This window comes from Petaurus breviceps, unplaced genomic scaffold, assembly GCF_028583685.1.
Source record: "Petaurus breviceps papuanus isolate PSGF00001 unplaced genomic scaffold, PetGlider_PUasm1.0 178, whole genome shotgun sequence".
NCBI lineage: Eukaryota > Metazoa > Chordata > Mammalia > Diprotodontia > Petauridae > Petaurus > Petaurus breviceps.
Window position 1 is genome coordinate 26,234,806 of NW_027185777.1, and position 260,483 is coordinate 26,495,288.

Consider the following 260,483-nt stretch of genomic DNA (forward strand, 5'->3'; position numbering starts at 1 on the left):
GAATTGATTGACCAGAGTCATCAAATAGTCAATAAACATTTGTTAATCACTGATTATGTAACAGGCACTATGCTATGTGGTGGGGATTTTGAGTTAAAAAAAAAAAAAAAGAGAGATAGCCCCAGCCCTCAAGCAGCTTACAGTCTAATGGGGAAGACAATACAAAAGGCAGCTGAAAGAGGGGAGGTGGGAGGAGGCAGAGGTACCTATCCCTTTCAGGGACAAGATGAAGAAACCCAGAGAAGTCCAGAATCAGTAATAGCTGGTGGGAAATGAGGGGAAAACTCTGCTGAGCACCTTTCTTAAAGGCCTTACCCCTGGATCAGAGAGGTGGAGGGTACAGATGAGATGTGAGTACCAGAAAGATTTAAACTTGTAGCATGATGAGATTTCCCAATGATTAGTTTCTCTGTCTTTGTCATCAGCTACATCACAGAGGGTTATCAAGGTTAAGGTTTTGCCATCACCATGCTCCAAACTATGAACTTATATCTAATCATTTGGATCATTGGCCATGGCCTTCTTGTAACCAGTCACTGCTTGCTTGATGAGACTGGAAACTTTCAAATTCCCATCTCTGCATTGTAGTACCATCTGGGTCCCAAAACACATGGCCATTGTGGCTGCCAATGCCAAGGTCCCTTTGCTCTATCCTCTGGGTCCCTCTCCTTCTCTTCACCCCCTCCACAAAGTGATACCCAGGCTGGAGGAGGAGGTGGAGAAAGAGATTGTACAATCTTGCTTTTCAATGCAATATAATGATCAAAGAAAGGGACTAGGTAGAAATAAATCCTACACACTTCCATCAGACCAATCGGTCATTTAAAGGCATTTCAACGAGGTGCAAGAAGGAAATCTGTTCAGATTGGTTGAGGGACTTGGTCCCACCTTTAGAAATTTGGGTTTTGATACAACCCAGTATTAGTTTGGAATTGCAGATTTGAGTTTCTGTTAGCTCAGTGGCTAGATTAAAGTATTGGGTTTGTTTTTTTCTTAGCCATCACAATTATTTATTTTTCAAGCATAACAGAACTGGAAAAAATATCAGAATACAATAACAATCAGTTAATTTCCACAATCCATATTCCTTCTGTATGAAAAGGTGGGTTTTTTTGTTTGTTTTTAAAGTTTAACAGAGGATTTTATACTTAATTCTAGAGCTAAGAGGAAGTCACAGAAGTTTACCAAGTAGAGGGGTGACATAGTCAGACCTGTGCTTTAGACCTGCAGCTGAGAGGAGGATGGACTAGAGCCCATGGGAAGAAACCTGAGGCAAGGAGACCAACCAGGAGGATGTTGCAATAGTCTGAGGGTGAGGTGATGAGGGTTTCCACCAGGGTGGTGACTGGCAATAGACTGTTGGAAGTGGAGAATTAAGGCTAACTCCTGGGTTGTGAGCCTGGGAGATTTGGAGGAGAATGGTGCCCTGAAAAGTAACAGGGCAGTTCAGAAGATTAGAGGGTTTGAGGGGGAAAGATAATGAGATCCGTTTTGGACATGTTGAATTTGAAAGGTCTGTGGGACATCCAGTTCCAGATGTCCTAAATAGTACCTATGTGAGACTGGACCTCAGGAGAGAGGTTAGGGCCAGAAAAATAGATCAAAGAATCATGTCACTAGAGATAATAATTTAATACAAAGGAGTTGATCAAACTACCAAATGAACTAGTGTAGAGGAAGAAGAAATAGTCTCAGTGTTTAAGGATGGTGGGCATATGTCATTTTGTATTAAATTTTAGAAAATAAATATTTTTCATTTCTAGAGAGCCTTTGGAAATACCCATGATTTTTAAATTTTTATTTATTTAATTTTTTATTTATGGAATAAAAACATTTTGGAGGGCAATCTGGAATAATGCCCAAAAAGTTATCGAACTGTTTGATACCCTTTGACCCAGCAATACTGCTACTAGGTCTATTTCCAAAGATGATTAGGGGAAAAGGAAAAGAACCTATATATTCCAAAATATTTAATTAGTGGTGGCAAAGGACTGGGAATTGCAAGAATGCCCATAAATTGAGGAATGGCTGAACAAATTGTGGTGTATGGTTATGATGGAATACCTCTATGCTATAAACGATGAGCTCAATGGTCTTAGAAAAACATGGGCTTCTGACACAGCATGGCAGCCGCGGTGGCGAAGGCCGGACTGGCAGGGCTGAGGCTGGCGGCCTCGGTGATGTGCCTGGGCGCTCGGCGGCTGCCCCTCAGGGAGCTGTCGGCTCCGCCCGGCTGTACCACAAGAAGGTGGTTGACCATTATGAGAATCCCATAAATGTAGGATCCCTTGACAAGAAGTCCAAAAACGTTGGAACCGGATTGGTGGGGGCGCCTGCTTGTGGAGATGTTATGAAATTACAGATCCAAGTGGATGAAAAAGGAAAAATTGTGGATGCCCGATTCAAGACGTTTGGCTGTGGCTCTGCCATTGCTTCAAGCTCCTTGGCCACTGAGTGGGTGAAAGAAAAAACGGTGGAAGAGGCCTTAACCATCAAGAGCACCGATATTGCAAAGGAGTTGTGCCTCCCTCCGGTTAAATTGCACTGCTCCATGCTTGCAGAAGATGCCATCAAGGCTGCCCTTGCAGACTACAAGCTGAAGCAGGGCACTGCTAAGAAAAGAGGAGGCCAAGGAGGAGGAGAAGAAGAAGTGACTTTGGCCGGCCCTCCCCGGCTGCAGCCTGCGCTGGCCCGGCCCTCCAGCCTCCCCTTCCAGGGCACTACATCTCTCCTTAGAGGATAGGGGCTCTTGCTTCCCAATAAAAGAGCCATGTGATAATCATGCACCATGTCCTGTTCTCATAGAAGCGCTAATCGATCCTCGTGAAATTCGCAGCTTCTGTTTTGTCTTTGGGCTTATTTCTGCCCCGTCACCCCCTCGAGACCTTATGTAGCTGGAGATCGTGAACTTTGTGACCATCATTACCTCGTCTGTTCCCAAGATGGAAACAAAAAGTGGAGCCCCAGAACAGCTTTCATCTGAAGGGTGACTTTAATTTAGCATTTAATTGCACCTGAGTTGGGTTTGGGGAAAAGACTTACTGTTACAGATTGCCTTAGCATAAATCTTGGAGAGAACCATTATTGTACATAAAGCAATTCTTCTATGTATATATACGTGTACACACATATACACATCTATGATATAATAAAACTCCTGTAAGAACTCATCATCCTCGAAAAAAAAAAACATGGAAAGATTTACATGAAATAATGAAACCCATGATTAATGGATATGACCTCCATGAAGATGCCACAAAGAAAACTCGGGAGAAATCAGGCAAGTAAGAGGAGAACTGAGCCTCAAATAAGAGAAGTGACTGACCCAATCAACTAGAAAATGGTAGTTGAAATGTAAACCCAGATCTCACTCCCAGTTCCATATTCATTCCAAGTGAACCTATTGAGAACCTATTATGTGTATAGCTAACACTGTGTTATCAACTATGGGGGTGGGGACATAAATAAAATTTTCAGCTGTGACAAGAAATTTACAAAATAATTTTCTTATGGGAGTGGGAGGAGGTGGGGGAAATCCAGATCTTTCTGGTATGGAACTAGACATTAATGTAGGGAATTCTGTTTGAGATCCTAAAATTTCTTTACCAATTCCAATTGGCAAATATTCTATAATTGGTAGTTTTAAAGAGTGATTAGGGCACTGAGACATTAATTAATTGGCCCAGAGTCACAAAGTCATCATACATCAGAGGCAAAACTTGAACCTGGATCTTTCAGACACAAAGGTCAGCTATTCCTCAATTGATGGACATTCTTTCAAAGGTCAGCATGGTAAAATGGGAAAAGGGCTAGGATCAGAGTTGGAGGACCTGGGTTCACGCCATTTACTGCCTGTGTGTACTTGAGCCAGTCAGCTTCTTTGGGTTTCCTAGGCTATTTACATCCCCAGTGTTCATCTCTGTGCTTGGCACATGGTAAGTACTTACCATGTGCTCTTTTATCTCATTACCTTGAAAATGCAGATATTGGAACAGATGACTTCTAAGGGCCCCTCTGGCTCCAAATTTTATGCTTTTAAGACCAGTCTCATTGCTTGAGAGTCATAGATGCTTCCCGACCCCAATGAGCTTTCAGTCTAGGGAAAGTAATCACAGGAGGGGAAAAGTGCTACTTGAAAACTAAATAAAGAAAAGGAATTAGCATAAGTATTTGGATAAGTCTTTTATCTCATAAAGAACTTTTGTTTTATAATTCTCTGATGTACTTATAGTGAAATGTTGTGTTTTATAGATGTTTGAATGGGTGTCATCCCCTGAATAGACCGTGAGCTCCTACAAGGCAAGAAGTCATGTCTGATCTAACTTCTGCATCTTGCCAGGTGCTCTGGATATGGGGGAAATTAGCAAATGGCTGCTATGTTTGTACTTTTTGGAAAGCACAGTGCCTGGCTATTAGCACACTATGTGCCTAGCATATAGTAGGTCTTTAATAAATGTTTGTTGATTGATTAAAGCAAGTGAAAGAGCAGGTAGGGATTGAAAGAGGAATTTGTGGGGGGGAGGAGGTCATTTTTAAATTTCCTATGTCTTTTAGGATAAAAAATTAACTCCGTGAATCCATATGGTTTGATAGTCATAGAATAGCATTCATAGAGTAAATAATTCATATTTTTCAAAGTGGTAGAATGTTCCACAGGGATAGTATGAACATTCAATGAGAATTAGATGACTGAAATAGCAATGAAAAAAGGGAAAGTGTTCTTTAACTCATATGGCACAAGAAGAAAGTTCTCAGGAGATGGGAGTCAGGAGAGAGATACTGGAGGACAAGGAACTGAAAGGTAGACAGCAGCAAGATCACGCTAAGCAAAAGTGGGAAATGGAAGCTGACTTCTACAATGTTCCCTCTGAGAGCCCTTTTCTGACCTTTTGGTATGCCCTCATGCTGTCAGTCTGCAGGACCTAGGGCTGACTCCTAGGAGGAGCTAAGCAGATACAGTGCTGGATCTGGAGTCAGGAACACCTGAGTTCAAATCGAACCTCAGATACTCACTAGATGTATGACCCTGGGCAAGTCACTTAACCTCTGTTTGCCTCAGTTTCCTCATCTGTAAAATGGGGATAATCCTAGCACCTGCTTCCAAGGGTTATGAGTATCAAATGAGATAATAATATTTAGCACAGAGCCTAGAACATAGTAGTGCTGTATAAATGTTAGTTATTATTATTATTATTATTACAATCTGATCACTGGCCTACTTGTTGCTCTGGATAGAAAACATTTCATCTCCCACTTCTGCCTTTGACAAACCATTTCTCATACCTGGCATGCTCTCCCTGTTCACCTTTACCTCTTGGAGCCCTAACTTCTATTTAAAGCTTAACTCAGCTGCCTCTTCCTAAGGCCTTTCCTGATCTCCCTAGTTATTAGTGTTCCTAATTACTTTGTATTTTCCTTAACATATTTTATATTTATTTGACTATGTTCATGTTACTGCTTCCTAGAACGATATGAGCTCTCAGATGACTGGAGTCATTGGCATTTTTTTTCTTTGCTTCCCTAATATATGCTACAGTGCATGGCATATAACAGACATTTAACAATTGTTCATTGAATTGAATCTGGTTGAATCTTACTTTAAGTCTCTCAATGAAGTCTTTCCTTCTTCCCTCCAGATAAAAGTATTCTTTCCTTCCTCAAAATTTCCCAGAACTTTGGATCTCTCCACTGCTCCTATCATGTCCTACTTTGTAAGATATTTGTCAGAGTTCCCCAGTAAAATGAAAGTTCCTTAAAGGCAGGGATTGTGTCATTTTAAAAACAAAACAAAACACCATTTTTATCTCCAGAAGCTAGTACAGTTCTTTGCACATCACAGGGGGTTGAATGAAATGGAATTGACTTATTAGGATACTATTGAAATAGTCTAGCAGGTGCTAATAAGGGCCTGGGTAGTTACAGTGGAAACAAAGAAAAGGAGCCTGATGGGAACAAGGTACAGAAACAAGATCTTAGCTGGTGCTTTAGCAACCTTAATTAGGTTAACCACACTACAACCGCTTGGATTATGTTTGTACAGATAAAGAAGCCAAGAGGCTAAGTGAATTGCCTGAAGTCATACATGCCCCAAGTCAAAGTCAAGTTTCCTTTCTTCCTTGACCAAAACTCTGATTGCCTCATCCTTGTGTAGCTGGATAAAGCAGACCAGTTCTTGGACATGAAGTGGCCAAATTTACAGAAGAGCAGATGATGCTTTCTTCATCCTAGAGATCTGGTTCTTCAAAAGTCTAGAATTTCTCTCTTTCATGTCTTTCGTGGTCATGTTGATTGACACCGTAATTACATGGACAATGGCTCTGGTAATGAAAAACAGATGTTTTAGATGCTACAATATGGTCAGCTTTTCTCTGAAGCCAAGCAATTCACAAAAAGAAAAAAAATGTTTCAGAAACTCATATACCATTAGAAAGTTCTGCTTTGCCTACCTACCTCAGAGTCTCAGGTTCTCTCTTTTATCCCAGACCACTTGCAGAATAATTGCTATTGTTGTTGTTTACAGTAGGGCTAGTATGGGTCTGAAATCCCAACCTGTGCTTTCACTGCATAGGAGATGTCCTCTGCTGACAGAGATCTTCCCATCTTTTGTCACTTGGTCTCAGAGTTGTCTGCGTCCCTAGGAAGTGACCCTCCTCACCTTTGCTTTTTATATTCCCAGGCTTGCATTAACCTTAGATCAAGCACCACCTCCAGTATAGGACCTTTCTTGACCACAGCCACCTGCCTCCCCAGTGGCTCATGCATCCCTACCAAAAATTACTTTGTATTTACATTGTGTATATTTTGTATCCACTTATATGTGTGAATGTTCCCTGTCATGTCCCCCATAGAATGGAAGCTCCCTGAGGGCAGGGACTGCATCATTTCTATTGTTCTCCTCTCTGCACTTAGCATAGTACCTGGCAGATGGTAGGTGCTTAATAAATGCCTATTGGTTGAATTATTTCAAATAGGAAACTATCAGATGGTACAGTTATTTCCAGCCATAATTCCCCATACCTTTCAATTTCATGTTTCCCATGAGTGTAGGGCTCCAGAGCCTGCCCCTACCTACCCTGCAACCTTAGTCAGTCAGTCAATAATCATTAATTAATCACGTACTAAGTCCAGGCATGGGTTAAGAGCTATGGAAACAAAGACAGGTTAAAAGAAGTGTGCCACTCCCCCCCTCCAATAAAGGATCTTCATGCCTAATAGAGAAGAAAATATGCAAATAACTATGTACAAACAAGATATATGCAGAATAAATTGGAGATAGTCTCAGAAGAAAAGCACAAAGAACAAAGAATTGGGAATGGCTTCTTTCAGAAGGTGGGATGGTGGGTGATATTAGAAGGAAGTCAGGGAAGATAGGAGACAGAGATGAGAGGGATCCAGGCATCAGGGGATAACCAGTAAAAAATGGCCAGAGCTGGGGGATGAGACAGGGGGAAGGGAGGTATAGGAAGACTAGAAAGGTAGGAAGGGACAAGGTTGTTGAGGGCTTTGAATGACAAACAGAGGATTTTTTTTTAATCAAAGAAAAACATTTACCCAATTCAATAGCAAAATGAAATCAGAGAAAGTTTTCATAGGAGGATATATACCAGACAATATACGAATAAGGTGATTCAGATCATAGAGCACCTAGGTGGAGCAATGTACAGAGTGCTGTGCCTGGAATCAGAAAGACATATTTTACAGAGTTCAAATATGGCTTCAGATACTTACTAGTTGTGTGACCCTGAGTAAGTCACATAGCCCTGTTTGCCTCAGTTGCTCATCTGTAACATGACCTGGAGAAGGAAATGGCAAACCATTCTAGTATCTCTGTCAAGAAAATCCTAGAGGAGATTACAAAGAGTCAGACATAACTGAAAAAGTGACTGATCAACAACAACTTGGCTTAACCAAGAGAGAGGATCCTAGATCTTACCCAAGGAGAAGTTCCTTGAAATCTCTAATATAGCAAGTTGGGGATAGGAACATGACAACTGCCAGCTTCCTGTCATCTTGGCTTCTTCCCACAGTCTCTTCCGTCAGCATTCTGAAGTAGGGTTGGCATCATCCATAAGCCAAAAGTACCTGAAGAAAACCTAAGAGTTCTCTTCTTTCCCACTCTCACCAGCTCTGCCCTACTCCTCACACCAGAGCAGGACATTGATATCCATCAATAAAGAGAGAATCTCATATCAAAGGGCTTTGGACCTGGAGTTATATTCCTCCCCTGGGTTGAAACTCTTTTCAATTCCTTGAGAAGATCAGCTGGAGCAAGTCCAAAGCCTATAAATATACAGAATAAACACAAGCATTGGTGCTTAAAAACAAGAAAGTCAATTTTCCTGGCATTCCAAACACTGGTAATATTGAAAGTGAAATAAAACAAATGCACAATAATAGTAAATGCAGTAGACATGGTAGCATCACTAAGAGGATACTACAGGGACAACATGCCTAACTTCATACAGAACATAACACATACATATTTCAGAAGTACATATATAGCTATAGTACCTAGCAATCAATCAGAAGCAAAAAGTGTGGATGACTAACAGAACAAAGCTAGGTAGCTGCAGCAATAACACTATCAACAGGACTATAAAATACAACCTAACTATAAACACTAATGTACTTGCAGAATGATTAACAGACATTTTATATTTAATCCACGAGGTGATAAGGAGCCCTACTGAGTAGGGGAGATGGTATGATCAGACTCAAGCTTTAGGGAGATCATTTTGACAACTGAGCAGAGGGCGGACTGGAGTAAGGAGAGGCTTGTGGCAGGGAGAGCAGCTAGCAGCTATTGTAACAGTATGAAAGTTAGGTGATGAGGGGCTTGCACCAGGATGGGGACAATGTCAGAGAAGAAAAGGGGGTGCATTCAGGAAATTTTTTTGGAGGGGGAAAGGCAAGGCAATTGGGGTTAAGTGACTTGCCCAAGGTCACACAGCTAGTAAGTGTTAAGTGTCTGAGGCCAGATTTAAACTCAGGTCCTCCTGACTCTAGGGCTGGTGCTCTTTTCACTGTGTCACCTAGCCACCCCCAGGAAATGTTACAAAGGTAGAATAGAACTGGACAACAGATTGAATATGTGTGTGTGGGGGGGCGCTGTTTAGAGAGACTGAAGAGTCAAGGATGTCATTATATTAGTAGCCTGGATGATTGTGAGGTGGTGATGCCCTTCAGGGTAGCAGGGAAGTTTGAGAGAGGGTTGAGGAGGAGGAAATAAAACTTGAGTTCAGTTTTGGACACGTCACGTTTAAAATACCTACAAGACAAGATGCCCAATATACAGTGTCACAAAAACCTTGAGAGAAGAGAGTATCAAGGAGAAGAGGAGGGTTGACAGTGTCAAAGGCTACAGAGAGATCAAGGCAGATGAGCATTCAGAAAAGGATATTACATTTAGTAGTTATGGGATCCGTGGTAACTTTGGAGAGATGAATGATGAGCTTGGAGGCCAGACTTCAGAGAATTAAGGAGAGATTGAGAGGAAAGGAAGTAGCAGCACTTATTACACAGTCTTCTCAAGGAGTTTAGCTTGAAAGGTAGGAGAGACAGAGGATAACTAGCAGGGATGGACAGATCAAGGAAGGGTTTTTTGAGGATGGAGGAGATGTAGGCATATTTATAGTCATCAGAAAAGCAACAAGAAATCAGTAGAGGGAGAGTTGGAAGATTGATAAAATAGTGGGGATGATAGAGGAAGCAATCTGCTGGAGAAGATGGGATGGAATGGGATCATTTATGTATTACTGAGAGGATTGCCTTGCCAAGGAGAAGGGCCACTTCTTCATGTGATATGGATGAAAGAGGAGATGGTGATAAAAGGCATCCATGATGTAAGATGAGAAGGAGGGGAGAAGAGGGAGCTCTCAGCAAAAGGTCTCAATTATTTTTCAGTGAAATTAGAGGCAAAGGGAGCCCCTGTATTAGCTTCCCAAGCAATTGCCTCTTTTTCCAGGGCCTCTTTCTCATCAGACCTTGAGTCCTCTTCTTATCTTAAATTTCATTTCCTCTTCCTTAAGTGAATGTGTAATAAAAATCTTGTTCTGCTTATTGAGGAAGGGTATACAGTTTGTGGTGTTTGTCCCACCAAATGGTATCAGACTTGCTAGGTACAATTTTGCTAAACAATACCTAGACTAAGTTTCCTGAACTACTGTGTCTATACATTCATGATGTGTAACCATGTCTTTTTACATACTACATATATGTTTACATACATACACATTTTGTACATAAGTGTGTGTATATACACATATATATGCAAACACATATCCATATCATACCTATGCATGCTTTAAACTTGATAATTAATTTATTATATTAATTAACTTGTTATGAATTTGTTACCTATTAGGAGCTAGACTCTGAGGACAAAAACACAAACAAAGAAATAATTCCCAATCTTATGTCAATAAGACATCTATTGACCAAGGCCCAATATCAGAAAACTCATTATTGAGATATGTCTACATAAACCATTGACCCAAAATGTTTTTCATTTCAAAAGTGCAGCAGGGATGAACCTTTTGAAGCCCCTCATATCATACCACATTGGTGACTTCCTTAAATGTGTAGGGTAGGCCCTGCCTGGTAGCAATAGGGTATGGAGCAGTTTGGGGTGGTAGAAACTATTGAACTAGAAATCAGAAATTCTGAATTTAAATCCTTGCTCTACCACTTCCTTGCTGTGTGATGTTGAGCAAGTCACATGACCTCTATGAACCTCCTCAGTTCCTTCCTATGTGAAATAAGGGGAATTAGATGATTTCTAACATCCCTTCCAGTTGTAATTTCAACTATTGTCTCAGGATAGGATATTTGGCAAAAAATTAAGAATATTCTGGGACTCACTCCAATAATAGAGTTGCCAGGCTTTCAGTACATACTCAATTGTTTTGTATGTTTTCATCTCTGTCCAGTTACATAACATTTTCATATTTGAGCCCAGTCAGATACTGCCAAGGCTTATTTATTGGAAGTCCACCATACTCTCTCCTCCTGACCTAGACCTAATTAGAATGTGTCCCCATTCAAAAATTAGGTAAGCCTTGCTTTACGGTCAGAGTTCCTTTCCATTCACTCCTCACTGCATTGGGCACTCATTCAACATTTAGTGAATGCCTACTCATATATGGTAGGTACCATTCTATACTTGAGCTGGGTCAGATCAGCCTTCAGAGATCTGCTGTCAACTCTGATCCCTACCCAAGGTTCCCAAGCATTCACTAAACTGCTCTAAACACTCTCCAATGCTTATACCTTCTGCCAAGTCTTGGGTGTGGAAAACTGTCTATCTTGGAATACTCACCACTTGGAGCTATTTTTAGGTATTCTATTCATTTCTTTCACCTGTTCATGTAGGGAAATGGCAATTCATAGGCAATAAGAAAATGACATGTGCCAAAAACAGGGTGGAGCAGAGGTGTGGTTACATGGGAAAGTTACAAGAATGAAAAATCAAAGCATACAGTTTGTGAGGAAGAACTAGACAGAGGGCACATATCTGGGCTATTTTCAGGCTTGTTGTGGGAAAAAGTGTCTCTTTTGATGTCTCTTGAGATAGCAGACTTATATCTGATGCAAGGGGGGGGGGGAGTTTAAGGTGCACTTGTGCCTCCAGGGGCAAAGAAAAGGTGAAGGGACCATTACCAAAGCCAGTTTGAATTGTGCAGGTTTCCACTTGCTTTCCTGAGGCGTTGAATCTCTCTCTTCATGCTGATGAGATCTGCAGAGCTGAGAAGCAAGTGGGGATGCCTCCAGGAGGAAACTGGGGATGTGGGAATGGAATAGAAAAAAAAACTAAGAGAAAAGTAAATCTTCCAAAACATTTCTGGATGATTTAATTCTATCAGAACTCGTAAAGCTGAACAAAGCAAAACATTCTATTTTGCAAAGCAAAGACAACCCCCCCCCCCGCATAAAAAAAAAAGGAAATAAATTTCAAATGAGGTGATGACCTTCTAATGCTTTTGGGTTTAATATTCCCTCATTACAGAATTTCATGGAGCTTTCCAAACCAAGCTGTATTGTACATACCCTCCCCTAACCATTTGACCAGGACATTAAGGATGCCAAACTTTGCACCTAAATCTTTTTCAAAACCTTGAGATTAAACCTTGAGATTAAATTCCATTAGTATGCCATAGGGCCAAATGACAAACATAGGGGTAAGAAGACTGGATCTGGAGCCAGGAGATTTGGATTCAAATTCTGGCTCCCACACTAACCATCTGTAATGATTTGTAAGTTGCTTAGCTTTTTTGAGCCTCAGTTTCCTCGTTTGTAAAATAAAGATAATAGCACTTGCACAACATGTGCACTGGGATGTTATGAAGAGAGTGCTTTAGAAATCCTAAAGTGCTATAGAAATGTGAGTTACTGCTATTTATTTTGGGCATAGATCAAGACGCCAGGCACCAGTCAAGTACACTTGCATATTTTCTTCAGCATCTTTGCAAACACAAGGAAACTGGGCCAATTTTTTTTAATGTTTGTCCCTAAATGACTTGCTAAGGTTACTTAGCATGTGATAGAGATGGGAATAGGTTTCAAAAGATAAAAATATTTTCCAGTAAATGTTGATTCTGTATCTTAGGTACAGAGGGCAGGCAGCCTTGTTCCCGTGGCTTTACACTCTGGTGAGAGGGCTTGCTGTTTTGAGTGTTGCCTTTGGAGTCAAAGAATGGAGTTCAAATCCAATCCTGGCCCTGTTGCTCCCAGTGTGACCTTTGGGAAATCATTTCATCTTTCTGGGCCTCCAGTTTCCTCATCTGGCAAATGAGAGTTGGATGAGATGTTCTCTAAGACCTCTTCCAGCTTTAATATATAATGCTATGATCTTCAACTGGGTCACTAGGCTGCCACACCAGGCAAATGTTGATGTATTGTATCTGGAGTTCGGGAAGACAATTGCATACTATTACCTAGATAATGATACAATTAGGTGGAGGCTTTGATGGGGAGGTGGCCCTTCTTTCCAAGACCAGCCCACTCATATGTACCTTTGATTCCATGCCCTCCCACGACTTCTGATAGATTGTTTTCACAATTCATTCTCTCTCTCTCTCTCTCTCTCTCTCTCTCTCTTCCTTGCTGCTTACAAACATGTCTGGGTTTCCCCTATCTCTAAAACAAATAAATAAAAAACAGACAACCTCATTTGACCCTGCCAGCCCTCAAATTACTCACCCATATATCTCCTACCTTTCAAAGCCATATTCCTAGGAAAAGTTGTCTGCTCTTACTGTCTTCACCTCTTCTCATCTCACTCTCTTCTTAACCCTTTGCAATCTGGCTTGTGACCTCATTGTGAAATTGTTCTCTCCCAAGTTACCACTCATTTGTTAATGGGCTAATCTGATAGGCTTTTCTTGGTTTTCTTTCTTCTTGTCCTTTCTGTAGCATATGACAGTACTGACCACTCTTAAACTGGGTATTCTCTCCCCTTTAGGCTTTCACAGTTCATTTTCCTCCTACCTGTCTGACAGTTCCTTCTCAAGCTCCTTTCCTTGATTTTCATCCATATTGCCCTCCCTGCCCCCAACAAGGGGTTGTATGCCCCTAGGCTCTTTCCTTGGACCACCTCTCTTCTTTCTTACACTCTTAGTAACCTCAGTGGCTCTCATGGCTTCAATTATAATCTCTCTGCAGATGATTTTCACTTCTATATGTCCAGCCCTAGTATTACTCCTTACTTCCAATCCTGAGTCAACAATAATAAAATTCAAATTGGATGCCCTATAGGCATCTAAAAGTCAATGTGTCCAAATAGAACTCATGATTTTTTCCCAAAATCCCCACCTTCAAAACTTCTCTACATTTGTCCATGGCACTGCTGCCCATCTTTCTAAGCACTCAGGATTGAAACCTTAGAGGCATCCTCAAGTCTTCACCCAATGTGTCTGATCAATTGACAACTTTTATCAACTTTTTACTCCACAATGCCTTCCACAACTATTCCCTTCTCTCTACTCACATAGCCAACACCTCTAAATCAGGTGCAGGGAACCTGTAGCCTCAAGGCCACATGTGGCCCTCAAGGACCACATGTGGTCCTTAAGCTTGACCCTTTGTAATGTTAAGGGAATTTGAAGATCTTCCCTGCCCCTTAATAAGCCCATGTGACCTACTTTGAGCTTTGACCCAGCCCACAGCTCGAGTCCCATGGAGCTCAGTGTGTGGGAAGTGTTTACCCAAAAGAGATGAGCAAAGAGTGAGAGAGCTGGGAGGGAGCTGAGGCAAAGCAGCTAGCATGGGTGAGAGAGGGACATTTTTTTTTGCCTAAGGGAGCTTGTCTGTGGGCAGGCCTGACAGAGGGAAAGCTTAGGGATGGTGGTGCTCCCTACATTGGTAATGTATACCAACTTCTTTATTACCATGGTGGATTTGGCTTTCTGGTATGGAAATAAATATCTTGGTTTTATCTTCAAAGAAGAGGCTGTTATATCTTGCACATCCAACCTGGAAATATGCCTGCATATTCATAGCAGCATTGGTGATATACCCTTCGACTAAATCCAAACTTCGAAAAACAAATTCTCTTAATAAAAAGATTTGTTCTGTAAAACTTGGACTCAGTCAAAAGGCCGCACCCAAGGATTTAGAAAGTCATGTGTGGCCTCAAGGCCGCAGGTTCCCTAGTTTAAGCCTTCATTGAGTCTTGCTTGAACTATAGCAATAGCATCCTAATTAGTCTTTCCTGCTCCAGGCCTTTTCTGTTTCATCCACTGCCACAGTTAGCAGCTACAAAAGGGATATTTATCAAGCACAGGTCTGACCCAGTCACTCCCCTACTCAGTAACCTCCAGTGGTTCCCTATTAGTTCAAGGATCAGATACAACCTCTTCTGAATGGCACTGAAACATTTCACAACCTGGTGCCAGCCTCAACATACAGTATATCCATTCACACATTCTGTGGTCTAGCTAGACTCGGCTTCTTGCTATTCATCACCCAGGACATTCTGCCTTCTGTCTCCATGCTTTTGCACTATCTGTCTGCTATGCTTGGCACACAATCCCTCCTTGCCTCTGCTTCTTAGAATTTCAAGTTTATTTCAAAGGTCAGATCAAATACCACCTTCTGCGTGAGGCCTTTCCTGATCTCCCCCTAATTGCTAGTGTCTACCCCAATTATATTACATCTACTATGTACCAGGCATTATGCTAAGTGTTTTACAAATATTATCTTCTTTGATTCTCACAACAACCCTGTGAGGCAGGTGCTGGTATTGTTCCCATTTTACAGTTGAGGAAACTGAGGAAGACAGACATTAAGTAATTTGCACAGGGTCACACAGTTATTAAGTGTCTAAGGTCAGATTTGAATTCAGGTCTTCCTGACTCTAGGCCCAGAACTCTATGCACAATATCACCACTTAGCTGCCTCAATTATGTTGTGTTTCTATTGTATATACTTTTTTCATTTACAAGTCACCTCCCTGATATGGGATAATCTACTTGAGTATAGAGACTCTTTAATTTTTCTCTTTGTCTTTTGTTCTGTCTACCCTGGCCCCCAGCACATCACAAAGCATGTAATATATTGTTGGTTGGTTGATTGTTATAGCTGGAATAAACATAGTCTAAGAACACTGATTAATGAAATTAATATCAACCTGGAGCAGTTTCCTAATGAGGTACTACAGGGCTCTGTCCTTGACTCTGTCTTATTGAATATTTTAATTGCTCAAAATTTGCAGGTAACTAAAGAAAGAAGGGGTAGCTCTGGCTGATCAAAGAAGCCAGATACCAAAAAATCTCACCAGGCTGGAAAAACGGGTCCAAATCAACAAGATGAAATTTTCCAAAAGCCATCAAGATCACTGGAGTTAGAGCCAGAAAGAGACCTTGATTCAAATCCTGGGCCTGCTATTTCATCTATTTGAGTGACCTTGGGCAAGTTTTTTTTTTCTTTTTCAGAGGGTAAATTGAATTTATTATTTATATCAAATGTTAATATTTAAATGAAACAAGAATAAAAACATCATTATGCTACTTACAGGGAAAATTTTGAATGCATATAGCTAGACCATGGTAGAAGTGGTTGTTTTTCCTCTCTATTATAAATCCTTTGAGAGAGTTAGTTACATATTTATTATGTTTTCATGTATAGTCACCAATCCTCTGACTTGTGTTCCTCCCTCTACTGGCAAACAGGTCTAGATCCCAACCAGAGGTGCCTGGAGAGTCCAATGAGTCCCCTCTGTACCTCAGTTGTAAAATGAGTGGGCTGGATATGACTTCTAAGGTCACTTCCAGATCCAAATCCAATGATCATATGAATTGTAATAGGGATAAATACAAAGTCCCCCACTTGAGTTCGAGGCATTAACTGCATAAGTACCAGATGGGAAAGAAAGACTTGGTTGGCAGATGTTTAGGTGAAAAAAGACTAAAGAGCTTTAGTTGATGCAAACTCCATATGAACCAATAATTTGGCATGCCCGCCCAAAACATTCACGTAATTTGTGGCTACACGATTAGGACCAGAGTATCCAGAACAAGGAAATGATTGTTGTATTTCTCTGTAGGGGTGAAACCATATTTGGTCAGTTGGAGGGGCCATGTTTTACAAAGGGCATTGACATACTGGACTGTATAACAAGGAAGGCTTTTGGCTGAGGAGAGGATCTGGGTTCCATGCCTTATTAAGAGCAATTGAAAGACCTGGGTATGACAAGCTTGGATAAAAGAAATATTTTTTTAATTTTTTTTATCAAATGCTTTATTAATTTCTAGTTTACATCATTCATTTCTGCAAGATTTTTAGTTACAAATTTTCTCCTCATTTATCCTCCCACCCCAAAATAGCGATCCCACTGGATATCTCCTCCTCCAATCTGCTCTCTCCCATATCTTCTCCCATACCCCCTCCAACTTTCGAGTAGGACACAGTGGATCTCTATGCCCCAGTGCCTGTATAACTTATTTCCCAGTTACATGTAAGATAACATTAATAATAGTATGTGTGTGTGTGTGTATATATATATATATATATATATATTTAAACATTCGATTTTAAAGCTTTGAATTCCAGATTCATTCCCTTCCTCCCTTGTCACCCACCCTTACCGGGAAGATAAGCAATTCAGTATAGGTTGTACATGTGTAGCCATGTAAAACATTTCCATAGTGGATATATTGTAAAATACTGACTATATTTCCCTCCCACCTATCTCACCTCCCACTTGTTCTATTCTCTACTGTGATCCTGCCCCTTTTCAAAAGTGGGTGCTTACAACTTCCCTCCCCCACAGCCTGCCCTCCCATCATCTCCCCTCTCATCCCTTTCCCCCCTCCTCTCCTGTAGGGTGAGGGACCTTATTTAGTGTGTATTTCATTCCCTCCCTAGCCAAATTCAATGAGAATAAGATTGACCCATTCCCTTTTGCCTTCCTGTTCTTTCCCTCCACTGTGACCATTTTCCCTTGCTTCTTCTATATGAGATAGTTTGCCCCATTCTGTCTCTCCCCATCTCCTCTCATTATATTCCTCTCTCACCTCTTAATTTCACCTTTTAAGTATCATCCCTTACCATCAAACTGGTCCTGTGCCCTCTATCTATGTATACCTGTACACATATATACACACATTCACATATGTATTCATATGCCCATATGCCCTCATATATAGACATATATATGTCTATATATACACATATATAGACATATATGTCTATATATACACATATATAGACATATATATGTATATATATATATACACATATATACACACATTTGTATTCCCTTCAATTATTCTCATACTGAGAAAAGTTTCATAAGTTACAATTATTGTTTTTCCATGTAGGGATATAAATAGTTCAACTTTGATAAGTTCCTTATGATTTCTTTTCCCTGTTTACCTTCTCATGCTTATCTTGCTTCTTGTATCTGAATGTCAAATTTTCTATTCAACTCTATTTTTTTCATCAAGAATGCTTGAAAGTCCTCTATTCTACTGAGTGACCATATTTTCCCCTGAAACATGATGCTCAGTTTTGCTGGGTAGGTGATTCTTGGTTTTAATCCCAGCTCCTTTGACCTCCAGAATATTATATTCCAAGCCCTTTGATCCATCAGTTTGGAATCTGCCAGATCCTGTGTTATACTGATTATGTTTCCACAGTATTCAAATTGTTTCTTCCTGGCTGCTTGTAATATTTTCTCCTTGATCTGGGAATTCCAGAACCTGGCTATAATATTCCCAGGAGTTTTCTTTTGGGGATCTTTTTCAGGAGGTAATTGGCGGATTCTTTTAACTTCTATTTTGCCCTCTGGTTCTAAAACATCAGGGCAATTTTCCTTGAGAATTTCTTGAAGGATGATTTTAGGTTCTTTTTTTGATCAAGGTTTTCAGGTAGTCCAATAATTTTTAAATTATCTCTCCTGGATCTATTTTCCAGGTTAGTGGTTTTCCCAGTGAGATAGTTCACATTGCCTCCTATTTTTTCATTTGTTTGGGTCTGTTTAATAGTATCTTGATTTCTCATAAAGTCACTAGCTTCCATTTGCTCCAATCTAATTCTGAAGGAACTATTCTCTCCAGTGAACTTTTGAGATTCTTTTTCCATCTGGCAAATTCAGCTTTTTAGGGCATTCTTCTCCTCATTGCCTTTTTTGACCCTCTTTTGCCATTTGAGTTAGTCTTTTTTTTTAAGGTATTATTTTCTTCAGTCAGGTTGTTGACTCTCATTTCATAATTTTCTTGCATTGTTCTCATTTCTCTTCCCAGTTTTTCTTCCACTTCTCTTATTTGGTTTTCAAAATCCTTCTTAAGGTCCTCTATGGACTGTAACCAGCTTGTATTTTTCTTGGAAGCTTTTGGTGCAGGAGTTCTGACTTCACTGTCTTCCTCCTGTTCCATGCTTTGATCCTTTTTGTCCCCAAAATAGGAGTCTAATATTGAATTCTTCTGTTTGCTTTGCTTCCCTCTTTTATTCATGTTGCCACTCAACTACTTGACTTTTGGGCTTTTTGCCACAGTAGGACTCTGCCACCAGACAGAGGAGCTTCATCCCAAATGCTGTGGTTTTCTCAGCTGCTGAAGGTATTAGTTGGGTGCCCTCTCTGAAGCCTCCACATGCTCTGGCAAGCTGGTCGCACACCCCAGGACCTTCACCCTAGACTGCAATCTAGATCCAAACAGGTTAAAGCAAGAGTGATTGCCCCTAAGACTGGTCGCTTGGTCTCCTTATAATCTACAGACATGGAGCTGAAGCTGCCACATGGCTTCTCGCCCCCAGGGGCAAAGGCCTACTGCACTCCCAAACTACTGGATCCCAAAGTCCACACTGTACTGACCTCTCACTTTGTCCTTAGCATCTATGGGTTGATAATTCTGGAAACCTCCACAGCTGCTGGTGATCTGAAGTCCTTCTAGCTGGAAGCTGGTCAGGCCTGCCCTGACGTACAACATCAGCTCCCAAAGTGCTGTGCTGGCCTCTTCCTGCCTGCCTGCTGGGCTGTTCTCAGCAGGAGATTAGCTTCTCTGTGTCATTTTGTGGGTTCTGTAGCTCCAAAGTTTTTTCAGAGTTACCTTTTATATGAATTGGAGGAGGTGGGAAGATAAAGGAAATATTAAGGGCTCTAAGTATTTCAAAACCGGTCATGGGAGAGAAAGCTTATTAATTATTAATGTGATTCCAGAGAGAAGAAAAGGGACTTCTTAGTAGAAGTTGTAAGAGGGAATATACATTTCTACTGCATTTATTTTGTGCTAGGCAGTCATGGTTATTCAATTCAAGAAGCATTTGTTAAATACCTACTCTCACTAGACCATGTGAAACAAAGATAAAAATGAAATAGGCTCTGCCCTCAAGAAACTTACATTCTACTGGGAATTAAGTTCTCTGTATTCTATAATGATGCATCATGATTGCCACACATTTCAGAGGAAGTCTAGTCTAATACCCTCATTTTAAAGATGAGGAAATTGAAATCCAGAGAGGTTAAATGATTTGCCCAAGGTCACAGAGATAGTAAGTACCAGAGATGGGATTCTAACTCCAAATCCAGGGCTCTTTCTACTGGACCACACTGAAATCTCTTGGTTTACTATTCAGGGGTATTATAATAGGGATCCTGCTATGGCCAGGAGGTTGGGTTAGATGACTTCTAATGTCCTTTCAGCTCTGGTAATCTCTGTCTTGCTTCAGAAAATGTGCCTGTGATTAGGAGAAACATGACACTGTGAGGAATGGAGGATTTTCCTCTTGGGAAAGGAGGGTAGATTTGCTTTATTTCCTCTCGAATTAGCCTAAGATTCTGGGTTCTGACGCATGTGAAAACATAGTTCTTGTGTCTGTGGAATCCCACCTCTCAGAATCCTGGATACTACTGATGATAATTCTACTTTTCTTGGCTCATTTTTCCCCATCTAGCTTTTTTTCTTCCCCAAGTAGCCTTTTATTATTGTCAGTGCCATTGTTAGGGTAACTTCAACTCCTATCCTACCCTGCCCTCCACCTCCTTGTTGACCGCTGCTTGTGACAGAACATAAAACAAAGCAGTCCTCGCACAAGGCACTAAGCTGAAGAGCTGGTCAGAACTTCTCACTGTTGTCCATAATGAAAACCCTTATGGTCCCAAGCTTCAGTGCCTTCTCAGTGGCCTCTTCAAAGGACTCCTTTTGTCCAATGTTGACCAGGTAGCCCTCCTCCTTTAGCCACACTGTGATGCAGGATGTGTCCAGGCCTCCACAGTGCCTTTTGCCTGACATTTTCTTGGCACTTGGACACTGGAAGTATGGAACCAGCTATAGAAGTGAGGAGGCTGTACTCTCCAATCTGGTTCTTAAAAATCAGGAAATACCTGAAATGAGTTCACATCTAGGTGTGCTGCTCAAGAGGCTAATACTCAGGTAAGCAAGCAGAACCCAAACAGTACATAACTACCAAAGGGCATTCATCGTAGAGATTAACTGAGATGCCTCTCAGTCTTCAGAAGCTTCAGAGAGATGGTGGCTCTGTCCCCCATTTGGATTATTTCATATTCTAGAGGAATAGGTATGTGTAACCCACCAAATCTGTTTATTCTCTATTTCTCCTTCTTTCTTCTCTTCACAACTGTCAACCAAACATCTTTGAGCCAATGGTTTTATCTTAGTAAGCTGTTTAATCTGATATATATATCTCAGGGAAGGGAACAGCAAACCTTTACAGTTTCTTTGCCAAGAAAATCTCAGATGGGGTCATGAAGACTCAGACATGACTGAAATAAATGAACAGCAGCAAGAAACATTATTCAAATGTACATTTTGGATGATCCTTCAACCCAGGACCTCTCAGAGTTAGAAGCCTCTTTTAGGTTGAAGGTAGTCTCTCTTTCCTGTTTCTTAGCCACAGTGAAGGATCTGAGAAAAAAAAAAAACTAACTTGGAAATTCACTGTTTTAATTTAGACTTCTTGTCTCTTCACAAAAAGGAGAAAGATGCGTGCTGTTAACTCATAACTAGTTTATAAAGGAGTGTAAAAATTTCAGTGCTTCTCATGGTCACAGCTAAATAAATTCAGTGATTCTCATGGTCACAGGTAAATAGAATGGCAGGGTGGAGGTTCCTGGGAATGCTGTTCCATAGAATCCTACATTTTTGGTTGTCCCTACACCTCCAGCATAAAAGCTGACGTCTCCATGGAATTTACCTGTCGCAAAACTAGTGCCAGCAGCAGCAAGGTCACAGCTGTTGCCTCAGGTGCCTTTGTGTTCAACTCCATGTCCTACTTCAAAGCACCAATGTCACCACTATCTTTCAAGCCTGTCAACCAAATCTAACTCCATGTGATGAAATGTTCTCCAACTGGCTTGTGTCTGGGGAGTGTAGTCACACCTGGCTATAAGAAAAGCATTTAATTAGGACAGAAATAATTAGAAAGGCAACAAAACAACATGAATACACTTTTCTAAATGAATAGTGTGCTAGCCTTTCCCCCTAGAACAGCTTAGCTATCCTCAGTTTCCCTTCATAGCAAGAGTATACTTCCAGAGGTCATAAGTCTTAAATAAGGTCGGAATGCTTCGGTGAAAGGCTGAGTATGTTTTAGCATTATCTGCTTGCTCCTACCCACCTCCCCATCTTGCCTAGACTGTAACCCATTTCTTTCCCAGAGGTTAGCAGATGTACCATTCCCCGAGCAGATCCCAGCTTGTCTCTTCTCAGGCATTACTCACTGCTCGCTAGGTCTTTGATGTAGTTCTCCCCTTGGCTCTCCACCCCATGTGGTGATGAACCTCAGGAAAGACCTCCATTAAGCATCCATCTTTTTGATGGCAAAAATTTCTTCCATCACCATTTCACTAAAAGAAGGTATGAGAGATCAGCTATGCTCAGTCCATATTCAACTTCTATAAAGAAAACTTCTTCAATGCCAACTTCCACTCCCACCCCAAAACCACATTCATACACAGTCACACACTCTACCTACCTCTCAGGAAAAGGGAGGAGAAAGAGAGATGCACATGAGCAGAACCATAATGAGTCACTGCCTACTTTTAAGGTTTCATCTCAATTCCTTATAGAAAATTACTGTAGCATAATTAAAATGTACACATAATTAAAATGTGGATGATTGAGGACTGTTCCTTCTTTTAAAAACAATCAGATATGTTTATTTGGAAAGGAAGTAGGGATTGATTAGGGTTACACATACTAATTCTCATTTTTATTTTGGAAGTCTATACTTTAATAGTGGGCAGCTAGGTGATACAGTGGATAGAAGAAAATTGGAGTTTAAATCTGACTTCATGTACTTACTAGCTATGTGACCCTGGGCAAGCTGTTTCATCTTGTTTACCTCAGTTTCCTCATCTGTAAAAATGAGCTGGAAAAGGAAATGACAAACCATTCCAGCATCTTTGCCAAAACAAAAAATAAAACCACAACCACAAAGCCATACAACCGTGGCATCATGTAGGGTCAGACACGACTAAACAACTGAGCAACAGCAATATTTTAATAGTACTTTTTTTCTTCCTATAATTAACCAAAAGGATTTATTCAATTTATTCTCTGGACACAACACTGTATTAGGCATTGTTGGGAGATAAAAGAAATATAAGCGATAGTCCCTGTAATAAAGTCACTGAGAAAAAATTTCAGATGCCTCCTCCCACCCATGCCCAAGCCAGCTTTGCTGTTCGTAGAGTCACAGAATATTAGACTTGGAAAAGACTTCAGCATTCATCCAGTACAAAACTTCACTTTATAGATGTAGCATCAACGCCTGGAAAGTTGAAGTGCTATGTCCACTTGCTCCCACACTTGCTCCTCTTCTTGTGTTCTCTGTTGCAAAGAGGAAACCTTCCCCAGTTTTGTTTTGTTTTTTGGAGGGGGGAAGGCAAAGCAATTGGGGTTAAGTGACTTGCCCAAGGTCACACAGCTAGTAAGTGTGTCAAGTGTCTGAGGCCAGATTTGAACTCGGGTCCTCCTGACTCCAGGGCCAGTGCTCTATTCCCTGCACCACCTAGCTGTCCCACCTTTTCCAGTTTTAAATCATTAAGATCCATCTGCCTTTTGTTTTCTGACTTGAGGGATATTCCTTTGCCCAAACTGAACACGCTCCTCCCTGGGAGAGGAGTCACAGAGGAAGCACAGCAGCAGGGCTCAGATTAGAACCCAAATCCATTGAATCTGATATTTTAGTTTATCATTGGCCTATCAGAAATATTTTCTAGTTACAAATACAGCCCCCTGGGAGGAAGATGAGAAAATTTAGCTAAATATCTTCTTACACAAGAGCATGATTTAGAACTAGAAACAGCCATACAAAATGTTTTACCAACTCCCTTATTTTACAAATGTAGAAACAGAAGCCAAAGAGGTTCTGTGTCTTGTCCAAGGTGACAGAGGAAGTAAGTGACAGAGTCAGGATTCCAGCCTGTATCCTCAGACTTCAGTCCTGCCCTCTTTCCATCATATCAAGCTGGATGCTGTAAGGCCCAGTCATCAGTTCTCTCTGGAGTGTTAATGTCCCCACCTGTCTCCACAATCATCCCACAGGCACCAGAGGTTTCTGGCAAGCCTGAACACATGACATCATATGCCTATGGTTTAGGGAACCAAATTCTCTCTAACTTTGCTGTGTTATATTATAGTTCCCTGGTTGGAGATCTAGATGGTTCCTCCCCCTCCCTTATGCTGGCTAATGTTTTTAATGGGTCAAGTATGTTTTCCAATGAAGACCTCAAAAGCAGCTGGCCACTCTGAGACACCAACTCACTGCAGTAAATTGTTAACAGATGCCTTCTTGATTTGATTAGAATATAGCCATGCTCATGCCAATAATGAAACAGAGAAGTTAGCAGATCTTTCCATTATCACAAAAGGAAATCCGCCAAGCAGACACATGCATTTTTCAGGTGTGTGAAATGCAGGGTTTGGAATCTCCAACAAAGGGAATGCACGTGTAGGATTAAAGCATGCCCATGTGCTTTGCTTACAGACATAGGCCTGTGCCTTTTGGGCTTGGGTATTTTTTTTTCCCCATGGGCTAATAGAGGGCATGTGCTTAGTTTTATTAAATAATCCAGAAAAGTCATCTCCCGACATTTCATGCCTTGAAAGCTAGATTTGAGTGAGTAGCAAAGTTTTCTAACTTATGGTTCTCTTATCACTAAAATTACATTACAGCCCAAACCATTTTCCTGATTTGTTCCTATCCTATAATTCACTGACCACAAAATTGTAGCATTTCAGTTAAAAGGAGATCTATACTTAAACTGTAATCTTTCCTTTTGTAGCTGGATGGTCAGTAACTCCAGCAGCTGGTAGACTTTCCTTTATCAGTGATCACATGGATCCATGCTCTGTTCTTTTTTTCATGCCCTTCCTTTTATAAGAGAGGGAACTGAGACTAGCAAGATGAAGTGATTTGCCCCAGGACACACAGGACACAACAAGCAAAGCAGGGAAGCTTGTGTGGCAGCTTGTCTTAGTAGGGTCATAGGATCCTATCTTTAGAGCCAGAAGAGATCATGGCCATCTGATCCTACACCAGATGAGGAGCTGAAGGCCAGAGAAGTTAAGTGACTTACCCAAAATTATCTGGTCAATAAGTAGTAGCACCAGAACACAAACTCAAGGCCTCTCGCCCAAATCCAGGCTCCTTTCCAATATAGACCCCTCTGCCTCTATATATAGATAAACCAGTAGAATTGACATTTTTTGAGGACTGGCTTTTTCTGGCTTTGTCTTCCCAGTGCTGAGTAGGTGCTTTGTAAATGTTTACAGATGTGTATAATATCCTAATGAGCATGGGTAGAGACGTGGCTCAGTTCATCAGTTAGCACAGACAAAAGTACCTTTCATTACCTAAGAAAACTCATAATGTTGTCTATATGTTCTGTTAAGTTACTTTTCCTGAGAGCAGTGACAGTAGAAATATAATACCCTATACTTAAATACCTATTACATATTGGAAGGGGCAGTTAGGTGATGTAGTGGGTAGAGCCTGGAACCAGGAAGATTTGTCTTCCTGAGTTCAATCTGGTCTTGGACAATTTTTAGCAAGGTGACCCTGGGCAAGTCACTTAACCCTGTTTGCCTCAGTTTACTCATCTGCAAAATGAGCTGGAAAAGTGAATGGCAAACCACTCCAGTATCTTTGCCAAGAAAACCCCAAATGGGGTCACAAAGAGTTGTATACAATTGAAAAATAACTGAATACATACAAACAGAAGCAATGCAGATGGAAATGCCTTTGACTCATAATGGCATCCTGTCACTCTCTATTCAAAGTCAGGCCTGTATGTAGGAGGAAGCCTTGCCTGTTTAGAAAAGACCAAGGCAACCACATTCTTTTAGTCTATCTTAATGTACAGATTTGCTCATATCTTTTTCAGAAGCTTATGGAGTTGAGGGAGGGGAAGGAGGGGGGACAGAGAGAGAGACAGAGACAGAGAGACAGAGAGGAGACAGAGAAACAGATAGAGAGAAAATGAATAGGTATAGTTCTGAGTCTTAAACCCAGAAGAAATCAGCCAGGCCTACAACACTTGTTTTTATTTAGTTATGCATGGCCTTGAGCCACACAAAATTGCCTAGTGGTCTGGGAGCTCCTGCAAATGAACTCTTTTTCCCCCTGGGGCATTTTAATCCTGAGGCCTTGAGATTTTCAAACCTCCTCCAGGATTTAATCATCTGAATCTCAGAGTCTGAGGGGTAGGCCCTCTTGGCATCTTTACATGGTTCTTTAGACTTGGACTCTGAAGTTACTACAAGCAGCTTCAAGCTCAGCTGTGCCTATGATTCGGGAATTGGACCTCACAGTCTGTCCTCATGCTGATCTGCTCCTCTGCTGCTTCCTCTGAAATAGGCAAAGTCAATTTGTTTTGAGAAAACCAGTTAGGCCCTGGGCAGTTTACTCACCAACCCAATGACCAGAATCTGTGGAGGACCTTCTAAATGCCCGGTTCTTAATCCTGTCATGTCCTTAAGTCCCTTTTCTATACTTTCTGTCGCAGTGAAACCAGCCTGCTAGCTGTTCTCACAGTCTATCGCCTGACCTTGTACCTTGGAATTAGGGTAAGATTAGGCCCCAGAGTTTGCAATGCCTTCTCTCTCTCACTCTACTTCTCAAAAATACAGCTCCAATGACCCTTTTATTCACAGGCCTTTCTAGATCTCCTGAGTTATTAATACACTCTCTCCCTCTTGATCATATTTCCCATTACTTGGTATATACCTTGTTTTTACCTCTCTGCAGGAATGTTGTATAGCCCAGTTGAATTTAAGCTCCTTGAACACAATGGATTATTTTGTTTTTTCTTTGGATCTCTAGAATCTAGACAGTGTCTCACATTCAGCAGGTGCTTACTTAGTGTTTGCTGAATTGCCTAGATTTAAAATAAGACCTAAACTAAGAAGAGTTCTCATCTTAGCTATGACACTGAGCAGCTATGACCTTAGGCAAGTCAATTAACTCCTCTGAGTTCAAGTTTCCTCATCTGTAAAGCTGGGATTACTTTTAAATGCAACTATTAGGTTGGACTGTGTAACTCACAGGGTTGTGGTGAGGACCAAAGAAAATCACTTATCTAAGATGCACAATAAACTAGATATCATTGTCTGCATGACTTTCAGCTAATAATAACAGTGGTGGTGATGATGATAATGACAGTACCTAGAAATGTAAAACGGAGCCCCAGGAGTTCTTGCCTTCAGGAATCCCATGCCAAGTGGCAAATTGCACAGAGGTACTGTTAGTTAACATCTCTATAGCTTGCTCCATTCCATAAAATGCCACTGGAAAGCAAAGAGTATACTCTTAACTGTTGCATGTCATGAAACCATCCGTGTACCGTTCCCGGAGCTGCAAATTTCCTGCGTGCTTTTTTTAAGAACTGAATTGTTTCAGAGTGATTCTTTTATTGTAGTCGAAATTGTTTCATACAAGATCTAGAACCCCCAAAACTGACCAAAGATTTGGGGTTAGACATGTAACACAACCCAAGGGTGACTCATCAGGTTGTATTGTCCCTGGTCCTATTGTTCTGGCACAATAAAGGGTAACTAAATGTCCATTGATTGGTCCTCCCCATAGTGATCTCAAGACAGAGAGAAAAGGGCAAGAAGGTCTTCAGAGAACGGCTAAAATGATCCAGATTACTTGGTTTCCATATGAGAAGATTCATAGATGGTCCGAGCTGGGAAGGATTTATATGCAAGGTAGATTTTAGTGTGTGTATGGTGGATTTTCTTATTCTTTTTAAGATACTAGTTCCCAGGATCCATGGCCATGACAATAATCTCTAGTTCCAAGGCTCACGGTTCGGTTCATAAACATCTCCACCATGTTTGAGCATCATATCTTAAGATAATGTAAACATTTGAATTCAGCTGGTAAATACCCACTACAACTATGCAATGAGATAAAACTTGTGAAGCTATTACTAGAAAATTTCCTTCTCTGTCTGTTGCCCTACAAATCAAGTGGGCGCTGGTCAGTAAATGGGGAATAGGAATGCACAAGGGGAATGTGCATGTGTATTTACCTCAACCAACCTCCATAGAGTCTTAGGGGGGATTCATTAATGTGTATTAGTCTTGACTGGTCCCTATCAAGACTTAGGGGACCTGTAGGAGTTGTAACTCCTATATTCTCACCTGTCCCTGTGAGAAGAGTGATTAGGGGATGTCGTAGAAGTTGGTGCTCTCATTATCAGCAAACCCCTTTGAGAAGACTGGAATAAAGTAAGTTTATTTAATCCCTCATTATGTCTCTGATCCTGTCTGTCTGTTTGCCTGGATCAAGAGTGAACCTGCTAGTGCTAGAAGCTCTCCTGTGTTACCTCCCACCTTACAACTGGAATAGTTGATGTTATCTGTGTAACAGGACCTTAAAAGTCCTTAAAAGGAAAACTTTTTACTTCACAGATGATGAAATGGAGGTCCAAAGGAGGGAAACTACTTACCCAAGGTCACATAATTAGTTAGTAAAAAAGGCAAGATTTGAACCAGGTCTGATGGTCTTTCCATTATTCCACATTGAAATGAAAAAAATTGGGATTCATTAATCTAAGGAAACAAAAATCATGCATTCCAGAGCAAATGTTTGAGATCTATAAAACTATAAAAGAATAAGATAAGCATAGACCTATTACCCAAATCCAAATCCTGGAATACTAGAAAAATACTTCTTAAGTCTTGAAACATATACATTTAGGATGAAGAGCTTATAGATAATAGGTTCATAAAATATTTGGGGGGAAAATAAGGAAAATTTGAGACAATGAAACATTTTTTTTCTCTAGTCATGCCTTAGTTAGCTAAAAACAGTCTGGGGTACCCTTTGGGTTACAGATGAGGAGAGTTTGTGTACTTAGCAGGGAGATACTGAAATCCAGAAGCAATTCTAGGATAGATTCTAGGCATCTCACAAACACTCACACACACACACAAATGAACCTGCAGAAAAGGAACAGGGACATCTAGGTGGCACAGTAGATAGGGTGCTGGGGCCCAAAGTCCTGAAGATTCATCTTCCTGAGTTCAAATACAGCCTGAGACACTGACTAGCTGTGTGACCCCAGGCGACTCATTTAACCCTGTTTGCCTCCATTTCCTCATTTGTAAAATGAGCTGGAGAAGGAAATGGCAAACTACTTCAGTAACTTTCCCAAGAAAACCAAGATGTCTTGAAGAGTCAGACACAACTGAACAACAAGAAAAGAAAGGTGTTTGGAAAATTGCCTTGATGCTTCCATTTTAAAGGTATTTTTAATTACAATTAGTGATGAGGATTTACTCATCACTTAATTCATTATTCTGACTGAATTCCTAAGAAGAAGGGCAGGAGATGGTCATTAGCAAGTAGGCTTAAAATCTAGAGCAGTTGCTTCAAATTTGTGTCAGAGACTTCTTGACCCCTCATTTTGAGCTTTTGTCTATGTGATAATTTGGAAGAGTGACAGAGGGAATAGCCATTTCCCCTTGTTAATTAAAGATTCTAATCATTAATTTTAATATATTTTTCAAATTAGCTCCCATTTTTCCAATGGTGAAAATCTCAGGCACAATGAATGAGCTCTGACTTCTCCATATAATGGATTGTCTTTTTCTTTTGAAAATCTCTGACAAAAAAAATATATAACCCCATACTTTTGCTTCAGTTAAAATATAAATAGCACCTTAGCAGAAAGAAGCTATAAATACCTCATTTCTTTGAATATGTAATCTTTCTAGGAGTCATGATGTGAAAATGTAGAAGATTGTATGAAGAAATATAGAAATTACACATGACAGCTCTCCTTATTTCTATCTTGGTGAAGGATTGTTTATTCCCCTGATAATGAATGCTTAGAAAAGGTCTCATATGCAATATTCCATCTTTTGCCTCCAAGTCTTTGTACAATCTGTCTTTGCTTGGAAAATTCCCTCTCTTAACTCTGCCTCTTAACATCCTAAGTTTTAATCAAAGCCCTGACAAAAGACCACAGGATGTTCTTCATGATCCTCAAGCATCTAATGCCATGCTCCCCAAATAAAATTCTATCTTGAATATACTTAGATGTGTGAATTTTGCCTCCCTTGAGAGAAGCTCTTGGGAAGCCAGGGACCATATCATTTATTGTATTTGTATCCTAATGCCACACACTGTCTTTGGCCCATAGGAGGTACTTAATGAATACTTGACTAATTGATTATATGCTAAAATGTAGGCTGACTACCCAGCACCTAGACCTTCTCAGACCTCACATAGAAATGAAATACTTAAAAAAAGATTATTAAAGGCTCTGAGCTGTTTCTGTGCTTTCTTCTCCACTCGAAAAAATGAGTTACTCACAGGAACAAAATCAAATTGGTTCTTAGGGAACATTCAACATACCAGCTGCAAAAAACCTTTCTAGTAAAATATGCATAATGAAGCAAATGTTTAGTCCAGGCTGGCTAGCATGTGAAGCACCCATTAAGAAAAAAAATCTCTGGAACTGCTTGGGTTGATGCTCTTTTCAGCTGCCTTTATCAGAGAAAAAAAAGGGAGAAAATTGTAAGACCTTGGTTTTTTTTCTGCTTTGTATTTGAGAATGTATCTTGTTTTCAAATAGAGCCTGATCTGATAGATGGGATAGAGCCCTGGAACTGAAGTCCAGAAGGCTTAGACTTAAAGGCTTTCTCATTAGCTGTGTGACTTTGAGCAAGTCATGTCTCTGAGCTTCATTTCCCTTTCCAGATCCTGGAGAGAAAAACAATATCTACCCCCATAGGAGTGTCATTAGTACCAAATTAGATAGTGCCATCCCCTTTGTCTCATCTTCTGCTGGACAGATGCATGTGCACGCGCACGCATTTGTGTGTGTACATGTAGACATACATATATACACACATACATACATTGAAGGAATTTGCCTGTTTTGTTTGACTCTGCATGTATCACATAGACTATATGTATCAGAAGAAGGATTGGAACTTAGATCTTCCTGATTCCAAGGTCGGTTTTTTACCAACTACACCATACTGCCTCTCAGTCATAAGCAAATAATTAACAATCATCATTATTATATCAAGATAATTATACTTCACTATCTGCTTTCTACAAATTGGTGATAATAGTCAACTTGTGATGATTAAATCTTTGGTTTGATCTTCTGTTGAAATTAATATCGTTTATTTTACAATATTTGAACTGAGTGAAACAGAGAAAACATTTATGTCCTTTGTTCTAGAGTGTATCTATTTAAGAGAAATAAAACTATTTTATAATTCTGATTGATATAGGTGTTAAAAGTAAATAGTAAATTGATAATGGCCCATATGAATTTTTTAAAAGAGCTTTACAGACCATAAAACTGCTATAGAAATGAGTTATCACTATGGATATCACTGTAAGAAGTCCCTTCACTCGTCAAGCAAGCCTTAGTTCCTGCATCTGTAAATTGGAAATAATAACACTTATTTGACACAGTTCACATAGTTGTGGAGAGAGAGAGGCATTGCCAATTAAGAAGTGCCATAGAGATGAGAAGCTGCAATCAGTGACTGCCACCACTACTAGTAGTAGGAACATTCACATAGCAGAAGCAGCAGTAAAGGTAGCAGAAACATTTGAAGACCAGGTCCTTGCCTCCTCAAAACTATCAAAAGTTTTTCCTTAAGGAGCCCAGACTTCATGACTGATGAAGATCATGCAAGGACAATACAATTTGTACAATATATGACTGCAGGATGCAAAAATTTAGGACCATCCAACTTATCTAGAAAGACACAACTTGGTGACAAGGATTATACTCTGGAAGCTTGTCACTCTTGAAAAAAAAATCCCAATATTCCAAATATAAACTCAAAAAATCCTTGAGAATTCAATAAAGAAACCATAATAAAACCAGAGCATTGTTACAGGAAAAAAAAAAAACTGTCTCCCCCTATCACCCCGATATAATATTGCTCCAAAGCAATTTAAGGACAATGTTTCCCATGATGTTGCTATACCATATTCTTATGTTGCTCCCAAACAACATCTACTGAAAAGATTTCAAAATATAGATACCGAAGAGAAAATAAAAAACCACGTGGGAACCAAATGAGGTATACGTCATCCCCATTGTCCTCTCTCTTACTAGCATCGCTATTATTATCTGTTATTATAATTATTATTAACAACCACAAGAAAGAGTGGGATAGGGATGAAAAGTAAATTTAACATGGACAGAAAAGACAGGGAGAGGCTGTTGGGTAAGACAGTGGGCTGTGAAGTGAGTTATGCTATCCTGTAATTGAATCAACCTTGAATCAAGATTTTAACACAGATAATTAAAGAGCTTTTACTCAGCAGACTCCTTATGTAACCTGCTTCAGGCTCCTTAGACATAGCATACACACACACACACACACAGTCTCTCTGCTTGTAAACATTTTAGCCAGTTCTTCACACATTCATCAGTGCCAGGGCAAGAATATTCCTGATGTCAGTGAGCTGCCCTCATGCCAGGGACCAGCTTTGAAACTGCGTTTTCAATTTTTATTAAAATTCCCCCTCCTTCTCTGTCCCATCCCCTTCTTTCCCCTAAGCTTTTCCTCTTTCAGATAGCAGGACTTTTACTCATGACTTGCTGTGCATGGCAAACTTACTCATCCTGAGTTGAGGTACAGTAATACAAAATTCAGGACAGAATAAATATTTCAGCACTGAGCATCTGTGTTTATTAGCTCAATTTCAGATGCGTCTAGAGATTTCCTCTGAGCTGTGGTGTTGATGCTTCTGCATATGTTGTCTTTCTTGATTTCAGAGAGTTTTGGTTTATTTCAATCACTATGACTTATTCACATGTGGTTTCCCAGTCTGAGCAAATGCTCACACACCATTTGCTCACAAGCTCATGACTGATCAAGAGTGTTGGCCTGACAAGCTTTGGTTCAGGTTGCCTGAGCTTCAGTGATAACATGCTGAGATTTGGGAGGGGGTGGCAGGAAGGGCCCCATCTTACCCCATCCCTCCAAGAGATCTTCTCCCAACCAGCTGTGTCCTGGTTACAAGGTAAAAACTGTAGGAACTGGGTAGCAAGTCTTATAAGCTATTGATCCTTCATCATGGATGAGTTTATCAGATCCCTTTCAATTGATAACAAGTTAAGATCTGCTTAATGAGCTACACAGATATGAAGTTTTGATAGGGGAAGGCTAGAGGGCCTGCTCCACCTCCAGAAGGTCCTTCCTATCTATTTATTATGCTGCCCCTTTCCCCTCCCCTCCTTTCCTATTCCACTGACAAAATCTGCCAGTCTATTAATAGTGAATTCCCTCTTACACTTTAAAACCCCTTACCAACATCGCCTACTTTCTCCTCCCTGATTCCTGTCACTTAAGAAGGGGTGGTTCTTCCCATCAAAGTCAAAACCTCTGTGGTGCCCCTGATCACATCCTGGCTCATCACCTTCCCTCCTCTTCCACAGCTTGCCCTTCAATTGTACTTTTTTCTCTCTAATCTCCACTCTTTATTTATCTCTTTTGTTGCTGCATTCAAATAAGTCTCTCTCTTGCCCAAATATAAAGAATTGACCTTGACCTGACTATCCATCCCTCAATATAGCGTTATATATTTCTCCTCCTAAACCCACCTTCTAGGAAAAAAAATCTATACTTCTTGTCTCCACTTCCTCATATCTTACTTTCTTTTCACCACCTTGCAATCTGGCTTCTGGCTTATTCAAAGAAATGGTCACCATTGTGGTTTAGACCCTCTTCACCTTTTTCCTGGATTACAGCATCCTAATTGGAACCCCAGCTTCACTCTCCCCTATCTAATTCAGTTCCCACACAACTGCCAAAATAATCTTCCTAAAGCACAAATGAGATCATGTTACTCCTCTGACCTCTTCCACCTCCAGATAAAACAGAGGCCTCAGCTGAACATTAATAGTTCTTCACTGGTTGGTTCCAGCCAACCTATCCGGGCATATTTCACATTACTCCCCAAACTCTGTTCTAGTCAAATTGGCTTACTTTCTGATCTCTGAACTTGGTGTTCAATCTCCCATGGCTTTGTATAGGTTGTCCCTTATGCCTAGAATGATTGTGGACTCCTCACTGTCTTTTAGGATCCTGAACTTTATTAAAAGTTCAACACGTGTTCTCCCCAATTGATGCTGTATGGGGTTTCTGGGAACCTTGAAATGTCAGGGTACAGACGGCTCCAGGTCCCATGGCCCCATCACAGTGAGAAGCTTCTTCTGATCCCCCTCTCTGTTCATTCTCTCTCCCTCCTCATACTTTGTTTTTTTATCATATATTTACTTAGCTGTGTATCTTTTGTCCCCTCTCAGCAGAATGAAAGTTCCTTGGGTGTAGGTAGTAGGTAATTACTAAGTGCTTGCTGGTTTGAATTGGATTAACAAAGGAGAGTTGGATGTGAGAATTTGGGGAGGGGTTTCTGGGCTACCTGGGGTCAGAACAAGGTCTTTGAGGACCTCAGGGGAAGGAGTGACAGAAGAGAAAGATAAAAACTGAAAGTTGGAGACGGGCATTTTGCCAAAAGCTGGAGTCAACAAGTAAAGATGGAAACAGCTCTCACTTTGGAGTCAGGAGACTCAGTCTTCTGTCTAGGTTCAACCATTTTCTAGCCATATGACTTTGGACAAGCTATTTAACCTCAGTCTCCTCATTTGTAAGTGAAGATATTTCTTCTACCCACCTCACAGAGTTAGTGAGGATTAAATAGTCAGAGGAATTTAAGATGCTTTGTAAACTATAAAACACTATGTAAAAATGACAACTTTTAATTTTAGGGATAACCTAGAATGAATTGGAATATGGAATGAGGTTGATAAATGGTCTTATTTCCCTTACTTTAAACCCCATAGGATACGAATTACTACATTTTCTAGAAAAGCAAAAATGCAATGCTTTTTTTGGTTTTGTTTTTAAATCTAGGGCAAACAAGGATGATCTTTTATCTGTCTTGTAAATAGTTTATAGCACACTGTTGAGAGTTTAGTAAGTGTTATTTAAAAGCAGAAAAAATCAGTTCTTTTCCTGAAAAACAAGAAAACTGGGTGCTCTCAGTCCTCACCTCACAACTCCAACAAGCTCTGCATCTGTCCCTGCCTAGAGGAAGTGTCCGTTTTCTTTCCTGTTCAGTTCCAGTGGGGGCCTTCCATTCCCATTGCCTAGCCCAGGTAATAACACCAACACATTACATTCTGCTGGGATCAAGGCTGGTTTTCCTCAAATCCCCTCTTTTTACAATTCTCAAGAGAAAGCCTACTCTAACACCTTTGCTAAAGGGTATGCTGATGAATAGTTATCTCAGGAAAGGGGAACAACATTGAAGATAAGGAGAATTGCAAAACTATTGCCTCATATCAAGAAAATTATTTCAGACCTACTATTGAATCATCACCAAGTATTTACTCAGCACCTAAGAAAGGTTTAGTCTGATGCTCTGGGATGGGACCCAGCCCATAGCCGTATATTATATTTGAAAAACATTGCCCCTGCCCTTCAGAGTGTTTACAGTCAAATTGTGAAGAGACTGACACATATGGGCAAAGGAAGAAGCACACACACAGCATGCAATAAAATGCCAAATTGTATAGTTCAATCTATAGAAGGAGTGAGAAGGAAATCATGGAGTGAAGGATTTCATCCTGTTGGAATAATCATGAAAACCCAAATGGAGGGGTGGGGGTGACTTCAGCTGGCCCTGGGGGGAAAGGAATAAGCATCTCTATAGTGCCTTCTATGCGCTAGGCACTGTTCTAAGCACTTTACAAATATCTCATTTGACAAGGGAAAGAGTAAGTGGGGAGAGAAGGGAAGTCATTTTGAGCAAAAACACCGAGTGGGAGTGATCATGGGAAATCTATGAGGAGATCAATCTGCTGGAGATGAAAGCACATGTTGGAGAATTTGAGTTTTTTTAATGTGTTTTTTTTAATTGCAAATAAGTTTACAGTAAGTCATATTATTTGAGTCTCACAAGCCTTCTCTCATATCTTACAATCTCATAATATATTTTTTTTATTCAGAGAATAAATGTTTTTTGTGACATGGACCCCTTTGGCAGTCTAGTGCAACCAACAGATCCCTTCTCAGAATTCTGTTTTTAAATGCATAAAATAAAATAATGATAGATAGGATTTATATAGTACATACTATATAATATATATATAATATATACATACATTGTGGTAAGTGCCTTACAATTCTCTTACTTAATCCTTACAACAACCCTGAGAGTTAAGGACTATAATTATCCCCATTTTTATAGTTGGGGAAACTGAGGCAAACAGATTAAGTGACTTGCCCAGGATCACACAGCTGGTGAATATCTGGGGTCACATTTGAACTCAGGTCTTCCTGACTCCAGGCCCAGCATTCTACCCATTGGACCACCTAACTGTCCTTAATAGGATTACAAAGGAAACCAATTATATTGAAATAGTTATCAAATATATACTTTAAAAAACCTATCTGCAAATATTTGTTACAAGGATTTTGTTTTTCTTTTTAAAGAGGAGTAAGAGGGAAGGGAGAGAAGGGTTTTGTTCATTGAAAAAATAAAATATTAAAAGAAAAAACCTTGCATCTATATGGAATCTCATATGAAACATGTCTTATCCAAACTTTGTGCATTCCCCCAGTACTCACCTACTACAGTGCTTTACATATAGAAGGTGCTTAATAAATGCTTGTCAAATAATGAGTGGATATCGTTACCATTGAATACTTATCTACTGTTTTGCATTTAAGCATATGCATTTTCTAAAAAGTTAAGTTAAATTGTGTGTGAATTTAACTTAAGATCACTCTTTCTCTGAACCAGCATTCAATTATACAAGTGGTGTTAACAGCTTTATGTTTTAATGCGCTGTTCTTTTCTGAAGAAATATCTGCTGGCAGAAGCTCTTCCCAGCATTGTTTGACCTGTGTGCAGAGGTGGTCCAGGCTTCTGCAAGACTAAATGCCCGGCCGGCCGGACAAACTCTTGAGCTTCAGCAGTAATCAGGAAATGGATGGTTCAGATATTCCGGCCTCTGCCTGTGCCCCCAAATTAGCATGATTTGGACAACAGCCATAGTGGAATATTAACCTTGAGACAGGAGGCCTAAAGAACTGATCTGGAGAACCCTCTTCACCCCCCACCCCCTACCTCCCTTCTGAGAAACTCTGTCACCTTGGGGGAAGGGAACTGACTACATCAGATAATAGCGAATGAAAGATTGAAATATGTAAAACAGTAACCAAATCACAGACACCAGATGTGCTGCCAAATGCTCAGAATTACCCAAACAGCTGAATCAGGGCACAGATCAGCACTTTTCCAGCATGGGCCGCACACAAAAATGAGTGGAGAGGGGTTTATTGGCTGGGGCAGCTGTCACCTGGCAGCTCCTGTGTCACCCCTGCCCAGTGCCTTACCACCCTTCAGGCTAGTGGTTATGGGGGGGGGGGGGGGAGGGGAGGTGTTCCTTTGAACTTAGGGGACTTTTCTGCTGCTGTCAATCAGTTGTAATGCAGAGTTTCAGCCTCCCAAGATGAACATTACAGTTGGCTCCAGGCAAGAGGTTTTTTTTTTTGCCTTTCTCCAACTTCTGTTTTTGTGAAAGAAGTCATCTGCCTAATCAGCACTAAGTTGGACTCGAGTTGGACCCCTGGCCCCACCACTACATTCATTGGTCTGAAACTCAGCTTTGCCATTCCTAGGATCATAGTCTTTGATCTGGAAGAAAACTCAGAGGCCCTCAGATAGAATCCCATCTCTTTGCAGATGAGGAAACTGATGCTAGGAGAGGTGACCTGATTTACCCAGCTAACATTTGAGGAAGGATGCAAACTCAGGTCTTCTTAAATCCAAGTCTGATGTTTTCTTCATTATGCTACCTAGCTTTGGCCAGACCCCCTTCCCATCTCTCCATCACACTTTTTAATTCCTTGACTGTCACTACCCCCAAAAAAAGAAAAAAAGATTTGGGGATTTTATTTTTCTGTTGTTTATGCAACTGCAAGCTTGAGACTCAGATCAGAGGGAGGGTGGGCAGGCCTCCCAGGCACAGAGCAAGTGGCATTTGATAGAGTGTTAGAAGGATATACTTGTGGCTAATGAGATGCAACCTTCATTTGCTCACTTTCCCTGGAAAATTGCTTTGCATTTAGCAGAATTATAATACTCTAACACTCCATTTTAATTATGACCATTGGCAGCTGGCACCCCAGTTTGAAGCACTGGCTTTTTTCAAATGAGAAGCAATTCCAGTCCATTTAATCCTCTACTGGAAGTTAGGAATGCGTCACGGAAATGGCTTGCACTCATTTGAGTAAGAAGTGGACATTTCTACAGCACTTTATGGCCTCCAAGCATTTTACATGTGTATTCTCTCCCCTGATCTTCACAACAACCCTGAGGAAAGAATACTGCAGATATGATTACTCTCATGTTACCAACGAGGAAACAAGTGCTGGGAGATGATCAGTGACTTTCCTCAAGTCACCTTTCATCTAGTAAGGACCAAAGGTAAGATTCATTCTCAGGTATCTCCTGATACCAGGCTTAGCATTCTAATCACTGATGCCAAAGTCTCACATGGAGGCTACTGACATCTTGTTGTCATAATCCACTATCGCATGGTGTTCCGTGACATGCTTAGGCTGAGGAAGAAGTGAGCTGAGTTAATCCATCCCTACCTTTGGTCAGATTTCTACTAAATTTAACATAGGGTGACCATACAAGCCATTGGCATTAAATTAAATTGCATTAAATAAATTAAATTTAAAAACACTGTTTTATAATAACAGTGATAAATGGATCCGTTCATCCCAACTCCACCCAGGTGGGTGGACTCTTTGAGGAAAATTTACAGGAGGGTATGGGCCAGAGTAGACAAGCACAAATGAATTGTGCTTTGCATGGTTACAATGAATACCAATACTGAAAAGATCATAGAAGTATGAATAGGTAGTGAAGGCCAGATGCATATATTCAGAGTGATGATTGGGAGATGAGTTCTCTTTTCTAGATCCTGAGACAATTTCATTTAGAAATGAAATGAACAGGAAGTTTTTTAAGAAAGAAATCCAAGGTGTCACTAGCCATATAAAAATGTTCCAATTCACTAATAATTAGTGAAATACGAATTAAAGCAATACAGGTTCTACCTCACACCCATCAGATTGGCAAAAGTGACAAAGAAGGAAAGTCCTAAGTTCTGGAAGGGCTATGGGAAAATAAAGCACAATGATGTACTGTTAGGGAAGTTGTGAACTGGTCTAGCTGTTCCGAAAAGCAATTTGGAATGATTCCCCAAAAGACAATAAATCATATGTACCCAGTAATACCCCTAGAAGGTATCCAAAGATATAAAAGAAAGAGGAAAAGTACTGATGTAAACAAAAGTATTTATAGCAACTCTTTTTGTGGTGGCAAGGAACTGGAAACTAAGGGAGTGCTCATCAATTAGGGAATGGTAACAACAAATGGAATAATACTGTACTCTAAGAAATGATGAAAGAGGCTGTTTGAAAAAAAATTTGGGAAGGCTTGTAAGAACTGACACAGAATGAAGTAAGCAGAACCAGGAGAATAGCTTACAAAATAAACAAAAAACATTATAAAGACAAATAACTTTGAAAGACTTAAGAACTCTGATCAACGCAATGACCAATAACAATCCCAGAGGACCTATAATGATGAATTCTACCTATTTTCTATTAGAGAGGAATTAGAAGACACGGGATGCAAACTAAGATTCATTTTGGACATGGCTAATTTATTTTTTTGTTTGACTATGCAAGTTCATCACAAGTGTTTTGTTTTTCCTTTTTTTTTCCAGTGGAAGTGGGGAAGGGGAGGTGTAGGGACAGAAAATAAATTTTTATATTCATTGAAAAAGTAAACCAAATTTATAAATGAAATGAATGGTTACTAGTTCAAAATTATCCTTGCTTGCTAAGTGAGAACCTTTGGTCTTTAGGAGAAATTCAGAAATAAGATGTCCTGGTTACTGTGTTCCCCATACAAGTACCTACCGATTCCTCTAAGGGATTGCCTGATCCTCCAGTACTACCTCCAAGCCCCAAATTAGGAGAGATTTCATGCCTATCTTGTGACCTCCAAGGAGTAGAAAGACCCCTGGCTACCTCTGTGGACTTGAGTCAGAGGACTTGCGTTTTATCCTGCCTACTACTAATATTTATCCCTCTTGTGACAAATCACAACCTTTCTCAGCTTCAGATCACCTTCCTTGGTTTCAATGATCATCTCTATGTTGATAATTCTCAGATCTATTTGTCCGGTCCTAGCCTCTCTCCTAACTCCCAGAATCTTATCTCCAACTGACCGTTAGCCACATCAAACAGGATGTCCCACAGACATCTTAAACTTAACTTGTCCAAAACTGAATTCATTCTCTTCCCCCAGATCCTCCTTCCTGAACTTCCTTCTTATTGTTGAGGGTACTACCATTTTCCAAGTCACTCAGGCTCACAAACTTGGTGGCGACCTTCACAATCTCTTGCCAAGTTTTGTTGATTTTACCATCATAACATTTCTTCATAGCCACTTCATACCTAGAATCTCTGGAACCAGAATGTTTATTAGTGCTATATATATCCGTTTGGAAGGTTTCACTGTAACTGTTTAAACTGGTCAATCTTTCTTCTGATTGATATGCTAGTTAAATAATAGGATCATAGATTTAGAGGTCTGAGAGATCATCAATTTCAACCCCCTCATTTAACAAATAAGAAAATGAAGCACAGCATTTAAAACAACCATTTTAAATATTTCTCTCTTCTAGATCCAACACATTGCATTTAGAATACCTAATTATCTGGGTAACTAGGTGGCACAATGGATAGAGAGCTGAGCCTAAAGTCAGGAAGACTCATCTTCCTGACTTCACACCTGGTCTCAAACACTTACTAGCTGTGTGACCCTGAGTAAGTCATTTAACCCAGCTGGAGAAGGAAATGGCAAACCACTTCAGTGTCTTTGCCAAGAAGGCCCCAAATGGGGTCACAAAGAGTCAGTCACAACTGAGAACAACAAATACCTAATTATGACATCTGGATTCTCTGACTCCTCTCTCCTCATAGCAAAAATACCACTGCTAGTACACAATTACATGAATCCATTGGTTTCTAATGCTTGAGATGGCTGCCAGAGCAGACTCATTGGCTATATTTCTTTTTCAGAAACAAAAGCAAGCTCCAATATGCTCATTGCTACATGAAAAGCACATGATAAATACTTGTAGTCTGTAGAAATGAAGATCCACCCTCTGAGCAGAGTCTGGGCCAGGAATGGAAACCTTCTACTTTGGAAGACACAGCAGAAGGAGGCATTTCATTTTTCTGGTTTAAAGCTATTAAGAGGAACTTGAAGAAGGGTGATTGTTCTGTAGTATGGTTTTTATCAGTCAGCTTTCTCTGTTTGCTATGTGTCCACTTGGCAAGCAGGCAAGTCACTTAACCTCTTGGCCTCAATCCTTCTTCTATAAAATGGAGACAATAATGTCATGAGATAATATTTATAAAATATATATTTATAAAAACCCTTTTCAAACCTTAAAGCAACATATAAATGATAGTTACTGTTATTGTTGTTGTTATTATTACCACACAGCAACCTTTTTTTTTTTCTTGGTGTTTGGTTACTAGTCAATAAATTGAACTTATTCTTATCATTTAAGATGGTATCATGGGACATAAAAACAATCCCTTTTTTTAAAAATTGAAACTCATCCACTTATAACTTCATCCTTTGGGGAGATCTGGAGCTTGGCAGAGTAACAAACATAGATTCTTGTTGTGAAACAAGATGGACTCTAAGGAATTGAACTACTTTACATAAAGCTTCTAAATGAGAATAAACATGTTTAATGTCCAAATTCCCCACCCCCTCCCCAAATCCCAACAATGAGAATAAATTTCCAAATTCTTCCACCTTCAAAATCCCCTCACCAAACACAAGGCAACACAACACAATACCTTCCAAGAGTGGTTGGAAAACAGAACTGTGGGCTTTATTAGGTCATTGAGCTTGGGGGTTTAAAAAGGAAGTAGTCCCTTCACAGCACCTGTTGACCTCCAGTCAACCTTGATTACCAATTCCCCTTGAAAGTGAGGGATGTTAGGAAGAATTGGACAAAATCAGCTTCATGATGAAAACAGGCTAGCATCTGTGACCTACCAAATATGCCTAGAATGACCAGAAGCACTTTAACAAGAAATACTAATGAGAAAACAACAACTGCTTTCTAGGAATCTGCTGCCCTGATACATTGGGCTCCAAAAACCCTCTAGGATCACAGACTGTGAAACAGGATCCTAAAGAATGCAATGCATTTGTGTTCTGGACCTCTCTGGGCCAGGCCCACTACATCACCCCTGGAGGTACCAAAGGGGCTGGGGTGTTTCTCTTCTCTAATGCCATTGGCTTGGACACTGACTGGTTATGTTCTTTTTAATGTTACAGGGTCAGTGCCTAGCACACCAATTCCATTTAACCACTTAACATTAATTAAGCTTTACAAAGAGATACTTACCTCAAAGATATAATAAGAACAATCAAGCAAACATTTTCCTCCTTATGCTTCAAGGGCATAATCTCCCCCATACTACCTCAGTGAGGGGAGGGGAGTTAGAAAGGATTAGACTCATATCTTAGCTTCTTCCTGAGAGAAGCATTAACCCATAGTATTAGTCCCACTGAATTCACGTTCAGGGAAGTTATGATGACAGGTGATTCTTCCTAATGGACTGGAATCCCAATGGTCAGTCCCAAAGATCATTACTCACCCCTCAGGGCATCTAAATTGAACTGGCTTGGATTCTGACTCCCAGATTCCTGTGGCTCCCTCTCCTGACCAAGGTCATTCTCTTTACCTAGAATGGAAAAGAAAGAAAAGGCCTAAGAGAGGCCCATTTTTTAGGGCCATATGACTCTCATCAAACACTATGGCGAAAGAGTTACCAATGCTGACTCACACATCTTTGAACATGTTGATAGTTCTAGCTACATAGCCAATCAAAAAAGGCACCTCTCAACCACATGACTACCCCACAGGAGCCAGTTACATAATGTCCACGCATGTTCCACTGTCCACTCCAAGGCACTTCCCTTATACGCCTCATCATGACCATCATCCTGGAAGCTATCTCCCCAGCATCCTCAGCAGGAAGGTACTGCATCAGCCACACAAGTTGACAGGATCCATGCATGCACCAGACCTGTCACCTCCCCCATTATAGTATAATTACATAGATGAAGTTTATCATCAGGGTATCTCTCCATCACACCTTTCTGTGTCTTCGATATTCCCACCAGAAGGTATGAAATGCTCTCATGCTTCCCTAGCTACCCAAACCCTGCACAGCTGCACCTTATTTGGCACTGTTTTCCCTGGGTCATGTACTGTGCTCCAAATCTTAATTTTCTTCCATTTCCAGTCTCCTCCTCAAAATTTATTGCATTTAATGTATTTCATTCTCTCAGGCCCTGCTTTCTGCTTTGCAAGGTTATAGCTGGTTAAACCAATAAATGAACCTGTGCTATGTGCCCTAAATATTTTATATAACCACTCTTATTTGCATTTTAACGGAGGCCTTCCTCTCCTCCCTTGACTGGATATCCCTAGCCTTCTCAAATTGGAAATGCAGTCAACTCTCATGGGTCTGGCCCCACTGCTGACTGGCATTGAAGCTTTGACCTGCTCTGTTTCCAACTTGGGCCCCTTTGTTTCTCCTTATCCAATCTGGTGCCCTCTACCCACTCCCCACCCCCAACCTGGAGGTTCCCTGTATTGGTGCTAGACTTATTTCAGATACCTGATTTATTACACCTTAAGTAAACTAAGAACCCACAAGCTCAAGTGATCCACCAGCCTCAGTCTTCCCCAGGCAGCACTACTACACTTGGCAAGTGGGGCCTTCTTAGAAATATGCAGCCTTAACTCAAAGCTGCTTGAATGGTGGGAATTTCAGGTGATGTAACAAACTGGTAGAGAAACTATTCATAGACATTTGGGATCATAAATTTAGAACTGGAATGGACCTGGGAATAGAGAATAGAGAATAGAATGGAATAGAGACTGAGTCTATACTCTCTCATTTTACAGATGAGGAAATGTAGGCCCAGACAGTGTATATGAATTACCCAGGGTCACACAGCTAATAAGTGTGTGAGACAGGATTTGAACTCAGGTCTTTCTGACTCCAGACCCTGGGCTCAATCCACTATATCTGCCTAAAAAGCAAGATTGTAGGCTTTGATGAAGATAGGAAAACAGTTAGTAGACACCTTTGGGGAAGTAGGGAAGCAGAATAGGGGGCTTGCTTTCTGATTTTCTTTTTGAAGGTCCTCTGAAGCAGGACTCTCCAGCCAAGAGGATATTTACAGCCTCAAAAGCTTGCCTTTCACTTTCAGGAAGGTTGTTGAAGTAGCTAGATTAGCCGAGACAGAGAGAGAGCAGCCTCTTCTAAATGCCCAATCAGTCATTATAGCTTGGGAAGTAGACAGCTAGACGGCTGTGTCAGAGAAGACTGTAATTTCACCCTAACACTCTCTCTAGGGATGGTTTCCAATTTTCTGTTTGTTTTTTTTCCCTCCCCCTCCCCCTTTGAATGTGTGCATTGTAGAGCCAACCCTGGATGGCTCTGCATTGGCTTGGCGAACATTCTGATCGATACTGAAGATTAGGGGCCGAATCCTGCTGGCTTTTGGGTTTTGATCATGAAAGAGTTTTGTACACAGTCTGGGCATGGCTGAGGTTATGTAACCCATCTGTGAACACAGCTCTGCAGTCATGGCTTATTATCGACTAACTGAGGGTGCCAAATGTGGTCATCTCTCCATTTGGTTCATAACCGAAACGGTCTGTGTTCTAGAACTCAAATTCTGATCAATCTGTCAACATTAAAGTAGAATTCTAATGTCAATGCAAAATAATGATTATACCTTCATTTACTGAGACCTTCTTTCCCCCGCCACTGGATCTAAGTATATTTTGGAAAGCACAGAAGATTCAAAGGGAATAGTGAAGAGCTGAACTATGTTCACCCTTCAATTAAGCCATAGCTAGGTGGCTTTCATAGTGCTATGGGATGTGGTGGGATCATCTTTTATTGCAGGTGGGGTGAGGAGACTGACAACATAGAGTGTAGTCATTCTAAGAGAGGGGATGGCCTGACCCTGAGAGACCTACCTATATATCCACTAGAAGGTAGGTAGAAGGTAGGTCCCAAAGGAGGGTCTACAGTAACAGGAGGACCAGGAAGTGTCTGCCAACTGATGATCTGGAGGCCTAGGTATGGGATTTTCTGGAGGAAGTGCCTCCCTCCCCCAAAGATGTTGGTACCCTTGGAAAAAGGCCCAATGGCCCAGCCCTCCTCATGACCCTGCCTTTTAAAATGCAGGAAAATCTAGCTCAATGATTCATGCACTTTAGCAACACCCACGGAGTAGGACAAAAGGCAGATACGCTTATATTCATTTTACAATTAGGGAGAGCAGAGAGTGAAGATGATGCAGCGTCTTGGTTAGGTGATAAAGACGAAGATGACCTAGGGTCACACATTCATGAACTGGAAGGAGCCTTAAAAGTCACCTCAGGCAGCTCCCACATCTTACAGGTGAGGAACCTAACATGAAGCACCTTGCTTTAAAGCATCCCAGGAAATGGAATGGAGTGGGAAGAGAATCAAGGTTCCCATATTCCAGACAAGCACTTTTCCCCACTGTCTTAGATTAGAATATAAATGCTCTGATTCATCAAACTGGGTTTTGTTTCATATTCAACAACTCAGAGATGAAGAAAATTCAATTATTTGTCAAAGACCCAATACTTGCAGTGCTGAATAGACTCCATCAGAAGTACACAGATTTCCTAAGCATATAAGTGCTTCCTCCCACTGGCTGGCATTGAGGTTTCCCCACTGGACTGTTCCTATTTACTCTGAGATACCAAGTTTGGCTCCATGCCCCTCAACCCCAGCATGATTTTCACTGAATGCAGTGGCTTAATCAAACAACAGGGCTTTATGTAATGGCCCATTCCTTGGTCCACTGTTGTATGTAATTTTGTCATTAACTGTGCATAGAAATCCATGATGCTTTTCCCAGAGAGTATGAGACAAAGACATCTTCAAGAGATTAGTTGTTGGGGAAGAAAACAATTCAGCTAGAATGGTCCAAGGGAGATTGGTTGGTTGATGTTTTTCATGTGCTGTATGTGGGGAATTATTTTACTGAGAACTGGATAACTGCAGGGAACAGATTGGTTAGAAAGAACAACCAAATAAGACAAAGAACAATGGTGTAAGGTAAAGATCCTTGACTCAGAATGGATCAATTAGTACATTTTTCCTTTATGGTAGAATCTCACCTCTAGTAGGTCCAGCAGCATTAATGAAAGAGGAAAGGAAAGTCAGAGAGGGGAGCATTCAGAATTGCTGGGGGAAGCTGATTTCTTCTGTCACCCATCACTTGTTAAATATTCATCCTACTCATTGTCAGATGATAATGAGGATGAGGTTGGTAGCTAACATTTATTTAGCACTTTAAGCTTTACAAAGCACTGTACACATACCACCTCGAATGATCCTCTCAAAAACCCTGTGAGTTATGATAATAATGTTATTGTTACAATTTATAGACTGAGAAACTGAGGCTAGAAGAGGTTAAGTTATCAGCCCAGGGTCACATAGCCTGTAAGTGTCTGAAGCACAATCTAAACTCAGATCTTCCTGACTTAAGGCTCAGTGTTCTATCCACTGCACTCTGGACATCTTTCTATACTATGTGGGTATCTTTCCTTTACCCAACCCTTTTCATCTTCCTTTTAGGTGCTTTCTTCTTCCCATTCCCCACTTCATTAGAATGTAAGCTCCTTGAGAATAGGGACTGACTGTCTTTTCTTTCTACCTTTTTATTTGCATTTTTAATACCTAGAAGTACCTGGAACATAGCAAACATTTAATAAATGATTATTGACTTGATTTGAATATATTGGGAAATTATAGTGATATTAAAAATTAAAAAAAGGAAATCCATTTTAAAAAGTGGAGGAAATGAAAAAGATAGTTTTAGGAATGTGGAAATCTACCACACTCCACTATTTTAAGGAAAATGCTTCATAAATCTAAAAGTATTATGTAAAAGTGAGCTGTTATTAAGAATGAATGATGGCTACAGGCCTGGATCTCTCATTATGCTTGTTATATGGTATTTAGAAGACAAAGATGGGAAAAAGGCAAGTTGATTAGAGTATCTATGGCATTGTGTTAACAGGTGCCATAACAATACCCAGATGTATGGTTATCAGCTTCATGACATTGCAGCTGCTATCATGATGCATGGACTTGGAAGGTTAACAGGCCAGAAGAGGAAAGTGATGATAATAAATGGACTATACTGGTCTGGGTTCATTTTCTAGCTCTTAAGGAAAGCTCTTAACTCCTCTCTGTCTCTCTTCCCCATACTCTCTCAGTTTATCTGTATGAAATTTAGAGATAACTTATCCAAAAGGAATGCTGTAAGAATTAATGATAATGTAGTTTGGAAAGTGCTTACCTTGGGGAGGTAGGGAAAAAGAAAGTGTTACTTGTAAAGACCATCTTAACTAAATTAATTTTTCTGACTTTTGCAATTGTGGAATTAATGAAGTAGGACAAAACTGTTCCAGAAATTCCTGAAACCTCAAACTTAGAGGTATCCATGTTGGCAGACATTATTAGAGATGAAGGAAAGGAGGAAAATGTATTTATTAAGTACTTGCTTTGTGCCAAGCATTGTGTTAAGTGCTAGAGATACAAATAGAAAAACATCAATCCCAGCTCTCAAGGAGTTCATACTCTCACTGGGTGAAACAAAACCCTCTTAAACAGGGTCCAGCTACAGGGTAGATGGCAAGGTACAGGGATTCTTGAGTTATATTAGCAGGTCAAATGGTAGTATCTTGGGGTTTGAAGGGCATATCAGCAGTGCAAATGATAAGAGCTGGTGGTCCTTCATCTTATTAGAATGATTATATTTGGGGTGGCTAGGTGGTACAGTGAATAGAGCACCAGCCCTGGAGTCAGGAGGACCTGGGTTCAAATCCAGCCTTACACACTTAACACTTAGCCATGTGACCTTGGGCAAGTCACTTAACCCCAATTGCCCTGACCTCCCCCCTCCAAAAAGCAAAAAAAAAAAAAAAAAGAATGATTATATTTGATGACTTTCTGCTCATCCAAACAGAGGGAAGTAGCCATGTCTATTCCACAGGGCAGGGGATTGCAAATACACAGATATAAGAGAATTTCAAACCCTTTCTCTACAAGAAGTTTTAAATTCAGTTCATTGATAAATATTTTCTATGGAACAAGCTTAACTTTATACTAGAAATTAATGGGAAAATAGAATTCTATTTACAAAACAGAAGTGGCTGGAATATGCATCTTATGTAATTCTTCTCATATCAGTACATTTAAAAGTATTCTGGAAGCTCTTGAAAAGAAAATATGAGTTTCCTTCTCCCTGTGACCTTTTTTCTTTTGATTTCCTCTGATTATGTAAGTTGAGCACCTGAAGTAGACTTGAGAGTCAATGTGGTGCCGTGGAAAAGGTGTTGGCTTTGGCACAAGAGGACCTCAGTTTCAGTCTTGGCCCTGCCCCTTTTCTCTCTATGTGGCCTTGGGTAAGCACTCGATCCTTTTCAGCATCAATTTACTTCCCTATAAAGGCGGAGAGGCAGGCAGGACACAAGTGTTTAAGGGCTGTGTGCCTGGCACTGTGCTAAACATAAGAGATACAAATATAAGGAAAAGAAAAGACAGTGTCTACCCACAAGGAGCTTATATTCTAATGGAGGAAGAAAACACATAAAAGGGAGCTGAAAAGCAGAGGGGTGGAGGAAGAGGAATGTGAGGCATGAAGGCAAAGTCTCAAGATATTCAGAAGCACAGCATGACCAGCCTAGGTTCATCCCCAAAATGGAGGCTCTCTGCAGGAACTCACCAGCAGAAGGAATGGGCTGGCACATAGGAGGGATATTCAGGGGGAGAAGACAGCAGAGTCATGATGGTGAAACAAAATGAAGACGCTGGGCTAGCTGACTTTTAGGGTCACTTCTAATGCTAAATCTAAGGTCCTTCTACTCTGGGACCTGATCCGTCTATCTATCCATCTCACACGCTATCTTAACTTCAATATTTTAACGTACAAGTGGATCTAGAGGAGTGAGGGCCTGGCTAAACAGTTAAGGGTTCTCTATTTTTATTTGTCAGTTTGTTCATAATGATAAATGGCCCCTTGACAACAGACTGCTATCTGCAAGGCAGAACTTATACAAGTCACTCTTCAATCCACGGGGATATACACTATCGTAGGACAATAGTCTAAAATTGCCAGGCCATTTCAGCTGTTCTGAATAGCCACACACAAAAAAAAAAAACCCCAGAAACATTCTTACTAAAAGCCTGCTTCCAATCCAGTAGATTATCCTGGTGGGGGAAAATGTGTATGTGTGTATGTATGTATATACATATACTCATATATAGACATGCACAAATATAGGTATACTCATATATGCATACATACAAATACACATTTATGTTATTCAGTTGTTTTCAGTCGTGTCTGACTCTTCATGACCCCATTTGGGGTTTTCTTGGCAAAGAAACTGGAGTGGTTTGCCATTTCCTTCTCTGGCTCATTTTACAAATGAGGAAACTGAGGCAAACAGGGTGAAGTGACTTGCCCAGGGTCACACAGCTAGTAAGGGTCACAGACCAGATTTGAATTCAGGAAGATGAGTCTTCCTTACTCCAGGCCTGGAGCTCTACAATTACTGTACCATCTAGCTGCTATACATACATATGAGTATATACACAACACACACATGCAAATGCATGCACGTATGTGTGTATACAACAAATGTAAAATGCGTGTACATGTACACAATACACAAACATTTCTACATATAAATATACATGTGTGTGCATGTATGCACATGTATATACATATGCATATATAGGATACACATATACAACACACATTTATATATACATGTATATGCATATACACGTGTGTGTGTGTGTGTGTGCTGAGTACATCCACTTTTCATTACTAAGAGACTAAGGTCCAGGCCCATCACAGGCAGCCTTGCCCAAGTATTTGTTTCATCTCCTGTCAACATAAGCTTAAATGGGAATTGCATCTGCCCCTTGAAAGATGTCTGCAAACTCATCATCCAGGACAGGCATAACACAGTGTTATAAACTTTGTTTGCTGTGGGGTGTCACTGACCAAAGCAGCTGTGACAGGGTATGTGCTAGAACTTCTGTGATCTAGTGAGGTGCTGTATAAAGGGATTTCACTCTCTTGCAATCACTTTTCGTCATTCTCATAGATTTGGTAGTGCCTACTGCATTTTGCAATGAAGAAAGAAAAAAAGAGACAAGGTGACTCCGGGGTGAGACTCAGACTCTGATTATTCATTCCTAATAGACTCACTATGATTTTGGACTTGCCCTAGACAATACATTAGGCATGAGTTATGACACCATCATTTACACCCTGGAGTGGTTTATTCTTTAAAATGCTACCCAAGAGATAGATATTCGTCTCATTTGAATCATCATTTTAAAAAAGTAATAAACACTTTATTAAGAGGTAGATGCTGTTGCGGCCAGCAATAATAGTGTCACCCAAAAATATGAGCTGGCTTTTTTCAGTGAGCTTGGTGTTAGAGTTGCATTTCAACACATTTCTTTCTGGACATGATTGATATCTCTAACTCTACACTGGAGAGTGCTGTGTGTTATTCGGGAGAGCAGTAATAATAAAATTCTGAATTTATTTTTAAATTACTGATAAAAGCTTTAAAAAGGAATGATTAACAAGGCTGCCTTTGAAGGTCTATGAAAATGGTTGTTCTTTAGCCCAAATCTGAGCAGGAATCCCCACTCCAACATCCTGGCAAACATTCATCTACCTCCTGCTTGAAAACCCTTAGAGGTGGGGAACTCGTTATCTTCCAACAGAACAAGTGATTTCCATAACTCTAATTGTTAGGGGGGGGTACTTCCTTATTTTGAGCAAAAGCCTACTCTTCTATAACCACCATATCATTGCTCCTTAATTAGCCCAATGGGGTCAAGTCTAATTCTTCCATATGGTGGCATTTTCAATAGTTGAAGCCTCATAAGTCCTCTTCTCCAGGCTAGACAGTCCTGATTTCCTCAGTGGATCTACATATTCATTTCAATAAATTTCAGGTTCATTAGGAAGTACTCAGGTGGTGTATTAGATAGAGTGCTGGGCCTCAAGTCAAGAAGATCCAAGTTCAAATCCTGTCTCAGATACTTCCTATTTGTGTGACTGGTCAAGTCACTTAACCTCTCTTTGCTTCAGATTCCCTATATGCAAAATGAGGGCAGTAATTGCAACTACCTCCCAGGGTTGTGACAAGGACCAAATAAATTAATATTTGTAAAGCACTTTGTAAACCTTAAAGCTCTATAGTTGTAATTATCATTGTTAATATTATTATTATTACTACATAAGCTGTAGAAGGTACTATTCTGAGTATTGAGGATACAAAGAGAAATAGTAATAGTTTCTGCCCTCAATTAGCTTCCACTCTTTTTGGAGGTATACCCTGTATTTGTTGTTATTGTTCAGTCGTTTTTCAGTCATGTGTGACTCTTTGTGACCCTATTTGGGGTTTTTTTGGCAAAGCTACTGGGTGGTTTGCCATTTCCTTCTCCAACTCATTTTACAGATGAGGAAGCTGAGGCAAACAGGGTTAAGTGACTTGCCCAGGGTCATACAGGTAGTAAGTGCCTGAGTTCAAATTTGAACTCAGGTCTTCCTGGCTCCAAGCCCAGTTCTATATCCACTGCTATACCTAGTTCCCTCACTAGGCGTCCTCTGGATGAACTCCTTCCTAAACCGTGGCACCCAGAACAAGTGACCTAACCAGGGCTAAAGACAGCAGAATTGTAAGCTCCCTAGTTCTGACCTTCTATAACAACCTGAAATTTCATTTGTTCCTTCTATAGTCATAGTCGAGGAGCCTCTTATTCCTCAGCCTCCTAGGTTAAGTGCTTAATCCCTATTTCCTAACCTCCTAGGATTCTGGACTTTGCTTGCTTAGACATGTCATGGCTTACTGTCCTAGATCTGAGCTGCTCCTCCCTCTCCTAGTCAACTGTCCTGGATTTGACCTCTCACTTGCATCCATGACACGTATTCATTCTTTCCTGACTTTGCCAACTTCTCTTGTCTTCTTTGCTAGTCCACCTGATACAGACACTAGCTATTCTGTTGTATTTCATGTGTGACAGTCTAATCTTGACCCATTCTGGCCAGCCCTACCCTATCACCATCTAAGTGCTAGTACAACACCTCCCAAACATCTCCCCTGATGGTCTCTGAGATATGTTCTAAAGAATGACTTTTAACAGCCCTTCAGATCTTGACTCAGTTTGACTCTACTCTCAAGTCCTGGCAGGGTTACAAATAATAAAAGTTTCATGCCACACTAAATAGTACAGTTCTATCTATCCTTCAACATTTAATTGGTTGTAAAGGGAAAAAAATTAATTGAAGGAGAGTTCAAAAAACTATTTTAACATCAAATTATTTTATAGTTGGGGGCGGGGAAGGTGGTGTGTCAGAGGTCTGGCATAATGAACAGATCCAAAGAATTGTGATTAGTGAAACACTGTCAATATTATATGGGATCTCTAGCACAGTATATCAATAGAGCTGTATTTTTTAAATCAACCTAATCTGACTGCTGGAAAGGATTAATATTTTATTCCAACAAAGGTAAACTATAGGGGGAGAACTCTATTGTTAATTCATTTGGCAGAAAAAATGAACAACATCCCAAAGGAAACACTAGAATATCTTTCATGGGATGAGAGTAGCATAAATTTAGAACTGAAAGGAACTTTAGTCAGAAATGAGTTTATGTAAAAATGTTAAGGCATTAATTCAGAAAAATGCATTTTGTAGGCAAGATTGGTTTAAAATTGCTGACCTAAGCCATGCTGAAATTAGTCAAACTTGGAAAAGGTAAGGTAAATAACAAATTTTCAAGGAGATGGAGAAACTGAGTGAAGATCTCTTAGCAGAGACCATTCTCATTTTATTTACATGTATTCTTTTGTGGGTGCTTATTAATATAATCTGATGAAGCAGATTTCAAGATTCTTTCATTTGAACCTTTCTAGCAAAAAATTCTAAAATCCTTTTCTTGCTATAGTGGAGACAGATGTCAAAGGGCAGGAACTGCTAAAGAAAAGCTTTGTTTTAGATCTGTATTAAATCTTAGTACACTCACAAATCAGTTTAATCAGTACGCTCATACTCATACATACATGCACAGAGAAGTGGGGAAAGACCTTTTGAAATTTTGTCCCCTAGTATCTCTACCAATATCATGATTACAAGGAACACTTACCTTCAAGACTTCACTGACCTGTATCTAACTGGGCTGTGGCTTCCTCCACCTCTCACTAATTTTCATTGTAAGGCAGTAGCTTAGACACTAGTTACCAGGATGCTTGCAGTCTATGGCTTGTGCCATGTGAATGTGGGATCAGGTTAGATTCATGCATATACAATGAAGAGATTGGCCTGACTTAGTCTGTTTGCATAGTAACTGATTTAGATCCCTCACAAATGAAATCAATTGGAAGTCAGCTGACCTACCAACACAGTAAAAATATCCTAGAAGGATTTGCTGCTAAGCATTTTAATCTTCCCTTTATCCAACACTGTGATTGAAGGAATGGGAAAATAAGAATTCCAAGGTCTTTAGATGCAAATACTGGCCAGTAGGGAATTCCATTTGATGAGTAGGGTACATCCTTCTAAAGGATAGAGCACGTTAGTTGGTATCATGGACTTCAGTTACTTAATAGTTGTATGACACTAGACAACTCATTTAAACTCTCTACACTTCTGTTTCCTTATCTGTAAAATGTGGATGATAATATGTCTACCTGATAGGGTTGTTATCAAAACAAATGATCATGTGTAAAGCACTTCCTTAAAACACTGTATAAATATTAATTATTATTAGAACCTAGATCTAGACAGCCTCCTTTTGAGAAAGACACAGAGAAAGACTAAATCATAGGGTTTGAAGTTGGACAAAGAAACCTTCCTTAGTGTTTATCATGTCATTTTAAATCTATTTTATAGAAAGATTTCTAGGGCAGATTTAAGATCACAGAAGGCAACGGCTATTTTCACAGGAAGTCGACAATACATGACATCCTAATAACACCTATTGTCTTCAGCAAGGAAGTCTATCAGGCATCACTTTGGGGGAATAAGGAGATAAAGAGCCAGCCACTGAGAATACTAGAGTAGAAGGGATGGTCAGTTAGAAAAAGAAGGTCACATAAGAGGATTAATTAAGGAAGAAATGCCCTGGAAGAGCAAATACATCTTAAATGCTGATTTTTCCAGGATAAAGGAAAATTGAAGGATAAGTCAACTGTGACCCTAGGAAGATAGGATATTCAATAAACTACTTTTTCAAGGGTTGCTGAGGTTTTGTGGTCACCAGGATTTGTTTAGTTCAGCTGAGATAATCATGGAGGGAAGAGAAGAAAGAATGAGCATTCCTACCATAGCAGAATGGAATCCTATTTTCCTTAAACCTGTTTTTTCAGTCACTGGACAGGAGGAGTTATAAGGCTGAGATTTCCTAGGGGAAATACTGCTAAAACTAACATCTTTAAATGACTTCTGTTGAATTCTCCTGATATAACCAACAAGACAATACCAATTTTTTTTATAACAAGAAATTCACAGCAGGATTGTGTGTGTGTAATGGAAATGTAAATTTAAAGATCTTCCCTGCCCCTAGGCCCTTTGATAGGCTTAAGAGACTCTGAGAACTTTCCTTGATTTGAAAATATACTCTGCCTCCTAATAGGCTGAATGTGGTCACATGGAGACTGTAGCAGGAGGCTTGGTTTTCAGGAATGCCCACACCTTGATGCTGTGTGATTGGGCAGTGGGTCAAGAGGGTGGTTACATTCTCTGAACCTGGAGAAGGCTATATAATGCCTGATGTGAGGCTTTGCTTTGGGGCTCACTTTGAGAAGTGTTCTGTGATTTGATCAGATGAGACTCTAGGAAGCCATTGTTGAACAACCCCCCACCCCCACCCCCCACCCACCCCCGCTTTGAAAAAACACAGATGTTGATTTGGTATGGATGTAATGGTTGGACAGTTTGGAAACCTGTCTACTTGATCTGTTTCTCTGTCTTGATAATTCTGTCTGTATACTCTGAAGTTCGGGGTGCTGACCTTTTTCCCCTGAACTAGGTAAACAATATATATTTGACTGATTAAAGTAAGCTTGTTAACCAATTTTGGGTTGCTTTCCTTTAGCAAAGCAGATCTAAGAACCTGTGTTGGCAGCCACCCTGGGGACGCTGGGGTGCTTGCTGCTACAGTGTGATATTTCATAGGGACAGTCTGCAAGTGTAGAGTTTAATAGTCTTCTTTCTTCCTAGGTACTTTACAAATGGGATAAACTACTGTCATGTGGACAGTAGTATTTTGGTTACAGCTTTGTGGTCTCAAGAAATAGGCTTTAACTGTTGACATGGCAAAGTGAAAGAAATCAGGATTACTTTCCACTAGAATCCTTTCTTTTTTAAAGAAGGACTAAACATTGTTGTGAATACATAAAACCATAAGGAAATGTGTCCGGTTTCCTCATTTTACAGATGATGTAACAAGGCCCAGAGATGTCAAGTGATTGTTCACCCCCACAGAGTTAGAGGAGCATTTGGGACACAAAGGTTGTTTTTTGTGTTTTTTAAATCAGTGCTCCCTTCCTCACACCATGCTGTGTCCCTTGTCCACAAGACCTGCTACCAGGCCAAAAACTGTAGTATACAGGCTAGAATTTGAATGTCAGAAGCCAACAGGACCAGGGGAGTAGGGCTCTGAGAAGCAGTCTTTTTGCTTGATAGATTAATCCACAAAACACTGGGGTCTCAGAAAACAGGAGTCATTGGGACTCAGAGTACAATCTCAGAGGATTATACACAGTTGCTACAACAATTTACTAGCTTAATTTTTCACTACAAGTCATATTTCCTAAGCATGACCTAATTGGAGAGGGCTTTGCTCTTTAACGAGTTCTAGAATTACAGCAGAATATCATAAAAACCACTACAGACATTCAGAGCAACATTTATGAAAATAAACAAGTAGGTACAACTTGGTACTTTTCTCACTAATCCTCAACTGTTAAGAGTGAAGGAGTTTATTTTCTCTCTTTTTTTTCTTCACCCTTTAAAGACAGAAACTCCTTTCCAGGGTTTGTTTAAATATTAGCTTTGAAGTTTCATTGACCGTTAAGATCTTCCCCTCCATGGTTCCATAAGTAGCTGCAACTGTGACTTGTATCTTAGTCCTTCTGACTCTTGGGCAGCAAAGCAAAAAAAAGATCTTCAAAAAAGATGGAATGGAAATTATAGCAACTCTTCCTCCTTAACTTTCACTCAGTTTTTCCTGGTGTTTTTTTCCTCCCATGCAATAGAAAAGGAAATAAGATGCTATGAAAGTATTTTGCTTACAATCAGTCAGAAGTATCCTCAGCAATGTACATGCCTATGACTGTTTTATCATTCAGAATATTTACATATTGGGGAAGGGAATTGAGATATCTGAACTTTTTGATTCCCTTAGTTGGATGTACTGGGGACTGGAATTATAATACCATTGTCTCTTTAGCAAACAGCAACTTTTTACAATTTGCCTCTTATACAAAACGTGTAATTATAAAAGTCTGAGCATTTGCCAAAAGTGATTTTTCTAAGGCCAGTATCAATTCCAGAACAAACCACTTAAAACATTTAAGCAGGGGAAAAAAAAACTAACCTTAAATCGAGTTTTTAAACCAATAATTAAAAGTGGTCTCATCACATGCTATTTCTTCTGACCTCATAGGACTAAACCACCAGCCAAAGCCTGCCCTGGAAATATGTACAGAGCCCATCTTCCTGAAAGGCCCCAGACCTTCCAGCAAGGGCGCTGTCTCTGATGCTGTCACTAAGGGCTATGCTATAATTGCAGGTGTCATCCATCAGCCCTGGAGAAGACATGATTCCAGGGGAAGACAGGACATGTTGGATACATAACCCGTCATTTTGGTGTCTTTGCCTTGATACCTTTACCTTCATTGTACCTCCTGCCCTTTGTTCTTGGTGGTTTGAAGTCATGTTCTCTCACTCCCACAGTTGTCAAGATCAGAAAGTACTTCCTGGCACAGTTAGAGGCTGTTCATCTCTCACCAGAGCACAGGGTTCCCTCAGTCACTCTCCAGGCAGGGTGCCCTGCTGCTGCACTCAAGGCTAGGCGGAGGCAGCACCGAGGACCAGGCAATAGAAGCTGCAAAGATCCAGAGCACGTGGAAAGAAAAGTGGGAGCCCCTCCCCTACAGCTCTCCCATGGCTCCTCTGTCTTTATGGGAAGAATGCTACAGACAAGCCATAGGAAGGGGGAGAGCAGAGAAAACTGAGCTAAATTCTTCCAGGTAAGGCTCCCTCACTGATCCCACATTTAATGGTGGTAGACATGCCTTTAGGCATATAAGAATGATAGCTGTAGAATGCCCTGAATATATAATCATGGAAACACAAACTCACTGCCCTCTAGACTGGACAGCACTAGAATTTTAGAAGTAAAAGAGATATTAGAGGTTGTTTAATCCAACCTTTTTATTCTACTGAGACAGCATAGGGTGATAGGTAAAGAAGAACATTGGACTTGGAGTCAGGAAGAGTTGGTTCAAACTCCACCTTAGACATTTACTGTCTTTGATTTCTTCATTTGTAAAATGGGGATAATAATAACACCTTTCTCAAAGGGCAGGATAAATGAGACTAAATATATAAAACCTTAAAGGGCTATATGCTTGTTCATGTGCAGTCTCCCCCATTAGAATGTGAATTCCTGGAGGGAAGGATCGTGTGTGTGTGTGTGTACATATATACACATACACACATATGTATTTATGTATGTATGTATCTATGCTATTATTATCATCACTACTACTATTACCATTGAGGAGACCAAGAACCAGAAGAATTAAGTAATTTATACAATATTACATATTTATTAACATTTATTGATAAATTAAGTAATTTACACAATATTACATATACAGTTGAGCCAGTATTAGAATTCAGATCTACTTACTACAAGATTAGTGTTATTTCTATATTAACTTGGATTTCTCAATCAATAGGAGGTCTAATTATCTGATGAATTAATATAAATAAGAGATTGACAGGCTGGTCATTTTGGATTTCATGGGATGGTTGCACTTTGGTGGGGCCATCCCATGCCTACAGTCTGGTCCCTCATGCCTGAAAACTCAGGTTAGTCAGGGATGATCAGTCCCTAGGAAATCTGGCTCATATTTCACAAGCTCCCTTAGGACTTAGTTATTTCACAATGCCAAGTTACAAAATTATTGTGAGTTACAAATGTTGACCAGTCAACACACTTTAATCCCTATAGGAAAACCCACCTAGAAAGCCAAATTAAGATCAGAAGTTTGCTTGGTAATTCCAAAACCAGAACAAAGGAAGTGACTGTCCTTCAGGAATACCTCTTTTACCCCTCTAGCCCAGAACTATACCTGCCAAGTATAGTTCTCTCTCTCTCCTCCAGCCCCAAGTGTGATTTCTACTGGACCAGTTCTGCAGGGTAACCTCTCCCCCCCCCCCCAACCAATGCTAGACATAGTGACAAATTCTTACTCTCCAGCCTTCCTTTGTTCAAGACTCCTTGAGCACCTTGTTTCTGAGTATGTTATTTTATTAACCTTCTCATACCCTAGCATCTTTTTTTAAGGTCACAGTTTCTAAAGTTACACCTTGTTTTAGGTTGACTCCTTTCTTATTGACATCTAGGGAGACACCCTAATCTTATGAGGATTATACTCAAATCCCATTATGGTATGAATACTGTCTGGGAAATTTTGTGCAAAACAATAAATCCCATCCTTGGCAGAGGATTCCAGTTAGTTTATCCCAGAATCACCTTGCTTGGTCTATGATAGGTATCCATTACCTTCTCCGCCCAAATTGTGGATTATCTGGGTCCTCATTTCTCACTTGGCCATTTCACTGTTTATCTTCCAGGTTAGGAGGGGACACTCAAATCAAGATTGTTATTCTTATCCCTTAAAAAGATTTAATCTAGGAAGAAGCTAAACTAATGGACAAAATAAGAATTTAGATTCTCCATGAATACATGTGCAACTAGGAGATGCAGAACTTAGCAGAAAGTATGTTCAAATTCTGCCTCAGACATTGACTAGTTAACTAGTTGTGTAACTCTGAGCAAGTCAGATAAACTCTTTCAGCCTTAGTTTTCCCATCTGTAAATTGAAGATAATAATAGTATCTAGCTAACAGGGTAGGTTATTTATGAAAAGCACTCTGCAAACCTTAAAGTTCTATATAAATGCTAGCTGGTTATTATTTCAGTTATCCAAGTGACCTTGCATTCCATTACCTTGAATAACTAAAAGTTGGCTGTATGTGAAGAGCAGTTTTCTTCTTGAATTTATCACCAAGAAATCTAAGGCAATATGTACTTTAGACAGCAGCAAATGGCAAGGGAGTTTGCCCCGCCCCCTTCCTCTGAATAACTCCAGTGGGATCAACTGCATTCTAAAACAAAAGCAAAAAACTCAAAATATGATGGGGAGGGGGGAGTTAAATGAGGAATATGAAGATGATTTTCTTTAAATGCTCACTGAGCATTTCTAGAATGCTTTCAAAGCCATTGTTATGTGATCATCACTTTTTTTAGTGAAAACCATTGACTCAAAATATGGCCTATAATGCTCTACCTTCTCATACCTACCTGCTGGCTTCCCTGGACCTCATCATCTCATGTCTAGACAATTGTAAAAGCCTGATAATGGGTCTTCCTGTTTCAAGTCTCTCCTCACTGCAAACCATCCTTCATTCAGTCATTAAAGTGATTTTCCTAAAGCCCAGGTCCAATTCTCTCTCTGTCTCTCTGTCTCTCTCTCTCTGTCTCTCTCTCTCTCTGTCTCTCTCTCTCTCTCTCTCTCTCTGTCTCTCTCTTTCTCTCTCTGTCTCTCTCTTTCTCCTCCACCCCCAGTGGCTCCGTATCAACTCTAAGAACAAATACAAAATATTCTGCTTGGCATTCAAAGCCTTTAATAACCTAGTCCTTTCCTACCTTCCTGGCCTTCTTATACCTTACTCCCCAACACACATTCTTTGATTCTTTGACTGGCTTCCTGTCTGTCATCTCTCAACACTAGGCTTTTCTTTAGCCATCCCCATGCCTCTCCTTATCTCTACCTAATGACCTCCTTAGTTTCCTCTAAGTCCCAACTGAAGTCCCTTCTTTCGCTGGAAGCCTTTCCCATCCCCTATTAATTTTGGTGCATTTTCTCTGTTAATTATTTCCTGCTTATCCTGCATATCACTTGCTTTGTAGATATTTGTTTTCATATTGTCTCTCCCATTAGATGTTAAGCTCCTTGAGGGCAAAAATTATCTTTTGCCTCTTTTATATTTCCCCAATGTCTTAGCACAGTGCCTCGAAAAAAGTAGGAGCTTAAGAAATGTTTCTTGAAAGCTAGGCATAGACCAACATTTTACATCATATACCAAAATAAAATCAAAATGGGTACACCATTTAGCTATAAAGGCTGATACTATAAGTAAACTGGGAGAGCAAAAAATAGTTTACCTGTTGAATTTTTGGAGAATGGAAGAATTTATGACCAAACATGATATAGAGAGCATTATAAAATGCAAAATAGATCATTTTGATTACATTAAACTGAAAAGTTGATGCACAAAGACAATGAATGCAACCAAGATTAGGAGGGAGGCAGAAAACTGGGGAAAAACTTTTACAATCAGTGTCTCTGATAAAAGCCTTATTTCTAAACTATATGGAGAACTGAGTCAAATTTATAAGAATACGTGTCACTCTCCTATTGATAAATGGTCAAAGGATGTGAACAGGCAGTTTTCAGATGAAGAAATAAAAACTATCTATAGTCATATGAGCAAAATGCTTTAAATCACATTGATTAGAGAAATGTAAATCAAAACAACTCTGAGGTACCACATCACACCTATCTGAAATAGGAAATTTTATATAGGAATAGGAAAATGATAATGCTGGAGAAAATGTGGGAAAATTGGAACACTAATGCATTGTTAGTGGAGTTGTGAACTGATCCAACCATTCTGGAGAGCAATTTGGAACTATTCCCAAGGGGCTATAAAAATGTACACACTCTTTGACATAGCAATACCAATTCTAGGTATATATCCTGAAGAGATCATAAACATGGGAAAAGGAACTACATGTACAAAAATATTTATAGCAGTTCTTTTTGTGGTGGCCAAGAATTGGAAATGGAGGGGAATACATTGTTTGAGGAATGGCTGAACAAGTTGTGGTATATGAATGTAATGACATACTATTGTGCTATAAGAAAGAATGAGCAGGTGGGCTTCAGAAAAACCAGGAAAGACATCCATGAACTGATGCTGAGGGAAGTGAGCAGAAGCAGGAGAACATTGTGTTCAGTAACAGCCACCTTGTATGATGACTAACTTTGATAGACTTATCTCTTCTTAGAAATGCAAGGATCTAATACAATGACAAAAGACTCATGATGAAAAATGCTATTCACATCCAGAAAAAGAGCTATGGAGTCTGAAGGCAGATCAAAGCATATTATTTGCTCATGCTCTCTCTTTTTTTGTTTCTCCTTTCTCATGGTTTCTCCCATTGCTTCTAATTCTTCTTTACGACACGACTAATGTGAAAAGAGGTTTAATATGAATGTATATGCAGAGCCTATATAAAATTACATGCTGTCTTGGGGTGGAGGGAAGGGAGAGATGGGGAGAAAATTTGGAAATCAAAATCCTATGAAAGTGACTGTTGATAACTAAAAATAAATTTAATTTTAAAAAATGCTTCTTGATTGATTAGTTGGCTTCCTTCAAGTCCCAACTAAAACCCCACTTTCTATAGGAAACCTTTCCCACTTTCCCTTTAATTCTAATGCCTCCACTCGGTTGGTCATTTCCAATTTGTCCCGGACATCACTTGTTTGCATCTAGCTGTTGTGCCTAGTCTTGCCCATTAGATTGTGAGCTCCCTGAGTGGCAGGACTATCTTTTGCCCTTTCTTTGTATTCTCAGTGTTTAGCGCAGTGCCTGACACATAGTATGTGCTTAATAAATGTTTCCTGTTTGACTGATTTACTATAATCTTTTGCTAGCTGTTCATGGAATTACATAGTCACAGAATTTCAGAATTAGAAGGTACCTCTGAAGTCATCTAACCTCGCCTAGAAAAAAAGATACCGTTTACTCTACCTTGGATGTTGTAAAGGAGAATTATGGATAATTATAAGTGTAAGGTATTTGGTACATCTTTGAATTTTTAAAAATATTTCCCTTGATTGTATTTACCAAATATTTTGGTTCTAATTGAGCAGCAGGACGCAACTCAGGGATTGGCAGGCTTTTCCATTTGGGAAGAATCCGGGGACAATGATTAAAAGAAAAATTATATTAAAAAGAGAAAATTTTATATTTATATTTAGAAGACTGAGGACATTTTCTTATTTTATTCCTGTCATTCTTACTACCTGCATGATCCTGGGGAAGTCACATAACCTCTGTGGGTCTCTTTCCTTACTGGTAAAATGAGAGGACCAGACCAGACCAGAAAAGAATATTGGTAAAAGGGAGAGTATTCAGAAGAAGACAAGCAGGACAGTTTAAAGCACTGAGGTCCCTTTATATTAAGATTGGTTGATAGAACCAGGGATAAGGCTGGGGAAGAGATGATTTAAATATGATGGCTATCTATAAAGTGTTTGCAAGGGCTGTCATATAGGAGAAATAATAGGCTTGGACCCAAAGGACAGAACTAGAAGAGACAAACGGGTGAAAATTAAAATGAGGTGTTTGAGTCAGAAGAACTTTCTAACAGTTCGAACTTCCTAATGATTAGACAATAAGTTCAGGTTCAGGTTGGTCTTGATGGCCTCTGAGGCCCTCTGGTCCAATGCTAAGATACTGTGCCTCTATGACTAGATGACCCCTCAGATCTCATTTTAACGCTACATCTTTGATCTAAGATCTGAAATGACTTGCGTGTTCATCCGTCATATTAAACAGTTTTGGTGTAACTAGGGTCTGGCTGCCATGACTCAGTTGTCCCCTGATTCTGCTTCTAAAGGACCCTCTTTCCCATTGATAGGTTCTGTTCAGATCCTCCATTTTGGAAAAGCATCCCAGTCTCGTCACCCCTTATTCTTCAGACTTAGCCTCAGCTGCCCCTAAATGTTCCCGTGGATTTCTTCTCTCGTTGGTGAACTTTCCCTAGAATCTCTATTTTGGGGAAGGAGCTCAGACCATCCAGACTCAGCCAACATCACGCCTCTAAACAAGTATTTCTCTATCCCCCTCTCAGCTTTCTTTTATATGTTATCCTCTTCTATTAGAATATAAACTCCTCAAAGGCAGGACTTTCTTTTTTTACCTTGTATTTGTATCCACAGAATTTAGCACAGAGCCTGGCACAAAGTAAATACTTAAAAAATGCTTGTTGACTCACTGGCATAGGCATGGACCCAATCAGTTTGCTTGACCGATGCAACTCCCTCATGGGGAGAAGCTGGGAAGACAGAGTCCAGGAAAGACCATGGAGCACATGCAGGTATTCTGTAACTGGTTCTGGTCTGTAACCAGGCAGTGTAAGGAACCCTTTGTTTCTGTGGCTCTATAGCCAGAACTGGAAGCATCTTCAAAAAAGCCTGAGTCTACTTTGGCTGCTTCTCTTAGCTTCATTCCAAGATGCCTTTTCTCATGACACTCTGAGGGACAATGCTGCAAGACAGGAGGCCATGAGGTTTTCTCTCCTTGTTTTCTCTTGCTATATCTTTGAAGTAAATATCCCTTTATAGAAGTTAATGAGTGTTAAGTGGTAAAATGGGACTGAGGCTCTAGTCTCATAATGATGGGAGCAAAAGCAGGCAGTCAGGGCTCAGGCCATACTCTCCAATTCCCTAGGTACCCTAAAACCCAGGAGAGGTGATGCAGCGAGCCTGGCTCTGGGAGAGTGAGCCAGAGAGTGTACTTGCTACTTTAGGAATCTGGAATGCAATCCCAAATGGTGGAGAAACAAAAAAATTAGGGGACAGGAAAAGTTGTCCCATTTCTCCTTTGGAAATAAGAAGACCTTGCTAGGTTTCTAGATTTCTTTGCATAACCTAGTTTTATCTGGACCTTCTTCAAAAGCCTCTCCAGCAGTATCCTTGTCCTCTTACCCTCCTCCTGCCCTGTGCCTATAGGCACAGACCTCCAAAAGAGGAAACAGAGGTTAGCTGTTCACTACAGCCCAGCAGGGTCTTTTGTTTTGTTTGTTCATCCCATCACATACCAGTAATGGCATCAAACAAAGACTATGCTCATCTGCACCTCAGCTTTTGTGCAGTCACCCAGAAGGCATCTGCTTTGAAGAAAAAATGTTTTTGTCTGACACGTCTAACTCCCTCTATGCCCTTTTCCGTGTGTTTTGGTTTCAGTTCCTGACCAGAAAGAAATTGCTACGTCATGGCAAGGAGATGGGATGGAGACGTCAATATCTGAGGGCAGCAGGTTCTGTAAATGACTGCCCTCCTCCAAATGTAGCACTTTCTTCAATAAATGTTTGAACAGCAATCCCCCAGGACCCAGGAAAGTGAAAATTCTCTCTCACTGGAATTATTCCAATGCTTAATTACAGGACAGGATATAGCCCCTTTACTGGTTGAAAAGATGCTAAGCTAGCTTTTAAATCCATTGGGTAACAGAAGGGCCCCATGCTGAGTGTCACAGCACTTCTCTAGCCTTCCTGCTCCAGTGGTGGGTGTTCTGGTTTCATGCAGCCTCATTATACAATTACCTTTGTTTCAGCTTCCTCCCCTTCCCCCAGCCTCACTTTAAAGGGAAAATGTCTCATATGATGAACAAATGCACGCCCATCTTTCCCCCTGACCCGCTAGGATATGACAACCCCATGATTATATAACCTCTGACATGATAACAAAATGGATTTTTCTTTTTTTACTTCTAAGGGAAAATTACCCTCACAAAAGCAGTAGGCTAAAAAGATTTAGCTAGGCACAGGGGAAACCCTTCATGGCTGTGACTTCCCCCCTTTATATTAATGTAAACAGTAAGTATTCTTTCACTTCTGAGCATCTCTTGAGTAAAGGCTACCAAGTTGTAAACAGATTAGGCAGATGAGAGCAGGCAGTGGGCATGGGCAGGTGAAGGAATAAACACCTACTGTGTGCCAGGCACCAGGCTAAATGCCATATAGATAGCTAATATCAACTGGGGAAAAAGACTAGTGAGCAATGGCAGTGGGAGGGGAGAGAAGGAGATAAAGGAATTACGAACCAGAGCCACATCACTAAACTCATGCCTACATTGGGCCAAGTGGGGCCACCAAGTAAAGAAAAGCAATAGAAATACTACTTCTTTATTATCAGACTTAATGTAAACTCCTGGGCTGGATGTGCCCCCAGAGAGAAGACAAATATAGGGAAGGCATTTTACCGCATGAAGCCTTTGCTATTCCGTGTCTCTCAAGCCAGGGCTCAGTCTAGTTTGTCAAAGCCATGGCAGAATTGCACAGATGGGCAAAGCAGATTTTAATCTCCTTTCACTAGTTTGGTCATTTGCACTTTCAGTGAACAATATTGCTTCTGATGTCACTGGAAGTCATGGAAAACAGCATCTTCTGACAGTATGGTCTGACAATCCTTATTCACAAGACAATTAAACATAATAGAGAAATAAATAAAAATAAAAATTAAGTAATAGGATAACTCTTCAAATTACATATTTCAATAACAGGCAAAATTTCCACATTAGCTTTCTACACTTGGCCCTTATACAACTTCATGGTACAGTTCTTAAGGTACCCATCTACACAGTTCCATCTTTCATATTTGTAAGGATTCAATTTTATATATCCTGCAGGTAAGGGTTTGACCTGATTAGGACTCTGAATGAAGTCTGAACAACCACACTGTGCCTCAAATTTGTGATAAGATGATTAATTGAATATTCATTCCCTAGTCAGTTGTTCATAAATGACTCGGAAATCTCCATTTGGTTTGGAATTATACTATTCTTCTCTTTGTTAAAAGGTGATTCTTTTTCCTGAAATGTTTGGTATAAGTTTTCATTGTTCCTCTGGTAAGTAATGTGTTCTCTGAAACATTGCTCACTCAGGTTCCTGGTTCCTGTGATAGGGGAGAAAATGGATAAACTATCTCATGATGGGTCTGCATGGTAGACTCAAGTGCTTCTCTTGAACAGGTCAGTTCTGTTTTCTCTCATTCCTGAATTTAACATAGATAATACTTCCACGAACATATATCCAAAAGACAACAGAAAACCTTGGAAAAGGAAACCAAAATATGGATCGCATTTTATGTCAGCACGTGTAATAAGAATGTAAATTTTAAAGATCTTCCCTGCCCCTAGGCTAATGTGCACCTGAAGCCTGGGGTGGGGGAGGCTTGTTTTTCAGTAGATACTTCTTGATTGGCCAGTGAGTCAATAAGGTTGTTACATTCTCTGAGCCAGGAGAAGGCTATATAAGCCCTGATGTGTAGCTTTGTTTTTGGGACTCACTTTGAGAAGTGTTCTGTGAATTTGATCTGAGTTCTGGGAAGCCGTTGTTGAGAGTCCCCCGGCTTTGAAAAACCCAGATGTGGAAACCCAGATGTTGACTGGGTATGGATGTAATGGTTGGACAGTTTGGAAATCTGTCTACTTGATCTGTCTCTGTCTTGATAATTCTGCCTGTATATTTTGAAGTTCGGGATGCTGACCTTTTTCCCCTGAACAAGGTAAACGATATATGTCTGACTGATTAAAGTAAGCTTGTTAACCCATTTTGAGTTGCTTTCCTTTAACAAAGCAGATCCAAGAACCTGTATGGGCAGCAAACCCTGAGGACGCACTTGGGGTGCTTGCTGCTACAGCACGAAATAGACCAAGATTTTGCATCCTTAAGGTGGAGTCCTGTCTGTGACAAGAAGAGAAACTTTAGGATGTTGCATCCAGCTTTTCAATCCTATTCCATTCTATCCTCCACTCATCTGTCAAATTGATCTTCCTGAAGCACAAGTCTGATCATGTCACCCCTCTCCCAATTCAATAAATTCCAATGGCTCTACCTTCAGGATCAAAAAGAAAAATCTTCAGTTTGGCTTTTAAAGCACTCTATAAACTTGGCCCTTTCCAACCTTTGCAGTCTTCTTAAGCTGTATTCTTCTACACATATTGTGTGATACAGTGACACTAGCTTCCTTGATGTTGCTTGAACAATACACTCCATCTTCTGACTGGGAATTTTCAGTGGTTGCCCTCCATTCTTGGAACTCTCTCCCTCCACATATCCATCTACTGGATTTCCTGGCTTCCTTCAAGTCTCACATTCTAGTGAAATAAATAGTACATGAGGGGACAGGAGGCTTCTCTCTCCTGCCCCTCCCGCCCCCACCACACTTAATAGTATTTTATTTTTTTCCAATTACATGTAAAGATAGTTTTTAACATTCACGTTTAAAAGATTTTGAGTTGCAAATTTTTTTTTCTCCTGTCTCTCCCCTTCCTCCTCCCAAAGATGGAAAGCAATCTGATATAGGCTATAGATGTACAGTCATATTAAGCATATTTCCATGTTAGTCATACTGTAAAAGAAGAATCGGAACAAAAAGGGAAAACCACAAGAAAGAGAAAAAAAAGAGAAAATAGTCTGCTTCGATCTGTATTCAGACTCCATAGTTCTTTCTCTGGATGTGGATAGCATTTCCCATCATGAGTCTTTTGGAGTTGTCTTAGATCCTTACATTGCTGAGAAGAGCTAAGTCTATCAAAGCTGGTCATCACACGATGTTGCTGTTACTATGTACAATGTTCTCCTGGTTCTGTTCACCTCACTCAGCATCAGTTCATTTAAGTCTTTTCAGGTTTTTCTGAAGTCTACCTACTCATCATTTCTTATATTATATTCCATTATATTCAAATACCACAACTTGTTCAGTCATTCCCCAATTGATGGTATCTCCTCAATTTCCAATTCTGTCATAAGTTCATGGACTCTTTTTTTTTTTTTGTGGGGGGAGGGCGCCAAGGTAATTGGAGTTAGGTGATTTGCCCAGGATCACACAATTAGTGAGTGTCAAGTGTTTGAAAACTCAGGTCTTTCTGACTCCAGGGCTGGTACTCTATTCACTGCACCACCTAGCTGCCCTGACTGGAGGCTTTATGGTATAGGTTAGACTAGATAGCCACTGAGGTCCCTTTGAATTCTGAAATCCTATGACACTCTATTCACTGCACCAGGCTTTGTGAAAGGCAATGCTGCCCAAGGTCATATCACTGGAAAGCTGTAGATCCAGTTCTTGGGAATGCTGCAGGCATAATCCTTTTTCAGGTATAGATTAGACTAGATAGCCACTGAGGTCCCTTTGAATTCTGAAATTCTATGACTTTGTGAAAGTGGCAGAATTGGGAGTCAATTCCATGTATTCAAACTTAAATTTTAGTGCTCTTTCCACCCTACAACAATATAGCTGTTCCTTCAATGTTGGGAAGCATGTTATGATCACTAAATTATCTAACCTTCTTAATTTTTTTCAAAAAACATATCCTATCATTTAAAAGAAAAAAAAAACTCTTGCTTTCTATGATAATATTATTAAAACCCCAAAGTGAAAATCCAGGCTTTGGATTTTACTAAGTTTGTAATTGCCTGTCATTTGGTGAGAAGATATTTAGTGTGCATGCAGAATGACGGTAATTTCATTTAATGTGTATAGTGCCCTGGGGAGTGACAGCTCCTTCTCATTCTAACCTAGCAATGTATAGTGAAAATATTAGAACAGATTAAAGACTACAGCCAGATATAATAAATATTGGAATATTTAGTGATTAAAGATATTCTCAAATAGTCTTCTACTATGAAGGCTTAAAAATTAAATATTTTTTTTCAGAGCTAAAAGAATGAAAGCAAAAGAAGCGGCTAATCACTTACTGTATGCAAAGCACACTGGGTGTACAGATAGAAAAATTGGAGACAGTAGTCTTGGCTCTCAAGGTATTTGCTTTATAGTAGGAGACAATTATAAAAAGTTTTAGCTGTAAGTCAGGAAGAAAGGTCCCACCCTTAAGATGCAGTAGCAAAGCACATAGAAATATATCTTCTCTAATGTCATTTCCACTTATAAAATCATATCCTTTTCTGATGCTGAACCATTTGACAGTGCCAAGGACTTTGGTGGTGAGAACTTTCTTTTCAGGGTCTTCAATAGCTGTGGTTGCTGAAGAGATATCGGTTGAAGTACTCTTGGAAATAGTTGCTGAGTCCTATTTATACAGGGATCGACTCCCAGGATGATGGTTTAGATGGGTAGCAGTCAAAGTCAAGTTAAGGCAAGAAGCATTTATTAAATGTCATCTGTTTGCCAGATACTGGGGACATAAAAAAGAGGGAAACAGTCCCTGCTCCCCAGGAGCTCATAGTCTGAAGAGAGAGGGAACGTCAAAGTAGCTATATCTAAACAGAACTAGTGGTCAAGGGTCTGCTGCCACTCCCACATTTGGGGAACTTATTTTCCCAATACAGGCAGTTAGTCATCAGTCAATGGTGATAGAGGTGAGGAAGGTGGGCCCCTTCTTCACAATGATTGTTCACCTCACCGATGGATATGTGACCCAGGCTAGAACCTGGGCTAGTGGTCTGGGGAGCACAGTGATTCCCAGGGATCCTGGGTTCAAGGTCCTGGGCCATCTTCATTGGGTAAAAGGAGGTACCATAGGGGTGAAGGTAGTAGTTGTAGTTGGATGCAAGGGGCACATGTTGCCTCCTGTCTCTCCCCAAAAGTACCTTACTACCTTGGCTTGTTTGCCTGAATCCTAAGTGGCAGTTGGTTGACAGCTGGTGGGGATGGCTTACCCCTTTTCCACAGGGGGTACTTCCTGAGATGATGGCTAGAAGCAGGGTCAGTGGTCTGGGGCCACTGCTATTCCCAAGGGTCTTAGGTTTAGGGACTGAGGCTGTCTCTATTGGGATAAGAGGGGATGTGGTAGTCAAGGTGCTGGCAGTGGTTTGAATTGTCTGGTGTAAGGTACTTTGATGCAATAAGAAACACAGCATGGTGATATGATGCCAGATATGCAAAGAGCAGTTCTGATGTATTCAGCTATAGCAATGAACTGAGACTCATAAAAACACAGATAACTAAATGGTAAGCAGAACACTGGGGGCAAAATTGGATGATATTTTAGCTATTGCTACCACAATCATTCTCCATGTCTGCAAAATTGTTTATATCCTTGGGTTAGACTATATATGAATCACTTACACAAACAGAATCACATCAATCATATCTGATATGTATTCATTCCATATCCAACTACAATTTTTGTCCCATATGCCTAGAATAAAACACATAACTAAGTTATTTAGAGTTAGAGAAACAAAACCTTTCACCTTATTTTCATTATCCATAGTCCTTGCTAGCTTTCCCTTTCAGGAGATTTCAGTATCTTTTCTTTACCTACATGACCCTCCCCTCTGGATTTGGTCATGTGCTCCGCTAAGTGTTTTTTCTCATGTGGCCTGGCCATGGGCCACTTGCCACTTCCCATCCACGAGCATCTAAAAGACAAAAAGAATACACAGAGCCAGAGGACAGATAAAGCATTGGATCTGGAGCTGGATGACCTGGATTTTCTGCCACTTTCTGCTTGTGTAACCTTGGGCAAGTCCCTTTATCTCTATGGTCTCAGTTTCCTCAATTGTACAATGAGGAGATCGAAGTCGATGACCTCTACAATCCCTCTTAGCTCTAAGTCCTATGATTAAATCACCTCCTGAATAAAAAGCTTCCTATAAGTAAACAAGGCAACTGAGAAAGTGGGAGTGAGAAGAGGCTGACAGACAGAGTGTACCAACAGATTCACCCAAACACCCGAGCTTAGTAAGTGCTGGCAGTCATAGTCCTTGAATGAGACATTTAATTATACAGAGCTTGATGTCTTCCCTTCCCCATCATAAAACAAAAGGCAAGAAAGAGTCCAAATTTACATTGGCAGTATCTCAACTGTGCTGTAGCAGCATGCAAGGCCTCCTGGGACTTGGCAATGTGAACTCTGCTCCCTTTGGAGTTTCACTTTACCAAATGAGTCTGGTTCAATAGGAAAACCAGCACAGATCTGCCTTCCACTCCTTTCTCTTCAACAGGGAAGGGATGTCCTTTATCACCTAACTGCTTGGCCCTGAAACAAGTTGCACACAAGCCGCACAATCCTGCCACTGTCAGGGGCATCAGCTACAAGCTCTTCTTCCCAAGTGAAAACTCATGGATGAGCCACTCACTCACTGCAGGATTAACGTCAGAGCCAGAGTAAGAGGGGCTTATATGGAAACATTAGAGCAGACTTCTTTCTCTTGAACTCCTGTGCTAATAATATCTAACCTCCATCAGAAAGGCTTTGAAAACTGTGAAAATCTAGCAAGCAAGCCTTGCCTCATAAATACAAGGAATTATCATTATTGCCATGCTCTTTCCCAAACTTGCTGAAGCTGGGCCATCATAGTATTGGGTGATTTAACTGTTTCCTTTATTCTACCCTAACATAGTCATATATTATAAGAAGAGCACTTCATAGATTTTTCAGGACAGTATCAATTTCAAGAAAACAAATTATGCTTTTAATGAGACTTTGCAAAAGAAACACCCTTTGTCAGGCAATGTGTCCTGATTTGGGGTTTGGGAAACAGAATCTCTGAATGTAGGCATTGGTTTATTTTTTAACTGAAGTCAATTTTATTTATTTCTGTAATGAGAATTTCTTAACATCTTGGAATAATTAAGAGACACCCTGGGGTTTTCCAAAACCAGAGTATAGAATCATTACTCCAATCACTAGGAAATAATAGTGTAAATAGGACCTGGTATTCAGGAGGACTAGAAAATTTCATTTGAAATATGCCTACACACCTACAACCATGAGTTGATCACCTGTCTCCTTTCAATGTTTCCTTTGGGGTGGGTGGGGTGAGGGGAGACATGTCACAATTCTTCACTGAAGCAATGATCTCATAATTCTTTTGTGGGGCAAGAAAGTGGGAGGAGGAATTTAATTATGATTTATTTATCATTTATCAATGCCAGCTTGATTGAAGTGTCTGTTTTCAAATATAGCAACCTAGAAGGACAGAGGGGCAGCGAAGTGGTGCAGTGGATAGAGCACAGGATCTGAAGTGAGGAAGACCTGAGTTCAAATCCAGCCTCAGACATTTGCTAGCTTTGTGATCCTGGGCAAGTTACTTACCTCTGCTTGCCTCCATTTCCTCATCTGTAAAAAGAAGTAGAGAAGGAAATGGCAAAGCACTCTAGTATCTTTGCCACAGAAAACCCCAAAAGGGTCAAGAACAGTCAGAAATGACTGAACAATAACACACAATAAGGACATAATGAATGAATGCCAAAGGCACTCACTGAATTGCATTTAGCCAACAGCCTGGTGTATAATATGCTTCAGTTAATCAAAGAGCATTTAGTAAACACCAACTATGTGCCAGGTACTGGGGAAACAAATACAAAGAATACTCCAAACTTACAGGAAGTTTTCATCTAACAGGGGAGACAAGTACACATACAAATACATAACAGAATAAATATAAGGAGAAGAAATGCAAAATATTTACATACAGGGAAGTTTGAGAAGGAAGGTCCTAGCAGCTGGGGGTATCAATAAAGGTTTGCTGCATCCTAAAGAAGGATTAGAACTCAGTGAAGTAGAGGGAAGAAGAAAGTACCTTCCAGCTATGGGGATGCAAAGGCATAGAAAAGAGCTATGGTGTGTCTTGTGTGAAAAATGGAGAAAAGGCCAGCTTGGCTGAAATGAAGAGTTTGGAAGTGGGGATGATGTCTAGTGAGGCTGGAGAAATAGGATGGGACCAGGTTGTGAAGGGCTTTGAGAACTAAACAGAGGAGTTTATGTTTTATACTAGAGGCAATAAAGAACCACTGGATTTGATTGAAGATGGAAATGCCATGGCCAGATCTGCACTTCAGGAGAGTCTCTGGCAGCAGTGAGTAGGATAGATTGTCAGCTTCCCAGGAGAGCATAACACAGTGACCATAGCTAACCAATTTAATTAAATGTGCCTAACCCAAAGATACCTGGAGGAAGGGAAATGAAAAACACTGGTCATTCCTGGCTCCCATCTGAATATTTCACTTTGTAAAAAGGACATTCCTCTTTCTTAGATCTCAAGCACCAGAAATTCATAACTACCTTTCTGCTGCTAGCACTGCTCCCCTCCCCGACCCCTGACTCCTTCCTTTCATCTACTTTCCTCATCCTCCCTCTCAATGGCAAAATACCACCTGCCTGGTTAATTGTGAGGCCTGAGATTCTACTGTAAGATGTAGCATAGTGATCTTGTGCATTTATCACATTCATCACATTCGTGGTCTTCTCCCATGGGGTGGTTTGCTATCAAAAGTATTTCACCAATGTCGAACAGTAATGGAAATTAACTAAACATGTTGATGTCATTTTTAAAATACCAGGCCAAATTCTGTCCTTTTGTTGGGTGCACATGCAGTGACTTGACTGACAGAGCAACTTAAATACTCTAATTAATTGCCAGCTCATATCTGGGTTCTACACAAAGCCAAGGCCATTCCATTTTATTCTTAGATTTGGGAGTGACACCCTTTGCCTTCAGTTGAGCCACGGGACTGACTTGCTCTAACTTTCATTCTTCCTCCCTCCCTCACTCCCTCTGTCATAAAGTGGTTTTGATGGTTTGCAGCAATATTCTCTGTGTGGAAGCCATTTTAACTGACATTCCCTTCTGTTCCAAAAAGTACATTTCAATAGATAAAATAACATCAGTGACAAACTGCCAGGATCCAATTGTAAATAAAAGAAGGAATGGAATGAGGTCAGACCCTGGGTCTGTTTGGGGGCAATTCTCAGCTGTTAGCTCAAAGGAGTTAGGCTGAGTTTTTTATTCAGCCTAGAGGAAAGGGAGAAATATATTCTCCACTAAAAGAAACAACAATAACAACAAAAAAAGATTATGGAATTGATACTGCAGGACATTTCCCATTTATCACCAAGTGCTGAACTATAAAAAAATACATGACTTTCAAAACCTAATTAAATGTGAAACTCCTTTGAAAAATCTTTTGCCAAACTATTTGCTCTGCAGATTTCATTAATTTTTTTTTCTTGTGTCTTCCTACAGCTTCTTCTGAGCTTTCCCTCAGAACTGCACGGCCTGCAGACCAATTGGCATGGAGGTCAGACTTTGCAGCTGAAGGGGTTCCAGGTTGCCTATGGCCAGTTAATGATGACTAGGCACATTTTCATAGGTAATAATGATCCCTGCTGTGTTGATGTCATTGCTTACAACTGCCTATAACAAATGACCCCATCTTTCAATTCCTATCATGTACTCCCTTTAGCATTCCAGGTTTCTTTCATTAACCAAAGTTCCCATACTAAACAGAGAGTTTTGAATTACAAAATTTTAAACTGTTACAAGCACATGGTTAATATTCAATTTCTTCCTCCCACCATATATTTTCACTTAAAACCACTCCTGAAGAAGGGCCCTGATTGACTTTTAGGCATCAGAATAAAACAAGATTTCGTATGAATATATTCAGGATAATCAGATACATGGGTTCATGTCGATATGGATCTTTAAGGGAACGAGCTACCATAAGATCCTAGAGAAGGCAAGGAAAGGATATCTGGGTTTTAAAGGACTTATCAGATGCTTTTATCTCCAGTGTTCTTATTCTTTATAGAGATAACTCATGTTTTAGTTCAACTCATTTCTTTATCAAGCATCTTCTCTACAAGGGTTTTGGGGAGATACAAAGCTTAACTAAGACATGGACCTACTCATGGAACTAGAATCCAGGGGAGGGGAGGAACATGACATATACCAAAAAAAAAAAAAATCCCATTTGGCTTCTACTCTACCCCATCTCTTTCCAATTATCTCTCCTAGGTCTTTGAAAATGGGGGCAACATGAGGCATAGAATGAAGCAAAAATAATTTTCTGTTCCTCAGGACTCCTATTTAAGGATTGCAAAGGACTTTTCAAAAATAAATAAGGTTATGGGTTTGGATTTGGGGTTTGGTTTTGTTTTTTTTTTTGGTAGTACATTAACTCAGAATTTTGGTTACTATCTTAACCTAAGACATCAGGGTCTTCTTGATGTGTGCCACTTTCCATATGTAAATAGATAATGAAGTTCAATTTATAGTCCATACCCCTGCATTCCTAGCACATCTAGTCAATATATGTGATAATGGAGAATGTTATCAGGGATACACTTTAACTAGGAAACCCAGTTACCAATGTCTAAAAATGTTCCTCTTGCAAATATTATCTGGCAAACATTATCAGAAAGGGGACCGTGTCTTATCTTTTCTTTATTATCTCGGTGTCTGGCATAGTATGTTACACATGAGAGCTGCTTGAGAGCAGAGACCTCGTGTGTTTTTTGCCTTTCTTTGTGTCTTAGCATTTAGTCCATTGCCTACAACAGAGTAGGTGCTTAATAAATGCTCATTGAATTGACTTGACTTAAATATTTGTTGGATGACCTTTTGCTCAATCTTGATTTCTGTCCTATAGAAACTTCTTTTTGGTTTGCACTGGAAATTACATTTATGGCTCAGAATCAAATTAATATTCACATTCTACCCTCATCCCCAAATATAAATTAGGTCAATTATATCCAGTATTATGATACAGGGATTTTTCATTGTTGTCACTAAAATTCAGTCATATTTTGTAGAAAACAGGACCTAACCCGATCTTAAGTGCTCCTTTGTTCATCACTGAATCTCCAGCAAGATGTGGGTTTCTGAGATGCCTCTACTGCCAGCTAAAGAGGGAGGGCTTCAAGGTGTCTCTCATGTGTACCACAGAAGTGACTCCTTCAGTGTTAAGCATCCTGATAAGTCCACACTAAGGAAGAGAAAAAGCACAGAACTGACCAAGGAAAATGGAGTTTCCTGAATGGGGAGGAATATAGCAAGATAAACTGCTACCTCAGACAGCTTAAGAGTGGCAGGGTTGCCAGACCTTTAGAAATCAATCTAGGCAATCCTCCTCTCCGTCCTCTAGACCAAAACCCAAGTAGCTTTCAAGAATTTTATATTTTATAATTATAACCTCAAGGACACCATGTTGAAAGTAGAGTTAGGGATGCCAACAATGTTGTTTGGGAGGGGGCCCAATGCTGTTTTCCCCAGAGTTATTACAAATGAGAGGTCATGAAATAAACTGGGATCTGCTATGATTGAAAATGTTAAAGCTAACCTAAAATATTCTTCTATGTGGAACTAGCTAGGAAGCCGAAAGGTCAGGAGAATAAGCAGCCTATCTGGATGCTTTGAAATACCCAGATGCTAGAAATGTGGCTCATTCCCCAAGTTATTCAAGTAAATTAAACCCATCACTAAACCAAGGCAGGTGACTCTGGAGACCACTTCAAGTCAACACATATTTATTCAATGCCTCCTTTGGTTCTAGACACTCTGCTAAGCTCCAGGGTTACAAATTTAAAAAGCAAAACAATAGCTATTCCCAAAAAGCTTCCATTCTACTGGTGGAGAACCATGTGTACATAGATAAGTACTTGCAAAATGTATGGAGTGTATTTTTTTTTTGTGGGGGTGGAGGAAAAGAAGCCCTAACAAATGAAGGAATAGGGGAAGGTATCCTATAAGAGGTAGCACTTGAACTGATCCTTGAAGGAAACAAGAGACCTAAAAGATATGAATTTAAGCCTCCCTTCTTTTCCTCTACCCTGGTTTTATTCTCTCTGCTGTGAGAGGCAGGCAAAGAGGTGTTTTTACTGAGAAAGAGCACTAGGGCTCCACAGACACAGATGTATTAAAACAGGGGCTCACAAGTCAGGGACATATAGGTTAGCACTTGGGAGATCTTCATGAACAGGTCTGGACTTCTAAAGAACAATCCAGTAGTCCTTCTCTCAGCCTTCCCACATCAAGGAATCCTCACAGCTTAGAAAGTTACTGACTTAAAAGAGGGAAGTTCTCTTAGCTAAGTCACAGAGCAGCAATTCTGAGACTGAGTATAGGAAGAAGGAAGGATAATGTGTGTCCCCATCTCAACACTCAACTCCAATCAACCATCAAGTATTTATTAAGTGACACTGAGTTTTGGTATGGGTGAAGAGAAGAAGAGAGAAGTTCAAAAGGGTGGTATGGAAGAAAGATAAAAAAGACAAGGGAAAAATAAGAGAAAGAGAAGAAAGAAGGTAGGAAAGTCAAGAAGAGAAGGCAGCAAATGCGTTCTAATGTGCTCAGCATTAAGGAAGTATGAAGAGCTACCAATAGGAGTACCTTTATCCCTCATTACTTCCTCCTCAAGCATTACCTCTAACAGAAATATATCTTTTTTTGCTTTTTGGAGGGGAAATTGGGGTTAAGCGACTTGCCCAAGGTCACATGGCTAGTTTTTTGTGTAACAGAAATATATCTAGTGGACTAAGAAAATATATACATATATAAGAACATATGAAATATACAAGGTAATTTTCTTAGGGAAGTATCAAGTTTTAAATTTTAAGAAAGGTTCAATGTAGAATACATAAGAAATGTTAGTTTCCAACACTATGGTATGAAGGATGATTGAAGGAAGGAGAGAAAGTAGAGATAGGAAGACCTGTAAGGAAGTTTTTGTAAAACTCTAGGACTGTAATGAGAGCTTTACTAACTGATGGCAGTAGGAATAGAAAAGAGGGGACCTGTAACAGAGAGGTCTTCATAACTGATTGTACACATCCTAAAGCCACGTGTGCTTTAGTGGAGCCTTAGCCCCACCATATACCTCCTGCTTCCTTCCTTCTAAACTTTTACAATACTGAAGTAGTACCAATAAACTAAGCTCATCTCAATCAACAGGACAGGAACTGTTTCATTTCTGTCTTTGTATCTCTAGTACTCAGCACTCAGCATGTACTTAAATAAATAGTTGCTTCATGGCTTGGAACATTATAAAAGGGGATCACCTGGTTCAGACATGGATTGAACAAGATGACCTTTAGGGTTTCTTACAATTTTGAAAATGACATAGAGAAGTTTCAAAAGAAGAAAAGTAGAATTTGTCTGTTCAAATGATCCCACAAAATGCTCAGCTTTTCCTGAAGCAATGAGTCCAAACAAAAAGACCCTCAAAGCAACAGGCCACAGACAAATCCTGTATCTATGAAAGAAAAGTGGATTCAGAATAGAAAATGAAAAGGAAATTTTCAGTCTGCTGATCTTCCTTCAAGACTGTAAGCTCCTTGAGGGCAGGAACCATGTGTAATATTTTACTAGCTATTCCCATCAGCTAGGACACATTTGGAAAATATCAGGGAATTTTAACCTAAGAAAGGCATAATTAGGAAAGTTAAGACCAAACATTAACCATAGGAATAATTTTTAAATTGAGTAGAAAATTATTTCTGTTAAATCACACCTGTTGTTTTGAATTATCTGTACAACTCTTCCCTTACCTGTTATATCCTGAATTGAGTGTATTTGGACTGAATGGCTCACACTATAGACCCCTAGTCCTGTCACATAGAGATGTTAGTGCAATCTCAGTCTGGCTTCTTTTCCCTAATATATTTTCCAATCTAGTAAGCATTTGTTAAGCACCTACTATGTGAAAGGCACTCCTTGAGAGCAAGGACTTACTCTCTCTTCCTTTCTCTCTTTTTTAACTCTGTCTCTCAAGCACTTAGTAGTATTCTATTTCCCTGTAAGTAAATATTTGTAGCAAATATTAAGTAGTAAATATTTGCTGACTAATGAGTCCTCACTTCCCTGTGGGGGATGCTGTGAGGTAATTATTATGAAGGCACTCTGAAATCTTATGAGAAGCTATATTCTATCTTCCATTAATACAATGTTGGTGGAACTATGAATTAGTCCAACCATCCCGTGAAACAAATTGGAACAACTCAAGAAAAGTCAATAAACTGTTAATGCCATTGACCCAGGTATTTCTCTACTAGATACAGATACTCCCAAGAAGATGAATGACAGAAAAATCCCATATGTGACAGAATATTAATTTTAGTATACTTTATAGTAGCAAAAAATGAAAACAAAATGAGTGCCCATTGATCAGGGAATGGTTAAAAAATGTGGTATATGAATGTAGTGTAACATTATTATACTATAAAAAATGATAAACCTGAAAAACTAAGAGAAACATTTATGTGTGCTGATGAAGAATAGAGAAATTAAACCAAGAGAATAATATATATAATGATTATAATAACATAAATGAAAACACTACTAAAAAGTAGCTAAATTCAGAATATTGAAATGAATAATTTTATATTTCAAAGAACAAAGGTTCATAAAGCAAATCTTTCCTCTCACAGGAGAGTTAGGGGCTATGGGCCTGTCAGCCAATCAACTAGCACCCTACAATGCACCAGACATGTGGTAAGCGTTGGAGATACAATGGTAAAAAAAAATAAAAAAAACTAACACTGTTGTCAAGGAGCTCACAGTCCAAAAGGGAGACAACATGAAAACAACTATGTAAAAACAAGATATACACAGGGTAAATTAGGAGTAGACTCTGAGGGAAGGCACTAAGATTAAGGAGATAGGGATAGTGTCAGTGTCGGAGGAGAGATGTTATGAAGGTGGCTGACCATTGGTTGAATATGGGGAATGAGAGAGAGTGAGGAGATAACAATGACACCTAGGTTTTGTATCTGGGTGAATGGGAGGATGTTAATACCCTAGACAGCAGTAGGAAAGTTAGGAGGACTTGGGTAGAAAGGAAAGGGCATAACATTTATATAGTGTCTATGTGCCAGGCCCTTTGAATTTAGTTGTGAACATGTTGAGTTTAAGATGTCTACAGGAAATAAGTTTGAGATTTCTAAAAGGCAGTTGAAGCTACAAGACTAGAGAATGGGAGAGAGATTAGGGCTTGTTAAGTAGACAGGAGAGTCATCTACATGGAGATGATAATTGAAACTATGGGAGCTGGTTCTAAGATATCAGGGCAGTTTTCCTTTATCATTTCTTGAAATGTGATATCTAGGTTCTTTTTCTTGATCATGACTTTCATGTAGTCCAGTATCTTAAATTATGTCAATTATTCTTCTGGTAAGATTTTCACATTTTCTTCTACTTTTTTCATTCTTTTTTACTTTGTTTTATTGTTTCTTGATGTCTCACGGAGTCATTAGCTTCCACTTGCACAATTCTAATTTTTAAGTTCTTTTTTTCAGTGAATTTTTGTGCCTCTTTTCCTATTTGGCCAATTCTGTTTTTTAAGGAGTTCTTTTCTTCAGTATTTTTTTACTTCTTTTTTGCCAATTTGTTAATTCTCTTTTATAAATCTCTTGCATTGTTCTCATTTCTTTCCCCAATTTTTCCTTTACCACTCTTATCTCTTTCTTTAGTTCTTCTAGGAATTCCTGTTGAGCTTGTATCTAATTTGCATTTTTTCCCCTGGGACTTTGCTTATAGCTGTTTTCACTTTGTCATCTGATTTTGTGTCTTGATCTTCCCTGTCACCATAATAGGTTTAATGATTCCATTCTTTTTTTGTTGTTTGCTCATTTCAGCCTATTTCTTGACTTTGAACTTTATGTTAAATATGGGTTCTGTTCACCTGGGGATAGGGGTGGGATACTATCCCAAGCTTCAGGCTTTTTCATGCTGCTGTTTTCAAAGGTAGGTCTGGGAGTCTGTAACTTTGCAGTGCTACCCATATGGTATGTTATGGGGAGAGGTGTGGTCACTGCTTTCCTGGTCTGTGTTCTGGTCTTTTACTGAGGAGGGGCCCCTTCCCCCTGCAGCTGCTGCTGCTGTTGTCACAGCTACCTCCAATGTCCATGTCTGGTGCTGTTGCCATATGTGCTCCAGGCTAGCCCCTACCCTAGTACCACAAACTTCTCCTTCTAACCTCCTAAGCTGTCTTGGGTTGGAAAAATGTCTCACCCTAACTTTTTGTTTGTTTGCCACTCCAGAATCCTACTTAACATGATATTTTGAAGTTGTTTGGAGGGAAATATTTGCTTTTTTTGGTTTTTTGTCTTTGTTTTTTGCTTTTTGGAGGGCAATTGAGGTCAAGTGACTTGCCCAAGGTCACAAGGCTAGGGTGTGTGTGTGTGTGTTAAGTGTCTGAGCCCAGATTTGAACTCAGGTCCTCCTGACTCCAGGGCTGGTGCTCTATTGACTGTGCCACCTAGCCACCCCTAGAGCGGAATATTTGCAAAGTTTGGCTGGGCTTTTGCCTTACCATTTTGATTCCTAGTGCCAAGACTTTTGTTTTTAAAGACTTTCAAAGAATTTTCAAGGAATATAAATTCAAAACTCAATACGAAAGATGATGATCTTAGTGAGAGGCACTGCAGTAGTCCCAGACTTGCGTTACTACTCCAAGGAAATAAATGACCCTGAGTCACTGAAGGCTCTTTTTCTGAGTAACACTGAGTTGTGATAGAGAAAACAATTCCTTTGGTGACCCAACATTAGCAATAAGCAAGTCTAGTCTTGTTTCTCTTAGATGCCAAAGACACCACAGAGAGATGACAGAGGGTACAATTCCACTACCAGCCAAAAAAAGTATAGTTCAACAGAAGTTATTCAATAGAAGTATTGTCCAATGCTAAGGAGCTTGCCTTAACAAGAACCGGATTATACTCTATTTCCCAACAGGAAGAGTCTGGGGATTCCCAAACCCACTTGACAATTCATCTAATTCATGATTTTGGCCTACTTTTGGACCATACTATCTTCATTTGTTCATTGAAAAGTCACCTAGCAGTCCAATAACTTAATTTAAGATTAAATTACCTTATGTCCTAAATCTGCCAGCATGTGCGGACATTTGTCACTAAAATGCTTGTAGGAATGTCCCCTGAATCACTTACAGATCTATTGACTCAGATACCTTTTTCCATATCTGAGTCTTTGAGCAATTAAATAGGATATATCACATTCTCCCCTGCCTTTGGTTTTATCTTTATTCTTCCAGGCTGAAAATGAAAATCTTTCAGAGAGTAAGAAGACATGAGTCATGGCATGGGGTTAGGGAGAAAGTCATACCTTAGTTCTTTGGGTCAATATGGAGTTGGGGAGAACACAACAAGGAAGAGTAAAATCCATAAATCATCTTTAAAACCTCAAGTTACCTACAACCCTCTCTCCCACCTACCTTTTTACTAGAACTGCCTGAATTATATAGTATAGTCTTGATTTTCTCTTTTCCTTGTCCTCAGGTTTATTCTCTAGAGCATGTTCTAATTCCACATGAAATAATCTAGGAGGAAGCAGGAAAGGGAAAAGATCTGAATCATCACTCAGTTAGTAAGGGAACATGTCTTAAATAAGAGTTGCAAAGACAGAAGGATAATGTATTTTAATGTACTAAGTTCTTCTTTTTAAATCTCTCAATGCCCAGAACCAGCAGGTGCTTGGTAAATATTTATTAAATTAATTAAAAATATGAAAAATTGAGGGTTTCTGAACAAATGATGTTGGGAATGCCTACTCAAGGTGACTGACAAAAGTCATGGGTCTTAGCTTTAAACAATGAAAGACTCAATTGTTGCTATATCTTCAAAGATGGGATGGGGGGTAAGAGAGGACAAGGCATTTCAAAAGCTAATTTCTGGCATCCTTGGCCTTCTGCCCATAGCTATACAATAGAAGTTGGATTTTGGGTTAGGTTTTTTTTTTCCCATATTACAGCAATTCCCATCTATCAGGAGGCTGATAATTATAGTATTTATCATTCCCTAAATGGGGGAGGGAAGGGAAAGAACTGCTAGCAGAGAAATCCCTTCCACTTTACCTCTTTATGCATGTTGTTCTTTGAAATAAAAACTAGATAAGGATGAGGGGAGAGTAATGGATACTTTAGATGGGATACATAATACTGGGCTGGGAGATCTAATCTGCCTCATATTAATATCCCATCATTTTGAAGTACATTCTCCTTTTTCCTCCTCCTCCTCCTCACCTCCAGTCTGTATTTCTCATTTATCCTTACTATACTCTCCTTGACAGTGTCACATTTATTTAATTGTATGTCCCCAATTATTTAAGTAGTCTGGGTTGGGTCATAGTCTTTTCAACAAAGGGTTTATGGAAGCACAGAAAGGAAGAATTGTTTGTACTCAATAGCCTCTCATGATTTTAGGGAATATGAATATCATTACCCTATTTACTGAGTGAAAACAGGCTATGTTATTTAGCAAGACAAGTGTTACTGGACATCAATCTTTAGTCATCATTAGAATCTAGGCCTTGCTTTTCCTTCCCTTCAGTCCCAGCATAAAAATCATGGGCTCTGGAGAAAATTTAAGATAAAATCAAATCAATGAAGGTAATAAGTAATATATTGTTAGACACAGACTGAATTTCAACTGGTTCATTCTGAGTTGTTTTATTAAATGAAAGAAATTGTGTGTGTGTGTGTGTTGATAGGTTCCCTTTAGCTCAAAAGTATGAAGGCAATCCCAGGTAAAACAGGTGGGAAACAAGAATAGAAATGCTCTGACTAGATAGCGGTGCAGGACGACAACTAGGTTGCTTAAAAAACTTAAGATCTATAAACCTCTGACCCAGTCTCCTGGTACAACATAAAGCTATTAATTCTATGCCTTAAAAAGGTGATGGAAAGGGGAGGCTAGGTGGCACAGTGAATACAGCTCTGACCCTGGAGCCAGGAAACTCTGAGTTCAAGTCCAGCCTCAAACACTTAACACAAAACTAGTCATGTAACCTTGGGCAAGTCAATTAACCCCACTTGCCCTAAGTTACCCCTTCCAAAAAAAAAAAGCAAAGGTGACGGAAAGAAAGGCAAAGGTCAGCAACTGTAGCAACAGAGTACAATTTTCTTCACCCAGTTCTTGGTGAGTTGGGATGTCTTTGAAAAATCATAGGGGACATGAAGATCATTATAGGACTGGAGAGAGGTAAAGAACCCAATTTTCAAAAGAGGAAGAAAGTCTTACTCAAATTACAGATCACAGGGTTTAAATTTAACTCCTTCAAAATTCTAGAATTCATTATTATTGCATAATTATTTGTGGGAACTTAGAAAGCAAAGCAGTGATTACTAGGAAGAAGAATGAGTTCAGAGGAACACAGAATTAAAGGTCTAGGGTTGTAAGAGACCTCATTGACCATTTAGTCCAAACTTATCATTTTACAGATGAGAAAACTGAGACCACTAAGATTAAATGAGTTAAGAATTAAGACATGCCACAAACCTCTTTCCTTTTTCAACAGGGTTATTTACTAAAAGGGTAAATATAGGGTAAGCCATAGCTATAGTTGCCTGGATGGCAACAAGGCCTTTGACAGGTTTCTTGTGACATCCTTATGGAAAATGTGAAGCTGGAAGTACAGCTAGGTGGATTCAGAACTGCTTGAACAATCAGACCCAATGAAGAAGATGCCATGTTCCATCTTTGGTCTTGCTTTATTCAATCTTTCAATCGACTTGTAGGAGGACACATACATGGCATACTGATCAAATCTGTAGATGACATAAAGTTGAGATGGGCAGCTAACATGTTGGATGACACATGATTTAGCCAAAAAGATTGTGAAAGATGGTAATGATGTGTTGAGTCTAATAAGATACAATTTCCTCAATACTTTGATGGGTATGTGGTACAGCCAGTGCAATATTCCCTTCATGGATACAAATTACAATCCATCCATAGCTTCTCACTCTTTGCAATTATTCCCTGTGCTCTTCACAAAGGATCTCTCCAGATGCTGGTGGCTTTCCTATAGATCTCTTTATATTTCAAGAGAACTTATGGATCTCTTGTTCCCACCAGCTAGATGACTACTTGTGTCAGGGAGATGACTGTAGAGGAGATTCTGTTTTGATTAATGGGTTGGACTACATGACATCTGAGATTCCTCCCAAACTCAAGATTTTATGACACTGTGTTTTCAGTGAGCAACTAGAAAGGTGTGAGGAAGGTGACAACTGAGTCAAGAAACTAGTGACCTACTTCCAGCTCTGCCCCTAACTAGATTTGGTGAGTCATTTCACTTTTCTGGGCCTCATATGGTGATAATACCAGCCCTCCCATATCACAGGCTTGCTGCAAAACTTGAACGAGATAGTATATGTTGAAGTGCAAGAACTATGCAAGTGTGACATATTTTTGTTAATAATAACTATAACTTTTATAAGAGTCAAGTCTAATATAATCTCATTATTTATTATTGCTAAGATAAGGGCCATCAAAGGCATAGAAAAAAAAGATTCATCCTTTGACTACAAATGTATATGGAGCATCATTACAGCATAGTGGAGAGAACAATGGACTTGAAGTCAGGAGACCGAGCTTGCTCTGACACTAACTATGAAAATCACTCTGTCTTCTCAAGCTCAGGACACTTATCTGCAAAACAAGGATAAAAATGATTGCACTGTCTACTCCACAGGGTTGTTGAGAAACCATTTTATAAACCTTAAAGCACCGTGTGAGAAGTTCTTACTCCAGGGCTGTGGACCCTGGAAGGATCACTGTGTTCTCTCGGGGCAGGTTATGTATCACTCAGTCTGAAGTAGGTGGTGAGCAAATCTGAGAACCGAACTTTAAACTCTTCTAATGAGTGGCTTCAACACTTCAGCTTTCTTATAGACATTCCTGTGCTTAAGTTCACTACACTACAAAGAAATTCATTTCTAAATAAGATAAGGGGAAATCATATGACAAGAAAAGGAAAAAGTCAGTTATTTCTAAATAAAAGCTTCCATGGCCAGAACTGAGAGAACTAATTATCTCCAGTTAGGGTTGTTGTTAGAAAGACTGCCAAGTCAATCACGGTTTTTTTTTTTTCTAGGTCCCTCCATTCCCTTTCCTCCTTCTGGATCCCATCCCCAGTAACCCCAAAATTCAAGGCCTCCCACTTTATGTTTTGCCCTTCTCCATTCTTCAGACCTCAACTGATCTTACACTCACAATTTATCTCTACAGTGTCATTCTCTCAGGGTATTATCAACTGCTCTGCAGGCTAATCCAGTAATACCTGATTGGCTAAAATAGTAATGACTTGATGTTGTATCCCTTCCCAAATCACATACTGGCAAACTGATGAAAGACTTTATGCCTAAATCCAAAGGAATAACTAGGGGAGTGTTTTCAGGCTTTGAGGTAAACTAGCAAGCCAAGGATTTTTCATCAGAGGTAGTGTTTCAGTGCCTTTCAGAGAACTGAAGTTACCATGATGGTAGCTTCTGATTCTAACAAAATGCAAGTCTGACACTATGCCTACATCCTAAGAGTTCATACTCAGAAGGACACTGGCACATTATTACTTATCTAAGTGAGAGTGCCAGAGGTCTGGAAGTCATGTGAGAGGACTGGTCAGATGTTTATAATGTTTATGTTTATGATGGCAGATGTTTAGCCTGAAGAAAAGAAAGGTGTGGGGGTTAGTAGGTGGGAAGAAGGGGGAAGAGATTATTACCTTCTTAGAATTCTTCAGCCAAATCCTAATTGGGATACTTAATCACTATCTTACAATGGGAACGTCACTGAGTCTCAACTTCCAAACCCATAAAACAGAGATAATTTCTGTGGTATCTACCTCACAGGATGGTTATAAGGCTCAAATTAGATTTTATACACACACATGCCCTTGCATATGTAACACACTTTGCAAATCTTCAAGTACTTTATAAATATTAGCTATTATTATTTGTCTCCCTATCCCTTTTAAGATAAGTCCACCTCAATGCTCTCTCAAGTATCAGATTTCAGGGGTTAATAAGGCACCTAACTTGTGAAGAGTTAGAGAGATGGTACATACTCTATGACCTCTGAAATATGCTCCATGTCAGTTAGAAGGGGATAGAAACATGTAGAAGAGAGTAGAAAGAGTTGATGGAGCTTGAATTGGTCTTAGATGTCCATCTCTAGAAGGAATCAGCTGTTTCCTGCCCCATTGAGAAAATCTTCCTCTATTCCCATTTGCTTGAGTCCAAAGCATAATCTATTAGCTTTACAAGAGGAAGTGAGAGAACTGAGATATGGATCTAATAGGGAGGCAAGGCCTAGGACTGAAATACTCCCTTAGGGGTTTGTTTGGTATTCTGTTCTGTGCCTGGAGTAATAGTGGAGTTTCTAGGAAGAAGGACATAGGGGAACAGGGGAAACACAGGATATGAGAAATGCTACATAAATTTGGAACCATTGTCCATCTAGCCCAGAATTCTGCATTTGACATTGGCAACAAGAAATGTTTGTGAAATAACTATGGTAGTGACTTCAATAAAGTCAACCTAAAAAGGTCAGGGATATATGAATTTACTTATTACCTTTAAATTCACTTCTTCCAAGTGATTAACTTTCCCTGACCTTGTTTGATTTTCTACTTGGAGACAGAATGACATCTTAGAAGTTCAGTATTCAATTAGCAATGCAATTTGAACACCTTTGGTTTTTTACTCCACGAAGCTGGTGGTTTAATATATATAGAGCACTGGGCCTGGGTTCAAAAAGATCTGAGTTCAAATATGACCTCAGCTACTTACTAGCTGTATGACCCTAGGCAAGTCATTTAACCTCTTTGCCTCAGTTTCCTCAACTATTATTGATTGAACACCCTAAGTTTTGACAGCTGGGAATTATTTTTTAAAAACCACACAGTTCAAACTTTTGAAACTGAAGGTTTGCCTTAAAGTAATATATCTGTATTTCATTATAAAGATAGAAAATGTCCTTAGTTTGCCCTTCACAGAAGTCAGTTCTTTTTGTTACTGCTTGTATAGAAAAATGACAAAGATGCAGTAAGTACGAGGAACAATATAGAGACACAGCAATATATGGGTAGGGGAGCATGAACAATGTCACTTAAAGAACATTAGGTCCCATATGTCACATCATTAAACTCCCACATTAAAGCCAACAGGTAACTGACAGACAAGTTATTGGTAGAGACAAATATTCATCACCAAAGGATGGTAGTGAGGAACAGCTATAGTTAAAGAGAATCAAAGAAGCCAAAAAACAAACTGATATAATAATTAAACACAAAGACACTACCAAAAATGTCAGACTGAAGGGTAAGGAGAAACATAAACCATATACAGCCTTACTTCGGCACCCAGGAGGATGTTTACCCTGTGTTCCAATGGGCAAGAGTCAGAAGGTATGAAGGTCTTTGGGAAGGACTGTTGAACAAGCTGCTGGGGTCTGTGACCTCATGGATCCTCTGCTCATTTTTATCTTCTGTGTCCTGTTGAATGGGCAGGATATTGTGATTTCTTTGTATAGAATTGTCATTGCAGGTAGAAGGGCCCTCTTTATGACAGACAAGTTAAGCTCATCAGTGGAGCTTCCTAACTGTAGAATGGGACCAATACTTTCCTGAGAGGGCTATTGCAACAAACTAGTGAACATAATTTAATGATGATTGTAATATTTGATTGGATGTTCTCTACAGGTAACACAAGTTTATTTCTATATCTGATGTCCTATTTACTTTTTGGTTTACTAATATATGCATGCAACCAGGACAGAAAAGATAATATATTTGTCCTTGTTCTCTTGGTGCCCCTTGAGACCAATCGCATCCATTTTTAGGATAATAATTAAAATAAAAACCACTCACATCTATTTAACTGGACAAAATTAGTTAGAAGTAAGACCTATGGTCACAGAACAGAGTGATGCTAATCAGATCTACACAAGAATGGATCTATGTACACAGAACTATGTCCAACTGTGACAACCAGTTACAATACCACTGTCTCTGGCTTATGTTCATTCAATTCTCTCTTTGAAAATAATACTTTAAGAGCATACTTTTCTAAATCTTGTGAAGAAAAGTTGGGGAAAACTTGGGTAGTACTGAATCCTGGGCTAAAAGGAAATATAATTTCCAATATAAAAAAGATGACAAGGTTCTATAAAAAAGCTTCTGCACAGAGATTATTAAACTTAGCATTTAAATAGTTGTATGAAGAGGAAATAAAAAATAATCAGTATATAACCATAGTATCAGATGATTCTCATGAAAATAAATAAACAAACATACCATTGCAACAAAAAGAAGGAAGGTTTGGGAGATTCCTAAAATAGAATGAGCTCACCATTGGTTCTGAGTTTTCATTATTCAGCCTTGCCACCCCATCCCCCCACAATAATTTTCAGAGATCATAAGAATGTCAGTAAGCAGGCATCCCTCATTAAATACCTCACTTGGCCCTACAATTGTCACTTTATAAGAAACATCCAGAAGAATAATGGCTTCACATAAAACAAAATGAAGTAACTAAATAGTTATCTATCCATTCCCTGACTCCCCCTCTTCTTAACCCTGCTGAGTACAGAACAGGGTCCAAAGGTTCCCAGAGAGCAGGAGCTAGCTGGAGCCAGCTGATTATTAAATTTTCAGTGTGACCATTTATACCTTGGGAATCAGAAAATGCTACAAATGAGGGATTGATTTATTGTTTTGTGTATATACTTAAGAAAGTGATAGAAATAATGTTGATAATGCAGATTAAACCTAAAAATGTGTCCTGTTTTTCGGAGAGTTGGTTGTTAAATATTTACAATATTGCCAAGAAAGCTTTCCATGATTATGAAAGTTAACACTAGCTTCAAGTGACTCAAGATCTTCCAGACCTATTTGTTTTATTTCAGATTAGACCTAAACTTTCAAGACATAATCTAGATCTGAGACAGACCTCCTGACACAGTTAACAGACCAATAGATTGCTCAACTTAGATTAAGACTGTAGGACACATCTGGAGAGGGCTATCAGATGTGTAGGAAGGATTGGCCCTAGGGAAAAAGTTCTGTCTTAACTAAACTTGCTTCCTATTTGATAGAGAAGCACAGTTGATGAGATCAACCCTATGTCCTCCACCATACCTTCTGAAAGAGAAGCCCTGTAGTGCCCTAGTTTTCCACCATTACCCACTGTTCTAAATTTGGGTTGACTTACTCTCACAGTGATTGGAGTTAGGGAAAGTGCCTCTCATACTCATTAGCCATGGATAGAGCACTGGGCTGGAGTCAGGACTAAACCTGAGTTCAAATCCAGCCTCAGACACTTATTAGCTATGCAACCTTGGGCAAGTCACTTAACCTCTGTTTGTCTCAGTTTCCTCATCTGTAAAATAAAAACATGGCACCTACCTCCTAGGGTGGTTGTGAGGATCAAAAGAGATAATAATTGTGAAGTGTTTAGCATAGTGCTGGCACACAGAACCTCTATATAAATGTTAGCTATTATTATTATTATACCACCGCTAAAATGACAAGAATTGTCATTTAAAATAATGTTCGTTTTGTCTCAAGCTAAGAAAAGCATGCATTACTTTCAATCACTGCAAGAACTTCTAAGCTGTTAAAAGCAAGGATTTTGCTATTCAGCTTCCTTTCAGGTCAGGGTACTTCTTCTGTTGCATCACTTTCCCCCTCTGGCTAAATGCTACATATGGTTTATGGTAAACCTGTTTCGTTTTAGCTCAAAGTAGTTCTTTGGTTATCTCCTGGTGATGCCTATCATTTCTTCCCTAGAAGACCAAGAAAAACACACAAGAAAACTGAACTTCCCTCTATACTTTAGCTGATGCAGGAACTCACTCTAGGAGATTTCTTATTTGCTTTCAAGAATCACAGGTCTAGAGGTAGAAGGGAGTTCAGAGACCATATAGTCCAGCCTCCTCATTTTGAGGATAACAATAGCAAGGCCCAGGGTAGTTAGATTTAATTAGCATCTTGCCTCCAAAAAGTACAAAGTGATGAATAAGGAACAAAAACCTGGAGGAGGGAAACTCTCAAAGGGTCAAAAGGAAGAAGACATATATCAAGGGTTGGGGCGGCCAGGTAGCACAGCGAGTAAGAGCACTGGCTCCAGTGTTGAGAAGACTTGGAGATCGAATTCCGGGCTCAGACACTTAGCACCCACCCAGAAACACCTGGCCATGTAACCTTGAGCAAATTACTTAAGCCCAATTGCTTAGGGGCAGCCAGGAGGCTCAGCGAGTAAGAGCACTGGCTCCAGTGTGGGGATGACCTGGATCAAGTCCGGGCTCAGATACTCAGCACCACACCCAGAAATAACTGGCCGTGTAGCCTTGAGCAGGTTACTTAACCCTGATTGCTTTTAAAAATAAAAATTAAAAAAAAAAGATAAATCAAGGTTCAATTCAAAAAGGAAATCCATTTGCTATAGGTCATAGGACCACAGTCAAAGATCTACAGCTGGAAGCAACCTCAGAGATAATCTAGTACAAACCTCTCAGTGAACAGATAAAAGATATTGCAGTATACAGGGTTAATTGACTACAATGTCAGATGTAAGACAACAGAAAAATTGAACCCATATCTTCAGACCCCAGAGCCATTGCTTGTATATAGTATGGATATAGAAAAATACCATTCAGGGGATTTGGAACTGAGTTATGTCCTTGTTCAGCCAGGTGACTCAAGGCATTGCTATAGGTCCTGCTCAGTAAGTTGGCAAGGGCCATGATGGTTTCATTCCACCCAAGGAAACACGCATAGCTAGCTGTTCCCTCAAGTAGAGTCAATTAAGGCATGTGTTGCTGAGAGTTCTCATACTTTTTCCTTCTGTTCTAACAACCCAAAAGGACAACAGCATCAGGCATGTATGATAAAATTAATGACCTACCAGTTCTACCATAAAACCACTTCACAGGTTGCTAACTTCTACATCCAGACTATGATTCCTCAACTGCAGTAACTGTAGGGATATAACAACCAGAAAGAAGAGTAAGTCACCTTTCTTATTCAACTTCTTTTGTATAGACTTCGAATTCTCTAATGTTTATTGGGTTTTGGGTTTGGGGGGCCAAACATGGACATTCTTAAGTCCGTAAGAATGAGAATGCACAACACTAATACATCTTATTGTTCCATAGAAATATTTAACTTCTATCGATATAAGAAGTAGTCATGTTGTTAGATAACATTTTACTCAAATTCAGTTGCATTGCGCTTCCAGGATGACAATTTGTAGGACTTATGGACAAAAGGACTTTGGAGCAAAGTATCGATTTACTGAATGTTTCCAGTGACCCGAATAGAATCATAGAGATGGTTTTACAGAACTGTATTACTGTGAACATGAAAATGTTCTTACTTGGTTGGGGAAGGAGAATTCATTGAAACAAGAGCTCATGAAAAAACCTTTGGTTGAAGAATTTTATAGCTCATTGTTGACAGGATTAATTCAATCAAAGTTCTTAGATTTTAAGATTCTGATTTTCCATATTGTATGCCCAGAAGCACAGCATCCTTTGTAAATGGAATGAAGACCCACTCTAGTTTGGGGCTATGATGCCTTCAGAGAAAATTTAAACACAACTAAAACAACTGCTTGCTTGATTCTTCATAAAATGTACCTTATAAGAAACAGAGCTGGCTCAATTTTCTCCCCACTTACACCTCAAATTTTCTTTTGTTAAGTAGGAGTTGGAGTCAGATTCTTAGCTCCCAAGGCATAAGGAACAGCAAGGGAATGATGCAAGTTTCCCCTAGATAGCTGAAATACATTAGCTTCTAAAAATTAGATAAATCTATCAGTTCTCCCTAACAATGAATCCCACCTTAATGAATCTTCACCCTTAAGGTAAAAATATCCTATAAAGACATTTCTTATTTCATTCCCTTGTAATTCAGATATGGAATTAGCAATTAATAGTTACCACTGTCATAGGTTATTTCTTATTTAGAGATTAATTTGCATTAAGGTTTTAGGAATATACCTTTACATTGTCTCAAAGCACTCTTTATATCTTTCCTATAGATTCAACTGATCATTTTTTATAAGTACTTTCAAAAGGAAAAAAAATGTCTTAGCAAGCTGTTGCTTACAAAAGAATTACCATAATATTTTAAGTTGAAAACAATGTCAATAAAGCAAGCTTACTTTTAGTATTTACACTGCTAAATATCACATATTCACAAAAATTTATTTTACACTCTATCTTAAAAAATCAAATAAAATGTATTGTTGTCAAATACCTATTGCCATGAATGAGCTGGGTCTATGAATTTTTTACATTTCTGTGAATTAGTTTCTTAACCTGAAAAATTAAGGTCTTGATTTTCTTGCAAAACCTATGATTTGAGGATAAAAATAAATTATGAATAGTAAATCAGAATTAGATTCCTAGAACCTCAGGGTGGAGAACTCAGATTTCATCTGGTCCAATTTCTACCCAAAGTATGAAAGTCTAGAATCAAGCTGGGTGGATTGTAGTTTCAAGTACCTACCTTCTTTCCCTTTTTGAAAATGGAGATACTTGCCTGTTTTTGGTTTCATACTTCTCCTGTTCCCCATGATTCCTCAAACATCCCCAACAGCAGTTCAGCAATCACATCTTGTTTTTCCTAAAATCTATAAACCATAGATTTTGTACTCATTCAAAAACTTTAAAATTGATCCAATAAAGATTCTTCAGTGTAGTGGCTAAAACAAAAACTATACAGGAAATAGACATGCTAAAAATCTGAACTTTCAACTCTCAACAAAAGACATTACTATAGCAGGTATCATTATAGCAGATAGTATTTAAAAGCTGAATTTCTTGATGTGCAATTCCACAGCATCAAAACAAAATTCCTATAAAAGCCAAAAAAATAGGAAGTTGTTATGAAATTTTAAAGGCTATTTTTGATTTATATTAAGCAGCTTCACAAAATACTAGACTAAAACCTAAAGCAAAGCAGTAACTCTAATAACAATGAAAATATCACAAAAAAGAATTGTTTGCTTACAAAAGCTAAATAGAACCTGGCTAGAAAACCCATACAAACTATCTCATACCTTACACAGCATTTAAAATCCCTTCTTTTCCCTCAATTTTGCATTTTTCACCCACTAATACTTTCTGCAGTTGCACAATAGTGCTACTCAGGTTGTGTAGCAGTCAGGTTATTGCACTGAACTGTATTTCATACGCATCTGCCAATGATGACTTCAATTGCCTAACCCAATTTGACAAGGCTGCAAACTCTTCCCTTTATTTTCCTTGGGGAAGGGTGTGTGCTGAAATTAATTCTAAACATTGCTCTTAATTTATCTAGCTCATTTCCCCCTAACTTCATGAGTAACATTCATTGAATTGAGATATATTTGTTTCATGCCTATTCTGGGCAAAGAAATGTGGGGAAGGGAACAAGGCTTTATTAATTACCTACTATATGTCAGGCCCTGTGCTAAGTACATTACACATATTATCTCACTTGATCCTCAGGACAATCTTGTGAGATAGGTAATTATTATCCTCATTTAAAGCTGAGGAAACTGAGGAAGAGGACACATTACTTGCCCAGGGTCACAAAGCTAGTAAGAATCTGAGGCTGGTTTTGTACTCACATCTTCTCGAATCCAGGTCCGGCACTCCATCCAACATGTCACCTAAGTGCCTCAATATAGAAGACAAAAATTTTGCCAAACATTTCTCTACATTAGGACAGATTTTGTCTTTTGCATGATTTCTAAATACTTATTTTTCCATTAAACTTTTTCTATGACAGTTTGCATCAGTAAAATATTTAACATTTTAAAAAATATGAAATTCAACCAAGAAGTATCATGTGTTGGAGACAGTAGTGGATGAGGAGTGGAAAACTGAGCTCTGGCCCTGAATCTATCACTTAATCATGGCTTTACTTCAGCAGAATCTTTTCACTGCTCTGGGCTTCAGTTTCCTAGGGTAAAATGAGTTTCCTCTGTAGAATGAAAGGGGAGGGTTAGATAAGATGATCAGCAAGATTTCTTCAGTTCTATGATTCTAAGCTATAAATAAAACTATTATGGAGAAATTAGCTTAGAACAACTAGCCAATGACCTATCTCGGTATACAATGGTGATCTCTAATTATGACAATGAATATATAGTGATATCTAATTTGTTAAGTCTCTGCTTTATATTGGAGGGAAGCTAGTATATTTTTTAAGTGCAAAACTAAAATTTATTGCAGAGTATTTCAAATTGTTTCAAAAAGTATAAAAAAAATAAATTAAGAAGTCTTTTGAGCAGACTAGTAATAAGATGGTAATCACATTAAGGGCGTATGAATTTGAAAATACACCCATTCACCAAAAAAATTAATAGTCATAGCCTAGCTTAATCTTCAGACACTAACCCCTTAAAATGAAATACATTAAAATGCTCCAGAATCACAAAGTAGTTGTTAGTCACTACATGCAATAAACAAAATCCATGCAGGAAGACTGAAATTCATGTCTTGACATAGAAGTGAGATCTGGTATTAAAACATGACGCAGCAAATTGGAAAATGAAAAGGTTCTGTATGTCACGTATCCTAAACACACCCATGAAATATGAGACTGAACTTATGCCACTGAAATGTTAAAGGAAAAAGGAAAATGTAGGTTGTAAAAACATTAAGTAGTTGAAGAGAACAGAAGGTAAAAAGGAAAGCAGAATAAAGGTATGGATTTGTATGAATATTATACTAATTGTATTAACATTGATCTTTATGAACACAAAAGTGCTTGAACAAATGCAATCTGTCTCTGCCACACTGTGGTGAGCAGTGATTTCAGAAATCACTAGCTCCTCCTGAGGAGATTATATATAGTCTCTTAATTCAGAGCTGCCTAGTTCTGATCCCAAAAACATTTCACATATTCATGTACGTATAATACATATATTTATATATTTAATAATGAAATAACTTCACCAAACGCTGTTCATAAGTGTTCTAATCAATTAAAACAAAACGTGCACTTTAACGCCGATGAATTGGAAATCTGAGATTTTCTTTTTATGATAGAGTCTGAACATATAGTAGAAGTGACCTAAATGATTTAAATATAATGATACTATATTAAATACTCTGAAGGGTCATAGGCATTTATATATTGATCCATAATCAACCTGGCAGTCATCAACATAAAAAAGGCATTCCATTTCTTTATTTTTTTTATTCGACAAGCAGCAATATCATGTTTGTCATTTTAATGTAGATACAATTATTAGGTTATCTGTCATATTACAATATTTAGGTTTTTACTTTATGTCCTTTAAGATACATTAAAAAAAACACATCAACTGCAAACGTGAGGGAGAAAAAAAAGCATGGTACCCAACCAAATTTCCACATTTCAGCAATATTTCACTCATTCATTTAGTAAAGTTTTAAGAAATGTCATAATGACATGAGCTTGAAATATCTATAGGCATTTTCATTGACGCTCATGACGTGGCACTGGTGATGTTGTAAACAGCAGAAAAACAGGGGCTGCCAAGTGACCGACTATGGAGGCACAAGCCTGTTTCTTCCCACAGGAACACACCAAGTAGTGACTGTTATGATCTTCTTAAAAGCACACCTGCAGGGCAGCTGGCACCATCATGCCACATAGCTATATTCATCTGCTGATGCTTGGCTTCTTTCGATGTACTGTTTATCTATCAGAACTTCAATGCACTTCTTGATCATGCTAATGCTTGGGTTAAACCGAGCTCTTGACTGACTAATAACCTATGGAAGAAAAAAAGAGATTTCAAGTTAGTGTTAAGTAATTAGCCATATTAACATACAGTGTCTCAAATGTCTAAAATTTATTTTGTTAAAAGCTCAATTTCTGATAAAAAATTTCACTTTGTTTTCAATAATCATTGTTTCTATTCACCTTAGAAATGAACAGTACAAAGTTAAACCAATTTTTAATACTGTTACATAAATAACTAACTTGTTTAAGTTTAGCAGGCAATACAATGGGAGTGGGTGGCCTTATCTTCTATTTGGTTCCCACCTCTTCATGTTTAGTGTGTTAATTTTGAAAGTCATAGTAACTGAGATCCCAATTAAGAAAATTGCTAGCATCTAAGCAGACATTTAAACAAATATGAAATTTATTCTAAATTAAATTTCATGTAAATAAGACCAAAATGATTATGAATGCAATATTTTGTTATTTTGATGTTAAGAATTAGAAAGACCTACTAAAAAGATGGATTAAGTGGAAGAGATAAGTGGGATTAAAAAAATCATTAATGACCATCACAAAAATCTGGCACTTGGCCTAGTATAATGTGCTTTATTGGGTTAACTCTCCTTAAATAACTAATGAGACAAAAAGGAACATGCAATATAATTTGGTGAGATCAAGGACCATTGTATAAGCTAATTTTGATTGTTAAGAATAAGCATTTGTGAATATATGTGAACAAAAATGATTATTCTCATTAAGGCACTTATAATGAAGCATTTCATGACACTACTGAGACAAATAATATTTGAAAGAATATCTAATGAAAATCTAATTGATTCAGTTATATTATACTGTAGTAAAGCAATTACTGAAAATGAATTTAGCATATTACAACAATCTTATATTACACACTGTCTATTTTTCTTTACCTCCTGAATAAGAGCATTATGCCGCAACACTTTTCGAGCTTTCATGATGCGGACTATAGCAGCCTGGAGGTACATTTTCCTGTCTTCATCTACAGCACTTCTAGTCTGCTCCATCTCCTATGTCATCAGGAAGAAAAATATTGATAATAGATGTAAATATTCCAACATATATTTAATTGTAATTCAAAACTCAAAATTTAAATTAATGAATAATAATTATTTAATAGTTACCACATGCCTTTCCAAATTGCCAATGCCATGTTCTCTGGTAATAAAAAATACTACCTATAGATAATGGCTGAATTTTATCACTCAGAAGAATAATTTTCCAACTTCCTGATGGTGGCCCCATTAAATTCAATTTAATTCAACAAACATTTATTAAGCACATACTATGTGTCAGGCTGGACACATATTGGATACAGTGATGAAAATGATATAGTTCCTGATCTCAGGGAGCTTACATTCAACTGGTGAGATACAACATGTACACAAACAAGGAAATCCAAAATTATTTCAAGAGATTAAGTGTTAATAGTGGGTGGGGGGGGGGAGATTAGGAAAGGTCTCATATGGAACCTAAATTCTTCTTTGAATGAATACAAAGATTATGTAAGCTAGAGATGAAAAGAGTGTTTTTGAATAGGGAAGACCACTTGTAGAAAGGTACAGAGGTGAGTGATAGAGTGTTAGGAAGAATAGCTAGGAGGGCAGCTTGAATATATGAAATAAGAATGGAAATGCAGGTGGAAATCTTCATGGAGGGCTTTCAATGTCAGGCTAAGGAGTTTGCATTTTATTCCAGAGGCAATAAAGAACCCTTGAAGATCGCTGAGTGGAGGGATAATGTACAATCTGTGTTTTAGGAATATCTGTTTGATAGTTATATGGAGGAAAGACTGGAGAGGGAAGCATCTGGAAAGAGGGAGACAAATCAAGAGGCTGACAGAATAGTCCGAGTGAGAGGTCCTGAACTGAGGCTGAATGTATGGAGAGATGGGTGTAGCTTGAAAAGATGCTCTTCACAGCCCATTCTCCCTTCCCACTAAAATGGACAAAGCATCTGAACACCACACCACATATACCTCTTCTGCAATGCTCTCCCAAAGTAGAGCATGTTATGATTCGGGAAGAAAGGAAAGAATTAAGTCAACAAGCATTCACTAGGTGCTTACCATGTGCCAGGCACTGTGCTAAGCACTCCAGATTCAAAGAAAGACACAAACACTTCCTACACTCAGGGGATTCACGTTCTAATGGGGCATAAGAAGGGAACCAAGTGGTGGCACCGTTACTACTGTTGTTGTTGATAATAATAACTAGCATTTAGATAGTGCTTTAAGGTCTTCAAAGTGCATTACAAATATTATCTCATTGGGGCAGCTAGGTGGCACAGTGAATAGAGCACCGGCCCTGGATTCAGGAGAACCTGAGGTCAAATCCAGCCTCAGATACTTAACACTTACTAGCTGTGTGACCTTGGGCAACTCACTTAACCCCAACTGCCCTGCCTACCCCCTCTAAAAAGCAAAAAAAAAAAAAAATTATCTCATTTTATCCTCACAAAAACCCTGGGAGGTAGGACCTGTGACCATAATTTTCCCTCTATCTTGTAAGCAGGTATTATTATCCCCATTATAGAAAAGGCAACTGAGGCTGAGAGACAGTTGGCTGACTTGCCTAGGGTCACACAGCTAGTAAGTGTCAGAGGTAGGATTTGAACTCAGACCTTCCTGACTCCAGTTCTGGTGCTGTATCTACTGTACCACCTGGCTAAGCCAGTCACAAGGGTCTGACTCTAAGACCCTCTGACAGCTCCATCACAATCCAAAAGCAGGACCCTGGTTCTGAGAAGCACTCATCTATAACAATGGAACTCCATTTCCTCATATCCATGTGAGATACAAAGACGTGCTCACTGTAGGAGAAGTGCTGGTAATGGCAAGTTCTCTGTGATCTCATGAGCTTTTTGAACAGTTTAGACAGAAACCATCTTGCTCATGAGCTACATATCTTGAATCACTGGGATGGGGAAAAAATGTGATCTTTGAAGTCTTCAGGGCTTGAACAATAGGATTTTTACATAGGACAATTCAAGAAAATGCTTTTATCTAAAGTAAAAAGTAGCTACTAGAAATTAAAGAGGATTTTTTATAACATAAAAGGTGGCAACTTTTTGGAAAGAACTGAGTCATAAAATTACACATGAATTAAGAGATAAGAAAGATGAATTATGAAATTATTCTTCTAAAAACGCAAAAATTTCTTGGGAGAATGTATAGGATAAGTGTTTTTTAAACTCAATGTGACAAAAACCTAGTCATATATTTCAGACAATATCTTCTGAAACTATATTGCCAAAAGAGATGGTTGTATCTCACTTGTACCTTAAATTATAAGGTTAATAATGATAAATTGTACAGAAAGAATATGCTTAACATATCATCAGTTTTAGAGTATAAATCAAAAAAAGGTCATGCATTATGATTTATGTTTTCATTTGTTAAAGCCAACAGAAAAGTTAAAAAATACTTGCCTGTGGTGTGTCTTTTTGCATTGATGTAGTAATCTTAAATTTCGTTCTTTTACTGCTGAAGTTCATATTTAATGAAAAAGAAGAGTCTGCATCTATGTCTTCCTGTATTTAGAAAGAAGACAACTTATAAATAATATCACCACATAATACTCATGGTAAAAAATTATAAAAATTTAACATAATAACTAAGCACCAATAAAATTTATTTAACCCTTCAATTATCAATTCTATTTAACTTATTTGATTTAACAAACTATCTAGTTTATTCTTTCTTGTGCTTACATGTCAATTTAAGGAGTTTGACAAATAAAACTAAGTAAAAAAAAAGGCTTAAACTAATAATCCAAGACACCTTAATGACAACTTTAAACTCCCTCAGCTGATTCTCTCACTTTATTTTTATTGATTTTAAAACCAATGTCTGAATTTTAGGTAGATGATATTTTCAGATGCTTGCTACACATAAACCATTAAGTACTAGATCTAAATTTTATTTTCACAACCATTCTGACTACTGTATAAAAATGTTAAATAATAATTGCAATAAGAAAATATCTATAAATAATAATAACCACTATGTGGACACATTAATACTCCCATAAGCACTCAAAACCACATTCTACTTTAATATGGTTCTTCCTAGAGTGAATTTTTCCTTCATGCTCTGTCCCTTTTATTGGTGATAGCCATCACATTTTTTTTCAACAGGTTAAGCACAGAAGCAAGTCATCTCTTCTCAGGTGAAAGTCATTAAACCAACTTAAGAATGCCAATTGCCCTTTAAAGTCCAAGAAAGTCAAGATGATGTAACAAAAGTTTTGCCAAGCATTAGCTAATGGAATTTTCTCATTAAGAGTCTAGAAGTGCTGCCAAGCTACTGTTGGAATCATATTTAAATGCTTAATATGCAAACAAAATCTAAATTTACAGACTATTCCAAGGCAGCAGTAATAATGTAACATTTTAAAAGAAACAACTCACATTAATTTTGTTTCAAGTAGTGTAGATATTTGACATTGTGTTAAAGTTAAGTGTCACCTTCCAGCAAGATTATGGAAAATAAAATTCCAATCACAGAATGTGTACTATATAGAGATGCACAATTATCTTATACAAACTGTCATCACAATATTCTGGACCTCAGTAAACTGAATCAAGGGAAAAAGTTAATTTTTCAGCTTTTAACTTTATCATAAAAATGGAGCAGTTGTATTATATTTCCTCCCAAGTTATGAGACACAATCATATTAAAACTTAGATTTACTTTTTGAGGGGGAAAAAGGTGTCTTGGGCTATACTATCAATCTAAATTTCTTACAAGTTATTTGAACATACTAGTTCATCTCTAACTCCTCTCTTTGCCATATAACATAATCTGTATCCTTAGAAATACAAATTAAAATTGGCCTACAAAGCCAATTTATTATAGAACAGGGTGGGTACTTCTACTCCATACATAAATTGCAAAGGTTTGGAAATGGTTTTTGTAAGTAGTTGTACCCCCAAATTTATCATCTGTTGGCCAACTTTCAAGTGATACATCTCTCCAATCTTATTTAAGAAGATCTTTGGCTAGAAGCTATATATATTGTCTTTGATTTTGGTCCATAGTCAAGATCATTACAGCATGGTAATATATGCCTAGAGTTTGTGCTCAAAGACATAGCTTTTATGAACCCTAGGGTAACTCAATGGCATGAGGTAACATATAAAGCTGTAGTAGAAACTTTTCTTACAGAAAAGATAAATTAGTGAAAGAGCACTCATCTTATAAACGTAATTTCTTTTAAACAGCAAATATGATTTCTTTAAATAGAATACTTTGTTCTGACATTTAAATTATAATAAGACATGAATTATGATGTACTAAAGTAAGCTTTTAGTAGAGGTACACAAAATTTGAAATGTACAGAACATTTCTTGTCATGCTCTAAATTATCTATAAAATTTAATTAACTAGAATATAATAGTTAGCATTTATATAAAGCCTCAAGGTTTATAATGCACTTTACATATATTATCTCATTTGAGCCTTACAACAACCTTTTGAGGTAGGTGCTATTATTATCCCCATTTTACAGATGAGGAAACTGAGGCTGATTAAATTATTTGCCTTGTTTTACACAGCTAGTAAATGTTTGAATCTGAATTTTAACTCAAACCTTCTTGAGTAAAAGTCCAGCACTCTTACTCACTACTGTATTTTTGGTTATTGTTATTATTGCACATTTTGGTTTGCTGACTTTTTACTGTTCTAACTACAAAAAAGGAATGTCTATATGAACCGTCTTAGTCAAAACAATCAGTCTATACCTAAAATGTGCAAATCAATAAAATTTATAACTCAATACCAATAAAATAACAGAAGAGGCATGCAAAGTAAAATGAATATATTAATAGAATATACAAATGCTAATCAACATTTCAGGAGCAAACTAAAGCATTATGCTATAAAACTTATGAAAACATTATGAAGAAATAATAATTCATATATATCTTTGAAGAATTGAAATTTCCAAATTTTGAAGAATTCAAAATTCCAATTTTTTTAAAGACAAAACCAGAAAGACAAAAATGGCAAAAGTGACCTAGATTAATAAATTATTTGATTATCATATTACATACCTTTTCTGAATCATGGTTAATCATTTTTACATCAAGTAATGATTTGATAGTTTTTGCCAATTCCTTTTCATTCATCTGTGTGATATCATGAAGCTCTTTGAAACTGACAGTTTCACTATTGTTAAAAGCAAGTAGTACTGCCATTTGGTATGTCGTCACCATGGCCACATAGGGTTTGGACAAATAATTCATTTTAACTTCACCTGTAATTAGGATAAAAACGATCACTGTTATGAAGTATTAAGTGGTCCCTAATCAATTGAGTAATAATTCATGATTTCCCCTTGAAACAGGGAAATAATAAGTTGGCTAAGTTGTTCCAACAAAACGTTTTCTCCCCAAAGTTTATCAAATAGTAGATACCATCAAACATTCCAAGAGAGTGTTTCAAAGTAATCCATAAAACACACTTAAGATGGTACATATACTTTTCTCTTGCGATGTGCAAAACTTGCTTTCAATCATGAATGAACAATTTACATAGGCTATCTCTTGGAGTATATTGTTCAGGGTCATCTCATCAAAATTAGTGATGGTTTTATTATTACTTCTTTGGAGAAAATAAGTAGGATCTAGACCTATGATTTCATAGGTATAGGGATATAGGGAAACCCCTTCTTCCAATACTGATCAGCAACTGTCCTTCAACTTATGGTTTTAGAGAGCCGCCTGGGGCCATGAGAGCCTCCAACTAATTATAGAGGTCTCCTGGATATTTGGGGAGGACCCTGAGGGGCAGGAAGAATCATACAACTTAGAACAAAATCTGATCTGAGGATTTTCATTTTGGTAAATGCAAAAAAAAATAATGACAAGGCATAAACATCCCAGGATATAACAAAGTCTTTTCCCCTTATAATCCCCAGACAGAGACTGGTTCTTGGACTATCAAATACCCTGTGACTGCAGGTTTGAACTCAAGCTCAAAGTACCATTCTTGATAGATCAGAGAGAGGGTTCTCAAGAGAAGACAGAGTAGAACAACCCCTGGATTTGGAGTCAGAGCACTCAAGTTCAAATCCCAACTCTGCCAGTGTGACCCCTAGCACATTATTTCACCAAAGCTATGACCTCAGTTTCCTCATTTGCAAAATTAGGCACTAAGATTATCTCTGACATCTATGGTCCTATGGAGCATCAGTTCTGAGTCTGTGTTGTTATGACTCACTGTAAACTCACTGAATCTATACAGACAGCCTACAATTGATTAGATGAGTCAAAAAAAAAAAGGTCTTTGGACCCTAGGATGGCCTTAAGTACTTCAGAATCAGCTCAGCCTCAGGAGTATGTGCCAAAGTCACAAAAATCACTCTCACCAGCAGTTAAAAAACTGGCAAACTACAAGTTGTTCCAGTGACCCCAAGTGGTTCAAAACAAGAACTAACTTTAGGGTTCTCTAGCCTAATAATTCCATCTGAAGCAGGCATATGAATTTGGACCTTTTCCTGTTATCCCCAACCCCAGTATGGGTACTATGTATCTAGCTTATGCATACATGGAGTCTCACAATACCATTTGATGACAGGAAAAGAAGAGGAAGTCTATATTCTCCTTTCTTTCTATCTTTCCCTTTCAAATTAATGGATGATCCCCAACAATTTTATTGTCTCTACATTGAAAACTGTTTGTTGCTCTCTCCTATTTTCCTTTATAATAAAGCTGTTTAAACTAGAAACCATAAAGTACATAATAAGAACAAATCTAGCATAAACGGAAAACAGTAATGAGAATACTGAGGCATTTTTTCTTCTCAATGAGTGCTAAAAAGACCAGTGAGTTAGAGCAAATCACTGCACTCAAGGGAATGAAAAGCAGATTAGACTGAACTAAGAAGAGGCTTTTCAGAACACATACCAATAGCTAATTTACTGCTGGGTTAGAACTGTGCTACAAAATGAAATTAAATAACACGATGTACAAAAAGCAAGTGTGATGAATTCTGAACTGCGTCTAGTTGGTTATTATCTAAAGTGGTTCCTATACCCATGTATAAAAGTACTCACTATTCTGAGGTTTTTCTTTGTGTTAAGTTTTTATCATTATAAGATACATACAATATGTCTTGTGATTTCTTAAACAAGTATACAAATTTATTGCTTTTTTTGACTCTAAGTAAGCTTTGATGTAGCTTACACACGTTTCCTCATAGATTAACATGTCAAATATTGTTAGTATAAGAATATCTAAGATAATATTTGTCATAGCATTTAGTACAATATCTTGTACATATTTATAGCTTGATAAATGTTGAAATGTTGAATTAAAATCAAATCAAGATGTAAATTCATAAGGCCAGGAACTTGAATTCTTTATACCTTAGTTCCCAATATCAAAATGAAGAGTTCAAAGATATATGAAGCTTAAATTAAATAAAAATAAAATAATAATATTGTTTATTAAACTTGTGAGAAATCATAGACAAGAAATGCCAACCAAATGGTCATTTAATAAGAATAGTAATCATGTCCTCTGCCTATTCCACAAGGTGTTACACAAACAGGAATACCTAACTTCTTGGATAAAAGATTAAAACACTATTAGAATTCAAAACGTATTATTGAAATAATGAACTCTATATCTTCAATACAAATAAGGCAAGGAAATAGGCATTTCAGTATTAATGATGAAAAATTTAGTGCAATGGCAATTAACTAGATTATAATCCTTCTATAATTATACCTAATAAAAATATAATACCTATATACATTCATTCCTCAGAAAGACAGTTAAAGAATGTGATTCTATGTCTAACACAAAGCTTGTCCAGGTAAATCTTAGCAAATTCACACTGGTCTTTATATTTGTCAGGTTCTCATAATTTAGTACCATAAGACTAAATTCAATTCAAATTACTGAACACCTATAAGAAAATATACTTTATCTAAAATATTAGCAGCACTCTAAAGTCAAGGAATAGGTGGAACAACCCATGAGGAGGGTTTTGAGAGGGAAGCAGAAAACATGAAACACTGCCAATGTGAATATTTACTAGTATTAATGCATTAATTAATATATGCCACTGGTGGCTAGAAGGAATAAAGGAGAGTAGTTACTGCTGTAAATTATATGCTAATACAAACGTATGTGGTTGCTTAACCTTTTCTGCTACTTCCAAAGCTAGAGCCAAGTATTTTTGGAAAATGCAACCACTTTTTCAAGACATTACAATACCATACATAGCTGAAATGGCATACATACTTTCAGAATTAAAAAAGAGGTAAAACTTTTATATGTGACTAACATGTGGTAAGGGAGTAATGGTAGTGTATAGAGTAGGGGGGTGGACTGATGGACTTGGAATCTGGAAGACACAAGTTTGAATCTTGCTTCAGATACTCACTGTTGGCCCTTGGCATGGCTTTTAATCTTGCTGAACCTACAACCTGGGGTTATGCTCACGATCCAATGAAATTATGTCTGTATGCCAGGGTAATAGCCACTGGCTGCTACCATGAATCCAGCAGGGCTGGTGAATAGCCCAAAAAGGCTGCTTCCTTTCACTGATCCCCTCCTAATCTGTTCTGCTATAAAGCCTGTGAACTTTGGCTGGGGTCTGAGATACAAACAACTCTCCTCATTCCCTTTCCAGGATGTGTAGGCACAGGTCATTCAAGAAATACTCTGGCCACAACTGAAGATCTGAGAGGGCAACCAGGAAGAGGAAGATTGGTTAGTAATGTGGAATGGCTCTATGTAGGAATGCTTAATTTTGTTTTCCTTCCACTTCTGCTATGTTCAATAATCTATGTTGCCAGAATATGTTAAGTAACAAAGTCCAGTAGAGTATGTGTTGGGGGGGTTGGGAGGGGAAGGAGTTGGGTGATTGGTGAACATGAGCAGAGAAGAAAGGCTAGTTACAGCTTTACTACTATTGAAGACATATTCCACATTTTTTATATGTTGAATAACATCCATTTCTTCCCCTAGGTAACTGAATCCTGCTGGCATGAGTTTGAACAGTTGAGTATCAGGAAGCAGGCAAATGCCCTCAGTAGGATATGGCAGCCTTTAGGATCTAAGGTGGCCACTTGGGTTGTTGGTTTAAGGAGAGTGCCACCTAGTGGGCGACTCAGACATTGCACTCCTTTTCAGTAAGCTTCAGGAAAGCAGAGAAAAAGCCAACTGGCCCTTGTGACACATCATAGTCACATAGACACAATGAGGTACTACAATACAAAGAGAGTCGGCCTCAGCATTGGGAAGACTTTGGTTCAAGGACCTCCTCAGGTTCACACAGGTGGTATAATCCTGGGACAGCCACTTAACCATTCATACTCTAGTGCACAGCTGTCAAACACACATTGCCTGCTACAAGACTGGAATCAGATTAAAATTTAATTGGGAAACATTTTACAAAATGAACAAAAATACAATAGAGCATAGTTAACATTAATGTGTGGTTTTCTAAATCAAAAGCCCAATCCTCATGATGGGTTAGTGTCCCACTTCTACTGGGAGTGTGATATACTTGCTCTAGGCCGATCTCTAAGGTTGTAGGCTGCAGAGAAATTGCTTTGGTCGGGGAGCTTCCTTATCTTGGAGTTCTCAATATTGATGAAATCAGAGAGCAAGGCCCTATCTCATCCCTAAAAAGGTTGTAAGCTCCTTGAAGGCAGGGGCTGGTTTTTGCCTTTCTTTGTATCAGCTTAGCTCAGTGCCTGGTACATCATAGTTATTTTTAAAATTCTTATTGACTATATTTATACTTCAATTTTACTACTGACAAATTGACATATAATTGAAGGAGAAACCCCTCCTGATAGATTAAAGGTACCTGGACCTGAAAAATATGGGAAGCTGTTTTGATTAACTTTGAATATTTGCTGTAAGAGTTTAGTGGGAGAGAAAACAAGGTGGGAGAGAAAATATTTGATTTTTATTCATTGAAAGGAATGAAATTTTAAAAAATAATTGAAAGAAAAAACTAGATAGTATAATCAGATATGACATCACTCTACAAATATAAAGTTTCTACATATACTGAATCATGGGCAATTAATTGATTGAAGATAATATCTAGGAAAAACTCCTGATAAAAACCATTCATCTATATTATAGTTTACAAGAAGAATTTAGGGATGAATAATGACAAGCTGGAGTCTGTCCAGAGGAGTAGGACCTGGGGTGTGAAAGGACTAGAGGTCATAATGTAACAGGCAGCACTAAAAGGAGTGGCAATGTTTAGTATGATGATAGAAGACTAAAGGGGGACCTAAGCTAACTTTAAGTATACCAAAAGCTATTATATAGAAAAGGATAAGACTTACTCGATTTGGCTCCAGAAAATAGAGATAAAAACAATGGGCAGAAGTTTCAAAGAGTCAGATTTAGGTTAGTAGCAAGAAACAAACAAACCAATAATCAGAATTATCCAAAAGGAGAATGGGATGCCTCAAGAGGCCTCCTCTCTCCAAAGGTATTCAAGTAGAGCTTGTAGGACAACTTGGGGATGTTGTAACAGATGCCCAGGTATAGGTTGGTCTCTGAGGTACTCTCCAATTCAGAGATTCTTTGAATTTGTTATGCCAGAAATAACTTGTACTTTACCTGTACAAAGATAATGTAACCATGTAAGCTTCCTCCCACTGAAATGCTGACTGTAAAATAATTCAAACTGTAAAACAAAATAAAATTTCAAATGAATTTTAGGGACTGTAAGTTATAGATATAACAAGTTTATTCTTATTCTGCTATTAATGTCTTAAAATTTGTTATTCCTTCAATTCAGAAACTGATAGTCAATGATTTCCACAAATTTAACAAAAATTTAAAATATTTCTGGTGTAATTAAGCTCTCAATACTTTGTATTTACAGCTCAGCTTCTAAAGTGCATAAAAAAGAAATAACATACAAATCAATACAATTAGAAAGGTTACACATATTTATTTCTACAGTTGGTGTCACTTATAAGGTAACACCTAACTTTTCTCAGTACTATATTGAAGTTAATAACTATTAAAAAGGGAACCAATGCTTCAGAATAGTTCCTTTTACTATCCCCATTTTAAAATGATTTTGATTACCAACCTTATCCTTGAATAAAGTCCTATTCTGACCTAAAGACCATATCATGATGTATCATGATGTAGAAATGACACTGGATTCTTGAAAGTGATACCAATGTAGCATAAAACTCTGGCATGTTTTATCAAGCTACAAAGACTATAAGTGTGGGTAACAGATTCTATGTCTTTTGTTGAAGTACTGGAATAACTTTTTTGGGGAGTGGGGGACAATTTATAAAAACCATCTATTAAGGCACAGAGAAATTATCATCTTCATCAGTGGATCAAGTACATGATCCAATGAAATCACAGATCCCTAAAGTTAAAGACCAATTTTAACAGTGGATGAATATAGATTTTAAATTAAAAATTACATTTTAAATATTTCTTATTAAAACAGCTTGACCACAAATAAAAACATGAAAGTATAATTTTTTTAATGAGATGGAACCTAATAACCCATATAAAATAGAAATGTAACATCTGAAAACAAAATTTTACCTTTGCTATTTCACTGAAAAATCATGAAATCATGATGTATTTTATTATTACACTCAAATATAATCAATATTGCTCAAACATGAATAATGTGATAAATGCAATCTATGTATTAGTCCTCTACTTATTCTTTTTTTTTTTAAAGCAATTGGGGTTAAGTAACTTGCTCAAGGTTACACGGCCAGTTATTTCTGGGTGGGTGCTAAGTGTCTGAGCCTGGGATTCGATCTCCAGGTCATCCCAACACTGGAGCCAGTGATATTACTCGCTGTGCTACCTGGCCGCCCCCCTCTATTTATTCTTGAACCAAATCCAGACATCACTATGAACACTTCAAAATATTACTTTATTCTGAACTTCACAGATACAAAAAAAAAATTTCCATATACAAAGAACAGAAAAAAGGCATATATATATATATATATATATATATATATATATATAAGCCTGAGAATCTCTACTACATACAGCTTGCTAAGTATCTGCACTTTGAAAAAAGCAATATAGAAATATGAATAAATTGCCTGTTCCAAGAATTCAGAACAAGCTCACAAATTCTCTTCATACTGCTCCTTGCTGAACTCTACTTTCTCCTGCCAATGAGAAATGCTACTGGCAGATAGGTCAGCTAACTGTGTGCTTTCCCTTCTAATCTTATTCATAAGCTACTGACAAGTGTTTAGCAGTAAGTCAACCACACAATGGAAATGTGCAGCCCAAAGTCCTTCAGGCCCCAGTCCCGTGGCTGAGACAACATTAGTCATCTCTTGCCATCTCCTACGCTAAGTTAATAACCAGCATGCCTACCCCACCTACTAGACAACAAATGGAAAACAGAATGTCACAAAAACTATTGGCTTTCAGTCACTAGATCACACATTTGCAAAACTGACCAAGACTCTATAAATACATTCATTAAGAAATGTCTAGTGGTCCTGATGAATCCCTAACTCTTTAACTAAGGACATATTTTGTATCCTAGTGTGAATAGATACAATTTAACCTTGAAATTTTTGAGCTGACTATACCGCCAACAGCTTTAAATGTCTTAAATGAACATATATTTTAAAATCTTAGTAAAACAAAGCATTCTTTATCAACAGTCCAATTTAGGACAATTTTAAAACATTATCTTCAAAAATTATTTAAATGGGGAAAAGGTTTAAAATTATATACTGTAACTCCCCTGAAGCCCACCTACCATGCAGTATAATCTCCCAGATTTACTGGACCTGGTATAGGTCCTTAATAAATTAGGTATTTGATAAATTTTCATTAATGATACAGGAATCAACAAAATTGATAAACTCTAAAGCAGGAGTTCATAAACCTTTTTTGTGTCATGGATTCCCTTGGTCAATTTACTGAAGACTATGAAACTCTTCTCAGAATAATCTTTAAAATGCATAAATTAAAATATACAGAAATCCCAAAGGAAACCAATTACTCTGAAACACAGTTAAGACTTTTTTTTAAAGTTCACAAATGCCAGTTTAAGAACAACTGCAAAAAGAAATGTTAGATTTATAAGTAAATATAGTATTACACGAGGAATAAATTTACAAATAAATATAGTTTTATGTACAGAATAATTTTACAGTTCTAACTGTAAGGTGAAATAAATCCTTAAAGAAAAAAAAACCCTACAAATTTAAGAGGAGTACAAAACTAGGGGCATGTCTGTGGTCCTAGGCTCAGTCAATGAGTAGGCTTTAGATTCCTGCCTTTATTTCCCCTCTCTGTCAAGTATAAGAACAGAATCTGGCTGTCTCTCACCATCTATTTAAACTTCTCTAATGGCATCCACCAATGCCCTTAGGAGAGTTTTTTTCTTAGTACTTTTAATTAGGAGTATTCTTTTCCTTCAGACATCAAAAATGCCACCTTTGAATTCCAGTCTTATGCCCGGCATTCTAAATCACATGGCATTGCTGAGTGTACACCTTATGATCTTGGATATACTCCATTTTTATTAAGTAAGTAAGGTCATAATGTGCCTCAAAAAACAAAAACAAACTATCTGCAATGAACTGTCCTTCCTCAATGAACAAATATTTATTAAGCAACCACTGTGTGTCAGATAATTTATCAGGCACTGGGGAAATAAATACATTACTAAAACAGTCCCTGCCCTCAAAAATCTTATGATAGGGGGACACAACACACACAGGGGCTGATAGGAAGGGAAGTAAAAGAACTATTGAAAAGTAGATGCCAACCTCACTGTGAAACACAAACATCAAAGGATGAAAATCTTTTTTAGTTAAGACAGACAAGAGAGTAGAGACTTTTCAGTCTGGCCTCTTCCAACACCACAGCAGTCATGAAAGCTAAAGTATTTGCTATGATTAGCAACTCTCTCCCTAGGCTGCTGTGACCAACATCAAGTCCTGCATGTTTTCCCAGAGTTGTGGGGGTAAGGAAGAGAAACAAGGGGCTTGGATCATGCCATGCACACAGTAAAGATTAAAGGACTGCTTCTGTATTGATTTTAATAATCATTATCACATGTGAAACTGAAGTAGGTACATTAGTGATTATGTTGGGCCTTTGGAAAACAGTCTCACTGATGTCTAATTTAGGGTTAAAGAGGAAGACACTGGGAGGCACTAGTGCATTTAGGGAACTGACTGTTGTAATGAGCCAAAGTGATGCTCAATTGGGTTGTTTTTTGTATTATTTTGCCATTTCATTCACAGGGCACTGGAGGACACAACAGGAGCTAGCCCTGTAGTATGCCCTTCCTCTCCCCTAACAAAGTCTGCCTATTGCCCAGATCCTACCCAATATTTTGAGTGTTCAATAGTTCCACTCAATGCTAGAAGTAAATAAGGAACCAAGATGTATCATTCAGGTCCAAACTTCAGTTGCTTTTCTCTACTGCATTTAAAAACAATTTTAACTTAGTTTTAAAAGCTTTGCTCAATCTATTAAAAGAAAAACTTCTTACCTTTTTCAATATCTACTTATCCAAAAATTAAAACATATGAAATACAATAACCTAAAATAGGAGAAAATGAGGCACTAAAATAGTGTAGGTAATCTAACTGAAACATAGAAGGTAAGGCAAACATGAGTTGAAATTTTTAAAATTTTCTTATATTTAATAGATTAAATGTGTGACGTGCAACATAAATGGTATATATCCTAACAAAAAAGGTTATTTCACAGAGAAGTAGTAATTTCCATTGGTTTGTATTTTTTTAGAACTTTTGATATCAAAATCAGTTATATGGATATTATAATGTATGTATGCTAAAGAAATTCCTCAGAAAAAGTTGTCTGTGCTGTTTTTTACTCTCATTTAAAAAAAAAAACTGCTTTTAGGGACAGCTAGGTGGCGCAGTGAGTAAGAGCACTGGCCCCGCAGTTGGGAGGACCTAGGATCAGTTCCAGCCTCAGACACTTAACACCCACACAAAAAAAACTGGCCATGTAACCTTGAGCAAGTAACTTAACCCCAATTGCTTTAAAAAAAAAAACTGCTTTGAAAAAAGGTAATCATTTACCTGTGTGAACATAACCATAAGAATATTCCAGCATTATCTGGTAATTATGATTTACCTTTTTTTCCCAGAAGACAGATCAACATTTGTAACATTAATAAAAAAAGTAGTAATTCTAAAGATATAAATCATTAAGACTTCCTGAGTTTTCCAACAAGTTTCTGGCTAACCTACCATCTGTACACTTTTTTCCAGTTCCTGAGGGATGGCAAATGTAGAGGAAGGAGATTGAGTAAGAGGCCATGCACCAGCCTGAAGAAAAAAGAAAATCATCTTTAAAATTGAGTGGTGTGTAATGTAACATTAAAGTAAATGTAAAGATAAATTTGCAAGCAAAATTGCCTCCCTTCCAAAGCCTAAAAGTCATAATATTACTTAATACCATAAAGCATTTCTCCCAAATAATGTAAAAGGCCAAAATTTGTCCCAACATAATACATCCTAAATAAAGACTACATAAATTTAAAGAATAAATACACTGTTGATTTTACACTGAAATGTATGTCTTCTGCACCACAACTGTTCTTGGATGCTGGAGGGTTTATGAGTAGACAAGAAAAGGCCTTCTCATTGCCCACCTGAGGATGCCTGCTTCTAGAGTACATCAGTAGTGAAGGGCCTCCTGGAGCAGACAATTCAGGAAACCCTTCTCCCCAAAGGCCTCCTTTCACTTTGTACCACTGGACACCGTTCCCAAACCCCCAATCCCTAATCCTGCAGGAGAGAACACAGAGAGTCCCCTAATTCACTTCAATCCTCAGGGCCACTTCCCATCCTACATTCAAAAGTCAACAGCACCTGGTTGGCTGGACTCCTACACACACACACACACACACACACACACACACACTCTCTCTCTCTCTCTCTCTCTCTCTCAGATGAGAAAGGAGTCACTGAAAACAATCCTGTCGCTAACGTGGAAGACCACTAACTAGACCTTACCATCTGCCCTCCTCCTATATTCTCCTGATTACTGTTGGGCAGTACCATCTAACCCATTTATGTACCTAAGGACCTTACTCACTGCCATCTGCCTTTGCAACCCTACCCTAAAGAATACCAGGTTTTTTCATAAGTCCTACAGCTGAGTCTTTCTATAAATGATATCTTCCCCAGTTAGAGTATAAAGTCCCTGAGAGTAGGGGAATGTCTGGCATTTTTTATTTGTATCCCTAGGGCTAAGCATAGCACTTCCCACATTGAAAGTACTTAAACACTTTTTCATTCATTCCTATAATCACTCACAATATTTTAAATTAATACAGTATAAAATTTTATTCATACCTGTAGGACATATATTTGAAAACTAATTCCCAAATCAATTACAGTGTCCTGATTTTTTATAAAATTGTTGAATTTGTTGTTGAGATCAGCACTGACATTCATATCTGTATACATTCGATGGAGTTTGCTTGTAAACTCATATCCACAGGCTTGCTATAATGATAGATTTAAAAAATATTATTTAACATGAAAAGATTTGGGTGGGATTAATAAGAAAATATGTCAGCTCTTAAGTCATAAAGATGAACAGTACATTACTAGTAAATAAACACCCTCTAAACTGCCATATTAGTTGCTTTCAAACCAAAATACTCAATGTTCAAAACTAATGTAAAGTCATTAATTCTCAAACACTATTTCCTCTGGTGATCTAATAAAATTGAAATGTGATATAATAAAAAAAAATGAAATAGATGACTATACATTTGGAAAAAAAAAGTAGATACATCAGTCTATCACATTCATTACCAAGAAAAATGTCAGTTACTGGGGAGAAATGTTTTGTAGTATGTTGTTGATTAATAAATGTTTATTGAATTGAATATAGACACAAGCAAATTGGAAAAAGTATCATACTATCAATCAATAAAAAAAGAAAAGTACATTAGACATATGTTTTAAAACAGAGTGAAAAACATTTTAATTCTTTAAATGATTTATTAAGATCTTAATACTGAAAAAGAATATAACCAAGTGGATTTGCTTTATATCAATTTACATTTAAATTCATGAAGTTCAGTGCATAAGCCCTTAATGTTTTGGTCACTCCCTCTCTGATTCCATCTCAATCCTTGGTATCCATTCCTATTCACTTTTATCTTGTGGTCACAGCTCCTGTGTTCTCTCTTGTTCTGGCTCTGCTTTTTTTGCCTTGCCTGTTTAATAAATGTCTTTCAGGGTTTCTTAATATTCTTCATACATGCCAACTTTAACTGCACTGTAGAATTCCCATAACATACATTTTATTTAACTATTCTTATATTGGACATTTAGATTGCATCTAGTTATAATTACTAATAATGATACTTAAAAAAAATGTTTGAACAGAGAGCTCATTTGTTTTTGATAATACCTTTAGGGAACATAATATATAATAGAATTACTGGGTTACATGGAATGGGTATTTTTGTAACTTTTACTAAGAACTGCCATGATAAATATGGCATGAAGAGAAAATCTGTTTTAAATTTCTCTAAACCCAATAAACTTCAAAGCTACTATGAGGTGACACACTGAATCCTTAATCTAAGAGAGAGGTGTGACAAGGGTAAAAAGGAAGGATATGAGGATGAATGAATGAATGAGTGAGTGAGTGAACTCCATTGTTCCCTAAAACAAATAAATACATATCATGTTGATGGGATGAGTAACAGTATTTCTACATGAAGGATGGTACATAAATATCACTTCTCTTTTCTACATTATAAAGTATTCTAACTAATGCTAAATATGAAATATTTACTACTGAATCAATCAACAAGCACTTAAGGGCTAGCTGCTGGTGGTACAAATACAAAGAATGAAATAATCCCCAATTTCAAAGTCATTCTTTGCATCCTATTAAATGTAGTGAATTATAATATCCAATTTTGTTTTTTAAAATTTCACAGGGCGACTAGGTGGCGCAGTGATTAAAGTGCCAGCCCCAGAATCAGGAGGACCTGAGTTTGGATCCGGCATCAGACACTTAAAATATACAAAAAAAACTTGCTGTGTAACCTTAGGCAAGTTACTTAACCTCAATTACCCTCCAAAGGGCAAAAAAATAAAAAATTAAAATTAAATTAAATTAAAAAATAAAAATTTCAGACATATTACAAACAAAAAGTGAATAACTAAGATATCAGTTTTAAATAGCAATGTCAATGATTATGAAATGGATGGGAAAAATGCATTAATTCAATTGCACCCTAAAAGTATGCAATTTCAAGTCTCTTTAGGTGAATTTTTTTATAGATTGTAGAAGTCTTACATAAAGTGCATACACATCTAAAATTTGTTTCATAAATTTAGCTTTTCAGATGTGAATGTGTATTTGTTTTTAAGCAATTGGGGTTAAGTAACTTGCTCGAGGTTACACAGGCAGTTATTTCTGGGTGGTGAATGTGTATTTTGAAAATGGTTTTAGACGACATTCAAAATTGTCAATATAATATTGTTACGTAGTTCAAAAAGAATGGTTATTACATTACCTTTAATTTATTGATCATGGCTTCTTCAGAATCCATAGACATAGACAGGCCATGAATTAAACGTTTGGCCAACATTCTGGCATAAAACTATTAGAGGGAAAAGAAGTGGTTATTTCATGGTCATTTCAAATTTTTGCATACTTTAAAACTGACACAAAAACTTTACAACAATCTTTTATCTAGCAAATTGTTACTCACCTTCTGAAAAACATCTTTATCATCAATATATTTGAAAACAGTAATGAAGCTGGTGAGCTTGTCTTCTACTTCATTTTCAGTCATTCCTTTTGCTGATTTTTTTAGCAAGTTGTCACAGTACTTGGCCAGCTCAAAAAAAAGAGAAAATAAATTATTTATTATTCGATTAAGTAAATAAATGCATATATCAAATCTTACTCATAAATATGATTATGAATGAAATATACATTCCATTGTAAGGGCGTTATACAGGATATGATACAAAATAAGTCAGAACAACACATCCTTCAGTTTTCTAAAGCATATATTTAAAAAGAAGTAAACCAAAGAATAAACAAATTTATTTACCATATTTCAAATAATTCAACATTTTAAGATGAAATACGTTCACTGAGCTAAATTTGTTATGTGTAAGAGACTATGCAAAAAACTGATTCAAAGTCATTCACAACTACTTTTAAAAATAAACACCTTATGTTTCCTTTTGTGAATATTATAGAGTAGCACAAAAGTGTACATGAAATAGATATGAAAATCCATTTATTCTGAACAACAGGTTCAGAAGGTCACAGATTCTGGTTTCTATTCTTAACAAATGACTTGATTATCTCAAAAAGTTAAAATGATGGGAAAAAATTGATATTTTCTAATAGTGACATTTTGAATTTTCTCATGCTGTTAGCCTTTAGCATAGTGAAATATTATCTTTCTTACCAGTTCAGGTGCTTTGCAAATAGCTTTGGGTTCTTTATAGTTTACTACTGATGTCAGAGCCTATATGGAAATACAGAATAAGAGAGATGAAAAGTAATGTTAATTTTAAATGCAATTGCTATCAACTTTTCTTTTTAATAATCCTTTGATTAAATGACACTATGCCCAAGTATTAACATATAGAGATGTATCAGAGAAATAAGAAAATTCATGTAAAGTATACATTTATTTGCTTTCATTATTATACTAAACAATATAAAAAGAACAATGAAAAAGTTTACAATCTAAGGCAGAGCTACTGTGGTATTTTGGTAAGAGCACTGGACTTTGTGTCAGAGGAATTCTTTCTTGGGAACCTCATCAGCTCCCACAAGTTTAAATATCTCTATGCCAATGATTCCCAGAATTAAATATCCAGCCTCCTCTGTCTCTTATTAGAGCTTCAGTCACATATCACTAATTGTCTACTAGACATTTCAAACAGAATGTCTCAAAGACATCTTAATTTCAACATGTTTAAAACTGAACTTATCACCTTTTCCCTAAACCCAAACTTCCCTGGTTCTCTCAAAGGTACCACCACCTTTCTGGCATCTCAGGTTTATCATTTCAGCACTATCCTAGGCTTCACATTATCCTTGACCCAACATATCCAATCAGTTGCCAAATCTTGTGGTTTGTACCTTCACATCTTCCATATTTGACCTCTTTTCTCACCTAAACAGCTACCACATCTTAGTTCAGGACCTCCTTGCCATTTCCCTTGATTACTGCAGCAGTATCCTAATTGGTCTGCCTGCCTCAAGTCTCTCCCCACTCCAGTCTATCCTATATACTGGTGACAGAGTCATTTTCCTTAAGCACAGACCTCACCATGTGATGCCCTAACTCATTCAACTCTCATGCTTTCTTGTCTCTAGGATCAAACATACACTCCTCTGTTGAGCTCTATTTTAAAGCCTACACAACCCAACTCCAATCTGCATTTCCAGCTTCACTGAACATTATTCCTCTTTCTGCACTCTTTGATTTAGCCAAACTAGCCTTCTCTGTTTCTCACCCATGGCATCCCACATCCATGTGCCTTTGTATTTTATGTTCCTAATGTCTGGAAGACACTCCCCCCCTCTTTAGTGCAACCTCACAGAGTACCTCTTTCCCTTTAAGATGCAGTTCACCCACCACCTTCTGCAAGAAGTCCTTCCTAATCCCTCATATGGCTACAGTCCCCCTTCCTAGACTATCCTATATTTAGTCACTTTGCATATATTTATATTTATTAACTCTATACTAATGCTGTATACTTTTCTATGTGCCTGTTGTCTCCCCATTACAACATAGGCTCACTGTGGGTAGGAATTGTTTCGTTCTTTATACTTGTATCCCCAGTAGCCCCTGGCACATGGTAAGTGCTTAATAAATACTTGCTTAGTGACTAATTGAAATTCCAGCTCTAATACTTCCTATAACCTGTACCTTGAAAGACATTAAGAATCTCTATAGCCAGAAATGTGGAGGGAGTTTTTTCTTATCAAGACTGCCTCTGCTAAAGGATGAAGGTAGGAGAAAGCATGATAAAGTAAGGAACAACTAGAATCTAGGTTGACTGGAAAGGGACATAATATGGAGTATGATAGTTGGAGAGGTAGGTGGTGGAGGTCTGCAAACAATTTGAAATGTCAGGCTAAGAAGTCTGTATTTTAGTCTCTAGGCAATGAAACACCACTAAAAGATTTTGAGCTGGGGACTGACATAGTTATTAGACTTGTACCTTGGGAAGATAGCTATGTGAAGGGCTGATTGGAGAGGAGAAAAGACTGGAAACAGGAAGTCCAGCCAGAAGGTAATTAAAATAAAAAATTTCTAGAGTAACAATAAGACCATAAAGAAAACAACTCTTGGGGTGGCTAGGTGGTTCAGTAAATAGAGCACTAGCCCTGGAGTCAGGAGTACCTGAGTTCAAATCCGGACTAAGATACTTAACACAAAACTAGCCATGTGACCTTGGGCAAGTCACTTAACCCCAATTGCCCTACCTTCCCCCCTCCAAAAAAAAAAAAAAAAGAAAAAAACTCTGAAAGATGTGAGAACTCTCATAAATGCAATGAGCAACCATGATTCCAGAGGATTAAAAATGAAGAATGCTACCCATCACCTGACTAAGAGACAAAAGCTTCAAAATGCAGAACACATACATTTTTAGACTTGATCAATGGAAAAATTTGTTTTAAGTATACCTATTTCTTAAAAAGGTTTTTCTTTTTCTCTTTCTTATGGGGTGGGGGGGGGATTGGGATAGGAGGAGTAGGATGTAGGCAAGAGAGAAAATAAGTGTTTAATTTTTTTTAAAAGGCAATCAAAGCTTTCCCTATAAATGTCAAAGGCCCAGCTATCCTTCCAGTGTGTCTCATGTTTATAAACTTGGCATTCTCCTTGACTCCTCACTCTTCCTCACCTTACATATCCAATCAGACACCAAAACTCACTGTCTCTGCCTTTACAAAATCTCTTCCCTCCAAGCCCTTCTCTCCACTCACACAACCCCTAGGCCCTCATCATCTCTCCTAGATTGTTGCAACAGTCTTCTAATTGGTCTTTCTGCCTCAAGTCTCTTCCACTCCCTTTCACCCTACACACTGCTGCCAAATCATTTGTTCTTAAATATGACCAAGTAACTCAACTCCAGAAACTTCCTATTATCTTTTAAATAAAATCAACCTCTCTCTTTAGCTTTCAAAGCACAACATAACCTTGTCCCAACCTAACCTTCCAGCCTCCCTTCCTACCCTCTCACTCTTCCTTACTCATGACACCTCCTCTTTGACCCTATGCCTTTACACCATCTCTCCCCTAAGCCTAGAATAAATTTTCTCCTGACTGCTGCCTCACAGGATTCATCTCTTCCTTCAAATTGAAGACTCAGCATTTCTCTCTGCAGGAGTACTTTACTGGGCCCAAGTACTAGTGTGTTCTCTTTCTAAGATCTGAAAGGCCCCACTTGGCCACACTCCTTTCTAGAGGACTCCATCATGATAAGGGGCCCCATCATTCAGTGAGATTGTAATAAGTTTGGTACTCCCACCTCATCAGCATTCTCAGTACCCTTTTCTCTTCTGATTGGAGGGTGGAGCAAGGAAGGAGCAAGATCATCCTGGTCTTCATTTAAAGAGGTCTCCCACAGCCATACATCTCTTCATTTCTCACATAGAGTACCGTCCAAAGGCCTGTAACTATCATGAGCATGCCCCCATGATGGGTATCTCACACACACACACGGATGTACACACACACACACACACACACACACACACACACACACACACACACACTTTCAGCTTCGTTTTTTGAGCTGTCTTCCATTTAGATTTATATCTCTAAGGCTTACACAGTGCCTGGTACACATTAGGTTATTAATAAATGTTTACTGACTATTGAAGAAAACCATACTATCAGATGAAAGTGCTTGAAGAAAGATATTATATATTCTGAAAGTATCTAAGTAAAAACAGTTTTTTAGAGACAGAAGTAATTACTGAGGGTAATGATAACTTGCAGTACATGGTTTCCCAGTCATCTTATATGCAACTGTTGTTTAGGGCCTTGAAGTTTATACTCAGTAAACTATGAATCAAAGAATCATCTGGGGACAATGGCAAAACTATATACTGACTGTGCCATATTTGATGGAAATGTGGACTGTGGGTTACTCAATTTAAGCTAAAGGTGAGTCACTATATGAGAGGAGGCTCTGAGACAAAGGAATCACCAGGTCAAAACCAATGTTAAAAAGTACCATAGTGAAGCCAAAAGACCAGAGCCCAGAAACTGACAAAAGCAGAAAAACTGAGTAGAGACAGACCCCAAAGCAGGATCTTTGAGCTGAGCCTGGCTGCCTGCAGACAGACAGGCTACATGGCTGGTTTAGAAGAATGACTGAAGAAATGAGCATGCTCTGCTGGGTAAAGAGCTGAGTGGAGAAAGGTCACCTTGCTCTCTAATACCATCTATAGCTTTAGAAAAGGTATGCCCCTCAGTAGTTTACCTAGGGTTGTCCAAACCCTCCCGACGTGGAGAACACATCAGAATAGCTTTGTTGATCCCAAGCTTTAGAGAACTGCTCTTTACTGAAAAAGGGTCACATTGCCCTAGAATGAGGCCAAGGGAGTCAACCTGGAAAGTTTTTGCCAGGTCTGAGGACACTGTTTGCTAGAAGAGCTGAGCACAGCTTTCTGAGGCTAGCAGAGAAGCAGACTCTGGCAGGAGAGTAGAAAGGTCCAGAAGAGGGGCAAACAGCTTAGCATTGTTACCTAAAGACACCAAAGATATTTGGCCTACCTTCCAGAATCATAACTGCCCTTGTGTCTCATCTCCCTCAAGGACACTTCATGTATTGGTGGGAAAGTGTGACCTAGGTTCATGAGGAGCTTGTTATGATTATCAATATTCTTTCTATCAGTAAATATTTCATGATTAAGAGCTAAGGATATGATCATGAATATTGTTTAAATGGGAAGGAGAGTGACTGAAAATCCCAAGAGCTATGTGAACAGCAGTGAGTAATATTAGTATATGCCCTTCAGAAGGGTTATTACTGCCAGGAACCTAAGAGAATGGAAGAATGGAATGGAAGAATGGAAGACACTTAAGAAAAGGGCTTATTATCTGTATTTATATCCCAATGCCTGCCACATAGAAAATGCTTAATTAATGCTTGTTGTCTGATGGACTGATGGATGCATTAGAGAGCTTACACAGTGCTTTGGAATCAAATCCATCAACATACATTGAGAAAAAACTTTATACATATATACTATATACATACATACATACATGTACACGTACAATATTTTTACATACCTAATCAATACCTAAGCAAAACAACTTTTTTATTTATTTAAAATCATTATAACTTAATTTTCTAGCCACATATCTATGTGAATTCCATAAACATCTTTTTTTTTTTGCTTTTGGGAGGGGCAATTGGGGTTAAATGACTTGTCCAGGGTCACACAGCTAGTTTTTAAGAGTTAAGTGTCTGAGGCTGGATCTGAACTCATCCTCCTGACTCCAGGGCCAGTGCTCTTATTTACTGAGCCACCCACCCACCCCATAAACATCATATTTCATTAAAAATGAATTAAATTATTCCTAAAACCTATACCCTTCCACAAAGGTTTACTAAAGAGGAAGTATGGCATAATGGAAAGATCTAAGAGTAAAGAAACTAGAGTTGAAATCTCAAATCTCACTCTTACTAACTATCTGACCATGAACAAATCATTTAACTTATCTGAGCCTCATTTTCCCCATCCATAAAATGTAGATAATACTACTTGTGCCATATCTTCTTCAAAGGATTCCTAAGATTTTTAAAATTTAAAAGTGCTATAAAAATGTAAATGATTGTCATCCCATTAAAGTGTGAAATCTGGTCATTTTGAAGATAGCTAAATCTATGCACAAATGGGCATATGTCTATATATTTGCCAGAAACTTACATATATTTATTTTAATTATTTATTTATAATATATATAAATATATTTATTTATCTATCTATCTATTTATTTATTTGTTTGTTTGTTTATGTGTGTTACACAATAAGCCCCAAAATACAAAGAAACATCAAGGAAGCTACCCAAGGAAGATCAATGTCATCAAGCTGCAGAAGGATAGTTATTTAGAGAAACTATGAATTTTTAACTCAAAATTGATATGAATTATTTCAATTTATTAAAGTCAAACAGATACCTCTAATTTCTAAACTTTGAACAAATCTAAAAGCTAGTTAACAAGTTGAAGTCTCTCTTTGACTTTTTTTAACATTTTAACTTGTTAATTTACATGACTGGTCTAGGTCAAGTAATCTCAATACTATATACTATATCCACATTACCATTTTACTCAAAACATCATAACAATGTCACCATCAAGCTATCCTATATGGGAACACTAATCCACAATTCTGGGACAGTATGATACATGATAAAATTACACATTATAAAAATTACCTTATCCAGGGCACTCATGAAGTGTTGATCACCGTTCAAAACAGTGTTGATAAGTTGGGCAAATTTACCATGCACCTCCAAAACTGATTCCACAAATTGAGTTGGCATCTATAAATATTCAATATAAATCAAATAATTAAGTATAAAAACTTTTAAAATATAAATTAAACTTAAGTTTAAGTTATCAACTAATTTAAAGTCAATTTTTCTAAACAAGCTATTATAAAAAAATATTATATAAAGGTACATTAATATTTACCAAAGAAACTATCTCAGCACTTTTTATGTGAATAGCCAACAATATATTAAAATATTTGAGAAACTTCAAAATTTCTCTAATAGGCATTTTCATCAATCCATTAGTATCTGACAAAATACCTCTTTGCAAAGGCTAAAAAAAGTTAATACTGACCACTGACTTAATGAAGAATGTGTGTGGAAATTAAAACAATTCTGAGGTATCACCTCCCACCTATCAGGCTGGCTAATATGACAGAAAAGGAAAATGATTAATGCTGGACAGGATGTAAGGAAATTGGGACACTCACGCACTGTTGGTACAGTTGTAAACTGTCCAATCATTTTGGAGAGCAATTTGGCACTATACCCAAAGGGTTATAAAACTGTCCATACTCTTTGATTGAGAACTCCTAGGTCTATATCCCAAAGAGATTTAGAAAGGGGGTTGGGGAGGGGCGGAGTCAAGATAGCAGAGTAGAAGCAGGACCTCCCCGCTGCTCCGGCTTCCACCTTCCCCAATCCATGTAAAAAGGGAACTCTAACCAAACTCTGGAGCTGCAGAACCCACAAAATGACACAGAGAAGCTAACCTAGCACTGAGGAGAGCTTGGCAGGCCGGCAGGAATCGGCCAGCACAGCGCTCTGGGAGCTGAGCCCAGCCCCAGGCCAAGGCTTTAGCCCCAGGATGGGCCTGACCAGCCGCCAGCTGGAGGGACTCCAGATCATCAGCAGCTGTGGCCGTTTCCATATTTATCAACACATAGATGCAAAGGACAAAGTGAGAGGTCAGTGCAGTCTGGATTTTGGGACCCAGTAAGTGGGAGTGTGAGACTTTTGCCCCCGGGGCGAGAAGCCACTGAGACACCAGCACGGCCAGCCAGCGCCACGTGGCAGCTTCAGCTCCTGGCCTGCAGACTGTAAGGGACTAAGCATCAGTCTGAGGGGTAATCACTCTTGCTTTAACCTTCTTGGATCTGGATTGCAGTCTAGGGTGGAGGTCCTGGGGTGTGTGTCCAGCTTGCCAGAGCATGTGGAGGCCTCAGAGAAGGCACCCATCTAATACTTCCAGCAGCTGAGAAAACCCCAGTGTTTGGGACGAAAGCTCCCCTGTCTGGTGCCAGAGTCCTATTGTGGCAAAAAGGCCAGGGGTCAAGTGACTGAGGGGCGACATGACCAGGCAAAGGAAACAAAGCAAACAGAAGATTCCAACATTAGACTCCTATTTTGGGGACAAAAAGGAGCAAAGCATGGAAGAGGAGGAAGATAGTGAAGTCAGAACTCCTACACCAAAAGCTTCAAAGGAAAATACAAGCTGGTTACAGGCCATAGAGGACCTTAAGAAGCAGATAAGAGAAGTGGAGGAAAAATTGGGAAGAGAAATGAGAACAATGCAAGAAAATTATGAAATGAGAGTCAACAGCCTGACTAAAGAAAATAACACCTTAAAAAACAGACTAACTCAAATGGCAAAAGAGGCTTAAAAAGGCAATGATGGGAAGAATGCCTTAAAAAGCCAAATTTGCCAGAAGGAAAAAGAATCTCTAAAGCTCACTGAGGAGAATCATTGCTTCAGAATTAGATTGGAGCAAATGGAAGCTAATGACTTTATGAGAAATCAAGATGCTGTTAAACAGATCCAAACAAATGAAAGAAGAGAAGGCAATGTGAAATATCTCATAAGAAAAACCACTGACCTGGAAAATAGATCCAGGAGAGATAATTTAAAAATTACTGGACTACCAAAAAGCCACGATCAAAGTAAGAACCTAGAAATCATCCTCCAGGAAGTTCTCAAAGAAAACTGTCCTGAGGTTTTAGAACCAGAGGGTAAAAAGAGGTTGAAAGAATCCACCCATCACCTCCTGAAAAAGATCCCAAAAAGAAAACTCCTAGGAATATTATAGCCAGGTTCTGGAATTCCCAGATTAAGGAGAGAATATTATAAGCAGCCAGGAAGAAACAATTTGAATATTGTGGAAACACAATCAGGATAACCCAGGATCTGGCAGCTTCTACTCTGAGGGATCAAAGGGCTTGGTATTCCAGAGGTCAAAGGAGCTGGGATTAAAACCAAGAGTCACCTACCCAGCAAAACTGAGTATCATGTTTCAGGGGAATATATGGTCATTCAGTGGAATAGAGGACTTTCAAGCATTCTTGCTGAAAAAACCAGAGTTGAATAGAAAATCTGACATTCAGATACAAGAAGCAAGAGAAGCATGAGAAGGTAAACAGGGAAAAGAAATCATAAGGAACTTATCAAAGTTGAACTATTAACATTCCTACATGGAAAAACAATAATTGTAACTTATGAAACTTTTCTTAGTAGTTGAAGGGAATCAAAATGTGTGTATATACACACATACATATATATATATATGTGTGTGTGTGTGTGTGTCTATACATGAGTGTATAGGGCATACGAATACATATGTGAATGTGTGTATATATGTTTACAGGTATACATAGAGGGCACAGAACCTATTTAACAGAAGGGATGATACTTAAAAGGTGAAATTAAGAGGTGAGAGAGGAATATAATGAGAGGAGATGGGGACAGACAAATTGGGGTAAACTATTCCATATAGAAGACGCAAGGGAAAATGGTTCCAATGGAGGGGAAGATTAGGAAGGCAAAAGGGAATGGGTCAACCTTATTCCCATTGAATTTGGCTTGAGGAGGGAATGAAATACACACTAAATAGGGTATCTCACCCTACAGGAGAGTAGGGGGGAAGGGGATAAGAAGGGGGATGATGGAAGGGAGGGCAGGCTGAGGGGGAGGGAAGTTGGAAGCACCCACTTTTGAAAAATGACAGGATCAAAGTAGAGAATAGAACAAGTGGTAGGTGGGATAGGAGGGAGGGAAATATAGTCAGTCTTTTACAATATATCTACTATGTTATTGTTTTGCATTAGCCACACATGTACAACCTATACTGAACTGCTTATCTTCCCAGTAAGGGTGGGTGACAAGGGAGGAAGGGAATGAATTTTGAAAGGGGTATGGGAGAAAATATGGGAGAGAGCAGATTGGAGGAGAGGATATCCCGTGGGACTGCTATTTTGGGGCAGTGGGTAGGGGAAAAACAGGGAGAAAATTTGTAACTCAAAATCAGGCGGAAATGAATGATGTAAATCAGAAGTTAATAAAGCATTTGAAAAAAAAAACCAAGCCAAAAAAAAAATCAATATACTTGGTTTGAACCTACTATATTTGGGAAACTGTGCTGTACTCTGAGGATACAAAGGGGAAAAGTCTCTTCTTTCAAGCAGCTTATATCCTACTGTAAGAAATCATGAATAAATATGCATATGATTGAGGTAAAAAAAATTAAGATTGTTGGGAGAGAGACTTGTTTTTACAAGGGTATCTATATCAGCTCTTTTTGTGATAACTAAGAATTGGAAATTGAGGAAATGCCTATCAACTGGGAAATGGCTGAACAAGTTCTAGTATATGATTGTAATGGAATACCATTGTGCTATAAAAATGATGAGTAGGATAATTTCAGAAAAACGTAGAAAGACTTCTAATGACCTCATGCAGAGTGAAGTGGGCAGGACCAGGAGAAAATTGTACATTTGTAACAGTAATACTGTATGATGAACAATTATGAATGACTTAACTATTCTCAGCAATACAATGATCCCAGACAATCCCAAAGGACTCATGATGAAAAATCCCATCTATCTCCAAAGAAAGAACTGATGGAGTCTGAATACAGACCAAAGCATCCAAAGCAAACTATATTTCCCTTCCTCTCTCCCTCCTTCCTTCCTTGTTTTCTTCCACAAAATTACTAATATGGAAATATGTTTTACATAATGGCATATATATAACCAGTATCAGATCATTTACTGTCTCATGGAGAGGAGAGGGGAGGGAGAGAACTCAGAACTCAAATATTTAAAAAATGTTAAAAATTGTATTTTCATGTAGTTGGGGGAAAATATTTTTAAGAGGAATGCTTGTGGGTATTATAAAATAATAAAAACTAATAACAGACTAAGGGCAAGAACATTGGACTATAATTCAGTAGACCAAGGTTATTGTATCAGCTGTCATAAACTAGCTATGTTATCTGAGACAAGTCACATAGGCTTGTTTCCCCATATACACATGTAGTACTCTTCACAAAGCAAGCACTAGGCAAATATTTGTTGACAGATTTAAATATGTAAGTTAGACTATATTACTTCTAAGATCCTTCCATAACAATATGTCTAGCACACAGTAGGCAACTTAATATATGCTTGGATGAACTGTTAAATTGCCATGATTTTGATGATCCTAACATTAGTGGTCAAGAGAAGACTTGTTAAAGTATTAAACTCTAATATTCAAGGGCTGTTTATTATTATAGATCTTGTCTTCTAGTTTCTCTATCTAAAGATGCATTTTTTAAAATAAAATTTTATTAATTTTTTAAAAAGTTTATTTTTAATTTATGGAATAAAACAAGCGTTTTCATAAAATAAAAAGGATGACTGCACATGAAACTGTAAGTCTACTATGAACTTGCCATTCCTTTCAAATATACAACAAAATTATCGTGTAGATTTCTTTTTTTTCTTCTCCCTTCACCTAGGGATGGCTATCTTTTGTTATTACTGGGCTGAAATTTCTCTCCATTTCTTACCCTCCCTTCCAGAGAGCTACCCCATACATTGGAAAAAAAAAAAATTTTTTTTTAAGAAAAAAAAAAGGAAGAGAAGACACAATCAGCAAAATTCACCAATACATTCCCTCAAAAATCTGAAAAATATGCAATGTTTCACACCTGTGGACCTCCCACTTCTGCAGAGCAACAGAAATTGCCTTCTCTTATTTCTTGTTTGGGGTCAAGCTTGTCCAGAGACATTTTTAATAATTCTATGTTCAACTCTTAAGACAGAAGTGCTACCCACCAATAACAGTGTATATAAACCCAAAAGCATAACAAATCATGATGAAGGTAAAAAAGAATGCTGTAAGGAGTTAAATAAAGTTACTGTGGCAACACCTGCTGCATTTGAACATCAACCTAGAACATAAAGGGAAAGAACTGGAAGCCTCTATACACTCTTTCTTTTACTCACTGTGGATATCTAAGTATAACCTTATAATTACTGTCTTTTATGACAAAGATAATATAAATGTCACTGTTCTAAAAAATATTTCAAAAGTATAAAATTCACTTCAACTGCATGAATGAATAGTAATGAGTGCTGAACAATACTTATCATGTTCTAAATTCTGATAGATGGCAGATGAATAGAAGGAAGGGAGGGAGGAAAGGAAGGCAAGAAGGAAAGAAGAAAGGATTTATTAAGCATGTACTATGTCTTGGCAATGTGCTAAGTACTTTAGAAATATAATCTTATTTGACACTCTCAACTGTGGGAGAGAGGCAAGTCACTGTTATGTGACTTCCCCACGGTCACAGAGCTATTAAAAGTCCCAGGCTAGATCTGAATCCCTTCCTCACTCTAGGCCTAATACCCTATCCACTATGCCATCTAGTTGTCACTTAATATAATTAGTATGTCCCTACATGGAATCCAGGACAGCAAGATGATCTGAAGGTCTCTGAGAAATCAGGGGCATAATATTTTGCAAATGGTCAGAATCTTGAAATTTTGCAGAACCAAAGGAACAAAAAATATCATAATAAAATAAGACAACAAACTACTTAAAGTAAGCAAGACTTTGACAGGCCTAGTACACATATGAAAGAAATGGAGTTCAACTTCTAGGATACCAGTCCTATACCATGGACAGAGAAATTAAGCAGCCGAAGTATGAATATGGTTACAACCTTTTAGAGTTTAGTCCTATAGCACTCCCTTATTACTACTTTAGTTTCTGCATTCTTCACAAAAGAGAGTTCATTATTAAGAAACAAAAACTGGGCCTTCAATTCATTTCTCAGAAGATGGGACCTCCCCACAACTAAACTAAAATGAAAGCTGAATAGACAATACAGTGACAGCACTCCTAGACTTCCCTACTGTTGAAGGGAACAAGAATTCATTGTCTCCTGTGTTCCAGGTACTGTGCTAAGTGCTTTACAAACTCTGTTCATCCTGGATGATATTGCCTCTTTTCCTATTTCACTATACTCTTTGACTTCTCCAGAAGCACTTGTTTGGATTTCTTTGGCCTTTCCTCATGTCAAGTACCTCCTTCCACCCGAGCCCTATCCCCCCTCTCCCTGCTTTTTAGCTTTCTTTTGTGTGCTATCCCCATTAGGTTATAAACTCCTTGAAGGCAGGGACTGTTTTTCTTTTTTCGTATTCATAGTCCTAGCACTCATATAGTGCTTTACAGATAGTAGGCACTTATTAAATGGTTTGCCTATTGGCTTTACAAATATTGGTTATCATAGCCAATCCTATCATTTTACAGATGAAGAAACTGAGGTAGAGAGATTAAGTGACTTGTCCAAGGTCATACAGGCAAGAAGAGGCAGAACTGAAATTCAAACCTGGTCCTAAGCCTCCATTTCCTACAGAGCCAGGACAAGAAATATTAAAATCCTTGAACAAGACTAAGACACTGAATTATATCATCCTTAAGGAGGTGACATTAAGTTTTACCTGAAGGAAAAGTGCCAACAGTTTGGGGGTATAAGAAGATACTAGGTGAATTAGTTTGGCAAACTGTAGCAACATTCAGAGCTGAATTTTTTTTTTTAGTGTTTCAACAAAATGTTTGCCTTATAAATTCCATGTCTTTAATTTTAGGCATTTAAAAACACCCTGAAAAAGGGTTCAAAGCCTTTACCAGACTTATAAGGGTGGCCATGACACAAAAGAGGTTAAGAACCTCTGCCTGGGACACTGGAGGGGGATTTTCTGACTAAAGTTTATTTCTTGTCAACCCAAACATCCAATAAGTATACAGAGGGAACTCACTGGAATGTGAGCTCCTTAATAGAAGGAGGTTTTTGAGGGCAGGGACTGTGTTTTGCCTTTACATCTACAGGGCTTAGCATAGTGCCTCGAACATAACTACTTAGCAAATGCTTGTTTTTACTGCTACTGTATTCTTGTTGATAGAGTGAAGGCAAAGATGAAACAGGTATCAAGAAAAAGAAAAGAAGTAAACTGAAGTCCTGACCACAAGTGGAATAATAGTTTTCTGAATAAATCCAGAAGTTTACTATGTTTTAAGAGGCAAAAAAACTCCTTTGTAAATTAGCTAGACATTTCACTCAGCAAAAAGGAACACACAAGAATGGGAAAAGAGTTTTTATTTCCATAGAGAGGGCAATAAAAAGATGACCATCAAGGGGCAAGTCAGACCAGTTCTACATATACAGACAGATGGCCATTTGTATGGAAACTACTTACTGTTAGAACCAGGAATCTGTCATAAGTTGGATGGGCCAAACCAGTGATGATCATAATCCTAACATCTGGCAGGATAAGATAAGCAAAGAATTATAGAATCATAGAAGGTTAGGGCAAAAGGGATTTTTAGAGATCACATCATCCATTTTATAGATGAGGAAACTGATGTTCTGAGAAGTAGAGTGAATCATGCAGGATAACAGCACAGAGCTAGGACCAGAACTCTAATACTTTATCTTTCAGCCAAGAGAACCCTTGCCTACCACCACCTTGTGAATGGAAGGCAGAAGGGGGTTCCCCACCAATTATCTCCTGGGCAACAGGAAGATGGCTAAAAAAAAGTGGCCAGAAATAGCATTAGGAGTCTTCCTATAGTCTTAAAAAATGCAAAGATCCTAGAGTAAATGGAAATTTTATCAGCAGGTAGGTATTAATATCAGGAGAGAAATCTGGCAGTAGGAAATAGAAGAAAGAAAGGAAGTTGGGACTAAGGAAGTCTGACAACAAATATCAGGAACTAAACCAAAGACAATGGAGGAACTGGACACTGGGCACATAAGTAGGGCAGGGACTAAGACACTGGGAAATAAGAGGGAGAATTATTAAAAGAGGCACTTAGAACTGTGGTACAGCCAAGAGGTTGGTTACCAAAATGAGGTCAGAGTATATAGTAACTACTGAATTGGTGCTAAAGTCAACAAAACAATGGATTCTGACATTTCCCCTATCTGAGGCTCAAAGTTCCAGAACCTGGGGAATGGTTAATAACTAGCCCTAGCTATGGGAACTGAGTATATGATTAGGGATTTAGGGTAGACACAGTCACACAGGAAGCTTTATGTGTCCATCTTGGATAAGTACACACATCAAGGGTAAGCCTTAAATGTCATGGCGAATATGAAAAGTCCTTACAAATTGGACAAAGAACATCTGATTCACAATAATACTTTCTAAAGGAAAAAATAGTTCAACATTTCCCTTAACAGAAGAGGAAGACCAACACTACTCAATGACAACTATTTAAGGAGAGATTTCTTGTTCCAATGGAGGATGACAGTCCACTTAATTAACCTCAATAAAAACAGTGATGAGACACCTTCCTAGTAGTCATTTAGAGATAAGAGAAAGGAAATACCTGGAGATTGTTACTATAGACAAAAACCTGATATTCATGGAAGTCTAGACTCTAGAACCTGGGCCCATAACCAACTAATAGCATATATCCTAGATAAAAGGAAAACTTAGAAGGGAGTGCAGATGCAATTTATACAATGTCCTAAACAGCAACATAATTTGTTAGGATATCATTCTAAATTTGTTAGGATATCATCTAAAATTCTAAATTTGTTAGGATATAATCTAAATTGAGAGCATAAATTAAAATAATAATTCTCAAACTATTAGTTGCTTGTATAGAGACAAGGGCCACTATGCTGGTAAAAGGGATCATAAAACACAGGTGACCAGTGACAGTGAGACCCTTTTGTTCTCTTTTCACCCTGTTTTTTATTACTATTACCCAAAAGTTCAACCTACTTCCACAAAAGTTGAATAGCAGTTGATGAGAGATCCAAATCAATGTTAATAATAGAAGACTGGATCATCCACTGTTTTTTAAAAAGGGAAAAATCCTATAAAGAAGTTCAAAATCATTGATCTAAATACATTTTATTATTATTTATATTTACATTGTTACATTATTATTATTATTATTAATTATATGACAATGTTAAGAAAAACATTAAAATGGGGAAGAAGGTACATATGAAAGCAAATTAAGATTCAATAACAAATGTCATCAAAACAAAACTTTCCAAGGGGTCTTATAAAACTCACATTTTCCTGAGAAAGATTACCAGTTGCTCTAAGACCCTCATCATGAATATGGTTTTGTAGTTCTTGAATCATATGAGGTAAACCACTTGACACAGCACGAAGCAAGGTGTACATATTTGCCATGTCTATAAGAAAAAAATTAAGTTAAATTTATTAATTCCTAGTATTTTTTAAGATGTGCTTTTTAAATATGCCTTTTCAAAATGACCTCACAATATAAAACTCTACACTTCCTACAATATCTGCAAAAGTATTTATGAAGTGCTTTAAAGAACATTTTCCAAATGTATGATTTAAAAGCTATGAGATGTATTAACATTAAATTCTAAAAACAACAACAAATTATAAATATTCGTTAGCTGATTTTTAGTTACATTTTTTAGGTATGACTTACCACTTCTTTTCTCTTGTCGTATAATATTGTGACATTCTGCATGCAGAAACTGTAAATGGTCTGCCACCATTCGCTGCTGACATTCATGAATCACTTTACTATATGAACTTGGATGTAAATATTTTCTACATCTCATTTCTTCATCTTTTAATCTACCTAGGACCTAGAGGAACATATTTATACAGTAAGAACTGTAGAAACTGACTTTTGCTTTATAAGGGAAAACATAAATTAACAGTGGTGGGGTAGAATGAAGGTGAGGAAGTTATCAATCGTCAACTATTCACACAAATAAGTAAAGGTATATGTGGTAGTAAAACAATTTTAATCTAAAATTGTTTTGGCCCTAGCTAGAACTAGTACCTACCAAACCTTATGTTATATGGATTATAAGAGCACACATTTATATATGACTTTAAGGTTTATAAAACAGTTAGCTTACAAAAACCTGTGAGATAAATGGTTATTTATTAATATTCCCATTTTGCAGATGTGAAGACTGAAGTTCTGAATGGGTAATTGACTTGTCAATGGTCATAGAGCAAACTTTCACGTCCAGAATTCTTTGCACTATGCCATAGACCACTTATAAAGAAATACAATGAGATGATTTGAATATCATCTCCATTTATTTCCCCACAACCATCCTGTCACATTACCAAATGTAAACAATGCCACTTCTTTAAAAACCAAAATAGATTTACTCCATATAAGTCAAGGGTAAAAATTTAAAATTAGTCAATTAATCAAATTCTATAAGCATTTACTAAATGCTTACTATGTAGAAGATACTATTAGGTTCTAGATGGGATATAAATATGCTAGAAGCCTGTTGATGTGATCGTTCAATCACGTCTCATACTCCATGACCCCATTTGGAGTTTTTCTGGCAACAATCCTGCAGTGGTTTGCCACATCCTTCTCTAAATGAATTTACAGGTGAGGAAACTGAGGCAAACAGGATAAAGTGACTTGCCCAGGATTATACAGCTATAAAGTATCTGAGGGCAGACTTGAACTCGGGTCTTCCTGACTCTAACCTTGAGCTCTATCTGCTGGCCACCTAGCTGCTTATAAGTCTGTGGAAAGCTTTTAATTTAGTAGGAGTGATAGGACATAAATAGCTTAGTTTAAGATATACATAATGTATGAACAATACCAAATGCCTTTGTAAGGAGAAAGGAGACACAATTGTGAAAGGTGGAGAATAAATGAAAGTTTTTTGTAAGAAAAGGTATTTGAACAGGGCTGTATATAGTAGGTAGTATTTGAACTGGTAGATATTGAGATAAGAAGGGAATTCCAGGTAAAGGGAAAGGCATGAAAGGCAAATTGAGGAAGGACAAAGATCTTGTCTAGTGAACAGCAAGTTCTCTAGATGATCTGTAGTATGAGTATATAAACAGGAATAAGAGGAGATTTGGCAAGGACTACAGCATGTAGGAACTGTTCACATACTCATGCTACATATAAACCTAATTTATTTCAAGGAAAAAGAGACAGATAGGATCTCATGGACTAAAATTCCACAAGAAAATTCAACACATGAAGGATGGAAACTCCTAAGAACAAAATTCTGAGGAAGAAACCAAAGCTATCAATATTCATATAAAATGTTCTAAATCACTAATAATTAAAGATGCATATTAGGACAACTCTGAGGTACCACCACTAAGATAAAAGAAAAGGAGAATGACAAGGTCTGGAAGGGATGTAGGAAAACAGGTACATTAAAGCACCGCAGGTGGATCTGTGTACTCATCCATCCAGTCTGGAAAACAATTTGGAACTATACCCAAAGGGCTATCAAACTGTGCATACCCTTCCAGCCAGAAATCTCACTCCTAGTCTATATCCCCCAAAGAAATCAAAGAAAAAGGAAAAGGGTCCATGTGTACAAAAATATAGCAGCTTTTTTTTTGGTGTGGTGGCAAAGAATCTAAAACTAAGGAGACCCCTATCACTTGGGAAAAGGGCCAAACAAATATGCTATCTGAATGTGATGGAACACTACTGTGCTGTAAGAAATGATGAAGGGGATAGTTTAAAAAAAAACAAAAAACCTGGGAAGACTTATATGAAGTGATGCAGAGTGATATGAGGAGAACCAGGAGAACAATTTATACAGTAACAAAAATACTGTAAAGATAATAAATTTTGGCTTGAGGGCAAAGCCAGGATGGTGGAGTAGAAGCACAAACTTGGCATGGACTCTAGCTTCAACCATCTCCAATACCTGTAAAAAATTACTCTAAACAAATTTTAAAGCTACAGAACCCACAAAGAGACAGAGAGAGACAAATCTCCTGCTGAAGGCAGCCTGGCAGGCCGACAGGAATGGTCTATTGCAGAGCACTGGGAGCTGAGTGCAGTCCCCAGTGAGCCCTGGTTCCGGCCCCAGGGCAGTCCGACCAACACCCAAACTGGCCAGAGCAGACTTCAGGAGAGTGAATCACCAGTAGCTATGGTGGTTTCCAGACTCCTCAACCCATAAATGCCAAAGAGAAAATAAAATACCTTAAGGAATTGAAGGGCTTGGAATATGATACTCCAGAAGTCAAAGGAGCTGGGATTAAAACCAAGAATCACCTACCCAGCAAAAATGAGTATAATGCTTCAGGGGAAAATATGGTCATTCAATGAAATTGAGAACTTTCAGGCATTCTTGATGAAAAAAACAGAGCTGAACAGAAAATGTGACTTTCAATTATAAGAAGCAAGAGAAGCATGAGAAGGTAAACAGGAAAAAGAAATATTAAAGCTGAACTATTTACATTCCTACATGGAAAAACAATAATTGTAACTCATGAGACTTTTCTCAATATGAGGACAGTTGAAGGGAATATATATGTATATGTATATATCCTACACATATGTATGTATGTATAGGAGGGTATATGTGTGTATAAATATATATATATGTGAGTGTGTGCATATGTGTGTACATGTATACATAGACAGAGGGCACAGAATGGGTTGAATATGAAGAGACGATATCTTAAAAATAAAATTAAGAGGTGAGAGAGGAATATATTGGGAGGAGAAAGGGAGAGAGAGATTATGATAAATTATCTCATATAAAAGAGACAAGAGAACACTGTTACAATGGACGGGAAGAGCAGGAAGGTAAAAGGGAATGGGTCAACCTTACTCTCACTGAATTTGGTTTAAGGAGGGAATAACATACACATTCAACTGGGAATCTTACCTTACAGGAAAGCAGGGGGGAAGGGGATAAGGGGGGGGGGGGATAGAAGGGAGGGCAAATTGGGGGAGAGGATAGTTAGAAGCCAACACTTTTGAAAAGGGACAGGGTCAAAGTAGAAAACAGAGTAAGTGGGGGGGAGGGGATAGGATGGAGGGAAACATAGTCTTTCACAATATAACTACTATGGAAATGTTTTGTGTAACTACACATGTACAATCTATGTTGAAATGCTTGTCTTCCAAATGGGGGTGGGTGAGGAGGGAAGGAAAAGACTCTGGAACACAAATTTTCAAAAAACAAATGTTAATGCATGGTACATGCAACTGGGAAATAAAATATACAGGCATTGGGGTATAGGAATCCATCTTGCCCTACTAGAAAGTCGGGGTGGGATGGGGGAGGATGTAAGAGAACAGATTGGGGGAAGGGATATTCAGGAGGCTCGCTATTCTGGGGTGGGGGGTAGGGGAGAGATGGGGAGAAAAATATGTAATTAAAAATCTTGTGGTAATGAATGCTGAAAACTAAAAATAAATAAATTGAAAAAAAATTAATAAATTTTGAAAGACTATAGTGACTCAGATCAACACAGTGACCCAAAACAATTGCAAAGGACTCACTATGAAAAAAATTATCTATCTCCAGGAAGAGAACTGATGCACATAGAGTACAGATTTAAGAATATTTTTTTCTCTTTCTTTTTCTTATTTATTCTTTTTCAGAACATGGCTAATGCAGACATTTCTTTTGCAAGACTTCACATTTGTAATGGGTTTTGCATTTCTTGTCTTCTCAATGGGTGAAAGAGGAAAAGGATGATGGAGAGAAGCTGGAAATGAAAATAAAATTTAATGAAAAAAATTAAATTCTGAAGATTTAAAAACAATTTCAATGAAGAAGAAAATGTGATGCCTAAAAGAATCTAATGTGTTTAGCAAAGAATTCACTGATGAATTTAGATTTTTAAAACACATGCAATAAGATTAAAACAAGGATAAATTATAGAGTATGAGCAAAAAAGCATGGCAGAGTACTGTAAGAATGGTATGGGGAATATTAAAACTACCAATGAGTTGAGGCTGGTGAGGAATGTTAAGGACAATTTAAAATGCTTTTGTTATTTTCTTCTGCTTTTACTATATTAGTGAAAAGAAACGGCTGAAAGAAGGGTTAAGACTTCTACTCTGTTTAAGTGGACTGATGATAATGGACCACAGAAAATCTGGACTGGAAAGGATAAAACAGAAATAGCTAACAGGGAGGTAATACCTCATATAAGCAGGAAGAGAGTGAGAGAGTGGCTAGCTGCTCTCGATGAGTTCAAGGCCCAAATCTAGAATAATTACATCTCGAGGTACTGAAAGAACCAGTGATCATGAACACCAAGAAACAAAAACAGTGATCACAAAGAGTCAGCAAGGCTTCATCAAAAACAGGTTTTAGGGGTGCCCATGAAATGGGGAATGGCTGAATGAATTATGGCATATGAAAGTAATGCAATATGAGACCTGGAAATATTTGTACAAACTGATGCATAGTAAAATGAGTTGAAGTAAGAGAACAACTTATCCAACAGTATAAAGAAAAACAACTCTGAAACACTTAAAACTCTGATTAGTGCCATGACCAACTACAACTCCAGAGGAACCATGACAAAGTAGGCTACCCATCTCCCAACTGAGAGGTAATGGATTCAAGACATATGATAAGTCATTTTTAAAAAGGATTACTGGAGCATTTTTTAAATATGCAAAAGAGAACAGAAGAAAAACCAGAAAAACATAGATAAGCAAGATAGCTTTGAAAGTTATGTCTAGAATTTATTATTTAAAAAGAAAGCAAGGGGAAGCTAGGTGGCACAGTGAATAGAGCACCAGCCCTGGAGTCAGGAGGACCTGAGTTCAAATCTGGCCCCAGACTTAATCTTAACACTTACTAGCTGTGTGACCTTAGGCAAGTCACTTAATCCCAACTTCCCTGCCTTTCCCCCTTCAAAAAGAAAAAAAAATGTTTTAAAAGCAAGTTGTATATAACAGATTTACAGATGCATGTATAAACAGCTGTTTCAGTTATACTATGTATATGGAAATGCTTATTTTATTTGATTTGGAAGTTGAGAATAAATTAAAATAAAAAGTCACACAGTGATGTAAACAACAAACACCCCTATCTTTTCTTTTAATGAAGGGGTAAGGAACTATGGCCAAGGAACTTGAGATACTCTGTAAGATTTGGCCACCATGTAGCCTGGTTTTGCACAAATGTTTTCCTTTGGTGTGTAGGAGGTATATAAAGGGACAGGTATGATGGTAACACAAAAACAATAGCAACAAAAGAACTTTAAAAAGCAAAAAGTAACGAATGTAGAACAAAACACATTGTATCGCTTAGAAAAAAATGGCAACTTAATTTTTAAAAAAAGTCATGCCAGTCTAATTTCTATTTCCCTTTTTGGAGGGGGAATAATAATAAACTAATAGATTAGGGAAATTCTACAGATACAGTTTAGCTAGATTTTAAGAAAGCCATTTGACCCAAAATCTCATGTTATTCTTCTGGACAAATATGGGCACATGCCTAGACCCTGAGTTAATTGGGGATTTTACTCCTGAAAAACACATATATTCTAATCATACAGTTTATATAATCCTTAGTGGTAATGATATACATGACACTGATATGGAACATTTCTGGGTGCCTAGGGAAGAGGAAATACAAGAAAGTTGAAAACTATGCAAAAAGGTGGTAGAAGGGCATCTAAGGCCAGCACTGGTCACCTCTCAAGAGGCCACACAGAAAATAGCTCCACCTTTCATGAAAATAGAACCCTAAAAACAAGGGGAGGCCCATAGCTTCCATATGGCGAACTTGACTGGTCTGAAACCCAGAGTGATGGGATAAAAAGGCAACAGTGTCACTGAGTCACTCTTAAATGTGAAACATAAGGCACATGCAGAAAGGGCACTTTGAATCTGAAAAGCAGTGGAAAAGGATATTATAATGTATAATAAAGTTTCAAAAAGCAAAGAATGAGGAAACCAAATGCAACTTTCACTAGCTTTGTAGTCTTACCACTTATACTTCACTGAAACTCCTCTCACCAACGATGGCCCAAGGTTATCAAGGCTCAACAGAGGTAAAGTCAAGACTAGAAGTCAATCAGGTCTCTGAATTTTAGTCTAGTACTCAATTGACTATGTCAAATGGCTACTCTTATGAAACTGTATAATTATAAGTCAGACTATACAGCCTTTCTTCAAACAAAACCCCAAGTCCCTTTATTATCTACATAAAGCATTATTTTATGTGATACTGAAATATCCATATACAGAAGCTGAACAACATTAGTTAAAAATCTACATATAATCATTCCAATAGGATTATGAAATTTGTGAATGAGCCACAACATTTATACTATTATGAAAATTTACAGAGAACCCTTACTGAGCAAGCACATATTGAATAACTTTGTTCTTGTTTTTGGTTTTTTTGGTTTTTGCTTTTTGGAGGGCAATTGGGGTTAAGTGACTTTCCCAAGGTCACACGGCTAGTTTTTTGTGTCAAGGTCTGAGACTGGATCCGAACTCAGGTCCTTCTGACTCCAGGGCCAGTGCTCTATTTCACTACACCACCTAGCCGCCCCATATTGAATAACTTTGTATGACCAACTAAATAAGACTCAAATTTTTAATAGCCATAGGTCTCCTCTTTTATCTCAGTGCTCCAAGAATATGACACACCTAAAACAAGTTCTTTTTCTAGAAGGTAATGATACCATTTCCTCTTTCCCTTTATTTATATTTAAAACAAAACTCTCTTAGATTGTCTTCATTGCTACAAATGAGCATACAGTTTTCTATTTGGTAAAGAATATGACTCTAGTATTAATATAATTTATTAACCAAATTATCAAAGTTTACCAATAAAGCATAAACACTGACAAAACAGTAAAAATCTTTCAGTGAAAAATACTATTGGTAAGTTGGCACTATGTGATACTAATTCAGACTCTGAGTGACACAATTTCTTCTCAAAAGCAAAATAAAGGATAATTTAAATTGTAGCATTTGTAGTAATAATTTATTTTATATATATATATATGTATCCTCAATAGAACATACTTTTAGCTCTTACCTTTTCCATATATTGTGAACAGTTTGATTCTTGTAACAAATTTGAAGCTTCTTGTTTATAATACTCCCCTGTTTCTGTCAGAAAAGACAACTCAAAAATTTCCTGATAAAACTAAATAGAATAATGAAAAGAATATTAGCAAAAACAAGAACAAGTATTTTTTTTTTAAATTAAAGTTCTCATAATTTCATTTAAAAAGGAATGAGTTGTCTTTTACCTTTAAGGGGAATTTTTTCTTATACTGTTCAACATGAACAAAGGAGTTAATAACCCCATGGATTACTTTTTGATTTGGGTCTTCCCCACAGCGATCACTAAAATAAGCAACAGCATAAAATATTCATGAGAATCCAAATAACTTAAAAAAATAATACAGCAAAGTCTGTGACTGCCTGACACTTTTTGATTCAATTAAGAAAATGAGCATCAAATACTCTGTGTATCAGTGTCTGACTGACAGTTAAACCTTGCCATACAGAACATAGCTCCATTAACAGTAAGTTGTTTAAACATACAATTTTACTAAAAGTTATAAAAGGAACTACTGAGACAAATACTGATATAACAAATAACAAGGTAAGCCTATGTGAATGAACACTGATAAGTAGCTAGGAGTCCAATAATTGTCAAGAATTTTTAAAATGTTGTTGCTTAGTCACATGTAGTACACAAATAAAGTGAGTTAAGAGTTTACCCCTTTCGATCATAGAATCACAGATTAAGATTTGGAAGGAACCTTAGAGATCATCTAATCCAATGCTCTAATTTTATAGATGAGGTACTGAGGCCCAGGGATGTTTAAGTGACTTGCCCCCAGTCACACAGATAGAAGGGCTGGGATTCAAACTCAGGTCACTGGACTTCCCAAACCCACAGCTTTTTTCCAGAGCACTAACATTCCCACACCAAAAGCTGGAATGTTAAGGGGTTGAACTGGCAGCATCCCAGTCTCACTCCTCAGGGTTGTGGCTATACTCATCATCATCACTGTCTTCATCATGGTTATTATTCCTCTTTCCAAGAGACTGCAAGGGCTGCTCAGCTATCTTGCCCCATAGAGGCATAAGGGTAAAAATGCAAAGACATCTGCTTGTTCTTGTATTGTACAGGATGGTAAGAATTACAATTAAGGGGGCAGCCAGGTAGCACAGAGAGTAAGAGCACCGGCTCCAGTGTCGGGATGACCTGGGGATCAAATCTGGGCTCAGACACTTAGCAACCACCCAGAAACACCTGGCCGTGTAACCTTGAGCAAGTTACTTAACCCCAATTGCTTAGGGACAGCCAGGTGGCTCAGCGAGTAAGAGCACCAGCTTCAGTGTTGGGACGACCTGGGGATCAAATCCAGGCTCAGATACTTAGCACCACACCCAGAAATAACTGGCCGTGTAACCTTGAGCAAGTTACTTAACCCTGATTGCTTTAAAAAAAAAAAAAGAATTACAATTAAAATGTTTAAAATTCTTTACATTTGCAAAGTATTATATAATCATTATATGAGTTGAATCAATCAAGTAAAAATGTCAATGTCCATTACTTCTATGGGAATGGGAATCAGAGATATTAAGTGGTTTTCTCAGGGTCATGAACAATTTGGAGACATGACTAGATTCTACCTCAGGATTCTGTGAACCAGATCCTGTGTCACATCACTTTGTGGTCAAAATAACATTAGTTGAAATCTACTTTACTTTGTTAAATGTTTAACACCAGTCCTGGTTGCTCTGTATTTTTCTCCTTTGAAGGAATGGTCATAGCTTTGACTAAAGATCACATTACTTTAATTTCCTAATAGAACTACAATGAACTTCTGAAACATCATCAGCTATATCTAATTTTCTTTTCAACCTTGTTTTTGGTACATTTAAACAAAACCTTCTGTTCTTTTTAGATACTAGGCTCTCAGAATTTATCTACATATGTGAAATGATGCAAAGCACTGAGAAAATGATCAATGCTTTATCCTTCTTCCCATTCCAAAAGTCAGTTATGCTAATTATCAAAAATGCCAACTAAGAAAATATCAATAACCATAAGCCTACTTTGCCAACTCTACAGAGGTTTCATAAGAATAATCTCATCTGGTAATAATCACATTCTTGATTTAATTTAGATGAAATTTTGTTCTGAAACTAAATTACTGTGGTAAATCTGAATCTAATACAAACTACATTTGCTATCTGACATTAAGAAGTTTATTAGTTGTGTGACCTAAGCAAGTTACTTGACCTCTGCCTACTTCAGATAACCACTCTATAATGAAGATAAAAATAGCACCTAACTCTCAGGGTTGTTGTGAGGATCAAATGACATAATAATTGTGAAGTGCTTAACACAGTGTTGAGCATGTGGTAAGCACTATATAAACGATGACTGTTGTTATTATTTCTTTAATTAAATGTAATTGCTCCATACAGGATAACTCTCTACCAGCTTTTAGATGTGATTAGTATAAAAATGCCAAGAATGATAAAAAACGAACAATTTTCTATGTAAGATAATTTGGAAATTCATTTGGCTGAATTGGTGTCATCTAACTAGTAATAAGTTTTATTTCATGTTTTAAGTACATGATTTTATATATGTTATTATTACATTTCTAAAAATCTTCCTTATATTATGAAATTTGAGACACCATTGTATCATAAATGCTATTAAGATAAATAACTTCTATTTTAATCTGCATGCTATTAGTTTATGAATTAAGCTTTTGAAAGTGATAAAAATAGATATTTGAAAACTTAAATATTCAATGGGGTATATTTTATTTTAACAACTCTTTTGGGAAAAAACTGCATAGGTCCTTTAAGACATGTTTATATGTGAGGCCCCTTGAGACTTTATAGGATCATAAGATCTTATCAGCCCTGCTTGACCACATGTTATAAAATTCAAAAGTACTGAAGTTTGAGAAACTAGGACTGTGAAACCAGGATCCCTTCTCCTATTTTTTATCAAAAGGGGGGGGAGGGTACAATTACAAGCTTACTATAACAAAGAGTGAGTTTTTATCTGGAATACTTGGAAGAAGCAGTACAGGTTGGAGGCTTACAGTAGCCAGAAATTTTCTGGGGGTGGAGTGGAGTGGGGGTAGAAGGGGGATTTGAGCCAACTATTCACTATGTTTGAAACTCCAGAATGTAGTTGTTTTTAAATGTGTCCACTGTTGGCTGTTATTGGAACAAGGGAGAAATAACAGTTAACAATGAACATGTGAAAGAAATAACAATAGTCTAAGAATGATTTCAACAAGTAAGGCCTGTTTGTGCTTATTTTTTTTAATGGTAATTGCAATTTGTTAACAACAGTAATGTCATAGCCTTGATTAGTGATTAGTGAAATTCTGTCACTTGAGATAACTCTTGAGACTTTGACATTGTTTTGAGTTTGGTTACAGGGATGGTTGTCTGAATTGTCATGAAACCAATGGTCCATCAATTCAAGGAGAAAAGGGTATGTGTTGCAGTCTGAGAACTGCTACAGGTGGGTCACTGGCCCTGGGAAAAGATGAGGGACTGACTTTGCCCTGGTCTAAAGTAAGATCCTCTTGATTCAGCTTCCCCATGATGCTACATCCTTCTAAACAGGAAAATTTTCCACCTGGTTAATTCTGAGCCTGGCCATGCACTCTGTGAAAAATGCAGAGCTGTGTTACATAACTGGTTGTTAAATATGATTCATGCCTAGAATCAAACAGAGTTAAGGGAGTTTCTCCCCTGTTATGGTATATGTCAGATCAATCTGTGTCCCTGAGGGAACAGTCTTTACATTGTTATAGCTATGTCTCTCCTTTTTCCTTTCACAGCAAATTTCCATAAACAACTATGAATTGTAGAAGTTTTGCTGTTCAGAAAAACTCAGTTAATAGATTAATACTGAAACATTTTAATCATTTGTGGTCAAATTATGATATAGGGCTAATATACTCCTAATGGAGGAACTGGACAAAGTAATAATATATAAAAGTTTTCTAATTAAGCTAAATAGCAAATTTGAGAAAGTAACAGAATTAGACTGTTTTCTCTAAGAACTAGAATATATACATATGTATATTGACAAGATTAAGATTGATCCTGTATTTGGGGTGGCTAGGTGGCGCAGTGAGTAACACGCTGGCCCGGAGTCGGGAGGGCCCCAGTTCCAGCCTGAGATACTTAACACCCACACAAAAATACTAGCCCTGTAACCTTGGGCAAGTTACTTAACCCCAAATTGCCCTCCAAAAGGCAAAAAAAAAAAATTGATCCTGTATCATTTTCTTATTGATTCTATTTATAAGTAACCGATTTTGTTCTGTAATTGCTTACCCATGGCTCTTCATCTCTGAACTTGGTTCAGAATTCAGCTGGCCTATAACAGATTCAGTTTAAAAATCTAGCCCTCTTGCCTCAAGGAATTTAATTGACTTTGGGAAATGTGTGCAAATACAAGGGGATCAGGCCTGATATCTTTATGCCACCAAGCTATCTTTCTAAGATGTCTGGTTTGCTGTCCAAATGGCTAGCCCATTTTCTTGAACCTGGACTCAGAACAATGAGCACTTCTTAGTTTCATGAGAGAAGGGGAGAGGGGTCTTCATTAGACCCCATTACCAAACTTCCAACCAATCATGCTGTACCCTGTGCGTCAGCTCTGTAACCAATAATGTTGTTCTCAATTCCATGTTATCTACCCTGATCTGTTCTTTGTTCTGTACTCCCTAAAACTTATAAAACAGAACTGTCCTTTTGCTTGGGGCCTTTGGCATAAATGGAAGCAAGTCATTCACCCTTTACTGATGGGCTGTATGTCCCTATTAATAAATTTTATCTTGGGTGGAGAATGGCCTCAGTTTATTTTTTTGTTAAAATTCATTCGTGACGGGGCGGCCAGGTAGCACAGCGAGTAAGAGCACCGGCTCCAGTGTTGAGAAGACCTGGAGATCGAATCCCGGGCTCAGACACTTAGCACCCACCCAGAAACACCTGGCCATGTAACCTTGAGCAAGTTACTTAACCCCAATTGCTTAGGGGCTGCCAGGTGGCTCAGCGAGTAAGAGCACCGGCTCCAGTGTCGGGATGACCTGGATCAAATCCGGGCTCAAATACTCAGCACCATACCCAGAAATAATAATTGGCCATGTAACCTTGAGCAAGTTACTTAACCCCAATTGCTTAAAAAAAAAAAAATTCATTCGTGACAATATTATTGGTTTCCAAATGTTTCTCATGAAAAATTCAGATTTTGGGTATGTTTTAGTAACAAGTTTTCAAAACTGGATTAAGAATTTTGCAAATAAAATTGCATCAATAATCATAAAGAATGACTGCACATGTATAACCTATGTCAAATTGCTTGCCTTCTCAATTAGGAAGGGAGGGGAGGTAAGAGGAAGGGAGAGAACTTGGAATGCAAAAATAGGAAAAAAAATGTTAAAATTGTTTTTACATATAATTGGGGAAAATAAAATATTAAATTATCTTAAAAGATAATTGTAAAGAAAGTGAAATTATATTCCCATTTTAAAGCATATGTATGATAATTTTAAAAGACAGAAAGGTTCATTTTACAAGTCAGATCCTCATGAATTTTTTTTTTTTAAGATTCTTATATCAGGTATATGGTTTAGGCAAAGAAAGAAACAGAAAATAGTATGCAAAAACTGAAATTCTCCAAAGTTTCAAGTTTGGAAAATCAAATTTAGGAAGCTAAATCTTGTTATGGGTAGATTTTAGCAGAATTATTTAGAAATCTCTATAAGTACCTTGGAACCAGAAAAGCAGAGCCCCCTTCAGAGCTGTCCTGAGAATGAGGCCTATTCTAGAATGTTCAAGAAAAAATATATAATATTTTTTTGGTCTTTATAAATTTGTTTACTTTTAGTTTACAAGATTCATTTCCACAGTTCCTTGAGTTTCAAATTTTCTCTCCCTCTCCCCCCTCCCACTCCCCATGGCAGCACACAATCCAAGAAAAGATATTTTCAAGGGCTAGGAGACTGCATGGGACATTGGATACTCAAGAAAAAATGTGCTGATTAAATGGACATTGGAAGTGGGTTAGTAGGATATAAGGAGATTTGATATGATTTAATATTAATGATCATCATTGTATTTCTTTGCCTTTTGTTTCATGCTGCTTGTGCCTGCTGAGTTTTTCTTGGTAATATGTAAATCACCTTGGTGATATATTAATCTTCCTCTCAAAATTAGTCCATTGTGTACCCTCTAAGTAGTTTGATCTATAGTCTGACTTAGTTTACCCAGAGAATGTATTAAACAAGGTTTTTCTCTTTAGGCAATATCATCATTATTGCTCTTTTTATTAGCTATTATACTAAGCTATGAAAGAGGATGCTACCCAGGGGTCTTGGCATATAATATTGTTAGTGACCATAAGCACATTAAAAATCTTATAAATTTGGCTTATAGATAAGTGATTCATGGGGGGAGTGAGCAGAACCAAAGGGAGAGGGGAATTAAGAGAATTGTGTGAAACAAACTGACTCCACTTTGAAACTTGTTTCATTTTTCTGTAAATTTCACCTGCTTCCTAATCCTGGGAATTAAATGACATCTTGTTCCACATCCAGGAAAATCCACCTGTTCACTCATCCCTCTCCCAACTCTGAAAGTCCCTAAACTTTACTCCAATTATAAATCAGATTATCTAATTTTGTATCCTGGATTATATCTTGTTAATTGCTTTCTTTTAATTCGTAAAATTCTGTCTCTCCTTTATACAGGGTCAGATGCCAGTTGAGGGGCCTGGTCCCAACCTGTTATACAATTGCTTAATAAACAGATATGCTCAGAAGCTTGAAACTGTTTCCTTAGTGATTTCAGATTTCACCCATCAAACACTTAGAGTATGACTCAGTAACCTACCAATTATTAGGGTACATGTTGTTGCAAAGTCACTAAATTATGAAACCTACAATTCAAGGGTTTATGCTTATGTATTTACAGTTATATAAAAAAGAACTTCTAGCTACTTTTGAGTTGGAAAAACATACTAAACTGAGAACTCTTTGACTATAGAAGACTGATGGTGAAGTATACTTCCTCCTCGACGCAGACTCTATGAAATAAATGAAGCATATGCTATTGGATAATGCAAAGGTATTGGTCTGCTTTGCCTAACTCTATTTCTTTGGGACAAGGGTGGGTTCTTAGTGGAATATCATAAGAAAAGTGACATCAATAGTGAAAAAAGAAAAGTCAGACACATGTAATTTTTAAAAAATTGAAGTCCATAGTCATCTATAAAATTGTCACAATGACTTCTAAGCTGTAGTATTTCACAGCTTTGCTAGATACATACTAAATTTTATGAATTTAAAGCAGTGCTTTCAGGACTTACCTGAATATCTGACCTTCAACTGTGAAAATTTGCAATGTTATGAATTTTTGTTTTTCCAAAATTTAATAATAGTTTTAGACATTACATAACATTTTCTAAATTATAAAGATTCTTGTTCTGGGCCCTGGGCTATTTAGACATATTTAGTTGTTTTTAATTGTCTGTAAACCAAGGTATAGCCAATACAATTACCCACATACCAGCTGAATTCATTCACTGTGAGGATTTCTGTACAAATCAGTATACTACATAAACAATCCTTTGGGAAGTCCAAAGCACAAGAGGTATATTGAGAAAACAGTAAAATGTCACAGTAAAGTGGCTAGAGTCAGTGTATTGTAATGAATAAAAATGAATCCAATTCTAGTAATTGATCAAGTCTCTTTCCAAGACTGAGGCTGGCTGGTATAGGTACTAAGCTTGGTTAAAACAGTTCTAAGAAATCTGAAAACCTTGACTTTACAGTTGTACTTAGAGAAAGAGGTTGGATAATGGTTCCCTGCTGTGGAAGAAGTGATTTTCTATTAATATAGAAACAGACATAGGCATAGAAAATGTCTTTCTTCATGTACTTCATGATGGAAGTACAAAGCTAAATAGCAGCTGATAATTAATAAAACTATAAATCAACCTCTATATGCCAAGGAATTCTCAGATTCAAACAACCACAAAGAGCAACCAAGAGTTAACAGTATTTCAGGATAAAATTTAAGAAGAAATTTAATTAATAAAAAAAGTTAGATTATTTGTTTTAAGAAATTCCTCCCTTTAACTGGATTGCAAATTGAAGGTTGTTGTTTTAGTTAGACCATGCACAGCCAGGACTCAGAATGTATGTGAAAGTTGTGAGACAGTAAAGGTTGAAAAATTTTTTTAATATTTAATAATTTTAAAAAATATTTACAATTTTAAAATTTTTAATACTTCTAAAGAAAGGAAAAACAACAACAACAAAAAAGCCCTTTGCCTTTCCACATGATTCTCAAGACATTTTAGTACAGATATGTCATTCTGTATTCCAGGTGTGGAATTTTCCAAAGGCAGTGCAAATAGAATCCATCTCCCCACCCCCTCCAAACCCCAAAAGGATGAATGCTATTACTTTTTCTTGTTCATGACAAATACTTTCCATTTTTTCCTTTTGTGAGTATGTTTTAAAAATATTTTCACAATGGTTGACAGTTTAAAAATCAATAAACCCAAGGATTTTTTAAAAAGCAAATTCTGGAAAGTCTTAAATTATTTCCTCCATATATAATTTTTACAAGAGGGATTTTATACTGTACCTAATGCTTAAAGCTGGGAATTGTCATTTAAATAGGGAAATTTTAAGAGAATGCCACAAAGGATGAAAGATAAAAAGATTCCTCTTCTCTTGGTTCCATCTGTTCATGGAGGAAAAGGCTCAATTACAAGTGTGAGACATAGACAGTCTACTCTTATCTGGAGACAAAATTGGGCATTAGGATAAAATACACTTCTTTTCTCTACAGACTGGGTGAAAATTTGTTTTCAAAAGAGATCATTTTCAGAACAAATGAGCCTGGGAATAATTCTGGTCTCCTCTATTAGTTTCTCAAGAAATAAAGATCGAGCCAGGTATAAGATAATATAGTTCTTGGGGCCTCATCTTTACAAAATGTTACCAATGAACTCTGATGCAGGGACACTGCAGCTCTAGCTGAATTTTATAAGTTAGCAACTTACTGAGTCTACTATTTCACTGTCTATTCCTACTACTTGGCTAATGCCCCAAATCAGGATGTGATGGCCTCAGCATGAACAGAAAAGAAGTAATTTCTTGTTAGTTGATAGAACTGAAAATAAGTAGGCTGTACCATAAAGGAGGTTAATTTTGTTTGCCAGTTTTTTAAAAAGGATTGGATAACCTTTAAGTTTATGTGGATTAAAATTATTATTTAATATTAAAATCAAATGGTCAGAGTTCCAGACAACTGCTGCATGTTTCCCAGTCTGAAGGTCTTTACTTATTTTCTGAGAGATCAGGTGGTTTTGCTGCAATAGTTTATCAGTTCTCGGCATTACCCTTTCTTTTTGACCTTTTTTCCTTTGCATTTTGGTGTGACTAATCCTGTTTGATTATGGGCTTGAATATATTAATAACTAACATTATGCTGACTTGTCCCAGGTCATACAGTTAGGAAGTGTCTGAGGCTAGATTTGACCTCAGGTCTTCCTATCTTCAGGCTCAGTGCTCTATTCTGTACTACCTACCTGCCCCTTGAAATTCTTGAGTTCCCCACCACAGCTGAAATAATATGTTTAACAGTAACTGTAATGTATTCTTTAAGAACTATAACTTTTCCATGTTACTTTGGAGATAATACCCATTCTCAGAAACCACAGAATTAAAAACATAAGAGAGCAATGAAATATGTTTATATTGCATGAAATCCAGCACTCAAATGACAGAAAACTAACTAAAGGTGGAGAATCCACCTTAATTCAATTTCATCTGGTAAGGATCAGACATTCTGAATCTGCCTAGTGTCAGCAGAAGTACACAATCACTGCTGTCAGAAAACAAAGAAATGCTGAAATTATTGTTTGTACCAAGTAATTCACACACTACTATAAAGTGTGTGAAGGAAAGTAATGTATAAGACTAGATAGAAAAGCTAGAACCAAGTTGTGAAAGGCACCAAATTAAGTTTGTATTTTATCTATAGATGAGTTGACAGATTCACACCTGTGCTTTCAGAAGATTATTTTGACAGCTATATGGAGGATAAACAGGAGGGACACTGGAAGTAGGGGGACCAATTAGAATGTAATTTCAACAATCCAGATCAGAAGTAATGAGGGCCTGAATTAGAGTGGTGACTTTATGAATTAGAATGGGATAAACAGATGTTATGAAGATAAAATCAAGGAATTGACAGCAATATGAGTGGTGAGGGAGAGGGAAAAGTTAAGGCTGACTCCAAGATTGTGAACCTAAGTGACTAAGTGATCTTGGTGCAACCAAGAAAAACAGAGAAGTTTGGAAAAGGGCTAGGTTAGGTAGCAATCCAAGAAAAATGGTCATGAGGATTATAGGGTTAATCACAAAATATAAAGACTCTGCTCTTTCTACTCTTTTAAGTATAGAGTTGAACAAAAGCCACCAGATCATTTTTGTCAAGGCCCATTCTTGTAAGAAGTCAAGTAGGCTCTAAACTGACGCCCTGTTTTTAACTACTAAGATCTCCTATAGAGTCTGTACAATAAGAAACCAAGTGCTATGGAGGCTTCTGAACTAATTCTTAGAGTAGCAAGAGAGATATCAGAGTAGTTTTTTACTTACATGGAAATGATTGTATGAGAGCCCTAAAGTTTCAGAATATAATAGTAGGGGTGGGGAACCTGCGGTCCTCTAGGCCCTCAAGTGTGACCTTTGACTGAATCCAAATATCATAGAACAAATTCCCGTAATAAAAAGATTTGCTCTGTAAAACATGGACTAAGTCAAAAAACTGCATCCAAGGACCTAGAAGGCCACATGTAGCCTTGAGGCCGCAGGTTCCCCACCCCTGAGGGTATGCATGGCAATATCTGTTTAATAGGTATAATAATACTTGACCTGTCTAATTCACAGTTTGTAAGGGTCAAATGAATTATATTTAAAAGTCTTTGAAAACTATGAAGTGCATATATCAGTAATATGATGAAGTGAAAGAGTATTGAACAAAAGATAAAAGACCTGGGCAACTTTGTCACTAATAATTTGTGTAATCTTAGGCACAAATTGTGGGCAAGTTCCTTCTCCTCTTAGGCTTTCCTTTGTTTATCCATAAAACGAGGGAATTGGACTTATTTCTAGATATGTCCTGCCATCTCTAACTATGACAGTAATTTCACCTCCCTAGGCTTCCTTTTTCCCTCATTTGAAAAATGAAACTATGCGCTTTGCACATAGTAAGCTTAATAAATATTTTATTCGTTCATTCTAGATAAGAAATTCTAAATTGTTTCCTGGGGTCTTTTGAGTGACATGAATAGGACTTCTGTGAGAAAATGTTTATGACTGTGCTAATTTCCCCTCTAAAATACTAAAAGTGAAATTATGTATCAAAGATACTTCACAAAATTCTTCACTTTCAAAATTGCTTAATTTCCTAGCTCTTCTAACACTGGTCTAATTTGACTTATTCTGGAGTTACCCTCACCTCCCTTTCTCTTCCTATATCCCAGCATCTCCAGGTTCTATTCAGTATTTTCCAAATCCAACAGTGTTTTGTGGTCAAATGACCTTGGGAAAACCCAGATTAAATGATCTTTTACGACTCTTTGATCTTCAATATTCTGTGATACACATGAAAAAATTATTTAAATCATTAACTATAAGAAAAAGACAAACCAAAAGAATTCTGAAGTTTCACCTTATAGCAGCAAATTGGCGGACATGGCAATAGGTTACTCTGAAATTATCCTAACAGTACACATGGTCTTTAGATAATGCTCCATTGTAAGCATTTCAGCATACCCCTCTCAAAACTGTGTTCTGGATGACATTCCATAAATATATTTGTAGGTCATATGTTTGAAACTTTAAATGTATTTTTGTCATGAGAATGTTGTATTTCTACTAAACCATCATAATAATTCCCCTCAGAGTACTCTACAAGAATCTATTATTTATGATAAAGCTAAAAAAAAACATGCAATGAAAAATTCTGGAAAATATTATTATTGCAGTTAAATACAAAACAAAAAAGTATAATATTTAATGAGGAGAGTTTTAATGTAATATCTTAGTAAGGATGTCTGCAAGTCAATTCAATTCAACAAAGCATAATTAATAACATGAGATGTACTGAAAAATGAAAGAAAAATTCCTATCCTCAAGGAGCAGAGTCTACTGGGAGGAAACAGTTTGTGCACAGATAAGTAATAGAGGATCACAAGATAATAGATCTAGAACTGGAAAGGACCTCAAAAGACAACTAGTTCAGTCTCCTTATTTCAGAGATGAGAACAACTGAGGTCCAAGACATTAAGTACCTTGCCTAAAGTCATGTGAATAGTAAGCAAAGAGACTAGATTTTAGTCTAAGCCCTCTGATTCCCAGAGTCAGAGCAGAGCAGTGGGACAGGGTAGTACAGTGAAAAGAGCTCTTTAAAATCAGGGGAACTTCATCCAAACCAGGCCTCTCATCTATCTGTTTTACCATGGGTAAGGCACTTAACCTTCAACATTTCCCTCAACTACAAATTAAATTGACAGACTAGATGTTGTCTTTGGGATCTTAAATCTCTCCATCTTTCAATACTCATCCTCCCAGGTTATCATTTTGACCTTACCTGATTTTCCTCCCTTTCCAATATCTGCCCTAGAGTTAACCTGTTCAACTTTACAATATCCTCTGTTCACGAATCCTTGCTTTCCTGCCCAAATGCTGTTCACATTTTACCTAACTCCAGTTCCAGATTATTCTCATCATGTGCTTCCTCTGTACATAATTTCACTTTATGAATGAGAGGAAATGGAAGCCTAGAGAGGTGAAATAACTCTCCTAGTCAGAGATTGCAAGACTCATAAATAACACACCCCAGGATGTTGGAGGAGCAGAAGGAAGTCACACAACTGAGCCAACTGGGTACAGTAAAAAGCTATATTATCTAATCTCAACCCAGCCCTCACTTCAGCAGAACTATCTTTTTCCTTCATCTCTGGATTGTCTATTCCACTCCCCAAAGAGACCATCCCAAATATTCTCTTTGTGAAAGCATTTATATGTTTTCATCTATATGCCTTCTCATCTAGCTAAAGACCATACTTCATATTTTACTGTGAAAAAAAAAGATTATTTTCCATGAGCTCCCTCTTCTCTCCTCTATATTACAAAACTCTTAACATTAGCCATCATTCTCTATTCTTTTACTCTAGTCTATGATGAAGAAGTAGTATTTCTCCCAAGGTAGTCACTTCTACACATAACCCTTGTTACCATTCCCTCCTTCCCTGCCGGAATGTCCCCACAATTGTTCATTCTCTAATTCTCTAATCTTCAACCTCTCCCATCTATTGGTTCCTTTCCTGCTGTCTACAAGCACCCTCAGTTCTTCTCCATCCACAAAAAATCTCTTACCATCCCTTCAATGTATCATCCTATATCTCTTCTCCCTTTCACAGCTAAACTCCTAGACACATCCTCATTTATTCTTCAATCCTTTGCAAAGTGGATGCAAATATCACTCAACTGAAATTTGCTCTTCAAATTACCTTGGCTTCTTAATTGTAAATTGAACCTATTGGCTTCTTCTTAATCCTTAACTTCTCTACAGTGTTTAACACTGATGACCTACATGCTGTCTATCCTAGATATACTTTCTTCTTTGGGTTTTTGTGGCATTACACTCTTCTGGTTCTCTTCTCCTACTTGTCTGGCAACTCATTTTCATTTTCACTACCAGTTCATTTTCCACATCATGGCCTCTAAAGATGAGTATACACCAAGGCTCTTTCCTAGACTATTCTGTCTCTACACATTCTCATTTGGTGACCTCATCAGCCCACATGGGTATAGTTATTATCTCTATGAAGATGACTTCCAATTCTGTATCATCAATCTCTACTCTCTCTTGAATTCAAATCTTGCTTCAACTACTTACTGGAAAGATCAAAAGTAATATTAAGTCTAGCTTCTATTGTATAGATTTCACAATGTAACTGATTTTATGCTGTGTTGATTTTATAATTAAGTCTACATCTTCTTAAATTTATATCTTTGAGTTGAGTTCAGGAATTTAGTTTTCCCTCTTGAGTTAGCTTTGTTAGTTTAAAAGAAAAGTTGTTATGTCATGCAGTATCACCTGGGATAACTTCCTGGACATCTATTTAAGTCCCACAAAATTACCATTCCCAAAAGATATATCATCTGTCCTTTCCCATTTTTGTGTAGTTGAGGGAGTTTTTAATCTCTTCCAAAAAGACAGCACATCTGTTAGTTGTAATCCCTTAGAAAAGACTACAAAATGCAGGTGGGTCCCATAAAACAATTAACATTCCTTAACTATTAGAGAGAGGGGGCATAGTTAACTTCACTTGAATGCCAGCCCACCTTTCTCAGTATAGCCAATCCTAATATTGCTGCCCCAACCCTACAACCTATCACATTTTCTCTATGCCTGCCAAGACCTGTTCTTCCCTCCTTCTCTTGGGCTTTCTTGGCTTTGCTGAAGTGGAAGTCTGATCTACTTTGTTAACAGTTATATGCATCATAGTTAATAAACTGATTTTGCTTGGACTCTGTACCTCAGTCTATTAAATTTACTCAAGATAGTTTGGAGGTCCCACCAAGATTGGTGGAGGGAACCTAGTTTCCCAGACATACTTAGTGAAATCTCTCTCTTTTCTTTTGGGTTCTAATGAAACTTTCCACCTGAAGGGAGGGTTTCTTCTAGAAAACTGCAGTTGAGACCTGGCTCTTGCCTCCAACCCAAATCTCTAAGTTAGAAGGTAAGCATATTATTGGGGACAATTTTGTCTAGTGGTGCTGTTTTGTGTTCAGTGTGATAATTTGGAAATAACTGGCAAGATAAAGCCCGGGTAAATATCTTGAAGGAATTTTTTTCCCCTCAACAAAGACCTCAAATCCAGGCTGGAGGGTAACAAAAAAGTACATGCTATAATGACACTCTTCAGAAACGAAAGAATTGAGGAAGCCCTATCTTCCTAGATGGAGAGTAGGCATAGAGTGCCCACCACTGACAGTCTTCAGAGACTGGAGAGTTGATGGAATTGTTTTCCTAGTAAGACAAAGGATAGCTAAGCATAAAACAAGTCAATTTAAATCCCACTATTGGCCTGAAAGGGTGTTTTGCTTTGTTTCTCCTTGGGGCTCCATTACCAAATGTTTCTGGTGAAATCAAGGTGTTCTCTTCCCATGGCCTAATCACCCTTGGAGGCGTTGTGCGGCGTGGTCTTCGTGGTCTTCGGAGGTACCTAGTGACTATGCTGGGAACAGCAGCACGCTTTTCTTTTGTTTTTTGTTTCCTTTTATCATTGGTATTCGGGATCTGCTATTATGACAACATTCCTTTAAGAAGAGAGACATTCATACAGCATTCCAATTACTGTCCCAGTTCTAGGAAAGGATCCAGTTATCTGTTAGGAAAGGGACCTAGTTAGTAGTCAGGGCGGCCTTGAGAAAATTCAGTCAGCATCCCATGGATGCTAGCCTTGATGAAGGAAGCTGCTAAGAATAGAACTTTTTCCTTTTGTAAAAACCCTGGCCAATTCCTTTTCTTTAAAGTCAATTTTATTTTAAATTCTGAATTCTCTTTCCCTTTCCTTACCTCATCTACTGAGAAGTCAAGAAAAACAAAACCCATTACTAAGATGTGGATCGTGTAAAACAAATCCCTGAATTAACCATGTCCAATACACAAAAAAAAAAAGGAAAGAGAAGAAAATATTTAATCTGCATTCTGAATCCCATCAATAACTTGTTTCATTATGAGTCCTTTGGAATTATAGTTGGTGGTTGTATTGGTCAGTGTTACTAAGTCATTCAAAGTTGATGATCTTTGCAATATTGCTCTTATTGTATAAATTATCCAACATGCAAGCAAAAATTATCTTACATTATATGTTTGGTTTTTATTCTCTTCAATAAAGGAATCTCCCCAAAGAGTTTAAAAAAAAGAGAGAGAGACACTCTCCAAGTTTTGCCCTAATACTCTCCTCTTATAAGCCAATAAACTGGGACTCCAAGCAAAAGGACTGAACCTTCTGGCAGCCATACCTATGTTTTGAGAGTATGGCACTATGAACCCAGACATAGAAAGCAAGGGTCAATAGGGGAAACTGGCATCCTCCCAGGAGGAATTCACTTGTACCAGAAGTACCAACATTTCTGAAAAACCCCTTAGCCATTAAGTGACTAGCCATTCTGGTGCAAAAACAGAACAGAAGAAAACAACACACACACACACACACACACACACACACACACACACACACACACACACACACACACACACACACACACCCTCTTCAGTTTAAATACTATGAATCAGGATCTAGACCTGTGACATTTAGCTAAACCATGTGGCTCCTCAAAGGGATTCCTGAGCAATGATTAAAACCTTAGAAGGGCATTCTTGAAGACTGTTTCTCTATTAACCACCAAAGTATCTTAATTGGAAACTGGACTGGTAAGAGATCTTTTTAACTTCTCCAAACAGAAGAGGTACTTTACTTAACAAGGAGAAGCAAAATTTAGTCCTTAAGGAAGGAGCAGAGACTTCTACTAAAACTTCAAACTAACACCAATAAGGAAACCTCACATTTATTGTCTTAACTGAGACTTGTAGGGGACACTCCACAAATGTTTATTAGCCTGGCGTTTCTTTATCTGTGTGTGTGTGTCTCATGAATTTTTCTTTGGTCATAGTTAAGAACATAAATATAAATATATATGTATATATGTGTGTATATCTACATTTACAGAGAGAGAGAGACTGAGAGCAAGAAGGAAATAATAAAAATTGTGTGCCAAAAGGAACTCCCTGAGAACTCCTTAAAGAATTGTATGAGGGGGAGCTCTCAATTGATCCAGGGATGACTAAAAAACAAGCAATTAGATTTTGTGATACCTGGTTTAAAATGGGGAAAAAATCAGTTGATTCTGGGCTCAATTTGATACCTTTGATTATCATAAACTGAAAGATTTAAGGACAGTCAGAGAAAAAACCAAAGCATCTAGAATACTGGTATTTGTGGAGCAAATTAACTCATCTTTAAAATCTAAGTCATCTGATGGCATCTGCCCCAATACCCTGAGGTGTCTTCTCTTTCTCCAGCCCCTCCCATTCTCTACCCAGTTTTATCTTCTTCTTCTTTCACTTCTTTACCCCTTCCTACTCCTTTGTCTTCATCCTGCCTTAACCCCTTCCTTTCCAGTTCCTTTGTCCCCTCGTGCTCCTTTGTTCTTACCCTCAACTCTCTACTCTGCCTTGTCAGTTTTCCCCTGTTTCTATATCCTCTGCTCTGGTGCAACCTCTTTCAACTACCTCTCCTTCTATTTCTGCACTTTCTCTGCCAGCTGTAGCTCTTTCTTCACCACTTCCTTACCCTGTTTTGCTTTCTGCATTTCCATCCTACTCTCTTCCTATCTCAACTGGAAGCTTGAGTTCTTCCAAAGAAAAAGGGAAATCCACAGGCACTTTCCCTCTTCAAGAAAGTATTAGTTATGACCTTAGGAGCAATGTAGTTCTTAGAAAATATAAGCCACTTAGACCCTTCAACGTCTCCACTGAGAGAAGTACTATTCCCTAGATTTGATGAGGACCTGGGAGCTGTTATAGATTTTTTTAAAAGCCATATTTAGAGGTTATAATCTAACGTGGAGAGATGTAACTGACTTAATGGTAACCCTCCTCTCCATGGGGGAAAGACAAGCCATCATTGAAGCAACAAATAGACTGGCTCTAGTGAAGGGGGAAGTCCCCAACCCCAAGAGTCCCCACAGCTGGCTTTTACAAGATCCACATAGGAACCCCAATGATTATGCTAGATTACAAAAAGTCAGCCAATCTTTGCTTAAGGGTATGAATGACTGCAAAATACGTTCAAAGAACTGGAATATGTCCCAGGAGACAATGAAAGAGGAAAATGAGTCCCCTAATCATTTTATGATAAATTGTACAGAAGTGGTAAACTATATGCAAAATTAGACCTCATCAACTCATGAGATGCACATATTCTTAGCAAACACTTTGTTAATGAATTACTGACTGCAACAGGAAAGCATGTCCATAAAGAGTACTCTGGTTTATTTAAGATGCCTGTAGGTCAGATTAAGGGTACTATCATATTTGTTTATGAAGGTAGAATGAGAAAAACAGGAGAAAGGAAAGCAAGAATAAAAGAAGCAGGAAATAGGGAAGAAACAAAACGCCATTGCTCCAGTGCAGGCAGCTTCAGTTCAAACCATTCTTGCTCCTTTATAGCCTGTTTCAGAAGCAGTGTCAGGGCAATCTCAAAACCTCAAGATTCAAGTTAATGGTTTTATTGTGGAAGGAAGGACCATGTTGTCATAGACTATAGAAAGGAAAAAATGGAACTTCAGGAATAAAAGGTGGAATGACTCTAGAGGTTCCCAAAGAAATAGTAATATATGAAGGTTTGGGGGAGAGGGAAGGACTTTGGACCTTAAGGAGGATTCTCATTTTTCCAGAACGTGATGTCCTGACTCCAGTTATCCCGATCCATTCCTCTTCCCAAAACAGTGAACTTCACCTCATGTCACCCTTAAGGTTAGGAACACATTCTATAACTGAAGCCTCAAATTCAGTTATAATGAGTAAGCCCAATTCCAACTTTGCCTCTATTGGGTCTTTAAATGTTGCTGGGATTTCAAGGAAGCCTCAGCATGTTCCCAAATTGTTGTCTCAGATAGTTTCCATGGGTCCCTTTTCTATAGAATGTTCCTCTCTCCTTTTGCCTAAATCCCCTATAAATCTATTGGGATGAGATCTCCTATGTAAACATAGGGCTACTATTTCTTGTTCCCCCAATGGTACTCTGTTGCTACAACTGCCCAAGCTTCTCTTTCTTCATTCCCAGTCTTTATTCAAAATAATGAAAAGGCAGTTGGAGACACTCTTAACCCTCTGATATCCCCAACTTCTTATAGGCTTCTTCATCCTGGGACGTGGGTCTCCTAAAATCTGCTATCCCTATTACTATTAAAACCAAAGGGAGAAGGGGCGGCCAGGTGGCTCAGCAAGTAAGAGCACCGGCTCCAGTGTTGGGATGACCTGGATCAAATCCGGGCTCATATACTCAGCACCACACCCAGAAATAACTGGCCATGTAACCTTGAGCAAGTTACTTAACCCCTATTGCTTTAAAAAAAAAGAAAAAACAAAGGGAGACCTACCACCAACCCCTATCTCCCAGTATACTTTGTTCTGGAAAGCCACTCAGGATATCTCACCTATTATTGACACATTAAAAGATCAAGGTATTATTATTTCTTGTAAATTCCCATGCCAATTCTTCCTATTAAAAACCTAAGCTAGATCTTGATGGCAAGTTTATCATTTTGTTCAGAATTTGCACACAATTGATGCTTATGCCATACCTAGACATCCTACAGTACCCAACCCTGTTACTATCATTTCCTCAATCTCTTGTGAGGCAACCTGTTTTACTGTGGTGTATCTTTGCTCAGCATTTTATTCAATCCCCATACACCAAGATTCCCAGCATTTATTTGCTTCACCTAGAAACATTCACAGTGGACATGGACTCATCTGTTTCAAGAGTATGTAGAAAGCCCCACTTTTTTTCCTCAAATTTTGCAGCAAGATTTAGCTTCTATCACTTTTAAAGGTTTTCTGGTTTAGCCCAGCTGCTGGAACTCATTCTGTTTCTTCTAAATTTAAGGCCTTCCAGCAACTCTCTGCACCCACCCCTAAGTGGCAGCTGAGAGTCATGCTCACAGCATTCCGATACTGCAGATAGTAGATACCTTTCTTCAGTGATTATCAAGTCCCTTATTTCTTCCAGAACTTTTGCAGCTAGATCATCAACATATCCCAGCTTTGGCAGAGCTCATAGGGCACTGTTATCTGCATCAGCACCAGGACTCTCAGGTTATAGTAAGTATTTCATCCTTCTTGTACATGAGCAAAGGGGTTGGCTTCTAGTGTCCTAACTCGAGCACTTGGACCTACTCGGCAGTGGCCTATTATTCTGCTCAGCTGGATGCTATGGCTACTGGAGCACCACCCTGTCTTTGGGCCATATCTACCACTGCCCTTTTGGGGGAGAAGGCTTGTGATTTGGTTTGGGGTTCTACTTTGATAGAATAGTGTCCTCATGAAGTTGAGGCCCTCTTACTCCATCATCAGACTCAGACCTTCTCAGATCAGAGACTTGCCCAAATAAGAAGTGATTTTGCTGGGTAACGAAAGCATTATCCACAAGCGCTATGCAGTCCTCAACCTTCCCACATTGCTCCCCAATTTACCAGTCTCTGGAAAGTTATTGCATAACTGTGCCTCTTTAGTAGATAAGGCTGAAAAGCCCTGTGATGATCTTTCTGATACCCGTTTAGAGAACCCTGACTTTGTTTCCCATACTGATTTTATACTCTATATTCTTTTATGAGAAAGAAAGGGTACCCACCATACTGGCACTGCTATACTATTTAAGTATGATACTGTCTGGGAGGCGTCTCAGCCAAGCAGCTGAGGTTGTGGCCCTTACCCAGGTGTATCATCTGGCCAGGGGAAAAAGGGCCATATACAGACTCAATATATGCATTTGGTGTCTGCCATGCTATTGGGATGCCCTGGCTACAGAGGAAATTGTTAATGTCTGCTGGTAAAATCACTGCCAGCATGGAACTCACCAAAGATCTTTTATCCACCCTGACACTACCGGTCACCTTGTTCACTACTCTGCCCACACAGGAAAGACTGATCCTATTTTAAGAGGGAACAATCATGCTGATGTAGCCGCCAAGCTTGCTGCCCTGGAAGGTCCTGCACATGTTTTTAATCTCTCACCTTCCAGTGATGTTAACATTCCTCTTTCCTATAATGAATCTAAAGTGGAAACAATTGTATAAGGCAAAACAGGTTGCAGGGGTCTAAGTGTCTGCATAGGATAAAACATTCATTGCCCAGAGTTTCTATCACCAGGTATGTCTGTCTATTCATAAGAGGGACCACTTTGGTACTCAAGGAATAATGAATTCAATCAAAAGGGTTTGGGTTGGCCCAGCTGCCACTAACATAGCTGCCCATGTATATGCCTCTTGCCCTACCTCCCAGGTATATGGCCTGTATGTCTTTCATGCCAAAGCCTATGGAGAGTATTCTCTGGCTTATACAATCTTTGAGCATTTACAAACTGATTTTATTTGTATGCCTAAGGCTGGACATTATGGGGTCTGACTTGTTATTGGTGACCAACTCACACAGTGAGCAGAAGCCTTTCCTGGCTCTCATGTCATTGCTGGTTTCATTGCTAAAATACTATTAAAGGAGACGGTTCCCCACTTTGAGGAACATGTACCCCACCAATACATGCTGACTCTGACAAAGACACCCACTTCACTGATTATATATGAACAAAGCGATCCAAATAAGGATTGACAAACTATATACTAAGACCCAACTGAAATGTCCTGATGTCCTTCCTATAGCTTTGTTCTATCTGCACAGTAGACAGGGGAGGAATTACATAATCTCCATTTGAAATGCTTTTTGGGTATTCCCCCATCTAAGCAAAACCCTTCTATCCAGTGCATACACCCTGATACAGAAGTGGCAGTGAAGACTGGACCCTTGGACTTCTTACTCTACAGTCTATACCCAAGAGATAAGGTCTATGTCAAGAATTTTCAATGGGACCCAGAGTACTTGGGAAGGGCCATTCCAGGTGCTACTGACCACCCCAATAGCAATCAAGATGAGGGAAAAGGATTCCTGGATACATTGCATTTTTCTCATGCAAAACCATTCCCTTCTCTGAAATAATGGACAGAATAAGGGACACTCCTCATTCGAAAACATTCTCCTTATGAGGAGAACCAAGAACATTTTTCTCTCTTTCTTGCATTTGTTCTATTAAGTCCCACCATTTATAATGGATATAATTTTCTGATGGATATGTTTCTAATTGATGTAGTAATAATTCTAGAACTAAAAAACAGACAGACCCTCATCAATTTCTTTTTGGAATTCTCCCTTTTAATTTATTGAGAAGCAGTGTTCATATAAAATACAAGGCCTACATAATAGAATGTCCAAGAGATATTTTCAGAAATCTGATGGTTGCACAAGACATCTGAGCCCTAAGATATGGTGTGCTAATGAAATGGATATTGGGAATGGGTCTACTACTTGCCAAAGTCAACTGCGCCTTAATGGACCCTGTCAATGCATTGATCAGTGTGCTCTCTCTCTCTCTCTCTCTCTCTCTCTCTCTCTCTCTCCCCCCCTCACCCCCCCCCAAAAAAAAACTAATATTCTCATAGTAGAATAGCAAGGCCTCATAATTAACAATCCCCAATAAAGTTTTAGTGCCTTCAGGTCTTTTTGTACCTAGTGAGCCAATGCTGAGAGGCAGATAGATTTGATATCATTTGATAACTGGCATATCAGTTAGTCATGTATGGAGGAAGTGATCTTGAGTGACTCAAAGGGAGGAATTGAAAAGATCAAAAGTAATATTAAGTCTAGTTTCTACTACATGGATTTCTACTATATGGATTCTACAATTTAAGTGATTTTATGCTATGTTGATTTTATAATTAAGTTTGCATTTGCCTAAATCTCGATCTTTGAGTTGAGTTCAGGAATTTAGCTTTCCCTCTAAGTTAGCTTCATATTAGTTTAAAAGAAAAGTTATGTCTCATGCATAGCTGGGATAACTTCCTAGATATCTGTTTAAGTCCCACAAAATTACCATTCCCAAAAGATATATCATCTGTCCTTTCCTGTTTTTGTGTAGTTTAGGGAGTTTTTAATTTCTTCCAAGGAGACAGCAAGGCTGTTAGTTGTGATCCCCTAGCAAGGAGAAGATGCAGGTAAGTCCCATAAAATAATTAACATTCCTTAATTGTTAGAGGAGGACATAGTTAACCTCACCTGAATGCTAGCCCACCTTTCTCAGTATAGCCAATCCTAATATTGCTGCCCCAACTCTACAACCTATCAGCTTTTCTCTTTGCCTACCAGGACCTGTTCTTTGTTGTGTCTCAATAAAGAGGGTTCCCTCCTTCCCTTGGGCTTGCTGGTAGTCTGATCTGCTTTAACAGTCATAAGGATCACTGTTAATAAACTGATCTGTATCTCAGTCTATATTAAATTTACCTGAGCACTACTGAACTGACTTATGAACCCCATAGGCATCTCAAATGAAATTTCCAAAAGGGAGCTCATCTTTTCCCCAAAACTTGCCTCCATTTCTGAACTTTCCTGTTTCTGTCTTGAAAATCATCATCCTTCCAATCACCTAGGCTGTAACAGCTTTATCCATGACTTTTTATTCTCTCATAGCCCATATATTTAATTAGTTGCGAATGCTTGTCAACTAACTCCATAGTATACCTCACATCAATCCTATTCTGTCTATATACAAGGCCAGAACTCTAGTTCAGGCCTTCCTCACCTCTGGACTGGATTACTATAACAGTATCCTAAACAGTCTTCCTGCCTCAAGTATCTTTTTTTCTCCAATCAGTTCTGAATACAACTGTCAAAGTGTTTTTCCTAAATTACAGATCATATTCACTGCAATAACTCCTGTGGCCAAAATCAAACATAAGATCTGTTCAGCGTTTAAAGTTCTTCACAATCTGGCCCCAGCCTACCTTTACAAATTTATTTACATTATTCCCTATTTCATACCTTATGTCCAGTCAAGCAGGCCTTCTTGCTGTTTCTCACACCTGATATTCCTTATCCTATTTCCATGCCTTTCCAATGGTTGTCTCCAGTGCCTGGAATGTACTCTCAACTCCTTGAATACTTTGTTACCTTCAAAACCCTTCTTAAGTAACATATTCTACATGGAGCCTTTTTCTTTCCCTCGTCCCAAATTTACCTTGCATATACTTACTTATACATATGTTTATATGTTTTCACTACCAAAAGAAAGCAAGCTCCTTGATAGCAGGGATTGCTTCAATTTTGTTTTTGAATCCCTAATACTTTACGCATTTTTTGGATGTAGTAGGTAGCTAATAAATGTTTACTGACTGATTGAGTTGGAAGAGTCTTTAGAAATCATCTAGTTCAACACCTTCCTTTTTATAGAAGATGAAACAAGCTGAAAGAGGTTACGATCAAGGATATGCAGATAAAAGGAGGCGGAGTTAGGATTTGAACCCAAACAGATTCCAAATCCAGTCATCATGGTGCCTGACCAGGGTTTAAATTAATACACTCTATAGGAAGAACTCTATCATGTCAAAAGTATTTTCAGATCACAAAACTATTAATTCTCCTAATTCATCTTCCTAGCACCTCAATTAGAGACCACTAGGTGGGGTTCAGTGGATAGAGAGTCAGGAAAACCCAATGTCAAATCTGGCCTCAGATACCTGTATGACCCTGGGCAAGTCACTTAATCTCTGCCTGCTTTAATCCAGTAGAGGAAGAAATAGCAAATTACTCCAGCTTCTTTGCCAAGAAAACCCCCTGGCCAGTACTGGCATGCTATATCCATGGGGTCGTGAAGACAACAAGGACCTCAGTTATCCAGTTAAAATAGGTTATACTATTCCAAAACTTCAACCTCTACAAGACAAGGGTATTGGACCAAGCAGTTCCGAAGTCTCTTTTCAGCTCTCAAATTTATAATCCTATGACTAAGGATAAAACTGGAGATGTTTAACCTGGAGTAGTAAATATGTTATTGCTGCCCTTACATTTCTAAAGAATTAGGAAAAAATTAATGGAATGGAATGTCAAGTCAGGAGCCCTGGCTGGGCATCCTTCCTCTGAGGTTTACCAGCCCTATGGCCCTAGACAAGTCATTTCCCCTCTATGGGCCTCAATGTCCTTCCTTGTAAGAGAGGATAAGATTGTACCAACCACCTCACAAGGTTATTGTGGGGAAAAAAATGCTGTAAACTTTGGGGTTTTGATACATTAATGTGTTATGTTTATCAGACTTGTTTTCCTTAGCAAATTAGGACAGAAAAGGAGCGATGGGTATAAGTTCTAGAGGCAGATTTAGGCATTGCTTAAAGAAGAAACAATTAGAACTGTCCCCAATAGGACCAGCTGATTTCCATGAGGTAGCAGCAATGAAGGACAAAGTGGAAGTGGGATGATCATTTATCAGGTATAATGTAGAAAGAATTCGTAAGTTTAACTTGATGAACTTTGAAGTCTCTTCCAATTCTGAGATTCTAAGATGTATATGGTAAAAAGTTTCAAAAAAAGTTAGTACTTTCAGATTCACTATAATAATGTTTAACATTTAGAAAAAGTTCTCATTAAAGTAAATCAGGCTTAGAGCTAATCAGTTTACATAAAAATTTATTTGTTATCACAACTAAGCCCTTCAAAACAATATTGCATATACTAAGAGAAATAGCACAGACACAAAAAATACTCACTTTTTTATTTCTCGGAGGAGCATTCGTATAAGGATTGCCTGAAGTGGCTCAACCATTAATTTTCTCCACATATCCAATGCTAGCTGCCAGGAACAATATATACATTATAAGTGAAAATTATTGTAAATCTAGTTTTCAAATGCAAACAAATCCATGTGTGTATATGTGTTTATATTACATGCATCTGTGTGTGCATGCTTTAATGTATGTATATATATGCATATACACACACATACCAGTTGACCTTCAGATAAAATTCTTTAATTTTCATGACTTCAAGCATTTACATGATTTAATTAGTAACTTCGTTTTCACTTTTATATTGGCAGCCATGCACATTTCCAGCTATGTGAAGTGGAGGCAAAAGATGAGAGGCATGACACATTTAAGTTTGTAGAGTGGTTGGTATCCAACTAGGAGCATCACTCTATCATTGTAAAGAGCTTATTGTACATTTGCCTCATATTTTATTGTTTGCCTTTAAAACTCAAATTCTGTGTTGCAATTATGCCCCCAAAGCACAGTGCAAGTCCTTTGGGCTCTAAGCCCAAGTATGCAAAGTCAGTGATACGGCTTAGTGAGAAAATAAATGTTAGATAAACTTCTGCAGCCACTGGCAGTAGCAACTTCAGTGTTAACGAATCGATTTGCCAGTCTAGTCATCTTTTGACAGCAGCAACTAAAGTCCCAGCAAACTCTCTCTTGGTTTTTAGAGGGCAGCCAAGGTAGAGAGGCTTACAGTAATATGGTATACAGTACAATGCCTTCACATGGCCATCTGACACAATGGAAGGTAAGATGCAGGTTAAAAATTCTTCAGTTTTAAGAATTTTATCTGTTGTACAGTATCTATAGTACTATCAATTTCACATGTCAGGAAAAGTGAATATTGTCTGTAATAAAATTTTTTTTATTGAGATGTTGCACAAAAGGTCACAAAATTCTAGAGAATTATCAGTGAGAAAAAAATGTTTTGCATGTTACCAGTTTGTGCATTACATTTTATAGGTTATTTCATGGCTACTGGGTTAGGAAGAGTGACTATTATCAGAATTAATGTTTTGTTTGAAAGAATTGTATGCAAAAAAAAGTATTTTTTCTTCATTTTCTACCAAAGTTTACAGTTTCTGGTGGTCATGGGAACCTAACTCTCTATTGTTCAACATACCAACATTCATGTTTTTTACTTTTGTGCTATTGACTTTAGCACTGTTTTCTAGAAATGTTATTTCCAGGAAAGTTGAAGATTGACTGTATTACCCAATTAGAAATACTAATATATTTATTTGGGACATAATTTCATTTCATTTAAATAAAAACATCTCTTTTTCTACTCATATATATGTTACACCCCCACACATACACACACATCCCAAGCTTTATCTGGTTTTGTGTTACTGCACAAATAATCTGATTTCTTTAATATTGATTTCAATGAATCTTTCAGTTAAAAATTAATATTTAGTGGGACTATTCAAATAAATTTCCTAATCTCTACAAATATGTTCAAATTACAATTACTTAAGAAATTACCTACCTCTCCTATTTCCATAAGTGGTTCATTCATATCTACACCACCATAACCATACTGAAGATCAGCTTCCGTCAATTTATTCTTCTTAATAAATTGCGTGTTGAGATACCTGAAAGAAAAACACATTCTCATCAGATAAAACAAAAAGAAAAGTCATAGGTAAAGCAAATTATTTATTGAAAATTCTAAAATCAAACTGTGAAAATGAGTTTACTAACAGCATAGTCCACCAGAAAATCTTAATATAGTAAATAATAGAAAAATAATCACCCCATTTCTCCCTGCCTGGCTCCAAGATAAATATTAATACATATCTTAGCACAGTAAAATCTATTAACCTGCCACCATCTAACCCAGCTAAGTCTTTCTATCCAAGAATCTAAAGCAACCCAATCACTAAAGCAAGGCTCAGGAAATCAAGCCAAACAAGATCTAGCAAATACTTTGTTTTAACCACGTGCTTTAGTATAGTGGGCAATAACTTAATCACTAACACGTTAACAACCTATAAAAATTAGCTAAAGTCAACATTGCATTAATGAATATAATAATTAGGGGGAAAAACATGAGCCAGATGGTCTGATTTAATTTTATTGATATGAGAATTGTGTGAATACTAGTCAATAATAAAAGCTCATAGTGATATAGTGTTTTATGTTCTACAAAGTGCTTTCTCTACAACAGATCTGTGAGGTGACTAGTACAAATATTATCATTTCCATTTTACAAATGAGGAAAAAGAGGGTTGAGAGATTTAATCGATTTATCCATGGTCACAAATTGTTTGAAGTAGAATATAAACCCAGATCTCAACGTGATGCGAATCTTTCCAATATATCAGGCTGCTCCTCTTAGTCTATGTGAAAGGTAACAATCAGGTTACAAAACAAAAAACAGAGGCAATATTGATTATACTATTTGGGAAAGCAAAACAAAGAAGTGATGGGAAGATGCTGAGGGTTTGAGGGATAAAACTTAATTAGCTGCAGAACACAGAACTGTGTACACTACTTTATCAGATGTATGAACTCCTTATACCTGATTATCACTACCTAAAGAAATAATGCTTCAGTGACACATGAAGCTTATTTAGGCATTCATTCTGATCAAACAGCAAGCTTCCTATTCTTTTCTGTAGGACACTTAATCTGCTGGAGTTCTTCTAAGGCCAACTGGTCTACACTTTCAGCAGATCACCTGCTGTTACCATATCCAGAGGGAAGGAAGGTCAAAGATCATCTGACCATATTTAAAGAAAATGAAAGGCTATACAACCAAACACAGCAATTGGGCCACACTAAACCACCTAAAAATTTTTTAATGAGTTAAATAAGTGGGGAGGGAAAGACTAAAAAAAAACCACCTATAACAAAATCCCTGAGTATGGCTTAATAATATCATTCAGGCAGGATTCATACACAGCTTCCAACCAATCAACTGAAAATAAGTCAACGGGCAAGGACATAAGGAAAGCTAACAAATTTTTCTCCAGTTTCAGAATGTGATTTGAATAATGATTGTGCTACTCTTAATATGCATTCAAGTTTCTCTAATAAATACTAATTTATCATTTAAAAAAAGATGCAGTACAGTCCAATGGAAAGAGCACTATTCTTAGAGTAAGATAACATGGCTGGGTAAGCTTGGGTAAAGGGAATACACCTTTAGATTTTAGTTTTTCCTGCCCAAGGAATTGTTGTGAGGAAAACGTTTTGAAAAAGACACTGCTAAAGGGTTCTCCCCAAACTAACCAGGTTTAAAAAAAAAAATTTCCCAGGGGGTTCTGAGAATAGAGGGTTGACTCAGACAAAACAGCTTCAATCAAAGAGATCTGAACAACATCTACTGGTGCTTTTGATATTCATTTCTTGATGGGCAGAAATGTGTCTCTAAGTGACTGTGTGTGCTAGAAATGATAGAGCTTCCATGCTGCATAGACTTTGCTTGGTTAATAAATACTTAAGAATTAGATGATTTCCTCCCTCTCATTTTGGGGAATCAATGATCTAACATTATAGTCTGAGATCATGACGTCTTTGATAAGTCAATATTTACTCTATACAGAATTTTACAAATAAGGGTTAAAAGAAAATTGCTAAGTCAATCACTAACTTACCCTACTTCCATTTCCATAAGAGAAAAATGTGTCTCTCTATAGTTTTAATAGAAACATATCATAATTTTATTAACTGCTGAGAAAACAGAATTGATTTCTGATTGAAATCCTTCCCTAGAAAAAATGATTAATATAGAAAATAAGAATCATAGGTTAACATGGACTATCAAGTATTGATAAGATCACTAGTTTATGATAAGGAAACTGCTGATAATAAAATGACATCCCCAAGAGATTCAAATGGCTAAATCTAAATAACGACATTCTATATTAATAGACCTCTACTTAAATCTTACTCCAATGTCTCACTTAAGGTATGGGTGACTAAATTCTTAAAGGGTATGCCAGGAGAATATAAACGATTAAACTTATTTCATCTGAGGATCAGCCTAGACTAGTTTTACAGTGACATCACCAGAATGTTTAGAGGGTGACAAACTTTTTGGTTACAATATTTCTTGAAAATCATCTTTTTAGTTGTAAACAGATTGTGATCTGCACAGAAGGAATACTCATAGCAATGAAATCATGGTTCCTTGAAGTATTGCTGGATTTGGACTGATAACCAAAAACCACAGCAGGGTTTAATTTTTAAGGGTCTAATACACAGGTAAAAGTTTAGATATATTTACATAAATTTTGTGACTGAAAAAAAATCAATGATTTTTAATGGATTGTAGATGCATATATGCATTGAAAGTGTGATGATAAATCCTTTTTTTTTTTAACAGAATTGTGAAACTTTTAAGGGGACATTGTAGTGTAGAAAGAAGTACTGACAAGAAAGGACACTGAATTAGGATTCAGAGGGTCTGATTCTGAATCTTGGAACTACTATTTACTACTTCCATGACTTTAGATGAAAACGCAACTTTCTGGGGGCCTCACTTTTCTCATCTAAATTAGGGTATGTGACTAGATCATCTAACATTTCTCCTAAGTCTCTAAATCCTATGTTCCTATTAATAAGAGTGCAGAAGACAAAACTTAAAAGGAACCTTGGAAAAATGAAATAAATATGAGAAAAATATATAGGAAGGTTCCCTCTGAAAGGAATTCTGAGTATTCACCAATAATTTAGTCTAGTTTAAAAAAACTTTCACTGTGTGGAAAGAATTCTTTGTTCTCATGTACTGTACTTCATTTTCCAGTTTCCAAAGAAGTTAGATGGGATTATTGGCAGGGAGGATTAAGATCAAAAAGTTCCTAAAGCATCTGGATAGAATCTGTGTTTGAACCAGGTCAGTGTGAAAGAAACCTTGATTAAAGTTATTTTAAATGAACAAAAAGAATTTTCTTGATAATGTTACATTATACCTTTTCTCCAAATTTCACTATTAAAGGAATTTCCAGGGGTTCATTAGAAACAAGGGATATCCAGGTAACAACTACTTGGTAAGGTGATTTTTCTAGGACAATGACTTTTATGTAGGGTTAAATTAATAATAATGACCCAACTATGAACAATGATCAGTCACAAAGTTAGTATGATTTAGTCTGAAATTAATTATTTTATAAAAATGAAACACATTAAGTGTCTGAATCTTCTGTATGCCTCAGATGAAAATAATACACGTACATAAAATATCAATTACAATCATATGATCACTAACATGAAAAGTTTTGTGCTAACATAATTATTTACAGAATTACCTAATTCTGTGTCAGCACTTCATATAAACTAGGATTTTTTTGTGTTGGCAGATGTTAGCCCAAATAGTTTTCTTACTTAAAAAGTATTTTACTCAGCAGAGATTCACAATATTTTACTTTTATTTTTTCTAAAATGACAGTTCGTTAGCAATTAATTTTCTTCCCACAACATGGAAAGTGTGGTTAAGATCCAAACATAGCAGATAACTACTGCACACTTACTACAGGTAAGTAAGACTCTTGGAATATTCTATCGCTCTACCTCAACAACAGGTACTAAAATCACTTTTTTTTTTTTTGGTTAGGGATCAGTGGGGAGAAAGGGTTGTCTACATAGAGAAGTAGGTGAATGATCAATGAATGAGTACATCATTGATAATTCAAGTCATAGCCTAGTCACATCATACAGCACTTAACTGTCCTATGTAATTTTGTAATTTTGATTAACCTGTAATTTTGATTCATGAGAGATAATAATGTTTTGTTGATTCACAGCCACGTGACATTACACCCCTCCGAGTGTTAATAAGACAATTTTTGTATCATGGGACAGTGTGGAACAACTTTTCCTGCCTTGTTTTCATAATATTCCACTTCATAACATACCAGACACGTGGAATTTCTCTGTTTCTCAAACAGGACATACAAGTTTCCACCTCTGAGCATTCCCACAAGTTATACTTTATAGAGAAAAGTACTTCTTCCTCATCTCTACTTGCTGAAATCCTTCTTGTCCTTAAAGATTCTCAAAGATGCTACTTCTATCAAGCCTTCCCTGAACCACTAAGTTGAAAGTGGTATCTCTCATCTCAAACAGTCTTTGGGTACTTTTTCAGAATCTTCCTTCACTTTTATAACATAATACCTCATGTCATGATAATGCACATGGCATATTTCCCCTTTTAAAATTGTAAGCCTTCATGACAGATTGTATCATTTTTCATCACTGTATCTCTAGCATTTAGTAGGGATTTGTACATAGTAGGTGCATAATAAATGTGGTGCACTTGATTAAATTTTAACTTTATTACATGTCCACAAGTACCTTCACAAATACAATGTGCAATGTGCCTCTCATAAACCTTTTTAAATGATTTTTTTTTTAACTGCTAGAAAATATCTTTCCTCTACTTCAGATCAGAAGTAGGTTACTTTAAATTTTAATTCATTATAGTCCTTTGTATATATTAAGGGCAAAACTTTATTACCCAGGACTACATATTATTCTTAAATTAAGAATTTATGCTTAAGAGATATTTTATCTTTTTAAACTTATAAAATGGCTTAACTTATATAAAGAAAAGTAAGTCCAGAGATTTGGTGTTTTTCCCAAATCATTTAACAAATCATTTGACATAAGATTAAAATATAATACAAATAATGAGTTAAGCCTATCTATGGTCTTTGATCATTGGTCCTATACTTTATGATACAGAGAGAGGTAATGCAGACTTTTATTGACATTAGCAGCTAGGTGGTACAGTGGATAGAACACCAGGCATGATGGGAAGACTCATCTCCCTGAATTCAAATCTGGCCTCAGATACCTAATAACTATGTGACCCTGGGCAAGTCACTTACCCCTATTTGCCTCAGTTTTCTCATCTATAAAACGGGCTGGGGAAGGAAATGGCAAACCACTCCCAAGAAAATCCCAAATGGGGTCACAAAGAGTAGGCTATGACTAAACAACAACAAAGCATTTTTTAAAATAGGGGTGTGTCAAACTTTAAGAAAATGCGATATAAGAAAACATAAGCTTGTAATAACAATAAATTAGGGAGTGATTGTATTCTTCCATTTACAAAAGTATTACTATACAAGTATTTCAATTAGGAATTCTCAGTTATTTAAAAGATTTTGGTCTACTCAATAGAAGCTAAAGAGCAGAGAAAGTTAACGCTTAGATATCAAATGATTATCAGTACACCAAATGAAAAAATTCTTCAGTTGTAATATGCCATCATATTAGACTATGATATCATAACCTATAAAACCATGATATAATTAATAAAAACCTTACTGACATATTGCCCTTCTGAATCATTATAAATAAAATGAGACCTATATTTTACAGATCAGGCTAACCAAAAGTATGGAAGTTCCTTAGTACATTCTTCCGCTAAACTCCAATTTCACAAATTTTAAATTATTTTCATGCAACAAGCCTCTTTATGAAAATGATCAAGAGTTTTATAAGATCACTGGCATTCTTTTCTTTAATGGTAACTACAGAGCAATAAAAAGTAAAACTCAGACTAAGTGGGAGGATTGTCAAAAATATGGGAAAAATGGAAGTGGGAAACAGATACAGTTGCAAGAAGAATTGTTTTGACTGTCAAGTGTTATAGTAAAAGACAGAAAGAAGACAGTTAAAATTTCTTATATATTCGCCACACTTGATTTTCTGTAGAAAGAGTGGTTTTATTGATCATGTTTTTAGAAGCCCAAAGAAAACAATATCTAGTACATCCCTTCTTTATATTTTCAATGAAAAGTATAATCAACTCTCAATTATCAACAGTACTGAAGGGAAACATTGGTTTGGATTATTTCCCAAACTTTATCAGGTCTTAATTTTAATTTTATAAAGTATAAAGAATCACTGGATAGAGTGGTACCATGGCCCCAACACTGAAGAAAAAAACAAAAACCTTCTTTGAGGTGCAGGCTTTCTTCCCTTCTCATAGGTGAGTTTCCTACTAAAAAATACTGATACCACCTACCTGGTCCAAGTCATAAAAGGGGAATTTGCTGGCAAGCAGAATGGAACCAAATGGGTAGAAAGTAATTCTTATTCTCTTCTATAGAAAATGATTGTATCATTATTAGTAAATAGGTGCCATGTAACACCAAACCATCATCTTAAGCATTTGAATTTGTGCAATAGTTTCTGAGCTCACAGTTTAAAAGTATATTTACCTGTATAAACAGTCCATATAGTCTGCCCCTTTGCTATATTCTTCCCAATACCTATGATACATAACCAATACTTGTTCTTCAGACTCCAGAACTCTCTAAAAGAAAAAAAAGTCACTTTACAAGGAAAATAGTATTTTCATACAAGTACTACTACTTTATATTGGAATAGAGTTCACTTTTATATTTGATAGTCACAATCACTCTGTAAGGAGGCAGATAAAATAGCACTACCTCTATTGTGCTATTAAGAAAACTAGGATCTATAAAGGTGAAATGACTGGTCCAAGATCACGTGACAATCAAGCTGCAACATGGTAACCAGAATCCCAGTCTTCTGACTACCAATCCAGGCCTTCTTCCTTTCTACTATAAGGGTTACTTTTCTTTTAATAGTGTTTTTTAAATAAATCATTTTATCATTATAATAGTTCTAAATTATTTTGTAAGATACTAATTTCACTTAATTTATAGACTTCTTTATAAGCACTCAAAAAAACCCTGACAGCTAAAAAATTAGTGAAATGTTTTAAAGAAACTGAATTGAATAATTCCCAAACTGTAAATATAAGATAAGACAATGTCCATCAGCTAGGATTTTTATTAAAATAAGTTTGAGAAAAAGGATAAGTGGGGCAGCTAGGTGGCGCAGTGAATAGAACACAGGCCCTGGAGTCAGGAGGACCTGAGTTCAAATCCAACCTCAGACACTTAACACACACACACACACACACACACACACACACACACACACACACACAAAAACCTAGCCATGTGACCTTGGGCAAGTCACTTAACCCCAATTGCTCTCCAAAAAGCAAAAAAAAAAAGGATAAAGTGAAAATTTGCTCTTATGAATCAGTTTTTTATCACCCTGCATATATAACTCCTCATGAAAGTAAATTGTACCTGTATCTGATATAAAAATTATTTATAATTAGGAATACTGATCAGCTAAAATTTAAAATTAAAAATGCCAAGTTTCTTCAAATTTATTTAGTACCTACTTTCTACAAAGTGAAAAATAAATTGATAATCATGGTAAAGGAAGAATGGAGTGGGAAACAGGAACTGAATCCTCTAACAGAAATTTTAAAGTACTAGTGCATACTTTTAATATTTTACATTTATATATACATAAAGATTTGAAAATAAGTAAATAACATCATTACCTAGCTCTACTAACCCCAAGTTAGTTACCTGGACTGAACCTCTTCTCTCCTGAGTTGTCATTTCCTTAAAGTCATTTCAAGTAAAAACTAAGGAGTCAGTCAAGGTAACAAAGGCTACTCCAAAACTCTGTAATATCAAACAAGTTCAGTCTCTACTTCAGGACTTTCTACTAAATCATCCAATTTCTTGAACCCAAAATATTTCATGTATCTGCAATGAACAAAATATCTGGAACATAGTATATGCTTAATAAATCCTTGTTAATACTGATGAATTCAAAACACTCTGTTTTTCCTTTTAAAAAAGGGATGAACTTGTTGCTTTTATAATCTTATTACAGTTCACAACAAACTCCTACACATATGAAAAATAGCCTTAGATTAAAACCCATATGTAAAGTAACATCACAAATCTTTACTTAACACAAAACAACTGTTTTTCTTAACTTTCCACATTTCAATTTGTAAAACTGAATAGCAATAAAACATACTTGCTTGTCTAAGTTTATTACTGATATAGACTTACTATTCTTCATAAAATTTCCGATGAGCAATTCACAAGTCCTTGGAGAATTTCTAAATTTTTAACCTAATTTTTAACTCAAACAACTTGAAGATCAGGTTTAATAGAAATAATCCACAATCTACAAATAGTATTCAAAGGCAAAATGAATGTTTTTTCCTACAGACAAAAGAGACTTCAATCCTGCTCACAAGAAGTTTACCTTCTCATCTACAGTCACCATGGGGGGTGCTGGCTGCATTTGAATGATGTTCTCACCAAAAGAACTAACCAGACACAGCCAGAAAAAGCTTTAGGTGAGAAAGTAGTGGCTGACTATTTAAGAATCACTTAAATAAAGGTGAGAAATAAAGGTGAGAACTAGGAGTCAAAACAAATTTTAGTTCACAAAGTAAATAAATATTTTTTTTCAGCCAATCTATTTAAGAGTTAAAAAACATAGCAAAGAGTTTAAGATCTACCACCCAGACTGGTGCTACTTCACACCAGCTTTAGCTAAAAAAGGTCAGGGAAGAGAAGGATTTCATTGATTTCCCTAAAACCAACTGTCTGGGATATCTTTTAGTTATTTCTTTCAATCCAGAAAGCAACTATAAATAGAAAAGGAATGTAAAAGAAATACAAAATTTCATAATTTTAAAAGGGCAGGATAATAACTACTCACATTTTTATAACACTTTAAGATTCACAAAGTATTTTCCTCACAATAACTCTGTAAGTTGGTAAATGCACATATTATCATCATCACCTTCCAGGTGAGGAAACAGAGGCACTGGGGAGTTAAATGTCTTACCTAGGGTCAGGCACCTGGTAGTTGTGTGAGCCAGGAGAGAACCCCAAGTCTTCCAATTTCAAGTTCAATAATCTCTCTACTGAACCACCCTGCCTCTATAGGAAGTGGATGCTGAGCACTTTTTAAAATTAAATTTTGTTTTACACAGTTCTACAGAAAAATAACTCTGCCCTTGACTACTAATATTATAATTTTCCATTTAATAAGTTAATTTTACTTTTCAAATAACCTCCTTCCCAACAATACATCCTGTTTTAAAAATACTCATCAATTACTATCCATTCAAGTTGTACTGAAAAACCTTAAACTGTAAAGTAGTTTCAAAACATACTTAGACCCCCAACATGCTATTTAATTACCTTGTGCAAATGGCGTACGTGATTTTCCAAAAAAATTTTAGTCTCTGTGTAAAGTCTTTCACCAAGAGGTTCAGGATAGGCCACACATAAAGCATAGATGTCTCTACATTTGTTGTCAAGGCTTTTCATATTCATTGTAAATACCTTTTTAAAAAGGTAATCTTTGAGTTAACTGTTCAATATGTATAAGAAATATATTTATATGTTTAGTGTTTTCATAGAAAAATAGATACTTTTGCTTCTTAGGATCATATGCATGATTCTCACTGAAAAATATAAAACACATTAGCCAAGCTTACAAAAAGGAAACTATTATAAGATTCATTCAGCAAAAGAAATACAAAAAAATTAATAAGACAAGAGGACCTGCTCTAAAGAAGCCAACAATATAGTAACTATAAGATATGTACACCGACAACTAAAGTACAAGGTAGTGAGTGATTAGTACTATTAAAGTTCCATTAACAGAGAGCTACAGGGAATTTGGTGAAAGAAGAAACCACTTCCAGCTAGCAGTCAACAGGATTTTACCTTATCTTTAGATGGTCAAATAACAATAACTGTAAACAAGTAATACTGCAAATAGAAAACTAGAATCAATTATCTTAGTTTCATTGGAATTACATGCAAGTAATGGAAATATGATACTCAAATCCATGATGGAAAAATAAAATAAGTTTAAACAAAATTCTCCAAGAAAATGTAACCTACTTAAATCAGCATAAGCAAACAGGATGAACATACATTATTCAAAGGAAATAGTGGCATGAATATACAATTCTTCTTAATCTTTTTTTCCCTCCCTGTCTTGCCCAGGCTGGAAGTGCAGCAGCCACTGTGAGGTCAAGAGAAAAAAAAAATCTTTAGACTAGAAAGAACTCTAAAAGGTCATCTACCATTTCCCATGTTGACTCACATCTTAAATAGTACAAATCACAGAATACAAGAGTTGAACAGTATCTCAGAGGCCATCCAGTCCTAGCACCTAAATAATAATCTACCTTACAACATCCTCAGCAGGCAGCCATCTGGACTCTACATGAAGGTCTCTAATGAGGTGCGACTTCATCAGGCAAACCATTCCACTTCTGAATGGTTCTAGTAATTAGGAAATTTTCTTACCAAAAGCCTAAATGTGACTACCTGCAACTTCTATTCCACTGAACCAAGTTCTGACCTCTGGAGCCAAGCAGAAATCCAATCCCTCTTCAAATACTTGAAGACATCTAAAACATACTGACCCTAAATTCTTTTTCTGCCAAGTTACCTATCCTAGGTTCTTTCCATCAATACTCATATGAATTGATTTACAGACTTCTCACTACCCTTCTTCTAGGCATCTTGTCAGGTTATCAATACTCTTCCTAAAATTAATCACCTAGAACTGATCAGATTAGGATAGAGAACAAAAAGACTTAGTTCCTTTATTCTAGCCATTTTTTTGTTTTATCTTTTTTTTTTTGAGCTGGGGAAGCTAAGACAATTGTGGTTAAGTGACTCACCCAAGGTCACACAGCTAGTAAGCGTGTCAAGTGTCTAAGGCCAAATCTGAATTCAGATCCTCCTGACTCCAGGGCCAGTGCTCTACTCAGTGCACCACATAATTTCCCCCCTTGCCATTAGGCAGCAGCCTAGGGCAACATTAGTGTTGGAGGGCACTATGTCACATTGTTCACTTATATTGAGTTTGGAGTACACTAAAATCCCAACACCTTTTCCAAATGAACTGCTGCCTGAACCTTTCTCCACTGGCCTATATTTGTGAAGTTAATTTTTCAAATCCAAATATAGAAATTGATATTTTTCTCTATTAAATTTCATCTTAAGCAATCAATTCTAGGGATCCTTGCTCTTTATAAAGGATACTAATTTATCTAATATGTGACTGTAATGGTAATGTAAACAAGATCTTTTCCATCTATTAATAGGCCCATGTGACCTCCTTAAGTCACTTGGAAGCCTAAGCCACATGAGTTTGAGTCACATGAAGCCTACGGTGGGAGGAGCTTGCTGAACAGGTGGAGCAGAGACTAGAGAAGTTGGTGAGAGTAGTTAGAGCTCAGGGAGAGAGAGAAAGCAGGCAACAAGCTGTGAGTGTTCTTCTCGGGAAGGCCCTGGCAGGGGGAAGGCTTGGGGATGGCAATGCCCCCTGCAGTGTTATTGTGTAAAGATTTCTGTGTTGCTATGAAGGACTTGGCTTTCTGGTGTTGGGATTCAGCTTTCTGGTATTTGAATAAATGTTTCTGTTCTGTCTTCCATGTGGAGAGTGTTCTATTTTGTGATTCAGAATTATACTAGCATATTCACTGTCAACATAGGTGCTGTGAATATCACACTGGCACTATAGTGAGTTATTCTTCTTATCTTCATATCATCTGTAAACTATATAAGCATCTCTTATATAGTATGCTCTTATCCAAGTCAGTGATAAAAATGGTGAATAGCATAGCACAAAGGGCACATTCCTGGGGAACTCCATGAGAGACTCCCTTCAAGGATATTTACCCATTTTCCATTTTATGATACTAATTCACTCTTCAACAATTTTCCTTTCCAAAAGTACATCTCTCTCTTTTTTTAAAAATGCATCAATTACAACCCATACAAGTTTTACTGAAAAACTTTACTCTGGAAAGTAATTATAAAACATATTTAAATCATCAACATGCCACTTAGTTATTTAAACTTACAAAATAGCATAGTTATGGAATAAGTTTACACCATTTTGCCATGACTATTTTTTGGGCCTAGTCCCCCAAACAATTCCAGAATTACCTAATGTTACCAGGATCAAAACTACATCTCTCTACTTTATCTGGAAAATAGTGTGAAAGATTCTGGCAAAGTCTTTTTTTTTAATCTATGTATATTACGTCTATAGTATTCCCCTAATCTCTGTATCAGAAAAAGGAAGTGATGTTAGTTTAGCATGATCTTTTCTTGATGAAGCCATGATAGTTTTTAGTAAGTTTCCTTACTAAAGGAAGTGTTTCCTTACTTCCTTTTCTTTCAGAAAGCTAACACTTATTCTTTTAATAATGTGTTCCAAAATTTGGTAGGAACAGAAGAATCTATTCAAATTAAAATTCATTCATGTACTATTACACTATAAGAAATGAATCAGAAGAATTCAGGGACATGGAAATAATTATAAGAACTGATAGAATGAAATATGCAGAACTAAGAGAAAAACATGCACAATAACTACAGTAACATATAGAGAAAAAATAATTATATGTAATTATGTTGACCAAGTCTGGCCCCTGAAAAGAGATGAGAAAATGCATCCCCCTTCACTGAAAAGGCGGGAGACAACTACAGGAATAGAATAGTGAAAATATTGTCAGACACAGTTGATACGTTGGTTTATTTTTTTTTTATTTTTTTTTAATCTTTTAAAATTTTTGTTCAGATGATATGACCCAATGGGAATATACAGTATATTCTAAAATCAAAATAATACAAAAACAAAATTACCAATAAAAATAAAATACACCCATAAAAATAACTACAAGTTCTACTAAATGCTCAATTCAAATGACTGAGTATATTTTAATATCCAAACTGTATGGCTTATTAGAGCAATATCTTATGAGTAGTCATCAGCCACTAGAGAAGTCCTATAATATTTCAGAAATTGATAAACAGCACAAAGTATTCTGCCAATATGAATGAACTGGAAAAGCTCACGACCTATGAGGAATTCTTCCATTTGGACTATGCCCAGGGCATCCTCCATGAAAATGGCAATCACTGTTGGTAAGCATATACTTCTTTTCTATGCTTTGTTTGATGTTAATAATGACAGCATCAATAAACAGAGTTTTCTTTGTGGTTGTATTTATCAAGGAATCTTGTGTGAATTTAACATTTGCAAAAAGGACTCCATGTTAGGAAGGTTTCAAAGCTACCTTTTATTTAACCAAGTCAATTTGGAAGGGTGAGATAATTTTTAAAAAGCAGGATCTTGTATTCTTTGTATCTTTTAGCCCCTTGTATGACTTTGTGAGCTGCAGCAAGACATCGTTTCTATTATATTCTCAAATCTTCATCAAACATACCTTCAAATACATGAATAGATCACATATCAACTTGTCACAAGTCAACAAGCATTTACTAAGGGTTTACTATGTGTCACACAGTGTGCTATGCTCTGAAGATATGAAAAAAAAAAGCAAAAACAGCTCATGCCCCTCAAGAAGCTCACATTCTAAGGGAAATAATGTGGAAATAACTAGGTACATACAAATTATGGAAGATAATTTCAGAATGGAAGAACAGCTAGAAAGACCATGAAAGGCTTCTTAATTGAAAGTGGAATTTAACCCAAGTTTTGATGGATGTCAGAAAAGCTAAGAGGTAGAAGTGAGGAAGCAGAGCATGCCAAGTATAGGGGGCAATTACTGAAAAGACAGGAGGACTGGAGATGTGTAATGGCAAGCAAAATGGAATTTTTTGCTGTTTTTCTGGATTGAGTTTTAGCTAATTAAGTGCCTTTGAGCCTAGACTTTGATTGTATCAAGAGTCTTTGATTAGAAACAGTATACATTGTATTTCCCTTAATAGGTCTAAGGAAATTTGAAAATCTCTCCAGCTCCTTAATAGGCCAAATGTAATCACATGGGAGTCCACAGTGGGAGGAGCTTACAAAAAGGGTGGAAGAGGAAAGAGTAGATATGAGCAGGGGCAGAGCTAGGAGCAGGCAGAACTGAGAGAATGTTTGTGATGTAGGTATTCTGTCTGTTGATCTGTATTACTTTCTCAGACAGAAGTCCTGTCTGTGATGATGTCTTAGACAGAAGTCCTGTCTGTTGATTTATGTTGATTTCTCAGACAGAAGTCTTATCTATTGATCTGTGCTGATTTCTCAGAAGCCTTGTCTGTTGAACTGTATTGGTTTCTCAGAAAGTTAATTGATATGATAGCGCTGGCAATGTGAATAAATATTGTTGTAGTCCTGTTAAGTTTTGTTTTCCTAGAAACAGAAACCAAGAAGAGGTTGGAGTAGAGCAGTCCCCTGACCTGAGATATGGAACAGGAGTGAAGTGCTACCTACATATGAATCCAGGCAAGAGTTGGGAGCAGTCGGCCTGTGGAAGAGGAGCAGTGGGGTTTGGAAGCCAGCCTTAGGTCAAGATGAAAGAGGACTTTACTTTGGATATTCTATTTTGACTGATGAGATTTGCAACTTACTGTGACATAGGGGTGGATGGTGTTTGCATTTTCTAATTCCTCTTAACGATGATTGCTTAAGGATGACTGGAAGCCAGCCTCTAGTCAAGATGAAAGAGGACTTTACTTGGATGCTCTGTATTAACTTAGGAGATTGTAACTTACTGTGACCTAGGGGTGGATGGTGTTTATATTTTCTGCTACCCCTTAAGGATGACTATAAAATATACTGAATGATAAGTTTTGTTTAAGACCATGTGGCACCTTAGTAATAAGTTGTTATGTCATTGTGAATGTTATGCTCTAGTTTCTTGAATGTTATGCTTTAGTTTATTGCTGAATAAATAAAGAGTTCATTACACTATGCAATTAGACCCTTAAAGTTATTCACAGCAGCAGTCCTCAGGAGAGCTGCTATGATTGGCTTTAGAATATGAAGTGTCATGTGCGAGGAATAGCAAATTTGCCAGTGTGGCTGGAAAGAAGTGAACATAGAAGGGAACAAAGTGTAATGAGACGAGAAAAGTAGAAGGCCAAGTTATGAAGAACTTTAAATGCCAAAGGACTTTAAATTTGATGCTGAAGATAAAAGGGAGCCATTAGAGTTTATTAAAAAGAGAAGTGGGGGGGATAATATTCTCAGACCTATGCATTAGAAAAATCATCTTAGGAACAGAGTGGAGGATAGAAAAGAATGTGGAAAAAACTTGAAGCAGGAAGGCCATTTAGGTAATGGTATTATCTGGTTGAGATGTGGTGGTTGTATTGATTGGAGATGTAAAAGAGAAGAATTATAAAGAAATAAACAAGGTTTGGAAATGGATTGGATATATGGGATGAAAGTGACTTAAGTATGACATTGGTGTTGGGAGCCAGAGTGACTGGGAAGATGGTGAAATAAAAAAGTCTAATTAGACAAAGCCTCGGAGTGATTTTGTTATATCTTAGGAACTTAGAAGAAGAGGAAGAGAAGGGAAAAGAAATATACTACAGGAGGTGGGGGAGGAGAAATTGTCTTACACAATCAGCGTGTGCATAGAGTGGCTGACACTTGAACTTTACTCCCATTTGAACTAGTCAAAGGAGGGAAAAATAAACACAGGCTTTGTTTTTCTTTTGTTTTCAATTCAGAGAGGAAAGGGGGGAGAAAAGGTAGATTGGAAAAAAAAAATCTAAAGATGTGTTTTGTTTTGTACATGCTAAGATGCTTACAGGAAACCCAATTTGAGATTTCCAAAAGACAAGTGATGATATTGCTCAGGAAACTAAGGCTCAATATGTAGATATGAGAATCATCTACATAGAGATAACTGTAGGTCAGACCCTTGAGATAAACTCATGGTTAGTGGGCATGCCCTGGATGAAGATCCTATAAAGGAGAATGAAAAAGAGCAGTCAGGTAGTGGGTAAATCAAAAGAAAGTACTGTCATGAAACCCAGAAAGGAAAAAAAATCCAGAAGGAAATGGTGATCAACCATGTCAAATGCTTCAAAGAGATCAAGTAAGATGAGGACTCAAAAAAGTCCATTAGATATCAGAATAAAGAAATCACAAGTAACTCTGGAGTAGTTTCAGTTAAATAAGATTAGAAACCATACTACAGAGGTGACAGAAGAGAGTAAGGAAAGGAAGTGGAAATACTACGTGTAAACAACTCTCAAGAAATTTAGCAAAGAAGGGGAGGAAAGCTATAGGAAAATGGCCAACGGAGAAAGCAGGATTATGTCAGGGTTTGAGTCAGGATAGCAGTGGAGGAAATCTGTTGGAAAAAACAGAAATTTGATGGGATCAAAAGTACATGTAGAGAGGTTTGCCTTAGCAAGAAGGGTCACCTCTTCATCCAAGACAGAAGGGAAGGAGATACTTGAGCAAAGATCTTTGAATAAAGGAAGATGAGGAGATAAGAAGGCTCAGATCATGGCAAATAACCTCCACTTTTTACATGCATAAGACAAGGTCTTCAACTATGAGGTTGGAGGGGGTGGAGTTCAGGGATGAAGATGTGTTATCAGAGCCTTGGAGAGAGGGATGAGAAGATCTGCAGCCACTATGCTGAGCAGGATAGCAATCCCAATAAGTGATGAGTACAAATGATTGCCATGATGCACTAAGGACCCAAGTAAGATTAGGTAACAAATCTGTAGTGGATCCAGTCAGTATAGTTTCATAATTCCCTCTAGCTCATTTCAGCAGCGTATGAACAGGAGGTAAAGGGGCATACAGAAGGAATAATCAAGGGTCAGTGTTTGGCAAGGTTCAACCAGTGATGAAAGTAGGGGACAAGGAATTTCAAGAAAAGAGGGTACTGCGCAGTTGAGTTGGTTCACTAAGTGGTTAGACAGGGAGAGGAATAAAGTGTAGCTAACATGCGTGTGTGACTGGGGGGAGGGACTGAGAAAGAGATTAAAGTTTGGAAGCATGGAGATCACACAGAACAAGGATATAAAGGCAGAAGGAAAGATGGAAAGATCATTCTCATAAGCATCTTAAAGAAATAGGTAATTAGGTATATGAGGTAGCTGTTAAAATATATTGCTGATCACCTTTTTCTCATTCATTTTTTTCCTTTCTGTATCTTTCTGTCCCAGGGATACTTTACAAAAGAATTCCTCAATATGTTTAAGACATCTCTTTCAGCAGGGATTTCTCTCTGCAATTGGTCTGGTCCAGCCAATTATATTGACTTCATCTTCCTAACTGCTATTTCTACTTCCTCTACAATCAATAGGCAAATAGTGTTTCCAGTTCTTTGCTATTACAAGTGCCGCTATAAATATTTTGTTGTATATACTCCCATGTTTTTCTAAGTGACCTGTTTGGAGTATATGCCTAACAGCAAAATTTCTGGATCAAAGGATAAGAACACTTGTCACTTTCCTTACATAATTCCAAATTATTTATCATAAAAGAGAGGTCAATTGAAAGCTCCACCATGGTCATCTAAAATAAATGCCTCCACTTCTCTCATTTTCTTCTTAGTTCTATGTAGTCTGGTTTTCTACCTTATCATTCAACCAAAATCCCTCTAAGGTTATCAATAATCTCTTAACGGCAAATCTAATGGCCTTTTTCTCAATCCTCATCCTGACTTCTCCATGCCTTTAACACTCCATCAGTCCCTTCTTGATACTCACTTTTATGTTTTCTCTCCTAGTTCTCCTCCTCGCTCTTTCTCCTTCTTGGTCTCCTTTAGTGGCTATTCATCTACATCCCACCCACTGATCAGGGATGTCTCCCAGGATTTTGTGTTTGGCCCTCATCTCTCTATGTACTATTTTGTTGGTGATCTCATTGGTTTCCATGATTTAATTATCTTCTCTATGCTGATAATTCCCAGATCTACTTATCCAGTCCTAATTTCTCTGCAAAATGCTAGTCTTGTATCTGCAACTGCCTATTAGACATCTTGAACTGGATGTCTCAAAGACATCTTAATTCAATATGTACAAAATTGAACTCATTTATCCCCTACCCTGACCCTTCTGAATTTTCCTGTTAACATCACTTATGCCAACATCCTCTATAGTAAACTCATAATCTAGGTATTTTCTTCATTCACCTCCACTATCCTCCAATATCTAATCTGTTCTAAAGTCCTGTAAATTCTACCTTCATTACATTGTGTATATGTCCCATTTTCTCCCTGCCATCACCTCAGGGCAGGCACTTGTCACCTTCCTCCTGCCCTAATACAATATTCCCTACTGTTTGATACCCATGCTTCACATGTCTCCATTTCAGTCCGTCTTCCACTTAGCTGTCAGCCTGATCTTCCTAAGGTACAAGTCTGACCATGTCACTCTACTATTCTAATGGTCATTCTAATGGCTCCCTATCACCTCTACGATCAAACATAAAATCTTTTGATTGGTTTTCAAAGCCCTTCATAACCCTTCCTTGCATATCCAGTCTTCTATCTTACTGTCTCCAGACACATATATTCTATATTTATCTGTGAATATACCGTGTTTCCCCGATAATAAGACCTATCCCGAAAATAAGCCCTCCCCTTACTGTGTAAGATTCCTCTAAAATAAGCCCTCCCCCGAAAATAAGCCCTATTGTGATTGCTACTGTAGTGAAGGTGATCCCTGTGCTACACGCTACATTACGGTACCCTCTGTATGCACCGTGTCCCCCTCCCCGTGAAATGCACGCCGCGCTCCAAGCTGCATCCAATCAGAGCTGCAGCAGTAAGCACATCATCCTGTTCTTCCCCAGTGATTTGCTTATTGAATAAAGGTACATTTTTTTGTTCACATTTACCTGTTTATTAAAATTGCTGTCAATGTTCATTAAAATAAGCCCTCCCCTGAAAATTAAGACCTCTGGTGTTTTTCTGTCCAAAAATTTTAATAAGACAGTGTCTTATTATCGGGGAAACACGGTATTATGTGACCCTAAATGGAATATAAGATCCTTGAGGACAGGGACTATCTCATTTTGGCTTTTGTATTCCTAAGACCTGTGATAAAGATGGAAAAAAAAGTCAACTGAGTAACAGAAACAAATACTTCTTATTTCACTAACTACAAAGTATATGTCATGCAGCTTAAGATAAAAAATATTTGGTTCAAAGAAGGCTCTGAAGCTTTTAATGAAAGTTGGATCATGCTTTAAATAGAGCAACATCTAATTCCCACTATTCTCTCTTATGAAACTTTAATGCAAGAATTCATAGTACCTCAAATTTGTTAAATTGTTTTCAATATCTCAACTCTTGTTAAACTGGATAAGCATTTATTAACTAAAAAATCCTTATAAATATCCCTAGATATTTATCCTTCAAGGACTACCTGTACCTAGGAAGATTGCAAACCTTCTAAAATTTAGTATAAGGTCTTCAATTCAGCATTCACTCAACAAATACTGACTAAGGGTTTAATGTGGTAGGCACTGTGCTAGCCTCTAGGTATACAAAGACAAGAGTGAAACAGAACTTGCCCTGAGGGGGAAATAATTTGTAGAAAGAAAAATACAAAATATATACAAGATAGATACACACTAACTTCCTGCAGTACATGTATATGAGGGTAAAGATGTAAGGGTACTATAACCTAAGAAATCAGGACAGCCTGCCCCTAGGACTTGTCCCTTCAATTAAGCTTTGAAGGAAGCCAGAGATTTTTAGAGGTGAAAGAGTGGAATGCAAGGGCATTCCAGGCGAGGAAGATGGCTTGTGCAAAGACACAGCAATAGGAGGTAAAATGTCACTTATGGGAAAAGAGCAAACAAGTCTCTCTGATCGGAAGAGGTAAAGTAGCATACTATAAGCCTGCAAGGGTTGGCTGTAGCCAGAACTATTCAGGGCCTTAAATGCCCAAAGCAAAAAAAAAAAAAAAAACTATTTTAAAAGTGGGAAGGAGTCATTGAATCTTCTTGAGCAGTTAAGAAAAATGGTCAGATCTCATACTGCAGCTAACCTAGCTGTGTCCTTCCCAATGTGGTAAGGCTCATCCTCAGCTTACAGACACAGCACCAGGCCCATATTTGAATCTTTTATTTCTGGGGGTTTTTTTTATTCTTAAAAAAATTCTATTCATGATTTAAGGCCTTTCCACCTTAAGAAGACATGCCAGAGTTTGTATTCTACTAGCATAATTTTTGAAAAGCACAGGTTACCTCTACACCATGATTAAACACTGGAGCAAAACTTTGGTGAAGAATCCCCAAATTTGTATAAACTGATGCTAAGTAAGTAGAAAGTTACTAATTTTACTTTTTCTACCTACATGTCTCCTCAGAAATGGCTGCCATATTTACAAAAACAAGACAGTAGGAAGATAAATACTAAGTGTTAACAGCTATTTGCAAGACTAAATTATGAGGCAGCTAGGTGAAGCAGTATTCTGAATAGAGTACCAGCCCTGGAGTCAGGAGAACCTGAGTTCAAATCCAGCCTCAGATACTTAGCACTTACTACCTGTGTAACCTTGGGCAAGTCCCTTACCCCAATTACCCTGCCTGCCCTGCCCCTCCAAAAAGACCAAAAAAAAGGACTAAATTATGAAGCATTTTTCCAAAAAGGAAGTTCTCCTATTACCTTCTGCTTCTGTCTTGGTTTCCTCATTTATAAGATGGAATAAGAATTATCATTATTATTATTATTACTATTATTGATAATGACATTTGATTTTTTAAAGTTTTCAAAGCAATTTACATATTATCTCATTTGATGCTCACAGTCCTGTAACCTAGTCACTGTAGGTATATTATTCTCATTTTACAGATGAGGAAACTGATGCTGAAAAGTGTTGTTAACTGGTTAGCCCAGAGTCATACAACTAGTTATGTGCTACAGACAGGACTCAAATCCAGGTCTCCCATAACTCCAAGATCAATATTCTCCCTACTACATTATGTTGCCTCTCAATCTGCTAAGAAAGAGTTAATCAGACCAAAACTGTGTAAGACTGGGACCAGCATTATAAACACAGGACATTAGTAATGAAAATAATTTTTACATACCTGGCTCAATCTAGGCTACATTAACATCATATTTTAATGTAGAAAACCATTAATTTTTGTGTGTTCCTAACACAATACAGTTATAAGGAATAAGCATTTATTAAGCACTTACTATATGCCAAGTACTGTGTTAACTACTTTATAAATACAATCTCATTTAATTCTTAAAACAACCTTGGAAGTTAGTGCTATTATTATACCCATTTTATAGCTAAGGAAACTATGGCAAACAAGCAGTTAAGTGACTTGCCCGGGGTCTTGCCTAGTAGACATCTGAAGCTAGATTTGAACTCAGGTCTTCCTGACTCCAAGTCCAGCTCTCTATCCACTATACCACCTCCTCTAAATTACAGAAAAACAAATGGTAACCCAATTTTAGAGGGACATTTATTTACATATAGTTATTTAAATGAAGAATGCTACTTACTCAAATTTTTAAAAATCTATTCAAAGAAAAACATTCATTCAATAACCATTTATTAAATTCCTAGTATATGGAGAGCACAGTTAGGCACTGAAGAGCTACAAAAATAAAGAATATATTCTTCAACAAAAGGAAATAAATCTAGAATGAAAAGTTGAGAGAACTCATTCTTAGCCACAATGGCATTATAAGTATTTGACTAGCAAAGTCATCATAATTTCTCAACCTTAACATCCAATAAAAGGTCAAAGTCCCTAACAAGAATGCTTTAGTGATAACTACAAAGCCACCAGATTCATTGTAACTCAGCTACATTGGGCTGGTCATGTAATAAAAATGAGTAATATTAAGATACCAAAATAGTACCTCTAAGACAAACTTTTAAAAAGCAATTAGATATAAGGTTGCCAATTATACTTTGGGCAATCTAATTAGATATCATGAGCTAGAAAAAAAAATAGGCCATGGCAAATTCAAAATAAACCATGTCATTAGAACAAGTATCAGTCACAAATAATAATAGTTCAGATAAGCTATATAGATCATTTAATTATGTTCATTCGTTTCCATGTTAAGCAATTAAAAACAACATTTGCTCTATATAAATGTGATAGACAATAATAGAATCCTCATATATTGGTAATAATTATCTTAGACCTATAGCTCTAGAGCCAAAAAAGACAGTTTTACTCTAAAAGAAATCAGGCTAAAAGTAAAATATGAAATTTAATGAAAATGTAAAAGCAAGTTCACAGCACTATTATTTTTGCTCATTATTAAGTATGGGATGATTAGTTTACCTCTAAAAAATAAGCCAAAAAGTGCACATATTTTACATATAGTACATTGAAGAAATGTATTTAATCCTATAATTTCTCTCTCACCTAAAATATTTTCTACATAACACAAGGCAGGGGCAGAACCAAGAGTATCATGGCTCTAATACCTGGCAAATCATTTGTATTGGGAATTCTTACCCTATTACTGAGGACAAGGATTCACCTAGTTACCCAGCAACTAAGGCAAATTCAATTTGAACTGATATATTGAGACATTTTTCCCTTCACTAAGTTCTTGAACTTATGATGTGTTCAGAAAAGTATCACTTAGGGCAAAGATTCTACACATGGCAGAGACAAGGAGACAATTAATTTGCAAAGGTGACCCCTTCATATTCAGACATTCATTTTCAGTCTCAAGTTTAAGGCTTATGGATACTAACAAAGATGCAGTAGAGATTCCAACAGACTTCCTTTTGCAGTCAGTGTCAATTAAAGGAATATATAGATCTGAAGAGGGAGAGAAGTGTTTTCTTCTTCCCCCAATTCCACATAGTAGCAAACAGTTAAAATGACTATTTTTTTTAAATTCTATTTTATTTTCTGGTTTGCATTCTCTCCTTTTCCTTCTCTTAAGAAAATTCAAATGTATTACAAATATATTACTAAAGCAAAATAAATTCCCACATTAGCCATGCCCAAAATATATAAACGTGTGTGTGTATAATTCAATCTGCACTCATCACCTCTCTGACTACAGTCTAGGAGCATGTTTCATCCTGTGACTACTCAAAATCTTAATCTGTTGTCTAGGTTTCTTTTGCTTAGAGAAATCTCTGCTAAGATCAGAGTTACCCTAAACTTGGAAAGTAACAACAGAAAATTGTAATGTTGAATCCTTGAAAGAGTCTGGGATCCCAGGAAAAGAGAAATGGGTGTTAATGATGACAGTTTAGGTATTCTTCAGATAAAAAGGTTAGCTTTACAAAAAGTACTACATTCACATATTAATAATAGCCAATATTAAGCTTTGCAAATAATCACTTCATAGCTCCTGTATTATAAGGGAGATGATATGTTTACTTTGTAAACAACAAAGGATAAAATAATCCTCTCTAAAGTTTTAGCTAATGGAGTAAGACGGGAACAACCTAATCTACTACTAGGCAATATATGTATTTAGGGGGACAGCTAGATGGCACAGTGAATACAGCACCAGCCTTGGAGTCAGGAGGACCTGGGTTCAAATTCGACCTCAGACACTCAACACAAAACTAGCCATGTGACCTTGGGCAAGTCACTTAACCCCAATTGCCCTACCTTCCCCTCCTCCAAAAAGCAAAAAAAAAAAAAAAAAAATGTGTATTTAGGTATATCACCTCATAGGCTAGTTGAGGACTATTCTTGACTACCAAGCCTCTTATTTTTCCAACCTTTATACTTCTTGCCCTCTCTGCAGCTTGCAACACTGCTGATCACCCTCTTCTCCTTGATAACTTTTTTTTTCTAAACACTACTTTATCTTCCCTCCCCTCCTACTCCTCTTTTTCACTCTCATTAGCTGGATCTTTATCCAGGTCACACACTCTATACAATTTCACTCCCAGTTTCAATTATCTCCATGCTAATGATTTTCAGATCTATTTATACCAACCTAAATGCTTTCCTAACGTCTTGGATCTCAAACTGGATGTCCTGTAAACATCTTCAACTCAACATGTCCAAAATTGAACCCATCTTTCCTCCCAAATACTTTCCCTTTCCAAATTTCCCCATTACTACTGAAATTACCCAGGCACACAATGCAGGTTCCAATCTTGACTCCTCAATCTCTCTCAATGCTTCATATCCAATTTGTTACCAAGTCCTGTCAATTTTATCTTTGAAATAATTTCCACATAGCCCTTCTTCTCTCCTCTGACAATGTCACGACCTAGGTGCCAGCCCTCATCACTTCTTCATGCATAGACTAGTACAATAGCCAGAAGGTTGGTCTCCCTGCCTCATACCTCTCTCCACTCCAGTTTATCCACTATTCAGTTGTCAAAACTAATCTTCTTAAACTACAGATAAGTAGTCACAGATTTAAAAAGTGGTATTTCTACAGAATCTCTGATTTAAAATCTGAGTCTTGAGGGAAACTGTTTTCAAAGATTTCTTGAAGTTTAATTGTTGGACAATTTTTTTTACTGATTTTAATTTTATAACACATTATTTTTCCTCTTTGCTTTTTTACTTTTTATTCTAGCTCTACTTGTTTTGATGACAATTACCTTTGTGACATCCTTAGTTTAAAAATGTTTTATATAGGGGCAGCTAGATGATGCAGTAAATAGAGCACTGGCCCTGAAGTAAGGAGGACCTGAGTTCAAATCTGACTTCAGACATTTGACATGCTTACTATCTGTGTGAACTTGGGCAAGTCACTTAACCCCAACTGTCTTACCTTACCCCCTCCAAAAAGAATGTTTTAGATGTAAACAGATGAGTTTTCATTTTTAGTAAATTATTTTATTTAATCCAAACATATAGAACAGATCTGACTTATGAAACTAAGATTTAGGGTCCCTAGCTAGGGTCAAAGTCACTTTTTTATTATAAGTTGAGGGCTTAATGAAGACAAACAGGAAACATTTATTAATATTTATTTAATAGGCAGATAGGAGGCACAGTGGATTGAGTTATTATATATCTATAATATAGATATTCTACTTATAATTAATCATTTATTGCAGCAATCACTATATTAGACACCGAAGACAAGTATAGAGAAGGCAGACACAAACCCTGTCCTTGAAGAACTCAGACTTTCGTGGAAGAGGACTCCATACTCTAGAAAAAGAAGTGTAAGGATTCTAAAATGCTGCCTAGTTTATAGAAATGGAGAGGCAATGTGAAAGCAATTAGAGACTAGGAAAATAACTCTCCTATATCACTTTAAGTTAGGAGAGATGGTCTAGCATGGAGGAGAGAGTGCTGACTTAGAGCTAATAAAACCTAAGTGTGAATGATACTTCATATACATATGAATTATGTGATTCTGGGCAGTCACCCAACCTCTCAAAGATTTAGTTTATCATTTATAAACCAAAGATAATCACAGCACCAACTTCACAAGGATGAGGAACAAATGAGATAATAAAGTACTTTGCCAACCTTAAAATGCTACATAGATATGAGTTATTATCATCATTGCTAAGTGTTTTATATTTATTATTATACTGGATCCTCAAAACAATACTGTTAAGTAGTGCAAGAATCATTTTTATTTTGTAAAGAGAGAAACTAAGTCAGATTGGTAAGAAGTAGTAAAGCCAAGTCTTCTGATACTAGGTCCAATTTACTTTCCACTATACTTACATTTGTGCTTTCATATATCTCAGTTAAGATAATCACAGAATTTCAGTTAGAAAGGACCAGAGAGGCTGACCCATCCAACTTACATCTAAGAAAGAATATCTCTTTATAAGGTTCCTAAAAAATGTACACTCAACCTTTATTGAAGGCCTCAAGTGAGGGAGAACCCACTACTTTCCAAAGAAGCCCATTCTACTTTGAAATAGGTCTACCTGTCATTAGATTTCTCCTTATATCAGGTACAAATCTGCCTTTTCTAACCCTTGATCTTAGTTCTGTCCTGTGGGGTCAAGGAAAACACATCTAATCCCCCTTCAATTTGATAGCCTTTCAAACACTTTAAAATAGCAATTGCATCCTCACCAAGTCTTCTCTTCTCCAGTTTAAATATCCACAGTGCCTCCAACCAAATCTCATAAGATGCTTCAATATACCAGTTGCCCTCTCCTAAATACTGTCCAGTGCATTAGCATTCTTGCTAAAATATGGTGCTCAGGATGGTACATAGTATTTTAGAACTGGCAGTCCTGGACAAGTCCTAACATCCAAAGATCTCATAAATTTTTTGGACCACTACTAAACACAGTTGTCTCACTGAGTGGACTAAAACATTAAAATCCTTTTCAAAATTATGGCTATGTAACCACATCTCCACAATCTTGTACCTTTAAGGTTGATTTTTTTTTTAACTTCAAGCTTACTTATCCTAATTAAATTTCCCCTTTTAAAGATTTGGCCTAAAGTTTTGTCAAGATCTTTTTGGATCCCAATTCTGTCATCCTTATTTTTATGTCATCTATAAATTTGATAAGCATGCCATTTATACTTTTAAGCAAATAGTTCATCAAAATGCTAAATAGTACCAGAGCAAGAATAGATCCCTGGAGTTCTCTACTAAACAGGAACTCTCAAGGTAACATAAAATTATTAATGATTACTCTTAAGAGCCTGGCCATCATTCATTATACATCTAACTGTAAAATGTTTTGCTAAAATCCTGGTAGACTATATCTGCAATATTCTCCTGACCTTCAATTCTTAAACTTTCCAGCCCAAAGTACTATTCCCAAACCAACACTCTCCCATAGAGGGAAGGAACAGAATTTTGCATTTGTATCTCTGGCACATAGTAAGCACTTAATATTATTATTGCTCATTCATTCATTCATCCAGGTGATAAACTTAGCAAATATACAAAATACTAAGTAAATATACTAAAAGGCATTTGTACACTGAAAATAAAACTTGCGAAGAAAGATTATTTCCTTTACAGTAAGCATTATACTTGACCTTTTAAAAAAATTTAGAACGTGTTCTAAACTATATATGCATGCTTAATATTTTGAATTAATAAAGTCAATAAAATTAAAGGATACGAAAAACGATCATTCCAAGTTGCTCTTTCAACGTAATCCAACATGACAACAGCTTTGATTGTCGTTAAGAGTTTGTTCCATGTTTCATCAAAATCCACTACTCTTGGTTTCAGGGACATTGTGGGAGTTTAATGTTGAAATCTGTTAAAAGAATATATAACAACGTTAGGATCAACCTCATTGTTTTGTTTTGTTTTAAAGGAGATGGAGGACACCTGGTTATAAATAAAAGTAAGTAAATTGTCATTTTCAGGCAAAAGAAGCCAACCTTTGAGTATGTGCTCAGTAAAAGAATTTTAAAGCTGGATCTATCGCTTAAAAGAAGAATCAAGTTTCACTAAAAATTTTCAATTTATATGGTCTACATGATCTCTACATTCACCAAATTCATATTCTGATGTTTTACCTGGCAAATGGCCCTTGCCTCTTATGCCAACAAAGCATGAGCTCTAGCAGGTCCTACAAACCAGTCAATCAATTAGCATATATAAAGTACCTACTACATGCTAGACGCTGTGCTAGGCAATGGAGATATAAATAGGAAGAACTAATTCCAAATCAAAGGGAATTTACTTTCTAAAAGTAAGACAAAAACACATATTAGTATACACAAAATAAATATAAAGTGAAAAAATATAACTAAATACAAAGTAGTTAAATATCAGGTACTGTGAAGTAATCAACAAAAATAAAGCATACTTCAGGCACCAAGTGGAGTGACCATCACAGGTTTTCCTCATTTCTACAAGTAACAATGGGGGTGGGAAGGTGGAAATAGATGTGAGGAAAAGAACCAGGAGCTGTGCGGGCTGCAAATCTATGCTCTAGTGTCCTGGGGCCTAATGCTGGTTCCTGCCTATACTACACTTCACTTCTTTAGGCTCCAATGTTCTTGTCTATAAAATCAGAACAACAGACTCCACATAAAGGTCCATTAGAGCTTTAAATCTATGATAATCTCTAACAATGTGAAGTATTTGCTGTCAGTTCCTACAATTAAGTAGTTCTCTCTTTGAGCCAAAATTTCAAAAGATGTTTAAGGGCTGGGAGAATGAGCTATACATTAGTGAGAAAATTAAAATGCTCACAGCTCACTGCATTTCACTGAAGTATTCTCCCACATTGAATAGATGGCAAACCAGAAACATATGAATTACTTGTATCTGCATTTTAGTTAATGACCAAACCTAATTGTAATAACCATTTGACTGGAAAACCCAAATGACTTTTTAAATATTTACTCAGTGACATTAAAAATAATCACTTGAATTCCCTTTTAGATGCTTATACCCTAAGTTTGAATCTTTCCTATTCAAAATGATTATATTTGATTTAAAAAGCACAATAGTGCCAACTTTTTTTTCATCTATGACAACTTTAGTTAACTACCACTTGATAATTTGGTCACTTCAAAAAAAAATAATTAGCAACTTTAAAATCATCAAGTGTCTATAGGTCATGAAAAAAGGTTTATAAAAATTAATTCTTCAGTGAAGGGAAACTTTTCTGGAATACAAAATTATAAAAATAAAAAAAGTTTGAAAATGTTAATTTTTGACACTCGATTAGTGTCCTAATTCGGCTTCTTCCTTCCTCCTCTCTTAGGAAAGGACAATCCCCAAGGTTCCAACCTTGGTTCCCTTCTCTTCCCTCTTTATATTTTCTTCCTTAGAAAGCTCAACCATCGGGGTGGTTAGGTGGCACATAGAATAGAGCACTGGCCCTGGAGTCAGGAGGACATGAGTTCAAATCTGGCCTCAGACACTTAAACACTTACTATCTATGTGACCTTGAGCAAGTCCCTTACCCCAACTGCCCTGCCTTACCCCCTCCAAAAGGCAAAAAAGAAAAAAAAAGCTCAATCGTGGCATCAATTATCACCTCTATGGAGATGAGAGAATGCATTCCTAAGACAAGCTATATTTTTTGTGTGCACAAACAAGCCCAGACCTCTTCCAGGTGATTCTGCAATATTCTTATTTTTAATGTGATTATCACATCATCCACAAAAAGAACAGCCAAAGCATGCCTCTTTTTTCCTATTCTCCTAAAGATGAAAAACTCCTTCAACATGACAAAGATTTTCATAGGAGTGCAGTATGTCGTTAATGCAATATTAAAATGCTAAAACACTAGACAATCCCCTTAAGGTTAATAAATCTAAAAGCAAAAGATAAGATGTTATCCAATTCAAAAGACTGATTTTAAATTGGGAGGGCAATATTCTGTTTTTTGACACTCTATTTATAGAAAACTAATTTGCAAAACAAATAGTTAAAGCAGTTATGATGTTAAGAAACCCAAATGATTTTTGCAGATTTATTTTATAAATTTATATAGGTAACTCCTCAATTTTAACAATAAAAACTATTACACAACTAGGTTTTGGTTGATTTCTAAATGACCTTAACAGTACAATTTAAAAATTATTATTCATTTTAATTTAAGGAACTTAAGAGTACTAAGGAAGTATTAATTTTGATATCTGGAATACAATATTGATGGACAGTGAGTTGGCCCCAGAGCTGAAAAGGAAAAGCTGGCTTAGCCATCTTCACGAAATTGCAAGACTCCTTTACTGACCCCAATTTCTTCAGGAAAGCAAAGGTCTATTTTTTCAAATGCAAGATTCTATTGTCATTCTATCTGGCAGTGAGACATGAAATACAACTACAGTGGAAGAACTAAAAATTGCTATCATACAGAGGGCAAAGAAGAGGCACATGGTGAGTATGAATAAGTTATAACATATCTCTAACAAGGAACTTTGAAAGAATAGGTATAAAAGGTGTATAAAAAAGAAAACATACACTAGGAAAAGAAGACACACTGGTCATATGATAAGAATAAGGAATGACAGGCAGTCATTAAAAATGTTCCAACGGTATCCTAACAATGTCAGGACAAAATGAAAAAGGCCTCCAGAACATTGTGGTGAATCCCTATGGCACACTCTTGGAAGGACACAGATAAGAGTCATGCAGGATGGGTTATGGATGGGGTGTGATCTGCATCATAGAAAGGACTTACCAAATCAGTAAGATCACACATCCATTTGAGTATAATGTGCAATTAAAAAAAAATACTTGCCACTAAAAAAATCGCTTTAATATAAGTGAATCATTTATTCATAAATATGTGATGATTTATACTAGAATCTATCAAATTCACTTTTGAAGGGTAACTTGGCATTCCTAAGAAAGATCAACAGTTATGTTATAATCATAACAATCCTGTGTTCACCTGACCTGAACTCCCTTATTTCCACTCATTCATACAAGAAAATCTATCTCTTTACTCATCTTTTCTTTCTTTCCAAGTCTAAGGGAAGAAGTAGTATTTGCTCTGGCCATGGCTAATCACTAACTATTAGTGCCCCTTCTATCACTTTTAGGATTCTGTTCCACTAATCATCGTAGCCCTTCTATCTTCAATCTATTTTCACTCTGATAATCTGTCCCTTTTTGCTTTCAGACATACTCAAGCCCCCTATAGACTCAAAAAAATTTCCCTTGACCCTGCTATCTATCTCCTTCGAGATATTCCTTCATCAGTAAATAGAGTAGAGAACCTCTAAGATCCATTATATCTCTAGATTCTGTATCTCTATTCCAGTATTAAATTTCAAAGAAAAACAGTTCATCCCTGGAAAGAGGGAAAGGAGCCATATGTACAATATTTATAGCAGCTCTTTGTGAAATAGCAAAGAATTGGTAAGAGCCATTTCCCAATTAGGGAATGGTTGAACAAATTACAACTTATGAAAGTGATGGAATACTACTGTGACATAAAAAATGATAAAACAGATGGTTTTCAGAGAAACCTGGGAAGCCTTGTATGAACTAATACAGATTGAAGTGAGGAGAGTCAGGAGAACAAGCTATATAATAACAATGTAAAGACAACTTTGAAAGACTTGAGAACTTTGATCAATATAATAACCAATTAGAGTCCAGAAGACCAATGATGAAAAGTATTACCCATTTCTGACAGAGAGGTACAGAATGAAAGTTACTCTTTGGATCTGACCAATTAGGGGCTATGCAAAACAAGGGTTTTGTTTTTGGTTTGCTATTATCATTGATTTTGGTTTTTTGTTTGTTTTTCAAAAAGGTTGGGCAGGAAGCAGGGGAAGAAAATAGCTTTTTGTTCCTTGAAAAAAAATTAAATTAAAAAAAAAGAAAGAAAAGTATCTTGTCCCTCCTATCTCAACATCACAATTTCTCAATACTTAGATACATCTATGCATTTCATCCATGCAGGTACACCATTCAAGTATTCAATAGTGCAGACTGCAAATCATCTGTACTTTCCTAAATTGTTTAATTATTGTCCATATGCTCCCATAAAACCTTCACAAGTATACACCATCATATTATCCACAAAAAAGTTATTCCCTCATTTTATTTTTCTTGTATTACACAGCAAGCATTTTTAGCACTGTCACCCTAAAGAGTCGATGAAAAAACTGAACCAATAACTTTATCAAACCTACAAGATAGAAAATAAAGCCACAAAACAATCAGCATTTTTTATATAATATCAAGAAAACCTAGCAAGATGAGATAGAAAGAGAAATTCCACTTAAAATTATTACAGAATACATAAAATACTTGGGATTCTACCTTTGAAGAAACACATGAGAAGTCTGTGAAAGCAACTACAAAAGACTGTTTACATTAATAAAGCCAGATTTAAATAACTGGAAAAATATAATTGCTCATGGGTAGAAAGAGCCAATATAATAAAGGCAACAATACTACTTAAATTAATTTACTTATTCAATGCCATATTAAACTACCAAAAGATCACTATATAAACCTAGAAAAAACAATAATATTCATATATATTTTTCAAAAGGTCAATAATCTCAAAAGAAATAAAGAAAAGAAATGGAAATGAAGGGGGTCTAGTAGTGCCAGATCTCAAATTATATTATAAAACATTAACCATTAAAACTATTTGATACTAATTAAAAAACAGAGACTGATCAGTGGAACAGATTAGGTACACAACATAGAGAAGCAACCCCAGCTATTGGGATAAAGGACTTGTTACTCTGACAAAAACTGAATAGCAGTATGGAAAAAATTAGATTTAGATCAATGTCTCACGCCTTTACAAAAGATAAGCTCCAAATGGGCACATGACCTAGACAAAAAAGGTCTTATTATAAACAAATTAGAGAAATAGAGAAAAAAATACCTATCAGATCTGTACATAGGAGAAATATAAACAAAGAATAGAGAAATATAAGATAAAATGGATAATATTGATTATATAAAATTTAAAAGGTTTTACATAAATCAAATGAAGCTAAGACTAAAGAAAAAAGTTAACTGAAAAAAATATTTGCAGCAAGTTTCTCTGATAAAGGTCTCATTTGCAAGACATAAGGAAATGATATATAAGGAAGATATACACTCAAATTTATTAGAAAGAGATCAATTCATCAATTGATAAATGGTCTAAGGATATAAAGAGAACGTTTTCCAAAGAAGAAACCTAGGCTATTTATGGCACATAAAAATGCTCCTGATCACTAATTAGAAAAATGAAAATTAAACAATTCTGAGATTCCACCTCATACACATCAAAGTGGCAAAGATGACAAAAAGAGAAAGTGATAAATATTTTCAGGACTATGGGAAAATAGGCACAATGATACATTTTGGTGTGCACCTGTGAAGAGAAAAAAATCATCCTGGAAAGCAAATTGGAATTATAGACAAAAAGTTACTAAACAGTACACCTGCCCTTTTACTCTGCTATACCACTGTTAGGCATTTGGCCAAAAGATAATAAAGAGGAAATGGTCCTCTGTGTACAAAAATATTTACAGCAGTTCTTTTTGTAGTAGCAAAAAACTGGAAACTAAGAGAATGTCCAACAATTGAGGAATGACTGAATAAGTTATGGAATATGAATATGATATAGTACTATGGTTTCAAAAATACACACAAAGACATATGTAAAGCAATACAGAGAGAAGTAGAACCAGAACCATCATTTATTTAATGCCAATACAGGATATTCCAAAATCCTTAATACTATATTAAGCTATTAAAGCTTAGAACTTTACTAAGACCTTTGGGATACCCTGTAATAAAAAATAGTTTGGGGGACTTAAAAACTTACAAAGACTGAAATGAGCAGATCCATAACAATTTCTCATAATACCAACACTAAAAAAAAAAAAAAACTAACAACTTTGAGAGCTGTAAGAACTGTAATTAATACAAAGATCTCAGAATTCCAGAGGACTGATTATGAAACATACTATCCATTACAGAAACATAATAGAAATAGATATATATACACACACATATATATATATGTACACATATATACATATGTTTTTGTACACAGTCATTGAGGAAATCTGTTTTAACTGTATATTTTTGAAGAAATTTGGATTTGTTTCCTTTTTTTTGTAATGAGTCAGGAAAGAAAATAGATTTCTACCAATTAAAAAAAAAGAAGTGAGGAGGTACTACAGAATTTAAATGTTGCATGCACTTTCAGATGAAGTCACTTTATTATTAGTTTTACTTAACTCTGTCACTTTATTACAAGAGCTCTCTCATTAAGCAGGAGTAATCTGTAAATAAGTGTAATATAAAAATAGAACATATCAATAAAACTTTTTATAAAATCCTCTCCAAAAGGTCTATACAGCCTACTAGAAGTCTTTCTCTAGATCTATTCACAATAATCCATGGGTACCAATAGAGCACAGAGATTATATGTCTGATATTCCTCTGTCTACATGATCTTCTTGTTGGCTTGTTTCAATTGTGTCTGACTCTGTGATCCCATTTTGGGTTTTCTTGGCAGATACTGGAGTGATCTGCCACTTCCTTGTTCACCTCATTTTACAGATGAGGAAACTGAGGCAAAAAGGGTTAAGTGACTTGCCCAGGGTCACAGAGCTACTAAGCACCTGAAGTCACATTTGAACTCAGGTCTTTGACTCCAGGCCTGGGGCCCTATCCACTATGCCACCTAGCTGGTTTGGCTACACCTTTAATCTGTTTTATATTCCCACCACTCTACTAAACTTTCTCCCTCCCAAGGTCACTAGTGACTTCTTAATTAACAAAACCAGCAGCCTTTCTTCAGTCCTCATTTTCTTTGACTTTTATATACTAACACTGTTGATTATTCTCTCCTATTTTCTTTTCACTGGTTTCCATATTACTCAACAATGATTTTTCTTCAATCTGTCTGTCTGCTCCAATTCTCCTTGATTATTCATCTTCCTTGTCCAAGTGGAACAGTGGGCTTCAGTATTCTGTCCTTTTCTTCACTACCATCTTTAACTTAATGGCCTCATCCACTCCCATGGCTTCAATTGCTACCTTCATGCAAATGACTCTTAAGTATATGTATACATATATACTAATACATATACATACACACGTGTATATGTACAGATATGTGTGCAATACACATAATCTCATCATCCATAAAACTGCTGAACAATAGTCACACATTTCCAAATGGCTCCTGGACATCATATCCAGATGTTCAACACTATCTCAAACCCAACATGTCCAAAACTGATCACGTTATCTTCTCCCCTAAACCTTCTTTCCTCCTCTCAACTTCCCAGTTCCTGTTGATAACAAACAGCACTACCATCCCCATCCCATCCCTTCCCCATCAACCAAACCTAACTTTTCAATTATCCTTTTCTTTCACTTTCTGAATCTAATCCAAAGAATCCCAAATTGGGCAATACTGCCCCCTGGGGAGCCCTGGAATGATCCAGGGGAACAGTAGTAGTAGGCTCAGATACAAATGGAGGGTGTTGAATAAAAACAGGGGTTGGTGGAAGCATAAGGAAAGAGAAAAAAAACTTTTAAAAAGTGTTCATACATGTTTCATCTGTTGTATTACAAGAGCTAAAGTCACAGAGATTACACTAGTTTCCAAATAAACACACAAAATGCAAGTTATAACCAATCAGCGTTCAAGTCTGCTGACAGGTCTTAAGAAGCAAGTGTTGACAAGCAAACAAGTGTTGGCAGGTGAGCATGTCACACATTGTCAGGAAGTCCAGCATGCACTGGAGGGAATATATACATGTGATGACTTGTTTACAATATGATACTATATGGTTCCACAATGCAATGTTGCATCATCAAAATTTCAATGAAAGAAAAACCCCACAAATTTGCAATAAATTATTGAATTTAAGATGCATCTTTTTAAAAATTCTGTATTTTTTTTGCAATGATGCAATTTTCAAAACAAAAACAAAAATCGTTAACAGGTTAAAGATTCCAGGTGGGTACTGGGTTATTTTTTTTTAAAGGAGACAATAGGCTAGTTGAGTTTGGGAACCACTATTCTAATCACTCTCCAAATCTTATTACTTTAATGTTCTCTCTCCTTTCCTCCCTAACATATATGTCATCTCCTTCCACTTAAACTGATACCACTTAACCTGACATGTCTGGCCCAAACTACTATAACAGAGAAATAAATATAGGGCCCTATATTTGAGTTTAAAAATGAGAGATTAGGAAAAAAATCTATCACTTTTGATGGATGGCAAGTTTGACCTAAATCAGTAGAATGATGCAGGAGTGGAAAAAGCTAACACAATCTTAGGTAGGACTGAGAGGTTTAGTGGTCAGAATAATTGCTGTATGCTGTCCTAGTCATTCCAGAGTTGAAGTATATTCAATTCAATGACCATTATAAGGACACAGAGAAACTAGAGCATATCAAAGTGGAATTAACATTAGTTAATTGCATTTTGGTAAGAGGAAATAGAAAGCATATCATACAAATTTCAGTTCAAGGAAACTGGGGATGTTTAGCATACAGATGATTTGAATGGAACACAAAGCTGTCTTTAATTTCTGAAAGGCAGTCTAAGGCATTCTGCTGGTTACTGAAGATAAAAACCAACAGTCACTATCTTCAAAGATCTTACAATCTTTTGGCAAGTATGAGACATGTAAAGAAGAGAAGTATACACCATCGAATGTAATAAGGACAAGGAAGAGATATAACAATGTACTTGAAGAAAATATGAATGGGTGAGACCTTTATTTGGCCTATAAACAACCAGGAGCAAAGGGCAGAAGTTCTAGAAAAGCTCAAAATAAAGAAAAACTTCTCAATTAGAACTTCCTAAAAATGGAGAGTCTCTGAACGTAGTACATTATGACACAGTGGAGGTTTCCAGAAACAGGTGTGGGACAACTTACCATATAGCAGAGAGGTTCCCTATTTAGGGGTGGTTTGGAATGGAAGACCTACATGGTCCCTTTCAACTCAGATTCCATGAATATTCTGATTTCTTTGCCTTTAGTCTCTGTACTTTCCAATCTCATCTTTTATGAAACTGCTAAAAAAAATCTCATAGGTCTAGTATGTCACTTCCCTGCTCAAAACCTCAAATGACTCTACACTGCCTAAAGCATAAAATTTAGTCTCCATAGCCTGGCATTTAGGGCAGGTAGGTGGGCCTGGAGTCAGGAAGACTCATCTCTCTGAGTTCAAATCTGGCCTCAGACATTAGTTATGTGACCCTGGGCAAGTCACTTAACCCAGTGTGTCTCAGTTTCCTCATCCATAAAATGAGCTGGAGAAGGTAATGGCAAACCACTCCAAGATCTTGGCTAAGAAAACCCCAAATGGGGTCATGAAGAACTGGACACAATTAAAAAACAACTGTGAACTAGTCTGGCATTTAAAGCCCTCTACCATATGATTCCAATTTAGCTTTCCATACTGACTCCGCTAGTTATTATCTGATATCTAGGTAGGCTTTCCTACAAGACTAGAATCGATTTCTAGAGAATCTCTACCTGCTGAAATTTTTTTCCTTTCAGTGTCAGTTCAGGCACTAACTCCTTCATGAAATTTTCCCCAATCTTCCACATTCAAAGGAATGTTTTCCTCTTCAAAATTTCTTTACAATCTATGGAGCTACCCTCTGCCCTTGATCACATTCTACATATCACAGTTATTTTGTATATCTGATACCCTCCTCAAATTGACTGTAAATTCCTTGAAGACCTAAATTAAAGTTTTTTTCTTGTTTGTATCTACAGTGCCTTAGGACAGTCCTTTAAACACAGTATGTGTTTATTGAATGCTCATTGAAATTTACTGGTCTGTACTTCTCAAGTAGGAATGAAAAATCAGAAAACCTGAATTGTTTTGTCATTTTTTAAAAATCTAGGCCCTAGGACTTAGGTTATATTATATATAAATAAAATGATGCATTTAAAATCAAGAAGCCCTAGTTTCAAATACTGCTTCTAACACTTAATACTTCTCTGAACCATGATTCAATTTTCTAAGTTTGCTGAAGCTTAGTTTTATTATCTGTAAAATGTGGATAATAGGGTTTAACCCTTTCATCTCTGGAACTCTTGTCCTCAGGCTCCACTGTACTGCAGGGGTGGGGAAACTGAGGCTTTAAGGCCACATGTGGCCTTCTATGTCCTTGGGTGCAGCCTTTTAACTGAGTTCAAGTTTTACAAAAGGAACCTTTTCATTGAGGGGATTTGTTCCATGAAGTTTGGATTCAGTCAAAGGGCCGCACTTGAGGACCTAGAGGGCCACATTCGGCCTCAAGGCTGCAGGTTCCCCACCCCTAGTATAGCCGCAACTGGAGCCATCTTTCAGAGAGTCCCATAGCCAGGCTTCACTTCATTCCTAACTCCTTAGACTATCTTTTCAAGAGCTGTCTTGACTAGTACCCCCACCCTTCCAGTTCTGGAATCATGATCAAATCAATAGTTCCACTGCTCCTGTAAAGCATGTGTGTTGCAAACTAGCCCTATATGGCCCCAGTTAATTATCCAGATGAAATGGCATCACCATCCCCTTATCTGTATTGTCTCTGCCATTAGAATATAAGATTCTTGAAGACAGACTGTTTTTGCTTTTAAAGCTAGTGTAAAGATTAGCGTAAATAATAAATCCCATGAAAGGTCCTATATATTTCAATTTGTACTCACTTAAGTTATAATCATGTAAAATGGAGCCCAATGGAAATATACAGTGCAATTTCAAATATATGCAACTACTTCAAGAAGTCTATTATTAGTACTAATCAAAACCTAGCTGTATTTGTTTCCCTGGTGGTAATAGATGCTTTCTTTTAATTGTTCATTAATATTAATGAGAAAGTACCTTCATGGTTTAGAAGCTGGTAATAATCTTTCAATTGCTTTTCATTCATTCAATGAGTTGCTATCTCAAATTAGATAATGTATTTATTGGGCTTTGGAAATCTTAAAGCATTATACAAATATGGTGTTACATTGTATACAACTTTACCTTTCCCAATAGACAGATTTTATAGTTATGCTATCTTCAACATTCCTAGAACTGCTCATTACTCTTCATTTTCTGACTTGCAATCAGAGCTGCTTGCTTCTCCCAGAACTCCAGGGACCTATGCTCTAGGAGCAGGGATTCTTAACCTTTTTTTGATCATACACCACACTTTGACTATCTGATGAAGCCCATAGGATTCCTTCTCACAATGTTTTAAAATACACAAAATGCATAGCATTACAAAGGAAAACAATTATATTGAAACACTGTTATTAAAAAAATTTTTTTTAAAAGTTCACAGATCTCAAGTTGAGAGCCCCTATTCCTAGAACTTTGAAAGTCCCAACAACTATCTGGATTGGTGAGACCTCACCACTATCTGCAGCAGTCCCCAAACCAGATTGTGCTCTTTTAAAGGATTTACCTTTTCATTTCTTGCACTGCAAGCTATAGTCAAATAAATACAACTACTACTTCTAGAAATGGCATGTCAACTTCTAGAAAGGGCATGTTTATTGCTCTACTGAATCACAGAACACTCTTAAAACTTTCTAATCCAAAACACACTTTTATGCCACCACTCCCCTAAGTGAGGTCTCCTGGGTATCCCAAGCACTTAGTAAATGCTTTTATATTCTTAGTCAATAAACATTAAGGCACAGCAGTAAATCCCAGGGCTACAATTTTTTTTTTAAATAAGACAGAACTTGCCCTCAAGGAGTTTACAATCTACTGGGGGAAGGCAATACAGAAAAACAAGGGAAGGGAAAGGGTAGCCAGAGGATACCCAGCCCCAGAGCAGTAAGTTTGTGGAATCAAAACCAAGCAAAGCAGCTAAGAAAAAGAGAAGCTAATTCTGAGACCACAATAAAGACAGGCTTTGAAAAGAGTACTTTGCCCCATCCTCCAAACAGAGGGGAGAGGCAACTGAGGTAATGAGGTGCTGAACATCAAAACTGAAGCATTCTCCATGATGATGAGATTTTGGGTAATAAGCTTAACCTGAGGGAAAGTATAATTTTCCATAAATGGAAACCAAGCAGAGCAACTAGCAGACTTTACCCAGCCTCTATTCATTCTTATCGTTAGTCCAAGTTCCTACTAAGTCCTCATGACAAATTCCCTAGTCTGTTTGCCTCCAGTCTAACCTACATATAACAGGAAAGTGGCCAGTGAAAGCCCAGCTTTTACAAGCACACTTAGGGTGCTAGGTGAGATGCAAACCCTCATGTGGAATTCAGAACAAGGGCAGGTATGCCATGATTGTTTGGGGCCAACTTGCCATGCAATGAAAGTCTTTTCAATTGGCTTCTGAACTGGAATTGAGCATACATACAGGATTACATTAACTCAACTGTGATCAGTTTTCTGCTAGGCTATGTTCAAGTATGGAGGCAAAGTTTCCACATAGAGCATCACGGGATCCTATTCTCCTCACAGCATGAAGTCATAAGCATGTGGCACTGCTATTGCTTATGTAATTAGTGTCTATTATTTCCTGTTATAAATGAAGGAGTCCTGGATTCATAACTGACCAGGTTGTGACTTTGTGAGCTTCAAAGTTCAAAAGAAGGAACCACTGGGAGCACAGTGACAGGAGATTGTGGAAACCTGGGCCAAATGAAGAGCTCTAGAGTTGCCATCCCAACTCACAAAAAAGAACTGGATCACCAGAGTATGGATACCACATCCCCTCAAGGTTCTAGGGTTACCCCTGGGAGGTGGGGGCTTATCTTTCTAAATCAAAAGCTCACAAGGCTTCCTATAATGATTATTAGTTAAATCAGTTAGTCTGATTTAAATAGTTTTATTGTTGAATCATTTCAGTCCTGGCCAACTCAATGGGACTCTATTTGGCGTTTTCTTGGCAAAGATACTGAAGTTGTTTCCCATTTCCTTGTTCACCTTATTTTACAGATGAGGAAACTGAGGCAAACAGGGGTAAGTGACTTGTCCAAGATCACACACCTAGAAAGTGTCTGAGACCAGATTTGAACTCAGAGATTTGAGTCTTCCTGACTTCAGGCCTGACAATCTATCCCACTGTGCCACCAGCTACACAACTAACTTTTAGAAAGTGGTAATTTACTAAGGTGTTACCATAGGAATAGCTGGTAAAAATAAACCTTCAAAAGTAATAACCTACTCTCCCACCAGTACCTAGAATCCAAGAAAAAGTGGGCTCAAATTTAGAGAACACATATGACAAAGGGGTAACACAACTGCAGGAATTCTTTTGCTGGAAATCTTCAGGATAACACCCTTAAGCATGGGGTAGTTTTTTCTGCTGGGCTCTTTGTAGATCCTTGAATCTATGTCCATTTTCTCTTTGGCTCCTGATGCAGGCCTTAACACCCACCAACTATTCCAGGGACCTTACTAGGATACTGATGGGAAGTCCAAAATCCTTCAGACCCTTTAAACATCACAAGGTCTTCCTCTAAACAAAGGATATGAGGGAGGGTGAAAGAAATTAGGACATTTTCTTTCCTCCCCACAAGTGATTCCTTCTCAGGAGTTTAGCTAGAACTCTCCTTAACACAGCCAGGCAATCAACTTTTTGATTCCAACTAGCCTAATGGTTTTATAAAGGTCCTGGAGGGTAAAATCAAATCTCTCAATTAAGCTCAGTGAACTTTCAGCACCCCAGTGGACCCATATATCTTGTGAACAATCAAGGCAGTTCTCTCCTGTTAAATGATTTCACCTTGCCAGGGTATCTTATCACTTACTTTTAGAAAAGTAAAAAAGGAGTAATATTCCAGGGAGGCCTCAGGCTTATATCTACCCTTACAAAGCTTTCTTCTATAAATAAAGGCAGCAGTACCATTTGCTAAACTTTTCAGTCAAGAGTGTGACTGGAAAGATGTGGTCTGCTTACAGAAAACCCTTGCTTCTACACTAGTGGTGAAAAAATGCTAAAATATGTAAAGGCCTCTAGTGCACTGTGTAAATAAAGCTGTTTAGAAGATGTATGTGAGAATATAGATAAGAAACATATAGGATTAGAAGGTATAGACGGATGGGTTGGTATTTGTCCCTAGATACCCATATATGCAAAATCACAGATTCAGTGAGGTTTTTTAGTATTCGTATGCAAGATAACAATGAATATGAACAACATAAAACACCCCACTAATAGTTCAGGTAAAAGATACCTCCCTAAATGCTTATAATTTAGGTCCCAGGGAATGAATAAAAGGGGGGGAGGAGCACTTATTAAACACTTGTTATATGCCAATCCTTGTAGACATAATTACAAAAAGACAGTTCCTGACCTCAAGGGGCTTATATTCTAATAAGGAGAAACTATATTTTCTATAAATGTTATTAAAATTTCTGTGCAAAGTCTTTTTCTATAAATGCTTTTTAAAAATGGTACTACTAACCAAAATAGGAAAATGTCATGTGTCATTTTGACATACACATTATTTTTCTTTTTCCATTTCTGAAACTGTTGTCATTTCCCACTTTCTTCTCCCTCCCAAATAGAACCCTCTCCTATAATGAATAGTCTAGCAAAACAAATCAAGGCTTTGACCAGTTCTGAAAATCTATACCTTATTTCATGCTTCTAATCAACCCTACATTCTGCTGAGAAACTAAAGGAATGCCCTTTTCAAAGTCATGATTCATCTCTGAATTGATCAGTTTTGAAGTTTTTCAGACTTGTTTTCCCTTATATTATTGTGGCAATCATTTAATTGCAGTCTTAGTTCTGCCTGTTTTGTTCTGAATTAATTCATACAAATCTTTCCAAATTTCTCTGAATTCTTACGGTCATTTCTTAGGAATAGAGACTAGACCTGGAATTTCACTGAAATAGGAAAGACATGAATGATGAAACTCCCTCTACCAAAACCAATCAGCACTTTTTCTGCAATTTAAAGTATAGTCTTAATAAAAATGACAATTTTACCTAAATTAAATTACATATTTAGTGCCATACCAATCAATCCACAAAAAAATTCTTTACACAGCTAGAAAAAAATAGAAACAAAATTCATTTGGAAGAACTAAAGGTCCAGAATATCAAGGGAATTAATGTAAAGAAATGCTAGGGAAGGTAGCCTAGCTATACCACATTTTAATCTGTATTATAAAGAAGCAGTCATCAAAACTACTTGGTATTGGATGAGGAATAGAGTAGTGGATCAATGGAATAGCTTGGGTACACAAGACTCAGCAGTCAATGACTACAGTAATCTACTGTTTGATAAACCCAAAGACCCCAGTTTTGGGGATAAGAACTCACTATTTGACAAAAACTGCTAGGAAAACTGGAATATAGTATGGCAGAAACTGGGCATAGACCATTATCTAACACTGCATACCAAAATCAAATCTAAATGGGTGCATAATCTAGGTATAAAGGTTGATACTGTAAGCAATCTCAGAAAACAAGGAATAGTTTACCTGTCAGATTTGTGGAGAGGGAAAGACTTTATGACTAAATGAGAATTAGAGAGCATTATAAAATGCAAAATGAATAATTTTGATTACATTAAATTGAAAAGCTTCTGTACAAACAAAGCCAATGTAACCAAGATTAAGAGGGAGGTGGGAAATTGGGAAAGAATTTTTACAACCTATGTCTCTGATAAAGTCCTCATTTCTAAAATATACAGAGAACTGAGCCAAATCTATAAGAATACAAATCATTCCCCAATTGATAAGTGGTCAAAGGATATGAACAGTCAGTTTTCAGAGAAAGAAATTAAAGATATCTATAAGCACATGAAGAAATGCTCTAAATCACTATTGATTAGAGAAATGCAAATCAAAACAACTCTGAGGTGCCACATCTCACCAGTCAGATTGGCTAAGACGACAAAACAGGAAAATGACAAATGTTGGAGAGGATGTGGAAAAATTGCAACATTAATGCATTGTTGGTGGAGTTGTGAAGTGATTCAACCATACTGGAAAGCAATCTGGAACTATGCCCAAAGGGCTATAAATAATTGCATATACCCTTTGACCCAGTAATAATACCACTTCTAGGGTTGTATCCCAAAGAGATCATAGAAGTGGGAGGAAGACCCCTATATACAAAAATATTTACTGCAGTTCTTTTTGTGGTGGCAAAGAATTGGAAATTGAGGGGATACCCATCAACTGGGGAATGGCTGAACAAGTTGTGGTATATGAATGTAATGGAATACTACTGTGCCATAAGAAATGAGGAGCAGACAGACTTCATATTTATCTGAAGAGACTTATACAAGCTGATGCTGAGTGAGAAGAGCAGAACCAGGAGAAATTTGTACACAATTACAGACACAACGTCTGTGTGACGACCAGCTTTGATAGACTGGACTCTTCTCAGCAATGCAAGGTTATAAGACAACTCCAAAAGACTCATGCTGGAAGGAGATGTCTACATTCAGAGAAAGAACTAGAAAGAACAGAGTTCAAATGCATACTGAAGCAAACTACCTGCTCTCTTTCTTTTTCTTGGTTTTGTTTCCTCTTTCCCATTGTTCATTCCATCAGTTACAATCCTTCTTTACAATCTGACTAATGTCTAATGTAGAAAGTATTTGCAGATCCTATACTTGATTGCATGCCACCAAGGGGGGATAGGGAAGTTGAGGGAGGGTAGAAAATTTGAAACTTAAGGGATTGTGAAACTGAATCTTTGTAAGCTAAAAGTAAACAAACAAATTAAGAGACAAAAAATAATAAAATAAAATTTTAAAAAATATATATATATAGTCTTATAGAGTTGCCTACAGTCTTGAGAATTTAAGTGACTTACCCAAGGTCAAATGTCCAGTATGTGTCAGATATGGGTCTTGAACCCAAGTTTTCCTTGCTCCAAAGTTCAGAGGCATATTCTTACAAAATGAAACAAATAAATTTGGGGGAACTAATTTTTTGTTTTGTTTTGTTTTTTAATGCTAATGTTTAGCTAACACATCTATTTACAAAATGATTTCCTCCTATTTAGCTGCCCAATTCAACATTCCTATAACTTTCTCTAAAATGAGACTGATATTACAAATGTAAATGTTTTATTTCTGATTCAGCGAATTAAGAAGATCTAAGGAAGAAGTAAGTAGAATAAAAATTCCATTTACAATTAATGAGAACATTTTTGTTATTGTTGTCGGTTATGATAAGATTATGCAATAAACTAGAAAGATCTACCAGTGATGTAACAACTGAATAATATCAGTAAGAAAGGATCATAAGTTTAAAGTTAGAAGAGACCTCAAAGGCAATCTAAACTACTTGTTATTAATCTTATGTCCTTGAACTTTGTTTTTCAATATTTTGATAACTGTATTTCAATATAATTGATTTCCTTTATTATCCTGTGTATTTTATTTTATGAAATTAAAACCATTATTGTGAGAAGATGTCCATAGGCTTCACCAGACTACCAAACAGTAGTGTGACACAAAACCACATGACACATAAAAGGTTAAGAACCTGTTAAAGTATGGTCTAGGAGCCCTTTCAGGGGATCTATGAGGTCAAAACTATTTTCATAATAATACTACTAAGATGCTTTCATCAATATCAAGAAATAACCCATGTAAACAAGTCTTTGGGGAGGTAATCCTTAATCATTTTTAAAATTTGTATTTAAAACAAAAAGTTGGAGAACCATTGATCTAGGCAAACCCTTTCATTTTGCAGATGAGGTAAATGAAGCCAAAAGAAGAGACAGGATTTGAACCCAGATCCTCCGATTCCAAATGCATCTCATTATCTTTTATATTAAACTACAATGCATCAACAGTAAGAAGAGTAAGACAGACAGAGCGTCATCCATCCCTTTAAGCTCACTCTAAGCTTGCCGAATAATGTTGGTCTCCAACCACTGTAGTAGCCAAAGACGTGATAAATTACAGATCAAAGAGTATTCTTTTTCTATTAAAGATCAGTATTTCTGTAAAAGGATACAAGTTGTACAGAGTAGCCAGTCAATATAAGCAAGAAAAATTAACAGCTAATTAAGATGAAAAACCAAGCAGTTGAACTAAATCACAGATAAATAAATTACAATCCCAATAGGTGTGATCTATAAAAAAACCTATCGCCTAATATAGTCAAAAGAAAATTGCAAGCATCACACAACTACTAACAACTCCATCGACTATATCAGATATGATAATCATTTTTAATCCTCAGCTTTTTATCATAAATTTAGGACTATTTTCTTTGTGTAAGGAACTGTCTTCAAAAACTATTTCAGAGCAACTTTAAGAAATATCACCTTCAAGTTATATGACCAAAGGTTTAATTACAATCATCCCAAAAAGTTTCAGATGTTGATAATTACAGTCTCCATGTCAATTTATAACTTAATAAGGGGATCTATAATGTTCAACATTCTACAATAGATCACTTCCAATTCAAAATATAGTTTAAAGTAGTAATAAAAGCAGGAATCGATAAGCTCTGAAAGATAGCAACACCTCAAGCATTAAACTGACCCTGAAGGACAACCTATGTATTTAAGTTAAAGTACCAACTTTTTTTTTCTTTAATGTAGCTAGAGTTTTCTAAACAGAAATGTGTATCATTAATTGTGGTTAAAAAGGCTACCAACCACTCATTTCAAATGCTAGTAATCATTTGTTCAACAGTGCTAATTTACTGAAAATATTTCAGATGTTTGCTGCTTCTTTCAAGAGCTAACAACTGCCAGAAGTATGCCTACTATAACATTTAGAGGGCCTATCTTGAGGCCAATAATGCCAAATTCAATCATTATCTGAAATAACAATGAATAAAAATGTCTTCCAAATAACCTGAAAGAAAATAGGTAACTTCTTTAAAACCATTTAAGCTATTTATTAATCTTGGTATAGATATTTCAAAATCCACTTAATTTTTTTAACCTGTCAAAATACTTTAACCTTGAACCAAAAGCATATACAGTTTAAGGTTATTTTGCCCATCTGACCTTCCATCTAATCAGCATAGAGAGTATGCTCACTTGTTAAAAGATAGAGAGGCTAGAAAACAAACAAAAAAAGGTTGAACACTGTAACAACTGGGTAAAAGCATCAGTAAATATAGCAGCTTTTTAAGTAGCCATGTAGGCATCTAAAAGACATTGATGGAAATAAAGATATACAAGAGTCACACTCACTGATGGTGAGTGGAAATAAATGGTATATGGATGCCTGGTAGTTAATTTTTAAAGTATCAGAAGGGCCAGAGACATGTATGACTATATCATACTTGTGGAAATACAAATAAGAAAGAGAATCTTTAAAAACTGTGTGCATGCTGTAGAAATATTTTTCACAAGCTTCTACTGACCATCTGTAAATGTGTATTCCTCAAAGAACTGTGACTATCTTAAGAGAGTCTATTCATTGATATTTTGCCCATACTTCATTCTTTAGTGGACAAATTTATTCCAATTGGAGTAAAAGGTATAATCTTTCAAAATTTGGATATTATTATTATTTGACACCTAATTCAATACAATTCAGCAAACAATTTATAAAGCACCTGCTGTGGGCGGCAAGTGTTGTCCTAGGTTATGGTGATACATAGACCTAACAAAAAAAGGCCCTTCTCACGAAGCAGATTCTGTTTAAAAAATACAAAATCTAAGGTCCAATAAATCAAGAAAGACATGTCTTCCAATGTCCAGCATATATTCAATGGCGTGCTTGTACAATAACGAGCTTATTTCTCCCCTCCACTTATTCCACAATACATGGACTCTAGCCTCCTAATTGTTCCTCAAATAAGACACCCCATCTCCAGACTCAGTGCTTTTTCAAGAATTCATCATGCCTGGAATGTTGTTCGTCCTCATCTTCTCCTGACCTCCTTCAAGTCTCAACTAAAATCTCACTTTCTAAAAGAAGCCTGTTCCTGATACTCCTCAATGTAAGTGCATTGCTCTACGATTTCCCTCAATTTATCCAGTTTCTATCTGGTCTGTACACAGTTTTTGCAAGTTGTCTGTGAATTTCCTGATAGGAGGGCCTGATTTTGCCTTTTTGGTATCCCTGCCACTTAGCACAGTGCCTGGTACATAGTAGGCTCTTAATAAATACTAATCGACTTTGCGTGTTTTGGGTATGTCGGAGGCACACATGAATCCTAAATTTGAAAGGAGGGGGCAGCAGTAATTCAATGCAGCCTCGGGACAATATAAATTTTCAGAGGGCAGAAGCAAAGCCCACTTCTGGTGTCCTCAAACTGAGGCGAGTCTGAGCAGGGAGGGCATGCACAGACAGACATCTGTTGTGTGTTGGGGGTATATGGGGGGCATCCCCCCCCGTGCCGTGCATTTCCTTGTACCCTGGATGTCGAGGAAGATGAGGAGCGCCCCATCTTCTTGGGGCGCTCGAGGGAACAAAGTGAAAACGTTTCCTGCCGCGGGGCTCATTGAGAACACGACCTCGGAGCACCCCCCCATACACACATGTGTATGTTACACGCATGCACACAGATGCGCGTTATATTTATACCCCACACCCCCTCCTTCCTCCTCCTCCTCCCTCCCTCCCTCCGGAGGAAATGGGGCCAAGTAAGGGGCGGCCCAGGCCGCCGGCCCGGGGAGGCCTGGGGCCTGGGCCTGGGCTGTTTCCAGGGCCCCCTCCCCGAACCCCGCCGCCGCCGCCCGGGAAGGCCGGCTTGGCTGGGGCCTAGCCCTCGGCGGGGTTACCTGTATGGAAAGGCCCGGCGAGGGGCAGGGAGCAAGGAAGGCCGAGCCAGGGTTGTCAGCTCGACCCCCTCCTCACAGCGCTGCCCAGACTGCGCTGCCTCGGCGGCCCCGGGCCCGCGAGAGAGAGGGTGGGGAGGAGGGCCCCCCCAGGGCAGGGGGGATCCGGAGCCAGGGGAGGGGGCAGGCGGCCAGGGGCCTGCCGGGGCCGGGGCGCCCCCCGCGCGCCCGCCACTCACCAGGCCTCCCGCGCGGGCACAGGGACTAGATGCGGGTCTCCGCCGTCCGAGGATGCCCCCGGCGCGGAGAGGGGGAGGGGAAGGGGGAAGGGAGAAGGGGAGGACCCGCCGCGGGCTGGGTCGGCTGGTCGCTGTCCTCGTCCTCCTCCTCCTCCTCTCTTACCCCCCCGCCCCCGTCGTCTCTCCCGACTCCGACCTCCCTCCCGGCTCTCTGGGCGATGGTAGAATCCGAGGTACGGCGAGCGACGAGGGTGCAACTTAGTTCGATTGCAAAAGGCCGCCCTAAATAAATAAATAAATAACGAAACAGAGATAGGAGCTGGCAGTACCAGACAGAGGGAGCGGGAGGGAACGAGGACTCCGTAGCAGGCTTGGGCGGCGCGTGTCTGGACGGGAAAAGGGGCGGGGGGTCTCCCAATGCCCTCCTCCCAGCCCCTGGGTCACCCACACACTCCACACTCCCATGACTCAGGGCTTTAGGGTTCCGGAAGTTAGCGACGCCCTAGCAGGACCCCAAGCCAGCGATCCCACTCGGGTGGAGGGGGGCTTCCACTTCCTCCATAGTGCCCCCCCCCCGACTCACAAACTCCCAGGACCCGCCGATGTCCCTCTCTCTCACCTCCAAAAACACCTGCAGCGTGGGCTCCCCATCCTCACTGCCCTGGAACAGGGGCAAACAGTTCGCAGAACTTGGGGTGATTTGGTACCCGCCGTGGAAGGGGAAGCATTTATTAAGCGCCTCCTCTCTACCGGCCACTGGGCTTAGCGCTTCCCAAATATTATCTTACAGGGAAGACATCCAAGTGTCATTTTTCAGGAGGCATGACTACCTTTATTTTTAGAATCAGTTCTGGAAGCTTTGATCAGATCTGGAAGGATTATTTCTTAGAAATCATCTAATCCAAGCCTCCCTTTTTACAGATGAAAAACTGAGGCCTAAAGCAGGGAAAGTGACTTGGCAAAATGAGTGCAATTGTGAAGCATAGGTACTCGACCTCAAGTCTAGCCCTCTTTTCATGAGTACTTCTCACCAGTACTTCTACCTGTTGAGAGTTTTTATAAAGTCTTCTAGTGAACAACTATTTCTTTTAAGTTTTTAAAGTAATTTGAAAAGGAATCTTCAAAAACTTTATATGGATTTTCATACTTAATATGTATCTCACTTAAACATAATTACATGTATTCATATATACTTAATAATAGAATCATGTCAATAATCTTTTTCCCAAATATAAAACTACATACATACAGATATAGCCTGATGCCCACAGCCTTAAGATACTACTTCTTTCCCTGTCACCAATACTATTGGCAGGCATGCTACAATGTAGCTTCTTCATTTAACCCTTAAAATACAATTTCTCTTAAGCAAAGGAATAAGGAAATCTGGTCTAGTCACTTAGCTCTCAGTCTCCATGTTTTTTCATCTGTGAAATGAGGGGATTGGACTTGGAGGTCTCTAAATTCCCTTCTGGGTCTAAATCTTATAATCCCTTCTTTGTAAATCTTTAGAGAACCCTAAACCATACAAATTCCTTTCCTGACTTGGAAGAGAAATAATGAGACAGACCCAATCATGACTTATTCTTAGCTTTCTGCTTCTGTTCCACAATCAGTCTTCTCCAATATTACCATGCAGAACTAATCCACAGGGCCAGGTGTATCTCAAATACACAGAATCTGTAGTGTACCTCAATTTGTAAAAACTTGGTGCTTAAACAAGGTAAAGTTTTCTCATCCAAATGTATCTTATTTAGATAAAGTATTTATTAATGTTTACCCTGTATCAGGAGCTGTGCAGATCCCCAGTGAAACAAATACAAGCCAAAAAAAAAATGGTCTCTTCCTTCAATGATCTTATATTTTAATGGTGGAAGACAATCCATGGCTGACATTGGTAGGCACTCCCTCAAATGGAGGATCCCAAGAAAACCCATAAGAGGAAGAGGCCACATGAATGAATGGGTCTCTAATATGAGAAGGTCACTGGGAAGGCTGTGGAAAAGTAGTCAGGAGAGTTAGGGACTGGGTAGGATACAGGGAAGCATTTCTGGACAAATACTTCTTTACATCTAATTTTAAATGCCAAATTTGCAGATCACAGGTCAAAAACATAGTAGAACTAGTTTTAAGGTATATATCTATATAGATATAAATAACTCATTTGCGTTATGTAACTGAAGGACTAGCCAATAAGGACCCTTTCTTTAAATCATGGTTTGGATTTTCCCTTCCTGATGGATTATATAGAACATACATAGATACTTCTTGCCTGATTCCAATCTGACATATGGAATTTATGGGAACTAGTTTCCAAACCAGGGTGGCAAGTCCTGTATGGTGACTTAAGAGTCTTCTCATTGGCTGAAAAACCAGAGGGATGCATGATTCAGGGGAGTATGAGTCAGAACTGAGCCTGCTGCAGATCTGTATCTCTCTCTCTTTTCTGACAGCTTTTAAATAAGGAGGATTTCTTTGAGCTGACTGGTAATGGAGATGACTATACAAGAGACTACTAGTTATTACCCCTCCCAGAACAATAAGACTTTTGTTTCTTTACTGATCTCTGGTGAATGAATTTCCTGAGATGGGAATCCCCCAGTGACCTATGAATTGACATGTCCATCAGAACGATTAGAGGGGACTCACTGGCAACCAGAGTCAACAGCAGAACCTGCCAGAGCAGGAGTGACTTCTGGAGATGGGAGGGACTCCATATGTTCTCCACACTTATTTTGGCAACTGCATGGCACAGTGAATAGAGCACTGGGCCTGAAATCAGGAAGACCCAAGTTCAGATCTAGCCTATGACACTTGGATTATCTGTGTGACCCTGGGCAAGTCACTTAATTTCTGCCTGTCTCAATTTCTTCATCTGGAAATGAGGGTAATAATAGCTCCAATATCCCAGGATTGTTGTGAGGATCAAATGAGAGAATAATTGTAAAGCACTTTGCACATTGCCTGGCACAAAGTAAGTACTATATAAGTGTCAGTTATCATTATGGTTATTGTGCCTCATTCCCGTTGAAAGTTTGAGCTCACTCTCTCCAGGGAGAACATGCAAGGAAAAAGTATGTCCCCAGGTTGGGAGTTGGGGTGAAAGAATGCCTTGTAACTGTCCTTGCTATACCCTTTTTAAAAGCTATTAAGAGTCCTGGTGGTTAATTTATCTTGAGGTACACATCACACATCACAGTCCCTCACAGTCTTAGAACCTACTTTACAGGCTGACTGAAGAAAAGAATGGGAGCCATCTGATTGGAGGAGAGCTGAATTTGACTGTAGTTTTAGCTCTTGCTCTCTATTGCCATCTACAGGTAGAAAGAGATGAAACTTCTCTGAAAGGCTAGCTAGTTCCCCCTCCATCTCTTGGGGGCAGAAAAAGAGACCTGACACTAATAGGAAAATGCAATATCTTGCGTGAAGAAAAGCATTGATGGGTTTTGTTTGCATTGCCCAAAGATCCCAAGTGTGAAGCTTTGAAGTTCTCTGACTGAAAGGGAATTATTTGTCTTTAGACTTCATAGTGCTTGTATGATACTTTCTCAGTGCCTTTTTTAGGGGTGATCATGAGTTGAAGGAGCTTGTCATTGTTTCATCAACTGAAAAGTAAATGAGGAGAATATTTGCTCAGTGGTAAGGACCAGAAGGAGAATCATTAGCAAAAGTATTTTTATGTGGGCCAGAATGATCCTTAAAAGATCAAGAACATCAAGGCCTTGCAGTTCCGAGTTTCAAACTGCCCCCAGCACATGGTTGTCCTCACTCGTGTTTCCCTGCTAATTTTCTGTTATTATGTGCCTACTCTTCCCCATGAATACTGTGAGCAATAGTGGGAGAATATTACCCAAGTTTATGAGTTAATTTTGATGCATTGATTATTCATCAAGTACCTTATACTGAGTAACTGCAAGTACTAAGTATTATTTTCTTTACCTTTTCATTAAATAAATGTTTTATGTTGAAGAATTAATGGTGTCATCATTGTGATAGATTTATTTTGTGTAGCTGGGTATCACAGTGATAGAAGCGGATGAACTACATCACTATCAAGTAATACTTAGAGGGTATTTATCCCTCATTCCCTGCACAATAGAGTTACTCTTAGTACCACAAGAGAGTTTGAATTGTAGCCAGTTGTTGGTGGTACTTTTCTGGGAACCCAAACTTTATAGTGTTAGGACAAATTAGGGTGAGACCTAGCCCAGAGAAAGAGCAGGTCACCCTAGTAAGGACAAAAGTACAAAAATATCCCCCTAAACTAGGAAGCACACTCTCTTTACCTTCTCTCTACCTGTTAGAAGGAGCTAATGGTGCAATGGATAGAGTGCAGAACCTGGAATCAGTATGACCTGAGTTCAAATCCAATCTCAGACACTTACATGATGGTAAGAAAGTTCCTTAACCTGTTTACCTCAGTTTTCTCAACTGTAAAATGGGGGAATATACTAGCAACCCACTTGCAAGGTTGCTGTGAGTATCAAGTGAAACAATAGTTGTAAAAAGTGCTTAGCACAGTGCTATATAAATGTTTATTCTCTTCTCTTCCTCCTATACAACCCCTGGGAAGAATGAGTTCAAACTTAAAGTGGTTGATATGAAACGTTTCACTCACTCCCTTAGAGAGAGGAATACTTGCTGGCACTTAGCATCCCTTTCTTCCTTTTGGAGATCCCATGAAGTTTACAGCCAAGTGGAAGAGGTGATGGAAGAGGTAGTCACTTACTTTCAGGACATGGTTCTCCTCCTATGCTGGATTGATTAATTGCTAGGATGAACACTTGTATCATTACCTGTATCATTACAGGCCTCAAAAAACCTAGCTCTTCAGTTATCAGAAGATTCTGCTACCAGTTCCAGTGGCTGGACCTTTGATAGCTTTTCAAACCTTTTGAAACTTACAAGGTGATAACATGGTCTAACCCATCCCTGGATACACATTCACCTAAAATCAGCAAAGAATATATATTTTTTTAAATAACAACAGACACCATGGGTTCAGGGAAATATTTCTTGGTTAACTTCCTCTTTGCAGGTGTCTGCTGTGACATGTGTCACCTCCTAAGATAAAACCCTTTTTCTCTTTCTCTCACTTATATCCTAACAATGGTATATTCTTAGATACCCTATCTTGAACATCTAACTAACTAGGTTAATTATATACTACATTGTAGGACCCTCTCCTTGTGTGCTAAGCCTAGAACAACCTTTTGTTTAAACTTTATTCCTTTCTTTGACTGCTCTCTGTTCCTTAAAAACATACAAATGAGGGGTAGCTAGGTGGTGCAGAGAATACCGCACTGGCCCTGGAGTCAGGAGGACCTGAGTCCAAATCCAGCCTCAGACACTTGATACTTACTAGCTGTGTGACCTTAGGCAAGTCATTTAACCCCAATTGCCTCACCAAAAATAAATAAATAAATAAATGAAAATAACATACAAATGTAACCAGATAGTGCCCATTGAAGGTTTTTATATATTGGATACTTGGTAAGAATCTATAATATATGATATTACATACTGTGGATTTGCATGTTAGCTATATATTTGGTCTACAATATATAGAGGGTATAAACAGAAGAGAAAGTATATATATATATATACTTGGAATATAAACAGAAACTTGATGGGGTTTTAGTACCCAAGATTGAATCAAGGAGCCACAGTGTCTGGGGCCACAGACTTTATATACATAAACACACATACATATATGTGTGTAATGCATATATTATATTTATACTGTGAATGTGACAGCATTTGCACATGACTTAGTATCTGGTACTTATTTTTTTTACTGAAGGAGAGTAGAGGCAATAAGCAATACATATGTATACATATATACATATATATTTGCATTATATGTATATGTATGTCTCTAGACTATAGATAGAATTAAATATTAATTCATAATGTAGATAAAGATACCAATTATATATAGACATAACACCTATAGTCCAGAACCCTAAATAATTGGGCCCAGAGAAGAAGGAGTGAGCATGACTGACCTGGGCCTTTCCTCAAAATGGAGGTTCCCAGAGGAACTGTCTAATTCAATTCAATTCAACTTGATGCCTCCATGGAATGTGGGGAGAAAGAAGTCTGAAGAGTCAGGATCAGAGCTAAAAAAGAGATAAAGGACTAATCCAAGGAAAAGACTGCAGAGGCAGAGGGATCTTCCAGCATGAAAAGGTTGTTCAATAGCCATACTGATCATTATACCTCTCATCTCTCAGGAAACTCCCCACTAATTAGGGACCTTACCTTATAATGACATCCTTCTGTACCCAGACATGACTGTTGACATATACCTTCCTGGGAAATTAAAAGTCCTAACAATTTCTTCAAATAAGAGATGCTTTCTGGGTCTAAAATATCATGGGAAATAAATCCTAGAGACTTCTCTCTTCAGCCATGTCCCCTTGATACTTTCCCCAGTTTAAAACAACAATTTTAGACCAGCAAATAATATCACGTATATATAGTACAATCAACAATAAACATAATTAAATATCTATTATTTTCCATGCAGCATACAGCATAAGACACATGAAAGTATATACACTTATCCCTTTTACATCTCCAGGGTTAGGGGTGCAGCACCCGCCATGGTCTGAAAATCTGCGTAAAAATTTTGGCCCTCCCTTCATACCAGAGAAGAAGTCTGAATTATTATAGTATTAAAAGATAAATATGTTGCTATTACACAATACTATACAAATATTTTGCATATTTCTGAGTTTTTAAACTTTTTCTGTGTCATCTGCTGGTCCTCTCCTGTCACATTTGCAGCTTCTGCAAAATTCCCCAAAATTCTCATTTAATTTTATGCCAACCCACAATATATCAAAACTGTGACTGGGAAAAGTCATGATGGGGAAGGGATAACTGTAGTGCAAATCACAAAATGTGAGGTTATATGCTTTATATTTACATATGGTCTATATATTTCACCTATTATCTAAAAAGAGTGTGCCCAGAATAACTGGGTTAGCTTTAAGAAATTAACCTAGTAAACGCCAAGATTTCTGAATCTCCATTTTAAGGAAGAGCCCAAATCAATTGTGTTCACATCTTTTTTTTTCTCTCTTGCTTCTGTTCCTGACTCTCTGGACTTTTTTATCCATTGTGACCCCATGCAAAGAACACCCCTATTCCCCCCAGATTTTCAGCTTTAAGATTAGGTCTATAGATTGTCCCCATTTTACAGAGGTGGAAACTGAGACTTCAGAAAGATACTATACTGAGTAACAGATAAGGTTAAGTAACTGACTAGCCCCAGATCCCATCACTATTAAGTACCAAAGACCAGGCTTAAATACAGGTCTCTCCTGTTTTCAAGGCCCATATGTTTTTTCATTATACAATGTTGCCCCTAATCTTGTTACTTCCTCATAATCCCTAAGAGAACAATTACTCTTAGAGGTCCTTTATTTACCCTATTATCAGAAGTAACTCTTCTTTGATTCATTTTAGTCTCCAAATTCATGACTTTGTCAGGTTGCTCCTAACCTCCAAAGCCCATGACCTTGCCCAGGGCTATAAGTAGTAACTGGAACTTTGTCCTAGGGTGGAGGTGGCAATATGGTCCTCCCTGCAGCAATCCTCCGGATTGTGCTTCAAGAAGCACCACTAACAGGGCTAGCATTCCTTAACTACCCCCCACCCCCACCCTAGGGTCCTACTGCCCTTGGACTCCTCTTCAGGGATAGTATTTCCATCATTCCTCCCCAACCACACTCACATTCTGTCTTACTTCCTCTTCATCTCCATCTGAAGGATGGGAAGTAGGAAACCATTGCCTGTGCCTCAGGGTGTAGGCTTCCTTTTTCACAACACAGTTCTCTACCTTTCATGTTTTCCACAGGCCATCCCTCCTGTATTGATTATACTGCCCCACCCTTCCCTATTTTGACTCCTTGACAAATCAGCTCGACTCTATACTGTCCTCTAGACTTTCCTTCTTGTCCCATCACCAATCATGTCTTGCCAACCCTTTGCCAACTATCTGTCTTCTTTGCTCCTGTTTACATGTGACAGGAAGGAGTTAAGAGAAATCACAAGACCATGTTGTCTGGTCCACTGCAAATTTGTGTTACATAAAGTTAACTGGGCCCTCACTGCAACAAGGCAAGTTTTATATAACTTCTAATTCACTATCCCACTCACCACAATGACTGTGCCAAACATCAATTCTGATGAGGTATGGGCTCTGAGAGCCCCCTCGAGCTCTCCTTGAGTCCTAGAGGTAAAGGCTCTGGGAACTTCCCTTGGACTCTTGATTAAATTGTCTCATTTGATGAGGCATTTGCATGAGGCAATAAGCCTTACATTGTGACTGAGCCCAAGCCTCAAGTCACTAGACTTCTCACCCTTTGTTACTATACTTCCTTGTATGATCAAAATATTGATACACCCTTGAACTTGAACCCACCATTGTTTGTGGTCTCCAGGTGGCCTCCAGCAACTTCCCACCCTTAATCACTCATTCACCTCATTAACTCCTCCTGAAGACCCTCCCCAAACTCCTCTCCTAGACCACGCCTAGATTCCTCCCACAACATTCTATATATAATACCCCATCTCCTATCTTCATGTTTGTGAGAGCACCATAGAATAGTGAGAGCACCATGGGATGGCGTAGCACAGACTTACTTTGTGTCCAATACAAGTGAACTTTTAATAAACTTTACTTTTCTTTGGCTGAGAGAAGACTTGAGTTGAATTCATTCAGCAGGACCCAGCGTGTTGGTATTTTGGGGGTCTCCAGAGCAATCCTATCTCTCTTTAGGGGTAACATCTTCAAATTCTACAGAGCCCCCTCTCCTGTTCACCGTTTTAGCTAAATATCTTGCCTAAAACTTAACTGAAAAAAATTAAGACCATTCACCAAGTCTTCCTTATTCTCTTCTTCTAACTTCACATCACTTAGAACTTTTCCCTAACTATTTCCTCTTTGACCCCTCTTTCACATAAAGAGCTGGCTCTTTTTGTTGCCAAAGAAAACCTTTCAATGTGCCATCCCCTTTCCATCTTGTTCAGCTGATTGTCCCCTTCTTTCCTCCTCATGATCTCTTAAATCTTCTATCTCCATCTATTGACTGCTTCTTGGTCAGCTATTAACATACCCAAGTCTCCCCATTCCTAAAAAACAAACAAAAACTACTCATTTAATCTATTCATCTCTGATAGCTCCTACCCTCTATCTATCCTACTCTCTCCTATCTTTATTGCTAAACTCCTTGAGAAAGTCATCTACATTAGGTGACTCCACGTCCTCTCCCCCTCTCCTCTCATTCACTTCTCTATGATTTGACTTCCAACCTCATCATGTAATGAATTCTGCTCTCTCTGGAGTTATCATTTTATATTTTAATTGCCATGTCTAATGGTCTTTTCTTAGTTTTCACCTTTCTTAATCTCTCTGTAATATTTTATATTGTCTGTTTCCCCTTTTTCTTAGATATTGTTTCCTCTCTAATTTTTCATGACTGCTCTCTCCTGGTTTTCCTCCTACCTATCACTGCTTCTTCTCAGTCTCTTTTGTTGGATCTACATCCAGGGTATGTTCATAAACGTTGGGTTTTCCCCAAGGTTCTTTCTTGGACCCTCTTCTCTTCTCCCTCTATACTATCTTGCTTAGTGATCACATAAGCTCCAGTAAGTTCAATTATCATCTCTATGAAGATGATTACCATATCTACATATCCAGCCCTTAAACAGTCTAGCAACACCAACTGCCTTTTACACATCTTGAAATAAGTGTCCTATAAGTCCTTGAAACTCAACATGTCCAGACCAGAAGTCAATAGCTCCTCCAACCCCCAAACCTTTCCCTCTTCCCAGCTTTCCTACTACTTTTGAGGGCACCATCATTCTCCCAGTCACGTAGTCTCACAAAATCAGTGTCGATCTCAATTGCTTACTCACGCTCATTCTACATTTACAATTTGTTTTTAAGTCTTATCCTTTCTACCTTCAGAGCATCTCTTTTATATACTGCCCCCCTTTTTTTTTTACTTCATACAACTACCACTCCAATTCATCACCTCTAGCCTGTACTATTGCAATACCCTTAATCTGTCTCCCTGCCTAAAATTTCTCTCTACTTCAATCCATTCTCTACTTAGTTATCAAGGGGATTTTCCTAACAGTCTGGTCTGGTCATGTCACACATACCCCTCCCTCACACTCAGTAGGCATGAGGGGCTCTCTATTATCTCCAGAATAAAAAAATAAAATTCTCTGCTTGCTATTTAAAGTCTATCAGAACCTGCACCCTTCCTACCTTTCCAGTCTTCTTATACCTTACTCTCTCTCACATAGTCTATGATTCAACTATACTTGCTGTTTCTAGAACAAGATATTTCCTGACTCTGTGCCTTTTTACTGGGTATTCCTCATACATGAAAGGAATGTTCTTCCTCCTCACTTGTGACCCAGCTTCCTTTAAGATTCAGCTCAAATCTCACCTCCCACAAGAGGCCTTCCCAAGTCCCCTCCAACTGCTAGTGCCCTCCCTCTGATGTTACCTTCTGTTTACCTTATCTATCTTGTGTGTATGTGGTGTGTGTGTATGTGTGTGTGCACACACATACACCTATATACATACATATATACATGCATAGATACATACATATATTTGCATGTTATCTCTCCCATTAGATGAGAACCATGAGCTTTGAGACCATGTTTTTCCCTTTCTTTTTATCTATAATGCTTGGCACAGTGTACAGTACTTATGCACAGTATTTAATAAATGAGGTCCTGGCCATGGCTCTATTTATTCCCCACCTCTGCCTTTATCTCTATCAAAATTTTAACAATTCTTCAGAATCCCTTTCAAGTCCTGCCTCCTCCAAGAATTGTGCTATCATCATTATAATTGACAGGAATTTAGCCCTGGTTCATAGTACTGATTGTTTGTAACCACATGTTAGCAAATGATTATTTTCAATTTGGCATGTAAATCAGATATTACCTTGTCATGTTTTCTAATTGTTTTGTGTATCTTGCCTTGTCTCCCTCTAATACAGGAAGCTACCTGATGTGTGTGACCATGCCATGTAATTATACAGACTCAACCACAGAGACTTGGCACAATGCCATGTGACAATGCCAATGACATACTAGGTACCCAATTCAGTATTTGCTATATATGTCTTATTCAGTATTTGCTATATGCCTTTTTTCAATATTTTCTTAATTTCTTACTATTTTCTCATTTAACTCTTTTTTTTTTTTTTGCTTTAGGGAGGCAATTGGGGTTAAGTGACTTGCCCAAGGTAACATGGCTAGTTTTTGTGTTAAGTGTCTGAGGCCAGATTTGAACTCAGGTACTCCTGACTCCAGGGCCTGTGCTCTATTCACTGTGCCACCTAGCCACCCTAATTCTTTTTAAAATAAAAGACCTTTATTAACAGAATTGCATCTTCAAGAAACAACTTGTGAAGGCATTTTCCCTGACCAAGTCTACTTCCTACAAAGATTGAATTCTCCTGAACATACAGCTTTAAAGTTGCTAACATTTAAGAATCACAACCTCCCAACAAAGCAGTGAATAGACTTGTTACATCTGATAGTTCCTTTCTTTGCACAGTGTTGGCCGCACGTAATCTGGCTGAGACAGGTCCCAATCATGTAGTATCAAAGGCTTACACTGAAGGTTTGCAAATCATGTTGTGCAATATTTTATTTGATTCCCACAACAAGGCTATGAAGTAAGTGCTCTCTTTTAACTCCATTTTTATACAGGAGGAAGTGAACTCAGGGAGGTTAAAAGACTTTGCTTTTTAAGTTGTTTGAGGCAGGATATGAATACAAGTCTTCTTGATTTAAGTACAGTAACTCACTTCATTCTTGATAGTGCCTCTAATAAGCTGGGTTCCCAATGGCAGTCATTTTTAAGACATCCCATACATATTTATTGCTAAACTCAGTAAATCAGTCTATGAAAACATTAAAGACAGGAACAAACTCTTAAAATGTAATTTAAGGGGCGGCCAGGTAGCACAGTGAGTAAGAGCACCGGCTCCAGTGTCAGGATGACCTGGATCAAATCTGGGCTCAGATACTCAACACCACACCCAGAAATAACTGGCTGTGTAACCTTGAGCAAGTTACTTAACCCCAATTGCTTTAAAAAAATGTAATTTAAAACAATATCTTCACCTTAGCAGACAGCTTCCAAAATGGGAGAGCAGTAGCATTTACTTCTTATTAGGGATGATGGATGAGTGGATGGCATGGTAAGGGATCTGGATTGGTTATAGAAGATGTGTATCATTGTGCTGGCCATTCTGTTTGGTCTTTCTCCAGTATCTCCTTTTTGAGTTGTACTTTATTTTATTGGTGTGCATGGGTGCTCAAGGAGGACCAGCACCTCTGGTGTGAGGGCTTGCTTAGTCCTTTTCAGGGCTGGTCATCAACCTTTGGTGTCTACCTGGCATTCAACTCTCACCTGTGGCCCAAGAAGCTATAGCATGTGAAGTGACCATATCCCAGTAAACCATCTTAGCAAATGGGCTAAGCCAGTTTGAGGGTAACTGATGGGCCACCAGCCCTGCAGTAAGTTACCAAGGTATCAATCACAAACACATGAAGACCTCCCCTAGTGGAATGGGTGGATGAGAACAACTTGTTCCAATGACCACAAAGGCAGCTGAAGCAGGTGCTGTGGAGTGCTTAAAGTTTGATCAGACATCAAAGATGCCAGGGTCATCCACTGAATCCCAGACATCACCAGTTGTCCTGACTTTTGTTTTACCACCAGACTTTGTGACTCTGGTAGAGAGAGTGAGGCTGACAACTCTGTGCAATTCTGCCTCACTTAAATCCAATTCACATAGGAGTCAAGATACCACCCTGTGATGTCATTGGTCCTCTTCAGAAACTAAGGACAAAAAACAACAACATCTTGTTTTATTTAAATCCACTGAGGAATGGGACGATTTTATATCTGCTTCTTGGTATGGAACCCTTCATTCTGAGAGTCTTATGGGAGGATATGATGATGAGGTGACAGCCAAGCTTAAACCAGGATGACTAGATGGGCAAAAAAAATGTCCCTTTAACTCTTAAAACCCTTACCTTTTCTTATTTTACTTCATCTCCTCTTCAGACTGTTATTGGATTGGCATAAGACCGACATGCTATGCTATGTTCAGAACACCTACAAATAGCTTTATACCAACTAACCTTTATATAGAAATTTTATTTCCAAATGGGTAAATGATCTATTTAACCAAATTGAGATTAGTATTGATAATAACAATAATAACAACAACAATAACAACAGCTAAGACTTATGTGGCACTTTAAAGCTTGCAAAGTGTCTTATAAATATTATTTCATTTGCTCCTCACAACAGTGCTGGGAGGTAGTTGTTACTATGATTCCCATTTTACAGATGAGGCTAGTGAGGCACAGAGAGGACTTGCTTGGCAAGCACAGCTCATGAGTGTCTGAGTCTGAATTTGAAATCAGGTCTTCCTGACTCCAGGTCTAGTACTTTATCCACTGTGCTATCTGGCCACATCCTTGTAGGGTATGTGTACCCTTGACCACTTTTTTAAAACATTATATTAGTCTGCAATTGTAACATCCACAATTCCTTTTTGATTATTTTAAAATTTTCTTTTGTTAAATATTTCCCAGTTAGACTTTAAAATTTTATAACATTGGGTAGCTAGGTGGAGCAGTGAATAGAGCACCAGCCCTGGAATCAGGAGAACCTGAGTTCAAATATGGACTCAGACACTTAACACTAGCCCTGTGACCTTGGGCAAGTCACTTAACCCCAATTGCCCTGCCTTCCCCCTCTAAAAAAAATTGTTACATTCATTTTTTTACACTTTGAGTTCCAAATTCTCTCACTCCCTTGCCTCCCTCACCCCTTGAGAAGACAAGCAATATAATATCAGTTTTACAGATGAAGTCACGCAAAACATATTTCCATATTAGCCAAACATCTAAAACTCTCATTTTAACTCTATGTGCTTCATTTAATACTAGATCTCAACACCTACTTTTCTCTTGCCCTCAATTTCACAACAGTAGCATGTATGGTTAAGAATTAAAAAGCAAAACAAAACAACTTCTGAGTCATCCAAATGAAACCACAATTTCCATTTCCAAATAATATCACTAATCTTACTTGAGCTTCCTTGAGTTAACTTGCTTTATTGTATAAAAATTCAGTCCAAGAGGAAAATATATGAAAATCATTTTCAGCTAAAATGTTTCATGACTTCACTAGAAGTATCACAAAATAAACCAGGAATGAAGAAAGAAATTGAGGTTAATATTGAGGTTAAGAGGTCAATTGATCTGCACAGAATCACACAGATAATATGCATCAGAGTCAGGATTTGAACCTAGGTTTTATTGGTTTAGGGACCAGTTCTCTATCTACTCTGCCAGATTAAATTTCTCACAGTCTAACTATTAATCTATTCTTGTTAGTTCTAATGTGCATATTCAAGGCACATATATGTACATATGTATGTGTGTGTATGATTTGCAAAGACTAACTTTTCCAAAACTTGTATTATCTGTTCCTGTCTTTTTAACATTTGCCCCTCTAGATATTTTCTATAATCTTTACTGTAAATTTATAATTCCTGAGTAGTTCCCTTATTACCCTCTATACCTTTATTTCTAATGTCATGCCATTCAACATATTGAGAAAGGAAGGCAGGACTTTGAAAACTGTATGTTTTGTACTTGTAAAACATGCTGTTTCACTTTAAAAACAAAAGTAAAGGTCAGAGGTGCAACTGACTCAGAAAAGTAAGGGTGGGGCCCCAAAATTTTAGTTCAGGAAGTTGGAACCAGATTAATAAGCAATGCTCTTCTTTTCCTGTAAAAAAAGAAAAGCTTTTGGTTAAAGCTGAGCCAAAATTTTGTCTATGTTATCAGAAAATTTACTTGTAGGTCAAACTGGGTTATCTACCCACCTGAGTTTTTTATGTTTATTTATAGTTGTGTTAGTAAAAGTAACTCAATAAGGTCAAATTTGATTGTATGAACATCAGTTTTTAAGAATTAAACAAAAAATTCATCTGAGGGGTGTGATGTGTTCAGCAAGAGTTTTCTCAGTCAAAGGAGATCCAATTTGGAAGGGATTTTGATTATGTAATGGAAGAAAACAAAAGTAACCTAGGGGAGATGCTGTTTTCCTTAATTAATAGGAAAAGAATCTGTGGTTAAGAAGAGATTACAATTTTTTATTGCCCAAATAACTTTTGTTTCTGATTTAGGGCAAATTAGCTATGAGTATTAGCTCCAGTATTAGCTCTGAGGTCTTCAATTGGGGGAAAGTAGAAAGAGGAAAGAAAATAGGACTAATAAAATTTAATCATACTAAATTCTGAAGGAGATGGTCAACAGAAAGAGCAATACACATGGTCTCAGGGCCAATTGATAGAACAGATGTCAATTGGGATTTATTGCTTATTTATACAAGTCATCAAGACATATTAGTTAATTGCCTACCCAACCAGGCATTAGACATCAAGATGTGCTCAGGGTCAAGGTGTAATATAAGAATTATAAATCAAGGATATTTTATATCAACCTGTCTAAGGATGACAAGGTAAGCAGCCTGGCTGAAATCCAATGCCATTTCCAAGAACTTAAAAAAAACAAACAACTGAGCCAAATAGAAAAGAAAAAGAAAACCACATTTTCACCTTATTAGTTTATTGTTTCTATTGAGAAGGAACTAGAGACTTTGTTTAAGTAAGATACTCTTCCTGTTCTCATAAAACCTACATCTAATTTAGGAATATGGCATACATTTCAAATCAATATAATAGAAAATCATATATGACAAGTCTATTCTAAAGGCCATAGAATCTAGGATTAGTAAGGGACCCCAAAAGTCATCTAGTCTAACCTCTTTATTTTATTTTATTTTTCCTTTTTTTTTTTTGAGGCAATTGGGGTTAAGTGACCTGCCCAAAGTCCCATGGCTAGTTAGTGTGTCAAGTGTCTGAGGCTGGACCTGAACTCAGGTCCTCCTGATTCTAGGCAGGTGCTGTATTCACTGTGCCACCTAGCTTCCCCTAACCTCTTTATTTTATAGATGAAGAAATTGAGACCCAGAAAAGTTAACTGACTTACTTAAGGTGACACTGGTTCTATAACTTCAAGCATAACTCTCTTTGCCCTTGCCATAGCTACTATGCCAACTTTTATTCATATCCTCCCAAAAATTCACCAAAGGGGGAGAGGGAATATCTTATAAATGGCCTAGAGTTTTTTCTGGATTTCTCCTGACAATTTAAGGGTACCAATGAAGCATTCTGGATGACCCCCTGCAGTCCCTCATTTTTTTCCCATAAGACCAACCTGTCTTTTCTTATCATACAATTACTTTTTAAAAAAATTTTTATTAATTTTGAATTTAAATACATAAAACAAAAAAAAAGAATATTTTCATGTACATAGCACAACATAAAAAGAGGATTCACTATAAAACTATGAATTTATATTTAACACTGTTTACTTTTAAAAAACTATATAATAAGCACTACTCATCATTTTCAAAGTTACTCTGCTGTCTATGCTTCCTTTTACATATCCTTTTATTCTCTGCTGTGGACTTTTTGTATTTTCCCCCACTTCCTCTCACTACCCTAAAGATGGCAACCATTAGATACAAATGTGTGTGTGTGTGTGTGTGTGTGTGTGTGTGTGTGTGTGTGTGTGTAAAGACATACTACCCATGCTTCTATTTATCAGTTCTTTCTCTGGAGGCAGATAACATCTTCCTTCATAGGTCCTTTGTACTTAATTTTGGCATTTATAATAGTTGAAATGACTTAGTCACTAAAAATTGTTCTTAAAACAATATTGCTGTTACTATATATAACATTCTCTTGGTTCTGCTCTTCTCACTCTTCATTATTTCATGCAAGTCTTTCCATGTTTTTCTAAAATCAACAAGCTCATCATTTCTTACAGCACAGAGGTTATCATGATCATATACCACAACTTGTTTAGCCGTTCCCCAATTGACATGCATCCCCACAATTTTCAGTTTTTTACTACCACAAAGAGAGCTGGTATAAATATTTTAGAACATATAGGTTCTTTTCCTTTTCCCTAATCATCTTGGGAAATAGACCTAGTAATGTTATTGCTAGGTCAAAAGGTATAGGCAGTTGAGTAACTCTCTGCACAATTCCAGATTACTCTCCAAAATGGTTGGATCAGTTGACAGTTGCATCAACAGTGAATTCGTATCCCAATTTTTCCACATCCCCTACAACATTTGTCACCTTCACCTTCTATCATTTTAGCCAATCTGATAGGTATAAAGTGATATCTCAAGGTTGTTTTAATTTTTAATTTCTCTAATCAATAATGAGTTAGAGCATTTTTATATGACTATAAATTGTTTTGATGTCTTCATTGGAAAACTTCTATTTCATATCCATTGACCATTTATCCATTGGAGAATGACTCATCCTTATAGATTTGACAAAGTTCTTTATATATTTGAGATATGAGACCTTTATCTGGAAAACTACCTATAAATTTCCCTCCCCTTGCCGCTCACAATTTTCTCCTTTCTTTCTGACTTTAGAATCTTAGTGAATTTTCCCAAATGCAGTTCAGACTATTCCTTTCCTCCTATTCACTTCTGGGACTCATTCATTGTCAATGTGCAGGGCTTGTCCAAGATACTTTCATGTACTAACCTGATGGATTGTCCATCTAATTTTTGACAATTCAAACCCGGCCTCAGACATTTGACACACTTATTAGCCATGTGACCTTGGGCAAGTCACTTAACCCCAATTGTCCTCCAAAAAGCAAAAAAAAAAAATAAAGAAAAGTTTCTCAGGGACCTTGCTGTTAACATTGTACATACTTTGAAGCAGTAACATTCTGGTTAGAGTATCTAAGTGTCTGCAGATGCTGAGTAGTCAATATATTGTTACTTGTAACCAGGTCCTGCCTCCCATCCCTACCCTCCACCTCCCTCACTCTGAGCTCAACAGCGTGGGCTGAATACTCTGGATTTGTCTGTCATATCTCAGGAACTTCTTGATCCATCACCTTGGGACTAACAATCACCAGTAATTTCTGCCCCTGGAGCTCCTCCCTCTCTCTGATTGGAGGGTAGAAGGTGGAGGGCCAAGAGTTCCTCCAAGAACCTCCATTTAAGAAGGGCATCAAGGTCAACCATCTCTTCATCTCCCATCATATTACACTGCTTTGGATTTCTCCAGCATTCCCCCCAGGCTAGATAAATGCCCCCGCCTCCCTTAACTTCCCTGGTGTGTTGTTTTTACTAGATTATAAACTCCTTGAGAGCAGGGACTGGTTTTCTACCCATTCTCAGTATCCCCAACCCTTAGCACAGTGCCCAGCACATAGTAGGTGTTTAGTGAACATTTATTGATGGATTCACTAACCTGAGGGGCATCCGTACAGGCTGAGACATTGCAGGTTTCATTCTAGATCACTGCAATAAAGTGAATATCACTGAACAAACTGAGTCACACACATTTTTTGGTTTCCCAGTGAATATAAAAGTTATGTTTATATTATATTGTAGTCTACTAAGGGTGTAATAGTATCATGTCTAAAAAATATACCTACCTCAATTAAAAATACTTTATTGCTAAAAAAAAAATGCTAGCCATCCTCTGAGCCTTCAACAAATCATAATCTTTTTGCTGGTGGATGGTCTTACCTTGATGTTTATGGCTACTGACTGATCATGGTGGTAGTTGCTGAAGGTTGGGATGGATGTTGTTGTGTCTTAAAATAAGACAACGATGAAGTTTGCCTTGATTGACTCTTCTTTTCACTGGGACGCTTACAGGTCCTATAGGGCTATTAATTGACCTAATTTCAATATTGTTGTGTCTCAGGGAATAGAAAGGCCTGAGGAGAGGGAGAGAGATGGGGAAATGACTAGTTGGTGGAGCAGTCAGAACACATGCAACATTTATCAATTAAGTTCTGCATCTTAAATAGGCACAGTTCATGGTGCCCCAAAACAATTACAATAGTAACATCAAAGATCACTGATCACAGATCCCCATAATAGATATAATAATAATGAAACAATTAAAAAGATTGCAAGAATTACCAAAATGTGACAAACATGATATGAATATATGCTGTTGGGAAAATAGTGCTACTCTCAATGCAGGGTTGCCACATGCTTTCAATTTGTCAAAATAAGTAAATAATAATATTTGCAAAGCACAGTAAAGCAAAACTTTTTTTTAAAGGCATGCCTGTATCACACTTGAGTTCTCACTGGAATAAAACTTTAGGGAAATCTGAATGAAGCTTTAGTATGGCTCCAAAATGTGAATAACCAGGTCTCCTGTTCTTCCACAGACTTCTACAATGCTGGTATCAAGTGTGGAATAGCTTTTTTTTTAAGCAATTGGGGTTAAGTAACTTGCTCAAGGTTACATAGCCAGTTATTTCTGGGTGTGGTGCTAAGTATCAGAGTCCTGATTCGATCCCAGGTCATCCCGACTCTGGGGCCGGTGCTCTTACTCACTGAACCACCTGGCTGCCCCTAAGCAATTGGGGTTAAGTAACTTGCTCAAGGTTACATGGCCAGGTGTTTCTGGGTAGGTGTTAAGTATCAGAGCCCTGATTCGATCCCAGGTCATTCCGAGTCTGGGGCCGGTGCTCTTACTCGCTGTGCTACCTATTGGCCACTGCTGGAATAGCTTTTATTGCACCTATCCCAGAAAATGCCTAAGATGTAAAGGATTCACAGAAGTCTATGGACAATATAAGAAAACATAAGGCACCTATATGATCCATTAAACTCACTAGATGAGATTCGCCCTGGAAAACTGACACTATGTGGGATTGTTGAACAAATATTCCCTCTTCAACTCAGACCAATATAGTTGAGGTTTGACAAAGTCCAGATCTACTGACCTAATCATGATGTGGCTTTAGTCCTTCATCTATAAGGTGATGATCTGTGGAGGATCCTCTTCATTTCTAAGAAGCAAATTTTTAAGTAAATCTTTTCCTTCTGGGTACTGATGGTTAAATGTTCAGAATTTTCAATCTCTTGGGAATATTAGAACTTGGGAACTCTCAAACTCAAGGCTACACTTGAGATAAATTCCATGGCTAGAAAATGCCTATTTTTAAGATTCCAGTTTGAACTCAGAAAAGGAAATAGAGAGGCAGAAGATTACTAGGCACCCATCTCTTAGGCTTTCCTGGGCAAGCAGAGGTAACTTGCCATGTGTTTTTCCTACTCATCATCATTTTATGCTTGTGACTGGAGATAGGGGGAGGTAAAGAGAAAAATCCCTTCTCCCTCTTGTTGCACTCTAGTCTGGAAGTCCAGGAAATAAAAGCATGAGAAAAGAAGAAGGGTGAAACCATTTCTTACCTTTCTTTTATAGATTGCAGAGGGAGCAGTTCTTTCAACAAAAGTCCATCTTACTGTGCCTCAACTAACCAATCGTCAAGAGACAGTCTAAATCTTTGACATCTGATCAGTAACATGTCAGTGACCAAGTCTACATCTATGGGAGATGTTCTTCATATGCCTGTAGTAAACTCTGCATTCTTCAAATTGATTAGGGCAGAAGAAATATTGCAAATTGATGAGGAGTTCTTCTAATCAACCTCCTATAACAGATATTTCTGGGAACTCTGATGATGCTGGTGAGAGGTTCCTAACTACTTTCTGACAGGTGGGAAAGAAAGCCTCTGACTTCCTGCTAATGCTAGATGCACTGCTATATACTGGGGTTGTGACCAGGGTGGCTCCAGCACCAGTAAAACTCAAAGAGCTCTATAGGCTGATTCAAGTGTTTAGAAAGATCTCAACATGTTAAAGCATTGAGCCAAACCAAATAAGATTAAATTCAATAGGGATAAATGTTTCACACTTGGGTTCAAAAAATCAACTTCACAACTATAGGATGGAGGAGGCATGAATTCAACAGCAGCTGGTCTGGGGGGAAGGGAGAGCTAAGGTTTTTAATGTGTCAAAGATTCACTATGAGTTGGCAGTATGATAGGTCAGCCAAAAATAATAATGCAGACTTGGGCTGCATTAAGAAAGGTTTAGCTTCACTATAACTAAGGATTTGATAAACCTAAAGGTCCCAGCTACTGGATCAAGAACTCACTATTCAATAAAAACTGTCAGGAAAACTGGAAAGCCATATGACTGAAAGCAGGCATAAACCAACATCTCACATCATATACCAAGATAATTTCCAAATGGGTATGAGATTTAGACATAAAGGATGACATCAAAAACAAATTAGAGGAGCAAGGAAGAAATCGAATGTCAGATCAATGAATAGGGAAAGAGTTTGTGACCAACCAAAAGATAAAAAGGATGACAGCAGATAAAATGGGCAATTGTAATTACATAAAATGTAAACATTTTTGCACAAACAAAACCAATGAAATAAAATTAGAAAAAGGCAATTGAATAGGGGGAAATCTTTGTAAGTTTCTTTGATAAAGGTCTCATGAAAAATGTATATTTATTTCACATAATTTATAAGGAAAATGATATAAATCAATAGTTATTATGGAAATGAAAATTAGAACAACCCTTAGGAACTACCTTATACTTTCAGATTGTCAGAGTTGACAAAAAAAAGGAAAATCACAGAGCTAGAAGAGATGTGGGAAAACAGGTAAATTAATGCATTGTTGATGGAACAGTGAACTTTGGTGCAGCCTTTCTGGAAAACAATTTAGAGCCATGCCCAAAATGCTAAAGAGATCAAAGAAAGAGGGAAAAGGCCCATAATACAAAAATATTTCTAGTAGCTTTTATGTGGTAGCAAAAAATTAGAAATTGAGGGAGTATTTATCAATTGGGGAATGACTAAACAGATTATGGTATGTAAGTGTGATGGAATACAATCATGCTTTAAGAAATGATGAAAGGAATAGTTTCTGGAAAAGCCAGAATGTTATAGAAATTGATACAGAGTGAAGTGAGCAGAACCAGGAGGCCAATTTATAGAACATCAACAATATTGTAAAGACAAAGAACTTTGAAAGACTCGGCAACTTTTAGTATAGTGACCAATCATGATTCTGAAGGATTCACAATGGAATAGTCTGCTCACCTTCTATTAGAGAAGTGATGCACTCAAAGTGCAGATTGTGGCTTTCTTTTTTTTTTTTTAACATGGGCAATGTGGGTATTTGTTCTGCCTCATTATTATATTTGTACCAAGGTTTTTTGTTTCTAGGTTTTTCTTTTTTCTTTTTGGAGGGGGGAGGGCAGGGCAATTGGGGTTAAGTGATTTGCCCAAGGTCATATGGCTAGTAAGTGTCAAGTGTCTGAGGCCAGATTTGAACTCAAGTCCTTCTGACCCCAGGGTTGGTGCTCTATTGACTGTGCCACCTAGCTGCCCCTATTTCTGGGGTTTTCTTTCCTTGCTTTCTTAATTGCAAGAGTGGAAGGAGGTGACAAGGAGGACAGATGGGTAGAAGAGGAAAAGTTCTCTATTTGAAAAGAAAATGAAATTTTCATTAAAAAAAATATGTCATTGGGTTTTTTTTTCCTTAGCAATAAGGAGATGGTCCATATTGACTTTATCGTGGTCAAACCACAGCTAGAGTATTATATTTAGTTCTGTGCATCACCATTAAAGAATAACATTCATAAGCTGGTGAATTTCCAGAAAATAGCAACCAAAATGGTAAAGAACCTTCAGTCCAGGGGTGGCCAGGTGGCTCAGTGAGTAAGAGCATTGGCCCCAGAGTTGGGATGACCTGGGATCGAATCTGGGCTCTGATACTTAACACCACACCCAGAAATAACTGGCCGTGTAACCTTGAGCAAGTTACTTAACCCCAATTGCTTTAAAAAAAAAAAAAAAGAACCTTAAGTCCAAACTATATAAGTATCAGTTCAAGGATTTGGAGGTGCTTAGACTAGAGAAGAGAAAGCTAAGGGGGAACATGATAGTTAGCTTCAAGCATTTGAAGGCTTGTGCAGAAGAGGGATTAAATGTGTTCTATTTGACTCCAGAGGCCAGCCAGGAGCACGAAATGGAAGTTGTAAATTGGTATATTTAGGCTTGATGTCAGAAAAGAAACTTCCTAACTATTAGAGCTGTCCAAAAGTGGAATGAGATGCCTTGAGTGGTTATAAGTTTCTCACTTTGGAGGTTGTCAAGCAAAGAATTCCTTTCAGGGAGAGGTTGAACTATATGACTGGTGAGGGTATGAGCACAGAGAATGATCTGCCCCTGCCCCTATCCCTTCTCTGTTCCAGTTACTTAGAAATGATACAATTGATTTAGAAGATAGAACAAAAATATATGGAAAGGGAGACTATGTTGAGGCAACTAAAGTGGCCACTCAGGATTCTTTGTAGGTGGATTAGTCAAGTATAAGCACAGAAACTTAAGTAAAGGACAAGCCTACAAACTCAGACACAGTCCAAGCCAGGTTCTTGGTGTCCAACAGACAACTACTCAAATTTCTTTTCAAATTCAGCATCTGATTCAGTCTGAGACAGGCTGCCTTGGGAACAGAAACAACAGGGAATAGCAAAAGAGGTTGAGTTGTATTTTGCTACAACTGTGGACATATGAGTATTGAATGCACTTGAGAGAGGAATGTGAAATTGACATGCCAAAAGCTGAATTTCAAGGGACCGACATTGGGAAATGGAGCCAAGGCCTGGGATGGGGGCCATCCCAGCTCCTAAAAAATCTAATCCCTGACCCATCAACCTTTCTTGTTTGTACTCATCAGACCTCAGGAAGCAGTGACAGTGTGGATTCAAGAGGTGTTGTGTCACATTCTGCCAAACAGTAGCTCCTGGGTGACAATTATATCCATGTCATTTGATGAAGGATACCTGTAGCATGTGACTCTACAGACTATTTAGGGGCTAGGTCTCTGTGGACTGAATGAGGACTACCCATATTTGGGTCATGTTAGAGAGAGCTTGGAGTTCCCTAGGGAAGATTCTGGCCTCAGTAAGAAAGTGGACACCATGGCCCTGGTATGTCCAAGCCCAGCAAACATCTCTGGAGTGTCAGAGTGGATTGGGAACAATTCCAGAATATTCAAAGTACTGGCAGTCTATAACAGAAAGTGAACTGGTGATTAATACCAGCATACTCTGATAAATCATGCCACGTGTATGAGAGCTTGCAAGAAAACAGAGACTTTGGGGATCAGAGAGCATCAAAAAAAGGTTGAACTCTTCACCCTGAAGTTGGCATCAAAGAAGTTTAACTTTGGTGACTTTCCAATGCCTAAAGAATAAAAGGATTTTCTGAGGAAGAAGCTTAGCACAAGATGATCCTTTCCTAACTCCTTTGATAATTTATAGATGATTCCTGAAGGTGAGACAAAGTTTCTCAGTCTATTGGAACAGTATTCCTCTCTGTCACCATTTACTTTATCCAATGGCTTTAAGGACTTTTTACAATTAATTTAAGGTATTTTAACTGATTGGGGGTTTTATCACTCATTTCAAGTAGGGTGGGATGAGTAAGTTTCAACATCATCCTTACACATACGCCTCACCTGTAGTGATAGTACTAAAAAGTATTGGAAAAAATCTCTGCCAAGATCCATCCTGTCCCAGGTTGACATTGTGAGAGCAATCTACTAAAAAAGAAGTTAGTTTTGACAGGGATGAGGAAGTTGAATGCTACACCTTACCCTAGAGGTGGCAAATTCAAATTGAAGCAGGGGCCACTAAGCCATACATAAGGATCCATGCCAATCCCGTATTGACTTTGTCTTAAATATGATATCAGCTATATTTTATGGTATTTTATTTATTGTTACACACTTCCCAATTACATTTTCACCTACTTTAGACCTCACTTGGGAGTCTTGTGGGTCTCATGCAACCAGTCTGATACCTCTGCCTTATCACACTTAGGATTACCTAAAGTCAGTCTCATTGTCTGACATAAAGCAGAAGGCTCATTTGATTCAGCATGTGGGGTTTCCAGTACATGCATATATAATTTCCCTGTACCCAATGATGTTTGGGAAAGAATCATGTTTACTTTCTGACTGAATTCTCTGGTGAGAAGTTGATTGAAGGACATGTACAACCTACCTCTGTACACAGATCAAAAGCTTTGATAAGAATTAGAGAACATTGTGCAATTCATCATAAGGGACTTGTCCAGGATTACATGTGAGAATTCTACCATGAAGCAACATAGAAGGAATTTTGGAGAAGACTAAGTGTGGTTCCCCCTAATCGTAAGGAAGCTCCAGTGCTGAAGAGTCTTTATTGGTCTCGAAGTGGCTCTTAAACCCATTGTCACAACACCTCTTTGTTCCCCAATCTTTTGCCTTGCTTCTCTCAAGTCTGCTAGTGCAGATAAGATAGTCAGGAAAGGGAGCTGCCTTTCTCAGGATCCTTCTGACCCATTACACATTCCCGAAGAACGTGGTGCTATAGCACTTGCAGACAGCTGTATGCTTACATTGGAATTTCATTGAGAGTAGAGAGGTCACTTCACTGTGATCTACTGAGTCAGACCTTGACACAGCTGTTACCATAGCAATCCCACATGGTATCAAGGAGCCACCAGCCAGCTCTGTCATTTGGTATACATGTTTGTGTAAAGAACTAAAGGGGCCCAGTGACCATCTGGGGGATTATGACTGAACAGCTAAGAGATAAATAAGGAAAACTCAATGACAAAGCAAAGAATGCTTTTTTTTTCCAAGCTCACATGGAATGTACATAAAGATAATCATATGCTAAGTCATAAAGAAGATACAGATAAATATAGGAAGGTCGAAGGTTTTTTATACTCCTTGCACAGATCAGCTTTCAATCAAGTTTATAGTCAAAGAAGAAATGAAACAATAAATAGCAGATGATGAATATGTCTAAAAGGCAATAACTAAGTAGCTCCTGGGAGGATAAGGAAATTATTTTTTTAAATACAGCAATGACATCATAGATAATAACAATATAGAAGCCTCATAGCAAAAGTTCTGAGATACAGCTATAGTAGTATTTAGGTTCAATTTTATATCTCTGTATGACCAAGACAGAAAAATTTAGGGGTTATAGTTCATTTTTTTTTTTTAAAAGCTAAGAGAGAGGGCGACTAGGTGGCACAGTGAGTAAAGCGCCGGCCTGGAGTCAGGAGGACCTGAGTTCGGTTCCAGCTTCAGACACAACATCCACATAAAAAAAAACTAGCCGTGTAACCTTGGGCAAGTTACTTAACCCCAACTGCCCTCCAAAAGGAAAAAAAAAAAGCTAAGAGAACAAAAGGAACTAAAGTAAAAGGAACAAAGCAACAAAAAAAGTATACAGAAAAAGAGAAATGACCAAGCTAGTAGCTGAGATTATTTGAACTGAAATGATAAAACCAAGACTTGCCTTTGAAGACCAATAACTTGAATTTTAAAATTTTAAAACAGAGAAAATCTGTTTTTTTTAAATAATTAGCCCCAAAAGAGAAAAATAGGGAAACTATACTATGCGTCAGCCATATTAATCAATATTGTTTTAGACTATTTAAAATAACTAGACAGTATAAGGTTGAAATACTACTGTGGTGTAAAAAATAATGAGTTGATAGACTTAGAAAAATATGGAGAGATTTGGAATTAGTGAAGGGAGATGTTATCCACCTTCATAGAAACAGGGGACAAATAAGTATAATATGGTTTTACATAGATGCATATGAATGTATATGTCTATAAATGAGTATGATTCTATGTATCTAAGTATATGTATGAGTATGTAAATGTATGTAGGTATATCTATGTGTATGTATATGTTTGTGTCTATGGGTAGATGTGTGTGTATGTGTGTATAGGTGTGTGTGTATGTTTGAGCTTAATTGTAACCTTCTTGGGGAAGGCAAGGAGAAAGGTGGGGAAAAGAATGAAGTAAAAAGTGCACAGAAGAGAACAAAAGAAAACTCACAAAGAAGCAAAAAAAAGATGGACAGTCCAGAATACAATGTGTAGTATTGCTTGTATAAGGCTTTCTTGAAATGGAAATTTATTGCTGTATATTTTGAATCCTCTCTTGTGTTCTGCTGTGTATATGGCAATGCTTTTTTTTCTTTTCTTATTTTGTATTTAAGTTTTAGTATTTCAATTTATAAGATATTTCTTTTCCCTCTCTTATTGTGTCTTCAAGTTAAAAAAAGAAAAAGAATTAGCCCAAGTCACCATAATTAGAAATAAGAAAAGGATGATTAAAACGAAGGTAAAATAAATCAAGAAAAATATCACAGTTAATTACACATAATGCTATGGCAATGAAAAGGGAGCTATATAGATACTTACATATTTCCATTTCCCTTGTATATGCAGTCAGTCCTCAGCATTCATCCATTTTACTTTTGTGACTTCAAGCATTCATATAATTTTATTAGTAACTTCATTTTCACTTTTATGTTGACAACCAATTACACTGATAGCTGTTTGCAGCAAGTGACAAGCACAATGTGCCCAAGTTTGAGTGACTGGTATCCTGGAAGGTGCTTGGCTAGTCTTGTTTATCATCATTGTAAAAAGCTCCCAGGGCATTCATTGCATATTTTCATTGTTTGCCTTTAAAACTCAAGTTCTGTGTTATAATTATGCCACCAAAACACAGTGCAAGTCCTTTGAGCTCTAAGTTCAAGTGTTTGAAGTCAGTGATGCAGCTTAGTGAGAAAATAAAGGTATTAAATAAACTTCATGCCAGAATGTCTGCAGTTGTTTGGTGTTAATAAATCAAAGACTCACCAGTCTAGGTCCCTTCTGACAGCAATGACTAAAATCCCAGGAACCTCTTCCTTGTTTTTTGGAGGCTGTCAAGGTAGGGAGATTTACAGAAGTATAGTGTATAGTACAACATTCTCAAACAGTCAGCCATATGATACAGTGGAAGGTAAAATTCAGGTTAAAAAGTGTTTTAGTTTTAAAGAATTTTATTTGCTGTACAGAATTTATGGTACTGTAGATCTCATGTGTTACATGTTTTGAATGAATTAACAAAAAGGTAAATAGAGGCAATCTTCCAAGCAAGATCTCATTTATTAATAGGGGCATACAGTCTGATAATAAAGGATAGGTCAAATGGCCCTGCCTCTGTCCAAAAGACCCAAACTAAGGGCGCAATACATTTTTATAAGCATAGAATAAAGAACAGAACAAAAATCATGTAATTGGCCAACATTACAGAGGTGAGAGATTATGAATGGTTACATTAAAGGAAGTGAGTGTAGCCCCCAGGTAGGATGACAACTACCTCTATCTATCTGTAAGAACTGCTTTTGTGAATTTTATGAGTCCTGGCTGCATCCTGATGTTACTGATTAAGGCAACCTTACTGACAACTGGGAAACTAGATAAGATCACCTCAAATGTTAAAGCCAGGAGAAGGTCAGGTAGTCCTACTCTTTCAAGGATTACCCACAAACCTTGTGGTAAATGCCAGGATAATATAGAGTATTGAGAACTGAGTTTTTCTTTAACTTGAAGTCATGTTGGGAAAGCTTGACCCTGGTATCTCTCTCTAAACTTTAGCACACGTAAGCTTCTTCTATGAGAGAAAGAGAAGAAGACTAGGTTTGTTATGCAGAATATAGAATATGGTTAAAGAGTAAAATCAAATACAAAATATGGGATCAAGAATTAATTCCTTCACATGAAATGTGAATATTGTCTAAAATAAATGTTTTGTTTTTGTTTTGTTTTTAAATAGAGAATTTAGCACAAAAAGTCATGGAATTCTAGGAAATTACTACAGAGAAAAAATGTTTTGCATGTTATCAATTTTATTTTTACTGAATTTTATGGGTTATTTCATGGTTACTATATTAGGAAAAGTGCATATTATCAGAATTAATATTTTGTTATAAAGAGTTATATGTAGAAAAGTATATCTTCAGCACTCTCTGGTGAAAGATTATAGTTTTTGATGGTCATGAGAACTAACCCGCTATTTCCCATAGGTTCAATTTATCAACATTCATGTTCATGCCATTTTCTAGGAATGTTACCCTGGCAAAAATTGAAAAGTGACTTTCTATATGTATATGTATACACACACATAAATCTATGTATATATGTATATCTCCCTTCTCTTTCTCTACCCAGAATATTATTAACAAAACTCAAGAGAATCTGGGTGTGGGGAGCCAAAGAAGCCTGATTCAAGACTCAGATATTAAATCCTAATAGTAGACTTTAAAACAAGAATCTCTTTGAGATACGACTTTTTGTCAAGTTAGCTCCTGAGTTCTTTGTTATGGGTTATACTTAAAAGGATGTTACTTGAGTTCTGAGATCAATAGGCTTTACCCCAAGATTTTAGTTAAGAGCTAAAATATTTGACTCAGCACTCAGGTATCTTTGGGTGGTCAGCTCTAAACATGATGTCTTTTGAGGATTGCAGCTTTAGCTTTGAAGTTTGCTCTCAATTGTACCCGTTTATGACTGCGACTGCATTAGCAGGTACCTGAAGCCTAGATCAAAGGTCTTACGCTAAGATTCTAGTCTCCTAGATAACAAATTATCTATTCTGTGCTATTTCCAGGATAGAACAGACTAAGTAATGAATAGAAAACTTGAGTCCTCTTCCTTTGTCTCATTGCTCTATAAAAACCTTGTCCTAAGAATAAATAAATGGAGTTCATCATTCTTCCTTAAACTACCCACATGGCCTGGTCATTTCTTATTCACATCTCTAAATCATGCTAAGTGCTGGACACCGAGCAGCCCATTGCACCTGGGGCAAAGAACATTATTCTTTTCAATAATAACAAGATATATCAAGTATTTGAACATTAAATTAAGAAGATATATACTTAAATTGCCAATATTTCCCAAAGAGGTGTCAGCTTTGGCAGAGATCAAGAAATAAACTATGCCTTACCATCATTAGGGAGACTCAAAACCAGAATATTTTAATCTCTCACTATTGAACAGTTAGTAACCCTTAGGCCCTCAACAGATGGCTTGATGTTGACAACATGTAGCACTTATACAAGCATATAATGCTACCACAAAGGATGCCACATCCTTTACTGCATACTTCTGATGTTTAGAAGTGAACAGTGTATGCCTATTGAAATGTTCTCTGGAATTTTGGAAGATAGGGAAGATGTGGATACTCAAAACTAATATGGCTTTGGACTAAGGGATGATTTGGAGGAAAACCATTACATAACTATAGTCAAAACCAGGGGTGGGCAACCTGTGGCCTTGATGCCACATGTGGCCTTCTAGGTCCTTGGCTGGAGCCTTTTTGACTGAGTCTAAGTTATACAGAACAAATCCTTTTATTAAGGGGATTTGTACTGTGAAGTTTGGATTCAATCAAAGGGCCACACTTGAGGACCTAGAGCACTATATGTGGCCTCAAAGCCGAAGGTTCCCCACCCCTCAAAGCTCAGAAGAGTTCATAAGCAACAGGATGATACTTGAGTTTGCTATCTGGAGCTCAAGAATTCTGCCAAGAAATCTTGGCATCTAGGGGAAAACACAGGATAGGAAACTGGAAGAGAGTCACCCCATACCTAGTCATTGAAAGACTAGATCATCATTTTGCATTAGCCACACATGTACATCCTATACTGAACTGCTTATCTTCCCAGTAAGAGTGGATGACAAGGGAGGAAGGGAATGAATCTGGAATTCAAAGTTTTAAAATCAAATATTAAATATATATATACTATTATTAATACTATTTTACATGTAATTGGGAAATAAGATATACAAGCACTGGGGCATAGAGATCTACAGGAAAAGTCGAAAGGGGTATGGGAGAAAATATGGGAGAGAGCAGATTGCAGGTGGGGATATCCCGTGGGACTGCTATTTTGGGGCAGTGGGTAGGGGAAAAACGGGGAGAAAATTTGTAACTCAAAATCTGGTGGAAATGAATGATGTAAATCAGAAGTTAATAAAGAATTTGGAAAAAGAAAGAAAGAAAGACTAGATCATCCAACAGTCTACAAAATTACCAAAGAAAAGAATTAGGGTTCTATAAAAACAGTATATCATAACCACTTATTGCCTGTAAAGGAGTTAGTTGGAACCCCTTATGATCGGGGGGGGGGGGGAAGGATTAAGAGTTAACCAAGGGTCCTCTTAGAAGGGACCATCCAAGGCACTAAGAACAGGATAATGTGCAAATGAAAAGGAAATTATATTTCAGTATACTCTTAAAGATCAAAGGAGCTTGCAAATATACCTTCAGCTACTTCCCAATTCCTACTCATATTGACAATCCATGATACCATAGAGCAATTGATTATTTCTCCCTTAAGGGTTCTAAGGCCAACCTTAAAAGATTGAGGTTTCTAACACTGTGCTTCTGATCTTCTATCCTTGTACTTGCTGTTGATTAGAAACAAGATATATGGAGCCTTCCTTAAAATAATAAGTAGCATCTATTTAAAACCATAAGCAAATATTATATGTAATGAGGATAAGCTAGAAGCATTTCCAATAAGATCAGGGGTGAAACAAGGGTGTCCACCATCACCCATCTTATTCAATCTGGTACTAGAAATGTTAGCAGTAGCAATTAGAGAAGAAAAAGAAATCAAAGGAATCAAATTAGGCAAAGAAGAGACCAAGCTATCACTCTTTGCAGATGAAATGATGATATACTTAGAGAATCCTAGAGAATCAAGTAAAAATCTACTTGAGACAATAAATAAATTTGGCAAAATTGCAGGATATAAAATAAACCCACATAAATCCTCGGCATTCCTATATATTTCCAATGAAATTCAACAGCAATAGATAGAAAGAGAAATTCCATTTAAAGTTACTATAGACATTATAAAATATTTAGGAATCTACCTGCCAAAACAAACCCAGGACCTATATGATCCTAACTACAAAAAACTTTTCACACAAATTAAGTCAGATCTAACTAATTGGAAAAATATCAATTGCTCATGGCTGGGTTGAGCTAATATAATAAAAATGACAATCTTACCTAAATTAAATCATATATTTAGTGCCATACCAATCAATTTACCAAAAAAACTACTTTATAGAGCTAGAAAAAATAGTAACAAAATTCATTTGGAAGAATAAATGGTCCAGAATATCAAGGGAATTAATGAAAAGAAATGCTAGGGAAGGTGGACTAGCTTTACCAGATTTCAATCTGTATTATAAAGCAGCAGTCATTAAATTACTTGGTACTGGCTGAGGAATAGAGGAGTGGATCAATGGAATACATTAGGCACATGAGATTCAGCAGTCAATGACTATAGTAATCTATTGTTTGATAAATGCAAATACCCCAGTTTTTGGGATAAGAACTCACTATTTGACAAAAACTGCTAGGAAAACTGGAATATAGTATGGCAGAAACTGGGCATAGACCATTACCTAACACCATATACCAAAATCAAGTCTAAATGGGTGCATAATCTAGGTATAAAGGTTGATACTGTAAGCAATCTCAGAAAACAAGGAATAGTTTACCTGTCAGATTTGTGGAGAGGGAAAGACTTTATGACTAAATGAGAATTAGAGAGCATTATAAAATGCAAAATGAATAATTTTGATTACATTAAATTGAAAACTTCTGTACAAACAAAGCCAATGTAACCAAGATTAAGAGGGAGGTGGGAAATTGGGAAAGAATTTTTACAACCTATGTCTCTGATAAAGTCCTCATTTCTAAAATATACAGAGAACTGAGCCAAATCTATAAGAATACAAGTCATTCCCCAATTGATGTGGTCAAAGGATATGAACAGTCAGTTTTCAGAGAAAGAAATTAAAGATGTCTATAAGCACATGAAGAAATGCTCTAAATCACTATTGATTAGAGAAATGCAAATCAAAACAATTCTGAGGTACCACATCTCACCAGTCAGATTGGCTAAGGTGACAAAACAGGGAAATGAAAAATGTTGGAGAGGATGTGGACAAATTGAAACACTAATGCATTGCTGGTGGAGTTGTGAACTGATACAACCATTCTGGAAAGCAATCTGGAATTGTGCCCAAAGGGCTTATAAATAATTTCATACCCTTTGACCCAGCAATACCACTTCTAGGGTTGTATCCCAAAGAGATCATAGAAGTGGGGAAAAAGACCCATATGTACAAAAATATTTATAGCAGCTCTTTTTGTGGTAGCAAAGAATTGGAAATTAAGGGATGCCCATCAATTGGGTAATGGCTGAACAAGTTGTGGTATATTCATGTTATGGAATACTATTGTGCAATAAGAAATGAGGAGCAGATGGACTTCATATTTACCTGTAGAGGCATATATGAACTGATGCTGAGTGAGAAGAGTAGAGCCAGGAGGGATTTGTACACAATTACAGACACAACATATGTGTGATGACCAGCTTTGATAAACTGGACTTTTCTCAGCAATCCAGAGACATAAGTCAAACCCAAAAGACTCATGATGGAGAGAGATGTTTACATCCAGAGAAAGAAATGCGATTGTACCCAGATTGAAGCAAACTACCGGCCCTTTTTCGTTTTCTTGTTTGGTTTTGTTTCCTCTTTCCCATTCTTCATTCCATCTGTTAACAATCCTTCTTTATAACCTGACTAATGCCTAATGTGAAAGTATTTGCAGGTACTATACTTGATTGTATGCCACCATGGGGGGAGGGGAGGGAGAGAAAATATGAAACTCAAGGAATTGTGGTAATGAATTTTGTAAACTAAAAGTAAACAAATTAATAAAGACCAAAAAAAAAGTAAAGAAAAGAAACAAGATATAATTACACAACAGAAATAGTTGCTATAAAAACATTCCCCCAAACCAGGGGCAAACTCTCATCTTGCACGCAAAGGTCTTTGGGGAGAATGTCTCAGACTTTGAGAATTCATTTAACCAAAAGGTAAGGTAATGGCTCTTGGTTACTGGAAGTCTTTCTCTTCCTTTGTGGAACAGGAGAGAGGAGAAGGCAATAAGCATTTATAGAGCAGCTTCTGTGTGTCAGGCATTGTGCTAAGTGCTTTTTACAAATATTTAATTTTGTCCTCATGGCAACCTTGAGAGGTGCAATGCTATTACAATGGAGTCCTTAAACTATTCTCCTTGGATGTAGCTCTCTGTTGGTCCCTAAGGGTGGGCGCCCTTGTAGATCCCTGAAACTGCCTTTTCTTGGTGTGTCTAATTTATCCTCAGTGTATCTCTCACTTCCCCATGCAGATGTTACTGTTAGTTATTACTGCTGGCTAGGAGACACTTGTTGACTAGGACAGGACTTGGGGACACTGTTATGATCTTTAGAGAACATTGTTTCTAAGATCTGGGGGAATTCCAACTCTTCCAACGTTCCAAACTTCCCAAGGTAGTTACTTGATCAGTGAGGGAGGGGAAGAGTGTAACACACCCTCTGGATTCACTTTCCTTTCCCTCCTCACTCCTCTCTGGCACAGGTCTGTAGTGGTGAGTACCCTAACATGCCCAGGATGCCCTGCTAGCACAGGTTCTTTTGATCTGCTTTATAAAGGGATTAATAATCCTCCTTTAACTACAGAGAAAGAAGTGAGTATAGAAAATATGAGCAGAGGAATTAGCACAAAGACCAACAGACAGGGCTCCAGCTGTCAGAACATAACAATATTGTTGTAGACTTTACACACATCACAAGATCGAGGGAGCACAGACGTCTATGCAGTCAGGGGGCTCTGAACAAACAGCAACTCAGAGTCTCAACCAGGAAATCAAAAGATCCTTCTCATGAGCAAACCCCCAAAGCAAAATGTCAATCTCCCAGAATATATAACAGACAGCCCCTGATTGGCTCAGAGTCAGGAGGCATGAAACCTATGTAACTCAGTACAGCTGTGACTTATCAGGGTTCAAAGGAAATCAATTCTTCAGATATTCACAATTTAGCCAGAGCCTGGGAAACTGAACTCCAAAAAGAAAAAAAACAACAAAAATCCCACCTTGCTTGTGCTTACAAAGCCCAAGGATCTGTTCCACAAGATGGTCTTATACCTGAATACTTCTGAATCTTCATTGCTTTTCTGCTGGGTTGTACAGTTCTCAAATGGCTTACTGTGTTATACATAGGTCCAGAGCTTTATGTTATTCTTTTAGCTAGCCACAAAATATTTCTTTGTGGGGAGCCATCTGCTTCTCTCCAATGACTTAAGCAAGTACTGCTGTTCAGCTGTTTTCAGTCATGTCTGACTCTTTATGACCCCATTTGGGATTTTCTTGGCAAAGACATCCCAGCGGATTGCCACTTCCTTCTCCAGTTCATTTGACAGATGAGGAAACTGAGGCAAACAGGGTTAAGTGACTTGCCCAAGGTCACATAATGTTTGAGACCAGATATGAGCTCAGGAAGATAAGTCTTCCTGCTTCTGGCTCAGTTCTCTATCCACTGCTCCACCCAGCCACCTTAAGAAGCACTGCACTCCTCTCAGATTGATAAAAAAAAGATTTGTTCACATCTTTGGTTGAGTGAGTGACTCAGTTTATCTAATTTATCTGGGCCTTTTTTGATTGAATTATTCAGGGCAAGGCAGAAACCCTCTGCCCTGTCCCAATTTACCCCCAGAACCCCTGGAGCTTGACTGCCAATGCTGCTATAAGAGGGCATTTGTTCCAGAAATCCTAAAGAATGCAAAATACATTTTCTTATAGATTGGTTTGGTTCTTGTCCTTCATTCTTGAAGGGGACCAAAATGACATCACAATGCTAGAATCGAGGTACAGTGTGTCCAACTGTGGCTGATCAGACCAATATGAACTCAGAATGTTCTACCACATGTCAGGCACAAATAGTCCATGTGAACATTTGGGGTGAATTCTATAAATTTGTGCATCTCATGTTTCTTCTGAGCTACTTAAATTTTACTTTGCTCATAGGGCACAGCACCTTCTCTGATGAGAGTATGGCATGCTGGGAGGTCCTCTGCCAGTGTCTCCCATGTCACACAATCAATTCCAAAGTTCTTAAGAGAGATCTTGAGATCTCTTTTTTTGAAAAGTTGAATTGAATTGAAGTATTGCTTCTTCTGACCTCCATGTGAGAGCTTGCCCTGTGTGAGTTCTTCATAAAATAGCTTTTTTTGGCAATAGTACATTTGGCATTTGAACAATGTAGCCAGCCCATCACAGTTGTGCTTTATGCAGTAGAGTTTGAATGCCTGACATCTTAATTTGAGGAAGGCCCTCAGTCTCTGGAATCTTATCCTTCCAGATGATCTTCAGAATCTTCCTAAGACAATTCAAATGGAAGTGATTCTGTTTCTTGGCATGGTGCTGGTAGAATATCCAGGTTTCCCAGGCATACAACAATGAGATTAGCACAATGGCTCTGTAGACCTTCAGTTTGGTAGTCAGTCTAATACCTCTTCTCTCCCATGCTTTCCTTCTGAGCCTTCCAAATACTGAGCTAGCTTTGGCAATACATACTATACCTCAGATATATGATGAGTTAAATAGCTTTTTAATGGCTGGTCCAGGAACTTAACATCATGATTAACTGTCAGTTGTGTGGTATTTCAAATACATTTTCTTTTCATAAACAAAAACGAATATTTGGCAAAAGGAATAGGAAAAGAAGAAAAAGGACATCGAGAGGAGGTGAATGAACTTCATGCTTTCCCAGCAGCGTTTTTCTGTTAATTGAGCATAGTATTGAATTTAGGTAATTACAACATTGACAAGAATCTCTCAATTACTGACTGTTCATACAAAAAGTAAATGAAAGCTGGTCTACCACCAGACACAGTCAACAGGGAAGGCAAACAGGCATTTTCTGACAAAATAGCTAAAAATACTGACATATTTCTGTGTTTTCTGTGATTTCCAGCAGTTAAAGAGTAAAGAAATATATTTATACACAAAATTGCACTATTTATATTTCTGCCACAAATAATGAACAACTTTGTATTCACTGTTCACTAAGTGTAAATTAGTATCTCTGGTAGAGAAGCATATAAAAATTTTGGAGAGATATCTATCTATTCTAGCTTGTCAGGGAAGTTTCCAAACTTCATTAATCCTATAGGGAAGTTGCTGAAGAAGTCACACACAGTTTTCCCATATTGACTATAAGTCCCCATTATCTAACTTCAACAAGATTTTCACAGCTACACATCAATTCATTTATTTTTTTCCTGATTGGCTATCATCCTCTCCCAAACTTATCACCAACCTTCTCCATTATCAAGACTTCAGGGCTATTTTCCTTATCCTTTTGTACTACCTTAGCCAATAAATACACCTTTTTTTAAATTTTTCAAATGCTTTATTAACTTCTGATTTACATCATTAATTTCCCCCAGATTTTGAGTTACAAATTTTCTCCCTGTTTTTCCCCTACCCACCACCCCAAAATAGCAGTCCCACAAGCTATCCCCTCCTCCAATCTGCTCTCTCCCATATTTTCTCCCATACCCCTTTCGACTTTTCCAGTAGGGCATGGTGGATCTCTATGCACCAGTGCCTATATATCTTCTTTCCTAATTACACATAAGATAGTATTAATAATAGTATATATGTATATATAATTTTAAACATTTGATTTTAAAACTTTGAATTTCAGATTCATTCCCTTCCTCCCTTGTCACCCACCCTTACTGGGAAGATAAGCAGTTCAGTACAGATTGTACATGTGTAGCTAATGCAAAACGTTAACATAGTAGATATATCGTAGAAGACTGCCTATATTTCCCTCCCTCCTATTCCACCATCCACTTGTTCTATTCTCTACTTTGATCCCATCCCTTTTCAAAAGTGAGTGCTTCCAACTTCCCTCCCCCAAAGCCTGCCCTCCCTTCCATCATCCCTCCTCTCATCCCCTTATCCCTACTCTCCTATAGGGTGAGATACCCTATTTAGTGTGTATGTCATTCCTTCCCCGAGCCAAATTCAGTGAGAATAAGGTTGACCCATTCCCTTTTGCCTTCCTATTCTTCCCCTCCATTGTAACCCTTTTCCCTTGCCTCTTCTTTATGAGATAGTTTACCCCATTCTGTCTCTCTCCATCTCTTCTCATTATATTCCTCTCTCACCTCTTAATTTCACCTTTTAAGTATCACCCCTTCCTATTAAATTGGTCCTGTGCCCTCTATCTATGTATTCCTGTAAGCATATATACACACATTCACATATGTATTCATATGCCCACATACCCTCATATATAGACCTATATATAATTCTATTCCCTTCAACTATTTTCATACTGAGAAAAATTTCATCAATCACAATATTGTTTTTTCATGTAGGAATATTAATAGTTCAACTTTGTTAAGTTCCTTATGATTTCTTTTCCCTGTTTACCTTCTCATGCTTCTCTTGCTTCTTGCAACTGAATGTCAAATTTTCTATTCAACTCTGGTTTTTTCATCAAGAGTGCTTGAAAGTCCTCTATTCCACTGAATGACCATATTTCCCCCTGAAACATGATACTCAGTTTTGCTGGTAGATGACTCTTGGTTTTAATCCCAGCTCCTTTGACCTCCAGAATATCATATTCCAAGCCCTTTGAACCCTTAGTGTAGAAGCTGCCAGATCCTGGATTATCCTGATTGTGTTTCCACAATATTAAAATAATTTCTTCCTGGCTGCTTGTAATATTCTCTCCTTAATCTGGGAATTCCGGAACCTGGCTATAATATTCCTAGGAGTTTTCTTTTTGGGATCTTTTTCAGGAGGTGATCGGTAGATTCTTTCAACCTCCATTTTGCCCTCTGGTTCTAAAATATCAGGGCAGTTTTCTTTGAGAACTTCCTGAAGGATGATTTCTAGGTTCTCACTTTGATCATAGCTTTCAGGTAGTCCAATAATTTTTTTTTTTAAAGCAATCGGGGTTAAGTAATTTGCTCAAGGTTACATGGCCAGTTATTTCTGGGTGTGGTGCTGAGTATCTGAGACCAGATTTGATCTCCAGGTTATCCTGACACTGGAGCCAGTGCTCTTACTTGCTGAGCCACCTGGCCACCCCTTAAGCAATTGGGGTTAAGTAACTTGCTCAAGGTTACACGGCCAGGTGTTTCTGGGTAGGTGCTAAGTGTCTGAGCCTGGGATTCAATCTCCAGGTCATCCCGACACTGGAGCCAGTGCTCTTACTCGCTGTGCTACCTGGCCACCCTGAGTCCAATAATTTTTAAATGATCTCTCCTGGATCTATTTTCCAGGTCAGTGGTTTTTCCCATGAGATATTTCATATTGACTTCTATTCTTTCATTTGTTTGGATCTGTTTAACAGCATCTTGATTTCTCTTAAAGTCAATAGCTTCCTTTTGCTCCTATCTAAATCCAAGGGAACGATTCTCCTCATTTAGCTTTTGAGATTCTTTTTCCATCTGGCAAATTCAGCTTTTCAAGACATTCCTCTCCTCATTGCCTTTTTGAGCCTCTTTTGCCAATTGACTCAGTTTGTTTTTTAAGGTGTGATTTTTGTCAGTCAGGCTGTTGACTCTCATTTCATAATTTTCTTTCATCATTCTCATTTCTCTTCCCAATTTTTCCTTCACTTCTCTTATCTGCTTCTTAAGGTCCTCTATGGCCTGTAACCAGCTTGTATTTTCCTTTGAAGCTTTTGGTGCAGGAGTTCTGACCTCACTGTCTTCCTCCTCTTCCATGTTTTGCTCCTTTTTGTCCCCAAAATAGGAGTGTAATGTTGGAGTCTTCTGTTTGTTTTGCTTCCTTTGTCTGGTCATGTTGCCCCTCAGTCACTTGACCCCTGGACTTTTTGCCACAGTAGGACTCTGCCACTAGACAGGAGAGCTTTTGTCCCAAATGCTGGGGTTTTCTCCGCTGCTGGAGATATTAGTTGGGTGCCCTCTCTGAGGCCTCCACATGCTCTGGCAAGCTGGTCACATACCCCAGGACCTCTACCCTAGATCACAATCCAGATCCAAGCAGTTTAAAGCAAGAGCGATTACCCTTCAGACTGGTGCTTGTTCCCCCTACACTCTGCAGGCCAGGAGCTGAAGCTGCAACATGGCACTGGATGTGCCAGGAGTCTCAGCAGCTTCTTGCCTGGGGACAAAAGCTGATGCACTCCCATCTACTGGTCCCAAAGTCCACACTGCACTAACCTCTCACTTTGTCCTTTGCATCTATGCGTTAATAAATCTGGAAATGGCCAAAGCTGCTTGTGATCTGGAATCCCTCCAGCCTGCGGCTGGTCAGGCCCACCCTGGGGCTAAAGCCTCTGGCTCACTGGGGCCTGGGCTTGGCTCCCAGAGTGCTGCACTGGCTGCTTGCTGCCTGCCTGCCAGGCTGTCCTCAGCGGGAGGTTAGCTTCTCTGTGTCTTTTTGTGGGTTCTGCAGTTACAAAGTTTGTTTAGAGTCCCCTTTTACATGGATTGGGGAAGGTGGAAGCCGGAGCCACCGGGAGGTCCTGCTTCTACACTGCCATCTTGACTATGCCCCTCCCCCCCAGTAAATTCACCTTTTTAATTAAGAAAATCACAGAATTGTGGAATCTCCAATTTGGAAGTGGTCATTTAGTGTAACTAATTCCTAAGAAAGAACCCCCACTCTAATATGCTGGACAAATAACCATCCAACCCCTGCTTTAAGACCCTCCAACGAAGGGGAATTCTCAACCTTCATATGTAATTGAATAGATTACATTGAATAGTACTTTTGAATAGATCTAATTATTAGGACTCCTCATATATATCACACAAATAGCAAATAGAAATATCCAAAATAAGACAAATGGCTAAAAAAACTACACACAAAAATAAAAACCAAAATTTAACATGAACAAATAAGAGTGCTACTACAATTCAAAATACCACAGCACAACTCAATCAGCTTAAGTCCTATTAGCAAAACAATTGGGAAAAGACACCTCTTTAGGTGGATAAATTACATATTCAAATAAATAAAACAATACTTGACAATCTTAAGAAAATCTTGCATTGCTAGATCACATAAATTTAGGCATTTGCTCCAATGGTATACTACATATTACAACCCATTATTCATCTTTTCTCTATCATTTGTGTGACTATAAGGATGTGCTCTGCTGTATAATATTGTTTATAAAATCTTGTCTATTCTTTTCTCATACTTGGATCAAAGATGACTTTGATGTGTACAAAGAGACATTTTAGAGACAAGAAAATGCATATATGAATTTATAGTGACTAATGTTTTCTTGGTTACTTTTTTCCATTAATAAAAAGGTTCATTATTTTTTCCAATTGTTTGGTATTCTGTCCTATTTTAAATGTCTTGAGACTTGATTACTCAAAAGACCTTCTGTATGCTTGGTCAAGTCCAGCTAAATTCCCCATATTTGTTTCCTTCATTGTTATCTTGACTTTGTCATGGAGCACATCAGGGACCATGGTATTAGTCATAATCCAAATGCAGTGACTCCATTATCAATGATAGAGAAAACACCCTGTTATTATATAAATCTCAACATATCTTTTCCTAATTACCTCCCAGTTTTATCTTTAACTACCTTCTGAATAATTTGGCTTACCTAGTCTCTCACCAAGCTTTCTGTAAACTTTACTTGTTTAAAGCAACAGGTGTACTAAGAGAAGAAAATCACAAACCAAATAAAATATCTCTAAGTGCACAGCACAGCATAAAAATAAGTGAGAATTAAAAATTTGGGGAGAAAAAGAAATAGGAGGAAATAATAAAGTTACTAATGTGAGAAACAATTTTTTCTAAACTAAAAAAAAAAATCCAGAGGTGACAAAGAACAGGAAGCTATTATAATAACTTTCTATAGCAGAAAACAAAACCATGCACTAAGCAGAACAAACAGAAACATAAAATAAAACATTATTTTATTATCCAAACAGGACCAAATGAGAGACCTGGAAGAGTGATCACATTACAGCAATCTGAGGATTACTAACATCTTAAAGAATTCACAAAATGGAACTCATCTCTCACCCCAAGTCTGCCCCCAGACTTCCCTATTTCTATTGATGGCACCACATGTTTCCTATCACCAAGGTCCAGAACCTTGGAGTCTGCCCAGACTTTTTTTCTTCTTCACCATCCATATACAAGCAGTTGCCAAATTTCATAGATACCACCACCACAGTCTCTCTTGTATCTGTTTACTTCTTGCTATTCACATGGCCACCAATCTAATCTAAGCTCTCATTACATTTCTCTTGCACTATTATAACAGCTTCCTATTTGAACTCCCTCCTTCACTCTTGTCTCTCTGCCAATCCATCTACATCTCTGCAAAAGAATAACAAAAAAAATCATCTTCATTTTTCATCATCATTCTCCTGTTCAATGAACTTCAGTGACTCCCTCTTGTTTCTAAAATAAAATGCAAATTCCTCAACCTGGCATTTAGGATCTGCCATAACTCCAGTCTTATTTCACGTGATTTCCCTTCACACACTTCATGTAACAATCAAACTGAATTATCTCCTAAATTGGCATTTTGTCTCCCTATACCAGCTCTGAAAATGCATACACTTCATCTCCTATGTCAGGAATACACAGCCTTCTCAAATCAACTTATCAAATGTTTTCTCTTCCTTCAAGGGTCATCTCCGTTTTGATTTCCTTCATTAAATCTTCCCCAATTCTTCCAATTGCTATTGTTTACTTCTTCCTCAAATTATCTTGCACTATATTCTTTGTGTGAGAGAGGTTAGAGAACTGCTTTCTGAGTCAGAAACACCCAGGTTCAAGTTCCTCTCTCTGATAGACACCGGTTGCATGACCCTGGGCAAGTCATTCGACTTCCTAATATCCCAGGCAAGTCTTTAAGACTCAGCATCGCCCCGCCCCCATTTTCACTTCTTTTTACATGTTGTTTTCCTCCATTAGACTGTGAGTTCCTGGACTTTCTTGTCTTTCTTTGCATCCCTAGTGCTTCCCTTGAGTTGCCTGCCTCAAGCCTCTCCCCACTCCAATCCAGTCAGTCACTACAGTGGTTTTTCTATAGCACAGGTTCAATCATGGCACGCCTCTACTTAATAAACTCTAGTGGCTTCCTATTGCCCCTAGAACCAAATAGAAAAGTTTCTGTTTGACAAGCAAAGTTGTTCATAACCTAGCCCTTTCCTACCTTTCCAATCTTCTCACCCCTTACTCCTTGACCTAGACTTTTCAATCCAGTGACACTGATTTAGTGACACTGGCCTCCTGGCTGTTCTATGAGCAGTATGCTTACATCTCAGCTCCAGGAATTTTCTCAGGCTGTTTTCCAAGCCTGTATTGCTCTCCCTCCAAATAACATCTTCTACAGGAAACCTTGCTTCCAATGTCTTCCCTCCTTTAATTCTTTATTATTTATACTGTGTATAGCTTGCCTTGTATATATTTGTTTGCATGTTGTAAGCTCCTTGAGGACAGGGATTCTTTTAACTCTTTTTGTATCCCCCACCCTTAGCACTTGCCACCTAGAAGATTTTCAATAAATGTTTATTTATTGATTGAGTAATTGAAAGATACAGAGTCATGCAAAACAAATTTCTGCATTAGCCATGTTCTCTACCCCTATCCACCTCCAAAAAGAGAAAAAATACATACTTCAGTCTGCATTAGTTCTCTCTATGGAGGTGGATAGCATGCTTCATCATGATGTCATTGTATTAACCAGAATCACTAAGTCTTTCAAAGTCTTTACAATATTGCTCTTGCAACATAAATTGTTCTCTTGGTTCTGTTCCCTTGACTTTTCATTAGTTCATATAAGTATTCTCAGGCCTTTCCTAAACCATCCCCTTCATTTATTGTAGCAAAAAATATTCCATCATATTCATATACCATGACTTGCTCAGCCATGTCTCAAATGATAGGTATCCCCTCAGTTTCCAATTCTTTGCCACTACAAAAAGAGTTGCTATAAATATTTTTGTATTATAGATCCTTTTTCTCTTTCTTTGATCTCTTTGGGGTATAAACCTAGTAACAATATCACTGAGTCAAAAGGTATGCATAATTAAAAAATTTTTTTTTTTTGCTTTTTGGAGGGGGGAAGGTAGGGCAATTGGGGTTAAGTGACTTGCCCAAGGTCACATGGCTAGTTTTGTGTTAAGTGTCTGAGGCCGGATTTGAACTCAGGTCCTCCTGACTCCAGGGCTAGTGCTCTATTCGCTGCACCACCTAGCTGCCCCTAGGTATGCATAATTTAAAAATTTGGGGGCATAGTTCCAAATTGCTTTCCAAAATGGTTAAACTCCTTTACAGCTCCACCAACAATGCATTATTGTACCTATTTTCCCATATCCCTTCCAGCACTTGTCATTTTACTTTTTTTTGCTATTTAACCAATCTGGTGAGTGTGAGGTGTTACATCAGAGCTGTTTTAGTAAGCATTTCTTTAATTAGACATGATTTAGAGCATTTCTTCCATATGGTTTGTAATGTAATGTAATGAAAGGCAACTTCCCAAGGTTCAGAATACCAGCATAAGTGCTCTCCATTTTATTCAGTGACAAACCAAGAACAGAGAAGGTCAAAACATACCATCATTCAAAATACAGCATTTACTAAGTGTGATTAAATAATCTCCAAGTACTACCCCACCCCAGGACCTTCCATTCATTCAATCAATTACAAAGTCCCTGTTCTAAATACTACTCCACCCCTAGGCTGTACCTTCATTTAGTCTATCACAAAACCCCTCTTCTCAAATGGAGATTAGTTTCCAAACATAAGTAAAGTACATTCATTTGTTCAACCATAGAACACAAAAAGGTCAAAAGTTCCCCACCCCTGGATCACAATTGAATCTACCCCAGAGTTACATCAAGTTTAAGCACAGCACTTAATACCCAAATGGAGGTCTTTTCTTCATCTTGACACAAGCAAGTTCTCAGCAATCTTAGTTCCTGGGGAGACAAGGCTTAGCAAGGCCACAAGATACATTGCCAGTCTCTTCATTAATTCATCCTCTGTCTTCAGAACAGTCCTAGAACCCCTGAAAACATTAGCAAAACCCTCTTCCAGGATTTCTGTAAACATACAACAAGAAAACCCTTCTTCAGGGCTTCTGAACCAACAGCAAGGTTCTCAGACCCCTGCAACAACAGCACTGTCCTTCACCAGTGGACAGTATTC

At 37.7% G+C, this 260,483-nt stretch overlaps 1 protein-coding gene, 1 long non-coding RNA gene and 1 pseudogene across 7 annotated transcripts; 1 reads left to right on the forward strand and 2 right to left on the reverse strand.

The window, feature by feature from the left end:
* The first annotated feature begins 2,123 nt into the window (after positions 1–2,123).
* Positions 2,124–2,666, forward strand: LOC138159792 (iron-sulfur cluster assembly enzyme ISCU pseudogene; annotated as a pseudogene).
* A 93,389-nt stretch (positions 2,667–96,055) lies between these two features.
* CUL2 (cullin 2) lies at positions 96,056–216,147 on the reverse strand. Of its 6 annotated transcripts, none has more exons than XM_069086497.1 (21): positions 216,126–216,147; positions 194,312–194,452; positions 176,735–176,837; positions 173,891–173,985; positions 167,203–167,308; positions 165,666–165,748; positions 140,448–140,544; positions 140,231–140,341; positions 132,889–133,051; positions 132,495–132,619; positions 123,081–123,188; positions 117,072–117,131; positions 116,358–116,486; positions 116,160–116,246; positions 113,968–114,120; positions 112,858–112,935; positions 108,221–108,287; positions 102,674–102,876; positions 100,049–100,150; positions 97,513–97,629; positions 96,056–96,630 (listed from the first exon to the last, which is right to left on the reverse strand). In XM_069086497.1, exons 2-21 carry the CDS (start codon positions 194,428–194,430, stop codon positions 96,499–96,501), a joined length of 2,238 nt encoding a protein of 745 aa, XP_068942598.1. In that variant the 5' UTR covers positions 194,431–194,452; positions 216,126–216,147; the 3' UTR covers positions 96,056–96,498. The 6 variants fall into 6 exon arrangements, with proteins under 6 accessions (XP_068942598.1, XP_068942596.1, XP_068942597.1 ...); XM_069086495.1 differs by lacking the exon at positions 216,126–216,147 and adding an exon at positions 215,507–215,773; XM_069086496.1 differs by lacking the exon at positions 216,126–216,147 and adding an exon at positions 215,271–215,388.
* A 13,627-nt stretch (positions 216,148–229,774) lies between these two features.
* LOC138159793 (uncharacterized) lies at positions 229,775–243,137 on the reverse strand. Its single transcript, XR_011167980.1, has 3 exons — positions 242,798–243,137; positions 234,216–234,409; positions 229,775–230,366 (listed from the first exon to the last, which is right to left on the reverse strand). It is a non-coding gene; the product is annotated as an uncharacterized lncRNA (long non-coding RNA).
* Between the last annotated feature and the right edge of the window lie 17,346 nt (positions 243,138–260,483).

Coding starts and splice junctions, on each gene's coding strand:
- CUL2 (XM_069086497.1), bottom strand. CDS start 194,430: ATGTCCCTGAAACCAAGAGTAGTGGATTTTGATGAAACATGGAACAAA. Junction 140,342..140,447: donor AGAAAAAATTCCCCTTAAAG/GTAAAAGACAAC, acceptor TATTCTATTTAG/TTTTATCAGGAAATTTTTGA. Junction 97,630..100,048: donor TGCAAAAAGACACACCACAG/GCAAGTATTTTT, acceptor CTGATGACATAG/GAGATGGAGCAGACTAGAAG.